The sequence below is a fragment of the Bos javanicus genome, chromosome 19, assembly GCF_032452875.1.
Source record: "Bos javanicus breed banteng chromosome 19, ARS-OSU_banteng_1.0, whole genome shotgun sequence".
Lineage (NCBI taxonomy): Eukaryota > Metazoa > Chordata > Mammalia > Artiodactyla > Bovidae > Bos > Bos javanicus.
The window spans coordinates 62,931,421-63,218,850 of record NC_083886.1 but is presented as its reverse complement, the minus strand read 5'-3'; the positions used below and the strand labels follow the sequence as shown (position 1 = coordinate 63,218,850).

General features: G+C 46.2%; 4 protein-coding genes and 2 long non-coding RNA genes across 16 annotated transcripts; 2 read left to right on the top strand and 4 right to left on the bottom strand.

Annotated features, from left to right (window-relative positions):
* Positions 1–25,438: 25,438 nt before the first annotated feature.
* LOC133232973 (uncharacterized) lies at positions 25,439–45,922 on the bottom strand. 2 transcript variants are annotated; one of them, XM_061393007.1, is made up of 6 exons: positions 45,237–45,922; positions 35,759–35,946; positions 29,703–29,835; positions 28,367–28,540; positions 27,736–27,928; positions 25,439–25,688 (listed from the first exon to the last, which is right to left on the bottom strand). In XM_061393007.1, the coding sequence occupies exons 2-6, from the start codon at positions 35,828–35,830 to the stop codon at positions 25,514–25,516; spliced, it is 747 nt and encodes a 248-aa protein (XP_061248991.1). In that variant the 5' UTR covers positions 35,831–35,946; positions 45,237–45,922; the 3' UTR covers positions 25,439–25,513. The 2 variants fall into 2 exon arrangements, with proteins under 2 accessions (XP_061248991.1, XP_061248992.1); XM_061393008.1 differs by lacking the exon at positions 27,736–27,928 and having other exon boundaries at positions 45,237–45,919.
* Positions 45,923–49,896: 3,974 nt separating this feature from the next.
* Positions 49,897–75,731, top strand: LOC133232971 (uncharacterized). The gene is made up of 4 exons (XR_009731546.1): positions 49,897–57,485; positions 68,773–68,846; positions 70,186–70,333; positions 72,686–75,731. It is a non-coding gene; the product is annotated as an uncharacterized LOC133232971 (long non-coding RNA).
* Positions 75,732–94,738: 19,007 nt separating this feature from the next.
* Positions 94,739–156,347, bottom strand: LOC133232970 (ATP-binding cassette sub-family A member 9-like). 4 transcript variants are annotated; one of them, XM_061393005.1, is made up of 39 exons: positions 151,408–155,266; positions 146,287–146,388; positions 144,239–144,446; positions 142,962–143,126; positions 142,285–142,388; positions 141,477–141,703; positions 139,663–139,804; positions 139,235–139,420; positions 137,579–137,726; positions 136,986–137,154; positions 134,881–134,942; positions 134,030–134,140; positions 133,198–133,373; positions 132,888–133,007; positions 131,751–131,889; positions 130,917–131,007; positions 127,354–127,493; positions 125,601–125,720; positions 123,793–123,988; positions 121,111–121,277; positions 120,356–120,489; positions 119,567–119,704; positions 115,980–116,087; positions 114,079–114,252; positions 113,455–113,568; positions 113,182–113,301; positions 110,469–110,537; positions 109,693–109,784; positions 108,459–108,579; positions 107,670–107,787; positions 106,913–107,004; positions 103,029–103,193; positions 101,966–102,040; positions 101,799–101,893; positions 100,638–100,757; positions 100,335–100,475; positions 99,612–99,691; positions 97,325–97,380; positions 94,739–96,987 (listed from the first exon to the last, which is right to left on the bottom strand). In XM_061393005.1, exons 1-39 carry the CDS (start codon positions 151,444–151,446, stop codon positions 96,892–96,894), a joined length of 4,920 nt encoding a protein of 1,639 aa, XP_061248989.1. In that variant the 5' UTR covers positions 151,447–155,266; the 3' UTR covers positions 94,739–96,891. The 4 variants fall into 4 exon arrangements, with proteins under 4 accessions (XP_061248989.1, XP_061248988.1, XP_061248986.1 ...); XM_061393004.1 differs by lacking the exons at positions 94,739–96,987; positions 97,325–97,380; positions 99,612–99,691; ... (1 more) ...; positions 100,638–100,757; positions 101,799–101,893 and having other exon boundaries at positions 101,982–102,075; positions 103,033–103,193; positions 151,408–155,267; XM_061393002.1 differs by lacking the exons at positions 94,739–96,987; positions 97,325–97,380; positions 99,612–99,691; ... (1 more) ...; positions 100,638–100,757; positions 101,799–101,893 and adding an exon at positions 147,090–149,717 and having other exon boundaries at positions 102,022–103,193; positions 151,408–155,268.
* A 92-nt stretch (positions 156,348–156,439) lies between these two features.
* LOC133232968 (ATP-binding cassette sub-family A member 6-like) lies at positions 156,440–220,912 on the bottom strand. Of its 5 annotated transcripts, none has more exons than XM_061392998.1 (40): positions 219,293–220,912; positions 218,778–218,861; positions 218,080–218,223; positions 215,806–216,010; positions 213,985–214,146; positions 210,764–210,867; positions 210,173–210,399; positions 203,066–203,207; positions 201,885–202,070; positions 201,459–201,606; positions 199,882–200,050; positions 197,419–197,477; positions 194,110–194,220; positions 193,535–193,710; positions 193,124–193,243; positions 191,056–191,194; positions 189,700–189,790; positions 188,289–188,428; positions 186,144–186,260; positions 184,480–184,663; positions 183,093–183,259; positions 182,278–182,411; positions 180,626–180,763; positions 177,686–177,793; positions 175,870–176,043; positions 175,530–175,643; positions 172,074–172,193; positions 170,013–170,090; positions 168,499–168,590; positions 166,844–166,961; positions 165,711–165,828; positions 164,081–164,172; positions 163,657–163,835; positions 162,793–162,868; positions 162,625–162,719; positions 161,360–161,479; positions 160,819–160,959; positions 158,708–158,787; positions 157,128–157,183; positions 156,440–156,995 (listed from the first exon to the last, which is right to left on the bottom strand). In XM_061392998.1, exons 3-40 carry the CDS (start codon positions 218,173–218,175, stop codon positions 156,894–156,896), a joined length of 4,878 nt encoding a protein of 1,625 aa, XP_061248982.1. In that variant the 5' UTR covers positions 218,176–218,223; positions 218,778–218,861; positions 219,293–220,912; the 3' UTR covers positions 156,440–156,893. The 5 variants fall into 5 exon arrangements, with proteins under 5 accessions (XP_061248982.1, XP_061248981.1, XP_061248984.1 ...); XM_061392997.1 differs by having other exon boundaries at positions 218,080–218,180; positions 219,293–220,911; XM_061392999.1 differs by lacking the exons at positions 156,440–156,995; positions 157,128–157,183; positions 158,708–158,787; positions 160,819–160,959 and having other exon boundaries at positions 161,388–161,475; positions 218,080–218,180.
* Positions 220,913–229,926: 9,014 nt separating this feature from the next.
* On the bottom strand, positions 229,927–284,642 carry LOC133232967 (ATP-binding cassette sub-family A member 10-like). Of its 3 annotated transcripts, none has more exons than XM_061392994.1 (39): positions 284,119–284,642; positions 282,083–282,184; positions 279,226–279,433; positions 276,723–276,887; positions 276,281–276,384; positions 273,427–273,653; positions 272,717–272,858; positions 272,043–272,228; positions 270,819–270,966; positions 268,367–268,535; positions 266,439–266,497; positions 265,284–265,394; positions 264,746–264,921; positions 264,426–264,545; positions 264,047–264,185; positions 262,063–262,153; positions 261,439–261,578; positions 260,573–260,692; positions 259,024–259,222; positions 256,418–256,584; positions 255,472–255,605; positions 253,406–253,543; positions 251,179–251,280; positions 249,918–250,085; positions 249,595–249,708; positions 243,250–243,366; positions 242,080–242,163; positions 240,005–240,096; positions 239,193–239,313; positions 238,430–238,544; positions 237,969–238,060; positions 236,701–236,879; positions 236,366–236,441; positions 236,167–236,261; positions 235,311–235,430; positions 235,065–235,205; positions 232,435–232,514; positions 231,288–231,343; positions 229,927–231,169 (listed from the first exon to the last, which is right to left on the bottom strand). In XM_061392994.1, exons 2-39 carry the CDS (start codon positions 282,176–282,178, stop codon positions 231,071–231,073), a joined length of 4,890 nt encoding a protein of 1,629 aa, XP_061248978.1. In that variant the 5' UTR covers positions 282,179–282,184; positions 284,119–284,642; the 3' UTR covers positions 229,927–231,070. The 3 variants fall into 3 exon arrangements, with proteins under 3 accessions (XP_061248978.1, XP_061248977.1, XP_061248979.1); XM_061392993.1 differs by having other exon boundaries at positions 238,430–238,547; positions 284,119–284,641; XM_061392995.1 differs by lacking the exon at positions 243,250–243,366 and having other exon boundaries at positions 238,430–238,547.
* Positions 231,976–253,460, top strand: LOC133232972 (uncharacterized). Its single transcript, XR_009731547.1, has 3 exons — positions 231,976–232,064; positions 249,587–249,733; positions 253,117–253,460. It is a non-coding gene; the product is annotated as an uncharacterized LOC133232972 (long non-coding RNA).
* Positions 284,643–287,430: the final 2,788 nt, after the last annotated feature.

Here is a 287,430-nt window from a genome sequence, read left to right as displayed (position 1 = left end):
AGGGGCTTCCTGGAGTTCTAAGTCACATTTTTATGCAGGTGTGACTGTTTTTATTTCCTAAGTAATAGTCTCCCTTTAAAGTGGATTAGGAAAAAAAAAAACACAACTTAGACCATCAGATTTCTGATTTCATTGGTCTTATTTATTGACTTGAAGGTTGCTTCTAAAGAAACCAAATTCATTGTAAATTGACTAATGTAAAAATAATGTATAAGGGTTGTATATGGAAATGGTTTTTAAAAAAAGAGTGAATGTTTCTAGAATGAATGAAGTTTGAGAAACAGCGATGTAAACCTCTCCTTCCTAGAATTGGCTGAACTGCCCATGAATTTTGGACTTCCCTGGTGGCTCAGAGGACAAAGCATCTGCCTGCAATGCAGGAGACCTGGGTTCGATCCCTGGGTCGGGAAGATCCCCTGGAGAAGGAAACGGCAACTCACTCCAGTGTGCTTGCCTGGAGAATCCCATGGACAGAGGACCCTGGCAGGCTACAGTCTATAGGGTCTCAAAGAATTGGACACAACTTAGCTACTAAACAACAGTAGCAACAATATTTCTTAGAGAAGTTTAGGTTGAAAACAAAGTTAAGAGGAAGGCAGAGAGTTTTCTCCATAGCCCTGCCCCTTCTCCCCACCCCCGCCCACCGAGATCCCTATCACTCACCAGAGCAGGATGTTTGGTACAATGGACGAACCTACATTAACACATCGCCATCGCTCCAAGTCCCTTGTTCACCGTTGTGTTCACTCTCTTTTTCAAAAAACATCTTTTGGCCGTGCCATTTGCTATGCATGATCTTAGTTCCCTGGCCAGAGATTGAACCTGTAGCCCCTGCAGTGGAAGCAGGGAGTCTTCTCCACTGGATCACTGGGGAAGTCCCTGGGTTCACTCTTGATGTTGAGCATCCTATGGGTTTGGACAAATTTATAATGACGTGTGTGTGTGTGTTTGTGTGTGTGAGTGTGTGTGCATGCATGTGCTCAGTCGTGTCCAACTCTTTGTGACCCAATGGACTGTAGCTGCCAGGCTCCTCTGTCCATGGGATTCTCCAGGCAAGAACCCTGGAGTGGTTGCCATGTCCTCCTTCAGGAGATCTTCCCGACCCAGGGATCAAACCCAGGTCTCCCACATTGCAGGCAGATATAACGACACGTACTTATCATTATAATATCAGACAGCGTATTTTCACTGCTATAGAAATCCTCGTGTTTTGTCCTGGGCTGTGGTCCACCATCCATTTCTAACAAGCTCCTGGGCGCCGCGGTTCCTGTGGATCCTTGGAACACACACCTTGCACGTAAGGACCCAGAATCTTCTGTCTGCAGGAGGCACCTCTGTTGTCCTTTCTGTTCTTGCGCCATCCCCAAGCCATCGATTGAGTCAAAAGTGTGTAGGAAACTGGATGCACTTTGGGATGTTTGCAATCAGAGGGGAGCTAGATTCAGCACCTGTGTTTCTATGGATTTCTCCTATCACTTTTTGGGCTAAAAATGAAGCCTGTCTAGCTCCTCTTAAGAAGAAGAGCGAGCTGTGGCCTGGCGTCCACGGAGCACTGAAGTGGAGGTTAGCAGGGCTCCCAGAGCCTTCAGAGAAGGTTCAGTGCTCGCTCATCTTGGGGTTTAGGCTGCACACTGGTTTTTAACTTTATGTAACATTTTGGCCCTTTTCCTGAGAAGAAGTGTTTCGAAACCGCCTGCCGTCCCTGCTGTGGGACATCTGTAAAGAGACAAGCTGTCCTTTCACCCGGGCTGACTTGGCAGGAGAGTGTGGCCCGTCCCTTCGGCTGTCCAGAAACTTCCCTGACTCGTGGCCTGTAGCCTCTTCCTTTCGCTTCTTCCCTGAGAAACCCTGGGGGACAGCAGCCTGCCAGGAGTGCGCGCCTGGTTTGCACTCCGTTGTGTGAGCTGCTGTAGGTGTGAATCGAATCTTAGCCCAGAAGCCCGAGTAGACAGGAAAAACAACTTTCGATGGATTTTTGAGATTCAGTCTAACTTCTCTTTCCAACCCTCATTTCAGCAGAGTGGAAAAGCATTTCACCTCAGTTAATTTTTTTTTTCTTTCTCTGCTCCAGGATTGTGTTTAAATCTGGGGAAATAAACGTCCCGTGGGCACGTCTCCTCTTTAATCTGGTTGTCAGGCTCCTGGATGAGACCTCTGCCACCCACTTCGGTCCTCCTTTGTTGGCCCAAGCTTGTCTCTGTAGGAACTCCCTTTTTCCTGTCTGCACAGTTCCTACCTGGCTTTCCTCTTATTCAAGATGTTTTCCAAGAAGTATTTTGTAAAAACTGAGAGTCCTTTCCAGGCTCCTGCCATCCAAAGCTTTTAAAACAGTAGAGCCAGGAAAATACTGTTTTTTTTTCCCCTCTTTACTTCCTTCTTTACATCATCCCCTGAAACAAAAGCATACAATACCTTTGCTGTTAAAAACGAAGGGTCAAAAAGGAGATACCCAAAGTGAAGAGTATTTGAAATATGCTAACCTTGCTGCAAAATCTAACGCCTCAGATGAATTGCCGTGTAATCTGTGTGTAATAAGTGTGTTGCGACTCCTTTTCCACCTTGTAGGCGTTTTAATGATGCTATGTTTCTCCTAGAAGGTGCTCTTCACATTTGTTTTTTTTTTCCTTCAGTTTCACCCCATGTCTGCTAAAGTAGTACCAAATCCCAAGAGGTGGGAAATTCAGGGCTGGAAAAGGAAGGAGAATAAAAGAACTCGCCCAGGAACTTGGCTGGATTATGCTTTCAAAAAATGTGACTTACACCGAGGCCCCAACCTCTGTGCATTTGTCGCGATGTGAGATAAGCTAACTCAGTTCAATTCATCAAGACAGTGCTGGAGGCAAGTTCATTCTACTGTGTGCTATGGCTGGGGGGTGGTTAAGGACTCTAGCGTCGGGGTGAGAAAGCCTGTGTTCGGTTCCTGGGTCTCACACGCCTCATGTGGTTGACTGTGGGCAAGTGCAGTACCCACCCTCCGCGTCCTGGGGTTTTATTTCTGGGAATTCAGCCCACTGAGGATTTCCAGTCGTGAAATTTAGATCTGTGCTTCGTTGAATCCCTGCTGGCTCAGATGGTAAGCAATCTGCCTCCAATGCAGGAGACCATGGTTTGATCCCTGGGTCTGGAAGATCCCCTGGAGAAGGGCATGGCTCCCACTCCAGGATTCTGGCCTGGAGAATCCCATGGACAGAGGAGCCTGGCGGGCTACAGTCCATGGGGTCGCACAGAGTCGGACACAGCTGAGCGACCACGACTTTCACTGTGGTTGAATCTGCAGGTGTGGAGGGTCTGCGTATTCACTTCATTGCTGCTGTTTAGTTGCTCAGCTGTGTCTGACTCTTTTGTGACCCCATGGACTACAGCCCGTCAGGCTCCTCTGTGCATGGGATTTCCCAGGTAAGAACACCGGAGTGGGTTGCCATTTCCTCCTTCAGGGGATCTTCCTGACCCAGGGACTGAGCCCAGGTCTCTTGTATTGCAGGCAGATTTCTTACCACTGAGCCACCTGGGAAGCGCACTTCTTCCCTTAGAAGGTGTTTCCACAAGAGGCTTCAGCATCGTTGGATCTTAGCATCAACAGGGACCCCTGGGGCCCATTCCCCATGGGTGCCAAGGGAAGGGCGTGTGGGGCAGGACTGTCTGATGACAGAATGGGCTGCTTAATGCATGGTGAGAGCTCAGGACAACAAGTGCCTGGAGTTTGGCCAGCACAGAATAAATGTTAATTTATGATGATCGTTGTACAAATAGCATTGGTTTTCTGAAAATTTCCCCCCTTCAGTTATCATCAAGGAGGTCCTTTGTTCGGTCCTTGTTTATGAAGATGGAAAAAACCCAAGAGGCACAAAGACATCATTTAACTTGTGTGAGGTTCTGAAAGCGGGCAAAGCCTATGATGTACACTAACCATTGTGTCTTTCTGCATGGGAATTATGGCTCTCGCATATTTTATTGTGAGTGTGTTGATTCAACAAACCTCAGACCCTGGGTTTAACATACAAGATCTAAAGCATGGCCACTTGCAAAATATTCCCTAATGCTTGTGTTAGGTAGGCTAGGTTAGGCTGAACCTGCTGACCTCATGATTGGTTACGGCCAAAAAGCGAGACGTGTGGTTTGGAGTTGGCAAGGGAAAGAGTACTTTCACCCTGAGCACACAGCTCATTTCAGTAACTGAGGCTAGATATTCTCAACTCTAGACAAGGGTTCACAAGGCCATGAGTAAGGACTGATCAAATTCACAGAACTCTAAGCTGCGTCTTACCATTGGGAAGTTTATAAATATGGAGGAATCTCTGTCTGCTGTCGTAAGTGTGATTTCTGGGCTTCTGCTCCAATTTTATGGACTCCTCCCCGCTTTTTAACTTATAAAGGTGAAATTTATTTATTTTTACTTTTCATTTGGAGTACAGCTGCTTTATAACGTGCTAATTTCCGCTGTGCAGCACGGTGAATCAGGCACCAGAGGCATCTGGTCCTCCGTTTTAGGCTTCCTTTCCCCTCAGGCCGTCACAGAGCAGCGAGTGGAGGTCCCTGTGCTGAGCAGCTGTGCCCGGCCGTTGTCTGCTTTTCACACAGCATCAACAGGGTGTACACGTCCGGCCCGACCTCCCGATTCACCCCTGCCTCTGCTCGCCCCCGTGACCACACGTCCGTTCTCTACGTCTGTGACTCTATTTGCTTCACAAATAGGTTGATCTGTACCATTTTCCTAGATTCCACATATAAGGAACTCCTTTTATAGAGTTTAAATCCAGGACCCTAAGCTTGGGAGTGATAAACATCTGCCCACCTCTGAATTCCGGCTCATGTGGGTGGCTCCTATGTCACCCAGCTAATCCTCCTGGAGTGTCTCCATAGGGCCCCTCTTCCCACCGATAGACTCTCCTCCACTTCTTTAATATTCCCGCATCTCTACCTCCACCGTAGTAGAGTCTTTCTAGAGTCTTTCTAGTCTGCTTTCTAACGAAACAAACATCACAGAAATTAACCAGTATCATTTGGCATGGCACAAGTTATATCTTTATATAGTAGAATAATACTTTACCTCTTTCCAAAAATAAAAAAAGTTTGAAATTTTGATCCTGCCTCCATCCACCTCACATTGAAATGGCTAACAACAAAAAGTGTTGGTGGGGATGTGGAGAAATGAGAACCTAACTTATTACTGGGGGGAATGTAAAATTGTAGAAGCACTTTACAAACAGCTTCTTATGATGTTTATACGTTTACCATACAATCCAGAGATTTCATTGTTAGGTATGTACATAAAAGAAATGAAAACATACATCCATAAGAAGAATTATGCAGAAATGCTTAGTGCAGTTTTATTTATAATAACCAAAAAAAAAACCAAAAAACAAAAAACTGGAGACAACCCAGATGTGCATCAGATAGTGAATGAGTAAAGAAACTGTAATGCGTCCATTCAGTAGAATACTTCAGCAATAAAAAGAAACAAAAATGACTTACATATGCAACAACATTCAAAAATATTATGATGCATGAAAGTAGAATAAATGTATGTTTCTATTTATATGAAATTCTGTAGCAGAGAAAGCTCATCCACAGTGGCGGTTTAGTGCTTGTCTGGGGCTGAGGGTGGAGATGGGGGACTTTTTGGAGTGAAGACAAAGCTCCACATCTTAATTATGCTGGTAGTTACTCAGATGTGTGTGTTTTTCAAAACCCACTAACTGTATATGTATTTTCCCAGTATTACTGAGAAATAAGGGGCTTCCAAGGTGGCCCTAGTGGTAAAAGAATCCACCTGCCAATGCAGGAGATATGAGACACGGGTTCGATCCCTGAGTTGGGAAGATCCTCTGAGGAGGAAATGGCAACCCACTCCAGTATTCTTGCCTGGAGAATCCCACGGAGAGAGGAGCCCGGTGGGCTGCATCCATGGGGTCACACAAGGAGCTGGACATGACTGAGCAAGTTTCACTTTTTCCACTTGTAGATACAATAGAAAGAAAAGACAGCAAATGTTCTCCTTATGATGAAAAATTTTAGACTCTACTCTCTTAACTTTCCTACGTATCACACAGCAATAGAGACTATAGTCATCCTGCTGTGCACAACATCCCTAGGGCTTATTTAACCTTTTTTTAAAAATTAAAGTTGATTTACGGTGATTCAGGTGGACAGCAAAGGGACTCAGTTCCCTGCGAAGAACCCCTGTAAATGTCCGTCGCGATGATACGATATCCTTAGGACTGCTCTATCCTTACGTTTATGGTTGTAAAGAACATACAGCAACATGGAAAATGCTGATTAAAGAAAATATGCTACAAAATTAGACCTCTTCATAACAACTGTATTTGAAACAGATGCTTAAGAAAAAGGATGGGAAAAAATGTACCAAACTCCTAACACTGGTAGTGCTAGAATGGGAGGATTCCGTGTGACACATCTTTCTGGTCCTCTATTTTTTAAACATGTGTTATTTACTTATTTTTGGCTGCACTGGGTCTTCAGTCCGTGCGGGCTTTCCTCTAGTTGCGGCGCGTGGGCCTCTCCCGGCAGTGGCTTCCTGTGCGGAGGAGCGCAGCCTCGGGCACGCAGACTTCAGTGGTTGCCGCACGTCAGCTCAGTAGCTGTGTCCCCCGGGCTCTAAAGCACAGGCTCAGTAGTTGGGGTGCACAGGTTTAGCTGCTCCAAAGCGTGTGGGATCCTCTTGGACGAGGAATCGAACCCGCGTCTGCTGCATTGGCAGGCGGGTTCTTTACTACTGAGCCCCCAGGGAAGCCCTCCTCTAATTTTTACTGAAATAAGGATAATTCAAATAAGGATAACTCATTAATTCTGTTCAACAGCAGGGCCCACATCCTTGATTTCAGAAATGCCTCTCTGTGAGGCAAGGTGGGAGGTAAGATGGAGTGAGTTGACCTTTGGAAGGACTTGAGTTTATCTCTTGCCGTTTAATCTTTAAGAGCACAGTCAGATAATACAGGGGTCAACAGTTTCCAGCCTTGAGTCTGAGAGGAGAGGTACACAAAGCTTTCTTCCCCAGGTTCCTCTCTCCCTGAGCTGCTATGACCAAGAGATTTCAAGGGCTGTGGCTGGGCATGGAATCCCAGTCCTGACCAGGAGAACGGGAAGCAGTGGAGGAAGGAAGGAAGGAACGAGATTCTCTCATTGGATAACTTACTGCCTGGAGCCAAGAAGGAAATCAATGAGACAGTGTACCCAGATAATTCAGACCGCTGGGGGCTTGGACGCATCCTGTGCTCATCAGCTCAGGGGAAAGACCACAGGCTTTGGGTTAGATGAGCCTGGTGGTGGGGAGAGAGGTGGAGAACCATTTGCCCTTGACCAAGTCCCTTCTCTTCATTAACCCTCTGTTTACTCATTAAGAAAGGGGACCCGTAACATCTATCAGAAATATTCAGACTTCCTCTGTTATAAACGTTGGAACCTCACTCAAGACAACCTCAGCAGTCTATCTTAAGTCTGCATCTGTGTCTCATGCTGTTGTGCAGCCCGTAAGTCACGTCTGACCCTTTGTGACCCCAGGGACTGCAGCACGCCACGCTTCCCTGTCCTTCACTATCTCCTGGAGTCTGCTCAAACTCATGTCCATTGAGTTGGTGATGCCATCCAACCATCTAATCCTCTGTCGTCCCCTTCTCCTCCCGCCTTCAATCTCTCCCAGCAGCAGGGTCTTTTCCAATGAGTCAGTTCTTTGCATCAGGTGGCCAAAGTATTGGAGTTTCAGCTTCAGTATCAGTCCTTCCAATGAACATTCAGGACTGATTTCCTTTAAGATTGACTGGTTTGATCTCCTTGCAGTCCAAGGGACTCTCAAGAGTCCTCTCCAGCACCACAGTTTGAAAGCATCAATTCTTTGGCACTCAGCCTTCTTTATGGTCCAACTCTCATATCCGTACACGACTACTGGAAAAACCATAGCTTTGACTAGACGGATCTTTGTCAGCAAAGTGCTGTCTCTACTTTTTAAATAAGCTGTCTAGGTTCATCATACCTTTCCTTCCAAGGAGCAAGTGTCTTTTAATTTCATAGTTCTTTCCCTACCCCAGGTTTACCTCATGTAACTTAAGAGGAAAAAAAAACCAGGAGCAGGAAAGCCAGTGGCAATCCAGGAATAAAAACTTCTTTCTTTTCTACTTTTCCCTTGCTGAAAGTTTCATTCTCTCACCCCACCCATCAGACTCACTTCTCAGCTACTTTTTGTGGGGAAGGGGATTTTGGGAGGATATCTGTATGAACTTGGCTTTGCAAGACATTATTTTACAACACTTTTTTGGGGACTTTCCATACTGGTGACACAGGTCTTCTTCGAAGTCGTTTGTCATATTGACTGATGAGCCCAAGGTCACGTGCTTCTGCTCATGTGTTCGCTGCCGCAAAAATTTGCACTGATGCCCGGGAGAAGCCACACAGAGTTCTCTATTGCTTCCAGGTGAACTCTGACCTGGGAAGCAGTCTGTCTGTTTATGGTGTGCTGTTTTTGTCCAGCCACAAGCTTGTTTTGTCGGTGCATAAAATATCAACCACTGGTGGAGAGCGGGAGGTGTGCATGAGAAAGCTTACTATTGTTATTGCTTTTTCAACATGCACAGTGGTGGGGGAAGTTGTTCCTAACAAGTACGAACGTTCTGTGACTTTCTCTGCCCCCATTTATGTGCGTGTTTATCAAGAGATTGATCAGAGAGACAGAGAGGAAGAGACGGAGGGAGAGGGGAAGACAGAGAGGAAAGCCAGGGCCAGAGCCACAGAAGGGGTTGTGAGTTCGGCTTCACCTCTGCTGTAAATCCTCTGCGGTGAGGCAGGGCCAGGTTGCTGTACTGTTTCAGGGTTAAAGTTAACAGCCTCTGTCAACAGAGAGGCTGACCTTTTGCAGGAGTCTACAAGAGATGCTCTGATTGGACCAGCCTGGGCATCCACCCCTTTCTCACCCTGTGGCCAGGGACTGACCACGCCCAGAATGAGTCCCAGGCATTCATGGCTTTGCAGAGGGACCCAAGGACATGTCCTGGGTTTCCGGACCCACCCTGTTCAAGTACCCACCACACGAAGTCAGGAGGTGATGCGAAGATTAGATGTATGTCAGAACCCCAGCTTGAGACGGAAACAAAGTGACAAGGGCTCGTTTCCTGAAGTTAATCCTGGTTCCTGAGAGCTCAGGGGGGGTTGTCCTTTCTGCTCACTCTTGGCGCTGCTGACACACAGGTGCCAGGGACGGGGTAAACCGTCGCTGGTGTTTCTAAGAATTAGGAGAAACCATTTCCTGAGAGGAGGCAGTTAGCTATCAGGCATGTCTTTCAGTTTTCACTTTATTACCCAAGAGACTCAGCCCTGATAATCCTCCAGGTCTCCGTAGAGCTCGATCTCCTAGTTCGTGTCGTGAATCCTCACAAGAATCCTTTAGAAGGACGGGTGTTATTATTGTCATTCTGCAAACGTGTTCGTCAGAGGTCAGGGAGGTGAAATAGCTTGCTTAAGGTGACTTGGAAATGGAGGAGGAGATGGCAACCTGCCCCAGTGTTCTTGCCTGAGAAATCCCATGGGTGGGGCAGCCTGGGGGCTGCAGTCCATGGAGTCACAGAAGAGCCGGGTATGACTTAGGGGCTAAACAGCAAGGGGATCTGACTCAGGTCATCTCGTTCTCCAGTTGCTAGTTTAATTTCATCTTCATTAGGCAAAGCCTGGTCCTTGGAGGCTCACGTCGTGGTTCCATCCCTAAGTCGTGTCCGACTCTTTGTGGCCCCATGGACTGCCAGGCTTCCCTGTCCTTCCCTGTCTGCTGGAGCCTGCTCAAACCCATGTCCCCTGAGTCAGTGGTGCCATCCAACGATCTCATCCTCCTGCCCTCAATCTTTCCCAGCATCAGGGTCTTTTCCAGTGAGTCAACTCTTCGTATCAGGTGGCCAAAGTTTTGGAGTTTCAGCTTCAGCAACAGTCCTTCCAGTGAATATTCAGAGTTGACTTCCCTTCGGATTAAGTCTCATACTCTCATAAATAGCTGAAGTTATTTCTTTCATTAGAATTTGGTGTTTGATCAAGGCTGGGAAAGTTTCGCTTATTCCATAATGACCATCAGGCCCAGGCTGGGCGTGGCTTACAGAACACAGCAGAACTCTAATATAGCGGAATGAACAGTTATAGGGTAGGGTAAGTATTTTTATCCTGAGTCCTGTGTGGAACATGTACAGAGTATTTTTTGAAATAGGCCAGTTTAAAATAGAGGACTTAAAAATCTTCCTACCCTTTGACCAAGAATTCTGCCTTTGGATGTTTCTAATTTTTTAAAATTATTTTTTCATTTTAATTTTTTATGCAATTTTTAAAGACTATACTTCATTTAGTTATTTCACAATGTTGATCGTATCCCCCACGTTGAACAGTGCAGCCTTGAGCCCGTCTTACACCGATCGTTTGTGCCCTCTCCCCATCCCTGCATTGCCCCTCCCCCAATCCACTGGTAATCACTAGTCTGCTTTCTGTATCTGTGAATCCGCTTCTTTTCTGTTATATGTGCTGGTTTGTTGTTTTTATTATACTCCACATAAGGGATACCATACAGTACTTGTCTTTCTCGGCCTGACTTGTTTCACTTAGCACAACGCCCTTTAAGTCCGTCCATGTTGCTGCAAATGGAAAAAAAAATTGTTCTTTTTTGTAGCTGAGTAGTATTCTGTTGCCTGTGTATGTACGTGTGTGTGTGCATGCTAAGGCACTTCAGTTGTGTCTGACTCTTTATGACCCTGTGGACTATATAGCCCGCCAGGCTCCTCTGTCCATGGGAGTCTCCAGGCAAGAATACCAGAGTGGGTTTCCATGTCCTCCTCCATGGGATCTTCCCAACCCAGGGCTCGAACCCTCATCTCTTACCTCTCCTGCATTGGCGGACAGGTTCTTGACCGCTAGCGCCCCCTGGGAAGCCCATGTGTAACCACATCTTCTCTATTTGCTCATCTGTTGATGGACACTTAGGTTTTTTTCCATATCGTGGCAACGGGCAACTGCATAATTTTTTTTTTAAATGACTTTTCTTGGTAGTACCGATATTTTTGGAGGATAGACTCTTAGAAATGGAATTTCTGATTCCAGAGATGTGGGCGTTAATGAGTTAATATTTATGGGGTTACAATCGTATCAACAGTGTGTGGCAGGGTCTTTGATCTTGCCTTCTTGCTAACAGTGGATATTATCAATATCATGAAAATACTTGCTGTAACCATTTTTGTCCTTCTAGAGTTTAGACAGAGTTTAGCCTATTTTCGTGTGTGCTCGTGATTTGGGTTCCTTTCCTGCTGCCGGGTCTTGCCCTTCAGCTGGTCTCATTGTCTGCTAGTTTTCTGTGCCATGGTCACCCATTTCTTGTCAATTTGTAATAAACACAGCATTCTGGATATCGCTTCTTTCTCTTTGCTGGAGACATTTCTTTCCAGGCTGTTATCGGTTTGTTGGGTTCTGACTGTGCTGGCGTCTCTGACTCTGGACGCCCTCCGTGTGCGGGTGTCCCGTGCTGGGGTCTGACTGGCTGGGGTCTGACTGACTCTCTGGCGTCTCTGACTCTGACGCCCTCCGTCTGCGGGTCTCCCATCCCGGTGCTGTCAGGTCAGTCAGAGTCTCTCATTTTGACCTTCTCAGTTTTATGTCTTCATTGTGAAGTCTTCCTTATCCTTAAAGCTACAAAAATATTTTGTCTATTTTTCTAATTCTTTTGTAGCTTGTGGTTTGTCTCTGATTATTTAATCCAGCTGGGATTCATTTTTTCTATGTGGCAGAGATCTCACTCATTTCACAAAATGGAAAATCTCAACACAATTGTTAAATACCGTGCTTGCCCCTTCACTTTGACAATGCTACATCCTACGTTATATGCCCACACATTCATGCTTTTGCTTCTGGGCTGAAACTAATTAATTTTAATATATGTATGTGTGTGTTCAGTCACGTCCGACTCTTCGAACCCATGGACTGTAGCCCGCCAGACTCCTCAGCCCATGGGACTGGGCAGGCAAGAATACTGGAGTGGGTTGCCATTTCCTTCTCCAGGGGATCTTCCCAACCCAGGGATCGAACCCACATCTCCTGCATGCATCTCTTGCATTGGCAGGTGGGTTCTTTACCACTGAGCTGTTGGTGAAACCCTAATTTTTTAATATATAACTGTCACCAAGTCAATATTGCTAATGAAGATGTGGGGTTCCCTGATATAAAAACACTTTTTTTTTTTTTGCAAGAAACAGTCCCCTTCCAATTCTGATTATTCTTTCACCACTTGTACCTTTGGCGTTTATGGCTGGTCTCCTTTCTCCCATCGGCATGTTACTCGGTGTTCTTTCTGTAACATTTCACCATGTGAATAGACTTGATTTCCCCAATAAATGGCAGCAAGTCTGGTAGCTTTTTTTGGTTTTTGGCCTCACTCCACAGCACGTGGGATCTTAGTTCCCCACCAGGGATGGAACCTGAGTCCCCTGCACTGGTAGCTCAAAGCCTTAACCACGGGACCACTTGGGAAGTCCTGGTGGCTTTTTATCTTGCATATTCCCCAATAGTGTGTGGTTCTCTATGGAGCTCTGCTTTTAGCCACTTTCAGCAGACTTTGCTTCTGGATTATTCTTTTGACCTTGTCTTACTTGCTTCCAGGAGAAACCACAATACCCTGGACTCTGAGGAGTGAGGAGGAGTCATAGATGATCAGAACTGCATTCAGGTTCCTAGGTCTACCCCCACACTTGACTGGTTCGCGGCTTTGCCCTAGAATCTGCACCTTTGAAAAGCTAGGGCTTTGCTCTTCCTGGGCTTCCCTGGTAGCTCAGCTGGTAAAGAATCTGCCGGCAATGCAGGAGACTCCGGTTCAATTCCTGGGTCTGGAAGATCCGCTGGAGAAGGGATAGGCTACCCACTCCAGTATTCTGGCCTAGAGAATTCCATGGACTGTTTAGTCCATGGGGTTTCGAAGAGTCGGACACGACTGGGTGACTTTCACTGTCACTTCACTTTGCTCTTCCTAATGGCTAATCTCTCATTTGTAAATAAAACAATTGGGCAACCAGACCTGTGAGAAGAAAACATCTGGGGCAGTGAATGATCCTCCAGGACCGCTTTTCCTGGTTTCCCAACAAGAGATGGTACAGATATACTTCTGAGTCTTGTTATTCCAAAGGCCATGCTGACATTCACTTCAGTGGAACAAGCTGGGGTACCTTCCTAACAAGATTAAACAGCAAAGCCACAGAAGAAAGAAAGGAAAATCCAAAGCGCTGGATTGTAAGTGTCTCTGTGGAGTGTCGCATCCTTTCGGGATAAGGGGATTACTCGTTACACGCCCACACGCCTTTCCCTTCTGAAGATGTCTTTGAAGAACGATTCTGACGCTAGCATCAGTCAGTCGCTTGGAAGCTGACCCCGGGTGAACCGCTGCTTCTTGTTTCCACCGCCTCTTCTGGAAATCATTAAGAGATAGATGACAGAGACCAAAATTTGAGAAAGTGCCAGGGGTTTGTTTATTCTGATCTGGTTCCTTAGAGATGCAAATGCATGAATTATGAACATGATGGATGGAATCGTAATGTTTCAACCTTCCAGCCCTGCATCGGGGCCTACTTGAGTCTTGCTAAAAAAAGACAAATAAGTGCTCATGTTTGTCAAGAGAAGAGAAGAGACTTCTTAGAATTTTTACTTCAGACAACTCAAATCCAGACTCAACCAACTAGTTCCTTTATAAAGGAATCCATTTCTTAATGCCTGTGTATATGCATATAAGCACCCATGTCTTGATGGCTCAGCTTAAAGAATCTGCCTGCAATGCAGGAGATACAGGAGATGAGGGTTTGACCCCTGGGGTCAGGAAGATCCCGAGGAGGAGGAAATGGCAACCCACTCCAGTATTCTTGCCTGGAAATATCCCATGGACAGAGGAGCCTGGTGGGCTACAGTCTGTGGGGTCGCAAAGAATTGGACACAGCTGAATAGCTAAATAATAACAACAACAAAGTGCTTTGAAGACGCCCTTATCTTCCAAGACCAGGCTAGGAAAGTCTTGCAAGGCTGTTGCCCATCCGCTCAGAGTGAGCAATTTCGTGTTCAGCCTCTGACACTGGAACATTTCCAGTGGCCTGAGTCCAGCGGAGAGAGCTGAATCCTGCTTCTAGAGTTGTGTCTGTCTTAACCAAACCTTTCTAATAAATGAACTGTTCATCACGTCCAAGAGACACAGGGCTGGGGCTTTATTTGTGTCTACAGAACTGATTGCATGAACTATTTTGTGTCTGCTTGCCAAGAAACATTTGTCGAGTAAATGTGCATGTGATGGGAAGAATTCGGTCTGAGGCTCTTTTTCCTTACACCCTGACAGGGAGCTTATGAGAGAGTAGCTAGACTTCCCCACCCTCAGCTTCTTCAGCAGCTGTCATGGTCTCCCTAAACAACTTCCAAGTTGTGCCTGAGCCCCAGACCAGTTCACAACATAAGTAGATTTAGAAATAAGAGGCCAATTCATGCATCAATTTATGAATTGAAAAATTAGACAGTGCATGTGGGCTAAGTTGCCTGGTTGTGTCTGACTCTTTGGGACCCTATGGGCTGCAGCCTGCCAGGCTCCTCTGTCTATGGACAATGGACAAGTATGCAATCCTTTCTCTGGACAATTGGGAGTTGTTTCTCTAAAGGGAAACTTCTCTTGTTTTTTATTTATTGTTTAAACTTTTTATTTTATATTGAATTCTAGCCAACTGGGCTTCCCTGGTGGCTCAGAAGGTAAAGAATCCACCTGCAATGTGGGAGACCTAGGTTCAACCCCTGGGTTGGGAAGATCCCCTGGAGAAGGAAATGACAACCCAGTCCAGTGTTCTTGGCTGAAGAATCCCATGGACAGAGGCTGCAGTCCGTGCAGTTGCAAAGAGTCAGACAGGACTGAGCCCGACTAACACTTTGGCTTTCACGTAGCCGATTGACACCGCATGGATGGTCTCAGGTGCAAGGCAGAGCTACTCAGCCCTGCCGTACACGGGTCCTTTCTCCGCCAAACTCCCCTCCCACCCAGGCTGCCACATAACCCTGAGCAGAGTTAAGGGAAACTTCTTTAAGCCCGGGAACTCTGTAGCAGGAGGTGGAGGAGCAGGAAATCAAAGTCTAGCCGATGGCCGCATTGAAAGCCACGAGGCCCAGGGCCTGGACGCCCGCTCTGGGGGGTGACGTCCAGTGCCGATGAGGAGCAGACTCGGAGTAGGAAAAACATGGCCCATGGCAATTATCTTTGCCCATAAAGATTTGTGACTTATTTCCTCCTCTTAAATCAAGACCAGACCAGGCCCACATGCCAGTGAGTCCACAGGAGCAGAGACCTAGCAATCAGTAGGACGGCGGGAGTGAGAACAGGCCCATCCAGCCCGGGGACCGCCGCTGAGGTCCGAGCTCGGCTTTGCCCGTGACCTGTTGGCCCTCATTTCCTTTGGTCTGAGAGTCGAGGTCAGCAGGCAGGGGAGTGACGGGCGAGCAGAAAACCACTCACGAGAGATTTTGTTTTGGGTGAACGCCGTCCTGACTAAACAAACCTTTAACTGTGAAGACGTGGCGTTTGCAGCTTCAGTGGAGACAGGGAGACGTAAAGAGAGACTGGCCAGAGGGAAGGGTGGAGGTGATGTGATTTTGACAAGCTGCAAACAACGGCTGGCAGACTTTCCTGAAGGCCCTGGCTGTTCACTCTCCAGATGCTAAATTCTCCGTTTTAAGCAGACGCTCAGAGAAGTCAGACGTGAGAGTGGATCCAGGTTGGAGGGGGATGGATTAGAAGGCCGGTGGATTGCCATGAGGGCAGGGTTGGCTCTGAGTTGGAGATGCGTGTGACCAGGTCCCTTGGTGTGTGCTGTTAGGGGCTCACTTGTGGAAGAGGTGGGGACGTGGGGCGGGAATGAGAGGGCTGAGCTTTGATGCAGCTGCGAGTCCAATGAGCTACCACCTGACACTGGTCAGAATGGCCATCATTAAAAAGTCCAGAAATAACAGTTGCTGAGAAAAGGGAACCCTTCTACACTGCTGGTGGGAATGTAAATTGGTGCGGTCACTATGGAGAACAGCATAAAGCTAAAGAGAGAGCTACCATATGACCCAGCAATCTCATTCCTCAGCAGGTGTCTGGAGAAAACTATAATTTGAAAAGATACACGCACCCCAGTGTTCATTGCAACACTATTTACAATAGCCAAGACATGGCAACAACCTAAATGTCCATCAGCAGAGGACTGGATAAAGAAGATGTGGTCCGTATATATTCCTCAGCCATAAGAAGCATGAAATAATGCCCCTTGCAGGAACATAGATGGACCTAGAAGTGGTCACGCTAAGTGAAGTCAGTGCGATAAAGACAAACATCATACGGTACCACTTGTGTGTGGGATCTACAAAAAGGCTGCAAACGAACTCATCGATGAAACAGAAAAAGACTCACAAGCATATAGAACAAACTTACGGTTACCAACAGGGAAAGCGCAGGGAGGGCCAGGATAAAACTGGAATCTGGGATTAGCTGGTGCACACTGCTGTATATAACATAGATGAACACCGAGGACCCACTGCACAGCACAGGGAACTCTGCTCAGGGTCCTGTAATAAACCATAGTGAAAAAGACCGCATGCATATGCATGTGTGAGTGTATATAGTGAGTCACTTTGCTGTGCATCAGGTACTAACACAGCACAGTGACTCCACTTTACTCCAATACAATAAAAAGAGTAAAAAAACAAAGCAACTTGGTCCTCAGCTAGACAAACTGATGGTCATATTTTGACTCCTGTGAATATGAAGAAGGACGTGTCTCCAATTTGTCTATTCGTGTTCAACTATGATGCTGTTCTTACGAGAGGACCAGACGGGCAGCTCCAAGCAGAAAGACACGTCAGTGCCCGGGCCGTGAGGAAAAGGGAGAGAGCCAAGCTGAATGCTCCTCAGGGGCAGGGGAAGTTCAGCGCCAGCGGGGACCGGGCCCGGCTCAGTCAGGACCGCTTCACGGCAGACAGCTCAAATTATACCTCTCGGACGAAGCTCCTCATTAAGGACCTGCACCTCAGAGACGTTCTGGCCTCCCAAGGTGCGTCATTAAGGAAGCCAGCATGATGATAGTAATTTAAATGGAGCTGAAAGAGCGGTCTAACTTAGAACGGGTATTCACAGTTCAGCCGTTCTCAAGAAGAGGCTCCCCGGGATAAAGAACCTTCCTGAAGGAATTGTGGGCAAAGTCATCTTTTGAAGGCAAACCTTATCCAGCCCGGTGAGCAAGAAGCAGGGAACGCGGCCAGTGGCTCTCAGGGCTGATTGCTTCCTTCCAAATCATCTCATCACAGGATAATTTCCAGCAGCAACTTGTTCTGCCTTGGGACTCAGTTGAGTCCTGGATGGGGTGTTTCATCAAATGCTACCTTGTCCCCAGAGCCACGGCCAGGAGCCCCAGCATCCCTGGGAGGGCCAGCTGCTCAGTGACTCTCTTGAGGGATCAGGGCTGGGGGATGGAGACTTTCTCTGCACTGTCTCAGCTGCGCTCCCCTGCTTCCCCTCACAGACGCTACCCAGCAGAGAGACGGCCTCTTGGGAGAGAGGGAGGAGGCAAGTGTCACTTTCTTGCTGCCCTTTATGACGCCCAACAGAGGAAATGCACAGCACAGGTGTGGGAGTTTGGCTGACTTGTAGTAAAAAATAAACGTGGTTTCCTGTTTGCCACTTATTTTCATTCCTAAGTGGTGAGGAGCCACTGGTACTTCCTGCCAGGACTAGTATTTTATGCAGGCAGAGTCGGTGTCATTCGGGACCAAAAAATGTCAATGCCTGCAACCTTCTGAAAACTCTCACATCTCACTCATGAGTGTCATTCCTTAAAGTAATATTGAGGATTTGGGCTGAATCATTGTGTTACTTGGAGTGTTGAAATATTGGCACCTTGAAGCATTATAATTTTCTCATGTATCTGATTAACTTAAAGCAATTCTGGGTCCTGAGAATATTCAGTGGTCCATCCATCTACCCATCCATCCATACCCATCCATATATCCATCCACCCATCCATCCATCCATCTGTCCACCCACCCATCCATTCACCCACCCACCCATCCATCCATCCATCCATCCATCCATCCATCTATCCATCCATCCATCCACCCATCCATCCATTCACCCATCCATCCATCCATCCACCCATCCACCCACCCATCCATTCATCCATCCATTCATCTACCCACCCCCCCACCCACCCATCCACCCACCCATCCATTCATCTACCCACCCACCCATCCACCCACCCATCCATTCATCCACCCATCCATCCATCCATCCATCCACCCACCCATCCATTCATCCACCCATCCATCCATCCATCCATCCACCCACCCATCCACCCACCCATCCATCCATCCACCCACGCACCCACCCACCCACCCACCCATCCATCCACCGTCTATCCATTCACCCACCCATTCATCCATCCATCCACCCACCCATCCATCCACCCACCCTTCCACCCCTCCACCCACCCCTCTATGTGTTGAGATATCAAGCAGTGGGCTTGTGTTGGTGCACTGAGGAGAGAAGCCTGTCTGCAGACAGTTACTCCCATGACACGGAGCTCTGAAAAGACCATTCCAAACACTGAAGTGGGTTCTGCACAGATCTAGCTTTTCCCGTTTCCAACCAAAACAAACCAACCAACCCAGAAAATCACCCTGGGAAACTCTCCCAAGCTGGATTCCCTGGGCTCCTGAGGCCCTGTTTCCTCACCTTCATCACTCCTGGAAGAAGGCTGCAGATTCCAGGATTGGAGCCCTGAGAACCAACTCGCGTGCTCCCTTTCTGGGCATTCCAGAAAAAAAATTAGAAAAAACCCCCAAAGACTACTGTCCACACAGCAGCCCGCAGCCGTGACTGCAATCGCTCAATTACATGGTTATTCACGAAGTACAGATTATAGGCTTCCTTAGCCAACGGCTCCGTGACTCGACCAGATAAAACTAAACAAGAGAAAAAACCCAACATGCAAGCGCTGGATGTTTTCTCAGCATATGGCAGCATTTAGTCCCAGTCAGCAAAAAATAGGAACAAAACAAAACTGTGAGCAAGTCTTGGTTTTGTTTTTTTTTTTCCTGCTTTGTTTGGCTTCACAAGGATGTGGATAATGTGAGACCCAGGCCTGCTTATGAGGAGCAAGACTTGTTTGAAAATTCTTGATATAACAAAATCATAAAGAAATGGGATAGGCTATTTGTTGTTTTTGTTCTTCGCTCACTTTTTAAATTGAAGTATAGTTAATTTGGGCTTCCCTGGTGACTCAGGTGGTAAAGAATCCACCTGCAATGTGGGAGACGTGGGTTCGATTCCTGGGTTGGGAAGATCCTCTGGAGGAGGGAAAGGCTACCCACTCCAGTATTCTGGCCTGGAGAATCCCCATGGACAGAGGAGCTTGGTGGGCTACGGTCCATGGGGTCCCAAAAAGTTAGACACAACTGAGTGAGTGAGTGCAGCACAGCATAGCGTAGGTAATCTGCAGTGTTGTGTGTCAGGTGTTAGCAAAACGATTCAGTTACAGACACGTATATATGTGTATATACATACATATATTCTTATAATATATATATTCTTATTATATCCATATATATTCTCTTTCAGATTCTTTCCCACTATAGCTTATTGAGTTTAGTCCCCTGTGTTATAGGGTAGATCTTTGTCATTAGCTATTTTTGTAGGAAAAATAGAGCTCTGTGATAGCAGTTTGTTTCTAGATCTGTGTCCTGGAGCTTGGGGCTCAGTTTTGCAGAGATGGTGGTATGTGGTTCCCCAGGCCGGCCTTGTCTGCCAGACGGGGGCTCCGCCCTTTGGGCAGGAGAATTTCTCCACTTTGGGGAGAAAAGTGAGCATCAGAGAGAAAGGTGGGGTTCTCCGGGGGGTGGGGAGGGGGTGTGTCACAGACTGAGGGCTGCAGTCAGCTTTTCCCTGAATTCATGGTGCACACACACACTCACATACACGTACATGCACATACACGTGTGCACACACACACTCACACACGTGTGCACACGCACCCACACTCACATACACGTGTGCACACACACGTGCACACACTCACACACGTGCGCACACACACTCACATACACGTACGTGCACATACACGTGTGCGTGCGCGCGCACACACACACGTGTGCACACACACCCACACTCACATACACGTGCACACACACACACGGACACACGTGTGCACACACACACTCACATACACGTACATGCACATACACGTGTGCGTGCGCACACACACTCACACACGTGCGCACACACACACACTCACATACACGTGCACACACACACACTCACACACGTGTGCACACACACACTCACATACACGTACATGCACATACACACATGCGCACGCACACACTCACACACGTGTGCACACACATGCACACACTCGCACACGTGTGCACACACACCCACACTCACATACACGTGTGCACACACAAACACATTCACAAACACACGCACACACACATGTGCACACACACAACACACATACACGCGCACATACGTACACACACTCACATACACATGTACACACACTCACACATGTGCACAGAGGTCTGGATGTGAGGCTTAGAATCAAGCCTTGGAAAAGGAGAGGAAAAAGCCATGTAGCAACTGTCCTGCGCTGGATGCCTTCAGGCTCCCCGTCACCCCTCCTCACTGGAGAAGGGCTGCTGGCGCGTCTGCCTGGAGCTCAAGGAACTGGACACGGACGCTGAGCCGCCGATCCGGGGCAGGAGCCGATGAGGGAGTGAAGCCTTCAGACACGACTGCGACGGGCCCAGAAACAGAAACCGAAGGAAAGGCTGACCCCCGATCCCATCTTCCTCCCTGCAGCAGTGACCGCCAGTTTGGATCAGAGCGGGCCAGGGGTCGTGCCTCTGCGAGGGGACCCCGAGGCTGGCTCAGGGACGGCCAGGGGAGGGGAAGGCGGGGAGTGGGCGGTGTCCTGGGTCAGGGTGGGGCGGGGTCTCAAGGTCCCCTCGGCTTCTGTCCGGTGAGGAAGCCTATCTCCTGAAGAAGCCTGTCCCTACCCAAGGCTGTGGAGAGAGACACCAGGAAAGGAAGCGCCAAGCTTGGGACTGCCAGCACCGTGGGCCCTTCGTGTCTGCGTATCCCTCATCCTTGCATTCAACTCACTGTGGGAAAAGGCTCCAGAAAATTCCAAAAAGCGAAACTTGCAGCCTCCCTCCCCACTGGCAACCGTTCCCATAGTGTCAACAGTATATTAGGTGCTGTAATTAACCTGGAGATGATTGAAGTGTACAGGAGGGTATGTGAAGGTCACAAGCAGAGAGTTTTGAGTAAGGGGCTTGAGCATCCTATAATTTTAGCATCCGCAGGGGGTCCTGGAGCCGATCCTCCCCCTCCAGACACTGAGAGACAAGGGAGTAAAATGCCAGCAGGCCAGGGGGACCCTGCAGAGTCTGTGGTGCGTGACTGCCAGCAGGCCTGGCCTGGGACCTGCCAGGAAAAGCCTTGCAACTGCGGACGGCCAGGCCTAAAAAATCACACCGAGGTTGTTCACCAGGAGCTGGCCTCCTCAACATTGCACAGGCATCACGCCCAAGGCTGTCCTGTCCTGAGTGGCAAAGCTCTCCCTGAACCAGCTCGAAGCTGCTGGCAGTACCCAGAGCTCCCTCCTCTCTGCCCGTCCATCCCGGGCCCTGTCCCTGGGGACCCTGCACATAAAGAGCCCAGTGTCTCCCTTCCGGGTCCGCACCCCCTCTGAGGCCAGGAGGGGAGGCGCTCACATTGAGGCATCAGGTCTAGGAGGCAGCAGCGAAAACTGAAAGACGTTATCTACCAGCAGTGACAGATGACTCCATTAACATTTGTCGCGTATGCATGGGTTATTTTATCAAGAGAGTGCAGGAAAGAGCAGAGGACAAATAAACCACAGGGCAGGAGGGGGTAAGGACATGTGCTGCGGTTTCTAAACAAGTTTGTGAGATAAACGATGTTAATGCGGCTGTTGTCCTGGGGCAAGCCTGGGGGACGCGTCTGGGCTGTCAAGGCTGCCGGCCCAGTGCCTGCCTGATGCCATTATAATCTCTTTAAAGGTCAGTTTTCTCATCCTTAATGATGGTGGATTAATTTAGGGGAATAACAGTGTAGATTCAACTGTATATAATTGTATTATTTTGGCTGTGCTGGGTCCTCATTGCTGTGCGGGTTTTTCCTTAGCCGCAGCGAGTGGGAGCTCCTCTCTAGTTGCGGTGCTCGGGTTTCTCATGGCGGTGGCTTCTCCTGTCACAGAGCACACACCCTCTAGGCAAACAGGCTTCAGAAGCTGCAGTTCGAGCTTCAGAGCACAGGCTCAATCGTTGTGGCACAGGGGCTCAGTTGCCTCCGTTGCATGTGGGATCTACCCGGATCAGGGATCAAACCCCGTGTCATCTGCATTGGCAGGCAGATTCTTTACCACCGAGCCACGGGAGATGTGCTGCGCGATGTGCTTAATCGCTCAGTCGTGTCTGACTCTTTGAGACCCCATGGACTGCAGCCCCCTAGGCTCCTCTATCCATGGGATTCTCCAGGCAAGAACACTGGAGTGAGTTGCCATGCCCTCCTCCAGGGGATCTTCCCTACCCAGGGATCTAACCCAGGTCTCCCACATTGCAGGCAGATTCTGAGCCACCAGGGAAGCCCAACTCATCAGGAGATAAATAATGCTAATTTTTTTAGGGAAGCCCCACAAAATCTTTGAATACAGTGTGCAGAACAAAGTAATTACTCAGGATATGCTGGTGGTTGTGGTTTTTATTATTTTCATCTGAGTCCTGCCTTGCTCAAGTCCTAGACCAAAGCTTGGTCTGTGTAGATTTGCTCGGTGCATTAATGGGTTTTTGCAAAGATGGATGTAAAGCAGATTCATCATCAGCTGTGAATTTCACTGGTAGTTCTTCCTCTTCATGCCTGGGCACGTGGTCTGAGTGTGGGCAGTCTCCTCCCTGGGTCTCACACTCTCCCTGCATTCCATTGTGATTGTCTGGAGCTGTATCTCTGCTCGAGTCTGGGAGGAAGTTTGCACCTTGCATAAAAGAAACCAGGTCGGGTGGCTGAGCTTAAGCCCTCCCTGGCATCCATACAGAGCCGGTCTTTCTGTATGGAATTCTCCACCTGGAAGTGGAAGCTGGTGTGAAGTGGTGGCTCATGGTTAGAATAAAAAGAGAGAAAGAAGCTTCTCCACACACTGCCAGGTCACACATGGTACATGCAGGATGGTTTCTTCACCAGAAGTCACACTAGCCTGTGTGCAGGGAGGGCGTGCTGGGGCAGCATCAGACAGCTGTCGACCCCACGTCCTAGAAAGAGACCTGGACGCCTTCCTGACTTCCTCTGCTGGTTGATGGACGTGGTCATGGACTCCAGATTTCAAGGATATTTTTACGAAGTGGAGATAAATGAAGTAGAATCCCTTAGTTGGAAATCATGAAGGGGAATTTGGTTTAAGAAAGGACAGACAGCTTTATCTATAAGGGGCCAGAGAGTGAATATCTTCGGCTTTCTGAGCTGTACAGTCGCAGTTGTAACTGGTCAGCTCTGCTGCTACGGCCCCAAAGGCACAGTAAAAAGTGTGCTAACAAATGCATGTGTTTGCCTTTCCCGTAAAACTTGATATAAAAAACCAGGAAGCTCAGGTTTGACCTGAGAGCCGTAGTGTGTGAATCCCTGGCTTAAGAGAGATGGGAAAGGCTAAAATATAAAATTCTGCCTATGTCATTGTGAATCACAGCAGTCAGAGGAAAAACAAGTAGACAATTGAATAATCAGCGTAGTTGCAAAGGGAGCTGTCTGCCTGGGATTGAAGGGGGCGTGTGCCAGAGAGGAGGGGACCTTGTTGTGTGTGCCTGTCCTGTGGCTCAGAAATAAACTTGCTGATGTGAAAAAATTAAGCTCTGGGAATCAGCAAAAAAGGCTAAAGATTACAAATAAAGAAGGAATAGATTTTGGTTTTAGTTTTGGGGGAAGTTGTTTAGTATAGCCAAAAGTTCAAAGGAAATGGTAGACCCCCCTGCCTGGGGACAGAGCTGTGATGCAAACAGGGGCCGTGACTTTGCTGACCACACTCACCTGGAAGGGGACCCAGAGGGGGGCCTTTGGCTCTGAGAGGCGCTGGGCAGTGGTGGCAAAAAACCACCCAGACAAAACTGCAGAGAAGGCAGGACTTGCCTGGTTGTCCAGTGGTTAAGACTCTGAGCTTCCACTGCAGGGCCATGGGTTGGATCCCTGGTCGGGGAACTAACATCTCACATGCCCTGTGGGGCAACCAGAAAATAAGTCTGGAAAACGGATCCAGGCCAGGAGAACAATAAAAACAAAAGACTGAAAAGCGATCTAAAAGCTTCCAGATGCAAACGCTAGTTGTTGATCAGTGCTGTGACTTGGGTAGTTGTTCTCTTTTTTATTGTTGCCATTCAGTCGCTGAGTCATCTCTGACTCTCTGTGACCCCATGGACTGTGGCCCCCCAGGCTCCTCTGTCCATGGGATTCTCCAGGCAAGAACACTGGAGCGGGTTGCCATGCCCTCCTCCAGGGGATCTGCCCGACCCAGGGATTGAGCTCGAGTCTCCTGCGTTGTGGGAGGATTCTTTACCACTGAGCCACCAGGGAAGCCCTTTCTTATTTATATTTTTGAGTAAATTTTATTATAAGCATACGTTACTTTTAAAATGAAAAATGAAAGCTATTTAACATGGAGGAGCAACCTTAGGATGTATGCTTAGAAACTGTAAGAAGCCAGGTATTCACTCAGCCTAAGCAGGAATTTCTCACTCTAAGGGTCTGAGCTGCAAACTAGGGAGTGTCCCAGGGTAGCAGACACTCATCGCTTATCAGCAGTTTTCCTAATGGTAGAACTTGCCCCCAGCAAATATCCAGTACATGTCTTCCCAGCTTCCCTTGTGGTCACAGCATGGGCGAGCCACATCCTTGCCAAGGAGAGCTGCTGGGAAATCTGCTCAGTGGTGGCTGGGGGAGGTTCTCCTTCTGGCTGTGTGTGTGTGTGTGTGTGAGTGATGTGGGCAGAAACTTCAGCCTTTCAGGGCCAGATGTGCTCCTGTGAGGATGTGGTGTTGGTGCAGTGTCAACTCTTTGGTGACCACGAGGAACTAACCCCAAGTTCACCATACAACACTCTGGTGCTGGTAGACCAGAAGGATGGAGAGAGTGGGGTCCTTGACTCATTGACCTGTACCCACCTCCCCCCATGTATCTTCAGAGATCTGAAACAAGTGGACTTGGGGAGGATTCGGTTCTCACTGGGCACTGCAGCTTCTAAGTGGCTCTTCCTTCCCAGACTGTTCACAGAGGCGTGTTGATGGAATGCCTTAAGTTGGGTTAGAGAATGAGCAATTCTCAAGTCCTGGGGAGCTGTTTTAACCCTCACAGCAAGAGGCCACATGCAGTTTTGCAATGTTTATTATCTCCTGTCATTAGAATTTGTTGCCTTAACTATTGGGGGGAATAGAGGTGTTTTCACGTGGCTGGACGGTTTCTCCTTTTCGTGGTTGTTGGTGTGCTTCCCCAAGCCCAGTTCTGCGGAAGACAAGGGTAAGTCCTGAAGACCCCCTTCGGTGGGGCAGGAGACGCCCAGTCTCTGCATGTGTGGGCTCGGGAGCAGGTCTCGGGGGAAAACCAGTCTTCGCATCTCCTGTCGGGCAGAGAACAGTGGCTAAACAGGAGCTCCCTGCTCACAGTTGGGGGGGAAGCACAGTTAGGAAGTTTGGAATGGTCAGCTTCACCGGGCTCTATTTAAAGTGGGTAACCGACAAGGACCTGCTGGACAGCGCAGGGAACTCTGCTCAGCCTCACGTGGCCGCCTGGGTGGGAGCGGAGTCTGGGGCACGTGCGCGTGTATGGCCGAGTCCCTTTGCTGTCCACCAGGGACTATTACAGCATTGCTGATCGGTCATGTCAAATAAAGTACCAAATACCAATACCGAATGAAACGTTTAAACTGAAACAACGGAAGAGAAGCAGCTTCCCGTGCTCCAGCCGGACCTTGCTTTTAGCATCCCTGTGTGCTAGTCTGCACCCGCTGACCCCGGACTCCCAGTCCACGCCCCCAGCTCCTCCCCACTGGCAACCACAAGCCTGGTCTCTGTGTCTGTGAGGCTGTTCCTGTTTTGCAGATGAGTTTATTTGCACCAGATTTTAGATTCCACGTACGAATGGTATCGTATGGTATTTGTCTCTGTCTGGCTTAGTACGATAATCTCTAGGTCCATCCATTATTTGGTTCTTTTTATGGTTCAGTAACATTCCACTGTATATACGTACTTTAATTAAAAAAACAGACTAGAGCGTGGGGGCCCGGGGGCGCCTGCTCCGCACAGCAGGCTCCCGTCCCGGCTCCAGCTCTGACTGGCAGCCGTCTTGGGCCAATCCCTTAATGTCTAGCCCTTTGTTTCCTCATGGATAAAGCGAGGATGATGCTCACACGATGAGGTCATGAAGCCCAAGGCCTTGTGAGGGCTCTGGCACCATACCTGCCCCACACTAAGGAGTCCACACAAGGCTCCTACGGTCTTCAGGTCACGGGGATCCACCCTCCCAGGTACCCTGTGCGTCGAGAGGCTGTCCCTACCTGGGGACATCACCGTCCTTCAGCAAGGCCTCGGGGAAGGGGGGGCACTGGGCTTAGCAGAAAGCACCCCCAGCTTGGACGGCCCTCCTCTGCCTCTGGCCCGTCAGTTTATGGTGCTGCCGTTATTACCGCTCCAGTTTGCTCGTGTTTATAGCATGTGGCTGAGTTTGCTCACCCTCCCTGAGGGTGGGGTTGGAATTCCATGTCTGGATGCTCCAGCATGCCTGGCTCTGGGCACGTGGACCCTCCGGAGGGAATACTGGTCAGCGGCTGGGAAGAGGGGCAGCAGGGACCTGTGAGAGGAGGTGCTGGGGCTGGTTCGTGGGAAGGTCGGTGTGCAGAGTTCTCTGTGTGGCTGCACATTGGAATCCTGAGTGGACAGGTGATTAACCATGTGGTTTGCATGAGTTCCAGGGACTTGAGATACTCAGTTTTAAAACCAGGACTGCAGGGTCCTGGGACAGGACTCTGTTAAAAGATACAAAGTCCCAGGAAAACTGAGCAAGTCAGTCCTGGGGAAACTGGGATGAACTGGCCACTCTGCCAGCGGGGCTTTACAGCCTGCTGCTGCCCGGCGACTCACCCCCGGAGCTTCTGATCTCTGCTCTGGGGGAGGGAGGATGGGGAGGAGCGTGACTGCCCAGGTGACTGTGACGTTCAGGGAGGTCTGGGAACTACCGATGGGTAGAAGTTTCTGACCCGGATTCCAGTGTACACGATGGAGCTGAGAGTGGGTTACAGGCGGCCGGCATACTGGCCTCAGCCCTAGGGGCACTGATGGAGTGAGCCCGGATGGGAAGTCCTGCTGAGTGATGACATATAAATATGGGGCATAGAGAACTCATCACAAAGGGAAATTCTGAGGTCCCACCCAAGACACCCAGGACCCCTTTATGGCAATGACTGCAAGCCTGGGGCATCTGCATGCTCCTCAAACTTCCCAAGTGATTCATTCTTTGTTTTTGTCCCTAAGTCAAGTCTGACTCTTTGCAACCCCATGGACTATAGCCTGCCAGGCTCCTCTATCCATGGGATTATCCAGGCAAAAATAAAGGAGTGGGTTGCCATGTCCTTCTCCAGGGAGTCTTCCCGACCCAGGGACTGAACCCACGTCTCTGTGTGTCCTGGACTGGCAGGCGGATTCTTTACTTCTGAGCCACCAGGGACGTCCCCCAAGTGATTCGTGTGCATACTCAAACTTTCGAATGGTAAGACTGCCGCTCTAGGAAGTGCCACACAGACGTAACAGTAAGAGTTCCAAGGACCTGCCTCCCGGAACAGTCCGACTTGAATTGACCTGGGTCCTGAAGGTGACAGGTGAGGAAGAAGGAACCATCATCCTTTATCACAAAAGATCCCCCTCTCCCCAGACCTCTTCCTCTTCTGGAAATGGCTGTGCTTCTGAACACAACTGTGGCCACCTGCCTTCAGCTCTTTCCCTGAATCTGTGCAGACCTGTGGGTAGACTGGATTTAGTCTCTTGTGACAGTTGGGACTATTCTCAATTCTTACTCTTCCTACCCTGTGGACTTGCGGTGAGCAAAAGTGGAATGAATATATTTCTCTGTAAGCTAGCGAGGGAGAAACAAAGATGCTTGCCGCCGTAAGCACTGAGCTTTAGGGTAATTTGTTTTGTGGCCGGAACTGACTAATGAATCCCTCCAAAGAAAGGAAGCCCTGGGCTTTGTCCCAGTTCTCACTAAAAGACGTTACAACCCTGTGCAGAAGAAAAGCTTGCTCACCGTGGTGGCGAGGGCCTGGAAAGGGCAGAAAACCTGTCCAAACTGATAGCGCTTGTGAGGGTTGATGTCTCCAAAGCGGCTGCGACGCTCCTTGCGGCCGGCCAGCCTCTTCTCCGCCTTCATGTCCATGAAGTTCTGGAAGGGGCCCTGCTGGGGCAGGTGGGCCGCATGCACCTGTGTGAGGAATCCCAGAAACAAAGGTTCCCGAGCACCACGGGATCACGGCGAGACCAGGCGGGGGGCTTTTTAGAAGGGGCAGCTCTCGTTCAGGCCTCTCATGCGTGAGTTGGGCTTCCGGGTACCTCTCTTCATTTTCTGTATCCCCGGGATGCAGATCGAAGGGGCAAGCCCCCACCCTCCCCCACACGAAACCTAACCCCCTATGTGTCGCTGGGTCAGTGGGTCAGTGGCTGGAGGGTCAGGGCGCGAGCTCTAGTGATGACCCCGCCCCTCTCTATGGGACCTTCACTCACCACCCACCTCTGTGGCAGATTATTATTATTTTAAAATTTTATTTGGGGTGTAGTTGATTTACGATGTCTTAGATTCAGGTGTACGGCAAAGTGATTCAGTTATACGTAAGTGTTAGTAGCTCGGTCGTGTCCGACTCTTTTCAACCGCACAGACTGTAGCCCACCAGGCTCCTCTGATTTTCCAGGCAAGAATACTGAAGTCGGTTGCCATTTTTTCCTCCAAGGGATCTTCCCGACCCAGGGGATCTTCCCGACCCAGGGATCGAACCCGGGTCTCCCGCATTGCAGGCAGATTCTTTACCATCTGAGCTACTGGGGAAGCCCTCAGTTATACATAAACATGCATCTTTTTATGTTTCAGAGTCTTTCCCCTCATAGTTTATCATAGACTCTTGGGCAGAGTTCCCTGTGCTGCGCAGGAGGTCCTTGGTCATCTATCCTGTGTAGTAGTGTGAACGCCCATCCCGGCTCCCAGTTTATCTCCCCCTGCCAGTGCTCTCCCTTTGGTAACCATAAGTTTGCTTCGGCGGGGGGAGGAACAGACCAGGCCTGACATGGAAGAAACCATTAGGACCATCAGGAGACTGCCCGGTTTTGAGGACTTTTCTTTTCTCTGTAGGGATCCGCGATGAGGGTCATGCTGGGTGCATTAGGACCTGCACTCGGGGTTCCCTTTATCCCCTGCCCTGGCCTCACCAGGTGTCAGGGCTGGACAGGGATGTGGGGGAGGGAGACACCACCCGCTCCTGCCCCTCTGGTTTGCACGGGCCTCAGCACTCTCTCAGCTCACCCTTGGACGGGGCCTGTTCTCACTGTTCAGTCTGCAAAGGACGAAGGGGGACAGGGACCCTCGGGAGACTCACGTCGTGTATCCAGAACCTGTTCGCTGTCGGAGGAGTCAGTTCCCAGCTTCGTCCCAGGGCTTTCACGGAGCTCAGACTCGAGACAAAGGTGGATAAACAGGTCCCAGGGGGACCGGCAGCTTCCAGTCTGTTCCTGGGGGGTGAGGAGAGAAAGGGCACCGCGGAGGACCCTGGCACTGCACCCCTTCCTTCCGGCCGCGACCAGGGCTGATCTGTCCGTGTTTGACCCCAGCATAACCAGGAGGAGGCTTGTGCGGCTGAGAAAGAAGCAGACCCTCACCCCAGGGCCCAGAATGAAAGCATTGTTAGGAGATCCACGGAAGCCTGGTGACGATGTTCCGATTTGCTTTTCTGGAATGTGACCAGCTTTGTGGATGTGTCTCAGGCCACGTTCGCTTTTTGTGAGCTGAGGCCACACAGGTTGAGTTGATTCTTGCTCTGGGGGTTTAACTGAGTAGAGAAGGTTCTTAGGGGCTCTGACATGGTCATTTAATTTGGTTTATTAAAGGATGACTTAAGTAAGCCTCTCACTTTTCTGCCTTTGTGCAGGATTATTCTTTGACTTGAGTGATGAGTGTGGAGATTGGAGAACTTTCTCTGTTGATGGCCTGATAATAAACATTTAAGTCTTTGTGGGCCATCTCGTCTATCACAGCACCAGAGTAGCCACAGACAGTGTGCAAATATGCAGATGAGTGGGTGGGGCCGACTGTGTCCCAATAAAACTTTATTCATGGGCACTACATTTTGACTTTCAGGTCATTCTTCTTTGTCACCAAATAGTCCTCTTTTGATTTCTTCATCAACCAGTTAAAAACAGGAAAACACTTCCTAGTTTGCCAGCTTTAGGAAAATAGGTGGCAGGACAAATTTGCTGCCTGCTAATTCAGGAGACTAAGATCATGGCATCTGGTCCCATCATTCATCGCAAATAGATGGGGAAACAGTAGAGACAGTGAGAGACTATTTTCTTAGGCTCCAAAATCACTGCAGATGGTGACTGCAGCCACGAGATTAAAAGACGCTTACTCCTTGGAAGAAAAGCTATGACCAACCTATACAGCATATTAAAAAGCAGAGACATTACTTTGCTGACAAAGGTCCATATTGTCAAAGCTATGGTTTTTCCAGTAATCATGTATGGATGTGAGAGTTAGACCATAAAGAAAGTTGAGCACCAAAGAATTGATGCTTTTGAATGGTAGTGTTGGAGAAGACTCTTGAGAGTCCCTTGGACTGCAAAGAGATCCAACCAGTCCATCCTAAAGGAAATCGGTCCTGAATATTCAGTGGAATGACTGATGCTAAAGCTGAAGCTCCAATACTCTGGCCACCTGATGTGAAGAACTGACTCATTTGAAAAGACCCTGATGCTGGGAAAGATTGAAGGTGGGAAGAAAAGGGGATGACAGAAGATGAGATGGTTGGATGGCATCACTGACTCGATAGTCATGAGTTTGAGCAAGCTTTGGGAGTTGGTGATGGACAGGGAGGCCTGGCCTGCTGCCGTCCATGGGGTCACAAAGAGTCAGACATGACTGAGGCACTGGACTGAACTGAACTGTGTGAGTAGATTGAAGAAGGAAATGGCTACCCACTCCAGGATTCTTGCCTGGAAAGTCCCATGGACAGAGGACCCTGGCAGGCTACAGTTCATGGGGTTGCAAAGAGTTAGACATGACTGAGTGACTGAGAACCTATCTGCAAGGCCCCCACCTACATCAGTAGACAAAGAATCTGGAACAAGAAGGGAATGGACCCAGTTTTTTCTCCTTGGTCTCATCACAGGTGAACCCTTGAATTCAGCTCAAGGGCACCTGAACCCACTGTGGCTCCTTCAGAGGAGAGTGGTGATGATGGTGTGGAAACCCTAAAACACTCTTTGTTCTTTGGGGATGACTGAAAGGAGTGGGAATGGTTAGGGAAGATGAATGAATCTGGCCGGGGACATGCAGTCACTCTCACATATCTGAAGGCTGCCATGAAAAAGAGGGGTCAAGCTCGTCTGATCAGACCCTGTGGACGGAACTAGAACCAACAAAGGAAGCTGCAGGGAGGCAGGTTTGGGTGAGGTTTGGTTTAAAAAAAGCAACAGCACTGCAGAGAATGCATTTATGGACCATGTTCTGCTCTCCAGCTTGTCTCCAGCCTCTTAGAGCAGTGTGGGCAGAGGGAGAATTTGAACGCCAATCTTGTTTACATATGGTCACATCCTGGTGGCTCAGATAGTAAAGAATCTGCCTGCAGTGCAGGAGACCCGAGTTTGGTCCCTGGGTGGGGAAGATCCCCTGGAGAAGGGAATGGAAACCCACTCCAGTATTCTTGCCTGGAGGAGCCCATGGACAGAGGAGCCTGGAGGGCTATGGTCCATAGGGTCGCAAAGAATTGGGCACGACTGAAGTGACTTTGCAAGCTGAGCACAGTGAGCTCCGTTTTGCCCAAGAAGAACCAGGGCACCAGAATGTAGGATGAAGTGAACAAAGCCATGTGTGAGGGGTGGACCTTCACCCTCTCTGAGCCTTTGCTCTCTGCTCTCCTTTCTAGTTCAACCGTCTGCTCTTCAAGAAAACCGAGCCACGCTCTGCTTAGCCATCTAGTCTCGAGCACGTTGGCTGGATTGTGCAGTGCTGGCCTGAGTGTTGTGTTCCCCTGACCCTGACACTCGGGAGCAAGCGCTCCTTTGATCTGCAGTCTTCCAGATCTCAGATACCCCCGAGCAGAGGCGGTTGAACGCAAGGGCTGTGGTTCAGATTTCATGCTGCACATGACTCCGGGGCTGGGGAGTGCCGGTTCCCCAAATGCAGCCGCTCCCCAAATGTAGCCGCTCCCGGCATTCTCTGCACTGAGGTTCCACAAGTCGCTGCTGAAACCGCACTTTTCCAAGCAAGGCTGTTTCTTCTGGAACATTTCTCCGTCTCCCCCTCCCCACCACTCTGCCCTGACATCTTACATGTCTGGTACCTCCTGCTGGGATCTCTTGCCTGGCGGAACCCCTGGCGGTTTAGAGGCGCCTCCCCAGGCCGTGAGAGACAACCTGGCTTTGGAGCTGGGCATTCCGCAGGCGGCAGGGCCGTGGGCTCGAGTCTCCCTTCAGCTGTGCCACGTCAGGCTTGCGACATGTGGGGAGGGCAGCCGGGCAGCTGTGAGGGACGGCCAGCCGCTGTAGGAGCATCTGTTGGAAAACTTGCTGTGTAATTTCCGGAGCCTTCCAGGGACAGAAGTGGGTAAAAAACCCCAAATGGAAGAAAGTCCTAATCACTTTCAAGTGGGAGGAAAGTAAGACACAGCCCGGCTCGCATGGTCTGAACTGCAGGCTCCCACAACGGCTTCCAAAGCTTCCACCGGCCCCTTGGGGACCAAGCCCTGACCTTCTTGGGGGTCACTGATTCGGTCCAGATGGGAGCATATGTAGATGAAAGTGGCGTTCAAATTCTCCCTCTGCCCACACTGCTCTGAGAGGCTGGACATGAGTTGGAGAATAGAATATGGTCCGTAAGTGCATTCTCTGCATTAGTGTGTTATTTTAATGATATGCTCAGTTGATCAGTCGTGTCCAACTCTTTGTGATCCATGGACTGTAGCCCCCAGGCTCCTCTCTCCATGAGATTTTCCCAGCAGGAATACTGGGATAGGTTGCCATTTTCTCCTCCAGGGATCTTCCTGACCCAGGGACTGAACTCATGTTTCCCGCATCTCCTGTATTGGCAGGTGGATTCTTTACCACTGAACCACCTGGGAAGCCTTTTTTAATGTTAAGGTATGAATTATATATTTTATGTCATTAATCACGCATATATTGTCAGTCTATCAACAGAGCATCTAGGCACATACAATAATATTTAACATGTGTGAAAGTGAAAGGATAGTCATTCAGTCATGTCCAACTCTTCATGACCTAATGGACTGCAGCCCACCAGGCTCCTCTGTCCATGGGATTTCCCAGGCAAGAATACTGGAGTGGGTTGCCCTTCCCTTCTCCAGAGGATCTTCCTGACTCAGGAATCGAACCCAGGTCTCCTGCACTGCAGGCAGATTCTTTAACGTCTGAGCCGCCCGGGAAGCCCAACCTGTGTGGGCTCCTTCCCAGAGCACCACGTGTTTCAGAGGGGGACCTGATACTGTTTCCACTCAGGTCCGTGCTACCCTCGTCTCTCATCTGAATGGTCTCTGCGTTTGTGTTGTGGACGGTCTCCTCTGGTTTTCATGCACTGAGGTGTTTCCAACACCTGAAACAGTGTCTGGAGCAGAGTGGGTGCTCACCACACAGTGAACAACAGAATGAACCCACTTTTGAGCCCTACAGGCTCCCTAGAGTCCCTGTCACGCAGCTGACTGTGCACATGGGTGGTGCACAACCCCAAGGCTTTGATCTCGAAGCAGAGCTGGAGAGGAAGGTGAATGAGAAGGTTGGAAGCCCGGGGAGGATCGACTCGGCTGCGTGCAGGGGTCTGGGACACTGTGGGCTCCTGTGCAGACCCTCAGAGGGCATCTGAGCTGGGAGGCAGGAGGAGCCAGATGTCTGTCTCCTGTGCCTTTGAAGTTGACACTCATCCTGAATTCTGTTGGCAACGAAGAGTTTGCACTTGTTTTGCTTCGAAGTTGGAGTTGTTATCCTAAGATAAGTTGTCTCCTCTCTCCTACTTTTGCTGTATTTCTTGTCTTTCCCTTTCCCACAAATCTCCCTTTTCTTAATGTTTGTTTTTATTTATTTATTTGGTGGCTCCAGGTCATAGGTGTGGCATGTGGGATCTTAGTTCCCTGACCAGGGATTGAACCCAGGCCCCCTGCATGGGGAGCATGGAGCCTTAGCCACTGGGCCACAGGGAAGTCCCCTCACACAGCTTCTTAAGGACTAGTTTCAGTGCTGGGGAGCAGGACCAGACTTGGCAAAGCTTGCAAAAGCTTTCCAAGCTCAGTTTTATCTGGTTCACATCTTCACAGTTTTCACTGGCTTCCACGTGACTGAAACCAAGAAGACTTTCAGGGACTAGAAAGCGATTTGCAAGACGTGAGCCGGGTCTGCATCACTAAGAGCCCTTCCTGATTCTGTGTGATGGCAGGAACAGGAGGCAGTCAGGAGGACTTATGTAACCCTGGGTCTGGCAACTGGAATTTGTCACTGTGTTTGGGACTCAGTATAAGTGACAGCTCTGAGTTAATGATCAAAAACGATTGCGCCATCCAGTTAGTGAGGCTTGAAGATAACTTTTCACCTTAAAAACACCCCCCGCTTTTCTCTCCTGCACCCAGGAGGCACGCTGAGCAGAAGCATCACGTGGACACCTCTGCGGAGGGTGTGGCTTCTTTGCCTACAGCAGGAGATGGAAATGCGGAGATGACTTGCCTCCCTGTCTTCCTCTCTCTTCTGAGCTCCCGCTTCCGACCGCGGCCCCGCTCTGGCGTCTGCCGCTGGCACTAGGTGACACGTCTCCATTCTTCTGTTTTTAAAAGTTTGGCTGTGTCTGGTCTCCGTTGCATCCTGGGGCATCTTCTCCGCGGTGGGTGGGCTTGGCGGCCCCGTGGCGAGTGGAACCTGAGTCCCCTGCCTTGCAAACTGCTTGTTTCTCTGCTGGGCCACCAGGGATGCGTCTGCCCCCCATTCTTGAAGAGATGCCTCGTTGGCAGCCGCCCTCTTCCTGCCTGAATGAGGTGTGCCTGGCTCGGTCCCTGCTTTGGGGGAAGAGCCCAGTTCCCAGACATGAAGGCAGCATGTTGGGGAAGGGCTCGTGTGTCCTTGGCCAGAAGCAGACTCTCTCCCTGAGGGCGAGGCACCTGCAATCTGTGGCTGCTGAGCCCCCTGCCCTGCCTGGCCATCGGTGTCCCTGGGAGTGGTCCCCTTTTTCCCAACCCTGGGTTTGACCTAAACGCAGAAGTGAGAGCCTTGGGGGTTGGACGCTAAGTCCTGAGCACTGTAGCTCTGCAGACTTGAACTTTATAACCTGAATTCACCCGCCTCCATTCCCTGGGTCCCATCCCATCAGCTCCACCCTCGCCCCCAGGCCCCAGTTCCTGAAATGGAAAATAGCCCGCAGGTTCCCCAGGACGGCTGGCCTTACCCCTGGCGTCCTTCCGGGACTCTCTCTTGCCAGGAGAAGCTCTGTCCTCCGCAGCCTTGTCATCGCTGGCATCCCTGGTCTTGTTGCCCGTGACCTGGGCCCCTTCTCCCTTCAGCAGCCTCTGACCGAGGGCCCGGGGCTGCTCTTCAGACAGGGCTTCCTTCTTCTTCCTCCTCTCACTGGGCGCTCTAAACACAAAACCCCCATCAGCGCCGATGCTCTGAGGGCGTCAACTGCCCCTGAACATGGGGCCTGACCTGTGGGCTTAAGTGGAAGGCACTGAACGGAGAGCCTAACTTCAGGAAAAAGGATGTAAACTGGAGAGAAAAAGGATGGATGCAATCCCTTATCTTTGCATATAGTAGAGGGTGGAGAAGGCAACGGCACCCACTCCAGTGCTCTTGCCTGGAAAATCCCATGGATGCAGGAGCCTGGAAGGCTGCGGTCCATGGGGTCGCTGAGGGTTGGACACGACTGAGCGACTTTACTTTCACTTTTCACTTTCATGCATTGAAGAAGGAAATGGCAACCCACTCCAGTGTTCTTGCCTAGAGAATCCCAGGGACGGGGAGGCCTGGTGGGCTGCCGTCTATGGGGTCGCACAGAGTCGGACACGACTGAAGGGACTTAGCAGCATAGTAGAGGGAGAGATGAGTAGACATGTCCAGTGCCCAAGTAGCAGGGCGATCGGAGAGCAGGTGCGTGCGTGCGTGTATGTGTGTGTGTGTACACACACATATCATTACACATTCATGTATATGAATGAAAGAAAATAGTTCTTATGAGCTAGTATTTCATTTTTATGGGGTAAGCTTAATATTTGCTGTTATTTAGTTATTCAGTCGTGTCTGACTCTTTGAGACCCCATGGACTGTACCCACCAGGCTCCTCTGTCCATGGGATTTCCCAGGCAAGGACACTGGAGTGCCATTTCCTTCTCTAGTGGATCTTTCTGATCCAGGGATCCAACCCATGTCTCTTGTATCTCCTGCACTGCAGGCAGACCAGTTGAAAAGAAGGTTATTTTGGGGGAATATCAAACACAATTCTCGGGTCACCCTCAAACCTCCAAGTCATCCCTCTTGGCAAGACCCACCAGGAGCTTCCTGACAGCCCTGCCCATTTCCTCCCCGCCCCTTCCCACCCCCAGTGCTGGGCATCCAGGCCCAGGTTCTGTGCCTCGAGCTGTGTTTCTCACTCTGCCTGGAATGTCACACTTTCCCCCTCTCCTCATTTGTGCTCCCATCCTCTTGGGGCCTCCTCCTTGCCAGTCCTCCATGGAGTGGTCCATGACACCTCCCGCCTCCGTCCCATCCATGTAGACCTGCCCTCCCTCTGGTCCCCAGCCCCTCTCAAGCATCTCCATTCTAGTAATGACCGCAAGTGCAATACATGGTCCATCCTCGTGCCTGTCTCCACTGTCAGGTACTCTGTTCCACAAGGGCTTAGACTCCACCTTGTTCACCAGCGCACCCCCAGCACGAAGCACTGTATCTGGCAAGAGACAGACGCTAAGTTCATATGGGCGGATGGACGGATGGGTAGATGGGTGGGTCAATGGGTGGATGCCTGGGTGGGTGGACAGATGGAGGGATGGGTGGGTGAGTGGTGGATGGAGGAGTGGATGGATGGATAGATGGTTGGGTTAAGGGATGGATGGGTGGGTGAGTGGGTGAATGGGTGGGTGAACGGGTGGCTGGACAGATGGACGGATGGGTGGATGCCTGGGTGGATGGATGGATGGATGGATGGATGGGTAGAGGACAAAATATAGGGTAAAGGTTGAGGAGAATAAAAGACAGTAGATCAAAAATATGAACTATGTGGAAGAGAGAGTTGGAAGCATGATTAATACACCTCAGATCCACAGTGACACCCAGAGTCGGTCAGGAGCAGAGAGTCAGGGTGCTGCTTGTACCAATGAAGGCTGCATCTGAGATTCATCAAGAGTGTCCACCTACACTAGAGGCTCAGAAAAGAGGACGTGATTTGCATTTGCATTTTGTGGTTGGCTCATCTGAAGAAGCACTACGTGGCAAGATCTCTGGCGAGCTCAATTTCTTCCCTGAAAGCCAGAGAAGTTGCATATGAAACCCAGCGTCCTGGACGTGATCATTAGAAGAGAATGTTAAGGTGTAGACACCACCGTGTCCCTCTGGGAGCCCTGGTTAACACCAGGCATCGAACTGTCCTCCCTGAGGTTGGACGGGCACCTGGCATTTTCTCCACACCTTAAAAAAGCACGTGGCTTTTCTTTGATGAGTTTGAACTTGGCTTCTGAAGCCTCTGTGCACTTGGGCTTCTCGGCTGCTCCTCTGCAAAGACGCAGCTTCAGCAGTTTGTGTGCTGCAGTTGTGAGTCGCGGGGCAGTTGTTTAGAAAAACAACATTCTTGCACTCAGGGGACATCTGCTCTGTGTCTGATCACCAGAAACCTCCACCTTTGCTAGCAAGTTGTATCATTTGAACCGATCAGCCGGAGGCGCGTTTTGGCACAAGAAGGAAATCAACACTCAATAAAGATACTATTATAGTGTCTCTGGTGCCCTATTCAAGGATCTTAGACTGTGTCCCTCTGTTACGGATTCTTATTTATGAAGTCAGAGCTGGGCGGTACCAGTTACCAGACCCGGGCAGAAATGCAAATGAGCACGGACCCTCAGGACTCCTTGTCAAGATGGATTGACCATCGAGTGACTGCTCAGGGGGCAGAGATGTCCCCTCATGAGAACATATTCTGGCATATAAAATTATCCTCATAAAATGTTGGCGAGAAGAGTAGTCTGAGGGCCCTCCGTCAAGTCACCCATGGGGGACGGGCTGCTCTGCATCTGTTTTCAATTAACTGTGTTTGTTATCTTTGCATCTCACTCCCCAGCTCAGCATAATCAGTTAGGAACTATCTCCTGTGATCTTAGCTGAAAGCCTGTTTTTGTAAGTGGAGCTGGCTGTTTGCTTTCACACTCGAGGCGGTGACACGGCTCCCTTCGCTGTGAGCCTGGTGTGTGCTTTGTCGGCGCCGCAGGACGGGGCCTGGGGCTCTGTTTATCCAGCACTTGTTGCTGTTCCCTGTGGGGCTGCAGATGCTGTGTTGGGTGTTAGGGTGGAGTGGGGACAGAGCATCAGTGCGTGAATATCTAAAGAGAGAAGCTGTCCTTTGTGGAAAGTGCTGGAAGGGAAACTAACCAGGGAGAGAGACAGTCATTGTGAGGGCCACCTTCTGAATTGCTGGGGAACTGGAGGCAAAAGGAAAAGAGGGCATCACCGACTCAACGGACACGAACTTGGTCAAACTCCAAGAGATGGTGAGGGACAGGGAGGCCTGGCATGCTGCCGTCCACGGGCTCGCAAAGAGACACAACCGAGTGACTGAACAGCAACAACCTTCTGAATTGACTGGTCTACCTCTTTGGGCAAGGGAATTTGGATCTGAGGCCTGAATGATAAGAGTGAGACATTCAAGCCCTTCTCTGGCGGTCCCGTGGTTAGGACTCTGCATTTCCACTGCGGACGGCTCAGGTTCCATCCCTGGTTGGGGAGCTAAGATCCTGTGTGAGGCAGTGTGACCCCCCAGAACAAATTGGTTAAGAACAAGCCATTCAGAGAGAAACTAGGCTCTCAATTGTGTCTGACTTTTTGCAACCCCATGGACTGCAGCCCACCAGGCTCCTCTGTCCATGGGATTTCCCAGGCAAGAGTACTGGAGTGGGATGCTATTTCATCCTCCAGGGGCTCTTCCCAACGCAGGGATTGAACCAGTGTCTCCTGTATTGCAGGCAGATTCTTTACCATCTGAGCCACAGGGAAGCCCAGTAGGGATGATCCAAGCTACTTATTTAATGTTATCCTTTCAGTTCCAGCAAGTGGAACCCATTTTTTAAAGCTACTCTTTAAAATTGACATTTTCTCTGTACATCAGGGATTGAAAAAGCCAAAAAAGTACAGAGGCTCCTCTTACAACATTTCTTCGGTAGGTCTCTGCCTTCCTATTAATTTTCAGCAGAGTCTGTTTGTTTTTCCACTAGCTTGCTGGAGTCCGAGAACAGGCTGTTCCGTACTCTGCTTTGCTTATCTCCCTTTCTGTTTGGTTCTAAAGGTGTCCGTGGTGCTCTTAGGGAGTGTGATGTTTGAATGATTGGTGAACAGCCTGCACTGCAAAATGCATTCACTTGCGGTTATCACTGGTGACCCACTTGGAAAAAAAACTTGTCCCAGCGGATTTCTTGTGTGTGTGCCTAGAATCTTAGAGCCTTGCAGGGGAAAGTCTTCTACTTTTGGTAGAAAAAGCTTAATTTTGGGAGTCAGAGAGCTTCAATCAAGTCCTTAGCTCTACGGTCATCTAGTTTAGGACTTGAGGACTATGATAAGCATTTTTTTTTTTAAGTGTAAGAGTAACATTTCATTCTCCAGGGGATCTTCCTGACCCATGGATCGAATTCACGTCTCCTGCATTGGCAGGCAGATTCTTTACCACTGAGCCACCTGGGAAGCCCCATAAGTGCTGTACAATATTGGGCAAATTACAGGCGTTCAGTTCAGTTCAGTTCAGTTCAGTCGCTCAGTCGTGTCCGATTCTTTGCGACCCCATGAATCGCAGCACGCCAGGCCTCCCTGTCCATCACCAACTCCTGGAGTTTACCCAAACTCATGTCCATCAAGTCGGTGATGCCATCCAGCCATCTCATCCTCTGTCGTTCCCTTCTCCTCCTGCCCCCAATCCCTCCCAGCATCAGGGTCTTTTCCAATGAGTCAACTCATCGCATGAGGTGGTCGCAGTATCGAAGTTTCAGCTTCAGCATCAGTCCTTCCAATGAACACCCAGGACTGATCTCCTTTAGGATGGACTGGTTGGATCTCCTGGCAGTCCAAGGGACTCTCAAGAGTCTTCTCCGACACCATGTACTATGCAGTAATTCACAATTTTAAGGGATATCCTCCATTTATAGTTTTGAAAAATATTGGCTATGTTCCCCTTGTTGTACAGTATGTCCTTGTATCTTCTTTTATTACTTTTTCCTTGTAGCTTATTTTCTATCTAACAGTTTCTACCCTTTAGTCCCTACTCCCTCTCGCCTCTCCCCACCTCTACCAGCTGGTCACCACTGGCTTGTTCTCTACATCTGCAAGCCTGCTTCTTTTTTGTTATATTTGCTAGTTTGTTGTACTTTTTAGAGTCCACGTATAAGTGATATCATACAGTATTTCTGAAAATATCGTTGAACTCTGTTTCTGTCTGGGAGACGTGAATAATGAAATATATGTAAACTGCAGAGTAGTTGTGAAGACAAAAGGAAGTGACACATGTGACGTTCTTAGCATGAGACAGTTCATACTGGTCACCACAAACCGTCTATCACATTTTTATTATCAAACTTACAAACGCAATGGTTGCCTATTGGACAGGAAGCAAACGTTCCTGGTTTGCAGCTCTTGAAAGGCTGTTGACAAGCATTGCAGTTGTGTGTGTGTTGGGGGGGAGGTGTGGGGGTCCTGGGTGGGTTTTCTCTGTTACAATCGAGCAGAAGTTTGCAGACTGGACCTCCTGATTGTATACTTTAAATCAGTTTGAACAAAAACTGTAAACTGCACAAAAAATGGGAACTTTCCTATGTAACGTGGATTACAAGCTTCTCTTGAAAAACCGTCTGGTGGCCCGGGGCCCCGCGCTGCAGCTGGCGACCGGCGCTGTGATCCAGACGCTGACGTCAAGGTCCGTGTGTCCTGCCCGGTTCCCTGCCCATCTTGGAGCTGTTGTTCTTGTTTAGCTGCTCAGTCATGTCCAACTCTTCGCGACCCCATGGACTGCAGCCCACCATGCTCCTCTGTCCATGGGATTCTCCAGGCAACAACACTACCATGGGTTGCCATTTCCTTCTCCAAGGGATCTTCCCGACCCAGGGAGAGAATCCTACCTCCCACATTATAGGCGGATTCTTAACTGCTGAGCCACCTGGGAAGCCCACCCATCTTGGAGAGCTTGGCTTTTCATCTCATATGGACTGTGGACCAGCTGGTAGGACCTTGGACGAATTTTCTAATTCTTTTAGTTTCGGTTTCCCCATCTGTAAAATGGAGATGCTAATAGTAAGTCTTACCCCTGAAGTTTCTTTTGAGGAGGAAATAATAAGTTTTCCCACAGTGCTTGGCACACGGGAAGCCTTTGGGGCCAGCTACGGTTATCCTCACCAGAACACTTCACAGATCAGTGGGCATCTGGTTGAAATCCATACTTGGATGGGTGAAGCAGACACTTAGACACTGGTAGAAACAGAATTATGGATATGACAGGCATATGTTATAGGGAGATCATATCTCTGAAAAATACCGATAAGATTTTCTCCTTCATCCACTTGTACTTGATCCCTTCCCCATGCTGTTTCAGGAAAAGCTTTTAGACTGGTTCTTGTCCAGCCTGTCCACTGTCCATCCTTCCCCATCGTGGAGCTGCCGGTTGGATTCTATCAGGGGAGCCCTTGCCTCTGGCGTCCTTTAGTTTAGGCGATGGGATGCTCAGTGGGGGTTGAAAAGAGGGAGGAAAGTGATGGCAGTACTTGTTCCTTGGGCTGGCTCCTCCCTGGGAGGCTGTCTCAAGCCTCCTGAGATCTCAGCTGAAGGCTGCACGCGTGCGTGAAGTCGCTTCAGTCACATCTGACTCTTTGCAACCCTATGGGCCATAGCCCGCTAGGCTCCTCTGTCCATGGGGTTCTCCAGGCAAGGAGACTGGAGTGGGTTGCTGTGCCCTCTTCCAGGGGATCTTCCTGACCCGGGGATCAAACCCCCATTTATTGCATCTGCTGTGTCCCCTGCATTGACAGGTGAGTTCTTTAGCACTGACCCACCTGGGAAGCTGAACTGAAGGTTACCTGCTCTCTTTCCACACTTTGTGTGTCTGGGTTTGGTAAGCCTGCCTTCGGGCTGTCGGGCCTCGAATCTCCAGGCAGTGATGTTTACACGGTTGCCAGCCTCAGCTATGTGTTGTTTCCTCCTGCTCCCTGTGTGGCTCCCATAACTTTGTAAAGCCGCTTTGATTTATCCTACATCCAGTAAGTCATCAGCTGATGTAGCTTCTACTGAACTGGAGACAGTTAGGGTTATTGAAGCAGAAAGCGGAGAGAGTGAAGTCATTTTAAAGTCCTCATCTTCCATTGGCAAGAAATCCACAGCAAGGTAGAAACCGGGCTTTATGAAGAGAGAAAGGGTTTTCTAAATGCCTAAGGGTTTCTTTTAACATATACAGAGCTGAATGAGATCAGGGAGGGTCAAGATGGAGGGGATATGCGTATACTTATGGCTGATTCACACTGTTGTACAGTAAAAACTAACGCAGGATTGTAAAGCAATTATATTCCAATGAAAAAATAAGTTTTAAAAAAGCCATAGTGCGGAGCAGCTGGAGGAAAGGGCTTTGGGGAAGTGCCCACCCCGCGGGGGCGTGTCTGGGAGGCAAGAGCTAGGATGATAACCCCCGCTAGGTCCCCCAGCTGCCTCCTCCCCGACTCCACCTGGTTTAGCCAAACCGGGTGGGATTATGGGGATTAAGACTCGGGAGAGTCTGCACAGGGTGGTCTACCCCGGACCCCCTGTGTCTGCCAGGGTTGCAGGAGGTAGAAGGCTGGATGCTGGGACCCTTCTGGCCCTGCCGAGAGGTCGTCGGGGTGCTGAGCGCTCGATCCTGGCCCAGCCCTGTGGTCAGGGGCCCGCCCTGCAGAGGGACCGGGTGATCTGAGGGCTGCGGGGTCCTCGGGCTTCGGCGGAGGCCAGCAGGGTGCCACAGGGGCAGAGAGGGCAGCTGCACCTGAGCGAGCCCCGCCCAGGCGCTGAGCGAGCCGCCCGCGGCCAAGGACCCGGCCCGGCTGTGCACCTGCCCTGCCTCTGCTCCGCGTTGGGAAGGGGCGGGAGGGGTGACCCCTCGAGGGAGAAAAGCCTTCAAGCTGACTCTTCATTCCCCCGAGGGAAGCTGAGTTCATCTCAAGGTGAAATGCTTCAAACAAGAACAGAGTAAGTTCCCCTTCATGGGCAGTTTTGATTTTTCTTGGCCATCAGGAGGACCGGGAACTCCAGAGCAAGACACTGGTGGCGAACGACTTTGTTTTCTCCACTCTGCTGTGCTCTGGGTAAACTCCGAAGCCCTCTCCGAGCCTTTCTTACAAGAGGGATTCTTTACAAGGGCCTTGGGGCTTCCCTGGTGGCTCAGAGGGTAAAGTGTCTGCCTGCAATGTGGGAGACCCAGGTTTGATCCCTGGGTCGGGAAGATCCCCGGATGAGGAAATGGCAACTCACCCCAGTGTTCTTGCCTGGAGAATCCCATGGGCAGAGGAGCCTTGTCTGCGGGGTTGCAAAGAGTCGGACATGACTGAGCGACTTCACTTTCACTTTTCACTTGTGGCCTTGGAGGCACGTTGAGTCAGATTAGTGGTGCTGAATGCATTTCACCTACTGCAACGACTTTTACTTAGTTGATTTTACTCTAATAACTTTAAACGAAATTAATATGGAAAGAAAAATGTCCACATCCCCTCTACCATACTTCAAAGACATCCACTTTCCAAAAAAAAAAAAAGAAACGATTTTCTTATTTTTTATGTTGTTAAAGGACACCACCCTTATGGCAGAAAGTGTAGAAGAACTAAACAGTGTCTTGGTGAAGGTGAAAGAGGAGAGTGAAAAAGTTGGCTTAAAGCTCAACATTCAGAAAACGAAGATCATGGCATCTGGTCCCATCACTTCATGGGAAATAGATGGGGAAACAGGGGAAACAGTGGCTGACTTTATTTTTTGGGGCTCCAAAATCACTGCAAATGGTGACTGCAGCCATGAAATTAAAAGACGCTTACTCCTTGGAAGAAAAATTATGACCAACCTAGGCAGTATATTAAAAGCAGAGACATTACTTTGCCACAAAGGTCCGTCTAGTCAAGGCTATGGTTTTTCCTGTGGTCATGTATGGATGTGAGAGTTGGACTGTGAAGAAGGCTGAGCGCCAAAGAATTGATGCTTTTGAACTGTGGTGTTGGAGAAGACTCTTGAGAGTCCCTTGAACTACAAGGAGATCCAACCGGTCCATCCTAAAGGAAATCAGTCCTGAATGTTCATTGAAAGGACTGATGCTGAAGCTGAAACTCCAATACTTTGGCCACCTGATGTGAAGAGCTGATTCATTTGAAAAGACCCTGATGCTGGGAAACACTGAGGGCAGGAGGAGAAGGGGATGACAGAGGATGAGATGGTTGGATGGGGTCACCGACTCTATGGACATGAGTTTGAGTAAACTCCGGGAGTTGGTGATGGACAGGGAGACCTGGCGTGCTGCAGTCCATGGGGTTGCAAAGAGTCAGATGTGACTGAGCGACTGAACTGAACTGAAAGGACTGCTGCTGCATCTGTGAGCTTTTTTAAACACTCTGCTTAAGGACAGCTCTGCTACCAACACCCAGAGCGGGTCTCCAGGGACATAAACGAAGAAAGGGACGGATAATTACCTGATGTCGTCATATGGCATCAAGCTTCTGCTGACCTGGTAGGCCTTCCAGTTACTGAAACGGGACATTCTTCGGATGGTGTTCACATTCAGTAGTATGGACGGAATTTCTCTCTTCACTTCCGGCTTCTTAGCCTTTGCCCTTACACCGAATCCCAGGATTCACGGGGATCGCGTTCCATCCTTTCTCTGGCATCCTAGCCCTTGATGCGGGGGGCTCTGGACTTCCTTGGAATGTTGACATTGTGATGTTGCCAATGGAGTTCCTAAGCCGTTTGGAACTGGAGTCCTGAAGAAGAGATTTTAGCTCTGCTGACCTCGGCACGGCTTTTCCCTCATTTGTGCACTCAAGCACGTGACGGTGGGGAAGTGTTTTACTTGGACTGAGGGATGAGCACGAGGAAAAATTCGTTCCCTGCTCTGGTGTGTGTAGCTGTGACTGGGACGCATTGGCTATTCTGAACGATGCCTTATTCCTGTGTTTTTGTTGACTTGGATCTGAAAAGAGACATGATCAGATCTGCTCAGGTCACACACAGCTCTTTGTGACCCCACGGACTATTGCCTGCCTGGCTCCTCTGTCCATAGGATCCTCCAGTCAAGAACACTGCAGTGGGTTGCCATTCCCTTCTCCAGGGGCTCCTCCCAGACCAGGGATTGAACCTGAGTCGCCTGCATTGGCAGGTGGGTTCTTTCCCACTGAGCCACCTGGGAAGCCCATCCACTTGTAGTGGAGATGCCTGTTTCAATAGGACTGCCTAGCAGGTTCATCCAGACGTGATGCTGCCGTCGGGAACCCTGTTGTACATGGAGCGTGCTGGTGTCTTGAGATGCCATCTGTTCGTCTCTCATATTCCCAGGGGTGTCCCTCTGCTGTTCATAGTTTGCAGGTTCTTCCAGAGGGCCTTGGATGGAGGCAGCCTTGGAGCCACACAGGAATGGACTGACTTTTCCATGTGCTGGAAGCGTCTGTTCTTACTTGAGCCCTGGCGAGTCAAGTGTAGGAAGCGTTAGCATCAGATGCCCGGTTCTGTCTGACTGTCTGCAACCTCCATGGACTGTAGTCTGTTGGGCTCCTCTGTCTGTGAAATTCTCCAGGCAAGAATACGAGAGTGGGTTGCCGTTTCCTTCTTCAGGGGATCTTCCCGACCCAGCGATCAAACCTGGGTCTCCTGCGTTGCAGGCGGATTCTTTATCATCTGAATAAAAATCTAGAAACAGAATCTATGGACAAATGAGTGAAATGAATAAGTTATTAAAAATAAGCCATTTCATTAAGACTTTATAGTTTTCCCCACTAAAAACCAGGCTTTTTTTCTGTTCCTGAGGCCTACTCTGTTGGCTTTACTAGTGACTGCTGCTGCTGCTGCTAAGTCGCTTCAGTCGTGTCCGACTCTGTGCGACCCCATAGACGGCCTCCCACCAGGCTCCCCTATCCCTGGGATTCCCCAGGCAAGAACGCTGGAGTGGGTTGCCATTTCCTTCTCCAATGCATGAAAGTGAAAAGTGAAAGGGAAGTCACTCAGTGGTGTCCGACTCTTGGCGACCCCATGGACTGCAGCCCACCAGGCTCCTCCGTCCATGGGATTTTCCAGGCAAGAGCACTGGGGTGGGGTGCCATCGCCGTCTCCATTACTGGTGATATCAGATGGTAAACCGTCCTGAATAAAATGGGAAAAATCAGGCCATGACAAAGCAACTTGACACTATTTCTTTTTTTAATTTAAGCTTTTTATTTTCTGCTGGGGTACGGTTGATGAACAGTGTTGTGGCAGTTTCTGGTGGACAGTGTAGGGACTCAGCCACGCATACACATGCATACTTTCTCCCCCAAACTCCCCTCCTGTCCAGGCTGAGCCTGGCATTATTTCTAATTTCTAGCATGATTTCCTCTTTGGCCCATACACACAAGATGTGGTACCATTTTAAATTTCTAAATATACAAGAGTACTTTGACTAGTTTTTAAAATTGAATCCTTATTTTATCATATTATGGTCAGAGAACATAGTGTGTATGTTTTACCAGTTCTTTGGCACCTGTTGACATATCCTTTAAGGCCTAGTGAGTGCTCAATTTTTAGAAATATTTCTCAAAGTCTTGATAAGAATCCAGAGTTGAAATAAATTTCTGAATGTGTGAATTTCTTACAGTGTCTTAATCACGCTGTTCCAATATCCAACATCACTGTTATTTTTTGATCACTTGATCAGTTTGTAGCAGACAGATGTTAAAATCACACTTCAAGAAATTTTATGTCATAATTCTATTGACTTTTAATCTTTCTGAAAAGACTGCTTTTGTGAGCCAATCAAATGTTGTAAACTGCACAGGGTTCAACCTATTTTGACGCTATGTTGCCGATGCTGGTTATCCGTGGAGTCAGAATCAGAGAGCCTTAGAGAGGGAAGAAAACCTCCCGTCAAGAACCGAAGCGTTTCAGAGAGGAGCAAAATCAGGATGTTTCTCTCTGATATGGGGAGGCTCAAGCAGTGAAACAATCCTTTTATGGAATAAACATTTATTGAGAACCAAGATTTTACTTGGACTGAGGGATGAGCAGGAAGCAAAATATATCCCCTGCTCCAGTCACAGTTTTGTGGATGGGGAAAAGCTGAGGTTACCTTCATCTTCTGTTTTAAAAAAGATAAAAGCAGGAATGAGAGAGAGACTTAAAGTAAAACAGGAAATCTCTTCTTTTATTAAAAAATACCTATTTGTATAAAGGCTGAGCACCAAAGAATTGATGCTTTTATATTGTGCTGGAGAAGACTCTTGAGAGTCTCTTGGACTGCGAGGAGATCAAACCAGTCCATCCTAAAGAAAATCAGTCCTGAATATTCATTGGAGGGACTGATGCTGAAGCTGAAGCTCCAATACTCTGGCCACCTGATGTGAAGAGCTGACTCATTGGAAAAGACCCTGATGCTGGGAAAGACTGAAGGCAGGAGGAGAAGGGGGTGACAGAGGATGAGATGGTTGGATGGCATCACCAACTCGATGGACGTGAGTTTGAGCAAGCTCCAGGAGTTGGTGATGGCCAGGGAAGCCTGGTGTGCTGCAGTCCATGGGGTTTCAAAGGGTCGGACACAGCTTATCAACTGAGCAAATACCTTAGATGATCAATCATTTCATCCAATGTTATTACTCTTTAGTCATTAAAACAGGTTCCCAAGGTATTACTATTTGAAAAACCTGTTATCTCTAATTGAAATTACTGCACACACATGTGGAAAAAGAGTCCCTAACAAATGTCTTGAGGATGTGACACTCCACACACTTCACCAGGTGCTTAGATGATTCCATTCATTCATTTATTATTCAGCAAAATGTACCACATTCCAACCCTGCTCCAGGCGCTGTGCCTTACGGTCTGAAGTCAGGGACTTGCATCGTGTAATGGGACGCCTGAAAGGAACGGCTTTTCTTGAATTTCTTCTTTTAAAGTCTCTGTGTAGTTTCCACGGAAACCATGGAAACTTTAAATGCAAACATATGAAGACAGAAGCATGGCTTAGATGATTTTTCCAGTCACAGAAGACAAACTTTCCTTCGCTGTTTAAGTCTAATGTGGAAGCATCCGTGTGCTAGCTCCAAAACTAGGCCTCCGTAGACCTTGTGTGTGTGTGTGTGTGTGTGTGTGTGACTCAGTCGTGTCTGACTTTTTGAGACCCCGTGACTCTGGCCCGCCAGGCTCCTCTGTTCTTGGGATTTCTCAGGCAAGAAGACTGGAGTGGGCTGCCATTTCCTTCTGCAGGGGATCTTGCTGACCCAGGGGTTGAAGCTGGGTCTTCTGCATTTCCGGCAGATTCTTACCATCTGAGCCACCAGGGAAGCTACAAGGCTAGTAGACTTGAACTAAAAATGAATTATCCACGATGTTCTTAACAAACTTTATTGGTAAATACGGAAGGAAGACACGGAGCCACGGGTGTGTTTATTTTAATGAGAAAAGGCTTTGTGGCAGTGGGGGGAGCAGTTTTGGTGGCACATTCTTTTTTTTTTTTTTAGTGATAATACCCAAATGATTCTTCTTATAAAAAGCGTATCATAAAATCTCCAACACGGCCCTCAAAAGGAAACAGAGTTCAAATAAAATCATGGAGGTTTTCCTTGGATTTTCCTAAAAGCAGAAGCGTGTCATTGATAACACTGAGACAACCTCACCCATGAACCAGAGAAGCCAACAATTTTGGGGAAAAATAGGAGCAGCCAGGACTCTGGTGAATATCCTGGTGCTGACAAGATTTGGAAGGATTGAAGGTGACCTGAGTAATCGGGACTTTTTTTCTGAGTGATCCTATCTCGAAGCGGGAAAGGGCATGTATGTTCAGTGGGTTAGTCATGACACACACACACACCCACACACACAGACACACACACACACACCCCTACCTGGACCACATCCATCTATATTTGATCACACACATTATCTACACATTACTATTTTGATTTTACATCATATATTATACTAATTGAATGCTGCTAAATTCCAGAGCCATTATTTTTTTCCACTATATATTGATGTTCCAGGAACCAATCAACTGAAAACTTTAAAAAATCATACTGTGTGAACTCGAGTAATTTCTTTAAGGTCTCTGGGCTTCATCTGACCATTTTTAAAAGTGGAATCCTAGCAATCTCACTGCCCGTCTTCAGAGGTTGCTGAAAAATCCAATGAAGTAATCGAGTAAAGATGCTCCGTAAGCTATACACAGAGATATACAATAATGGTGTTGTAAATGTTACTTTATAAACATAAGAACCCAGTGTCTTAATTTTATGATTGTTGGAGGAAACTAAAGGAAATTACTGAAATGTGACTGTTGAGTTAAACACGATCAAAAAGAATGAAAAAAAATGTATTACTGCAATTCAAGAAGAAAATTAACAGTGACTTTGAAACAGTGCAGTGTTGTTGATTGCTTAGGTTGAATGCTGAGTACAGGGGATCCTCATTACTTTTGTGTGTTTGAAATTTCTCATCTCAACAGAAGTATGAAAAATAGTTGTTTGACTGTTAACACTTGGGTGGGATGGTGCTTAAGAACAAGGATTCCGCAGCTGGAACGCCAGAGTTCGCGTCCTGCTTCTGCTAGCTCAGGTGTGAACTTCAGCCTCTTACTTGACCCCTCTGCTCTGAGGTGGCCTCTGTAAGATGAGGGTAATCATAGCACCGACGTCATAGGCTTGTTTGGAGGACTAGATAGGTTCGTATTTGATAAGCACTTAGTAGATTGTGTGTTTGGCGAAAGAAAAATCTTTGGGGCTCTGAATAGCTACTATTATTTACAAAGAACACCTGACTCAAAAAGGGCAAACAGCCTAGCATCACAGAGTGAGTAAGTGGCTTTGCCTGGCTTGGATTCTAGGTCAGGCTGCTCTGAAAGCTTGGCTCTAAGTGCCAGGGCTCTCTCCCGTGGGGGGAGCTACCGCAATCCAGCCAAGTCCTGATGCGGCAAGTGATACCACGCTGACTCTGGTGTTAAAGGCTCTGGGGGGGCTGGGGCGCCACGAGGTGGGTCTGTTTGCTGGAGGCCCATGAGCGAGTACTAAGCAGGGGTGCGGGGGGACACCCCCGGGGACCCCCAGGCCTTTCTGGAAGGGCCTGGAAGGAGATCGGAGTTCCCTGGGGGTGAAGGTGGGGCCAGAGAATCGCTGTGTGGACTGCAACTGGCCCTCTTACTCCAGTGTGTGCGTGCATCCTAAGTCACTCAGTCGTGTCCAACTCTGTGCGACCCGCCAGGCTCCTCTGTCCATGGGATTCTCCGGGCAAGGATACTGGAGTGGGTTGCCGTTTCCTCCTCCAGAGGATCTTCCCGACCCAAGGATGGAACCCGTGTCTCTTGCGTCTCCTGCATTGGCAGGTGGGTCCTTTACCACCGGCGCCCCTTGGGAAGCCCCTTACTCCAGGCAGACGGTGTGGAAGCTGCTATGGGTGTTCCAGGAGCCATTCTGGGAGCTTTACGCCCATCAGCACATTCTGAGAGTTGGTGTTAAGCTGGATTCTCTCGGACCACCCACACCAGCTCTGCAAGCTCGAATCCTCCTTATGTTGCACATTGGTCCTGTTTGACCCTCATCTGGGTGCCCAGGGAGGCAGGTCACTCTTGCAGGGTCACCAGGGGGAGCCTGAGAGCTCCCCCACCAGATGCGCTCTGGGAAAAGAAGTCCAGAGAAGGGCCCCGCGGGTCTCCGCCCTTCTCCCCACCGCAGAGAACGTGCTTGGAGACCCGGTGCAGAGTGCTGCCTGGGCTTTTCTTCTCGGGCGACTAATGCCCGGGTGAACCAGACATGCAGCCAGCGTCTGCTCGCCCGGGAACCCTGTGGTTCATGTCTTCCACCTTGGCCATTCATTCTCCCCTCAGCAGACTCCTGGGATGACTGTACTTTTCTCTTCGTGTTTATGCTGACTACATATTTGTGGGTCTTGCCTCCCAGGCGCCCTCTTTGAAGGCTGGGGATGGGCGTCTTCTCTCGTAACTGTTATTCAAGTGTCTGCTCACAAGATGTCGTGCCCGGAGTGGATGCAGAAGTGCTTATTTACCAGAGTATTCTACTCTGGGAGCTGGTCTGACCAAACCTTCAATCACACCAGATCAAGGCAGTCAGGTCAGTGCCAGGCGCGGTAAGGAGCTCCTGCTGTGATCTGAGCTCGGAGCTGCCTCTTTAAGTGACTAAGATGCAGTCCGGGCCTCCAGAGCCTTTCAAGTCAAAGGAGACCCAGGAGCAGCCTCTCCCGCCTTGCCCCAGCCTTCCACCCTCCGGTGGGCACCATTAGTCCTGAAACGTGTCATCAGCAATTTCTTACCAATAATAAAGTCCCAAATGAGGATGACTTATTTTTTAAAAAATAAGTTTGAGTGGATTGAGAGTTATTTTTATAACCCCCCCCCCCATCTTTCTAGCGTTATTTGTGAGTGTGAAACGTTTCGTTTTCAGCGTTTGTTTTCCTTTCTGATGCATGTGCCGCCTCCCACCCCCCGCCCGCCCTCCAAGGGCCCATATAAGAGGCGGTGGCTTCATTTCAGCTGAAGTGCGAGGAAGCGGGTGGGGTGCATGTGTCAGCCAGCCTCCCGGCCCCTGCCCGGCACCTCTGTCACCGGCACCAGGAAGCCCCTCAATGCACGTCACTCTCGGTGACAGAATCACAGGTCCGTCTTTTTTTTTTTTTAAAGACGTTTTAAAAATCTTCATTTATTCATTTGTCTGTTTTTTGGCTGCGGCGGTCTTGGCTGCCGCCCGTGGGATCTTCGCTGCAGTGCACACTCTCTGGCTGTGGCGTGGGGGGCTCAATAGTTGCGCTGCTCCGGCTTAGTTGCTCCGTGGGATCTTAGTTCCCTGACCAAGGATCGAACCCAAGTCCCCTGCATCGCAAGGCAGAATCTTAACCGCTAGACCGGCAGGAGATCCCCCAGAGATCCATCTTGGATGGGGATAGGGAAATGCATTTGATGAGGAAAGAAAGCGTGGACAGAGTGCTTCGGCCGGATAGATCTCAGCAGGATCTGGAAAGGTAGGCACAACTGGGACAGTGAACTGTGGGAGCAGGGTCACCCCGCAGTAAACAGATGGGGGCGGAGCTGCAAAGGGAGGGAGGTGCTCCACGTGTGCAGGGTCCTGAGTCGTCCAGTGTGGGAAGGAAGGTGGCCGGCAGGTTCTCCACGAAGCTGGGAAGAGTCCTGATGGCTCTCGATAGAACGCAGGGGTGTTCAGACTTCATTCTGTGTACAGACGTGCAGAGCCATCCGAGCCATCCGAACAGGCAGGTTGCCTTGTCTGTTTCTAATAGTCTAGTTCTGGAAGGGTTCTTGAATGTGATTAAGCGTGTCCACTTTTTAGGGCTTTGAAAACATTATTTCTAAGCCAGTTGTTTCTCTGGAGCGAGTTAGTTTGGGTTAAAAAATGGCTCTGTCACTTACTGGCTATAGACATGGGTTCACTGTGCCTCAGTTTTCTCATCTATAAAATGGGGATAATAAAAGTATTTATGTCATGGATTTGTTACTAAGCATTACTTGAATTAAAACATCCATAATAAGGGATTTTGCTGGTGGTCCAGTGGTGAGGACTCTGCCTTTCCAGTGCCAGGCACCCTGGGTTTGATCCCTAGTAGGGGGACTAAGGGGCATCCCAGGTGCCTCACTGGTAAAGAATCCACCGGCCAGTGCAGGAAACGTGGGTTCGATCCCTGGGTGGGGAAGATTCTCTGGGGGAGGAAATGGCAACCCACTCCAATATTCTTGCCTGGAGAATCCCATGGACAGAGGAGCCTGGCGGGCTACAGTCCAGGCGCTCACAAAGAGTCGGGGACACGCACTTAGCATGCGCGAAGTAGGTGTTCCATGCACGTCTCATTTCCTTCTCTTCCTTTGTTTGACTTACTCCTTTTCTTCTTATTGTTTTGCTGCATCTGGTCTGAGGTCCCACATGTGGGATCTTCTCTGTGGCCTGTGGGGTCTGGTTTCCCGACCAGGGATCAAACCTGGGCCCCTGCGTGGACGGCACAGAGTCTAAGCCACTGGACCACGAGGGAAATCCCTCGTCTCATTCTTAGGAGCGTAACTGAAGGTCACGTGGATGCTCAGTGGCAGAGACAACGTTCAAATCTAAGCCTGACTTCAAGTCTCTTACTCTGCTCAGCAAACGCCACCGCTTAGGGTCCTGGGGAGGGCTTTTGGCAAACTCAAACTTGAATCCCTGGCTTCCTGTCTGTGAAGCCTAATGGAAGCTGACAAGGAATCTACTGGAGACGCGAGTCCCTGGACTGGCTGCCTCCCTGGGCCGTGCTGTCTGGGACACAGCTGGCCCTCAAGGCTGAGAAATTGCAGCCTCGGTCCTGGCCAGCCCGGGTTGGCTGGACCAGCGTGATCTGATCCTTCTGGGCGCTTCAGTTTCGATGCAAGGAGACGTGCAGCTTCCATCCCAGCTGCCTGGAAGTTCAGCTGGAGAGTCCATTATCCCGTGACCCGACTGCCAGAGAGATGCTCTGCTGTTCTTTTCCTTCTCAGAATTTCCTGGCGGCCACCGTGCCCTCTAGTCCTGCCCCTCTCAGTCTAAACATGGGGCTTGGGAAGTGTGGGGGGCAGGATGGATACTGGGTCCATGATACAGACGTGGGGCTCGGACCCAGGTAGGGGTCCCTCCCTTGTCCGTCATCCCTGTTTAGGACGCAGAAGCAATAAGCAGGGCATTTTCTCATGATGCTTTTCTGATCTTTGGCAGCTTGAGTTGTTGCAAGACTGCAAGAGAGTCCGAGCGAGCAGATTTTTCCAGTTGCTTCTGGGGGCAGCCGAGTGAGTCCCGGGGTCACATGCCTGAGCGTCCACTTCTTGGAATGAGGGCCAGCTGCTGGACAGCCGGCGGCTCTGGAGTGAGGGGCGCCCGCTGTGTGCGGGAAAGAGAAAACCCCACCAGCCTCGCTGGCTTTACATTCCTCTGCGTGCTGCCAAAGGGAGGCAGAAAGGGGAGCGGAAATTCCTTTTTCTTCAAAGGATTTTCTCTCAGGGGAATCTTTGTCCCTGTAAATAAGTGAGGATGATCTTTTAAGCACTGAGTTATCAGAGGTTAGACATCCCACGGAGGATTAGACATATGAAATCCTATCAACGTAGTCATGGCGACCACATGCTTTTCTAAATCTTTGCTGGAATGTAGTTCTGTAGCTGCGCCTGTGCCTTCTGAAGCCCAGACACTCATCACAGAGGAAGCAAATTAAGATGAATCATATCTAGTGTGTCAATAACAGTAAGTGGACTAAGTAGCATCGTTTCTAAAACACGACAGAATCACAAAGCTGAACCCAACCGTAGGCTGAGAAAGAGACACGGGAAAACAAAGTGACTCATAGGGGTTGAATGTAAAGAATGGGAAAGTCAGGGCAGGCAAAAAGTAAGTTAAAACACAGTATGACTCTTCATCCTTGTATCAAAGTTAAAGTATTTGAAGAGCATTAAATGAAACAAAGAGGGTACTTCACTGTTTTAAATCACATTTAAGGGCTAACGAATAGGTCCTGAGGCCTCTGGCTCTGGGAAGATTGTTTTCCTTTTTGTTTTCTTTCTTTTTTTTTTAAATCCAGCACTTTGGCATAAACAAATTAGAATTTGTTGAGAGTTTTGAAAAACCAGGGGATTTAAAGTTTAAAAAAAACACTCCATTATTTCTAGTTTTTCTTGTAAAATTAGAACATCTGATCGAGGTGGGAATTGCCAAACTCTGTCCTGGGAGCCAAATCCAGTGCACCATCCTAAGAAATTCACACCAAAGGAGTCTTTGCCAAGACCCAGGAGACTGGAACTCCAAGACCCAGAACAGCCAACCTCCAGAAACGTGAAGACAAAGAAAACGAACAAACAAACCCTTGAAAACAGCAAGAGAGACGTAGCACCTTAACTACGGCTTCTTACTGGAAACGACGGAAGCCAGGAGGAAGTGGCATAATATTTTTCATGTGCTGAAATAAACGAGCTATAAATTCTGCATCCAGGGAAAACATCCTTCAGGAAGAAAAGAAAAAGCAAGTTTGTTGGATACGAGGTCAGTTTGGGAAATCAGCTGGATTCCCATGTAATGTTATTGTTGTTTAATCACTCAGTCCTGTCAGACTCTTTATGACCCCACTGACTGCCAGGCTTCTCTGTCCCTGGGATTCTCCAGGCAAGAATACTGAAGTGGGTTGCCATTTCCTCCTCCAGGGGATCTTCCCAACCCAGGAATCGAACCTGCATCTTCTGCGTTGCAGGAGAATTCTTTACCATTGAGCCACCTGGGAAGCCCTCCAATGTAGTACAAAAAGACAATTAGATAATAAACTTTTTTTAAATGGTGCTTTTTTGCTGACATCAAAAACATTAAACAGAATCTAGGGATATATCTAACCGAGATTTTAATAGTTTTACAAAGAAAGCAACAAAAACGCAATTGTCTTAGTTTTCTGGATCTACAGTGAAAAATTTCCAGTCTGGGTTGCTTAAAACAAGCTATACTTGTTAAGAAAGAAAAAAGAGTCCAGTCTCCTATGTGGGAGCTTTTTCAACCCCAGTTCCACAAAAGCATTAATCCTTACAGAAAAATGAATTGAGTAACTCTGTTCTGAGTCCTCCCAAGGGAAGTAGAGAGCTAGGTGGTTTATAGAGGCAAAGCAGAGAAGTCAACGCCTTACGGGAAACAGATGCCTCAGGGCTTGACACCCTAAGGTGGGGATGGATCCCGGTGGACAAGGGCTGGAAGATCAGGGTCTCTTCTGGAAGTGTGGGGGATGGGGGTGCGGAACGTGAGATTGAATCTCCCTACCCCGTCCCCGAGACCACGGAGGGTGAGATGGGGTGGGAGATGGGTGGCAGGTTCAAGAGGGAGGTTGTTGCTCAGTCATGTCCACTCTTTGCGACCCCATGGACTGCTGCCTGCCAGGCTCCTCTGTCCTTCACTGTCTCCTGGAGTTTGCTCAAACTCATGTCTATTGAGTCAGTGATGCCATCCAACCATCTCATCCTCTGTTGTCCCCTTCTCCTCTTGCCCTCAATCTTTCCCAGCATCAGGGTCCTTTCCAATGAGTGGGCTCTTCACATCAGGTGGTCAGAGTATTGGAGCTTCAGCATCATCTCTTCCAATGAATATTCTGGGTTGATTTCCTTTAGGATGGACTTTAAGGTCAGCAGTGGTCAGCACAATCAAGGAGCTGGCTGGAGGCCAAATCTGCCCTTTGCCATCTCCTCTGTGTGGTCTGTCAGCATGGCCCTAGAGCCCTAAGGGGTCTCAGTCATGGTGTCTGGCCTGGTGGTACCTGTGGTTGTACAAATAAGACCCACACTGTGGGGTCTTGGTGCAGCTGGGCTCACTGATGAAGCAGGTGGACATTGGACAGGAGACCAGAAGGAGAGGGGGCGACCCAGTGAGATGTAAGACTTCTTCAGCAGGTTTGCAGGCCTGTGTGGCAGAGAGGGTCCCAAACCTTCATCACCTAAGAAAGAGAAAGAGTGTGTGTTATGTTCTTAGGGTCCTTAAGTTCCTCTGTCCACGGGCTTTCCAGGCGAGAATACTGGAGTGGGTTGCCGTTTCCTCCTCCGGGGGATCTTCCTGACACAGGGATCAAACCCATGTCTCTTGTGCCTCCTGCATTGCAGACAGATTCTTCACCACTGCACCTCCTGGGAAGCCTGGTTCTCCTTACCATTTTCACTTGCCCGCGCAGTACACACTCCTGGGGAGACTTAACTCTCAAGCCCAGTGTGTGATGGCCAGCAGAGGAAGGTGAGTGTAGAGGGTTTAGCTTGATGGGAAGCCTGTGTGAACGTAACCTGTGATGATGCTGTGACTCTGTTTTGGAATCAGCAGGACCTCGAGGGCTCTGGTTACTGAGAAGGAGCTATATCTACACTCAAACGAGAAAACGAGATCACACCACGATGGTTTCTTACATCCATTTAGGAGGAAGGGAAGATGGCTGAGCTTTTCTGTTCTGCTCTTCAGACCTCCTGGTCTTCCTCTCGCGTTACGACGGGGAACTCAGGTTGCCTCTCGTGTTGGCCCAGGGAAGTCCAATCTTCCATTCGAGTTGCGAGGGAGAGCTGGGGATTGCTCTCGAGTCACTGCAGGGCAAATAGTAGACGATCGCGCCAGCCTGGGAGGCAGGAAGAGGAACAGCCGTAAAACCACGTAAACCTCGTGTTGACGTTCAGAATTGGTTGATTACGTCAATCCAGCTTTCAGAAACAGTTGGTCTAGAAGAAGATGGTTCAACCAGAAACAGCTAAAGGCATTGAGATCAGATTCATTCAACCAGCCCTTCTACTGCGGAGGCAATCTGAGAAATGTTGAGATTATATTTTTTCTTTCTTTTTGAGGTTTCTAAAACTTGACTTTATCCAGATGATACAGTTTTTGTTGTTGCTGTTTTTTAGAAATGAGGAGGGTCCAAAAACTTACTGCATGCCCTTGTGTAAACTGCTAAACCTCACTTAAGCGTTGGTGTTGTTTCAGGTTTAAGCAGGGGAGGTAATTGCACCTTCTGCAAAGAGTGTGAGAGGATGTGCTGAGAAAATTCTAAGTAAGGTGCTGAGCATAGAACATAAGGTGCTGTGTGCCTAGAACACAGCAAAACCTGATCGATGATGAACAATTATGGAGGCTTCTCTTTAAGAAAACTTTACCAATCAGCTGTGACGCTCTGATCCTGGACCCTTCACCATCTTGGAAACGTCCTATTGGCTTGATTTTATTTTCAAATCTTTTTGCTTCTCTTTAAGGGCATTTGAGTACAGAGTATGGTTAAGCAACTGAACCAGGATCGCTTCTGCACTGGAACATGTTCTAATTCACTGTCTGACAGCACTGGTGTCTTGAGGGTGAAGCAGGAAGATGAACAATGAACTTGGGAATCCTGGCACGAGACCTGTGCAGGCTTTGCTGCTGGTGGCAGAAGTAGCTACGCTTCTCCAGGCGATGTGCTAGGCAGCACACCCTAAAGAGAGAGTTACGGAGTTCTCTTTGCTTTTGCCTAAAAGAAAGCAGTTCACTCTTTCCTCACTGGGAAAGCACCAGGCATATGGTATGACTATCCAGCTCCGGGGAAAGTAAAGCTTGCTCAGTGCATCCCTGGAATAACTGAGAATCTGCCCTTGAACTTCAGAGATGGGGACTCCCGGGATGTCTGTGCAATGTCCTTGGAGAAGGGCTGTGGGTGGCTGGTGGCGCAAGGACACCATGCTGTCCAGAGCCCTCAGCCCCTCCCGGAGGCTCAGCTCTCCCCCGGGACAGGAAAGCACAAGATACAAAGAGGTGTGAATGGACACTGGCCTTCTAAAGGCACCTGGGGTGGATCAGACCTCGATCTCACCCTTGCGTTACTCCTTTGTATGTGTGCGTGCTAAGTCGCTTCAGTCGTGTCCAACTCCTTGCAACCCCATAGGCTGTAGCCCAGCAGGCTCCTCTGTCCATGGGATTCTCCAGGCAAGAGCACTGGAGCAGGTTGCCATGCCCTTCTGCAGGGGATCTTCCCGAACCCAGGGATCGTACCCAAGTCTCTTATGTCTCCTGCCTCGGCAGGCAGGTGCTTACCACTGGCGCCACCTGGGAAGCCCCTAGTCCTTTGGTTTTTGTCTTTTGGTCAATGTCATGCTGACCGTATGACCCACCTAAATAGCATATTCAAAAGCAGAGACATTACTTTGCCAACAAAGGTCCGTCTAGTCAAGGCTATGGTTTTTCCTGTGGTCATGTATGGATGTGAGAGTTGGACTGTGAAGAAGGCTGAGTACCGAAGAATTGATGCTTTTGAACTGTGGTGTTGGAGAAGACTCTTGAGAGTCCCTTGGACTGCAAGGAGATCCACCCAGTCCATTCTGAAGGAGATCAGCCCTGGGATTTCTTTGGAAGGAATGATACTAAAGCTGAAACTCCAGTACTTTGGCCACCTCATGCAAAGAGTGGACTCATTGGAAAAGACTCTGATGCTGGGAGGGATTGGGGGCAAGAGGAGAAGGGGACGACAGAGGATGAGATGGCTGGATGGCATCACCGACTCAATGGACATGAGTTTGCGTAAACCCTGGGAGTTGGTGATGGACAGGGAGGCCTGGTGTGCTGCGATTCATGGGGTCGCAAAGAGTCGGACACGACTGAGTGACTGATCTCATCTGATCTGATGCTGACAGTGGAGGCTGGCAGAGAAGGAAGGGATCTGGTTCTCTTGTAGGTCTTGCATCAGGAAATGGCTTCGTGCTGGAGACTGGACATGGAGCAGCAGCTGGGAAAGTAGCTGGCTGTTTTACATCCTGGGGTGGGAAGGGAGAAGACGGAGGTCAGAGCTGCTTTCGGTGGAGAGCTAGCTCTCTGTGGGGTGTCGCTCAGAGTGGTTTGTGTGTACTGTCTGATTTAATCCTGCAGCAAGTTAGAGTCTGGGGCCAGGATGACGTCTACCTTGTGGGTCAGGAAACCAAAACCGAAAGAGATTAAATAGTCTGCTCTTGTTGACACAGCTAGCAGAGAGTGGAGCTGGGTCTTGGCTAAGACCCTCTGATCCTAGAAGCTGTATTCTTTAACCACGAAGCTAGGAACCTGTGACTTCTAACAGGACTCAGAGAACATTGAACACTGTCTGCTTCTCCCTCAGCAGCACCAGCGTCTTTGATGGGTGTCCTTGAGTCTAAGTTCCCAAAGGGGAGCATCCACATCTTATTAGAACTTGGTATTTCTGCACCTAGCTGTTGGCCCACAGTTGATAACCAATAAATGTTTGCCAGTTGAGCTGACTGAACGGGTGAGTCTTTATTTATTTGTTTATATAAATAACTGTAGCTGCGTGCGGGTTTTCTCTGGTTGCAACGAGCCAGGGCTACTCTCCGCTGCGGTGCATGGTCCTCTCACTGCAGTGGTCTCACCTGTTGTGAGTCTCAGGCTCTAGAGCACAAGCTGAGTACCTGTGGTGCACGGGCTCAGTTACTCAGAGGCGTGTGGAATCTTCCCGGACCAGGGATCGAACCTGTGTCCGCTGCATGGGCAGGTAGATGCTTATCCACTACACCACCAGGGAAGTCCTGTGTGATGGTTTCTAAGGTACACTTACAGCTCAGGAGATGTGGCCACCTTACATTCTCGAAGACAAAAATCACTAGCCTGTTTCAAGATTGAAATCAAATTCAGTTCAGTTAAAACCCCTTCCCTTCCCTTCTCTATAGGTGGACAGGTGGCTCGGACAGTAAAGAATCTGGCCAGTGCCTGGTGTGTTTGGATGGTGATACATAACCACAGCTTAAAAACAGTTGTAAAAACAAGAACGCACCCTTTGCAAGGCTTGACCTAAATACATAAGGGAATGGCACTGCCTGCCACCAATGCCATCCTGAGGCAGCTGATCTGGTTACTGTGGGCCGTCAGGTTCAGGCAGCTATCCCGAATGTCTCTAGATGGAGAAGGCACTAGCCCTGTAAGCAATATGGCCGTGTGCGTGTGTGTGCGTTTGTGTGTGTGTGTGTGTGTGATTGTGAGTCTGGGGGATTGGTTGGTTCTTTAAAGAATGTATCTGATCCACAGAAAAGGGGCTGACTCTCTCAGGTCCCTCGCCCTCCTAGGCTTGGCACGTGTAATTGTTAAAGGAAGAACTAAGGTGGTTATCCTCAGACCAATGTCCGCAGGAGCCACAACGTGAAGACAAGGCTCGTTGCTGGTCCCAAAGCTCAGGAAGGAGCCAGAGAGACTCGCCCAGCATGGCACGATGGAACCATCACCCTAGCCCAGCATGTTAATTCCTTCTAAGTCAATGCATTTTTCTGAGATGATCCAGGACCCTTCCACAGCACTGGAAAACTAACCCAAGCAGTTACGTTCAACAAAAATGGCATTTAGGCTCATTCCTGTAAGGTTTCTGTTCCCCAAAGACTTCAAACTAAGTCCATGTTTTTTTCTTAGCTCCTCTGGCTATGAAAGGCTACCAGGGGTGGTGGAGGAACTTCAACTTGGGGGCAGAGCCACCTGCTCTTCTGAACAAATAAAAGGGATGAAAAATATGTTCCTGGAGCAAGTTGAGATTTTTCTCATTGTAGAAAAAAGAGAATTACTGCCTCGGGGTTATTACGATTTTGGTTTGGAGACAGGTGAAGAACCGAGGGGTTTGTAGAACTATCCTGGTGATCAAACCTTCAAGGGACTGACGGGTTCGCTTCCAATGGGCTGGGAATAGGAAGTCCTCACTGACGCCAGCAGTGGGACAGCTGGTGGGGTCCAGGGGCCTTGGGCAGAGACATCTGGTGATTTGGTAGGGTGGGATGGGCCCACTGGAAGGAGGCTTGTTGACTGTTTCTATAAGACATCAGTTCAGTTCAGTTCAGTCACTCACTTCTGTCCAACTCTTTGTGACCCCATGGACTGCAGCACACCAGGCTTCCCTGTCCTTCACCATCTCCCTGAGTTTGCTCAAACTCATGCCATTGAGTTGGTGATGCCATCCAACCACTTCATTCTCTGTCGCCCCCTTCTCCTCCTGCCTTCAACCTCTCCCAGCATCAGGGTCTTTTCCGATGAGTTGGCTCTTTGCATCAGGTGGCCAAAGTACTGAAACTTTAGCTTCAGCATCAGTCCATCAGTGAATATCCAGGGCTGATTCAGAAGGAGGAGAGAAGGGCAATTAAGCTGCACTCTGCTCCATAATCTAAGGCTGGGGAAACTGCCATGGGGCCTGGTTTTCATCAGCCATCAGTGTGCCATTGGAGACGGCAGAAATCCCACTGTCTCTAAGAAGACTAATTGTGTGAACTTGGGAATTCTCCAGTGTAGCAAGGTGGATGAGGAGTGGAGGTCATCACCTGCACACCCAACCCTAGGCTCCAAAGAGATTATGATTTTATGCATCATTTCCAAAGGGAGATTCCAAGGAACATGATCACGGCGTTGTCAACAGAGAGTACTGTGGGAGAAAGTCTAGTCAAAGCTATGGTTTTTCCAGTAGTCATGTATGGATGTGAGAGTTGGATCATAAAGAAAGCTGAGCACTGAAAAATTGATGCCTTTGAACTATGAAACTGGAGAAGACTCTTGAGAGTCCCTTGAACTGCAAGGAGATCCCACCAGTCAATCCTAAAGGAGATCAACCTTGAATATTCATTGGAAGGACTGATGCTGAAGCTGAAACTCTAATACTTTGGCCACCAGATGCAAACAGCTGGAAAAGACCCTGATGCTGGGAAAAACTGAAGGCAAAGTAGAAAGAAGGGCAGAGGATGAGATGGTTGGACGGCATCACCAACTCAGTGGACATGAATTTGAGCAAACTCTGGGAGACAGTGGAGGACAGAGGAGCCTGGCAGGCTGCATAGTCCATGGGGTCACAAAGAGTCAGATGCAACAGCACTGACCAACAAGAGCCACAACAGAGAACAAAATGAGCACTATATCCACAAGGAAAAGATGATTGGGAGCTGAGGGCTGGGGGATAAAGAGGGATTTGTGGCAGAGATTTAGAGAAGTCAGCACCCCTGATTGAAGGTCAAGGGTCCAGGACTCTAATTCTGCATCCTTGGATGACCTCTGCAGGGTCTCTCAACACAACTGGTTGTTTCCCCGTACACAAAGCAGAAATTTGAAAAGTAAGGTCACCGCAGACTTACCAAAGATTACAAGGATTAAACAAGCCCATGCTGTTAAAATGTTTTGAGCTCTGCGGTCAAGTACATGGGCTAATGACAGGGTATGGTCTTGACCACCAGCAGGATTAACTGAGGGCCTTGCCCGCCAGGCACAGACAGAGTCTGTTCGGCTAGAACTGCGGGCAGCTGACGTCCTGGGGTTGGAGTGAGTCACGCCCTGGGTGCAGGATCAGGCAGGCAAGCCTGTTGGGCCCTCAGGCTCCAGTTACTTCTTCAAAAGACAGCCCCGAAGACTGGGAAAGAAAGAACAAGAAAGAACACCAGAACGGTGGGCAGATGGCCTCTCTGCTGCTGCAGGCAGAAACACGACCCAACGGTCGGCCAACCTCCAACCAGCAGGGCCCCCTCCTCTCCTACTAGCCGAGGGGTGTCCTGTGCTCTGGTGGGTTAATGGGACTGCTCGAGTGGTTATCTGTTTTACTGTCATTGTCTAGTCCCAAAGTCTAGATAGGGAAACAATGGAGACAGTAAGAGACTTTATTTTGGGGGGCTCAAAAATCACTGCAAATGGTGAATGCAGCCATGAAATTAAGACACTTGCTTCTTGGAAGAAAAGCTATGACCAATCTAGACAGCATATTAAAAAGCAGACATTACTTTGCTGACAAAGGTCTGTCTAGTCAAAGCTACGGTTTTTCCAGTAGTCATGTATGGATGTGAGAGTTGGACTATAAAGAAAGTTGAGTGCCGAAGAATTGATGCTTTTGAACTATGGTGTTGGAGAAGACTCTTGAGAGTCCCTTGGACAGCAAGGACATCTAACCAGTCCATCCTAAAGAAGATCAGTCCTGACTATTCATTGGAAAGACTGATGCTGAAGCTGAAATTCCCAATATTTTGGCCACCTGATGCAAAGAACTGACTCATTTGAAAAGACCCTGATGCTGGGAAAGATTGAAGGCAGGAGAACGGTGTGACAGAGGATGAGATGTTTGGATGGCATCACCGACTCGATGGACCTGAGTTTGAGTAAACTCCAGGAGTTGGTGATGGACAGGGAAGCCTGGCATGCTGCAGTCCATGGGGTCGCAAAGAGTCGGACATGACTGAGTGACTGAACTAAACTCAGTCCCTAAGTCATGACCAACTCCAGGCGACTCTTTGCAGCCCCATGGACTAGCCCACCTGGAGAACCTGTGAGATTCTCCAGGCAAAAATACTGGAGTGGGTTGCCATTCCCTTAGAATCTTGCTGACCCAGGGATCGAATCTGTGTTTCCTGCTTAGCAGGCAGATTCTTTACCACTGAGCCACCAGGGAAGCCTTGGTTATCTGCTTGGAACCTCCAAATCCTACTAAAGACATGGAACACCTAAGAAAGGATACATCCAAAAAGTAATTTTTTGTGTGCTGGTGGTGATGGCAAGCTTGTGTACAGGAGCAACTGTATGCTTCCTGTATGCTGAGGGCGGTCTTGTAGGCTGAGTTAACAAGCCTCCTCCTGCGGCAGGAGGCCAGGCTCTCTTGGGCGGAGCAGCAGCACCACCCTGAGTCTCTCGTGAGTACTGCAGCGCCCATTGAAGGAGCTCTTTGGAGATGGAGCTGGAGACGCTGATTGCCTGACGCCCTTGGAAGTCTCCGCACTCCTCGGAAACCCTGAATTCTAAATTACCATTTCGATTTCCATCTTCAGTGTGGGCCTCCTGGTTAATGATGTTCACTCATACGACTTGGATCGTGCAAAATATTAGTCTCTCAGTCGTGTCCGACTCTTTGTGACCCCATAGGACTGTAGCCCGCCAGGATCCTCTGTCCATGGGATTCGCCAGGCAGGAATACTGGAGTGGGTTGCCATGCCATCCTCCAGGGGATCTTCCCGACCCAGAGACGGAATCTGGGTCTCCTGCATGGCAGGCATCTTTACCATCTGAGCGACCAGAGAAGCCCCAATATAAAAAAAACAGATCGGATCCCTGAGTTTTTGACAGCAAAGAAGTGACTGAATCAAGCCAAACCCACACTAGAGGTGCCGACTCCCGGTGCTTCTGGCCAGCTGGCTTGCCCCCTGACTTGTCCCTGTCTGGTCTCTTGCCTTCTCTCCAGCTTCTGACTGGGTTCATGTTATCATGAAGCAAACACATGTTTGCCTGCTCACCTTCTCTACCTAGAACTGTCTTAATAGGAGCCATATGATCCTGGGCAGGTAATCAGTAAGTTGTGATGTGCCTAAGCAGAGACAGCCAAAGGACGGGTGATGGTGGTGCCCAGCAACGTTGGCTACTGGGATTCACGTTTAGGCTCAGTTAGCATCAGAGGGGCCATGCAGGCACCACGGTGCCTTCGGAAGAACTCACATGGCCCAGACTGAGCCTCAGCTCTCCTGACTTATTCATTCCGAGCTTTGAAACGGTCTTTGGGTTTTATTTGGGCTGTGCTGGGTCTGTTGCTGAGAGTGGGCTTCCTCTGGCTGCAGCGCTCAGGCTGCTCATCGCGGCGGCTTCTCTTGCCTTGAAGCCCGGGCTCCAGGCGTGCAGGCGTCCAGAGTCGTGCAGGGCTTAGCTGCCTCTTGGCGGGTGGAACCTTCCCAACCAGGGGTTAGCCCGGTCCCCTGCGCTGGCAGGGTGATTCGTAACCACTGGGCCTCCAGGGAAGTCCTGCTCGCGCCACACTGACTGGGCTCCTGCCTCCCATCAGCGTCTGCTCCTTGTGTTGGGGATCTGCTGCAAACAGGAAAGAAGAAACATCCCTGCCCCATGGGTCTCCTGTTAGAGTGGAGGAGGCAGCAGGGAGCTTTACAAGGCAGGACACTGTTATATGAGAAGGTGGGGAGACCCTCAGGACAAACAGCCAGGTGGGGGGACAGAGGAGGCGGTGATTCTCTCTGGAGTGGGTGGGCAGGCCTCTAAAAAGACAGGATTTGGGCAAAGACCTGAGGAGGTGAGATGACCAGCCATGAGATATTAGGGGGAGAGGTTTCGGGGTGCAGAGAGCAGAGTGTGTGCAGACCCTGAGGTGAGACCGTATCTGAAGTGACAGGGAAGCGGCACAGGTGAGCTGAGTGGGCGTGGGGAAACATGCGTAGCGTTGGAGGTCAAGGAGGTAATTAGGGGCTGATTGTATTGGACTTACAGACCATTGTAGGTGGGACTTTGGCTTTTACCTCTTTTACTGAGGGGCTTCCCAGTGGTAAAGAATCTGCCTGCAATGCAGGAGACTCAGGTTTGAGCCCTGGGTCAGGAAGATCCCCTGGAGGAGGGCATGGGAACCCACTCCAGTATTCTTGCCTGGAGAATCCCATGGACAGGGGAGCCTGGTGGGCCAGAGTTCATGGGGTTGCAAAGAGTCAGGCACGACTGGGTGCACACCTTTGGCTGAGATACTAGATCTAAAGAAAGTTTGATCAGGAAGAGATGCTGATAAGGATGGTGAAACATCTTTTGAAGACGGTGAAACTTTTGGTCACAGTTAAATCTAGAGAGCAGTTACTATGTCAGACACTGTTTCAAGTATCATATAGTACCTTGTTTAATTCTCACGCACCTCTTAGAGGAAGGTACTAGTGTTCATGTTAGTACTCGTGTCGTAGTTGAGGACGATGAAACACAGAGACATTAAGTGACTTGTCCACGGACACCCAGCCAGGAAGTGGCGGAGCTGGGGTGAATGGAGTCTGACTCCAGGGCCCTGGGAATCTCGGGGATGGACGCTGGGCACTTGAGGTCATTCTTAAAGGAAGCGGAGGGGAAGAGGAAAAAGAAGAGACGACTTCTGCCAGCACAGGGCGTCCGCTCAAAGCTGGACAGGGCATAACCACGCGCTTCAGGGATAGAACGTCCCCACTGGCCTGCGGGGGTGGGGGGCGGCGTGCGGAGCAAAGCCAGGCGTGACCGGGTTGTGTTAGGATGGAGGGGCTTCGGGGCTCGAGGTCGAGTGCTGCGGCCTTGACTCGATGGCATGTGGGAAGCGCAGATTGGTGTCACAGTAAGATTAGTGTGAAAGGGGTCGTCTCAATGGCTCAAAGGACAGCAGGGGTGGAGAGACTTGTTGTAGGGCTATTTTTATCAACTGCAAATTATATGGCCTAATTTAGCAGGAGGACTGCAGAAACACGGCCCCATTCACGCTGTGCCTCAGGCAGGCTCCATGTACTGATCTGCTTGGGAGAGAGAGGGAAATGCTGGGAAGGACGGGATTCACACAGGCCTCGGCTGGGTCACTGTCCTTTAAAACTGGTGGGCTGGGAGGCCCTGGGCACGTCCTCCAGACGCTTCTGATTCCGTCCATGATTGCCTGAGGATTGAGTGAAACGGTGGAAACAAGACTGCCTGCAGGCTGCATTCATTCACCTCGATGTCACAGGAGAAAAGAGTGAACATTCCATTTATCCTGTTCTATTATCTTATCAGACTGGGCAAACACCCAGCATTTCACTGCTTATTTTATTTAATTTTTATTGGAGTATAGTTGTTTTAGGGGCTTCCCAGGTGACTCAGTGATAAAGAATCTGCCTGCCAAGCAAGAGATGCAGATTGGATCCCTGGGTCGCGAAGATCCCCTGGAGAAAAGAAGTGGCAGCCCACTCCAGTATTTCTGCCTGGAGAATCCCATGGACAGAGGAGCCTGGTGGGCTACAGTCCGCGGGGTCGCAGAGTCGACACGACTGAGCGACTGAGCGTGTAGAGCTGTGCCAGTCTCTGCTGTGCAGCAGAGGGATTCAGCCACATATACATATATCCCCTCTTTTTTGAATCTCCTTCCTGAAGACTCCATTTTAAAAAGATGTTCTTTGCTTGTAAGTGATCGCCCATGAAAGTCTGAGATTCACTTGCCCTGTAGAGGGCGATGTTTCTCTTTGCTTAAATTTTTTTTTTTTTTTTAATCTTTCAAGCACATCAATAAGGCAAAGTAGCTACAGTCAAAGAGGGCGGAAATTAAGAGTACCTTAGGGTTCCATGTTGACCACAAATGCCCCCTGAAACTGAGAAGTCCTTGATGAGACCCTGGAGTATGCTAGAAGCCCTTTCTTGAGCTTCCCTGGGACCTGAGGGTTGCACATTAAGTAAAGACGGAGACAGTGAAATCAGGGGCTGGTGAGAAAAGAGGGAAGCCCGTAAGGAGCAGCAGGAGGATTTTATAACGAGCGTTGAGATCCTCACGAGGCCAAGCAACTACCACAGTCTCCACGTCAGGTAAAGAAGCGAGCTGGCCCACGCCTGCGGGAGAATTCTGCCACCCTTACCCGCCGCACGCCTGATGCCAACAAAGGGTGGCATTTCAAGTCTGGAGGAGAAGAACTCTGGGGGTCCTGGGCCTTAGAGCCCAGGAACTGAGACGGAACTTTCTATAATCCTTGGAGAGTCACCATTTTAGCGGAGAATGAAGTAGAAAATTTACTTGAGGGGATCTTGTTCCTGCTCAACTCTTAGTATCCTGTTTTTTCCTTTTTTTTTTTTTTTTCAGGATTCTAAAGAAAAAAGAAGCAGCATGTCCCAGCACTTTGAACTCTGGTCTCCAACTCTCTGCCGCAGTCGCAGGTAGATGAACAAGGTCAGCATGGCTGTCGTTGGTCAGACCAGCGTATCTACCCTTTCAGAATGCTTGCAGTTGCCCAAGGTCCTGGAGGCATGTGGTGAGTCAATCGGATTGGCAGGAACTTCTTTGGAAAAGTTTTCTTGTTGTTCAGTCTCTAAGTCGTGTCTGACTCCTTGAGACCCCATGGACTGCAACGTGCCAGGCTTCCCTGTCCTCCACTATCTCTCGGAGCTTGCTCAAATTCATGTCCATCAAGTCGGTGATGCCATCCAACCATCTCGTCCTCTGTCGTCCCCTCCTCCTCCTGCCTTCAATCTTTCCCAGCATCAGGGTCTTTCCCAATGAGTCGCCTCTTTGCTGAAAAGTCTAGAAGTAGGTTAAATACAGAACATGACAGGCTTACTAGCTGGCAGTGCCAAGCTGGCTTCTTCACAGGGAGTCCAAGGTAAGCTCCTTGGATTTCAACTGGACCTTTACACTCCCACGCCTCAGATCTCTGACTTTGAGGCATGCTAGTGCAATGGCGCCCACTCCAGTGCTCTCGCCTGGAGAATCCCATGGACAGCGGAGCCTGGTGGGCTGCAGTCCATGGGGTTGCTGGGAGTCGGACACGACTAAGCGACTTCACTTTCACGTTTCACTTTGATGCACTGGAGAAGGAAATGGCAACCCGCTCCAGTGTTCTTGCCTGGAGAATCCCAGGGACCGGGGAGCTTGGTGGGCCGCCGTCCATGGGGTCGCACAGAGTCGGACACGACTAAAGCGACTTAGCAGCAGCAGCAGCAGTAGCAATGATGACAGCGATCCCCGGACCCTTAGGTCAGCGTGGCAGAAGTGACCTCGCGCGTCTCCTTGACTGTAGACAGATTTTCCAGAGTGCGGTGTCTGGGGATGGGGAGCGCTGTGCAGCATCCTTGTGTGAAACCAGGGGTGCAGTGTCCCTCGGGCATTTACTGAAATGAGCGCTTCCCTCTGGGAGATGATACTTTATATGTTTTAAAGATTGCTTTTAATTTACTTATTTATTTTTGGCCGCAAAGAGTCGGACGCGACTGAGCGACTGAACTGAACTGATTTTTGGTCGTGCTGCTCTCCGTTGCCGCATGCGTGCTTTCTCTAGTTGCGGCGGGCGGGGGCTGCGCTTGGCTGTGGGGCGCGGTTCTCTCACCGCAGTGCCTTCGCTCTTTGCGGGGCGCGGGCTCCAGAGCACGCCGGCTTCAGTCGTGGCGGCTCCCGGGCTCCAGGGCGCAGGCGCAGTAGTTGTGGCGTGGGGCTTCGTGCTCCGCGGCATGTGGGATCTTCCCGGACCGGGGGTGGAACCCGTGTCCTCTGCTTTGGCAGGCGGATTCTTAACCACTGGACCGCCAGGGAAGCCCCTGGAAGATGACGCTTTTGATTGAACTTCTTGGGAGAAAGAAGATGGGACCTCTGATCTCAACAGCACATGACAACTCCCCACAATACATCCCTTGATGGATTTCAGTGTGATGTGAGTGCTTCAAACACCCAGAAGGAGGAGAGGAGGTTTCTGGGGCATGGCGCTTAAATCTTTTTTTGCTTAAAGTAGCAAAATAAAGGGAGCAGAATCCTTGCAGAAGAATTGTCTGTGGAGGATGAAGATCAAGTGGAAAGGGAAATGTGGTCAGTTTATAACTTGCTATTCTTGAGGGCAAAGCTCACGTCGTTTCTCCAAGAAGATTTGCTTAACCCTCCACAAAGTTCAGCCAGATAAACCCATTTGCAAATTCCCAGACGATGATTATGGTATGTCATCCTCCCTTTCTCTCCTCCAAACCAGAAAGCACAGTATCCCACAACAGCGACCGAGCAATTAAAAGGAGTTATGTTTAGTATGGAAAACATACAAAGAAGTTTCTTAGAAATTTAAAATTCTATAGAGGCGTCAAACAGGAGAATGTGATGAATTTCTCTTTTACTTGTTTGTGTAACAATTTTTTTTAAGGCAGATAGAGCCTTGGAAAGCCAAGTCCAACACAGGCATTCTCATTTGACAGAGAAGAAATAAAGACCCCATCCTTTTTGGAAGAGTGATAGGCACAGCAAGAACACTACCAGGTTTAGTGGAGGCAAAATATTACAGTAGTCACGTTAGAACCCAGCTCTTCAGGGACGTCCCCCTGGCGGTTAAGACTCCCAAAGCAGGGGGTTTGGATTTGACCCCTGGTTCAGGCGACTAAGTTCGCCCGTGCAGCGTGGCGGTGGTGGTGCTTTAGTCGCTAAGTCGTGTCCGATTCTTTCGACCCCATGGACTGTAGCCCACCAGGCTCCTCTGTCCATGGGATTTTCCAGGCAAGAATACTGGAGTGGATTGCCATTTCCTTCTCCAGGGGATCTTCCCAACCCAGGAATCGAACCCAAGTCTCCTGCATTGCAGGCAGATTCTTTACCAACTGAGCTATGAGGAAAGTTGTGGCCAAAGATAAATAGAATCCAGCCCTTCAGATGGGCTTCCCTGGTGGCTCAGTGGTGGAGAATCCGCCCGTCAATGCAGGAGTCTCAGGAGACCTGGGTTCCATCCCTGGGTCGGGAAGATCCCCAGGAGGAGGAAATGGCAACCCACTCCAGTATCCTTGCCTGGAGAATCCCACGGACCAAGAAGCCTGGCGGGCTACAGGCCCTGGGGTCGCAAAGCTCTTCAGATACCAGTGGGTTGACTCACTTCCTCAGTGGTTTATGGGGGGCTGCTCTTGTTGTTGTCCTAGCGACAACTGTGGTCTCGTTTCCTGGAGCTCAGATAGCTGTCATGGGCAACGCTTGTGCTGTGTCATTCGTTTCTTGGCAGCCTACGGACTGTAGCCCACCAGGCTCCTCCATCCACGGGCTTCTCCAGGCAAGAACACTGCAGTGGGTTGTCATTCCCTTCTCCGGGGGATCGTCCCCACCCAGGGGTCAAACCCGCATCTCCTGCATTGGCAGGCGGGTTCCTTCCTGTCTGAGCCACCAGGGAAGGAGGATAAAGATGGGGTCTCAGCGATTCAAGGACCTACTGAGTCAGCCTCTCCTTCTGCTCTCAGCTCACAGAGTTGCTCACATTGTCACCCAGCAGCCGCGTGTCAGGTCCATCCCGAGGCCCATCTCCTGGTTCTGGGAAACTACTATCAACGAGAACAAAACACTCACACACCAGCTTTTCTATGAGCAATGTGTTCCGTGTCATGTTCCTTAGAACACGGACTCCTGCGTGCTCCTTGTTACACGGTCCTCTACATAAATATTCTTTGGTGCGTGAAGTTTGAAAATTTTGATGGAAAGCAAAATTTAATCTGCTGGAGTTTTTGTTTTTTTTTTTTTACTTCCAAGTGTCTCAATCCTTCATAAGCTCATATGCACAGTGCCTCTCCTAGAAGGCAAATACAACACAGTATTTCTCCAAATTGTTGGAATAAAGACACTTTTTTCTTTTTTTTTTCCACCGAACATCTTAAAGAACTGGTGTTTCAGGGAACACACTTTGGGAAAGGCTGAGTTACTTCACTCTGTCCCTTAAAGTCCTGTTCTCTTGGCAGCTATGCATCCCTGGGGCGGGGGGCGGGGGGGAACCTAGCAATGAGGTGTCCATGTAGAATTTTGTTAAACAGCAAATAAACATAGTCCAAGAATTTTACCTTGTGATAAATCAGGTGCAGAGATAAGCTTATTATGAATATGTCTTGATGGCATGCTTCTTTTAAAAATGTCTCTCTATATTTTTTCTTTTAAATCTTGCAGTTATTTAATTTAAATTTTTTAAATTAATTTTATTGGAGTCGATCTATTATTTAAATATTGTGTTCAGGTCTACTGTACAGCGACGTGATTCGGCTGTATGTATTCTTTTCAGATTCGAGCCCGTGATTGTTCATGGATCACAGGATGCTGATACAGTTCCAGTGCCACACAGCAGGCCTTGCTGCTTGTACACTCCATAGGCGATACCTTGCGTCTGCCAATCCCAGACTCCCGTCCGCGCCTCCCCCCACGCCCCCTCCCCTGTGGCAGCTGCAAGCCTCTTTTCTGGGCGGTGAGTCTGTTTCTGTCTTGTAGGTAAGTCCATGTGCGACATATTTTAGGTTCCGTGTGTAACGGTGTCGTGTTGCGTTTGTCTCTCTCTGACTTGCTTCAGTTCTTAGATCATCTCTAGGTCCATCCATGTAGCTGCAAATTATGTCATTCCTTTTTTTAAGAAGTTATCTTTAATTGGAGGATAATTGCTTTACCATATGGTGTTGGTTTCTGCCATACGTCAGCACGAATCTCCCATAGGTATGCACTTGTCCCATCCCTCTTGAGCCCCCTCCCCACCCCCTATCGCCCCCCTCTAGCTTGTCACCGACCGCGGGCTGAGCCCCCGCGCCGCACAGCACACGCCCCGGCTGGCTGTTTTGCACGTGGCGATGTGTCTATTTAATGCTGCTCTCAGTTCGCCCCGGGCTCTCCTGGCCCCAGTGCCTGCAAGGCTGCTCTCTACGTCTGCGTTCTCCTTGCTGCCCTGCATACGGGCTCATCAGTGCCATCTTTCTTGATTCCTCATATCTCATTACTTATGCGATATTTGTTTGTCTCTTTCTGACTGACTTCCCTCTGTATGTGTTTCCTTCCTTTTTATGGCGGAGTGATATTCCACTGTACGTAGGGACCACCTCTTCTTTGTCCACTCCTCTGTCGATGGGCTCTAGGTGGCTTCCAGGTCCTGGCTACTGTGACTCGTGCTGCAGTGAGCGTAGGGGTGCAGGTATCTTTTAGAGCTTTCTCCAGGTTGCCCAGGATTGGGATCGCAGGATCATATGCCAGCTCTGTTTTTAATTAAAAAACATCTATGTTGATGTGTTTCAGCGCTGCTGCTGCTGCTGCTAAGTCACTTCAGTCGTGTCCGACTCTGTGCGACCCCATAGACGGCAGCCCACCAGGCTCCCCCGTCCCTGGGACTCTCCAGGCATGAATACTGGAGTGGGTTGCCATTTCCTTCTCCAATGCATGAAAGTGAAAAGTGAAAGGGAAGTCGCTGAGTCGTGTCTGACTCTTAGCAACCCCATGGACTGCAGCCCACCAGGCTCCTACGTCCATGGGATCTCGCACTACGATCCTGTTGCCGTTTGAAATACTGACGTTTCCTCTCCTGCCTCCCTGGTGGCCACGCTGAGCAGAGGGCTCTGCCCTGTTAGTGTCCACGCTGGGCCAGGAGGTGGCGCTGGCCGCAAGCCTGTGTCCTCATCTCATAGAGACTTGGATGGAGAGAAGCAACTTGCGGCTGTGTTTGTGGGAGGTGGGGAAGGTTGAGGGGGAGCGACCGTTAGGGTTTGGGATGGACATGTACACACGGCTGTGTTTAAAAAGGAAAGCAACAAGGGCCCGCTGTCCAGCACAGGGAAGTCAGCCTGGACGGGAGGGGAGTCTGGGGGAGAAGGGACACGTGTGTGTGTGTGGCTGAGTCCTGTCGCTGTCCACCTGAAACTATCACAACACTGTTAATCGGCTAAACCCCAACACAAAGGGAAAAGTTAAAAAAAAAGAAGAAAACCTATTTCCTCTTTCAGTAGAAACAAGGCGTTTCTGTTTTTCACATCGAGGTCAAAGATCCAAAGCAGAACTGGAAGAAGACCAAATATTGTCAAAGGCCATAATTCACATCCTGAAGATTCTTGCCATCCTTGGGTGTTTCTTTGGGAGGGCCTGGAGCGGGGGCGGGGCAGGGAACAGACAAAAGAAATCTCGGATGTACAGTCCGGGAGTTTTAGAGGCAGCCTCGCATGTTCTTTCAGAGAAAGGTGCAGGAACAAAGCACTCTTGTGTTGTAAATAACAAGCCGGGGTACAGCTGGGGAGAGGGGCGTTCTGTTCCTCTTCTAGAAACAGCTTCGCGATTCCAGTTCCATGACCTTTCTGGCAGCCCTGAAGGCATAGAAACTTCCTGACTTCTACAATCGGACCATTTGACAGTTTTTATTCTCATGGAATTTAGGAACTGGAAAGGATCTTTGAGAACATTTAGTCCAAGCTTTACCCAGCACATCAGTCGACCTCGTTAGCAGATGGTGGAAGCTCCATTTATCTCCAGGTCCCGCCAGGGTGGATTCACTCGCGTTTCCGTTCGCTCTGGGACTCACGGGTGCGGTCGTTGTTTCAGCGGGGCTGTTGTCACGACTGTTACTCCTAGCAGTGCTTACTGGGCACTTGTCCACTCATTCATAGTCCGCTTATTAAGTGAATATAGGTTTATTTAATTGGCACCTACCCACGGCTTCATGGCACAGTTAGTAAAGAACCCGCGTGCCAGGGCAGGAGAAGCAAGAGATGTGGATTTGATCCCTGGGTCAGGAAGACCCCCTTGAGAAGGGCATGGCAACCCACTCCAGCATCCTTGCCTGGAGAATCCCATGGACAGCGGAGCCTGGTGGGTCACAGTCCATGGGGTCACAGAGTAGGACATGACTGAAGTGACTTAGCACGCGCGCGCGCGCACACACACACACGCAAGGGTTACTACAGGTGTGGAATAGTGCCCTGTGCTCTACAGTGGCTCCTTGGTGTGGGTGGCGGTTCTATTTAGTGGTGTCACTGGCCTCTATATACTACACACCAGCTGTACCACCCTTCCCCAAGTGGTGATAATAAGAAATCTTCCCAGGGGAACTCTGCGCCCCAAAGGACACAATCCTTCCAGCTGGGGACCACTTCATTGGGGCAGAAACAGGTCGCTCAGACCCAGACAACCTGAACGTGTGATGGTCTGTTCAGCTGATCATTTGCTTCTAAGCAACATCGTGGATTTCCCATCGTTTTCTTTGTTTGTCCCTTAACTGCCATGATACTGGAAAACACTACCGCACACCAACATAGGAACTTGTATTACTAAGAAAACAATAAAAGTAAAATAACAGTAAAAGTAAATATTGAATGAGAATTTTTTAAAATTTTTAACATTTTATTATTATTATTATTAATTTTTACTTTACAATATTGTATTGGTTTTGCCATACATCAACATGCATCTGCCATGGGTGTACACGTGTTTCCCATCCTGAACCCCCCTCCCACCTCCCTCCCCATACCATCCCTCTGGGTCATCCCAGTGCACCAGCCCCAAGTTTCTTGTATCCTGCATTGAACCTGGACTGGCGATTCATTTCTTATTTGATATTATACATGTTTTAATGCCACTGAATGAGAAGTTTTAAAGTGTGTGATACTGAGAATTGATCTTCGTGATTTGAGTGCCAACTGTTAAGGGAGAGAATCACATTCTAATAAACCCAAGAAACACTTAAATGACCACAGAGCTTCTCTGTATGAAATTCTGAGTCTTCGGATTATGTCCCTATTCAGGAAGAGGGTACTGACTGAGGCGGGGGCATCTTTCGGGCAGAGGGAGAGTTTGGCTGTGCCAGCATTTGGTTAATGGAGCTTGGCTTGGAGGCGTCTTGCAACAGTGAGCCCTGGAAGTGAAAGGGGTGTGATGACACGGCTGGTTCGTGGCCCAGTGTCAGGGAGGTCCGGTTTCCTCTAGAGAGTGGCTCTCTTTGTTTCCTGTATGCCATCAGCTCAAAAACATGAGATACCAGACCCTCCAAACGCTAACATTTCCACCCTTTCCACAAGAGGGGATTCAGAGAATAAAATGAGAAGCTCGGAGAGTTTTTACTCCTCTTCTGCAATGGATTGGAATAGTTGCTGTTGTTTTTAAGCCTTAATGAAAAGCCCGGTTCTGTAGTGCTTCCCAAGGTGTCTCCTGCTTGGAGCTGTCTCTTCACTTAAGATTTGATTACACGTCCATGATGTATCCACGTCTGTGTACCTGGTCATTGCACTGTATGCTTTAAACCTGTGTGTGCTCAGTCTCTTAGTCGTGTCTGACTCTTTGAGAACCCATGGCCTGTAATCCGCCAGGCTCCTCTGTCTGTGGGATTTCCCAGGCAAGAATACTGGAGTGGGTTGTTATTTCCTCCAGGGGATCGTCCCAACCCAGGGATTGGCAGGTGGACTCCGAGCCATCAGGGAAGCCCTTCCTGCAGGGTTCTCTCCTTTACATTGAGGACTTTTCCCCTGAATGTGCAGAGCGGCCGGGAAAGCACAACAGGCCAACAGGAGAGGGCGCACTTGTAACTCTGCAATGATGAAAACCACGGTTTCCCCTGAGATAAAAGGGCTTTGTCCCTCCTTTACAAACCACTCTCTCTGCAGCTGTGCGTAGCCCCAGATGTTCTCACTGGGAGTTTCGGGCACAGAAAGCCCTCTGAGACTCGAGCACACAGTGTTTCCAGGACCCCCACCTACTCTCTGTTTCTCCATATTGTTTACAGAACAATCCGATACTCTCACCACCTTGCAACCCGGAACCTTGTGTAGTCTCTTAAGGGTCGGGAAACAAAACAAAACAAAACACAGGCGAACTAGAAAGAAAATGATGGAAATAAGGCAGAGAGCTGGTAAAGCCAAGAGCAGAAAGAGAAGCCACCTGGGAAAAAGCTGGCAACAGGGTGGAGGAAGTGTTTACGCCCATGAAGAGAACTGGCCGAAAAGTTAAAGAAACAAAAACAAAACAAAAATGCCTGCAGACCCTGATTATTCATGGATTTTGTCTCCCTTATGCAAAGCGTTAGGTTCGATGGGCTTTAATTTTCCAAGCAAACAACTTATTTACGTCTTACAGATGTGAGCACAGAGGGGAGAGAAAATTCAGAATCCACGTTGCAGCATGTTGCCTGTTAGAACTACATGGACTTGCCAGTGTTTGACTGTTTTTGGATTCCCCTGTAGCTCAGCTGGCAAAGAATCCACCTTCTATGTGGGAGACCCGGGCTCAGTCCCTGGGTTGGGAAGATCCCCTGGAGAAGGAAACGGCTACCCACTCTGGTATTCTGGCCTCGAGAACTCCATGGACTATACAGTCCGTGGGATCACAAAGAGTCGGACACGACTGAGCGACTTTCACTCACTTTAACTGTTTGTAACCTATAGAAATGGCAACTCCATATGGTTCAAACTTACATTCCTGCCAATGAGACAAGATTGGGGTCCCAGTTTTCTTGTTGGCTGTCTCTCTTTGTTGACAGTCAACTGACTCTCTTTTTATCCTTGACTGATAAGTTTAGGGTCTCTGGAAGATTTTTTCCTTCCAAATGAATTTTCTTTTGGCAGCAGGTAGAGACCCAGCAGTCCACCTTGATGGTGAGTTCTGTAAGGGCCTATCTACTTGAGTTTTGCTTTTCTGTGTTTCAACAGAAAACCCCCTCTAACCTTGCTGACTTCTCAAGTACAAGGTAGCTTCTGAATCTCCGTGAGCAGTTCAACCCCTCTCTCTGCTGCTTTCCACCAGACTTCTCTGAGCTCTAATCTACACACGGGCTGCTCAGGTAAACACCAACGGTTTTAGTCGCTAAGTTGCGTCTGACGCTTTTGTGAGCCCATGAACTTTAGCCCACCTCTGTCCTTGGGATTTCCCAGACAAGAATCCTGGAGTGGGCTGCCATTCCTTCTCCAGGAGATCTTCCCAACCCAGGGATCAAACTCGTGTCTCCTGGGTTGGCAAGAGTATGGGCTTCTCATACACCTGTTACAGGGTTGTTGTGTGTGGAATTTGGGGCTCACAGTCCATGGTTCCCTCCTTTCTAGGGTTATTTTCCAGCTGCTGTTAAAGCTATGAACTCTGGACTCTGTCTCCTGAATTCACTATGACTGCTACTTTCCGCTTAGGCTCAATTCCTGGAATTGGTAAGTATCGGCGATTTCCCTCAGGAGGAAAGCTGGACACATATGGAGCATCCCTTTCTTTTTAAGGGTCATATTCCATCCAGGTTTTGTATGCTCTGGTTGTTCTCCACTGCTTTTGAATATTTGCACTGAGTTTTAAGATTGTTATCATCAGGAGGGTTATTTGGACATAAAACTACTTTGTCATGTTGGATACATGTTGAATCCTCTTGGGTGGATTCAAGCTGTATATTGCACTCAGAAGAGTAAGTCAGAGGTTTAAAATCTGATGTGATATGGGGGACGGGGTTGGAGCAGGGGTGGAGTGGGAGTTTGGGATTAGCAGATGTGAGCTCTGATATGTGGGATGGATAAACCATGAGGGGAGGCCCAGAGCACTGAATTCAGCATCCTAGGGTGAGCCACAGTGGAAAAGAACATTAAAAATACATATACATATGTATAACTGAATCACTTTGCTGTACAGCAGAAATTAAGATTATAAATCAACTATACTTCAGTAAAAAACTGCAAAAAATGACATTTGATGTGGTAAATTTCTTAGTGACTCAAATAAATAAGAGAAATTGCAGTATTTTGTGTTGGAATAAGTAAGCTTCAGGTTCCAGGGTTGATGCCAGTTTGAATATGAATGAGAGCTGGAAAGTATGCGGTGTGTGGAGCTCTGGTTCCTTTGGCAAAAGAGGGACAGCAAACTGTCCCTGGGGTGGGAGACTAAGTGTATTTGCCAGACACAAAGTTGACACTTGACAGGGCCTCCCAGTCCATAAGCATTTCACTCTTGCAACGCCCATCCTGTTGGAATGATTTCCAGCCTGAGCTCATCAAGAAGCTTGGGTCGAGTTCTCAGACACTGAACTTGAGATTGAGACTTTTGATGCCACCCAGGTGGCTGGAAGTAGAGAGCAAATACTTCTCTATCTGTGCAGAGCCAGTGGGCAGGGCCAGCTTCTAGAAGCATTCTAACTTAGACATATATGGATATTAAAAAAAAACAAAACCCAAAGATGGCACTCTTTGAAAATTTAGTTTGGCAAATAAAGGGAAAAAAAATACAGAAAAGTTTTCATTATGTCGATCCCAAAATGTAAGGCAAGCTTGGAAAAGAACAGCATTTTGTTGATGACCTATGGTGACATCTTAATGATGGTTTGAGGGATTTTTCTTGTGAAATTGTTTTCGGGTTTGAAGAGTTGGCAACAGAATCTCATGTGCTTTCTGGGAAAGTTGGAGACATTTTACAGTGTTCTAAAGAAATTTTCAAACAAAGCTTTTTTGGTTGACGTAAATAACAGGATGGAGTCAGAGGTACTTGTGTTTTTCTTTCTCCATTCTTTCTTTACTAGGTAAGAATAGCTCCTGGCTAAAGATAAAATAAAGTAAATAAATAAGTAAAATAAAATAAGTACAAATAAAACAAATAAGTAAAATAAAGTAAAATAAAGCTGTCAGCCCTGAGACTTCTGTACCAATGCTGCATGGAGACCTAATCGACTTTCTAGTACCCAGCCTTAAGGTTAATTACGTCTTCCCGTCGGAGGCCAGGAGTGCCCAGTCCAAGAACTCAGTTAAAATCCTGCTGTGTTTAGCAGCTGTAACACATAGAAATATCTTTTGCTGTAACCCAAATGGTATTCGGATTTTGTATCCATGTCTTGAAAATATGATAAGTCCCTAATATAGAAACAAGCCCTTGCGTGGGTTAGAAAATTGGGAAGACCTCCCTTCCACGTTTCCATCTTCCTAGCCCTAACGGTGCTCTTCACTGACGATTTCTGATGACAGTGCTTCATCTCCTAGGGCACGCTGCCTCATCAACCATTTCATTATTATTCCTTTTCCAAATAAACCCATGTCCCATTCACCCAAATACCTACATTTGTTTGTTGCCAGGGAGCAAAGACTCATTTGCTCCTGGCTCAGAGGATGTGGGTTAAGAGAGATGGAAACAGGATATCTTATGAAGAAACCAAAATAGAAAAGCCAGCCATGTAGTCCAACTTGCTGTTTGATCCCAAAGGACAATATGAGAGGTGAAATGCAGTTGAGAAATAAAAGACAGAGTCCAGGGTCCGGAGGGGAAGGCAGAGCTTGGAGATGCTGTCAAGGCTGTGGGATCACTTCACAGATTGTGTAAGTTGCTTGCTGCTGCTGCTGCTGCTAAGTCGCTTCAGTTGTGTCTGACTCTGTGCAGCCCCACAGATGGCAGCCCACCAGGCTCCTCCGTCCCTGGGATTCTCCAGGCAAGAACACTGGAGTGGGTTGCCATTTCCTTCTCCAATGCATGAAAGTGAAAAGTGAAAGTGAAGTTGCTCAGTCATGTCCGACTCCTAGCGACCCCATGGACTGCAGCCCACCAGGCCCCTCTGTCCATGGGATTTTCCAGGCAAGAGTACTGGACTCTTGCAAATGGGCAGAAAGTTGTGAAGGGCGCTCACCCGGCCAAGGTGGGAAGGTCAGAGGAGGAAGACAAGGTCAGTTCGTGTCCATATGTTGTTGTTGTTCAGTCACTAAGTTGTGTCCAGCACTCTGCGACCCCATGGACTGCTGCACCAGCTCCCCTGTTCTGTACCATCTCCTAGAGTTTGCTCAAACTCATGTCCATTGAGTTACTGTGTCCATATGTCCCCACAGGTTGATTACAAAGATAGGATTTTCTGGGGAATAGGATGAGGAATACTTTTCTCTTTTCCATGAAGATCAGGTAATTTTCCGAGTCTCTCAGTTCAGTTCAGTCGCTCAGATGTGTCTGACTCTTTGCGACCCCATGGACTGCAGCACGCCAGGCCTCCGTGTCCATTACCAACTCCCAGAACTTGCTCAAACTCATGTCCGTTGAGTTGGTGGTGCAATCCAACCATCTCAGTCCCCTTCTTCTTCCACCTTTACTCTTTCCCAGCATCAGGGTCTTTTCCAAGGAGTCAGTTCTTTGCATCAGGTGGCCAAAGTACTGGAGTTGCAGCTTCAGCATCAGTCCTTCCAGTGAATATTCAGGACTGATTTCCTTTAGGATGGACTGGTTGGATCTCCTTGCAGTCCAAGGGACTCTCAAGAGTCTTCTCCAACACCACAGTTCAAAAGCATCAATTCTTTAGCTTTCAGCTTTCTTTATAGTCCAGCTCTCACATCCCTACATGACTACTGAAAAAACCATAGCTTTGACTAGACAGACCTTTGTTGGCAAAGTAATGTCTCTGCTTTTTAATATGCTATCTAGGTTGGTCATAACTTTCCTTCCAAGGAGTAAGCATCTTTTAATTTCATGGCTGCAGTCACCATATGCAGTGATTTTGGAACCCAAGAAAATAAAGTCTGTCACTGTTTCCACTGTTTCCCCATCTATTTGTCATGAAGTGATGGGACCAGATGCCATGATCTTAGTTTTCTGAATATTGAGTTTTAAGCCAACTTTTTCATTCTCCTCTTTCACTTTCATCCAGAGGCTTTTTAGTTCTTCACTTTCTGCCACAAAGGTGGTGTCATCTGTGTATCTGAGATTATTGATATTTCTCCTGGCAATCTTGATTCCAGCTTGTGCTTCACCAGCCCAGCATTTTGCATGATGTTCTCTGTATATAAGTTAATTAAGCAGGGTGACAATATACAGCCTTGACATACTCCTTTCCTGAGTCTTTGGTTCCTGTCCATTTCAAACAACTTTTACTCGGGTATCAGAGGAGTTCAGTTCTCTGTGTCTGAGACTTACAGGTTACTGCTCACACCGCAGCGAGAGGGGCCCTTTCAAAATACGTCCAGTGTGTTGGGATCGGGCTCAGCCTCCTCAGGGACTGTCCATCCACTCGAGTCCACATCTAAGTGGACTTACAGCCCCCTTCCTTCCCTGACCTTGGCCCTCTTCTGCTTCCTCTTCAGCGCCTCCCCACCGACGGTCCTTTGCCCCTTGCCCTTCCCAGGCGCGCTCCCAGGACACGTCCTTCCGGCGCTCCTGTTTCTCCCGCACGCGGTTCATTTCCTCACCTTCTTTACGCCTTGGCCCCGATCTCACTTGATGCGCCAACCACTCTGATTGAAAGAGCGATTCACTTGCTCTGTGCCCTTATTCTCAGCACTCCCATACTCTGCTCCATGTTTTCTCTTTATACTTATCACCATCTAAGCGTGTCTGTTACTCACTATACTTGTTTAACCGACTGCCTGAAACAGTTTAAAAATGGTGGCGATCCAGGCATGGAACCAACCCGAATGTCCACCAGCAGAGGAAAGGATAAAGCAGATGCGGCACATACATACAATGGAATAGTAGTTGTGCCTAAGAAAGGGCCGTCCGAGCTGGAGGGTGGTCTGGGGTGAAGACCCAAGGAAAGAGGGTGGAGAGCAGAAAGCCACCCTGGCTGGGGCGAGCCTGGGGTCGGCCGAGGCTCCACCGGCAGGCTCAGCTCCCCTTGTGACTCCATTTCTTGAGTTCCTGCTTTTACCTCCCTGTTTTCAGGGTCCGTCCATGCAGAGGGTGAGGACTGGGTTGTCCGCTCCATCAAGTGTCTTCAGGGAAATCTTCATCAGCGTTTGCTTGGGACCCAAAGATGAACAGGCCACATCTGGGACACCGTGGGGCTCTGTTTGACCTGCACAAGCCCAAGGAGTCAATGAATGAAGTTTGTTACTGAAAAAAATATTCTCAGTTGCCACATTTGGAGGAACACTTAACTGGCAGAGGTAGGTAGGTGGTAAGAAATTCAGAGGCTGCTGATCCCAGGAATGTTGGTCACAGGCATTGTAGAACAAAGCCTGAGAGCAAATGATAAACACTTCTCCTTAAGGGCTGTGTTGTCCTAAATTAGAAGTAAATCCTGCTAAAGTCTTATGTTTGTCTTAAAGCAAAAGGACAGCTTTATTGTTTGCAAAGGTTTGTAAACGGGGGTGGGAAGGTGGGCAAGGGATTTATAAACAAACCACGGAAGTCACAGTTGGGCGACCTGGAAAGGGTGGCCCTCACGGCCTGGCCACAGGTCTCACAGCTTGACCTCGCGTCTCCAGTGATTGGCTGTCCTCAGAGCCTCTCTTTGGGGGCTTTCCAGGTGGGACCCTGAGCAGAATTAGAAGTCCTTAGAGCTGTCTGTTTGTGGCTTTCTCAGAACGCGAAGTACGGAACGAAACCCCAGATCTGTTCTGCCTGCCTGGCTCAAGTTTATTTTGGTGCCAAACCAGCTCCATTTTTTAAGCTCTTTCCACAAGGAATTCCTCTTATTTTATTTTTACAGATGCTCCAACCAAGCCTCGGTCACCTGACCTGAAGGCATCAATAAGGACTTAACTGCATTACTCCCTTCAGTACCTCTTCATTCTCACAGTCCCCAACGGCAGAACACAAGAGGGCTTCCCCAGTGGCTCAGTGGTAAAGAATTTACTTGCTAATGTAGGAGACGCAGGAGACTTGGTTCTAATCCCTGGATCAGGAAGATCCCCTGGACAAGGGAATGGCAACCCACTCCAGTATTCTTGCCTGAAAAATCCTATGGACAGAAGAGCCTGGCGGGCTACAGTCCATGGGGTCACAAAGAATTGGACACGACTGAAGCGACTGCAGGACAACAGCGAAGAACAGGCGAGGTCGTATTTTATCGTTCTCCAAGCAAAACTTTCTTGAGTGAATTTTGAAGCAAAATGGATGATTATTTTGATCAACTGCCTCTTTTAAACAGCATGATATCAGTTTGGACCTGCAAACTTCCAAATGGCCAGCCTGGCTGGACATGTGGGTGTACTTGCCGCCTCCACGAAGCAGGGACAAGCAAGATGCGAATGATTAAGAGGAAGGCCTGGCCTCTGACGTTTGAAGCCAGTGTTAATGAGAGATTTTTCAACAGCTGCAGGAAGTCAACAACTTAATGGGAAACATCACAAGTATTTGATCTGTCCAGAGTGACCACAGTACACTAAATTCCCACACCAAAAAACAGAGCAACAAAATGTTTTTCGAGTCCAGCATCGTGAATCAAAGCAGATGTGAGGCTCTGCCTTCCCAAGTGGCTCAGAGAGTGTAGCTTCAGTGCCAAGGAGAGGCTCCTCCTGGTTACACATCGATTCCGTGAAGTGTCAGAGGTCCAGCTGTTTACTTATTTCTTGCAAGATGGAGGCAATGTTAAACCCGCGCCGATTTCTGAATCCAGTAAGACAGACACAGGCCCCTGTGCTCTGCTGTAAGCCAGTGCTTCATCATACCCCAAAGCTCAAATGTAGCTGGATTAACATTTTAACAGAAAATTTGGATTGTGAGAGGCAGGAATTGTCTGTGCAGCAAAGTATCAGGTGATGTCATCTTAGAGATACACAGGAGACAGAATAAGTTAATAAGAAAGAATGGGGACTTCCCTGGTGGCCCAGTGGTTAAGACCTCACCTTCCAATGAAGGGGTGTGGGTTTGATCCCTGGTCTGGGAGCTAAGAATCCCACATGCCTCACGGCCAAAACAAACCAGAACATAAACAACAGAAGCAATATTGTAATCAGGTCAATAAAGACTTTAAAACTGGTTCACATCAAATAAATAAAAAAGATAAAGAATGATTTAGCAAAGTTGGAATTTGCTATGTTATAATAATTGAAGCAACTATATTTTATGGGAGCTGATAGGTAACTTGTTAGGCAAAAACTACAAGTAAAACTTAAGAATGATCATGTCTGGTAGTAAAATTATTTCACTTATTTGTCCCCCATGCTTTGGTGATTTTTTTTTTAAATCCTAGGCTGCTTCAAAGATATTTGCATAAATTAAAAAATAGCCTTTAAATTCACGTTTTCTTTTAATTTGGGTTGAGTAGTATAAGATGTGTTTAATAAGATACTGTATAATAAAATTTGCACTCTCCTTCAATAGTATGGTCAGTTAGGGGAGAGTGATGGTGGAATGGTCTCCAGAAAGAACTATTAGCCTCTTCTTTGCTTTCACAACACACTAGACACCATGAATTATAGCCTCTGTTATATTTTATTTGAGTCACCTAATTTGTCTCTCTCTCCTACTGAGCTGAGTTTCTTGAGAGTAGAGAGTGTATCTTATCCATCTGTATAACCTCAGGATTTAGCATGTTAGTGACCCAATAAAAATTGAGGACTTCCCTGGTGGTCCAGTGGTTAAGAATCCACCTGCCAATGCAGGAGACAGGGGTTCGATCCCTGGTCCCAGGGCACAACTGAGAGTTCTCTTGCCACAACTGAAGATCCCAAGTGCCATGTCGAAGATGGAAGATCCCACCTGCCACAACTGAGACCCAGTGTAGCCTCATAAACAAATAAATGATGTATTTTTTAAAAGATTGAGACAGCAAATAACAGAGAAACCAAGCAGCAAAGAAACCCTTTTCCACTTCTGATGCAAGACTCTCCATGTCCTATTATATTTGAGAAGGAATGGGTGTGCTACTCTTCATAAAGGCTTTACTGAACACTGGGGTAAGCTACGGCAGCAGAGTGAGGCTCCATTATCCTTCTGAAGCAAAACCTTGAGTGTCTGGGAGGAGTTCTTCAAATCATCACGTGATGGAGTGGTGAAAACTGGACTTCCTTGCACCAAAGTCTCAGGAACCAGGAAAAAGAGAAAACACACTTTATTTTCATTGATTTTTTTTTTAAAAGACAATTTTTGGAAGAGCCCAAGTGGTTCGTTTTCCTTCCAGGATTTATCAAAGATAAATAGGTTCAGAGCCAAGCCTATTCTTTTGACTTGGAAAAGGCACAAAAGAAGTCATACTCAGACCTTAACGGCATGGCTCCTGAGTTTCCCAGTGAGCAACTGTAAAGCAAATAGTACTGTGAAGATTTTATCAGTCTCGAATATTTATCCAAAGTTTGTGAAATTTCAAATTCCTCCCTTGACCTTGAATAACTTCGCTTTGGCACATTACCCAAACTATAGAAGATCCCTTGTAGAAGAAAATGCTCAATAGTTGACTCAAGAATGTACAGACACTGCAAGTTTTGGCTGCACTTTTGTCCAGTTTTATGCTTTTTTTTATGAAGGAGGATCATCTGATTGCTCATTCTGCTTCTCTTGGAAGTGGTGTGATGGCTGCTCTGTGGTTTATGAGACAAGGCAGATGAATTTTTATGTGATGTCAAGTTCTCATATACCAGCATTCATGCAGTTTACAGGAAAAAAAAGTTTTTCTTAATAGAATGTCACCATGATGGAGTTGTTTTCATAGTGGACAACTTTTAACTTCCCCTTTGTTTTGCGGAATGTTCTAGACTGATAGGCACACCGCCCTCTTTCCCAGAGGCCTTCTGCAGCTGCAGCCTTGCCAGCGTCCATTCACTGTGAAATCTGGCCAGACTTGACTAACTCCTTTGAGATACGGCTGCAGCCCTTTTAATAGTGAAAAATCATTTCACTCCATTTTAAAACCATTTTCACAAATGTGTATCATTTTACATAAGCCTACATTTTTATCCATTTTTTCTCTCTTCTCACTATCCGTTTTCTCGGTATCAGTTAGTTTTCCTGTGTTTTTTTTTTTTTTAATTTTTTGCCCATGTACTAATAGTCTTTATTATAGTTTATTTTTATTGTAAGCTGTCTCAGCTCCTTTAATCAAGATGAGGTGAAGTGAAGTGTTAGTCACTCGGTTGTCTGACTCTTTGCGACTCCATGGACTATAGTTTTCCAAGTTCCTCAGTCCATGCGGAGAATTCTCCAGGCAAGAACACTGGAGTGGGGTGCCATTCCTTTCTCCAGGGGATCTTCCCAAACCAGGGATCAAATTTGAGTCTCCTATAGGCAATTCTTTACTATCTGAGCCACCAGGGAAGTCCAATCAAGACGAGATGGTATGAGCAATGTATAATAATTGAGAATATTGTATTCTGTAATGTAATCCTTTTCTTTTACTTTGAAAAAAGTCTTTTTTGATGTGGAACATTTTAAAAGTCTCTGTTGAATTTGTTACAGTATCGATTCCATTTTTCCTGTTCTGGATTTTTGGCTTCATGGCGGGTGGAATCTCAGCTTCCTGACTAGGGCTCAAACCCACACCCGCTGCGCTTGGAGGCGAAGTCTTCACCATGGGACCGCCAGGGAAGTCCCTGATCGTTTTCTTTTAAAATCCTGTACGTTTAAGCCAAGAGGCACTTTCATTGTACGGGGTGACTAAAATCTAACACATAAGCCATGTGATGCTTTCTGCATCTGATTCCCACAAAAATCCCAAGAGAGGAAATACTTGAGAAGGAAGCTTGTCAGCAGCTCCTCGAAGGGGTTCAGAATGAGCATCCCCAACAGGTGCCATCTGGGCACGTGGGTCATCCTGAGCCAAAGGCAGCTGAGACCCTGCGGCCTCAAGAGAAACATCAGCCCCTCTGCTCATTACCTAGGAAAATGGAAAAGGGGGTCTTTCCAGGAGGAGAACAATTGCCAGGGACCCCTTTTATCTGAGTGGCCCACCTCGAGTCACTCAACACCTGCTCTTCTGCTCGTTCTGTGAGTCCCCCTCCTCGCCTCAGAAGCCCAGGTCCCTGACCATTTCTTAGCTCAGGAGGGCATATATATTCATTCCTCATCTTACTCTTTTGTCTTTGAATCTCTTGGGTATGTAGGATTCCTGTATGTATGAAGCTACATTTGTTTTTCTCCTGTTATTACTCTGTCACGTGTCAATTTGATATAGACCAGCTGAGAGAATCTTTGAGGAGTAGATGAAACCTCTTTCTCGCCAACAGCACCATCCTTCTCCTCCCAGAACTCATACCCTCCTTCTCTGAATTCTTTGCCAACATCTTTTTGCCCTGCTGGGATTTCTTAAAGGAACTAGGCTCTTCAATTTTCTGAAACACAGAACACCATTTCTCCATAACTTTCCATCTTTTGAATGGTAGATATGCAGCATAGAGTTCCATAAATTTGCATTCACCTAGACATAATCATCTCTCTGTATTTGTTTTTAGGCATCTCTGCTATTCAAAATCCCTCATCAGAGAAAAGGAAGGAAATGGCCTTTTATGAAGGACTTTCCAACAAGCAGAAACTGGATGTGACATTGCTGAGACAGCTGGAACTAAATGCCCAGCAGCTGTGGTTTGCATTTTTGCAATAAGTCCAATAGCATCTCATACCGAATGGCATGGCCATGATCTCCCTATAAAAACTGGTCCAGGTGGCAGTTCTGAAAATAAAGGGCTCTGGGAAGTCTTCTGTTCTCTTCTTCCCAATCCCCCATCTTCCAATCCTCTAGGCAGTTAAAATAATCATCTTATAGTTTATTGGTGTTGGCCTTCTCCAAATTGGAAAGGGGTCTAGGTGAGGTGGTAAGCTTTTTTTTTTTCCCTAAGGTTGTGATAAAAGAAAAATATTGAAGAAATTTGTTTATCATACTCAGAAACTGAAGCGATCTTATAAAAGTATCCTTGTTTATTCAGCATTTATACAGAGAAATGGAATCAGGGTAACCTGTAGAGACACTAAGCCATGTGCCTCTGCCCACATTATCACTGCACTGATCCAGCACTCACACCTCCTCTCCACCCACAGAGAACCACATCAATGCTTACACTATGGTCTCTACAAATATGACATTGATGCTATAAAAATGAATGACTTAGAATACAACCACAGGCTCAAAGGGGAAGATGGGGGGTTTGGGGCTTCAAGGCTCTTCCTGTGGGAGGAACTTCTGCCTCACTGAGGGTCAAGTTCCTCCTTTAAATCATCCAGCTCCTGCTCCTTGGAGAGCTCCAGGAATATCTGAAAGTGGGGAGGAAATAGAGACAGGAGTGTCATACTGCTTCTCATGGTGCCAAGTGAGTGCCCAGCGTGTGCACACCTTCTGCCTTCATGTTCCGGGGATGGTACAAAACCGTGAAACAGACCCATCTGTGCCAGGGTGCACTGCGGAGGCCATGCCCCTCCAGGTCAAAGCTCTGTCCAACTGAGCAGAGAAGGAGGTACGTTAGGGGTCCACGTAGTTTTACATCCAGATGGTCCTAGAAGTCAGCATATAATACAAACCTCCGGGAGTTTTGTGATGGACGGGGAAGCCTGGCATGCTGCAGTCCATGGGTCGCAAAGAGTCAGACACAACTGAGCGACTGAACTAGACTGAGAGTACAAATCAGTTTTAAAAAAATCTTAAATAAAAAAGATAATTATTGTTCATGGTTTAAGCACAGAACCTAGTTGAAAATATACCAGTCCATTCACTTGGGTTTGGGACGAAGGGCTGGTGTTATGTCTGTGAGCTGCACAGTTACTGAGAGGTGCATTTGAGGGATAAATGATGCTGAGAAGGCTTTCTGCCCCTCATGTGACTGGAAAGAGGGAAGAGGTGGAAGGAAGATGCCTTCTGGAAAGGGTTGTATAAGAAGATTATAGAGAAAGATGCTTGTGACCTCTTGCCGGAAACCATGCCAGCATGCCCTCAATTGGATTGAAGACCCTTCTCATTGACCAAAGTAGATCGAGAAGGGTGGTAAGAGCCCTGATCGGTGCCCAGCAGATGGGTGATGCGTCCCCAGCAGTACCAGGCTGGTGCCGGCCGCAGTGCCCATCAGGGGAGAGCTGGGAGGGACCGCAGTCCAGGGGGCTGGATGCTCGGCTCCCAGGATGGAAGGAGGCCGCGTCATGGACCATGGACGCTATGGACGGGAGTGGGACCAGTCTCCCAGAACCAGGAGAGTTAGACCCCTTCCTCAGGAAAGCTGGCAAAGAAGCAAAGATAATCTCTGAGCCGTGACAAGGAAAAGAGAATACCGATGGATCCTGGATACTTCAGAGAAGCAGAGTAAATGGGCTTGGATAGAGAAGGCGTCCCGAACCTGGTGGTGGCGGGGGCCGTGTGGTCGGTTTTACAGTGTAACGGACACAGGAAGCCTGTCTTAGGGACCAGGCAACAGGTCAGCTTCTAAGGCAGCAAGATAACACACATCCAGATAAAACTGAATTCTAAGTACATGTGCATCTGTGTTCCAAAAAGAAATACTAATATTCTCCTTAAATGCAGATATTACTGTGTTTGACTAGGATCGTTTTATTAACACACACACAGACAAATACATAGAAACACCCCTCAAAGCAAAACTCACTCCCACTGGCCCCCAAACACGCACACAGGATTCTCCACCCCCTTGGTTTTCTGGTCCTACAATTCAGTCTGAGAGCTTAACTTTTAAATTGAACACAGTCCATCACATCCCATTTTTTGCCATGCTGATGGATTAACTTATGATTTGGAACGACCCGCTCTCCAGGACCTTATTTCAAAGCTTATAGCTCTTACTCTTCTCTCATTTGAAGGAAGCTTGGGCTAAAAGTGGAGCATCTTCCACTGGTAGCTCCTAGACAATCAGAGACAAGAACCTGGGACCAGAGGAGAGGAGAGGCAGGCTGGTGCGTCTGTGGCCGGTGGAAGCCGGCTGAGCCATCGCTCCGGGCGGGTGGGCTGAGGGAATGAATGAGCGAATGAATGAGGGGGGATCCACAGCAGCAACAAGAGGCTGAGCACAAGGAGAACGGGGGAAGGAGAGCAGCCTGAGATGGGAGATGAGCCGGTCCTGGTACAGATTTGCCAAATTCACTTTCCACCTACTTTTCTTTCTTTTTTAATTTTTTTTTTAATTGGAGTATAGTTGATTTTGGACTTCCCTGGTGACTCAGAGGTGAAGCATCTGCCTGCCAATGCAGGAGATGTGGGTTTGATCTCTGGGTCAGGAAGATCCTCTGGAGGAGGAAGTGGCAACCGACTCCAGTGTTCTTGCCTGGACAATCCCATGGAGAGAGGGGCCTGGTGGGCCACAGACCATGAGGTCACAAAAGAGTCAGATGAGACTTAGAGAATGAGCAACAACAGTTCAGTGGTTTATGCAGGATACTATCAGTTCAGTTCAGTTCAGTCGCTCAGTTGTGTCTGACTCTTTGCGACCCCATGAATCGCAGCACGCCAGGCCTCCCTGTCCATCACCAACTCCCGCAGTTCACTCAAACTCATGTCCATTGAGTCAGTGATGCCATCCAGCCATCTCATCCTCTGTCGTCTCCTTCTCCTCCTGCCTCCAATCCCTCGCAGCATCAGAGTCTTTTCCAATGAGTCAACTCTTCGCATGAGGTGGCCAAAGTACTGGAGTTTCAGCTTTAGCATCATTCCTTCCAAAGAAATCCCAGGGCTGATATCCTTCAGAATGGACTGGTTGGATCTCCTTGCAGTCCAAGGGACTCTCAAGAGTCTTCTCCAATACCACAGTTCAAAAGCATCAATTCTTCAGCACTCAGCTTTCTTCACAGTCCAACTCTCACACCCATACATAACCACTGGAAAAACCATAGCCTTGACTAGACAGACCTTTGTTGGCAAAGTAATGTCTTTACTTTTCAATATGCTATCTAGGTTGGTCATAACTTTCCTTCCAAGGAGCAAGCGTCTTTTAATTTCATGGCTGCAGTCACCATCTGCAGTGATTTTGGAGCCCAGAAAACAAAGTCAGCCACTGTTTCCACTGTTTCCCCATCCATTTCCCATGAAGTGATGGGACCAGATGCCATGATCTTTGTTTTCTGAATGTTGAGCTTTAAGCCAACTTTTCACTCTTCTCTTTCACTGTCTTCAAGAGGCTTTTTAGTTCCTCTTCACTTTCTGCCATAAGGGTGGTGTCATCTGCATATCTGAGGTTATTGATATTTCTCCTAGTAATCTTGATTCCAGCTTGTGCTTCTTCCAGGCCAGCGTTTCTCATGATGTACTCTGCGTATAAGTTAAATAAGCAGGGTGACAATATACAGCCTTGACGTATCCCTTTTCCTATTTGGAACCAGTCTGTTGTTCCATGTCCAGTTCTAACGTTGCTTCCTGACCTGCATATAGGTTTCTCAAGAGGCAGGTCAGGTGGTCTGGTATTCCCATTTCTTTCAGAATTTTCCACAGTTGATTGTTATCCACACAGTCAAAGGCTTTGGCATAGTCAATAAAGCAGAAATAGATGTTTTTCTGGAACTCTCTTGTTTTTTCCATGATCCAGCGGATGTTGGCAATTTGATCTCTGGTTCCTCTGCCTTTTCTAAAACCAGCTTGAACATCTGGAAGTTCACAGTTCACATACTGCTGAAGCCTGGCTTGGAGAATTTTGAGCATTACTTTACTAGTGTGTGAGATGAGTGCAATTGTGTGGTAGTTTGAGCATTCTTTGGCATTGCCTTTCTTTGGGATTAGAATGAAAACTGACCTTTCCCAGTCCTGTGGCCACTGCTGAGTTTTCCAAATTTGCTGGCATATTGAGTGCAGCATTTTCACAGCATCATCTTTCAGGATTTGAAATAGCTGAACTGGAATTCCATCACCTCCACTAGCTTTGTTCGTAGTGATGCTTTCTAAGGCCCACTTGACTTCACATTCCAGGATGTCTGGCTCTAGGTGAGTGCAGGATATTATGGTGAGGCTGTAATACACTTGAGCTTGTGCTTGAGATGGAGGGCAGGAACTCCACCTGGACTGGGCTTTGAGAGGCTTTAGCAGGTTAAAAGGAGAAGGCAATGGCACCCCACTCCAGTACTCTTGCCTGGAAAATCCCATGGACAGAGGAGCCTGGTAGGCTGCAGTCCATGGGATTGCTACCAGTTGGACACGACTGAGCGACTTCACTTTCACTTTTCACTTTCATGCATTGGAGAAGGAAATGGCAACCCACTCCAGTGTTCTTGCCTGGAGAATCCCAGGGACGGGGGAGCCTGGTGGGCTGCCATCTATGGGGTCGCACAGAGTCGGACACGACTGAAGCGACTTAGCAGCAGCAGCAGGTTGAAAAACCAGCACCCTTGGACTTGTGTATAGGTGAATTCACTGTGAAAATATTCCAAGGACTCTACCTAAAATTGCCTGCGAAGGGCAGCATTGTTCTTCCAGAGGTCTGTACCGGCATCCACAGGGCAGGAGGATAAGCCACAGGTCACAGCTCTAGCGCATTCAACCTTGAGCAGAGAGGCAGAGAGACAGAGAATATGTCTGGGCAGTTTGGTGATTAGGTAGATTTGTTCCTTCATTTCATTGCAGCAGTCCCCTGATGCTTCATGTGTAATAATAATATTGCACCTTTGCATAGCTGATCAACCAGTGCCACAAAATTATATATTGTTGAGCCTATCCTGAAATCGGCAGGACTTGACTGCTCCCGAAGGTTTTTCACTGCGGGAAGACAGAGTGTGTCTCAGCAGAATTTTAGCAAGTAAAGAGAATCTGAAACAGGCCTCAGTGTTCTGGGAAACATGCCAAGGATGGAACTTGAAAACATGAGTCAAGGCTTCGGAGCAGAGAGCCAGCAGCCTGCCCCGGACGTGACCCTGAAGTCCCGAACCTGGAGTGACCGGTCCATTTCCTGCGTGGGTCACGTTGGCCATGAAGAGAAACCACGTGGCCGCCACAACCTTGTCCTTCGGCCTGGAGCGGGCTGGCTGCCGCCCAGAGCTCTCATCCCGTTGGTTACGAGCAGAACGATGCTCCGGTCGGTGCCGTTTCCTGGAGGCAAAGCTCAGAGGAGAGGTGCAGAGCGGTGCTGACAGGAGGCAAGTTGGCCAGTGCCTCACTGGGAGGAGAATCTGCCTGCGGCGGCTGGATGAGCTGAGCGGCAGTCTAGACAGAAGCGGACCGGAGTTCACCCAAACCCATGTCCATTGAGTTGGTGATGCCATCCAACCATCTCATCCTCTGTCGTCCCCTTCTCCTCCTGCCCTCAATCTTTCCCAGCATCAGGGTCTTTTCAAATGAGCTCTTCACATCAGGTGGCCAAAGTATTGGAGTTTCAGCTTCAATATCAGTCCTATCAATGAACACCCAGGACTGATCTGCTTTAGGATGGACTGGTTGGATCTCCTTTCAGTCCAAAGGACTCTCAAGAGTCTTCTCCAACACCACAGTTCAAAAGCATCAATTCTTCAGCGCTCAGCCTTCTTCACAGTCCAACTCTCATATCCATACATGACCACAGGAAAAACCATAGCCTTGACGAGACGGAGCTTTGTTGATAAAGGACCTTTGTTGTCCCTCTTCTTAGAGAAACACAAGTGTCCTCAGATTAGGGCCCCACCTGACAACCTCGCTTAACTTGAATTATCTCTTTACAGGCCCCACCTCCAAACACAGCCACCCTGGAGAATGGATCTATGAGTTTGTGGGGAACACGGTTCGGAACACGACCAGAAGCAGCAAGGAGAGCAGCAACAACGACTCAGCTGAGTAAGAATGTACCAGAAAACTGCATCGATTTCAAAGTGTTTATAGGATGGTCACTTGGATAGGTCACAGCATATGCAGACAGAAGAAAGTGGTACCTATAAAGTTCTAGCACTGTTCAGTAGACCCTCACATCATAAGAAACAGAAAACAAAAACATGCTTCAAAATTATCAGTTCAGTTCATTCGCTCAGTCGTGGCTGACTCTTTGCAACCCCATAGCCTAAAGCATGCCAGGCCTCCCTGTCCATCACCAACTCCCAGAGTTTGCTCAGACTCTCGTCCATCGAGTTGGTGATGCTATCCAGCCATCTCATCCTCTGTCGTCCCCTTCTCCTTCCACCTTGAATTTTTCCCACATCAGGGTCTTTTTAAATGAGTCAGTTCTTCACATCAGGTGGCCAAAATATTGGAGTTTCAGCTTCAGCATCGGTCCTTCCAATGAACATTCAGGACTGATTTCCTTTAGGATGGACTGGTTGGATCTCCTTGCTGTCCAAGGAACTCTCAAGAGTCTTCTCCAACACCACAGTTCAAAAGCATCAATTCTTCAGTGCTCAGCTTTCTTTATAGTCAAACTCTCACATCCATACATGACCACTGGAAAAACCATAGCCTTGACTAGACTGACCTTTGTTGACAAAGTAATGTCTCTGCTTTTTAATATGGGGTCTAGGCTGGTCCTAACTTTTCTCCCAACAAGTAAGTGTCTTTTTAATTTCATGGCTGCAGTCACCATCTGCAGTGATTTTGGAGCCCCCAAAATAATATTGCTTTATGCCATAAGGGTGGTGTCATCTGCATATCTGAGGTTATTGATATTTCTCCCGGCAATCTTGATTCCAGCTTGCGCTTCTTCCAGCCCAGCGTTTCTCATGATGTACTCTGTATATAAGTTAATAAGCAGGGTGACAATATACAGCCTTGATGTATCCCTTTTCCTATTTGGAACCAGTCTGTTGTTCCATGTCCAGTTCTAACTGTTGCTTCCTGACCTGCATACAGATTTCTCAAGAGGCAGGTCAGGTGGTCTGGTATTCTCATCTCTTTCAGAATTTTCCACAGTTTGTTGTGATTCAAAATTGCAAGACGTGTTTTTTTAAAACTTTCCTCGACTTGATCATTCAAATTCTCAGTACGACCATTTTAACAGGTTTCACATTTCCTGTATCATCACAACAGATAAAACATGACTGTACAATCTGAAATCTGAGAAGTGACAGGAAAGGGAGATGAGTAAATTAAGAACAGGTGAAGAAGAAATGAAACGAGCAAGCCTGTGCTGCCGTGAAATCGTTAGACTCCTCCTCCCCTCCAGCAAACTGTCAGCGTCGGGCTCACTTTGTACCATCGTTGGTTTAGTCATTGTTTCAGTTCAGTCAGTTCAGTCGCTCAGTCGTGTCCGACTCTTTGCGACCCCATGAATCGCCGCACGCCAGGCCTCCCTGTCCATCACCAACTCCCGGAGTTCACTCAGACTCACGTCCATCGAGTCAGTGATGCCATCCAGCCATCTCATCCTCTGTCGCCCCCTTCTCCTCCTGCCCCCAATCCCTCCCAGCATCAGAGTCTTTTCTAATGAGTCAACTCTTCGCGTCAGGTGGCCAAAGTACTGGAGTTTCAGCTTTAGCATCAGTCCTTCCAAAGAACACCCAGGGCTGATCATTGTTTAGTTTTGTCCAGCTCTTGTGAGCCTATGCAGTGTGCCAGACTCCTCTGTCTATGGGATTTCCCAGGCAAGAATACTGGAGTGGGTTGCCATGCCCTTCTCCAGGGGATCTTCCCGACCCAGGGATCAAACCTGTGTCTCCTGCAGGCGAAATGTTTACCATTTAGCCACCTGCCTACTTAAAAAGGGAAAATAGTTAAGATTTTAAAGGTCAGAGACGTTTAAATTAATTTAAATTAATTTCTGTATCATTCTTAGAAACATAAAAATTCCCTAATCAGGTGCATTTTTAAAAAAATCTGCTGCCGTGTGAAACGCTGGGTTCAGTTGCTGTTTCGGAGGCTGCCTGGTCCGCTGAGCGTCAGTGCTCTGACCTTACTCCTTAGTCCCACTATCCATCATATTATTGAGAAAAGTGATGACGTGAGTTTCAAAAACATTTTGAAATCATATCTGAGCCAAGGTATATTAACACTATAAAATATGGTCTTAAAAATAGTGGATTTGGGCTTTAAGGCTCTTCCTGCAGGAGCTTCCACCTCACGGAGAGATCAACTTCCTCATCAGAATTGTCCCATTCCTGCTCCTTGCAGAGTTCCAGGAAAACCTGCAACAGAGGAAGAAATAAAGAGATGGGGTGACCACTGTTTCCTGTAGCCCCAAGTGAGTGAAGAGTGTGTGCACATATGGTATCTTTATATTCCGTGAAGAGTAAAGTGTTAGTCACTCAGTCATGTCTGACTCTCTGGGACCCCAAGGATTGTAGCCTGCCAGGCTCCTCTGTCCATGTGATTCTCCAGGCAAGGATACTGGAGTGGGTTGTCATTTCCTCCTCCAGGGGATCTTCCCAACCCAGGGGTTGAACCCGGGTTTCCCACGTTGCAGGTGGATGCTTTATCGTCTGAGCCACCTGGGATGCTGTGGGATGTGTAAAATGGACCCACCTGCTCCAGGCTGCACTGGGAGAGGCTGTACTCCTCCAGGTCGAAGTTCTGTTTAACTGCAGAAGGATGGACGTGTATTAGAACTGCAAATGTCTTCCATTTATAAATTTGCCAAGTCATGTACCAAGGGCACACAGGGGCAGATCTTAAATACACAGGGTGGGTAATAAACTGGGATTAAATATGGGAATGCATGTTCACCAGGTGGTCCTCTCTCTCATCATCTTAGAGCTCGGGCAGAAGGGCCACAAGACTGAAAACAGGACGCGAGGTTCTGGACTGCCCACGCGGGTTGTGCTAAAGGCTGGACCACTGCCTCCAGCCGCTCTGCATCTGCCCTCACTCTCCTCCACTCTGCTCTCTGATCCAGAGCCCGACTCGGTGGGCTCCTCCTGGGGGGTTCCGCCAGTGGAAAGCCCAGGAGGAGGGACAGAGAGAGAGGAGACGGAGCTTTTATCCCTCCATGTCCTCCCTGACCCCAGGCATGTCCTTTGATTCAAGGTCACTTCTTCCCTCAAGATGGCAGATTCTACCCGACTCTACTCCCAGGTTCCAGTCACCACCTCCTCTCTTCATCCCTTTGGACCTAAGAACGGGAACCATGGTGTCAAGTCCAGCCTCAGGTGACTGCACTGTTCCTGGCACCTTGCCAAAGAGCCCCTTTATAAACAAAAGCTCCTGGAATTATCCTTTTTTAGTTTTTAAATGTATGGGTTTTTTTTGGCTGCTTGTGGGATCTCTTCTGACCAGGAATCCAACCTGGGCACCCCTCACTGGAAGCTTGGCGTCACCCACCGGACCACCAGGGGAGTCAGTCCTACTTTTGAGTTCACCACCTTTTCCCATGTGGAGAGAAGAACCACGAGTGGAAAGAAGACCCTGGAGAGTCGCGATTTCTCGTGGACACTTAGTTACTAGACAACAGTTAGTTACTAGACCAGCATGGCCCCGGCCTCTAGAAGACCTTGTTGTTGCTGTTTACTTACTCAGTCGTGTCTGACTCTTGTGACCCCCGTGGACGGTAGCCTGACAGTCTCCCCCATCTGTGGGATTTCCCAGGCAAGGATACTGCAGTGGGTGCCATTTCCTTCTCCAGGGGTTCTTCCCGACCCAGGGATCAAACCTGCATCTCCTGCATTGGCAGGCGGGTTCTTTACCAATGAGCTGCCTGGGAAGCCCCTAGAAGACCTACTAGACGCCAACTATACCCCCAACCACACCACCAGCTGTGAAAGCCAAAAACGCAGGGAGCCCCATTTTATAGTGCTGCATTTTCACAAACCACGGGTGTGCGGCCGCCCTGCGCCTGTCGCGACCGTGGTGCTGCGTTCCCAGCGGCATTTCCTCAGTTTGTCTTTCTGTGTCACATGTTGCTAATTCTCAAGATATTTCAAATGTACCATTCTGATTCTATTTTTCATGCTGATCCGTGATCTTCCATATTATTATAAAACAAAGATTACCACTCGTTTAAGACTCAGATGGAGGCTCTCATTTTTTAGCAATAACATATTCTAAATTATGGCAACTAATTACAGTTTTTAGAAACAATGTTATCACACACTTAATGAACTATGGCACAGTGTAAACAGCCTTTTTTTTTTTGGAAGTGGACCATTTTTAAAGTCTTTATTGAATTTGTTACAATATTGTTTCCGTTTTATGTTTTGACTTTTTAGCCTCGAGGCATGCTGGATCTTAGCTTCCCTGACCAAGGATCGAACTTGCACCCCTTGCATTGGAAGGTGAGGTCTTAAACACTAGACTGCCAGGGAAGTCCCCTAAACATCACTTTTATATGCCCTGGGAAACCAAAACACTCATGAGACTTCCTTCATTGCAGCATTCAATATATAGTGATGTCTGGAACCCAACCCACAATACCTCCGAGGTCTGCCTGTATCCCCAGAAGTTGCCACATCACTGGCTGAGAACCTCTGGATTAAAACCTTACTATTTACTTATAGTATGTGAAGTGAAAGTCGCTCAGTCGTGTCCGACTCTTTGCGACCCCATGGACTGTATAGTCCCTGGAATTCTCCAGGCCAGAATACTGGAGTGGGGAGCCTTTCCCTTCTTCAGGGGATCTTCCAGACCCAGAGATTGAACCTGGCCTCCCGCATTGCAGGCAAATTCTTTACCAGCTGAGCCACAAGGGAAGCCCTTATCATATAATATAGTATAATGTCACATTTTAGGCCCATGTATTGATACTTCTTATGCTGGTTTTATGCAAGACTTGAATGTGATCGGTTTCCAGAGGCTCACTCGCAGCAGGCACTCTCACCTGTCTCTAAACTGAAGAAGGCATGTGATAAAGGGTGTACATCCTCAACAGGCAACTTGTAGACCACCAGGGAGGCGAACCTGGGGGCGAGGAGAGATAGCTGAGTTCAGGACCTGGAGGCACGGCCGCGAACGGGTGCCATGTCTGGGAAGGGGCAGCAGGCTCGTCCAGGGCTTGGCTGTGCGCCTGGAGCTACCGCAACATTGTGAACTCAATTGCAATCCAATATATAAAATAAATAAACAGGCCCTTGAAAGTTAAAAGAAAAGAAAAAGGAAGAATATTAATTCCCTTACAAGAATCAGCTTCCAAACCAGGACTTGGTTCTCTTATTTCCCTCCTGTGCTATCCCTTGGAATTGGATGTCTCAAGAGTTGACTCATTGGAAAAGACTCTGATGCTGGGAGGGATTGGGGGCAGGAAGAGAAGGGGACGACAGAGGATGAGATGGCTGGATGGCATCACTGACTCGATGGACGTGAGTCTGAGTGAACTCCAGGAGTTGGTGATGGACAGGGAAGCCTGGCGTGCTGTGATTCATGGGGTCGCAAAGAGTCGGACACGACTGAGCGACTGAACTGAACTGAACTACTCACTGAAGTCCTCATGATTCCCATATAATTTTTTTTTTTTTTAAAGAATGAGAAGATGAAGCTTTTATATCTCGCCATCACAGAAAAACAGAACAAAGACCAGGACGAATCAGAATGAGCCCGCATTGACCTCTCTTGCCGAGCAGCCTGGGGGAAGATCCTCAGGACCTCGGCGTGCAGAGCCTCCAGCCGGGCCAGGCTCTTCAGCTTCATCTCCAGCAGGTAGTCTCTGCCGAACTTGCTCTTCAGATGCTGGATGGAGCCGATACACCTGGAGGTGAGAAGAGGGTCAGCCGGCAGGGGAAGCGAGGGGAAACCCACCGCTGGGGACGCGGGGTCCTGGGACCAGGGCAGCCAGCCAGCCCAGCTCCACGCAGAGACCACCGTGTCGGGGAGATGCCCTCACTCAGAGAGCGCCCGGGGACCCACCCACCTCAGGCTCCCGGACACCATGACGGCCACGCGGTCGCACACGGCCTCCGCCTCGGCCATGGAGTGGGTGGTCAGCAGGGCGCCCCTCGCCGTGTTTCTAACGGAGGCCCGGATCAGCTGCCTGAAGTGAGGCCAAGGAAAATAAACATCAACCAGTGGGGATGCTCCAGACGGTGTGAAAATAACATAACGGCGTTTCCACGGGCACTGATGAAACAAAGAGCGAATTCAGATTCACTCCTCAAAGACAGGAGGTTCGCAGGGACAACGGGCATGGAAAGAACCAAGCAAACAGGGTGTCTCACTCAGAGCAGGGCTTCGGCTGAATGCAGGGAATGATAGTGGGTACAAGCTTGTCTACAGGGACGCTGCACTTCAATAATATTTATGAGAAGGCAGTAGGAGGAAAGAGGAGACCTTATGTAAAAGCATGATGATAATGACATATGCCCCAAAGCCCAGAATGACAGATTTTAGAAAATTCTTCAAGTGATTGGAGAATATATTGAGTATAATCTATAACAAATTTTTGAATCATTATATTGTACAACTGAAACTAATATAATATTATACATCAATTATACTTCAATAAAAGATTTTGTAAATAAGATAAAATGAATAATTTGCATGTCAAAAAAGAGAATACATGAATTTATTCTTCCCTCCATAAGAATTATGTATCGCGTGATGTTGCAAAAGATTTAAACTTAATAATAGATTGATCTGATTAAATATAAAAGTGAGTCTTGAATACTTCCTTGGAAGAGCTAAGATGAAAATGAAATTTTTAGAGTGAGGATTGAGTTACAATTACCTTTTTCTCCTTAATAAAAACTGGATGTGATATGACATCAGGATTTTTTTCTTCATACTGTTTTTTTCTGGTAATGTGGACATCTTTCCCTTTATAAACAACGGTTTAATTTTTTTTCTTTTTTTATTGCGTCAAGGACATTTTTAGTGGGAAATTTCAGACTTCCAAATGACAACTGCAAAGCGGTTGCTTAGGTACATTCATACAAGTGAGTCCAAGGGGGAGGACATCTGTCAGCACAGGAAAAATCTCCACTGTCACCACTGGATCTAACACAACCAGCAGTGTTTTTGAGGGTCAGCTGTTACAGGTGACACACTCGCTCAGGGGTGCCCCGACGCCCCTCACCACGTCTGCAGCTGCGCCTCGGGGTCCATCCCTGTGGTCGGCTCATCCAGGAGCAGCAGGCCCGGGCTCCCCAGGACGCTCAGCGCGAAGCTCAGCTGCAACAGGGAGGAGCCGCGTCGGCGCCAGCCTTGGGGCGCGCGGGGCGGGGGGCGGGGGGCCCTCCCTACCTTTCTCTTCGCCCCCTCGGGTAAGGCCTTGGCGGGGCGCGCCATCTGGTCCTGCAGCTTCAGCGCATCCCCAGCCTGTGGGAAGCAGGGGGAGTCAAACCCACAGCACCCTGCTCAGGGCGGGGGATGCGTGGGGGAGAACCAGCAAGTCAGAACAGATGCAGAGAGTTTAAATGAGGCTCAGAGTGATCCTAAAAGTGAAACCACCTAGGGGGTTTTATGAACCCTTCTTGGCAGCCAGACTCATATCTGCAGTGCCTTCTTTCTGTACTGAGAACAGTGAGTATATGATCCTATATGATCCTGCAAAGATCCTGCAATCCCACACTAGGGCAGACATCCAAAAAAGACAAAAACTCTCAATCTGAACCATACATGCGGCTCTATTTACAGTAACCAGGACATGGAAACAGTGCAAATGCCCATCAGTGCTCAACTGGGTTAGGAAGGTGTGGTGCACACAGCAATGGGAGATTACTCAGCCGTAAGAAAGAATGAAATATTGTCACTTTCAGCAATGCACATAGGTCGAGAGAAGTTAGTGTGAAGTAAGTCAGACAAAGGCAAATAGTATATGATGTCACTTATATGTAGAATCTAAAAATATAATACAAATGATTCCATATACAAAACAGAAATAGGCTCACAGAGCTAGAGAAACAAACTTACGGTTACCAAACGGGAAAGGGGTGAGGGGCGGGATAAATCAGGACTTTGGGTTTAACAGATACAAACTACTATACGTAAAATAGCTATGCAACAAGGGTTCGCTGTATAACACAGGGGACTGTGTTCAGTATCTTGTAATAGCCCATGATGGAAAAGAATCTGAAAAAAAATATGGCTGAGTCACTTTGTTGTATACCTGAAACTAACACCGTATTGTAAGTCAACTATACATCAGTTAAGAAATAATAACGCGTGGCCTTTTTCTCTCCAGGCTTAAAGAGAGCAAAAACACTGAACTGGGGTCTAGACGATCAACAAGTATGGAGCTATCAGCCCGCCTCATCCTGTGTGAAGGTGTCTCAGCCCAGGTGGGGAGCAGGTGATGCCCCCCAACGCACCTGGTGATAGCAGCCGCGGCGTCCGCCCTCTGCAGCCCTTTCACAGCGGCCGACACCTCGAGGTGCTCCCTCACCGTCAGGCCGGGCCACAGCGCGCTCTCCTGGGGGCAGTACCCCAGGAACCCCGGGGGTGGCCCTCCGCTGCCTCCTGCGAACAGCACCTGTAGAGACAAGGTCATTTTCACATTCCTTCCAAAACCACATGTGTAGGCACTGAGCGTTATTTCAGTGGTGTCCTCCTGCTCACACAGGGCCAAGAGTCCAGAAGTGAGCGGGTGATCGCTGGCTCTGGGGAAAAGATGGTTGAAAACAAAAAGGCAGACCCTCCACACTGTTGCAGGACAGGTCCTCTATCACAGTTTGGACTTTGTTACCAAGTCCATGAAAGAATTCAAGTCGCTTATTGGGTTGTCCAATTGTTGTTTAGTCACTAATCGTGTCTGACTGTGACCCCACGGACTCTAGCCCTCCACGCTCCTCTGCCCATGGAATTTCCCAGGCGAGAATACTGGAGTGAGTTGCCATATCCTCCCCCAGGGGATCGTCCCGATCCAGGGATCCAACCGAGTCTGTCTCCTGCATTGGCCGGCAGATTCTTTACCACTGAGCCACCTGGTAAGCCTGGCTGTCCAATGTTTGACTTCATTTACTGATCCAAACATCCATAGGAGCAGGTATTTATTGAAGACTCTGTTTTTCCAAAGTTAAAACTGTTACAATTACGGGGTATTTCACAAGTATATTGTGAAGATTAAATAAGCTAGTCTTTTCCAGCCCTCCTGCCAGGGGACACGTGGCCCGTACGGAGACACTTGTGTTGTCCTGATGGAGAATCTAGGGGGTTGAGGCCAAGGATGCTGCTAAATATTCCACAATGCACGGGACAGCCCTTCATAATAAGAATGATCTGGTCCAAAATGACACTGGTGTCAGACTGTTGACCAACCACTGTGCCAAAATGGAATAAAGGCTTAAAAACATGGATGGACCTAGAGATTGTCATACTGAGTGAAGTAAGACAGACAAGGAGGAATATTGTATGACATTATGTGTAGAAGCTAAAAAGAAATGATACAAATGAACAAATTTAAAAACAGAAACCTCAGATACGCAGATGACACCACCATTATGGCAGAAAGCGAAGAAGAACTAAAGAGCCTCTTGATGAAAGTGAAAGAGGAGAATGAAAAAATTGGTTTAAAGCTCAACATTCAGAAAACTAAGATCATGGCATCCAGTCCCATCACTTCATGGCAAATAGATGGGGAAACAATGGAAACAGTGAGAGACTATTTTTTTAAGCTCCAAAATCACTGCAGATGGTGACTGCAGCCATGAAATTAAAAGACACTTGCTCCTTGGAAGGAAAGTGATGACCAACCTAGACAGCATATTAAAAAGTAGAGACATTACTTTGCCAACAAAGGTCCATCTAGTCAAGCCTATGGTTTTTCCAGTGGTCATGTATGGCTGTGAGAGTTGGACTGTGAAGAAAGCTGAGCGCTGAAGAATTGATGCTTTTGAACTGTGGTGTTGGAGAAGACTCTTGAGAGTCCTTTGGACTGTTGGACTGCAAGGAGATCCAACCAGTCCATCCTAAAGGAAATCAGTCCTGAATATTCATTGGAAGGACTGATGCTGAAGCTGAAACTGCAATAACTTGGCCACCTGATGCAAAGAACTTACTCATTGGAAAAGACCCTGATGCTAAGAAAGACTGAAGGTGGGAGAAGGGGACGACAGAGGATGAGATGGTTGGATGGCATCACCGACCCGATGGAAATGAGTCTGAGTAAACTTGGGGAGTTGGTGATGGACAGGGAAGCCTGGCGTGCTGCAGTCCATGGGGTCACAAAGAGTCGGACACAACTGAGTGACTGCACTGAACTGATAAATAGAAACAGACGCACAGATGCAGAAAAAACCTACGGTCGCCAGGGGGATGGGCTGGGGGAAGGGATAGTTAGGGAGTTTGGGATGGACACACACACGTGGCTATGCTTAGAGTGGATAACCGACAAGGACGTGCTGTACAGCACAGGGGACTCTTCAGTGTTACGTGGCAGCCTGGATGGGAGGGAATCTGGGGGAGAAGGGATACATGTGTATGCATGGCTGAGTCCCTTTGCTGTTCACCTGAAACTATCACAACATCGTTAATTGGCAATGTGAAATAAAAAGATATTTTTTAAGTTTAAAAAAAGAGAAGATAAACAACAAAAACAAGCATCCTGGCCCCCCAAACCCCAACATGTCCCCAGGGCCAAACCTGAGAAATCCTGAACTAAGGTAAATGGAAACTTCTCAGCACTAGTCTGGAACACAGGAATCAATAAATACATGCATTTATTATTTTTATGGGCCGGATACCGTGCCATATAATAATAACAACAGGTATGTGTACCAGTGCTTACATTTTCTGTGTTTTAAATTATTTTGGCCTCAGAAAAACCCGACCTGACTGGGGCGTTAGCTGGATAGTCCTGTTTCACACATGAGGAAACAAACAAGCCTCGATTGTTGGGATCGTGCAGGAGGCCGTTCGAGGTGGAGCTGGGAGTGGGAACTGGGGCCTGCCCTGGGAAGGCAGGCCCGAGACGTCAGGGCTGTGTCGTCTCTGCCCGGGACTGAGGAGGAGAGCCCTCACTAACCTGGCCTCCTAGAACTTTCACTCTAGAGAGAGAAACAGGAAACACATCAGCAAGCACGCATGTGAGTGAATCGCAGCGCCTGCTGACCGCTTTCAGGGCAATAAAGGTGTTAGCCCCGAGTGTCACAGGGAAAGGCCTCTGGGGATGTGGATTTTAAAGTGATGAGAAGGAGATGAGCAGACACTCGAAGAGCCGAGGGCAGAGCGCTCCAGCCCCGGGAGAGTCCACCCCAGGGTCTCACAGTGGGAAGACCACCAAAGGCTAGTGGGAGCCAAGGTCATCAACGGAGCCCAGACCCTCCAGGGCCTTTCTCGGCCCCGGTGAAGGTTCTGGACGCACTCCGGCTGCGGGTTATAAGCAGGGTGATGGCACGAGCACTTCCGCATTTTTCTAAGGACCACCCTGGCTGCCGAGGAGTGAGAGGGGAAGGGAGACCAAGGGCACCATCAGCTTCTCGTGGTGAGCATGCTCTCTGGCCTTCGCCTTCTGACCAGTGTCAACAGCGTCTGCCCTCCAGACGTGTGATACTGTGGGTCTTCCTTGGTGGCCTGGGGGCTGAGACTCTGCCCCTAACGTGGGGGGCCCAGGTTCAATCCCTGAACCTGGGATTGCACCCTATAACTTCAGGTTCAATCCCCGAATCCCTGTTTGATGCTGCAACTAAGAGCCATTGCAGATAAATAAATAAATATTATTAAAAAAAGAACAACAAAAAAGACAAAGTTGCAATCCTTCAATCCTCTGTCCATTACTTTACACAACTTGGCCCAGGCATAGCACCCCACTGTATTCATATACTATTGTGGTTTTTTGCTTTGGAACATGGACAATTTTTCACTAATCTAAGAGTTCTATTTTCTGAATAAATCCTGGATCTTGGCAGTCTGATTCAGCAAATTCTCAGGATACATAAGTTTAAAAAAGAAAAAAAGAAAGACTTTTGACCGTGAACAAAGCTAATGTTTAGCTTTACTTTCCCAAATGTTTCCTGTGAGTGCGTCTACTTTTCACTCAGTACAAGGCATAGAATAGATAACACACAGGCTTCGGTGCCTAACTATTTTTGGAATTAAGGGGAGACGTTTTTCATTAACCCTCTTCATTCAATGCATAAATAAGAATGATTAATAAGAAAGGACCAGATATGTATTTTTGAGATTGGCATCTGCAGTCACTGGGAACGCTTCTTCTGGCAGCACTGACGAGCGTATTTCCGAGTGTTTACTCACCTGCCCTGCGGTCGGTCTCGTGTCTCCAGTTATCATCTTGATGGTTGTGCTTTTACCAGCTCCGTTGTGTCCCAAGAGCCCTATGACTTCCCCTGAAAGAAACAGGTACACTCAGGATTATCCCTGCAAATTGTTACAATAAAAGTAACACAAATGCTCTTTCACGGCTCACCACGTGTCAAACAATAGTCATTATTTCACTTATTCTTCGCACACACACCTGAGTGCTGTCACTAGCTTCATTTTGCAGGCAAGGAAATGGAGATGCAAAGAGAACTGAGAATAAAATGACCAGGGTCATGCAGCCAATCTGAGGTTGAGCTGGAATCTGAAGCGCATTTTGCATTTAACCAACACGCTGCAGAACATGCTATTTGTGAGGATGGATGCACTGCGGTACCCCAGGGGGTTCCTTCCTGGGAACGAATCCCTGTTGTGAAATTAATTATATTACTTAAAAAATAAGCCCAGCCTTCTTAACAGAAGGACCGCCTCCTTTTTGGTCATTGTTCTCATCGTTGCTTTTTTCTGTGTGTCTGTCTGAATGGAACAGAACTGTCTTCCTATGCAAGGAAACACCATTGTAATTATAGCTGAGATTTTCCACAGGCTGGCTCGGCCGTAGCCTGTGGAGGAGGGCTGGCTGCCCTCCGGGTTCATCTGCAGACAGTCCCGGATTCAGACCCTCCCAGGCCCTTCAGGAGACCTTACGGTCACGGGTCAAGACGGCTTTGCCAGCAGAACGACTGGTTCCCACCTTTTTTCACGCAGAAAGAGACGTTTCTTGTGGCTACTTTTTTCTTCCTCTTGGCAAAACAGTTTTTCTTTCTGCCTGCATATTCCTTCCGTAGACAGCTGGCCACAATGGCAGGTTTCTGGAAAGGCAAGGAAAGTCCGATGCAGCTTCATTCTCACCGTGAAACGAGCGCGTGTCCCCTCCTCCCCGGGTCCAGATCTCTCCTGCTAGATGCCATGAGTCAGACCAGCCCTCCCCGCTAGAAACTGCCATTTTCCAGCAAACTGCCCCAGTCTCGTACATCCCTTCAGGGAAAAGACATCTGTACTGCAGCACACGATTCCTGCTTGCTGTTCCTCTGAAAACTGGAATAGAGACATCCACCCAACCAGTAGGTCTGTGAAGAGGTGTGTTCATGTACACACACCCACAGGCACACAAACACACACACAGACACACAAACAGACGCATCCGGGCACACAAAGACACACACACCTCAGAGGAACTCTCTGCCCTGAACTGCAGTGAACTGTACTCAGTTTAGAAAACTTTCAATGTCTCGCTTTGGTTTTGTGATGATTAGCTTTATTTGCCAAAACTACGACTCTGAAAAAGGCATGAAGAAGTCAGTGTGTGTGTGTTTCCTCGGTTCTCCCATCTTTGTGGGCACTGCATACTCACAGAAGTCAAACGATGGGCTCCATGTGTAAGGACTAAAGAACCTCACGTGTTTTCGGAAAAGACAGACTGCGCACTGGCCCCCCTGCCCGGACAGAGTCAAGTGCCCTATGTGTGATTTCACGGCTCTACCTCCTCCGCGTCTGGGGCGGCCACAGCGTCTGCTGTTCGCCTTCTTTCCGTCTGGACGTCTTCATCCTCCCCTTCAGGTTTCTCTGGGTTTGCAAAAACAGCACTGCTCCTTGGCGAAATTCTAAAAGCAAAACAGTGCAAATCTAAGAGGTTTCCAGCGGGAAACGTGCCCCCAAATGGTGAATTTTGTATGTACTGCGATCAATTATTTGGACAGATTGAGTAGCTGTGGGGCTCCCTTTGTGGCTCAGATGGTAGAGAATCCACAGCAGACTCAGTTTCCAGTCGACACTGTTGTCCTTTCAAACAGCCTTGCTCCCATCAGTGATGCTACTTTCGCTTCAGCCTGGCTTTTTGCCTGAGCATAACGCTCCTTATCGGTCGTGACGTCTCTGGAAAAGGATTTGGAGGCAGGGCTGCCCGTGAAAGGAACCTAGGAACTGTAATTTTAGCACAGACACTTCAGAATTCTGAGGCTTTGTGGTAACACCAGACCAAAATGCTTATCATCGGAGGCATGACCTTCAGAACCCAGGACTCGGACTCACCAGTAACTGAGCACCGTCGCTTCTTGGGAATGTGTGTCAGAATTACCCTTTTCCGACTGCTACCAACCGAATCCTCTCCTCCATCGTCCCACACCTCTGGTTTACGGCTGCTCCCAAACTTGCACTGGCAGCCGATGCCCTAAAACAGAGCTGTCTCCCTGCCCCTCTCCTGCTCTGCTCGCTTAAGCTGGACTTGAGCTTGATTCCTCTTCTGAGTAAGGCAAGGTTTTCAAAGCACATCTGTCTTCATCTTCCACTGTGTAACTTTCAAAACTCTCCCTAAGCTTCTCTACCCAAGACCCTCCAGTACTGAGCTTCCGTTTTTCATGGTCCTGCAATACAGGCCTCCAAGTTCGTTCCAGCGGCCTTCTCAAATCTGCAGAAGGAGGTGTTTTTTCCAACTTTCATCCTTTCGCTCAGCTACTCCTCCTTCCTGGATGCTTAGACTTATCCAACTGCTTGCATAGATGTGCCCAGGCGTTGGTGATGGACAGGGAAGCCTGGCCTGCTGCAGTCCATGGGGTCACAAAGGTTGGACACGACTGAGTGGCTGAACAACAACTCTACACAGTCCCTTTAGAACAATTCTACACAACACTTTCTATGCAATTAATTAGACATATTAAAATGTCTTTAAACAATGAGTATTAAAATAAGACGTGAAATAGTATTTGAATTTTCTTAACCTGAACACAGGATCCTTTCTCATTGGTTTCTTCCTAAATTTCATTTCCAGACATCGTAAGATAAAGAGGAAAATGAAGAAATGAAGGTAAGGCTGGGGAGAGAAAGACAATCACCATGAGCATCAGTACAAGAGCAACTCCCATATTGGAACTGATTTAAGGAGCTTGATCATGTACAAGGTTTTTAAGGATTTGGTAACATTTTCACAAGATTGAAAAATAATATCATTAATATTTTATGAAGCTCTCCTAGTCTGTGTTACTGTACTTAAGAGAAATCATGACAGAAATAGTAAGCTGGGCTTCCCTGGTGACTCAGTGGGGAAGACTCTGCCGGCCAGTGCAGGGGGCATGGGTTCGATCCCTGATTTGGGAAGATCCCACATGCCACAGGGAAGCTGAGCCCGGGAACCACAGCTCACTCAGTTCTGAGAGCTCAGAGCCCGTGCTCCACCACTAGAGAAGCCGGGGCAGTGAGGAGCCCACACAGCACAGCTAGAGCGCGGCCCCAGCTCTGCAACAAGAGAGAGCCCACGCAGGCTTCTCTGTTTATTTTTAAGTAAATAAATAAAATTATTGTAAGAAAAGAAATAATAATGAGTTGATACTAGCACTACCCACAGCACTGAGAGTTCGGGCTTCCCACTCAGTGTCAGACGATGAGTATTAACTAGTGGCCAGATGCCAGAAGTCAGGAATTAAAACTGTTCATTTAACACAGAGCATACAAAGCTGTCCCCTCAGGCAAGAACATTTAAATGAAACCATCTTCTTACGATTAGCAATGTCAGAAATGCAACCTGCTGTTCTGAAGCCCCCAAGTAATCCACAGAGTCGGGAGAAATCTGTGAAACGAGGAGAAAGGGGTGTTTAGACGCACCTTAATCTGTGTGTGAATCTCTTCCCACAAAAAATGATGCCCATTAAACGACTCGTCTGCATTCTACGTGAGTTATCTTCTACATCGGGTAAGAGTCAGTTCCTAACTGCGCACCTTCCTTGCTTCCAAGGTCACTTGGCGACCTACCTGCCCACCTGAGTTTGGCTGTAGCTCAGATGCGTCTGTGCAGGAGTGAGCAGGATTTGCTCTGCTAGCAGAAACCTGGGTGGTGCTGTGGGACCCACTGAAGCCAAGGGCAAGACGTGCCTGGACTTACCCCCCGCCCGCTGCCTTTCTCGCCACACCTGTGCTATAGAACCATCGCGCTGCTCTGTCACCCGCTCCCCCTGCTCTGGGGAACACCTGTGACCGTCCCTCAGCCAGAAGACAAAGCTCTTCGCCTGGGCTTTCACCTGCACACGCTCAAAGGTGTGGTTTCCATCAGCACTATCTAAAAGGCCTCCCAGTGCTTTTGTGAATGAGGGGCAAAGGATCTGTTTTGTTTCTCGAGCTGTCTTTCCCAAGACTTCTTTTCTGAGCATCTTTAATCTGATGTAGTAAATCTCTAACCAACACAGCCATCCACCGTCTAAGATGATTGTTTTCATATTAGATGACCTGCCAGGATCCTGACGTCATCTTGCTAACATCCAAGGACTGGATCATATGCAAAATCGACTTCAGGCTCCCTGGTCTTTGCCCTGTCTGCCACCAATTTTATTCTGAGTATCTTTTCTCTATAATTTGGAGTTGGTGACGCTCCACCCACCACTCCTCTGTCCACAGACCCCCTCCTTATCTCCTTCCCTTCCTCATTCCCGAGCTTAGACGCCACGGTCCGTTGTCATGAGCTCTCCCTTTGCTTCATCAACTCATCTGGCAAAACCCTAACCCTGGTCAAACCTAATTCTCCACGTCTCCTGAGTTACACAAGAGAAGCAGACAAGATGACAGAAACTTAACTCTGCTGACTTCACTTGGAAAGTAGGGTCGGGGGGGTCCTCTGGCACTGTCTCCGTTCTGCTGACCTGCCCTCTGAAACAATTTTTCACATCTTTTCTTCTACCTTCAAAGTCCCAAGACCTCCCTTCACTTCACTCAGATGATAATTTACCCTTTCTCCCTAAGAAAGGAGAATATTTCAGTTTCCATATGCTCTGGTCATGATCTTTTTTTTTCCTGTGGCTTTTTTTTTTTTTAAATTGGACCCGGCAAAGATCAGTATCATCTCTTTACAATGTTGTGTTGGTTTCTGCCAGCCAATGGAGTGAATCAGCTATACGAATATGCATACATCCCCTCCCTGTTGATCCACCCCCCTCCCCAGCCCACCCTCTAGGTCCTCACAGAGCACTGAGCCGACCTCCCTGTGCAGCTTCCCGCTAGCTTGCTGTCCTACGCGCGCTGGTGTGTACTGTCAACGCCACTCTCTCGACTTGCCCCACCCTTCCCGTCCCACCACCGCCCCGCCTCTCTGTCTGCGTCTGGAAGACTCCCGCTTTAGTGACAGGAGCCCTCCCACCCCACACAGCTTGTGCTCTCTATGCCATCTTTTCCCAGATCTTCAAGGACTTGGCTTCCAAGCTACTCCATCTTTCTTTCATCTAAAATTTCTCTCACATCAGCACAGAATCTCCTTTCTTAAACCTAAATCTAATCTCACTCATCCACTCTTCCATCTCAGTGCTACTCTTTTTAGCAAAGCTCCTAGAACTATGTGTCTATGACCACCTCACTAGCTCTTCACTCTGCATTATATACTAAGCTCGCTCCTTCTAAGCTTTGTGTCCACCCTTCCACTGAAACCTGTCTTGTGAACATCACCAAGGACTCTAATCTGGTCCAGCCCAGCAGTTTCTTCTCAATTATCATCTTTCTAGACCGCTCATTAGACGAATCCCTCTATCCTTTTTGAAGTATGCTTTGTTGCCATCCGACACACATCCTTATTTACCCTAAGTGTTCAGGGTGGGTTTGAGAGATGAGATTCTGGTGCACAAATTTCCTCCTTTTTTTCTCATCCCTCACAGGCTCCTTCTTAAACTGGTTTGTGGAGTCCTCCTCTTCCCAATCTTCAAAGTTTGTAGTTCAAAGCCAAACGCTTCATTTTCTTTTCAATCTAACAATGCTTACTCTGTAGATTATACAAGCTAGTCCTGTGGCTTTAAACATCACTCACAAGCATGTGAATCTCAGGGGTTCAGCTTTTGTTTTGAACACACACACTGAGTTTCAGGCTCCTATGTCAAGTGACCACTTGCCATTTCCCACCGCACGTCTCTTAGGAACCTTAAACTTTGTGTGTCTGGAACGAATAGCAAAAGGGCATCTCTGCCACCTCCCAGTAGGCCCTTTGCCCCCAGGTGTGAGGGTGACCAAGAGAACTGCAAAATTCCACCACTGTGCCTTTGCCTCTGATCTTGATAAAGAATGGCGGGGCTTCCTCCTGAAGGAGACTGTGACCCTCGCCTGTGGGAAGTGAAGTGATCTTCTGAAGACAGGCATTGAATGCTGACCGGCTGAGGGCTCTACGTAGGTTGCATCATATCCAAGGTTTTCTCCAACGGCAGCACATTTCATGAGCCCAGAACAGACGTGAAATTACTCACCTCAGAAAAAATGAGTTGAACACCAATCAGTGTGAAGGGTGGTATTAATATGGTGCAGAGAAACAGCCCTAGGAATCCGTATTCATTCAGATAATTAGCAACAATGGTGAAGAAGGTGACCTAAAATAAAAAGAGCATAGTTTGAGCAAAGTATAACATTCTGAAAGCAATATTAATTTACCACCATGCTTACTACAAAGATTGAAATATACATTCTCAGAACTATTAAAAATAGTTTAAAAATAAAGTAACATGCGCCACACGCGTACTTACAATTAAGAAAAAAAATGACCAAATGCCACTGTTCTTCCTCCCGTGGCGGAAAATGAATGAAATCACATACGTCAGGAGAACAAGAGATGAGACATAGCCAATTATACACAGGGTCTGAAAATAGAAATACTACAGTCACCTAAGGTAAATGCTATCTAAGTACATATTTATATTTAAACCCTACAGCAAGGAGATCAAACCAGTCAATCCTAAAGGAGATCAACCCTGAATATTCACTGGAAGGACTGTTGCTGAAGCTCTAATACTTGGGCCACCTGATGCGAAGAGCCGACTCATTGGAAAAGACCCTGATGCTGGGAAAGATTGAAGGCAGGAGAAGGGGATGACAGAGGATGAGATGGTTGGATGGTATCACTGACTCAATGGACATGAATCTAAGCAAACTCCTGGAGATAGTGATGGACAGGGAAGCCTGGCGTGCTGCAGTCCATGGGGTTGCAAAGAGCTGGACACAACTTAGGGACTGAACAACAAGTTAAACTCAGCTTTCCAGATCTAAGCTGTAACAAACATAATGGGAGGTTCTTTGGTTGAAGATGGATAATGCAACTGCATTTATTAAAAGTAGTCTAGGAAAGCCATTTGATAACTTTTGCCACTTACCTGAACTGCCAGGCTTTGAATGATAAACACAAACTCGTCTGGGTTAAAAACATAATCCATTATTTGCATTAGAAGGAGGATCAAGAAGTACAGGGGAACGTCCACCAGCGCCTGCCCAAACCAGTAAGCGGAAGGGTAGAGGCCTGAGATCCGCAGCTGGGAGTGAACTTTTTTCTGATAAAGAAGCAAAAGAATCGTCAAAAGTTTTGAATAGTTTAGGCTGGAGAAATTGCAAATATGCATCACAAAAGCATTCATTTCCCCTTTGTCTCTCTTATATATTATGCTAATTTAGCAAGTGACACTGTGACTTGCCCTGTTCCTATTTCAGGGGCATTGATAATGCTGTATGCCACCTTGTCTCCAGGAAGAAGGGATCTACACAGCATTGCCGTGGTGAGAAGATTCTTATTCTTTTCTTGTCAAAGCTACTGATGCCTCTGACACTTGCCTTGCAAGATGCACAGAGTTTCAAGAGAAGGAGGTGCACAATTTCCTGGAAGATTCTTAAGCTTTATGCCGAATGTAAACAGCACACTTATAATTGGCATCTTGCTTTGCTTCTTATGGGAGAAATTGCTCAAGAGAAGGATAGTTTAAGAGCAGGGTAAGTGAAAATTAATTTGAGTCCACCAGCAGCACCTGCTGAACTTTCACAAGGCTCAGTGGTGCAGAGGGAACCCCAGCAGAGGACGCTAAGGACGTGGAGACACGAGGAGGAACTTGTGTGGCAGGGAAGCACCATGGATGCACAGAAAGTCTACCGTGGGTTCCTGACATTCTTATACAATCTTCACAAAAAGAAGCTTTAAAGGGACACTCTTTTCCAGCAATAAGCCAAAGTACTCTGGTGCATTGCTTAGGGCTGTTACACCGGAGAACCTCGCCTCCGTCTGGAATGGGGATGGGATGGTGTCAGCAGGGAAGTAGAACCTGCCAGACAGAATCCGCGGTTCCCAGCCCGTTGATGGTACCTTCTGAGCTATCCTTCCTGAGGTCTCTCATTTAAGGCAAATAGCATATTCCGTATATTCGCCAAGCTTTTATTCAAATGGTTGACCCTCCACTGTTTAAATTAGGTGCACGATGCACATACATATGTGTGGTCATAAGACGGGGGCGGGGTCACAGGGTGTTAAGAACATAGCAATTGGGAGAGTAGCGCTGACCCATATACGCTACCGTGTGTAAGGCAGAGAGCTGGTGGGAGCTGCTGCGCAGCGCCCGGAGCTCAGCTTGGGGCTCTGGGGTGACCCGGGGGGAGGGGTGGGGGAGGGGGGATGGGGGAGGGGTGGCATGGGAAGGGAGAGGGGTGGGGGAGGGGGGAGGGGTGGGGGAGGGGGGAGGGGTGGGGGAGGGGGGAGGGGTGGGGGGGCGGGGAGGGGTGGCATGGGGAGGCAGAGAGCTGGCGGGAGCTTGCTGTACAGCGCGGGGAGCTCACTCGGGGCTCTGGGGTGACCCGGGGAGGGGTGGGGGAGGGGTGGCGTGGGGAGGGGAGGTTCAGGAAGGAGGGGATATGTGTATACATGCGGCTGAATCACCTTGTAGACAGAAACCAACACAACGTGGTAAAGCGATTATACTCCAATAAAAATATAAAAGAACATATAAGGACTTTTGCTTTTTATTATCATTACTACTTAGTATAGGAAACAATTTTTTCTCTCAGGGAGGAAAATTTGAGAAATTTGACTTAATCCCTTTTGTCGCATTTTTTCTTATTGCTCAGCTTTTATTAATTGTTATTTTATATGGGAGTATAGTCGGTTGACAACGTCGTGTTGTTTCAGGCACACGGCGGAGTGATTCAGTCGTCCGTCTGCCTGTATCTACTTCGTCTCACTCTCCGTGTGGGTGTTACAGGGTACGGAGCAGGACACGGGCTGCATAGCTGTTCTCACTTGATGGTCACCGATGCTGCCCATGGCGATGTACGGAGTGAAGCAGGCCGCCCCAGGGATCCAGAAGAAGGCCATGCCCAGGTACTCGTGCTCGTTAGACGTGTGCTCCTGAAATCATGCCGAACACGTGGGCGGTCAGGTATAGACTTCATTTATACTATTTCTAAACCAAATCATTTCAACGCGTGAAGCGGTCTAACTACCCAGAGCACGTCCCAAGGTCCTGTTTGTTTGAAACTTCGCTTCCTTAGTCGTGTGTTATAGCAGCTGGGACATTTGAACGTGCATCCTGATTGATTCACGAAGAAGCAAACTCCACTGCATCGCGTGAACTGGATACGCTCCCATGGTTAACAACGGGAGACGTAATCACACAACCTCTTCTCCCCAGCACTGCGCTGACTGCATTGAGGCTGACTTTTAATAGACAGAGGTCGTGGGCTGTCAACGGAGGAGCCACTGCGGTACATTCAGAACCTGAGACCAAGTCAGTTCAGCTCAACATGCAGGAGGAATCATTTCTCTCATTCAACATAATGGAGGAAGCTCAAATGCCTTCAGAGTGCTGGCCGGTATGAATTGAGTAGGTAGGTGTCTGGGCTTGGAGAAAAATGGTCAGCCCACACGCCACATAAAAGCATTGAGTTAAAGCGATGCAAAGCCCTGTACAGGTTAAAGAGGGCTTTGGGTTTGGCTCGAAGCCTGGAGAGAAGTCACCTCTAATCGGTGACTGGTTGCCTCACTGCTTTGCTCATCTCTGAGGTCGGGACCCTGAGCCTTGAGAGCTGCTTACCCTCTCTCAGCCCCTCCTAAATGGAGAGCCCCTCTGAGCTCTTGCAGCAGGTCAGCACCGCCTGAACAGAGATGCACATGTGGAGATAAAGGGAAGAAATCGCACCCAGGTCTGCCTCAGCACCTCTGATCTCTGCCTGTGGTCACCCCTGCTGGCTTTCCAGATCTGGAATATCTTTAGTGTGTGTCAGTCGCTCAGTCGTGTCTGACTATTTGCGACCCCATGAACTCTAGCCCACCAGGCTCCTGTGTCCATGGGATTCTTCAGGCAAGAATACTGGAGTGGGTTGCCATGCCCTCCTCCAGGGGATCTTCCTGACCCAGGGATCAAACCCAGGTCTCCTGCATTGCATCAGGTTCTTTAACCTCTGAGTAACCAGGGGCCCTCTTTGGGAATGGAAAATTCACAATTAGTCTCAATGGCTGACCCCTCACTCAAAACTTGGTTCATAAACATCACATTCTGTCCATGTTAGAGGACGTGGACCTGCGGGCAGGGTGTGTAGAGCTCGGCCTAGAGGAGCCCACAGAGACTCCTGATGCCAGTTGGGTGGTTGGTCAGGCAGGGACATGAACGGTGGCCAGTGGGGGACCCTTCAGGACACTCTGATGGACGGTTAAAGTCACGAGTGGGGTCAGAAGTGAGCTCTGTGCTTTAGACTCAAGGCAGACGGGCTTGCAGAATTGGAGCAGACCAGGAGTGGGGGCGGGGGGGGGGAAATCGACAGGGTTCACGCTAAGAGAAATTATCTACACAGGTACCCAAGGCCAGCTAGGCTGGTAGGTAGCAAACATTTTGTAGTAAAGTCATTTTTTTTTTAAGTTACCACATAATTTAATTCCGAAACTAAGACACTACAGTGATAAAACTGTTACTGAATATAACTCCTTTAAAGTTTTAAAATATTTATTTGAAGATTAATGCATTTTCTTTATTACTGGTAAATTCAAACTATTTAAATTTTAAATTACTGGCAAATTTAAACGATTTTAACATTAAAATGTATTCTAAGAAATGAAAGCAAATTATATTTTACTTATATTTATATATTACAAAATGTTCCTAAATAGCTGAATTTTATGAGGTAAACCCTAAGTTATAGGTTCTAGACCCAGGAGACAAAGTTGTTCCGCTACCTGACTGATGGCACATTAAACAATAAAAACCCATAGAAAGCAGGATAGTGTGGCTGTCTCTCCCGCAGCCCGAGCTGACTTCTGTTCTGCAAGGCTGAGTAGGTCTTCATCTCCGGGAGGGCCGGGGGTCCAAGCTAAACCCTCCCCTAAACCACCACACAGGTCCCCTCGGTGGGGGCCACCAGGTAAGCAGAGGGGACCGGGGCAGCCACAGCTCGACGGCTGGGGGAGCCCTCAGCACCTCATCCTTGTCTTGGTCTGCGGGTCCTCCGTCTGCACTCCCAGCACCCGCCGCATTTTACTCAGGAGGGGAAAGGCGTGCTCCAGACCAAGGCCACTCTCCTCTCCACTCCAAGAGGTTAGACTGCTGAAGGGGAGGAAAGCGTGCCTCACACCGCCGACAGCCCACCCCGGCCCTCACCCACGAGACTGCTGCTTACTGATGTCTTTGAACCGGACAAGAACTTGAGGTTTTGGACAGCACTGGAGTAATTTTTGACAACAGAAAGTGACCAGTGAGCTACAGAGTATGCCCAAGGCATCATTTAAAGGAGGCAAAGGGAGACTCAGCACAGAGAAGGACGTAAGGGGTGATGTGAAGATACGGATCTGCACACCGTCACCCCCTGAGGAGGCTCTGACTCGGGACCCGGGCACGGCCGGCCAATCCTATTTTATACAAGTGCGTCTTCTGGTTCTAATTCAGCCGGTCCCTGGTCTAGTCACAGCTGAACATTCTTTAATGGAAACTTGAAGGATTCCCAAGACAAACAGTACTAACCTCAATAATGATAGTAGGTGCAATTACCGAGCGCCTCTGGTTTTCCGTGTGCCCCACCACTTGTCTTTATAGCAACTCAGCCCCAGCTCCTCCTGCCAACATTGTCTTGTTTCCTTCTTAAGGGAGCTTTGTGATCGAGATTTTTTTTTTTCTTTATAATTTTTCCTGTTTGTTTTTATCTGTGGCTGTGCCGGGTCTCTGTTGCCGCACGGGCTCCTCTCCAGGTGCGGCACTCGGGCTTCTCACCTCGGCGGCTTCTCCTGCTGTGGAGCTCGGGCGCGTGGGCCCAGGGGTTGCAGCTCCCGGCTCTAGAGCACAGGCTCAGTAGTTGTGGCCCACAGATTTAGTGGCTCTGTGGCCTGTGGGATCTTCCCAGACCAGAGGTCGAACCCATGTCTCCTGCATTGGCAGGCAGATTCTTATCCACTGAGCCACCACGGAAGCCCCATGATAAACTTTTTATCTGCATTTTTTTGTGGATTGTTAAACCTAGACCTACAAAAGTTCGGTTGTTACAAGGTCACAAAGCCTGGCATTTAAGATGCTGGCTGTTTAACTAGGTCCCACTACTGAGGGCCACAGATGGTAACAGATCTAAGCCCAAAATTCATCATTTTTTTCCAATTAATTGTATTTCTGTTGTTCGTTGGCCTTGTCATCCAATTAAAGTTACAATGTTTTGCAATGATTGCTAAATATTGCATGTGTATGTATACACATATGTGTGTACATATAAATATATATGCTAATTTAGTTGCATATAAAACATAAACATTCGAGAATAAGTTCATAAAAACTACCCTGTTATTTCAGCATTTCAAGTATTTTCCTGAAAACGTCTCATGACCCACAAAAAGTGAAATAATACTACACTTACCTCAAAATACGTGCTTCTGTCGGTCTGAATGTGTTCTGAAGAATTAAGCATTCCAAGTAGCCCATTGCTAATGATGTCCATGAGTACAGGAAAGCAATTCAGCCTTTTGGTGTTACATGCTATAGAAAATCTGGGATCCTAAAGCATAGCAAATATGCATTCTAAGTCCTCAGCAAGCAAATACAACATTTAATGAAAGTACATGGTAGAAAAGCTTTCAAATGACGGACAACACAGGAAGGCTAAAGCCTGAGTGTCGTGAAGCATGACTCATATTATTCAACTAATTCCCAACATACGGCAAGGAGCTCAGCATTTTGATCTGTACCAGCTGCAACAGCATTAGCTGTGTGACTGTTTATGCCTAAAGTAAAACAAAATACATCACGTGATTTTTAGCAGCAACACTTGTGGCTCAGCTGGTAAAGAATCTGCCTGCAATGCGGGAGACCTGGGTTCCATCCCTGGGTTGGGAGGATCCCGGAGAAGGGAAAGGCCACCCACTCCAGTATTCTGGCCTGGAGAATTTCATGTAGGTTCAAAACTGCTGGACACGACAGAGTGACTTTCACTTTACACACTCACTATAAAGCTCCATAACGCACCTTCACTTAAGTACAGCAGTAGGCTTTGTTTGTGATGCGTTCAGTTTACAAATAAAGAATGTGCAGAATGAATTAACCTCTAAAAATGAGAACTATCCCGTCTGCTTGCGTCAGTTGGTGTGCGTTGTTCAAACCGCACGTTCCTGCCCGTCTTTGACGTGACGGGCGTCGGAGCCCGGCATACCTCGTCGTTGCCTGTCACAGTGATGGCCCCGTTGTACGATGGCTCGCTGGGGCCATTTCTTGTTCCAAGGGCGTCCACTTCTAAATCGATGTTTTGGCGCCTCAGTGAATGTATGAAGTCATCAATGCGTGACCCTACCATGCGGGTAAGATCAAAAGAAGCAAAAATGAAGTAAAACACAAAAGGGAATATTTTTTAAAACAGTAAATGATGTCACGCAAAGCATACCATAATAAGGACTCTAAAGATTTCCTTACAAAGGCAGAACCAGCGCCGTGGGACTAAAATCCATTCTGGTGTCAAGGAAACGCCAAACTTGCTTCACCTACAGCTGAAGCATTTACTTATCATTTCTGTTTGTGTACAACTGCTACTTAAAATTAACATTCAAATCCTCGACCATATTAAACTTCCATCTTAGCAATATGGAAAGTATTTTTTTTTCTCCAAAGCTCACAACTGCATAGTACTTAAAAAATGCTGTAGAAGACCTCAGAAACCAGTCAGTAACCCCTTTCCTAAATTCCTGTGTTGCTGGGTGCAGCATGCTTCAGAGTCTAAGTAAACTTGCAAAACACGTTTTTAAAAACAAACTCCCTACCTTGCACCTTTCCCTTTGGAATGCGTTTCCTGTTTGGCCTCACCTACAATTTTCTAAAACATACAGAACTCCTTCCCCCTCGTGGTTCATATGGTCTAGGGGAGTCTCTCAACACGAATCGACATTGAGCCGGCGCGTCCAGCCCCACGTTCACCTGTTCTGTTGACGACCAGTAAGCGGGTCAGTGGGGTTTGAGGTGGTTGACCCGGGGAGAGGAAGTACATGTTTGGAGACAATCCCCAAGAATAGCTTTTTTGGTGTAACCGATAGGACAGATGCTCCAAAAGCTGAGGACCAAAGGTGATGCTGAAAAGCAGTAATCTGCAAGGAGGAAAGGGAAAAGAAAACAACTCAGCTGTAGCAACTGTCGCGGGCTTTCCAGTCCAAGCAGGTAACAGTGCGCAAATAGAAATGAGTTACAGGCACTAGTCAAGCCCGTGACCGTGTTCCGCCCGCTCTTTTCTTTTTTCTGATGCGAGGTGGCTCGTGTGCGTCCGCTCCTGGTCTCCGTGCATCTCTAAACCACCTCCCCCTCCACCTCGGAAGACGTCTTTCCAGTTGACGAAGTCAGCTGAGGACGACTCTGAAATCTCTCTCTAGTGCCCACTTCTTCGTCCTGTTCAGCCCTGCTTGCCATCTTTTTCTGGAACGCTGCCAGCTGGCACGTCACCAGCGCCCAGGCTTCCTCCGGCCTGAGCCTCCTCCCCTTCCTGCTCCCAGTTCCTGTAAATGACGTTTTCTCATTTGCTCGAGCTTGAGCCCCAGTCCCTTTCTACTCATTGCTCTCCCTTATGTCCCTTTTCCGAATGGCCGAAATTTTCTGCTTATCATATCATTACTGTTTGCCTCCAAAACCTCTCTCCTACTTTGCAAATCTGGACCTGAATGAGCCTTTTCCTGACCTCTTTCAAACTGCCCTCAAGGTCTCTTTTCCTTGTTTCCAGTGCCTACCATTTCCAAATTTTTTTGCACGGTTGCGCAATTAAGTTTCTTGGCATTCTGTCCTACTTATACCAATTACTCATTCAAAAATAATAAAAGAACCTCATTAGTTCCTTACTTTGTATAAAGCCCGCACTCCTTAGCTCTATTTAATGTATTATCAACATTATTCTCACTCTTTCGTACATCCCGTGCTGCAGGATGTCAGCTAACTCAAATTAATTCCAGTTCTTCCTCTCCTCACATATCTCCATCCCCAAGCCACTTCCTCTGCCTGCTTTTTCATCCTCCTTTTCTTCGTTAGCTACATGCTCCATCTCCTTACACCAAATTCAAATTCTCCCTCATGTAAGGTTCTTTTTTGGGAAGCCCCATTTGGACATCATTTATCTTGTATCAATGCTACAGCTGACGATATTGTCTAACTGTGCACTCCGCTTTTTTTTCTTAATTGGAGGATAATTGCGTTACAATGTTGTGTTGGTTTCTGCTGTACAACACCGTGAATCAGCCGTGAGTATACACAGTCTCCTCTCTCTTGAGCCTCCCTCTCCCCGCTCCCCATCCCACCCCCCTAGGTTGTCACAGAGCACCGGACTGAGGTCCCTGGGTCATGCAGCAGCTCCCACCAGCTCTCTATGTCACACGCTGTGGGGTGTATGTGTCGGTGCGGCTCTCAATTCATCTCGCCCTCTCCTTCCTCTGCTGCACCCACAACTCTGTTCTCCATGTCTGTGTTTCTATTTCTCCTCTGCACACAGATTCATCAGTACCATCCTTCTAGATTCCATATATATATATATATATATATATATATATATATATACATTAATATACGGTGTTTGTTTTTCTGACTTACTTCACTCTGCATAAGGGATCTAAGTTCATCCACCTCGCTAGCACAGACTCAGATTCATTCCTTTCTATGACTGAGTGATATTCCATTGTTTAGGGACCACGACTTCTTTACCCATTCATCTGCCGACGGACAGCTAGGTGGCTTCCATCTCCTGGCTGTTGTCGCGTTACGCTCCTTCAGTGTACTTCTAATCACCCTCCAAAGCCAAATCTCATGTCTGGTTTATTCGATAAGACATGTAGCAGAGAGTGTTATACAGGAGTACTCACAAATAGTTTTTAATGAATATGTGTCCTGGGCAGAGAGGACTCATGCAAGGAGGTGTTACTTAACAAAGGGCCTGGAACTCTACAGGTAAGTTCCAGGCAATGACTTGAATTCTGTGCTAAAATAAAAACAGGCACAGAGCCACTTTGGGGAAAGAGGCAAATCCTTAGAACCTAGGGCCTGAATTCCAAGCTTCTGAAAAACTGCTTGAACCCTCTGATCATAGCAGATTCTGTCCAAATTAAAAGAAAAACCCCAAACTCTATCTGGTTTAATTACATATTCACCAAAGCAGTTAAAACTGATTTCTATGTGAACTTACGGTTGCCAGAGGGGAAGGAGAGGGGAAGGATGCGTGGTTGTTGGGATGGACACGAACACACTGCTCCGTTTAAAATGGACAACCAACAAGACGTGCTGTACAGCACAGGGGCCTCTGCTCAGTGTTACCTGGCAGCCTGGATGGGAGGGGAGTCTGGGGGAGAGTGGACACGTGTACGCATGGCTGAGTCCCTTCGCTGTCCACCTGAAACTGTCACAGTGTTGTTGACTGGCTGTATCCCCTGGACAGAGGAGCCTGGCTTCTGTCCGCGGGGTCACAAAAGAACAACAACACGCTCCAATAGAAAATGAAAAGTTAAAGAAACCCTGGTTTCTGTGTTAAAAAGACCACATGCAGTTGCTGGAACTTCTTGCATCGCAGTTCTTCTCTCCTGAGTTTGTTGACAGGACACTGCTCATATGAGCCTGAAACTCGCAGGTACTCACATGGCCAGCAGGGCTCTCTTTTCACTCTTTAACTTGAGGAAGCGGACTTTTGCTACTGCACAGAGCTGCTGCCTCCAGAGGGCCAGGCCACCGACCGTGCTGCTTGCTTCACTGAAGGACGACACAACCTGTTCCGGCTCAGCAAGGCTGCCTGTGTCGTTCCTGCCACTCTGTAACTGCTCCAAAACTGCAGGGCCTACAAAGGATGAAACCAGTCATTTGTAAAGAGCCGTTTGCCGTGGTTCAGTCGCTCAGTCGTGTCCGACTCTCCGTGACCCCATGGGCTGCAGCACACCGGGCTCCCTGTCCTTCACTGTCCCCCGGAGTTTGCTCAAACTCACGTCCCTTGATTCAGTGATGTCAACGTGCATTATTTAGATTTTCCTAGGATCATCTTTTCAGCAATTGTTGTCAGAGGAGAGAGTCTTGGGCAAAGATGCAACTAATCTAATTCAGGGCACCACTAGAGAAACTGCTAAGGAGACAGGAACACAGCAAAAAAATAAAAAGATATAAAGACACAATACAGGAAGAAGAAATAACGACATAATAAAAGGAATCTCGTATTTTCTGGAAAAAAAAAATTAGCTCTGTATCCAGAGCTTTAAAGGACTGAATTCATTCTAGAGAACATAATGATCAGAAATCCATATTTAGCCTGGAAAAATCTATTGCAAGAGACAAACTATCTTAGTATTTTTGACCAAGGAGAATATGAAAGAATATGAAGAACAGAAGGATATGAAATTGGTTGAGACAATATTTTTAACATAGCCATAGCTGAAAACTAGGTAAGTGAACATCGCTTATTCATGTCTGACTCTTTGTGACCCCTTGGACTGTAGCCCGCCAGGCTCCTCTGTCCATGGGAGCCTGGGAGTATTCTCCTGGCAGGAATACTGGAGTGGGTTGCCAGTCCCTTCTCCAGTGGATCTTCCCAACCCAGGGATCAAACCTGGGTCCCCTGCATTGCAGCTGGATTCTTTACCATCTGAGCCACAAGGGAAGCCTGAAAACTAGATAAAGTTACCTCTTTTGGAAGAGAAGCCTAGAGAAATTGATGCTTTGAATGTATGTTCCCTAAAAGTGAATTACACCAGGTTAATTCACTTACAAAGGTTATCAAGTATATAAAAAAGACTTCCCACCTGATCAACCAAAAAAGAAAAGAAGACAAGAGCATAGGCCAGACTAAACACAGCAGGATGAAGGTGAACCAGAGACAAAAGAAATAGCTTAGAGCAGCTAGAGAAGAAAGGCAGAGAACTTTCCAAGGAGTAACAATTAGACTGACAGCAGATCTTTCAACAGCAATAGTGAAATTCCGGAGTGGCCGCCACTTCCTTCTCCAGGGGGTCTTCCTGACCCAGGGATCGAACCCGGGCCTTCCGCACCGCAGGTGAATTCTTTACCACTGAGCCACCAGCGAAGCCTACTAGTGAAATAATATCCTCACATATGTCAAGAAAATAACTTTCAACTTACAATTCTAATTTTCTTTTACCCATAGCAGTTACATTCAAAAAACACTATATTGCATATTTATGTGAGCTGCATAAAGACCTGGTCTGTGTTCCACAGGCTTTAGTAAAATGTCTGGGACGAAAGACAGAATTCAAGAGGTGAGACCAGCATTGAGAGAAGAGGGGAGAAAACAAGAAGCAGACTTCTCACCTGCTCTAATTTTTTCCAAGACCACATCGAATCATCGCACCTCAAAAATCCTGTAACTTCATCATTCCAAGTGTGTCTTCAGGACAAAATGTAGCACAGAATGAGAAATTTCAAGGTAAAAAGTTATTTATTACCTGATTCATCAAAAGCTGATTTTCCTTCTAATTTCAAGAACACTTCATTCAGTGTTGTCAGGGAAACACCATAATTCTCAATGCCCTGGTTGGAACAGCTTTCAAGATCCCTGTAGAGGTCTAAAAATAGGCATAAAAATGTACTAAATTAATATCAGTTGTAACGAGATTGATAATAACTATAGTTTTCAAAGTAGAAAACACGTGATAGGACCAATACACTCATCAGAAACAAACCTGTGCTGTCGACAGTCCCTCACTTCTAAAATAAACGATACAGTGTGTTAGTTTCCAGACCTGCTTGGGTATAAGAGTCTAGAAATTTCTGTTTTCATGCCTAGAATACTACACATGTGGGGGGCTTTGGGAAAAAAACGTATTCTATTTTATTTAATGTGTTTTTTAAAAATGCAGTTGCTCGGCTTCCCAGGTGGCTCAGTGGCAAGGAATCCACCTGCCAGTGCAGGAGACACAGGTCCCATCCTTGGGCCCAGAAGATCCCCTGGGGAAGGAAACTGCAACCCACTCCAGTATACTTGCCTGGGAAATCCCACAGGCAGAGGAGCCTGCTGGGCCACACTCCATGGGGTTGCAGAAGAGCTGGACACAGCTTAACACGTATGCACACAAACCATACACATATCAAAGGCATTGTATGAGTTAATATGGTCATTATTTCACTGATTCTAAAATGAATACATTTCATCAACTTTTAATGCATCTGAAACGAGCATGTGTCATAAATACTAGGGGGTCATGTTTTAAATGCCAGCATTGTTTCTTTCTGTTTCTTCCCTGGTGGCACGTTCTGAAACTGAGGGTGTCTGAAACTTGCTAAAGTACCAGAGATGCTACCTGTCAGATATCTTTCCAGGTGCCTGATTTATAGTTAATACTTTTATAATAAACGTAAATGAATTAAAGCTTCATAAAAACCCTATAAAGTTTGTACTAATATGAACCGCTTTTTACAAATGGTCAAACTGAGGTGGAGTACACTAATATAACCTGTTTGGGGTGACAGGGAGAGTACCCGCAGAGCTGGGCTTTGAATCTAGCCAGTCTGGCTCTGCCGGCCGAGCTTGCCTGGTGCTGTACGTCCTTATTAGCCACAGTTGTTGCGGGCTTATTAATTCAAGCATGCAGACTGGCCCAAGACCTTCCATTAACAGTTGGCAACTTCTTGGAACGCAATAAAGCAAACACAATTTTATGGGTTACACTTTTTAGTGCAATCCAACTCAGAATGCTTGGGGAATGAAACAGCGTATTGGGAAATCGATGCCTCTCCAGCCGTTTGTGTTTGCAGCAAAGCTCTTGATTTTCATATAGGCTGATCATGATCACTGTTGAATTGTGAAGATTATAACATTATGTCGCGGTGCTTATAACACCATCTGCCTACAGTGCGTGCTCCCTCGGCTCCCATCCGATTCCCCGCCCGGGTGTGCCCAGACCTCTCCCTGCCTGGACCTCCTTCTCATGCATTCCCGACGCAAATTTCCCTAATGCTTCTCATTGTAGCTTGATGTCGCCCTGTATCTCTTGACCGCACATGTTGTAACTTGAAACATAATTAGCATTTTCCTGCCTCAGTGTACTCATAAGTGCTGTTGGAATATTAAACAATAAGTCATAAATAATTCACAGTGCTACGTACTTTGCAAGCAGCGAATGTCAGCCATCATTCTAAACACCACAGTGACCGTACACATCATTACAAACAATTCTGTGGTCTCTTGCATTCTGTTACCTGGAAATTTGTTTGTCCTTTCCAAAGGCAGAATATACTCCAGCTTTTCTTCACTTTGGGCTGTTAATTTGGCATCAGGGACGTGGTGTTTAACAATCGATGTTACACTGTCTGGATCACACGTCTCATTCAGATGCAAACTGATGTTTAAAAAGAGTAAGTTAAGGCTGTTCTTATCCAACACCACCTATACAAAGAACCCTAGCCTGTGTTTGTTGCTTCATTAATATTTATGAGACAAAACAGTATAATCTAATAGAGGGAGCAAGCCTTAAAAATATCAGTGTAGCCCACGCTGTATAATCTACACAACCTGCAGAGGGAGAAGCAGTAAGGGATGCTTAAGGACAGGTAAGGGGGCTCAAGGTTTGTTATTCGGGAGAAAGAGATATCCGGCTCCATCTTGACTGGGGTCAGGTGGGGGAATGGCGATTTTGTCTCCATCTGTTCAAAATCTCAACTTTTGAATTCTCTCTTTGCAGTAAAGTATGAGTTCTACAAGCCAGAGTGAAGGTGGTAGGAACAAAGAGTGTTAATCTGCTACAGTCATTAAGAACACAGTTCCCATGTCCTGTGGGTCCATATTCCAGATTTAGGCCTCTGAGGATCTATTTTCTACTCTGTGATTGGAAATAATACTCATGTCTCCAAGAATTTTGGAAGACATAACAAAACACAGTATGTATGGAATCATATAGGTCTTGGCAACATGTAAACCTCAAAATATATTAGCTAATTTTATCTTTTGGAGGGGGCAAAATTTATTCATGTCAAAGTTGGTCCATCTTCTTGATGAGAACATATACAGTTCTTTATGAAATCATTATATTTAAGAAACCCTATTATTAGTCACATCCACTGACATTTACCGAGGCTGGGACTTGCCTGGTGGTCCACTGGCTAGGACTCTATGCTCCCTCCCAATGCAGGGGGCCCCAGTTCGATCCACGGTCAGGGAACTAGACCCCACGTGCAGCAACTAAGACCCGGAGCAGCCAAGTAAATAAGTAAATATTAAAATTTAAAGACAAAGTCAGAGACTTTATCTGACACTAAAAAGAAAAAGAAACTTACTGAGGTTGTAGAATGACAAGGACGTCGTAAGGGACTTTGGTGAGACAAACCCCCAAAAATCAATTGTAGCTAAAAGTATTCTGAGTTTATAAGACCCTGTGTGACTCACTCTTCAGGATACCAAACAGGGAGAATGTGGTGGCTTCCCTAAAGGAGCTGGGGACGTGACAGAGATATGAGGCAGCGCGTAACAGGAGGAAGGGGGAGGGACGGTGAGCTAAACCAGCTGAGCAGCTGGTTCCTTGTCAGGTATTCATTTCAATATTTTTAGCCTTCACTGTAAAGTAAGTATTATTGTTTCACTTTTTTAACTGAGGATCAAAGAAGTTAATTAAGATGCCTCAGGAAACAATCAAAATAGTGCTTTCAGGGCTGCAATAAAGAGGATGCTTATTGTTCAACAGAAGACATTCAGAGACCTTCAAGAGCAGATAAGATTTGAACACAGCTAAAATGCGTCAGCACACAGACGTCCCACCTTAGGCAGAGTCAGGGCACTACAGTGTGGGCCCCCTGAGGACAGCCTGTGTTGGTTCTAGTTGAGGCATTTATTCAATCAGCTCTTGCCCCCAGATTATGGTGGATCATGAATTAGATCAAGTTAAACACTTGAGAGTGAATGATGTGAGATCCACTTAACCCCTATATAGTGGGTAATCACTAGTCAAAGCGATGGCTTTTCCAGTAGTCGTGCACCGATGTGAAATTTGGACCAGAAAGGAGGCTGAGCACTGAAGCACTGATGCTTTCGAATTGTGTCGTTTGCGAAGACTCTTGAGAGTCCCTTGGACAGCAAGGAGATCCAACCAGTCCATCCTAAAGAAAACCAGTCCTGAATATTCATTGGAAAGACTGATGCTGAAGCTGAAGCTCCACTATTTTGGGCACCTGTTGTGAAGAGCCGACTCATTGGAAAAGACCCTGATGCTGGGAAAGATTGAAGGTGGGAGGAGAAGGGGACGACAGATGGATGGCATCACCGACTCAATGGACGTGAGCTAGAGCAAACTCCGGGGGATGGTGAAGGACAGGGAAGCCTGGCGTGCTGCAGTCCATGGGGTCACAGAGAGTCAGTCACGACTTAGGGACTGAGCAACAACAAAGCACTTGGAGCGAATAATGTGGGATCCATTTAGCCACTGGGGATGGAATGACTTGAATTAATTTTTAAGAAATATTACACTTTACTGGGAAGTATAGGGAGTAATTTACATCACATCTATAATCTTGGTCCAAATTGCAATGTGGGAGACTGGGTTTGATCCCTGGATTGGGAAGATCCCCTGGAGGAGGGCATGGCAACCCACTCCAGTATTCTTGTCTGGAGAATCCTTTGGACAGAGGAGCCTGGTGGGCTGTAGTCCATGGGGTCACAAAGAGTCGTACACGACTGAGCGACTAAGCACAGTATAAACGACGGGAGAGTGGGCAGATTATTAAAATTCTTTGACTTGTCAAAGAAGCATAATAATACCATCTTTCTAAAGTTATTTGGGGAATTAAGTATGATTATATGAATATTCCATATGTAAATATCTTTGGACGTACCTAAAATATAGTCCACGCTTAGTAAGTGATAGACATTACTTAATAGTGCTAAAAGGAGAAAGAAAAAAATGACAGGGAAGATGAAGTTAGGGAGAACAGAGAGGAAGCTATTGAAATTGCTGCTGCTGCTGCTAAGTCACTTCAGTCGTTTCTGACTCTGTGTGACCCCATAGACAGCAGCCCACCAGGCTCCCCCTTCCCTGGGATTCCCCAGGGAAGAACACTGGAGTAGGTTGCCATTGCCTTCTCCAATGCATGAAAGTGAAAAATGAAAGTGAAGTCGCTCAGTCGTGTCTGACTCTTCGCAACCCTATGGACTGCAGCCTACCAGGCTCCTCCATCCATGGGATTTTCCAGGCAAGAGTACTGGGGTGGGGTGCCATTGCCTTCTCCGATTGAAATTGCTACAACTGGCAAAAATAAACATTAGAAACAGGATAAGAGAGAGGCTGGAGTGTCAATAAATTTCTCTTAGCAAACACTGGGTTGTGAACATATCTTCTAGACACTATTTAAATCTCACTGGTTGTTGTTATTTAGTCACTAAGTCATGCCCAACTCTTTGCGACCCCATGGACCATGGCCCACCAGGCTCCTCTGTCTGTGGGATTCTCCAGGCAAGAACGCTGGAGTGGGTTGCAATGCCCTCCTCCAGGGGATCTTCCTGACCCAGGGATCCAATCGCGTCTCCTGCATTGGAGGAGGGTTCTTTACCACTGAGCCACGAAGGAAACCCAGACTTGGTTTAATCATTCGTATATTCTCAATGTCTGCAATCCCATAAGTCATTCATTCTAGCTAAGAAAGAGAGCAGTTGGTGTTGTTCTAACATAGCTCTCTCGAAATGGTCTTACTAATGGAGCAACCTACGTTAACATGCTAACAGTGATGTCATGCCCCTGACATTTCCAGCACATTCTAACACACAGCAAGGGCTGTACCTTAGATGGTAGCCGATGCCCCATTTCCTCTTCAGGAATAGAGAAGAGCCCGCACACTTCAGCCTTCCGTTGGACATAAACACCTTTCTATCTAAGTTGGAAGAATGAAATAAATGGTATTCAGAGGTTGTTTTTTCACTATTTATTAAAAAAAAAAAACAAATTCATGAACAAACGGTGTATTTTAGGAGCACCACTTGCTAACACAGGCACATCCTAATTCTGGCCGTAAGTAAGCCACGTTCTTTGACATCTGATAAATCAAGTGATATGTTAGTTTATTCTTGAATATATTTAGACAAATTGTCATGTACTAAAAGGATGTTTCAAGTCAACTGATATTCCGAATACACTGAATGTGTACATGCATGCTCTGTTGTATCCAACTCTTTGGGACTCCATGGACTGTAGCCCGCCAGGATCCTCTGTCCATGGGGATTCTCCGGTCAAGAATACTGGAGAGGGTTGCCATTTCCTTCTCCAGGGGATCTTCCCAACCCAGGGATTGAACCCACCTCTCTCACGTCTCTACACTGCAGGCAGATTCTTTACCGCCGAGCCACCTGGGAAGTCCCCTTCATACAGGATAAATCATAACACATCTTGGGGAGTATGCTTTGTATTTTATAGCAGGTGAGGTGCTTTGCAATAGGATCAGAATCCTTGCTGGGACAATGCCCTCGGAGATGAAGACACTCAGATCGGCCAGAGGACCATCCACCCCCCTGGCTCGAGGGAGCCACACCCTCGGAGCTGGCCCGGAGCTTCGCTACACGCGTTCCATCTGGGTCCCTAAGTCGTCACTGAGATACACGAAGGAAACCCAAGGCTCACCAGCCAGGACGTCAGCCTCATCCATGAACGGGGTGCTGAAGAGGACCACGTGGTCTGACTTCCTCTCTCGCAGGAGGTTCCACACCCGGTGTCTCGAAAGAGGGTCTGACCCCGCAGTTGGCTCATCCAACAGCAAAACCTGCACAGCAGGAAAGCCCCTGAAATCGCTTTCCCCGTTCGTGCGATATACAGTGAGTCAGGAGATTAGGAGGGACATGTACACACTACAGTGTGAAACAGACAGCTAGCGGAAGCTGCTGCAGTGCGGGGAGCTCAGCTCCGTGATGACCTGAGGCGGGGGCGGGGAGGGAGCTCAGCTCCGTGATGACCTGGGGGGGGAGGGTGGGCGGGGGAGGGAGCTCAGCTCCAGCTCCGTGATGACCTGGGGGGGGAGGGTGGGCGGGGAGGGAGCTCAGCTCCAGCTCCGTGATGACCTTGGGGGGGAGGGTGGGCAGGGAGGGAGCTCAGCTCCGTGATGACCTGGGGGGGGGGGCGGGGAGGGAGCTCAGCTCCGTGATGACCTTGGGGGGGAGGGTGGGCAGGGAGGGAGCTCAGCTCCGTGACGACCTGGCGGGGGGCGGGGAGGGAGCGCCCAGAGGGAGGGGCCGCATGTATGCGCACGGCTGATGGACACAGTTGCACAGTGGAGACTAACAGTGCGTTGGAAAGCAACTGTATCTCAGTAAATAAGAATACCCAAAATCAATTAATAAAAAAGAAAAAGAACAAAAAACGAAGAGCAATATACCGCGAACTGGTGAACAAGACAGCTTTGAACTGTGCGGGTCTGCGTTTTCGTGGGTGGTTTTCACCGCACACCACAGCGCACAGTCCCAGGCTGGATGCGTTTGCAGAGGTGGGACCCTGTGTGCTGAGGGCTGACTGGAAGGTTCTACTAGGATTTCCCACTGTGGGGAGGGTTGCTCAGCAGCCCCCCACCTCCACCACCCCCGCCCCGAACCCTGCATTGTTCAAGACTCAACCGTACTTGTAAAATTATTTAGGAGAAATATTTTAGCACCTAACTCTTCATTGGAACAGTTCTCTTCCATTTACCAATTACAAATTAAATGTGATTGCACACCACAGTTTCACAACCCTCCACCTGATTTCACCAGTAATTTCAGGTCGACTTACCCGCGGATCTCCTAAAATGGCAGTCCCAAACGTCAGTTTCCTTTTTTGTCCACCGCTTAAATTTTGAGCAAGAACGTCTTGAATGTTTCCCATCTCCAGATCCTGTAAAACCCGTTGGACCTGACAAAGGACATTGAGTCCACACTTAGACGTTCCTCTTAAAGACACTAACTCCCACTTTGCCGTTCATTGCAAAGGGCCTTGTGGACCTTTTGAGGATGAATTGTGTAGAAACAACACACACGCATTTAGGGTTTTCTAGGTAAGCAGTTCCATTCTCGCGGCTGTGACAGCTAGCTTAGGCATCTACCTGTTGCTCCACTTCATGTGGCTGAATCCCTTTTATCTTAGCAAAGAGCCTGAGGTTTTCTCTCACGGTGAGGAAACCAAATTGCACGTTGGCTTGTGGACAGACGCCAGTGAGCTTGCTGATGTGTTCTAGGTCAGCCGCTTCTGAAAGTGAGTGATTGTAGATGGTGACGGACCCTGGAAGGGAAACGGTCAGCCTCAGGATAAAGATCCAGGTCTCATGTGCGAGATTTTAAAACGGAAAGCAACGTGTGTCAATACTAAAGTCCTTTAAACGTTATAACAAGATTATTACAAGGCTTTTAAGTTTACTTGGAAGAAACAATAATGTGCTCAAATAAAAATAATGTGTTCAAATACAGGCAAGGCATAATATCTGGAATATTTGTTCTTAATAGCAACCGGGACAGTTTGCCAGTGAGGCACCGTTGCTAAATCACATCACTAGGTTACATATGAGGCTATTTCTTTACCCTTCAAAGCTTCTACTTTCTCATACTTTGTTTATCCATATTCCTTTTACCTAAAAGGAGTACTGTACACTCTTGATGAATTAAAACTTAATGTTCTCCATACATCCAAGCCCATTAGGAAACAGAAGAGCTACTTATCATGACCTATTTAAGCCACAAAGATTCTCCTAAATGAGTTCAACGGAAATCTGTCAAATAATAACTTGAAGGACCTTCTAAAGATCCTCTCTCAAGCGCCTGAGTGTGGCTAGTAGTTGATGAAACTGCTTGCTGGGGTTCGTGACTGAAACTAGGGAGCAGATGAGAAGCACACTGGGCTCACTTGCCCGTGCTCATGTCCTGCCGCGCCTGTCTTCTCACCTGACGTTGGGGCCGACAGTCCGCTGAGTATATTTAACAGCGTGGTTTTCCCAGCTCCGCTGTGACCGAGGATGCCCGTGATCTGGCCTTCGTATACCTCCAGTACCAGGCCTGGCATTATTCCAAGAAGATGACACTCAGCGCCTGCATGGTAACTTTACAGTCTCTGAAATTTTTATAAATTCTCACAGCATCTGTATATTTGGCTAGCAATACTCAAAATAAAACACACCCCCAGATTCATTCCTTTAAAATGGCATCTTCTAGGACTTCCCTGGCAGTTCAGTGGTTAACTCTGCCTTCCAATGTGGGAGGTGTGGGTTCAATCCCAGGGCAGGGAGCTAGTTCCCACACTGACTCCCAGTGGAAAAACCAAAAGGTAAAACAGAAGCAATATGTAACAAACTCAAAAAAGACTTTAAAAACGGTCCATATCAAAAAAATCTTAAAAAAATAAAACTGCACATTCTATGATACACATTGAATATATGCAGTGTTGTCATGATATATATTATTATCTGACTAACAATTTTTTTTCAATGAAATCAATCTTGTCATTAAAGATAGGCTGAGTATAATAAAGACAGCTTTAGGGTTAATACCATGAGTTGAAAATAAACAGTATCATGCTATCCTGTATCCTTCAAACCCATAAGATATCAGTGGTGCATCCGACTTCCTCAAATTATTACAAGATTTTGAAGTTTACTTGGAAGAAACCATAATGTGCTCAAATAAAGGCAAGTCATGGTATCTGGAATATCTGTTCTTAATCGTGGCTGAGACAGTGTAACAGGGAGGCGCCGTCGCTAAGTCACGTCGCTAGGTTACACATGAGGCTATTTCATTACCTTTCAAAGCTTCTACTTTTTCGTGCTTGCCTTTTCCATATGCCTTTTTAAGATTTCTTATTCTGAAAAGAGAGGAAGACGTTTTGAGCAAATGGTAGAGGCAGACAGAGAACTCGTGAGTCAAGCCGCCCAGGCTGTCAGGAAAGCTGGAGGTCCTTTTCCTTCACGCAGGTCCGCGGGCGGACAGAAGTCTCTTGGCTCCTCATCGGAGCCTGCCTCCGTCCTCGTCCCATGCTGAGCAGCTCACTCTCTGCAGGCAGCGTGAGTCTGTGAGTGCCGTGAGGATGATGAGAAGTGACTGGCCCAGAGGAAGCGGGCGATGAGACGGCGTGTAGAGGACCCGCACTCCGGTGGGGGACAGAAGCAAGCAGTGAGCCCGCAAAGAGACACACCGGCTTTGGGGGTCAGACCTCCCTGGGCCAAGTCCCAGAGTCGTGTGCCACGCACACCATCTGTGGACTCAAAGCTCACTGAGTTCAGCAGTAAAATGGGAATGACATTAACTCTCTTGTGTGGTGGATTTGTAGAGTGAATAAGATCCTGTGTGCAGAGAAGAAAAATGCCTGGGAGACAAGACACTTCCCAAGAAGATGGGAGAAGAGGAAAAAGATAAGAAAACGGAGTACAGAGAAAAAAAAATTTCAAGCACAGTGAAGGTTCGTTCTAAGCCGGGTCCTGTGGATTTCATCTGCATGACCTTCTAGTGACACGTTGCAGGAGATGCAGCTTTGATCCCTGGGTTGGGAAGATCCCTTGGAGGAGGGCATGGCAACCCGCTCCTGTATTCCTACTTGGAGAATTCCATGGACAGAGGCCTGGAGGGCTACAGTCCACGGGGTCGCAAAGAGTCAGACACAACTGAGCGGCTAACACACACACACACACACACACAGACAGATATAACCTGTTGTTTGCAGCACAGGGCATAGCCATGGAGCAGGACCTATAGCCCAGGGTTGCCAATTCATAGCTCAAACTCCTGAACTATCTCATGATCAAATATGTGAGGTTGTCTGCCCCCAAGGCCTCTGTTCATTCTGGGGATGCTTTTCCCAGAGCATAGAGCTGCTCTGGCTAACTGTAACTCACAAATCATCAAAACCCTGCTCCCTGCCCACTGGGGAAGACAAAATGCCTCCTGAGCATTTAGGACTTTCTACGCCTCCTCTGATGGCCCCTGATTCTGGCCCAGACATCGGAAAGGATGTAAAAATTCCAGTTTGCAGGGAGGTCACGATTCTCGATGACACAGTCCTGGTATGCCAGGAGTGACAGAATGCCACCCTTTGGTGTCTGTTCATACTGGACACTTGTTTTCAAAAGTTACTATTTAGAGACTGTATGTATCATAAATGTTCAGAGTTAAAATGGAGGTGGTGAACCAGAATGGTATTGTTTAGGTGTGAGACAAAGGCGACACAGATGGGCAAATCTTGAGCAGAGATCCGGGGAGTTTCGGTGCTTCTGGTGGTTGGGAAATGGAGCCGCCAGGACTGACTGCAGCACACACAGTATCTCAGAGGGAGACACACCTGCCAGAGCGCCCCCGGCTCGGGTTTCCTTCCATCTCCCCTTGTCTGTGTCTCTTGCTGCTTCCTTCTGGGCTTATTAATCAGGAAGCAAAAGACGAGAGATAAAGTGAATTGCAGAGAGAAGGGGGCTCAGAATAACAAAGATGAGGACTGTGTCTGTCGTAAAGGGAAAGGACAGAGAAAAACAACAAGGCAAAAGAAAAGAGAGGTGACGACGAAAACGGAAATACGAAGGCTATCACTTCGCTGATGGACGTCGTCCTGTCGTAAGATTTTAGTAAAAGCAAATGCGGACAAGATGAGAAGACACTGCTGTTAAGAGCGAGGCTAGCCTTGGGAATTCCCAGGCAGTCCAGTGGTTAGGACTTGGAGCTTTCCCTGCCAAGTTCCCCTGCTCGGTGAGGAACTAAGGTCATGTAAGCTGCGTAGCAGTGTGGCCCCCAAAAACGAGTGTAAGCTTTCACAAGTGTAGCATCCTGGCACTGAGAGGCACTCTGTCCCCCCGACCTTGCCCGATAGAGCTTTGCTCTCAGACCTGCTCTCCATTTCAGCCTCATGTGATATTTTCATTACCTGATGGCTTCTTTCCCGTGGAATTCTGCAGACACTGGTTCAAAAGAGTCATCGGATGGAGAATCTGGATCGATGTCATTCTCGAGGGCCGCACGATCAGCCCTTCGGCGTTGGAACCAAGAAGAGGATTTAAGGAAAAACCAGGGAGGCTGCTGACGTCCGTATTCAGCTACATGAACAGGCGGTAAAGAAGCACTGGGTCAGTCACCACCTTGAGCGCTAGAGCGGCCAGCAGACAGTGCAACCCATCTGGGAGGGCTTAGGGGTTCCTCAGACCCAGCATCAGGAACTAGCATTCTTTGGCCGGTTCTGAGACAAGCACTAACAGTGTAGTTATCCTGGGTCTATTATCCTTGATCTACAAATCATCCTTAATCTATAAGGGCCTTTTTCTTAAAGAAACCAGCTAAAATGTTATGGTGCAACAAGATCTTAGAAAGCGGTATTAAATGCAGAATACCGCTATGGCTTATTTTAGAAACTTTGGTGGAGGAGGGGGAATGCTTGATAATTTATATCTAATATGTTGTAGACAGTTATTTTAAAGAAATAGAAATGAAATTGTGTTGAATCACAATCATGTTACTACTTACTGGGCAAAATTTTGTCCAAATACAACGTCAATACCAAATAGAGAAGAGCATCAAAAACCAGCATGAAAATAGTAGCTATTATGAGGTACTGGTCGTTTGGAGAATCTGAATGGATGTTAGAATTCACGTCGTAGTCCAAATGGATAAGCTGGAAAAAAAAAAAAAAAGATACATGTGTGGAATTGAAAAAGGATACCCAGAGCATTAAAAGTTATTATTGTCTTATTTCTGCTAGACATTGGAATTGAAAAGATAAATGAAACATGATTCTGTCTTCATAGAGCACTAATCTGTTGGAAGATACAGGAAGGAAACCATCTAACCACAAAGCAATTCAGGGAGTGAGTGAAGGTGGTGCTCAGGATTTAGAAGGCCACACTCTGCAACAGGGAAGTCCTCCAGGCAGAGGTGAAAACCAGGAAGCTGATACTGGAGCTGGGCTGCCTGGGGGCTTCATCAGGCTGACTGTGGAGGAGAGGGGGTAGTTCTAGAGGGGGGACGCTATTTGAGACTGAAAGGGAGAGGGCTGAAGTACTTTTGCAGTCAGAGAGAAGACAGAAGAATAATTTCTTAGTAGAGGTGTTTGTGACCCCATGGACTGTAGCCCGCCAGGCTCCTCTGTCCATGGAATTTTCCTGGCAAGAATACTAGAGTGGGTTGCCATTTCCTCCTCCAGGGGATCTTCCCTAACCAGGAATCAAACCCATGTCTCTTGTGTCTCCTGCAGTACAGACTGATTCTGTATCACTGTGCCACCTGGGAAGGTTTTTAGATCCCCCCTGGATAACTCACGCAACATACTAAAGGTTAAAATTCCCATTTGCTTTTGTGAAGGTGCAGATTGAAAAGACAGGAAAGGTTTTTCTTTCTCTCTCTCAGCATTACCCGTTTTCTTTTAGATCTGATTAATATAGACTGACACCCCATTGATGGTGTGGTCAGCTTTTACTTTTATAGGGCTGTCCCCCAAAGAACGTTTATTTCATTTAATGCTCAAGAAACGTGACCCTTCATGTTATCAGCAGTATTTGAAAACCAGTAACTCCCTAGAGACATTGTTAAGATTCACTTATTTATGTATTCGTGGCTGTGCCGGGTCTTCATTGCTGTGGCAGGCTTTTTCTAGTCGAGGCAAGAGCAGGGTCTACTCCTCACCACCGCGCAGGGGCCTCTCACTGCCGTGGCTCCCACGTTGCTGAGCGCTGGCTCTGGAGCACAGGCTCAGCAGTTGCGGTTCCCGGGCTTAGTCGCTCTGCGGCATGTGGAAGCTTCCCAGACCAGGGATCGAACCCGTGTCCCCTGCATTGGCAGGCGGATTCTTAACCACTGGACCACCAGCAATATCCTAGAGCACATTTTTGTTTCTTGATTGGCCAGTTCCATACGAGACTGACCTCCTCTCAGAAAATGTAATTCTAGTTACAACATCATAGCTTGTGCTTAGTCCCTTCCCTGGTGGCTCAGACTGTAAAGAATCCACCTGCATTGCGGGAGACCTGGCTTTAATCCCTGGGTTGGGAAGATCCCCTGGAGAAGGGAACGGCTCCCCACTCCAGTATTCTGGCCTGGAGAATTCACGGACAGAGGAGCTGGACACAACTGAGCAATTAACACACACAGTGAGTGAAATAGTGAAATAGTCTCATGAACTCTTACCTGGGCCATTCCAGCAGTGAAAGCAAAGGGGCTAAGAAGACATAAGGTCCACTCCAAAGCTGCAGGAAGGCGTCTGTACAAAGCTGTGAATCCCAAGCTCCCCCAGAAGACAGTGAGGAGGAAGACCACCAGCCCCGTAAGGAAGGGTTTTTTCACCAACACGCTCATCAGGAAAGCTAACGTTATCTGAAAGGAGAGGAAGACTCCGGGTGGTCCACAATCTGCTGGGAATCACCAGAGGCATAATAGAAGAGAATTTCATCATGCAGAAGTATATTTCATCATTGCCCCCAACCTCTAGATACTGTCTCATGCAACGACTCAAATATTGCAAACAGAACAGAGAATATGTGAGCAGAATCAGTGAGAAATGACTGCTAGTTTTCTCTGAGCAAGAGTTCAGAGAGAGAGAGAATTCACCAACTCACCAAAGACAGGCCGTAGAGGAGAAAGAGGGTGAAGACCACCGTGAAGCCAGTCAGGATGACGACTGGGGCATATGTCACTATAATAGCCATCAGAGTGGCTGTGATAGAGATGAAGCCAGTGTACATCAAACCCCAGGACAGCCTGGCATAGAAAGAAAGCATCAGTTCAAAGTGCTACTATTCCATCCCTCGATTCATTCATTTTTCAGCAGCCGTCTTGTGAAGCTTGCCGTATACCAAGAGCAAAGAGAACACAACATCTTGTAAGTCAGAAACCTTCTCTGCCCCTGAGTTTCGTCTTCTACTGGAGAAGGTAGCAATAAAACAAGTTAATGGGTAAAATAGGTGGCTAATTTCAAAATAAGACAAATAACCTGGAGATCAAACCAGTCCATCCTAAAGGTGATTCAACCCTGAATATTCATTGGAAGGACTGATGCTGAAGCTGAAGCTCCAATACTTTGGCCACCTGATGCAAAAAGCCAACTCAGCGGAAAAGACCCTGGTGCTGGGAAAGATTGAGGGCAGGAAGAGAAGGGGGCGACAGAGGATGAGATGGGTGGATGGCATCACTGACTCAAGGGACATGAGTTTGAGCAAACTCTGGGAGAGAGTGGAGGACAGAGGAGCCTGGTGTGTTGCAGTCCATGAGGTCACAGAGAGTCGGACATGACTGAGCGAATGAACAACAACAAAGCTGGATATTGTAACAAGAGTAAATGGGAGAGGTTTCCAGTGGAAGGCATTTATGATGATTGATTTGTCAGTTCTGGGCCTCCTCTTTCAGTAATTACATGAACATCATGGAACCAAAACCAAAACAAACCAGACGATGAAGCAGGGATCAGCAAACGTTTCCTCTGAAGAGCCAGACAGTAACTATTTCAGGCTTTTCAGATCACAGTCCCTGCGGCTCCTACGGCACTGCCTTCCTAACACAATGGTTTGGCCATGGCTGTGTTCCACCAAAAATGTATTATTTGTAGATGCTGAAATTTGAATTCATATAGAGATTTGGTGCCATAAAATATTATTGTTTTCATGATTTTTTTTCAAACCTGGGTGAAAGCCATCCCTGGTTTCTGTGGCTGCTGTTCAGCGGCTAAGTTACGACGGACTCTCTGTGACCCCCTGGACGGCAGCTCACCAGGCTTCGCTCTGCTTCACCATCTCCGGGAGTTTGCTCAGATTCACATCCGCTGAGCCGGCGATGCCATCCGACCATCTCATCCTCTGCTGCCCTCTTCTCCTTTTGCCTCCAATCATCCCTCGTTTTGTAAAAACAAACGGACCAGTCAGTTTGCCAGCCCCTGACACAGATGACTAGATATAGACTGAACGCAGACACAGTTATACACACAGACATTGGACATAGATAGATACACGTATTTAGATGGAAATGAAGATAAGTTTTGTTTGTGTTTTTATTTATTTATTTTTTTGTGATTGATTTCAAAGAATCAGGAAGAAAGCTTCTTTATAAGGGAAAGAATAAACTCTCCCCTTCTGTGAAGCTTGTTTAAGCTTTCTCTGCTACACTGTACCTATCTGACCCTGAAGGTAGTCACTTATCTTGTTTAAACTTCCTTATCCTCTGCTGAAAAAATGATGAGATAATTAAATGAAGTGCTGTATTTTATGCATTTAATGTGGCCACTGGTTTGTAATGGAACCTACAGGCCCATTCATCCATTCCTATGCAAGGCACTACTTTATGACAGCATCAGGTTTAAATATGATACTTTTCGGGTCTAGGGTGTCCGACCAGCTAACTTGTTCTGTGTTGCAGGATGGAGCGTAGCCATGGGGTTTACCAGAAGGCCGACTCTCGAAGTCCCATCATTGTCATCAGTGGCTTCATGAATTGTCTTTCTTGTGCAACACTGACTGATACGTAGTATATGAAGGCAGAAAAAGAAATAACGCAGAAGAAAACGAAAAAATCAGTCAAAACTCCTGCTTGGGCAACAAAAGGTAGTATCTTCATATTTATACCAGTCACTGACATCAGGTTTTCCATCACTGAGTGATTCGTTGTGATCTAAAGAAAGACATCGGTGAGCACAGTGTTAGTGTTAAGCTAATTACAGCCTCATGCATTTGGTCTCAATTATAGAAGTTATGTGCATTCACTCCACGTTTACTCTATATGTATGTCCATCATGATTCGTCCCCTTGTAAATCCTGGAATATACTAGATTTTGTCTCAATTCCTTAGAATATCCTTACTTAGTATCTTCAGTGAATAAAATTCTACACGCATGTGAAGTCACCTCTGAAGTGTCACTTTGGTTAGTAAGTCTTCTCTGATACCTCTCACCAGAGAATCCTCTGCCTGTGGCCTGCCTCGCCATCACTTCCGTTCCATGACAGAACCGGGACTCTCACTACAACTATTTATTCATATTTCTCTCCCCCATGATCCAAGATCCCTGGAGAAAAGTGCCTGCGTTCTACTTCTTTCTTAATCCTCAGTGCTCGGCGTAAGGGTTAGTTAGAGTAATTACTCAGCCTGTTGTTCCATATCAAGTGACTAAATTAATTAAATGACAGATTGATTCGATCACCCTCTATGAAAACCAGATTTTCAAAGCAGTTAGTTTCTTTGAACTCAATACTCACTTCTATGATGGCAGCATTAATAGCAGCTTGAAAAGCTACAAAGCCTTTCTCCCAGAACAAAGAACCTTCACAAATGACACTTTCATCCATTATTTGACAATGAGCTTTAGGGGGAAAAAAAGAAAAAAAGAAAACACCTATTATGATGAGATAGGACAGTCTGGGATACAGGGAAAATCAGAATTTCAAAAGTTCCAAAATACACTCCTGGTCCACAATAATATAATGGATGGTAAGTGTTCTCAGGGGGGGTTCACCCAAGAAGAATATACCAGACATGCTTTATCAGTGTTCTTAGGACCCGCTCTCAACAACTTTTCATTAAATCTTATCATCCATTCTCTCCATTAGTTGAGACTGTTTTGTTGAGTTTTGTTCTTCTGTTGCTTGTGCCAATAAAGCACTACTTTTTTAAATGACTGGAAATCACTGAGCAAGAACCTTTTCTCGAGGTTTTATTTAGAGGTAGCATAGGAATGATAGCAATATAATTTCTTAAAAAAATACACTTAAGATCATAGGCTTTATTTAATAAGAATGAATCTCACGTATGTTCAGAAATTAAACTTTATGTTGTATATGTTTGTAGACAGTAGACATCTACCATCACATAGGCCTCCTTGTGGCTAATGACAATATAGCAAAAAATAGATTTTTTTTTCCAATAGGAAGGTTACCTGAATGGTCTCTGTGCTCCTTCATCGTGGGGATTCTATGTCCCCACAAAAACTTCAAATGGTATGAGAAGGCGTCGTTAAAGATGACTCTCACCGCATCTGTAGAATAGTTTAGCTCCAGCTCGCCCATGCTCTGCTCATCAGGCCAGCCCGAGATGGTCCTCCCTGCCGAGTGAGAGGAGGGGACAGCGGCTGAGATCTCTGTGTGGTCCGGAGACAGGACTGTGGCTGCGGTTTGGGGCAGCCTCACTGCCCCAGCCTTGGCCCCTCCGCTCTGCAGGGGCCGCTGCTGCCCTCTGACAGGGTCCCTGTTCTCTACTCAGGTCCGTCAGAGACCCTACCCCTACCCCTGCCGTTCTGAGGTCGCAGCCTTGTCACCTAGTTTTGTTGGACACGCTGCCCTTGGTTTTGAGGCAGGAGATGGATGGGCCCCTGCTGGAGCAGTGGAGACAGCCGCTCCAAAGCAGCAGGAGCGAGGAGAAGCAGAGTCCTGTCTGCGTATGAGATAAGAGACCGCAGATCCCTCATTCCTGAGCTCAGGGAGACCCTCCTGACTACACACGCGTGGGTAGGCTCCTGGGAGGTCAAAAGGGAGTGACGTCAGCCTTCCCATAGGCCTCATCGCTAGACTCTGTCTTGGCCAACAGAGGCGGGCACGAGTGGGAGCGCCAGAGACAGACCGACCCCGACTCGGGCTTGTGCGGAGTCGTGTCCGACTCTGTGTGACCTCGTGGACCGAGGCCTCCAGCTCCTCTGTCTGTGCGATTCTCCAGGCAAGAAGACCGGGGTGGGTTGCCATGCCCTCCTCCAGGGAATCTTCCTGACCCAGGGATCTAGCCCGTGCCTCCTGGGCTTCCTGCATTGCAGGCAGATTCTTTAACCACTGAGCCATGGGGGAAGCCGAATACAGACTCAGAACCAGGCAAAGCAAGGTGATGGGCCAGAGGAAACCCAAAAGAAGTATTTGAAGAGATTAAAAAGCCACGCTGTCACCACCTCCCAATCTTCCCAGAGTCTTCTCACAAACATATGTCTGAATGGTCCTGGACTGTCTCATTTTGATAAGGAATACAATGAGGATCACCTTTTTAATATAAAATTTCTTCAATAGAAGACTAGTAAACAGTAAGAAAATCTCCTTAATACTAGAGAGGAATATAAATTAATGTTAATTAAATCTAGATACTTGAACGTTGAACACAGTTTATCAAAGAAATTGCAAATGAATTCGTGTATTTTGCAAATAAGGAAATTACCATGAACTGCCTAAAACATACCTTTTATGAAAGGGGCAGAAGCCAACTTGTTCATTATCTCCTGGGTGGTCTTGGATTCAGGAGCAAATGCAATAATGTAATCAGAATCATTAAAATTATCTACCCGTCCCAAGTTCACAGCGGGCAGTTGAGGGAAGTCATTAACTTGGTGTAAATTAGAGGAAAACAGATGAGCAAACAGTACTAGGAGACAGGAGAAGAGCCATTCCTGCAGAGCAGGGGGAGAAAAAGGAAGCAAGTCAGCAGTTGTTCTACCACGGCCTGATCAGAGACAAACGAGTTAAAAACTCATAATTCTGTTGGGTTGCTTGGGCATTGTTTTTCCCTCTCTTCCAGTTTTTAAGTGTTTAAGTGTTTCGACTTTCTTTTGTCCTTTAATCTGTGTATTTTGAAATATGCACACCATCCCTCAAGACAGAGTTGTAGTGTCAATTCCAATTATAACTAATAATTTAAGTTTATTTACTTGAATGCAAGTGTTAAAGGCTGGATTGCTTCATGAATGGTCATGTTGACCCCTGAGTGAGAATGATAAAGAAATGTTCATTGGAATGAAATAGACAATCCGCCTCCATAATCAGGAATGAAGTGGTATATTTATTTTCTGCTGCCCAAATGCAAAAGAAGATAGCTCCAAAACATTGCTTCATGAAAAGAATTTTAAAAGCCTTTGTCATCATGATGGCGTTCCAGAATTGGAAATGTACTCCAAAACACTGCTTCCCGAAAAGACTTTTAAAAGCCTTTGTCATTGTGATAGCATTCTGGAATTGGAAATGTACCAGAATTGCAAATGCATTTGAAATCTGATAAGAACACAATTTATTGTTCAGTTATAGGGATCAAATCCAGGTCTTCTGCATTGCAAGTGGACTCTTTACTGTCTGAGCTACAGCTGCTGCTGCTGCTGCTGCTAAATCGCTTCAGTTCTGTCCGACTGTGCGACCCCATAGACGGCAGCCCACCAGGCTCCCCCATCCCTGGGATTCTCCAGGCAAGAACACTGGAGTGGGTTGCCCTTGTGTTCTCCATGAGCTACAAGGGAAGCCCATAATTCTAACACATGGCCTTTAAAAAAGGTATATATCTTATTCACCAGATGATCATCCTTTAACTCTTATGTTGGTTTGTTTTTACACCTGTATCTGTTTAGATAAATAAATTCACAGATATAATCCTTATACTAAAAGAGATAAAAAGACGTAAAACATCTCTATAGTGTAGACTCCAGCTTTTATACGTACATAATCCTTCCTGCACACAGGGATCTTTGTGTACTTTAATCACTGCAAATTCACGCGCTCCGTGCATATTGGTTGGAAGAACACGTGCGCGCTCGCAATGTTCAGAAAGTGAAGTGTTAATACATCCTCTCTTGAAATATGGGTATTTTACAAGTGACTTTAAATTAGATTTTTCCGAATTTATTAAAGTTCCTACATGAATGGCATGCGATCATCCTTATGAAGCTTACTACGAGCAAGAGTTCAAATGCCATTTTCCTTTCCTCTTTGCTTTTCTGCTCATGGTTTCTTTCGAATCGACATCTCTGTCCATCGTACAATGGTGCAAGTGCTACAGTTTGTTCTTGGAGGTTTTATTTTTTTTGTTTTAATTTTGTATTACTTTTTGGATTAAGTTCTAATTACTTTCTGGATTAAGTAAATTTCTTTCACTTTCCTGCTGAATTTTTGTACTTATTCCTTTATGAGATTCAAATGAATTCAGATGTAATTGGTACCTCAGTAGGATAAATATTCAGGCTTTATTTTTATGGGAGTTTATTTTCATAACTTTATTTTTCATGGAGTTTCTGAGTATAAATTCTTTACAAAATTCTTCCAATAAGATGTGTCATAATGACATATTTGAAAGGAATCTCACTTGAAATAATAGCAAAACTCCGAATTTGAAAAAAAAAAAAATCCAGCCTGCTAATTAGAAATAGAATGTCTATGAAAGAGTAAAGAAAACAGATAGAGTGTTTGTACCCAAAAAAGTACTCTGTCCTCTTTTAAATATGAGATGACATAGACTCTGAACCGTACCGACAAGGTCTCTCTTTTCATCCTCCATTTCTTAAGAAAATTCTTGCCAAGAAGCGCCCTCGTTTGCTGGCCCACGCTGAAGTGCCTCTTGCTCATCCTGACCTGTTTATTTTAAAAGGAGAAAGTATAGGGAGAAAATGTGAGGGTTGGACATAGAAAACATTGAGCAACGCAGCCAGAGAGAAGCATCACAGCAGCTGCTCCCAGTTGCTCGAGGAGCAAAGGGAGCCAGGAGAGCTGAAGACCTCGCAAAGGGATGACGCCGCTCAGGGTGAGACGGAAGAAGACTCCCAACAAGTGTGCGCACGCGTGCTGCACGTTGACTCCTCATTAGACTGAGAAAATTAGAGAATGCAATAGAGCCAAGTGTTCAGTTCTTTAACAGGGATAAAGGAATGTTACTGCCAGCGGGAGAAGACCACACAGCCGTTCCAGCGACTCATCACCAGCTCATTGCTGCTTAGCAACATCCTGCTGTCAGTACTGCTCCTGGTGTGTATGCCAAGGAGATTCCCACACGTGTGCACGCGGGGACCTGTACCAGGATGCCCTTCATAATGTAGAGTATCGGGGTGCATTGTCATCAAGTTGGAATGGATACAGTTCATAGCATACCAGGTAGGATTCAGAGGCGGTAAATCAGTACCCACTGATCCACGAGGAGAGATTTTAAAACACAGTGCCAATTTAAAAACTGGAAAAGAAGGTTGAAAGTGATACCGCTACATCATTTATATTAATTAACGCATGCATGCTCAGTTGCTCCGTCCTATCTGACTCCTTTGCGCCCCCATGGACTATACCTCGCCAGGCTCCTCTGTCCTTGGGATTTCCCAGGAATACTGGAGTCAGTCGTCATTCCCTTCTCTAGGGGATCTTCCCGACCCAGAGACTGAACCTGCGTCTCCTACATTGGCAGGCGGGTTCTTTACCAATGAGCCACCTGGGAAGTCCGTATTAAGTAATACTGCGTGCAGTAGAGAACATCCAGGACAATGAAAAGGTGACCAATAGCCATCCAACATATATAACCAGCACCTACAACTCAACCCCCCCAAAAACAAACAACCCTATTAAAAGTGGGCAGAAGAGCTGAAGAGACATTTTTCCAATGAGGAGAGGCAGAGGCCCAAGAAAAGACGCTCAGTATCATATTGGTAATCATCGGGGAAAGGCAAGCCCAAACTGCAATGAGATATCACCTCACCATGGTCAGAATGCCGTTATCAGAAACACCACAAATTACAAATGTTGGTGGGGGTGTGGAGAAAAGGGAACCCTTGAACACTGTGCATGGGAACGTACATGGCTGCGGCCAATGAGGAGAGCCATGCTAAGGTTTCTTGCAAAACTAAAAACAGCACTACCATATGGCTGAGCAGTGCCACTCCGGGCATATATCTGAAAATAACAAAAACACCGATTTGAAAAGATGCACGCACCCCAATGTTTGGGCTTCCGCTGTGGCTCAGCTGGTAAGGAATCCGCTTGTAATGTGGGAGTCCTGGGTTGGGAAGATCCCCTGGAGAAGGGAAAGGCTACCCGCTCCAGGATTCCTGCCTGGAGAATTCCACCCACTTCGTAGTCCATGGGGTCACAGAGCCGGACACGACTGGGCGACTTTCACTGTCCCTTCCTGGGTGTTGACAGCAGCATTATTTACAGTCGCCAGGGTGTGGAAGCAGCCCAGTGTCCACCAACAGAGACTGGCTAAAGAGGACGGAATATTACTCAGTTATGAAAAATGAAGTTTTTCCATTTGCAACAACATGGATGGACTTGGAGAGCGTTACGCTAAGTGAGATAGGCGGACAGAGAGAGACACATGCTGTGTGACGTCACATGCGTGTGGGATCTAAAAAGTATTACAAACTAGTGAATAAAACAGAAAAGACAGACTCTCACATACAGAGAACAAACTAGTGGTTGCCAGTGGGGAGAAAGGGGAGGGAGACACGGGGGGCGGGTAGGGGAAAGGGTGTCATGGGAGTGTATGGTTCACGTGTGTGAAACTTTTGAAAACTGTAAAGTACCTGATGCAAAGAGCTGCTGCTGCTGCTGCTGCTGCTGCTGCTGCGGCGCATCAGTCGTGTCCGACTCTGTGCGACCCCGTAGATGGCAGCCCACCAGGCTCCTCTGTCCCTGGGATTCTCCAGGCAAGAACACTGGAGTGGGTTGCCATTTCCTTCTCCAATGCATGAAAGTGAAAAGTGAAAGTGAAGTCGCTCAGTCGTCTGACTCTTCGCGGCCCCATGGACTGTAGCTCACCAGGCTCCTCCATCCATGGGATTTCCCAGGCAAGAGTACTGGAGTGGGGTGCCATTGCCTTCTCCGGATGCAAAGAGCTAACTCACTGGAAAAGACCCTGAAGCTGGGAAAAACTGAGGGCGGGAGGAGAAGGGGACGACAGACGATGAGATGGTTGGATGGCATCACCAACTCAATGGACATGAGTTTGAGCAAGCTCCGGGAGATGGTGAAGGACAGGGAGGCCTGGCGTGCTGCAGTCCATGGGATCACAAGAGTCAGACATGACTGAGCGGCTGAACAACAACAACCATTGAATTTAAAGAATCTTTCATTCACTTAGAAAAGGGGTGGGAGTGGAGGTAGCACATGAAACAGGAGTTTTAAACTCAGGAAAATAAATGATCAAAACAGCCAGGAGCTTTGTTTGAAACAATCATTCAATCATTCAGCTGAAACAATGAGCGAGTGGAAGTAGTTTGAATATAAGAGATTGGGAAGGAAATAATACTAACTACATTTAATGATGTTATTTTTATGTTCCAGGTAGCGCCAAGTGTTTTATTAAAATTAGTTCAACCCTTCCAATAAATCTTTGGGATATTATTCTCCCCATTCCACAGATGAGGAAACTGAGGCACAAACACAGGTCCACAGGCCAGGGATTTACCCCAGGTTGCCAAGTTCTGGAGACCTCGCTACGAAGCAATGCGCCTGGGGCACTGGAGGGTAAAGGCAGCAGCCTGTCGTAAGGTTGGCAGCCAACTGACTTCAAATCAGGGAGATAAGCTTGGGTCATCAGGGCAGACCCAGCGTCACCACAAGGGTCCTTAGACGTGCAAAAGGGAGGCAGAAGAGGAGGTCAGAGTGAAGCGATGCGGTGAGTGTCCTCAGTCACTCTGTCATGTCCGACTCTTTGCAAACCCATAGACTGTAGCCCACCAGGCTCCTCTGTCAATGGAATTTTCCAGGCTAGAATACTGCAGTGGATTGCCATTTCTTCCTCCAGGGGATCTTCCCCACTCAGGGATCGAACACTCATCTCTTGCGTCTCCTGCATTGGCAGGCAGATTCTTTACCACTGCGCCAGCTGGGATATCCCTAAAGTGCTGTTTCAAGGACTCAATCTGTTGTTTGCTTCTGAGATGGAGAAAGAAGGGCGTGAGCCAGGGACACAGATGCGTCTAGAAGCCAAGAAAGATAAGAAAACAGAATTCTCTCCTACATCCTCCACAAAGGAACACAGCCTTGCCAACGCCTTGATTTTGGTCCAGTGACACCCAGGTCCCACTTCTTACCTCCCGAGCTGTGCAGTGATACATCTCTTTGTGTGTTAAGCCATTAAGTGTGTGGCCATTTGTTTATAGCAGGGATAAAAAAACTAACCCCAGGAGCAGAAGAGGAGTCTGAGAACATGGAGTCAGGGAATAAGACAGAAGAGATCCTAAAGTCGGTCGGTCTAGAACGAGGGCCTTGGGACACACAGAGAAGGTGACTGGGGATTCCGTCTGGGCTGTACCTTGTTGGGGGGAACACAAGAGGGCATGGATTCAGGTTTAGAACCTGTCCAGGAAGGAAGGAAGGATTTAGAAGCTATGTGGATGAGTTCCTGATTATAACGTCAGCGTCAGAGCAGACTGTGACTAAAACCAAACCGAAATATTTCCAGGGCTTCTCTGGTGCCCCGGTCGTTACGAATCTGCTTTGCAATGCAAGGGACACTGGTTCACACCCTGGTCTGGGAAGATCCCGCTTGTGCAGAGCCACTGAGCCTGTGAGTCTGAGCCTGTGTCTAGAGCCTGCAAGCTGCAAACACTGAAGCCCGAGGGCCCTGGAGCCCGTGATCGACGCCAGCAGACGCCAGCAGACAGCAGGGTGATGAGAAGCCCCCGGCTGCAGCTCGATAGAAGCCTGCACGGCAATAAGGACCCGGTGCACCAGGAAAAACAAAAAGGAAAAAATATACACGGATATGAAACATTCCTGGTTAGGAAACCAGCGGTGCCGTAGACTGGGGTGTCTGGAAGGGTTAACACTGGGGCCTCCTCTACTTTCTTGCTGTGGATGAATGCGTGTGCTGGAGAACATTTTAAAGAATGATGAACATGATCTAGTCGTGATTGTGGCGTTTTTAACTGTTAAGGCTGATTTTTTTTTTCCCCACGGCATGTCCTGGTCAGAAATAAAAATACTATTCACTGTAGTTACACAAAACATCTATTTAGCTTAAATTGCTCTGAGTAGGAGCCTGTGTGATCTAATAATAACTTGGCTATAAAAGCCAGTCATTTCCTATTCAGACAGAATTCCCAGTATTCAGAGAATAAACATGTTACACAACAAATTTCGCAAACATTTAGAATGATAAACAAGGTCGATGAAAATATAACCTTCAGGTTTCTTGATGAAGCCATTTAAATCATTTAAATACTCAGAACCTTAGGTCTCTGGTTAAAAAAAAAACTAGTACTCAGAAAATCATGTATCCCCCCAATGCATATAAAGCCTCTGGCAGCAAAATTGAAAATGAACAAAAAAGAATAAGTAATTCTTACAGTTTGAGAAATATAGCTCATCCTTGTAAAGAGGCAACATTAAGTCTCATTCCTTTCAGCTTATCCAATAGTCTCTTAGACAAAACATGCTATTTGTCCAAACGTGCTTTAGTCATAGGGTAAAAATTTAAATAAATATTGGTTCTCCAAGTGGTTATTTACAATACAATATGAAATACTCAGATAATTTGAAAAATCAAAATGACTTGCTAACAACATCCTGCATCTCACAGTTTTCATCCAAGTGTTTGGCATTCCCTGTTTGAAGTCACACGTTATATTTTCATTTGCAAAACCACATTTTCAGAGGTTAACTTACTCTCAGGAAAGCTGGAGCAAGACTCCAGAAACAGTTCATCCACGGGTCTCCGCGGGTCCTGGAGAACAATTCACATTCCTTTTGGGTCACTACTACATCACGCTTTTAATTTCATGTTTATTGTGAATAGTTCCGTGTAGAATGGTTTCTGAAAAGGACTATGGTCTTAATTCAGCCAGACTGCCAAAAACTCTGCTGACATCACGTGGCGACTTCTTTACAGTTTCCTGTTTCTTTGTCTCCCCGCCAGCTCCCCAGCAGGGAGTTCGTGGCTGCAGATGGCTGGCTGGACCCAGCGAGCGTCAGTACTATCAAATCAAAGAGAAGCTAGTCTTTTCCAATTCGCTTTTCCATGCAAGGCCCTCATGGGAGAGCTGACTCCCAACACAGTCTTTTAAAGAAACATAAGTAAAGAAACAGTTCGGAACAGAGCAGAGACAAGTAAAAAAGAAAAAAAAAAAAATGACATGGAGAAGGGAACGGTACCCCACTCCAGTATTTTTGGGAGAATCCCATGGACAGAGAAGCCTGGCAGGCTACTGTCCATGGGGTCGCAAAGAGCTGGGCACGGCTGAGCAGCTCACACACACACACACACACTGTGCTGAGCCCGGGGGATGCCTGTGAGAAGCACTCATGTACCCATTCGAAAAAAAAAAAAAAAAGACAAATACAGAAACGGGCCAGAAAGCAACTCAAAAGTCTCCACTGAAATTTAGTTCTTAAAATCTGGATATAGAAGTATGGCGATGAAGAATGTAATTTTTTAAGGGAACAAAATGAACTGAATTTTCATCTTCATCTGAGTTGTGTTGCATGCAAGCTACCTGCGGCATCTTTCTTGCAGTGGGGAATACGAGAGTCCTTAGAGCAACGTCACCTAAAAGCACCTGCCCTCCCAAGAGCTACGAGCTTCTTGTTTCTGCAAAAGTGCCGGAAGGCAGACTTTCTCTGTAAAGCGGCTTTACTTTCTCTGTAAGCAGCCGGTGGTTTTTAGGACATCTTGTTTTTCATATTATCGAAGAAACATTTTTAACAGGTAAGAGCTGCCGTTCTATCTTTTTTTGAGCATTTCAGGTAAATCAAAGATGAGGCAATTCTAAAAAAAAAGTGAGAAAGTTGCTCATGAAATTACATGAAATTGTAATTTCATGAAAGTATAATTCGTGGAGAAGAAAGGTGAGTAGGGGCCAGTGTGTCTCTGCTCGCTGTGTGGGACTGTTGCGTTCCCCTGTGCTGTAACTGCTTCCTGAAAACGCCCGTGAGGGTATATGCTGTGCGGGCAATTCTCAAACCAAGTAGGCTCATCCGTTTCCTACAGGCTGTGATAATCACATGAGATCTTCCTCCTTTACCTCCCATTCTCTCATATTTATTCTCTTGCGAATTGTATGAGTCCAGAAATGGGTAGGCTAGCAAAATAGAGGCAGATTGAACTCACTAATGCCTACGACTGTCAAACACAGACAGGCTCTGATTGTTGCTGTACGGCTGCTGTCTTCTGCAGAAGATACAAAAGTATCAGACTTAAGAACACCTGCCAGAGAATATAATGTGGACATTTTGTTTTCAGATGAACTTTGTATCTAGGAGAGAGATTATGTCTTCTGACCCCAGTTGGCTTCTGGACTGGATTCTTTTCTTTCAACACGCTGGCCTCTTCTTTGACCATGTGGTAATCTTTATAGTGTCGTTAACACAGCAAGCACACCCTCATTAATCCTCTTTTTCAACATTTTCTTGGTCAAGTCATGTCTGCACTCTTCTAAATAAGCTTTGGTTTCCGCTTCCCAATTAAAAAACAACTGTCCTGTTGGGATTTCAAAAGTGGAATAGCACTAATTTTGTAGTGTAATGTCCTTATGAAGCAATCACATATGGTATTTATTATGTGCAAGGCACAGTGAAATATTGCCACATTGAATAAACATAAGAATCTCACGAGGTGGGCATTATCATGCACGTGCCTGCTCAGTTGTGTCTGACTCTTTTGAGACGCTTTGGATTGCAACCCACCAGGCTCCTCTGTCCGTGGGATTCTCCAGGCAAGAACACTGAAGTGGTTGCCATGCTCTCCTCCAGGGGATCTTCCTGACCCAGGGATGGAACCCAGGGCTGTGTCTCCTGCACTGGCGGGCAGATTCTTCACCTCTGAGCCAACTGGATGTCAGGATCAGCCCAACAACGAACCGACCCGAGGGAGCGGTGGCATAGAAGAATTAAGAAAAAGAAGACTCAGAAATACAGTGGGGGTCGGAGGGCTGATGCCACTCGCAGGCAAAACCCAGATCCTGATCCTCACGTGTCTTTTATTGTTAACTTCTACTTCCTTGTTCGTGCTCTAGAGATATCTGTTCTTTACAATCTCAGATCAGGGATAAAGATATACAATGCACAGTCCTCAATGCCAAACCTTTAGGCCTTTCAGGACTGTTTAGCTTTTTGGCTAGTGATGCCCTTTCTCAGCAACTCTCTCAAGGCTCTGGTTACGGGGACAGTCACTGATGGTTTCCCATCAGTCACATCAGTACTTCAACATCTTGTTTTCAAGATGTCTTTCCACAACGTACTTTTTACTGCTCCCAGCCCTTCGCCTGGGGCTGATGAGAAAGTCATTCTTATTTTTCAAAGAAGCCCCATTAATTATAGCACAGGGCTATGCATAGCTTATCCCCTTCACTGGAAAGTCCAATCACTCCTATTTCACAGATGAGTAAAGTGAGTCCCTGAGCTTAAATAACTTGCACAAAATCAAACAGCTGGCGAGCAACAGAACCTGGGTTAAACCCCGCCTTCAGCCTGGGAGCTCAGATGACAAGTGCCGTGTCACGAGCCCTCCGTATGTCTCTCTTCCCTCCGCGAGTCTCAGGGAGGTGCGTGCGTTTTATGGTTCTCCTTGACTTTGCCTCCTGTGTTTCGCAGCAGTATTCTCCAGGGCCGGACGTCAGATGCTGTCTTTTGCATGGAGCTATCGCCTCCTCCTGGACACTCTCCTGGCGATTTGTGCAGAGTACCTGGGGCCATGGGACTTGTGTGCAGCCCTCAAAACCGCGCCAGGTCAAAGTGTAAGGACCTGATCTGCCAAGAGAGCACGCAGCAGCCCAGAGCCTGACAGAAAGAGGCGGGGACGCTGCTCTTTTCCAGAGTCTTCCCTGCTCTGGCCCTTCACCTTTCCTGACCTAGCTGCACTGCCTACATTTGGGTTTTGGTAGATACTCTCCCAAAATTTCCTTGTTTCTTAAAAATATAATATTTTGCTTGGTCCTGCTTTATGAACTTTTTTGTCTTGCCACACCCTTTGTATGACATATTACCATCTTCCAATCTTATCTGTGGTCCCATTTCTTGGGCATCTTTTAGCCTCTCTCCGTGATCTGCCCGGGCTTCCCAGGTGGCTCAGAGGTAAAGACCCTGCCTGCCAATTCAAGAGACACAAGAGACGCAGGTGAATCCCCTCGGTTGGGACAATTCCCTGGAGAAAGGAATGGCTACCCACTCCAGTATTCTTGCCTAGACAATCCCATGGACAGAGGAGCTTGGCGGGCTACCGTCCATGGGGTAGCAAGAGTCAGACACGACTTAGTGACTAAACAACATGATCTGCCTCTGGGATGTCTCATGGAGCAGAATAATTTTATTTTTCTTTCACCTCTTCTGCAAATCTTTTACTTTCCACAAGGAATGTATGTCGTAGGATCAACAGTCCGCCTCACCCAGCTGTTTGATGGGACAGTGTCTAAATTAAGCTTGCCTGTGGTTTTCCACTTCCCCACTCCTACACAGATTGTTTTCCCTCTGTTCCTCTCCTTGCTCTTGTTTTCTCTTCATCTGGAAAGTTCTGAGTGAGAACCTCCCGGTATGTTGTTCTACTGGTGCTCACCTTTTAACGTTGGCCGATGTATCTAAGCCTACGCTCTTTGGGAGATGTTAACACTCAACGTCTCCACCTGTCTTCCCTCCACGGCCTGAGCTGGACACCGTGCTCCCTTCCTGCCCCCGAGGACGTCCTTCAGCACATTTGACCTTGAAACCTTAGCCCTGCTTCTTACGGGCTGTGCAGTGCTGGCAAGTGATTTTCTCTGGAAACTTCACTTTCCTCACCTGTAAGTGTCAGAGAACACAACAGCATCCAACGGGGTCATAAAGAATTTTTAAATTTAGGGTTTGTTGGGCAGGGTAGTAAAGGAAGAATATGTGATCACTTATGTGTGGAATCTAAAAAATAAATGACTGAATAAAACAAATCAGAAACAGACTCACAGATATAGAGAGCAAACTAGCGGTCACCAGTAGGGTGAGGGGAGTAGGGAAGGAAGAGGGGTCAAGGGCACAAGCCACTGTGTGAACAAGTGAGCTGCGAGGACACGCTACACAGCCCAGGGAAGGGCCACGCTTTGCAATAACTTTAAAGGAACTATAATCTGTAAAAAGTTTGAATCACTACATTATATACATGACGCTAATATTATACATCAGCTATAAGGAAGTAAAAGTCGCTCAGTTGTGTCCTACTCTTTGCGACCCCATGAACTATACAGTCCATGGAATTCTCCAGGCCACAATACTGGAGTGGGTAGCCTTTCCCTTCTCTAGGGGATCTTCCCAAGCCATGGATCAAACCCAGGCCTCCTGCATTGCAGGCGGATTCGTTACCAGCTAAGCTACAAGGGAAGCCCAAGAACACTGGAGTGGGTAGCTTTTCCCTATTCCAGATCTTCCCAACCCAGGAATTGAAAGGGGTCTCCTGCATTGAAGGCAAATTTTTTTTACCAACTGAGCTATCAGAGAAGCCCCATGTATCAACTATACTTCCATTAAAAAAAAGTCAAAGAACTTTTATCTGTTTTTAAGCTCTAGGAAATTTTCAGCTAATACATGGGTCAAATATGGCCTGTCTTCTAGTCAACTTTTTTTACTGGAAGTTTACTAGGTCTTTGAGATATATTTTCCCTGTCTTACCTTTTGCCTAACTACCATCTTGAAATTGGAAGCAATCTGTTTCACACCACACATAAACAACCTTTCCACTACACAATTTTAAATTTATTTTATTTTTTTGTTTATAAAATCTGTGTCTTTGTTATTCATTTTTATCGAAGTATAGTTGCTTTACAATGTTGTGAGAGTCTCCATGGTACAGCAAAGAGAGTTAGTTATACATATACATACAACTCCTCGTTTTTGGATTTCCTTCCCATTTAGATCACCACAGAGCCCTGAGTACCGGTTCCCTGTGCTATTCAGCAGGCTCCCCTGTCCGTGGGATTCTCCAGGCAAGAACACTGGGGTGGGTTGCCGTGCCCTCCTCCAGGAGATCTTCCTGACCCAGGGATTGAATCCGCGTCTCTTGTGTCTCTTGCATTGGCAGGCGAGTTCTTTACCACTAGCACCAACTGGGAAGTTGTTTTAAAATTATATATACTGCTAATTGTTACATATGACATGAGCTCAAATAATATCAACAGAGAATGATCAAGCTGGAGGCTTCAAGGGCCCTCTGAATGGCAGAGGAGTTTCCACCTCATGGTTGTATTAACCTCTTCATCGACATTTCCCAGCTCCTGCTCCTTAGAAAGTTCTAAGAACACCTGAATGGGAGGCAAAGAAGAAGGAAAAACAATAAGCAAGCTGTTGATTGGCCTCAAAAGAAACAAGCAATATACACGGGACTTTTGCGTGAAATTTACAGGAAGGACGCCACACCACACGGGACGACTCACCTTTCCCAAGGTGCACTGAGAGAGGCTGTATTCTTCCAGGTTAAAGTTACGTTTCACTGAAAGAAAAAATAGACTGGTAGTAGATGTTTACGATTTATTTATTACCAACCATCTAAGTCATCTAAAATAAAAGTGCCAGTAATGAGTATAAATGGAACACAGAACGGAATGAACAAATGTTTGGTGAAAGAATGAAGTGAGAAGTCATAGTATCGGTATAAACGCATATTAAACTCATCTTGACATTAGAATTTCCTCACATTACTTACTGATAATATGGTTTATTACTGGGTTGGCCACAAAGTTCTTTCATAACATCTTATGGAAAAACTCAAACAAACTTCATAGCCAACCTATTAGTATGTGTATCTTGGGGAGACAGCTAAGTTCCTTGAGGGACTGAGGAACTCAGCGATGCCTTCTTACACAGAGGAAGGTTGCAATTCCATCTCATTCCCTTTAAAAAGATCTCAAAGTCCTGCATCACTGTGCTACAGCCAGTTCCTCTCCAGGCCCATCTCTCTACTGGGCCTCCCCACCAGAAAATCTGCGTGAGACCGGCCATCAGATGCACTCCACACACACTCACGGGTGCACGGTTCATCGTTTACACACTCAGGATCCTCTATGCATGAGCCACCCCTGGGTGCCAGGGACGGAGCAGGAGAGATCAGGCAAAGCCTAAACCTCTGCCTTCATGCCGTCTGCGTTCTAAAGAAGCACTTACACGTGTAATAAAGTTAACAGTAGCTCCTCTGGAGAAAAGATACATCTAGCAAATAAGAGATGTTTCCAGGATGGTTTTAAGGAAGGTCACAGTAATAAGGTGATAATTGAGCATAAACCTAAGAGAAGTGAGGAACAGCCTGGTCATTTAAGAAGCAGAATTCCGGGAAGAAGAATCAGAGTGTGCAGCCCTGTGCAGGGGCAGGCGGCTGTGTCTGGTGTGTTAGAAAGAGCAAGAAAGCAAGCCGGAGAGCTCTTCCGTCTCAGACATGAGGAGTCGGGCACTGTTCTAGGCTCTTCCAGATGAGGTTACTCAGTCCTCTAAGTAATCCTGCCAAGTGGCCACTGACACCACCTTTCACTTAGAGACGAGCCATCTAGACACACAGGGGTTATGTAGCTTTACCAACGTCTCCTAGCTTGCAGCTTGTTCTAAAAATAGAACTACTCTGTGATCTAGAAATCCCACTCCTGGATATACAGCTAAAGAAAATGAAAACACCAATTCAAGAAGGTTCACATACTCCAATGTTCAAAAATAGCGTTGTCTACAATAGCTAACATTTGGAAGCCAACTAAGTGCCCATCTACAGACGAATGGATCAAGAACGTGTGCTGTGTATATATATATCTCACATAAAGTAAAAACTACAAGGATGTACTGTACAGTACAGGGAATACAGCCAGCATTTTATACTAATTTTAAATGGGGTATAATCTACAAAAACTTCGAACCACTACCTTGTATGCCTGAAACAGATAGTGTAAATCAGCTGTGCATCAATTGAAAAATGAACATAATTAAGGTAAGAACTAATTCTTCAAAGGTTTTATTTAAAAATGGCCACGCTTACCTGTCTCCAACTTGTGAAAGGCCTGAGAGAGGGGCTGAACGTCCTGCACAGGCAGCCTGTAAGCCGAGGACAAGGAGTACCTGGAGACAGAGACACGGTCACACTTCATCTTGAGTTTCAAGGGGGAAAAAGACCATCAAAATAAATGCTGATGTTAAAAGTTAGTAAATATATTTTATTATTTTAAAAAATTTATTAACAGATAAAATGAATACAAACTAACATTTGGCTTCAATATGAAACAATAAGATAAATTTCAATAGGTATTTCTTGCAGTGGCTTTGTTGGCTGGCAGTTGGAGATAATTCTCCTGGAAGTGATCCAGTCTAATCACATTTATGCTCTAATACTTCGGCCATCTGACGCAAAGAGCTGACTCATTGGAAAAAGACCCTGATGCTGGGAAAGACGGAGGGCAGGACAAGAGGGCGACAGAGGATGAGATGGTTGGATGGCATCACCGACTCGATGGACACGAATTTGAGCAAGCTCCAGGAAATACTGAAGGACAGGGGAGTCTGGCGTGCTGCAGCCCACGGGGTTTCAAAGAGTCAAGACACCGTTTAGCAACTGAGCAACACAACGCTCAGTTTAGTTTATTCAAACCTATTTCTCGTGGAACATAGGCATTCTGAATGAATCCCTCTGATGAGTTTGAATAATTTAGAACTAATCCCAACATTTCATCCCTGTAACCAGAAAGCGAAGGCAAGAGACATGGTTGAGAGTGAGGGTCATAATAGTGAGGGATTGAGACGGCTTTACACTTAAAAAAAAAAAGCACAACGTGAGAGTTGTGAGTTGTTTGATTTGGGGCAGAATGAGGACTGTAGCCCGAGAGACAGCGCATGAGATCGCTGAGACACTGCTCCCAAGAGGCCGCGGGGCAAGGCCAGTATGGAGGTGATTCTGGTGGAGTGGGGGGGGTACGTGCAATCGGGCACGTGTTTCTTTGCAGAGGATTCTGCTGGTCTCGTGACAGTTGCTGCTGACCACGAGGAGCCGTCGTCACCATGAAGGTTGGTGCTTTTCTAGATGTGGGGAGGTGCAAGAGTTGGGCTCGTAAAATGGGCTCCTGAGAACATCTAACCATCTGAGGCCCGGAGCTGTTTCCCAGGGGCACAGACGCCTCATGCCTGCCCTCCCCCCGGAACGCTCTCAGGGGCGTTGGAGGTCCGCAGCTGCAGCAGCAATCCTTGTAGAGGGAGGCAGCCCGATGGCTTGTGCCAACCTGCAGTTGACCCAGCTTGAAGGAGAGAAAGTGCCGGGGCTGATTTCTGCCCCGGTCCCCTTGTCCCACCTCTGCTGAGACCTCAGGCCCCACGCATGGCTCGTTCTCGACAGATTGTGAAGCCCCCGGCTGCCCGGAAGCCGCTCAGACCCTGGTCTCCACCCAGCTTGGCTCTCCTGCCTCTCCATCTACATCAAAGCCGTGGCTTGAGGGTCTGGGAATGGGACTGAGTCCGTGTCCCTGCACCCAGCTAGATAATTCTGTTACTTTGTACTGGGTGTTACACCTGCTTCTTACATGGCTTCTCCCCACAAGGAATTTCAAATTCAGCTCCTGCTCCAGCTCCCTGCCCTCCCCTTAAAAAACCACACCCCTCTGCCTCTATGCTCACAGACACACTCCCTTCCGTTCTTCATTGTGAGGCAGGAAAACCCCACTAAAGGCACACGCTTTGATGGTCCCAATTGCTGTTTCCGATGGGGCTGGTTCACTCTAAACACTTGCATCTTTAAAATGGTAAATATTTACGTCTTTTAAATATTTACAGGGAAGCCTGGGGAAGGTGTCCCGGGCTGGCTGTGCTTCTGTGCAGATTCAGGTCATCAGAACTTCCTCTCCGGTTTTTCCAAGTCCCGCTCCAGACCTGGGGACCAGCCTTGGGTGGCCACGGAGGCCCAGGCCGGTATCCCCAGGCCTCCCTGGGGGGACACATCTTCCTGGGGACTCTCACAAATCTCCTATGATCGGGAAGACTTAAATCTGTTTCTGAGGTCCCTCCCTTGATGCTGAAGTCTAATCGCCCTGAAGTGCTTGCAGAGCAGAGAAGGAACTGCGGATGGAAAAAGCCAACCTGCTCCTCCACAACCAAGAGCGGCTTCACCTTTCCTGCGGGGCGGCCCGAGGGAACAGCCTCAGGACCTCCGTGTGGACCGACATCCCCTGGGAAGCCTCCTTCAGTTTCAGTTCCAGAATGTAATCCTTGCCGAGGCTGTTTTTCAGGTGTTGGATGGAGCCGATGCATCTGCGAACAAGAAGGAAGACACGCTGGGAAAATCTCACCCCTGGGATTTTGTCCTGTTATTCTTAAATTTCAGATGTAGGGAGAGGGGTCCCTGAGGGAGGGGGGAAGAGCGTCAGCTGGTTACAGTGGTTTTGCCCTTTTCATGTCGTTGCTGTGTTAGTTGCTAAGTTGTGTCCAGGTCTTCGTGAGCCCAGGGACTGTAGTCCGCCAGGCTCCTCTGTTCATGGGATTCTCCAGGCAAGAATACTGGAGCAGGTTGCCATTTCCTTCTCCAGGGGATGGTCCAGAACCAGGGATCCAACCTGCATCTGGATTCTTTACCGCTGAGCCACTGGGCAAGCTTAGCCCTTTCACAGCAAGTCTCGTTTAGAATTCCAGGGCAGGCTTGGCCGGCACCCACCTCAGCCTCCCGGACACCATGATGGCCACGCGGTCGCACACGGCCTCCGCCTCGGCCATGGAGTGGGTGGTCAGCAGGGCGCCCCTCGCCGTGTTTCTAACGGCTCTCTGGACCGTCTGCCTGAATGAGCCCCAACAGTAACGCCGTATTTTAAAAGGGTGAGAAAAAAGAGAGACGGAAGGGAAATTTTATGGATAAAATACAATTCATGAATCATATTTAAATCCTAAATTTAAAAAAACAAACAGGAAAATGTGATTACTTAGAAGGTTTTGGTAAAAGTTTTTAGGTGTTTTTAGGTGTGTTAATGGCATTCTGGTTAAGTTAAAAGAAAGAAAATTTCATTTTTTTAGCAGAAGTTAATCGAAATGTTTATAAACGAAGGATATGCTGTCTAGTATTTGCTTCAAAATAATTGGAAAGCAGCAAAAGGAAGTAGGTAGAGGCAAAGACGAAGAAAGATTGGCCTTACATGGAGAACATTTGGCTTACTAGAGTCATAGATGATTCTCTTTCCATTTGTATAAAATTTCCATAACAAAGTTCTTTTAAAAAGTTGGGAAAATACTGGACAGACACAAATATGAAAGTGGGTTGGAGGATTTTATAACTCCAAATATAAAGTCCTCGATAGGAACATAAGAAGAATTTAAAAACTATTAAATGAAAATCTATATCAACAAATTTAACAGGTTAGGTAAAGGCAGCGGAGGACGGGGGTCGAAGCAAAGGAGGAAAATGTATTAGCAAGCTAACAGTTTCTAAGGAAAAAGTTACAGACATCTCAATAACTGGCAAAATTAATCTACATTCCAAATCGCAAGACCTAAAACACCAGCAAGATCCTGAGAGGTTCTCTAACTCCACTCGAACGCTGCTTGAAGCTGGTGCCCTATGAGGGGATGTGCTGCTCAGTTGCTAGGTCGTGTCCGACTCATTGCAACCACACGGACTGCAGCCCGCCAGGCTCCTCTGTCCATGGATTCTCCAGGCAAGAATACTGCAGTGGGTTATCATGCCCTCCTCCAGGGGATCTTCCCGACCCAGGGACCGAACCCCTGTCTCCTACATCAGCAGGCGGGTTCTTTACTGCTGAGCCACCAGGGAAGCCCCTGAGAGAATCTACTCGTTAAACACTGGTTTCCCTGGTACTGTGAGTTGTCTCCGCTCAGCTAGCGGGTCAGTGGATCTGCTTCTCCAAGGTCAGCTTAAAAACGCTCCTTTCACGGAAGGCCCCTCCTCCTGGCCCTGCGGGGGCTGCTCACCACAGCTGCTTCTGCTCCGCGGGGTCCAAGCCTGTGGACGGCTCATCCAGAAGCAGGATGGGCGGGTCTCCCAGGAGGCTCAGCACAAAACACAGCTGCAAGGCAGAGACACGGGCTGTTCCTGCCGCCGCCCGCCACCCACGGAGGAAGCCCGCGGGACACACGCACCTTTCTGGCGGCCCCTCCTGATAACTTCTGCACGGGAACGTCCAGCTGTTCGTGCAGCCTGAAGGCGTCCACCAGCCTGGTGGGAAACAGGGCCAGACGGCGAGATCAGGAGAGGACGTGGGGAGAAGGATGACCAGACGCAGGGGTGACGGCCCTGGGGTCCTCCTCGGGCCATCACTCTCAGAACTGACCGTCGACGCAACGCTGCAGAGCAATTCTTCCCCAATTAAAAAAAATTTAAAAATCTACTCTGAACATGAAAGATTTACATCTCATAAAAAATTGTAAAACTAACCTGAATTCTCATGAAATAGACGATTATTCATTCACTTAACATTTTTTCAATTTATTCTGTTGAAGTGTAGCTGGTTTACAATGTTGCATTAATTTCTGCCGTACAGCGAAGTGAATCAGCTATGCCTGTCACATTCCTTTTCACGTTCTTTTCCCTCTGGTCTAAGCCAGGATACTGAACAGAGGTCCCCGTGCTGCACAGTAGGACTCTGTTACTTATCGTTCTATGTGTGAGAGCTTGCACCGCCACGCCCAGACTCTCTCGCCATCCCTCCACATCTCGGGCTCCCGGGGAAACACACGTCTGTCCTGTGCGTCTGCTCCTGTTTCTTCGGTAAGTTCGTCTGTGCCCCAGTTTAGATTACGTGTAAGTGATACCCTATGTATCACTGGACACTGACAGCTATTCTACGCTGTTAACTTTTAAAGGTCCCCCGGCCGGGGGTGCAGGGTTTGGCCCCTGGCCCCCATCCCCACTCAACCCCTGCTGCTCCTGGAAGATGGAGATGTCCCCCTACTCCCCACTCCTTGTCAGCGACAGCACAGAGGAGCCTCATGGGCGCACAGTACCGTGAGATGGCCATGTGGGCGTCCGCTCGCCGCAGCCCTTTCACGGCAGCAAACACCTCCAGATGCTCTCGTGTGGTCAGGCTGGGCCACAGCACGTTCTCCTGGGGACAGTAGCCCAGGAACCGGATGCTGATGTCCCCCTGCTGATCCGGATCTGAACCGTACCCCGTCAGCTCCACCTGAGAAAGTGTGCTGGTTTCAGAAACGTGCAAGCCCGTCTTCAGCCACGTGATTCCTCAAGAAACTGACTTGTGACTAACGAATGCCTCGAGTTTTTGAACATGGAAGAAATATTACAGCAGTTACCCCGTATATTTATTACAGAAAACTACTTAAACTACTCACAGCACAGCCTCACAAGGACATCACCTCTACTACAGCACGTCTATTTGGGGAACGGAAACCTCATCTTCATTTGCGCTACCTCTCCAGCTGTTGGCGTCATCATCCCAGATATCATTCTAACAGATGAACTTTTACCAGCGCCATTAGGTCCCAGCAACCCCAAAATTTCTCCTGAAAGAGAGGCACCCGCCATCAGTATTGAAGTAAAACAATAACATAGATCTGCTTCTTCAGCAACTTTCTGAGATACATGTTCATCTCCATTGCCATTTTGAAGTTTATATATGTAATTTGTGTTGCCAAAACATGTGCTTTAGCCCCTATAATTATATAAAACATTTTGGAAAAAAAGCTTAGAGACTGACATTTGCTGTCCATACTTTCAGATTACTCTTCCAGTGGGAAAAGGTGCCCATAATTTTTTATAGGGCGGACGGCTGGCCTGCTGAGGACCTAAGCAATTCCTAAACCCGGGAGTCAGGCGCCTTTCCTCCGTCCAAACTCCACCACCTGTGCCTGAGTCATTATCATCTTTCATCTGAGATGGTACGATGATATGAAAGCCTCTTAACTTGTCCACTACCCAAATTCATGGACAAATAATAGCCAGGGTGAAACATTTTTCAAAGTATCAATTAAATGGTGACAAAAACCCATTAGAGGCATTCTGCTCAACTGGCCTGAAATCTAAACTCTGCTGTGGTTCACACTGGACCCCGTGGGCCCTGCTTGCCTCTGAGAGCATCCCTTCCGTTCACAGAGCATCTGCTGGCCTCTCTGAGCGCCTCACCCACTCCAAAGGCATGCCTGGGTCTGAACCCTCGCTGTTTCCTCCATCTGGGATGCTCTTATCTCTGCACGCTAACACTGCTGGTACCTTCTTATCGCCTAGTGCTGAGCTGTGCCAAGTTGCTTCAGTCGTGTCTGACTCTGTGTGACCCCACGGACTGCAGCCTGCCAGGCTCCTCTGTCCATGGGTTTTTCCAGGCAAGAATATTGGAGTGGGTTGCCATGCCCTCCTCCAGGAGAATCTTCCTGACCCAGGGACTGAATCCAAGTCTCTTATGTCTCCTGTATTGGCAGGTGGGTTCTTTACCACTACACCAACTTGAAGCCTGCTATCACCTGGATTTTGGCTTAACTGTCTCTGCTCAAGAAAAGTCTTTCCTAACCCTAAGCTTCCCACTAAAGAATCCACCTGCAGTGCATGAGACCTGGGTTCAATCCACGTGTTGGGAGGATCCCCTGGAGAAGGGAATGGCAACCCTCTCCAGTATTCTTGCCTGGAGAATCCATGGACAGAGGAGCCTGGTGGGCCACAGTCCATGGGGTCACAAAGAGTCAGACACGACTGAGCAACTGAGGCTTTCAGACTCCAACCCTAAGTGAATGTGGCCCCGAGTCACTCACGTCATTTCACAGATTTGAATGTTCCCCACAGAACCGGCCAGTGTGACATCTGAAACCTCTCTTGATAAGTCATTTCTGTTTACTGACCCCTCCGGGGATGTAAAAGCTATGAGGTCATGCATTTGTCTACTGTTTCATAATTATATTTCCTGATTCTTAAACAGCCCCTGGCACACTCAAAAAAACATATGTTGAATGAGTGAATGAATGCTTCAGCGAGTACAACGGTGTTGATAACCTCGATGTTCAGTGGGTATTTCTAAAAATAATGGCAAATTTAAGCAGTGACTGTTCCAGACCTTTTTTAACACAGAAGGAGACATTTCGCACTGCGGTCTTCTTCCTCCTTCTTGAAAAGCACCGTTTCTTCTGGCCTGCATACTCTTTGTGAAGACAGCTAGCAATTATGACTGGTTTCTGGAACAGAGAACAGAGTGATTTTCCTCTTAAGCAGCAGTCACTTTTCATTTCTATGCTCTGCCTCCTGGAACCTCTCTTGCCCCCCGTCATGAACCAATCCATATTTGCGTCGAGGGCAATCCACATTGCTTGTCTCAGATGTAACATGCTGGTGGATGTTGACAATACTTCTTGCTAAAAGCAGATGAATGAATAAAGAATATATATGTATTACTCAGTCATAAAAAGAGTGAAATCAGGTCATTTGCAGCAACATGGATGAACCTAGAAATGATCACACTAAGTGAAGTTAAGTCAGAAAGATACAGACAGATATCATATGAGATCACTTACACATGCAATCTAAAGTACAACACAAATAAACTTATCTATGAGACAAACAAAAAATAAATGGACTGAGTAAACAGCATCATTTCAGGCTGGCTTCTTGTCTTCCAGTAACAGAAATATCTAGACACCTCCCACATCAAAATCAAAGAGTAATCCTTAAAATCTTAATCTCTACCCGACATTCTATAACAAATCTCACGTAAATTCTTTGACTCATGAGACTGGGGGTTTGAAATTGCAGCTCTATATATCTAAGGCCATTTTTCTCAAAAAACAAGATGAAACCAGTGTGATTTGCATTCTTCTTTGAGCATGAAGGACTTCGAAAGAAGTGCCCGCATGTTTAGGAACTGCTTAAATGCACCGTTTCCCAGGTGGTTCCGTGGTAAAGAACCCGCCTGCAGTGCAGGAGATGCAAGCGACGCATGCGATTCGGGTTCCGTCCCTGGGTCGGGAAGAGCCCCTGGAGGAGGAAATGGCAGCCCGCTCCAGTGTTCTTGCCTGGAGAATCCCAGGGACAGAGGAGCCTGGCGGGCTGCAGTCCATGGGGTCGCAGTCAGACACCACTGAGCGCGCACACACACCCAACTCCAGACTTTCTAAACAAAACCCAGCACATCAACCTCGATTCCTGAGCTCCTGAGCATTCCATTAACACCCATTTTGACACTTGCATCCCTACCTCCTCTATTGATGTGTTCAGGGCGGTGGCTGTTCTTATTCTTTCTGCTTGAACATCTTCGTCTTCACCTATAGGTTCTTCTGCATTTGAACGAGCGTCTCTGCTTTGGGGGGAAATTCTACAGAAAAGATGAAACACACAGCATGTGGGTTTTTTTGCTAGGTATCAAAAATATATTAAACATCAGCTTCTCTAACTATCCCTTCCACTCCCTGCCATAGACTTGAACACCCAGCTATACTTAAAACAGGTAACCAGCAAGCTCCTACTGCAGGCACAAGGAGCTCCGCATCATGTGGCAGCCTGGACGGGCGGGGGGCTTGAGGGGGAGCGGATACAGGTACGTGCTGGGGGGAGTCGCTTTGCTGCTCACCTGAGACTATGGCATTGTGGTTGGCTACACCATAATGCAAAGTGAAAAGCTAAAAAAAAACCAGCTTCTCTGTGATTTCACCACGGTCCTTTCAGCACACTGGTGATGAGGCCGACTGTGAACGGCAGGAGCGTCCACCCCCGCAGCCGAGTCCCCTTCTGGTGCTGCTGCTGTTCTCCTGAGTGTCTCTGACCCTTTCAAACTTCTCACCAAGCACTGCCACTGCTTTAAGAATCAGGTCCCGTGTTCTTCTCCGCTGACGCTGAGCCCGTGTAGTCCCCTGCGTTCTTCTCTGCTGACTCTGAGCCCGTGTTACTCACGCCCAGGATCTGCCTGGTACCCTTCCCTGTTTGGAGCTTCCCTGGTGGCTCAGGATCTGCCTGCAGTGCCGGAGACCTGGGTTCGATCCCTAGGTGAAGACCCCTGGAGAAAGAAATGGCAACCCGCCCACTCCAGGATTCCTGACTGTTGACCCTTACTAGAGTCTCCCCCTGCTAAAACACTTGAGTCGTGCTGCCGAACCAACTCCATCCTATCGCTCTGGTCAGGCATGCGTGATCCTCTTGAGTGGGAAAGGGCGTGCCTGAGTTCTCACTAAAATGCTTTTCTTAGTATACATATTTTACTGAAGTACAGTTGGCTTACAATGGTTCAGGTGCACAGGAGGTGGTTCAGTTACACGTACATACGGATATTATTTTTCAGATTGTTTTCCCTTGTTACTTATTATAAGATATTGACCACAGGTCCCTGTGCTATACAGTAAACCTTTCTTGCTTATAGAATATCTATCTTTTTTAGTTAGAAATCTAGCATTCTATTCATACTAAGTCAAACAAGTATTTGAGTTCTCATTAAATTTTTGAGAGCTTGAAAGCTCCCTTCAGCTAATTAATGGCAGAACTCTGCCTGGTGGGGGTGATTTAGTCACTAAGTCGTGTCCGACTCTTGCCACCCCATTGACTGTAGCCCGCCAGGCTCCTCTGTCCTTTGGGATTCTCCAGGCAAGAATACTGGAGTGGGTTGCTATTTCCTTCTCCAGGAATTCTTCCTGACCCAGGGATCGAACCCAGGTCTCCTGCGTTGCAGGAAGATTCTTTCACCAACTGAGCTACAAAGGAAGCCTCTGCCTGGGTATCCCATTTCCTGGCAGTTCAGCCAGAAATCTGCTGACCACGCTATTTATACTGTTAATACAAATCAGCATTAAGAGGTTGGGGTGCAGCCACTCCCTAGGAATATTAAAATGCAATATAAGTATGAAATTAACTTTTATCCCAACCTGAAAACAGGATCCTTTTGCATTATTTTCTTTCCACATTTTGCTTCTAGGCATCGCAGGACAAACATGAAGAGCAAAGCCTGGAAGTAAGGCTAGGAGCAAAGAAACAGTTACACGGAGGGATGAGTTCACATCAGAAACATCTGAATCGTAGTTTGGGTCTTTTGTCTTCAGACAAAACAGTCATGAAGCATTCATACAGATCAGTTCTATAGTAACAATCCAACTCGGGGAACCCGCCTCCTGTCTTTCTTCCTGTTGTACAACCTACATCTGGTCTGGCAGCACATGTGACCTGCTTCTCTTTTCAAAGTTACCCAGAACCTAGGGCTGCTCCTCACCCTGCCGGGCCGTAATCACTGACAGTAACACCGCAGCCCCTGGCTGTGGGTCTCTCTTCTTCCCTTGCCCCAAACATCTACTCTCAACAGAGCAACGGGAGCTGTATTTTGAGCATAGATCAGATCACAGCACTTCCCTGAAAACTCCGCTGGCTGCTGGCTCTCACAAGGAAGATAAAAGTCCTGGACATGACCCAGGATCACTGAGCCACCCACTCTGCTCACCCACACTCAGCTCGGTTCTCTCTGTGACCTTCACTCTCCCCTGTGGCTACCCTGCCCCAACCACCTGGCCACCTGCCTGACCCTGGATCAAGCCAGGGTCACTTTTCTCCCTGCTCTGGGAATATTCCTCCCTGTGATGTCCCCACAGCTCGCTTCCTTGCCTCCTGCAGGTTTTTAAAGTCCATCCATCTCACACAGCATGTTATTTATTTAATTATCTGCCTCCTTCCACCAGAATTTAAGCCCCATGAGGGCAAGGACTACTATTTTTGATCTATGCCTAGAAAAGTACTGCCATATATGCAAAGACACTAATTTTCTTCAGCCCATATACACCAGTATAATCACTTTCCCTTCTCATTTTTTTTTAACTTTTGCTTTGTTTATCTCTAATTGCACAGGATTTAAGTTGTATTGCATGGGTTTCTTTACAAATTCCCAAATTTGGAGGGGGCAGTAGATAGGATAAATAAGAAAATCTAATTTTATACTGCATCCTAGATTTACACAGTCTATTCATGCATGTAAGAAGTAACTAGAACGTAGAATCATATCTGAATGTAATTGCTTTCTCTGCTGCTGCTGCTGCTGCTAAGTCGCTTTAGTCGTGTCTGACTCTGTGCGACCCCACAGACAGCTGCCCACCAGGCTCCTCTGTCCCTGGGATTCTCCAGGCAAGAATACTGGAGTGGGTTGCCATTTCCCTCTCCAATGCATGAAAGTGAAAAGTGAAAGTGAAGTCACTCAGTCGTTCCCAACTCTTAGTGACCCCATGGACTGCAGCCTACCAGGCTCCTCCGTCCATGAGATTTTCCAGGCAAGAGTACTGGAGTAAGACTATATTAAAAACACTTTCAAAGTGGCCCACTTCAGACAAGATCAAAGATTTACTACAGTAAATGATAACCCCCCAAAAAAGTAGGCAATGAGGTAGAAAAGCCGTCTTACTATTAGGCACACTAGAAAGTCAGCTGCACTCAGGTCGTAATTTGCCTCTTGATATTTTATCCAGTATCGATGGATTCTCTGCAAAGACCAAAAAAAAAAAAAAAAAGGCTCACTGGAAATTCATCAGCATTCTTATTTGCATTTAATTAACACGGAATTTTACATATGGAGATTTCCCTCATTAAGTTTGATTCCCCCTTAGTGCCCTGGTGACAAGCAATTCCCCACAGAGAAAAGAGAGGACCCCTACCCAACCCTGCCTGCCTCTCCAAGGAGGTGACCTAAGTCTGTCCATCTCTTCTATTTTTCCTTGATATTTTGGTTTAATGTTTGCTGACCGTCCACTCAAGCATAACAGACAGAGGGGTCTACAGTGTGAATGATTCTAGGGCTCCACCTTCTTTGCCCTAAATGGCCCCAGGAGCCGTCCTGGGTCCCAGGGGCGACTGTTTCCACCACAATAATTAGTCCCATCCTGTGATTCTTTCTTCATCAGCGACATGTTCAGAAACCACTCATTCCTTCCCAACCGTGTGTGACACACGTGGGTTGGTATATTTCGCCTCACAGGGCGACTTACATCTCAGGAGAGAAACGCTTTGCGTGAAGGAATGAGTTTGCAGTAGGGAATTCCAGGCAGTGCCAGTGAAGGGAAAGGACATTTTGCAGCCGACTTCCCCGGTCCCTGGGAGCACATGGGGTCAGGGGAGCCCTCCGACTCCCTTTAAGCCACCACCTCCTGGAAGACGGTGTGCCCCTGGCCGAGCTTTCTGTGCGCCTCGCCGTCCAGCTCTTCTGCGGAAAGTGCGCCTGCCTCCTCAGTGCCCTGTGCACCCTCGCCTGCATCCCGGCCTTGGCTTCCCCCGCCCGCCCCCGCCCACTGTTCAGGACCCAGCAGGGTCCTCGGGCTCCCCAGGGACCCAGCTGGGTCCTCGGGCTCCCCAGGGACCCAGCTGGGCTCGGACCTTCCCCTTGCCCCTCGCCGTCTCCTTGGCAACCTGGGGGCCTGGCGCTGACTGGCTGGGGCGCTCTGTCTTTGTCTCCACTGAGTGTGAAAGGAAGACCAGTGCTGCCCTGCTTGCCGTGGCGCCTCGACTGCCGGGGCAGCGCACAGCACAGTTGTTACTGTCTGGTGTTCATGTGGCGCCTTAACTACTGGGACAGCGCACAGCAGAGTTGTTACTGTCTGGTATTCATGTGGCGCCTTGACTGCCGGGGCAGCGCACAGCAGAGTTGTTACTGTCTGGTATTCAGTCGCTCAGTCGTGTCTGACTCTTTGCAACCCCATGGACTTCAGCATGCCAGGCCTCCCTGTCCATCACCAACTCCTGGAGTTTACTCAAACTCACGTCCATCGAGTCGGTGATGCCATCCAACCATCTCATCCTCTGTTGTCCCCTTCTCCTCCTGCCCCCAATCCTTCCCAGCATCGGGGTCTTTTCCAAAGACTGGAAATGACCACCTTCACATCAGGTGGCCGAAGTATTGGTGCTTCAGCATCAGTTTACTTCTATTTCTCGATGAGTAAGTGTTACTGTATGTGAGTATACGCTCACACTGGATAATGAATACCATGGAATCAGGCAGTGTGTTTCCATCTGGCATTCGTTTTAAATACATTTGACAATGTTTACATTTTGTAAAGTGCAGAAGCTTTTATTTTTATTTTTTGGCTGCCTGGTATGCTTTTTGGGATGTCAGTTCTCTGACCAGGGATTGAACCTGGGCCCTCCACTGCAAAAGTCCTGAGTCCTAACTACCGACCGCCAGGGAATTCCTGGCAAAGCTTTCAAAATGGCTTTATTGTGGTTAAATTCTCATGCCATAAAATTCATTCATTTTAAGTGTGCGATTCAAAGATTTTTAGTAAATTCGCAGAGCTGCAAGAGCATCACCGCAATTAACTTAGGAACATTTCCACCACCCTAAAGAGACACCCACTCCTTTCCCACCTCAGCTCCAGGAAAACACCAGCCTGCTGTCTGTTTTTATAGATGTAGGCAAAGCACTTTAATGGGCTGCACATTCAAAATTAACGGCACATTTGATAACATTTCTTACCTCTTGCAAAAAAGCTATAAATCCAATCAAGGTTGCTGAGGGAGCTAAAGCCATGCAAGGTATCAGGACAGGGACGCCTGAGCCAAATAGCACAATGATGCCAAATGCGATGACCGTGACCTACAAGGCAAGGGGAAGCATGTTAGCGCCACACTCAGTCCACTGATATTAGAGGAAGTACGTGAGATGCGGGTGTTCTGATCAAATACATGGGAGTTTCCCCTCGTTGCAGGCACACTCCTTTCAAAGGGAGAAGGGAAGGGAGGAGATTTTGTTATCAGAAAGTGTATGACCTTCCGCTCCCAACAGGAAATCCTTAGAGGGAAAATCTGGAGACGAAGGTGAGAGCTAAATTGTTCAAACAGACTCACTGAGACCTCAGTTTTATCCCGAGTCTGTCACTAATTTTTGTGTGACTTTAAATAGGTTACTTGACTAGCAGATACAAACTGTTATGTCCAGGACGGATAAACAAGGTCGTGCTATAGAGCACAGGGAGCTACAGTCAATATGCTGCAATCAACCTCAATGGGAAAGGAAGTACATGTGTCACAGTCACTTTGCTGAAGAGCAGAAATTAAACGCAACACTGCAGATGAACTGCACTTCAATAAAAAAATTTAAAAAAAGAAATTATAAAGGATTAAAGCATCAAAGAAAAAAAATCCAAAAACAGAATACTTAATTTTCTCCCTCCATAAAATGAGGAGAATTATACTAGATAATCTTCATTATTTTTCAAATCTGACATCTCAATATTCCGTAAATATGTGGTTACTTTTCAGTGGTATAAAAAAAGAAACTGACAAATGCAAAGAAAGAGGAAAATAATCTGAAAGTACATAAACAAGTATGACACTGTAACACTATGGTGTTTTTTTTATATTGTGAAGAAAGAAATTTTTAGTTTGCAAAATTTGCTTTGTTTTTGCAATACTGCTTTGTCTTATTTTAATCCTTAATAAATTTAAAATTAATTGGCAATAAAGGGGAAAAAAGATCTCCAATCATTTGTAGAAAAAAGATCTCCAATCATTTGTAGATATATTTTGATTTGAAAAATGTAGTTTTTCAGTGTCAAAAGTTCAGTTCTGTGCTGTGGTTCTTTATTTGCTAAGGCTTACTCATTCACACGAGAGTGGGAACGTCTTAATCATCATATTAATCCACAAACCTAAGAGAAAAGGCCTTGGTATCATCATGACTCTCCTTAGAAACAACAAAGCCCAATTTCCTTGTTTGTTGGTTTATTCACTTGCCGCTGAGGAATTCTGCAGGAGGAATTCACAGGAAGACGGTGCAGACTCCAGTCTGCTTCTACGAGGCGCTGGAGGAAGCCTGCCCTCACCTGCCCTGCATGCTTTACTATGTACAGAACTGGGCGAGAGCGGGGGAGACAAGGGGAGGGTCTCTGCTCTCTAAGTGGAGACACACGGATGCTCCGCTCTGGCAGAGTCTGACGTCTCGAGCTCTGGAAGCGCTGTCATCTGCTGTTGGGAGTTGACGCACTTTGAAATCTGCTGAGAAAATTCTTTCTCGTTTTTCCCGACTGAAAGCATCACTGCAGAGCCTTCATCCGTGAGGAAAGCCCCTCCCTGGCCTGCTCCCGCAACGAAAGCTGAGGGGGAGGCGTGGTTCTACCGGAGATGCTGAGTGAGTCCTCATCTGAGAGGCTGTCGGATCTGTGCAGACAGGGTGAGTGGGGAGTGCCTGGTAACCCAGCGGCTGCCTTCTCCCTCGACACACTGCAGCGGACATTTGTCTAGAAGTGCATTTACTAAATGGAGAAGGCAATGGCACCCCATTCCAGTACTCTTGCCTGGAAAACCCCATGGATGGAGGAGCCTGGTGGGCTGCAATCCATGGAGTCGCTGAAAGTCGGACACAATTGAGTGACTTCACTTTCACTTTTCACTTTCCTGCATTGGAGAAGGAGATGTCACCCCACTCCAGTGTTCTTGCCTGGAGAATCCCAGGGACGGGGGAGCCTGGTGGGCTGCCGTCTATGGGGTCGCACAGAGTCGGACACAACTGAAGTGACTTAGCAGCAGCAGCATTTACTAAATCTCAGCCTGGAGTGGTTTCTGCTCGAGAGCCAACAGAGTGAGTGGGCAAAGACATAAAGAAAAAGGAAGCACGACCCCGGGCTGCTGATGACTTAGGACTGAAGACCAGTAAGCTCAAAGAGTGTCTCCGAGGTTGCTCACACCAGGAGAGTTGGGTCCTCACTCACTCTGACAGGAGCAGGCCTATCAGAGGCCCTGTTGGCCAATAACCCTGACATCGCTTGAACATCAGCCCTGAAAGAGACTTTATTCACAGCCAAAACGACAAGAAAACACAAAGTGTGTGCACGAATTTTTTGTCCACCTTTTCTGGACGTATGCAAACCAAGAGTACCGGCTAAAAAGAAATCAACCGTCAGTCAGACGACGTGTGCTCTGCTTACCCGGCTTCTGGGTTTACATCGCGCAGTATTATTAAGTCTGTTGGCTGGGAAAAAAAAAGAGTTCTCACGGCAAAGTACGAATGGAAAGACTTTGGTGCACCAAATTTTCATGACTATCTCAAAATCAGTCCTCCAAATAAAAGTATCTCTATAGACACTACCAGCTGAATACCGAGAAATACTGGGTTGGCCAAAAAGATTCGCTTGGGTGTTTCCATAACATCTTAACTTTTTGGCCAACCCAATACTACCTAGAGATGCCAAATCAGAACGCTGTCCACTGAGAAAGGGTGAGTCAACAGCTAGCTGCTGACCAGGACAATTCGCTGCCAACTTCTTACAGAAATCAGTGGATGACATCATGCGCATTTTCTTAGCAGGTGGACTTTGGTTGGGTTCCTCTTGTGATTTCAAGACTCCTACTCCAAGAACTGAGAGCTGTGTATGCAAGACAGACATTCCACCAGCAGCTGAGGAATTCACTAAAAGGCGCCTGAAATGTTAAGATCAGGCAACCCCAGAGCTTTGATAAACATTCCACCCAAGTTTTCGGTGATCTTACGAGCTCGGTCGCTCAGTCGTGTCCAACTCTTCTGCGACCCCGGGGCTTCCCAGGTGGTGCTACTGGGAGCCGACCTGCCAATGCAGACGCGAGAGAGACAGTTTCCATCCCTGGAGAGGGAAGAAGGGAATGGCAACCCGCTCCAGTGTTCCTGCCTGGAGAATCCTGTGGACAGAGGAGACTGGCAGGCCACAGCAAGGTCACCAAGAGTCGGACAGGACGGAGCGACTTAGCAGGCACAGCACACGAACCTTCTCTGTAAATTCGAGCCAAGGTCGTACACGAATTCTTCAGGAACATCACTGACTCTGTAACATGTTACACTCGCTCCCCTTTCTAGGGTGTGATTTTAAGGTCTTGCTTGTCCCCACTGCTCAAGGCAAACGCGACTGTGTTTAATGTTACTCTGAAAGTTTGAAAAAGAACTGTTTGTGTAAATACTTACTATATAGAAGCAAAATGACCAAAGGCCACTATTTTTCCTCCTCTTACGAAAAATAAATGCTACCACGTACATCAGGGAGACAAGTGAAGCCGCATAACCAAGCGTCAGGACAACCTGAAAACAATACAAAGACACACCAAAGTCAAGAAAATGAAACATTAACTGAGGGAGAGGTTACAAGCGTTGCTGAAGCTTCTCGTCACACATGCTCTCTGCGTGGTTTCTGTCTGGGTGTGTGACAGACCAAGAATGGAAACGTCACTACTGTACGAAACTGCGTCAGTGTGAAGGTTTACCGTGAATTGCTGTGCAAGATACTCTCTGTACCGTTGTTACTTACCAAAGCAAATACAATTCGGCTTGTGAGATAAATGTGCTCTCTGTTTGCCAGGTAGAAAATCAAATACATGGCGAGGAGCATGAGACTGTAGAGGCTGACATCCACCAGCGCCTGCCCACACCAGTACGCAGAGGGGAAGAGGCCAGAGATCCACAGCTGGGACTTGGTTCTCTTCTGATGGAAAACCATAGCAGATACATGGATTCAGTTGGAATTCAAATACAAAAAAAAAAAACAAAAAACACATCAGGTGATTTTCAAAGGTAAATATAATCTAATATTCTAATACATTTTTTAAAAGTTTTAAGTGTCTTGAAGTGGACCATTCTTTGAAGACTTTATTGAATTTGTCACAATACTGCTTCTGTTTCATATTTTGTTTTTTTGGCTGTCAGGCACACGGGATCTTAGCTTCCTGACCAGATATCGAACCTGTACCCCATGCACTGGAAGGCGAAGTCTTAACCACTTGGACCACTAGGCAAGTCCCTAAAATTTTTAAAAGTCTAATATTTTAATATTTTAATCTGCTTCCCTGATAGCTCAGTTCGTAAAGAATATGCCTGCAATGCAGGAGACCCCAGTTAAATTCCTGGGTTGGGAAGATTTGCTGGAGAAGGGATAGGCTACCCACTACAGTATTCTTGGGCATTTCTTGTGCCTCAGCTGGTAAAGAATCCACCTGCAATGCGGGAGACCTGGGTTCGATCCCTGGGTTGGGAAGATCCCTTGGAGAAGGGAAAGGCTTCCCACTCCGGTATTCTGGCCTAGAGAATTCCATGGACTGTATAGTCCATGGGGTCACAAAGAGTCAGACAGGACTGAGTGACTTTCACTTTCACTTTTTCAATATCTTAATTACGTGTACACCGCTTTTAGGAGGCCAATGACAAAAGAGCCAGTTGCATCACGGTGGACGTTTAAACATAAGAATTGTTTTATCTGGTAGGTTTGAAGAATAAATAGAACAGCAGCCTCCTAATGATCAAAGCCTGAATCAGTCTCCTTCAAAAGAAACGCTATTTTGTCATACGAAGAACAGTAAATTCTCCATTATATAAATATGCTCCTGGATAATTACTCACTCAGATGGTAAGAGATGACTTGTTTAAATCTGATGAGACTGTCTTGCCTCCATAATGGGCATGACCCAACACAAATACAACCAAAAAACTGTATTCTGCACAATGGCAAGTGGATTAAAGTCTTAACTGTGGTCCTCAATTTCAATATCAATGGTTTCTTCCCTGTGGTTAGGAACTAATGTGGCTGAAAGTTTTATCATATTCCCCTTTGAAGGTTTACATTAATCTGAGTGCCCGCCAGACTGTTGCCCTCTTCCTATCATTCTGAAGTAACAAGCACTTTGTGTTCTTAGAAGTAACTTTTCTGCTGCTGCTGCTGCTAAGTCGCTTCAGTCGTGTCCGACTGAAGTCTGTGCGACCCCATAGACGGCAGCCCACCAGGCTCCCCCGTCCCTGGGATTCTCCAGGCAAGAAGGCTGGAGCGAGTTGCCATGTCCTTCTCCAATGCGTGAAAGTGAAAAGTGAAAGTGAAGGCGCTCAGTCGCTTCCAACTCCTAGTGACCCCACGGACTGCAGCCTACCAGGCTCCTCCGTTTGTGGGATTTTCCAGGCAAGAGTACTGGAGTGGGGTGCCATTGCCTTCTCTGAACTTCTCTGACTTGATAGAAAGAATATCGAACTGTATTATCTGAGTTACACACGTTACACTGTTTTCCTGTGAGAACACCCACAGCACTGAACACAGAATGGCTGAGGCCCCCGCGTTTTTCCTCCCTCCTCCCTCTTCTTACTTTGTAATCGCTGACACTGTTCATGGCGATGTAAGGAGACAGGCTGCATGTGACGAGAAACAAGAAGAACGAGCCTTGGGGGAGCCTCGTCCGGAGCAGCATGTGGCCCTGCAGACAGAGGACGCGCTTGGTGGGGCACACGAGCAGAAGCACAGCGTCACACCAGAAAACCTTGATATAACGCTGTAAGTCGATGCCACCTCAACAAAACAATTCATTAACCACATTCATAGAGTGAAGTGCTTAAAACCAGTGAGCATTTGTAAAAAGCAAAGAAATACCCATCTTCACAAAAGCACGTGCTTCTGGAAGTACTGAAAAATCAAACACGCACATCTAGTTCATCGATCTCCACCCACAGAGGTGGGGAGGGGTAGAAGTTCCTGATCACTCAACGTGAAGCTTCAACTCCGAGGGAAAAAAAAGACAAGTGAAAAATGACTCAGAACCATTTCAGGGTGTGTATTGAAAAGAACTGAAAGCAGAGACCTGTCTGCACTGTTCATAGCAGTGCTGTTCACACGAGCCAAGGGACATAAGCAGCCACAAGTCATCAGACAGATGAACGGGTATGCATGAGCAGAATCATTCACCCTTAGAGGAGGAAGTGCTGTCACACGCTGCAACACGTGTGAACTGAGGGGTGTCGGGAAATGGGAAGGAAGTTAGGCACGAGAGACGAGTGCTGGTAAGTGATCCACTGACACGAGTCAGATTCCCAGAAAGAGCCACAGAACGGGGGTCAGGAGGGGCCACGGCTGGCGGGGAGCAGGGAGTCTTGTTTGGCGGAGATAAAGTGCTAATTCTGCAAGACAGAAGAGTTCCGGAGACCTGACTCACGACAGTGTGAATATACTGAACACTTCCGAAGTGTACCCTTAAAAACGCCTAGATGAAATGACAGCCAGTGGAATCTGCTGTGTGCCTCAGGGAGCTGAAACAGAGCTGACAGCCTCGGGGGTGCGGTGGGGTGGGAGCCGGGGTGTTTCAGGAGGGAGGGGTCTATGTATGCCGATGGCTGGTCCATGTTGACACCAACACTATACCGTAAAGCAATTATCCTTCAATCAAAAATAAAGACATTTTAAGACATGACTAGATGGTAAGTTTTTGTGTTATGGGGCTTTTTTTAAACCACAATACAAAAACTAATAATTAAGGAACGATGAGAGAAGTAGATAATTCAGGCCTGAGCAACCGTCTTCCTCAGCAAACCTAGTGATGAAGAAGTGAAGATACTGGTAGCTGACTGGAAGCTTCTGAAGCACAGACTTGAAAGGAAACCTCACTGCACTAGGCCCACGGTCAAAGAGAGAAACTTGAACTCACTTCCCCCAAATCGGTGTCCGAGTCTGGCCTTAAGCTCGGGGCGGGCTTCCCAAGTGGCGCAGTGGTAAAGAACCTGCCTGCCAGTGCAGGAGATGTCAGAGATTTGGGTTTGATCCCTGGGTCCCTGGGTTTGATCCTCCTCCCTGGAGGAGGGCACAGCAGCCCACTCCAGTCTTCTAGCCTGGAGAATCCCATGGACAGAGGAGCCTGGTGGGCCACAGTCCATGGGGTCACAAAGAGTCAGACACGACTGAGCGACTTAGCACACACAGGTACAGAGCTGCCTCCAGGATTAATTACAGGAGGCCAGGGCAGTAGCCTGTCTCAAAATCATTCTCAAACTTTCCTTCAGGCTTTGGAAGCTACATCTACAAATTCTAATGTTTCAGCAGGGAGAATGCGTCACTGTCTTTCTGAGAATGGCTGAAAGGAGAGAGGTATGCCCCTCTGGGGATGTCTAAGAGAATAACCGTGGGGCCTCGGTCCATTTTGATCCTGACTAAACAAGCAATAAAATGAGGAAAGTCAATGACCAAGAGGGGCTGCAGCGCCCCCAGTCTAGCCAGCGGCCCCTCTGTCGACAGGGTCCCTTCAGACCCCCTTGTCCGGCCACCGCCCCGCTCTCACAGCCAGCGGCAGCTTCAGCTCAGCTCAGTCTCCCCCGTCTACCCCACGTGTGCGCCCAGCACCACTAAGTCAGTGAAGGCCCCGACCGAGCTCAGCCCTCTGTCACAGATCGGGCTCATGCTTCTGATGGCTCTGTCTCCAATTGCGTTTCTTGCTCTCCCAACCTCCTGGTTTGGAATAGTCAGGGTCCGCTTCAGGACATCCTCTAGGGTACCAGTGGGGGTCTAATCAGAAAGTCTTCACCACCTTCAGTACTTAAAACAGAGGGAAGTCAATCACGCAAAGATTACGCAGGTGGGGAGAGTGGAGGAGCCAAGGTTAAGGAAGCCATTGTCCCTTCCGGGTTAGAAGATGCAGGGGGAGTGACGTGACCAAAGCCACGGTGTGCGACCTTTCTGCCTTCCTGGCTCCGATCCCTGCCTCCTGCTGTCTAAATCCAGGCTAGAGCCGGCTGACGAAGACCCCTGAGAACGTGGCTCTGGGTATCAGACACCCTTGCGATGCAGAGCAATGATGGGTGAGCCAAGGGATGGATCTGAAGGGAAGGTGGCCCAAGAGCCAGCGGATTCTCCTTCACTTCAGTCAATCTGCTACCCGTGGAGTCAATGAAAGGTCCACCACCGAGCAATACTGGCTTTACAAGATTCTAAAGCTGGTTACCAGGGCTCCCAACTTCCAACCCGTTGTACGCACGCACACACACACACACACACACACACACACACACACTCTCACTCTGTCTCCAAGACACTTCTGCAGTCAACCTTGTAGTTTTTCAGCAGATTCCTTAGGAGACTATGACAGAATACTGAAAAATATCCCCTCATGCAAATCCTTTAGTAATAACTTAGGAAAAATCATACGTTGCTAAATATAATCTGTTTGAAAAATTAAGACGAAGTGGTTTTTAGGACTGACAATCCAGAGGACCTGTAGCACTTACTCAACAGCCCAAGAAGGTAAACGAGCAAACCCAGCGCTTACCAAAGGGTATGAGCTTCTCTCGGTCCGAATGCGCTGTGTTTGATTAAACATCCGAAGCAGCGCGTTGCTGACGACGCTCATGAGGACAGGGAAGCAGTGCAGCTGCTTGGTGTTGCACACGACTGAGAAGCCATAGTCCTTCCCAGGAGACAAAGACAGACAACGTGACGACTACGCCGCTGAAGAGGAGAGAGCTTGGCGGCGGCGCATCTGACTGTGTGACCGCCTGAGTGAACTGCCTTTCTGAGCATCACCTTTCTCTTTTGTGGGGGGGCAGTGAACGGGCTGGGACACGGCTTAAATGAGTTCATGTACATTAGGTTCTGGTGGAGCAGATAGCAGAGCTGGCAATATGCATTTTTATCAGCATTACTGATTTGAAATCATTCATTCTCATTTTGCTTACGAGGAAGTTTTATCGACCAGGATTTAACAGTGGCCCCGACAAGGGGACACTAAGCTTACAGAGAGCAAGCAAAGGAACCCTGATTTTCTGGGTAGGAGGTAAGCATGGGATTACACTGCCAATGAAGCGTTTTCACACTCTCTGAGACCACCTTTATGTTCTTCATGTTTATAAAGATGCTCACGCAGGCTTCTCTGGTGGCTCAGTGGATTCTTTAGAATCCGCCTGCCCATGCACGAGACAGGTGCGATCTCTGGCCCGGGAAGATCCCACATTCCACGGAACAACTAAGCCCACAACTATAGCGCCTGTGCTCCAGAGCCCGGGAACCGCAGCTACTGAGCTCACGCGCCTAGAGCCGTGGGCCCAGCAAGAGAAGCCGAGCCTGGAGAGGAGCCCCACTCGCTGCACCCAGAGAAAAGCCTGTGCACAGCAGGGGAGGGCCAGCACAGCCAGAGACACACAGAATTCTAAAAGTGTTCCTGCATCGTCCAACGTTACCCATCGTTCACAGCAAACACCTGAGATCAGGAACAAATAAAGCCGCTGAGAAGCAGCGGAGTTCCCGAGAGTCGGCACAGAGATTACGCATTTTCCCAAGTGCCTGCTGTCGGGAGATCTAGTGATTCATCTTCAATGACTTTTGCTTTATTTCCCTTGTAGCAAGAAAGAAACAGCCAGCTTCATGGAATCCGGCCCCAGCTTTCCACTGGGATGTAAACTCGGAGTTTTACTGAAGATTGGGATGTATTTTCAATAGTCTTATTCCTGTGAGAGGGTCTCTATTACTTGCACTCTGTTACCCAAATTGAAACATATTAAAATATTAAATAATAAACTGAGAGCACTTTCCTCCCAGAGGTTTCATGTGATTATTATAGTATTTAATGTATTTTCTCAATATATAAAAATATCACTTGGGTAGTTCATCATTAAATGGGATTTTTTAAATTCAAAATTATAGGGGTTGGTACTCAGAAGGTCTAATATTTTATTGAGTCTGAATAATGCAATGACATCTAGGTACCTTCAAATGTAAAAAATCTTCTAATTCAAAATTTAAGATAAAAATGTGTTACAACAACTTATTTAAATGTCACAGTTTACTCAATGATAACCCCACGTGTTTCTGCGTTGTCACTGTATACTAGCTGGGTTGACTTTTCACAGTGTTTAAATCAGCTAAAATGTAGCACTTTAGCTTTTTTTCATAAAAGCAAACACAAGAGGCAAGCGGCAAGCATACCTTTCGTTTCCCAGAAACGATGATGGCCCCATTGTAAGAGGGATCTTCGGTGCCATTTCTGTTTTCAAAGTCATCCACCTCCAAAAGTATATTTTGATGCTTCAGTGACTGTATAAAATCTTCAATGTTTGATTCTAGCATGAAATCCAGAACAGAAGGCCACAGAAAGCAAGAGTACATGTGACCATTTTTAAAAATAAACCACACACACACAGTCAAGATTTGTAGAATGCCGAGTAAAGGCATGTCTCTGTGGGCAGCAAAGGAATAATAACACTGGCCCATGAAAGAGAAGCCATTCCACTATCTTCTGTTACCACTGAGCCACCGAAGAAGCCTGAAATAAGCAGTCAGGCAAAACCAACTGCCCATCATTTAGGGTAACGAGATCATGGGTTCTAATCGGTCTTAAAGAACCTTCCTAGATTTTGTTGGAGGGGCACAGTGTCTAACAATGCCATTGTCACGTTATCAGTCGGCGTGTATAGAGTTTCTGGCGTGGGTTAGGCTGCTGTAATGCAGAGACCTGAAAACTGAGTGCTTCTGTGAGTACAGAAGCCCGTCTCCATCTCGAGAAGAGCTGAGGACCCTCAGGCGGACAGACTGGCAGGTCAGATGAGCTACAGGCGACTCAGGCTCCTTCCGCTGTCCCAGCAGCTCCAAAGTCACAGACACGCATCGCCCCTCACCAAGTTCTTTTCCATAGTGAGGTTTAAACACACATTTTACTCTCTTATAATTTGCTTCCCCCTACCTGTGCTATTTAACAATAAAAATCACTTTTTTCTGGATTTAAATTTTGTTTTTCTGTTTACCTGTGTTATTGATGATCAATAAGCTGGTACGGGGGCCCTGGGGAAGTTGTCCCGGAGAGAGGAAATACAACTCAGGTTTAAACTCCAAATCAGCGGTTTCATTCAACACGGCATAGAATATGCTTTCCACAATCAACGGGAACACTGCAACTCCAAACACGAGCAGCCTATCGGTACAGAAATAGTACCATATGGACGCCCTGTCTATCAATACAGAAATAGTACCATATGGACGCCCTGTCTATCGGTACAGAAATAGTACCATATGGACGCCCTGTCTATCGGTACAGAAATAGTACCATATGGACGCCCTGTCTATCGGTACAGAAATAGTACCATATGGACGCCCTGTCTATCGATACAGAAATAGTACCATATGGACGCCCTGTCTATTGGTACAGAAATAGTACCATATGGACGCTCTGCGACAGCACAGTGTTATTTATTCAGCCAGGCATTTCACAGGTATTTGTTGAGTGCCATCTATAATTGGTGCTAAAATTTTGAAAGTCACACCTTCACATGCCGTGCGTGGGCGCATGCTCAGTCCTAAGTCATGTCTGACTCTCTGTGACCCCATGGACTGTAGCCCGCCAGGCTCCTCTGTCCATGGGAGGCTCTAGGCAAGAACACTGGAGTGGGTGGCCATGCCCTCCTCCAGGGGATCTTCCCAACCCAGGGACTGAACCCGAGTCTGTTGCATTCGCAGGCGGGTTCTTAACTGCTGAGCCGCCAGGAAAGCCTGGCATTGCGATATAAACATAGGCTATCACACTATGAAAGTTAAACGGACATGTGGAGAAGGCTGCTCAAGCCCTAACGTCAGGTGTGCCCACTGTGGGTATAATCAAACGCGACTTTCACCCATCCCCTGGCAGGGATGCTGCTGGGGGTACTGTGTTCTAGGATTTTTGTTTGCTTGTCCGCTTTTCTAGATCCAAAATAACAACTTAGTTTTTGTTGTTTTTAAAATTCTTTTCCAGTACAGGTCATTAGAGTAGAGCTCCCTGGGCTGTACGGCAGGTCCTCATCAGACACCCATGTTTCATGCAGTACTGTGTGCGTGTTCATCCCAAGCTCCAGTTTACCCGCCACCCCCAACACTTCTCCTTTGCTAACTGTGACAAGCTAGCAAACTCTGCTTCTGTTTTGTAAATAAGTTCATTTGTACCTTTTTAGGAGATTCCACATATAAACAACATGGTATATTTGTCTTTCACTTTCTTCCCTCACTACGACAATCCCTAGGCTCATCTGCTGCTGTAAATGACATTATTCAGTTTTTTATGGCTGAGTAGTATTTCATCATATTCTAGTTTCAGATTCCCCCCCGTTTAACCCTCTCTTGACATTCACTGTCTAAGAAGCCACGTGCCCCGATACTCACAGGATCAGAAGCCCTTTCTTTCCTCGTCTTAACTGTAAGAAACGGAGCCGTGCCATCGCCCAGAACTGCAGCCTCCAGAGGCCGGCGACGCTCATGGCCTTCTGCGTCTCGGGGGCAGGAGGGCAAGGTGGATCCATCTCATGCAGCCGTCCCGTGTCCCTGCTCATTTCCACTTGTTCAAAATCTACACACACGCGCACACACACAGAATACATGCGCATTACTAATGGCATCTTGGGCACCACAGCTTTTTCTTTGTAACAATATTAAACGTGGTTTTAGAATGTTCGTGGTTACAAAGCAAAGAAGGTTGGAAGCAAATCAGGTGCGTGATGCCCACATTCAATAAACTCAGTGGGAAAAATACGGTGAATTCATACCAAACGTGGAACTCAGGAAAAATGATCACATTATGCCCAGTCTTTGAAAAGACAGAGAAGGTCCCGTATGTGACAATATTCTGAGGGATTTCAAGAAATCTCTTCCACAGGAACACCCAATCATGGATGCCTAAATATCTACTTAAAATTTTATGCGGAAAAATTGTCAGATCTGAAACCACCAGATTGGTACCTGATTCCCAAATACATGCTGTACAAGCAGCATGATTTGGGACAAACCATTTAACTGCTGTTCGGCCTGATTTTCTCACGTGTAAAAGTGTGCCCATGGCATTTGTCACAAAGGTTATTTTGTTGTTAGTCGCTCAGTCGTGTCCGACTCTTTGCAACCCCAAGGACTGTAGCCCGTCAGGCGCCTCAGTCCATGGGATTTCCTGGGCAAGAATACCGGTGTGGGTTGCCATTTCCTTTTCCCGGGGATCTCCCCGACCAGGACTGAACCCACACATCCTGCACTGCAGGAGGATTCTTTACCCCTGAACCATCTGAAAAGCCCAGAAAGGTTCTTATAGGAAGGTAACTGCAATATAGCCACACGTCCATCAAAGTGTCTGCCACAAAGGCTGCAGAATGACAGCTCTTTTTATCATCGTCCATTAAAATACACGTTGGGCTTCGCTGGTGGCTCAGTGGTAAGGAATCTGCCTGTCAATGTGAGAGACCCATTGATTGAACCCAGGGTTCAATCCCTGGGTTGGGAAGACCCCTTGGAGAAGGAAATGACAACCCATTCCAGTATTCTTGCCTGGGAAATCCCATGGACAGAGGAGCCTGGCGGGTTACATAAAGCCCATGGGGTCGCAAAGGGTCGGACATGACTTGGTGAATAAACCGTCACCACCACCAAAACACACCTTAGGAGATTATTGAATCCTTTTCCCCATTAAGGCTCAGTGAAATTCTGCACACGCACAAGGTAAGGGCAATCTTGACAAGAAACATCTGCTCAGACTTCATGACCCTGATGGAGAGCCTCTGACATCCTCAGAGAATCCAAGAAGCAGGGATTTCTGGGAGAGGAGACAGCAGCTAAAAGAGGAAGCGAATCGTTTCTGAAGGGAAGTCTGGGATGCGCCAAGGAGGGCCTGTGTTTAGTCCTGGTGACGACGTGAGGAAAAGGCTGACAGCCCTTCCCAAACAGCACAGTCAGATCCGGAATGTGTCTCGTTCTTGGTGAGAGCCACACACAAGATACTCTAGACACTAAGCTGACACACGACCATTTGGAAATTGGTCTCCCATGACGCATACGAATGGACGTACCTTGCTCAGCCATTGAGTTTCCCTCCAGTTTCGTAAAGACTTCATTCAGAGTTGATGTGGAAACCTCATAACTCAGCACACCCAGGCTGCAATCCTCATCGAGGTCACTGAAGAGGTCTAAGGCAACAGGAGGGGACAGAGACGTCTGAATACCACGTGGACAACTAAGCCTCGTGAATGGACACATCTGCACAATGGTGCCGAGCGCTGTGCAGAAGCCCCCTTCTTTGGAGGCAAAATTTCAGCAGGATGCACTCCCTCTGTGACATGAAGAGGGAGGCCCACCCCCGCCCTCGTGCACAAACCCTCTGCATCCATCATCTTCCTACAGCTCAAAATGCGCCCACAAACTTCTTTGAGGAAAGATGAACGATCAGAGAGAGCACCACCTTCTCACCAATGCCCCAGAAATCAACTGTCACCCCTCAAATTACCATCACCCCTCAAATCACCGTCGCCCCACAAATCACTGTGGCCCCTCAAATCACCATTGCCCCATAAATGACCATCGCCCCACTAATAACCGTGGCCCCACAAATCACCGTGCCCCCTCAAATCACCGTCGCCGCACAAATGACCATCACCCCTCAAATTACCATGGCCCCTCAAATCACCGTGCACTCCTGCCTCTATTCCTGACTTTCCTTCCGGGTGGTCTGCAGCTCCTCCCACCCAAGGCCGCCTCTTTGATTTGGGTCCTGAACCCCTTCCCCTCTGGGGCTCTCGGAGACCTCCCAACTACCTCCTCCTTTTATCTCCGGCATCATCAGCGTCTGCAAGTACTGGGCCATCCCAGATCACACGCCCAAATGTGTAAGGTCACCCGCTGAGCAGAGCCGCGTGTATGTGCACACAACAAGCAGCGGGGAAACAAACAAAGGAAGACTCTGCCCCTCCCACACGAGTGCATTCATTATTCCAAAGATCTGTCTCTTCTGCTGTCTTCCATTAGTCACTCCTATTCACACATAACCTGCTGCTGCTGCTGCTAAGTCGCTTCAGTCGTGCCCGACTCTGTGCGACCCCACAGATGGCAGCCCACCAGGCTCCTCTGTCCCTGGGATTCTCCAGGCAAGAGTACGGGAGTGGGGTGCCATTGCCTTCTCCGTTCTCCAATGCAATCCCTATCAAATTACCAATGGCATTTTTTCACAGAACTAGAACAAAAATTTCACAATTCATATGGAAACATGAAAGACCCAGAATGGACAAAGCAGTCTTGAGAAAGAAGGATGGAGTTGGAGGAATCAACCTTCCTGACTTCAGATTATACTACAAAGCTACAGTCATCAAGACAGTATGGTACTGGCACAAAAACAGAAATATAGACCAATGGAACAAGACAGAAAGCCCAGAAATAAACCCAGGCACCTAGGGGTACCTTATTCTTGACAAAGGAGGCAAGAATATACAACAGGGCAAAGACGGCCTCTTCAATAAATGGTGCCGGGAAAACTGGACAGCTACATTTAAGAGAATGAAATTAGAAGACTTCCTAACACATAACCTACACAAACCCAAATGCTACCCTTATATCCCTGCCACCTGCCCAGAAGCTATTGTTTTCAAGCATCAGTGGTTCCAATTTTCTTCTTAATTCAATGAATACGTTTTCTTGGCGGGGGGGAGTTGTTTGTTTTTATTCTTTTAACTTGGTCTCTCTCTTTTTAAAATTTAGTGACATTCAAAGCTGTTAACTATACCCTCCTTCTGGAAACATTTTCTCCCTTGAGTTAATAAGAACAAACTCTTATTTCTCCTTCAACTGCCCTGGGGTGCTCCAGATTTCCACCATGCTCTGACCCGTCCTCCACTCTCTCCCGAGGGTTCAGTCCTGTGTCACCTTCTCAGTAATCCAATCCCTTGCATTAAATCCATCTAATATGCAGATTCAATTGATTCAACCCAAATCACTGAATGAGTGATTCCCAGATTAAGCTCTCACTCTGCTCTCTGAATTCCTGTATCCCATAACCAACTATACACTTGGCCGTTGGACAGCTCCACTTGGAAGTTCTCATCTCAGCTTCAGCTCCTTAAGAAACCCAACCCCAAACAAAATCCAAATCCACCACATATGAAAGCTGTAGCAACAGTGTGAACACTTGTTTCCAAGTTCGTCCCCTTGTACTGGTACTAAATTACCTGGAAATTCATTTGTCCTTTCCGCAGGCAATGTATACACAAGCTTTTCTTTGCTTTCCGTTTTCAGTTTAGCATCAGGGATGTGGTGATTAATGAGGGATGTTATCTTTTCTGGATCACACGTTTCATTTCTGTACAAACTAATATGTAAAAGGAAAGACACTTCATTTGTGTTTTCTCTACCGCTGCCACAAAAGCAGGGTTCTTGTCGGATTTCTAGCCTTTGTGTATTGGTTTACTTGGCTTTAGGGAGCAAACAAATGAGGAAATAACAACAGTAACAACAATGTCATCAGTTTGGAAAATCTTGGGATCTATATATACAGAGACATATCAGCTCAAAAGCAAAAGTACACAAAAGCAAATACTGCGATTAAAATGATATATCAAGTATGAGAGAAACACAGGCAGACAGGAACATTAGGCAGGAGATTTCTCAGGGAAAATAATTACCACACCAGACTGTGCAGATGTTAGAAAACTAGTGTCTAATAGGGAAATCTGCCCTTCACACATGTTTTGTTTCATCATCAAGGTTTTTTCCAGAAAGTATTGGTTTGGCCTGGACACACTTGCTGGTTGGAGTGTGTCTTTGTCTCCAGATTTCCTCCCTGTTGACAGTAGCTTCTAGAAGGACTTGACTTCATGTCCTGTGAAAGGACGGCATCTACCCGAGCACTGCATGGGTCAGCTGAGGAAATTCAGGGCAGGAAAAGGTCGAGGCCTGTCAGACCACCCACGGCCTCAGCCTGGACGGGGTCCATGAGGTTAGACCACCCATGGCCTCAGTGTAGACAGGGGTTCAGGAGGTCAGACCACTCACAGCCTCAGTCTGGACAGGGGTTCGGGAGGTCAGACCACTCACAGCCTCAGACTGGACTGGGATCCATGAGGTCAGACCACACACGGCCTCAGCCTGGATGGGGGTCCATGAGGTCAGACCACCCATGGCCTCAGTCTGGACAGGGGTTTGGGAAGTCAGACCACACATGGCCTCAGTTGGACGGGGGTCCACGAAGTCAGACTACCCATGGCCTCAGCCTGGAGGGGGGTCCAGAAGGTTAGATCACATATGGCCTCGGCCTGGACGGGGGTCCACGAGGTCAGGCCACCCACGGCCTCAGCCTGGACGGGGGTCCAGGAGGTAAGACCACCCACAGTCTCAGCCTGGAAGGGGGTCCGGGAGGCAGTCATCAGTCTTCTAGGGCTTCTCCCTTTGAAATCTGCCCCGTCCTCAGCGCTGGTGAAAATGCAGGCGACAAGAATACAGAGGAGCACGCGGCAGACCCAGACCAACCCCGCTGAGCGAGCTGAAGCGTGAGATCCCAGTCTCTCTCGGGGCAGCCTACCTTGGAGACAGCCCATCACTGAAGATGCGTCTACAGAGCCAGGCCACCCCCAGTGCCTTTACCTTAGGTGATAGCCGAGACCCCATCTTCGCTTCAAAAAGACAGATGAGCCCGCGCACTTCAGCCTCCCTTTGGACAGGATCACTTTCCTATCTGAGCAGAAAGAAGCGAGACAGGGAAGACGGGGTCATCACCTCCTCACTGTGTGGAAAAAATGGGGGGCGGTGCCAGGACTCAGATTTCCAAAGAAGAAGTGTCCTGTGGGGCCTAACTCCATCTCACGGGCTTTTAAAAACATGAAACGTGCACTGAAATGCACGCATTTAAAATGAGCTTCTGGCAGCCTGGAAGGGAGGCAGTTTGGAGGAGAAAGGATACACGTGTATGTAGGGCTGAGTCCCTTTGCTGTTTGCCTGAAACTATCGGAACACTGTTAATCGACTATACCCCAACACAAAATCATCTTAATGTTTAAAAAAATTTAAAACTATTATTGTGTATAAAATAAAGTTAAAAGTAAATAAAATGAGCTTCTGCATGGGAGGATGGATAAATACATGTTTTGAACTGTGGTGTTGGAGAAGACTCTTGAGAGTCCCTTGGACTGCAAGGAGATCCAACCAATCCATCCTAAAGGAAATCAGTCCTGAATGTTCACTGGAAAGACTGATGTTGAAGCTGAAACTCCAATACTTTGACCACCTGATGCAAAGAGCTGACTCATTAGAAAAGACCCTGATGCTGGGAACACTGAAGGCAGGAGGAGATGGGGATGACAGAGGATGAGATGGTTGGATGGCGTCACTGACTCAATGGAGATGAGTCTGAGCAAGCTCCAGGAGTCGGTGATGGACAGGGAGGCCTGGCGTGCTGCAGTCCATGGGGTTGCAAAGAGTCAGACACGACTGAGCGACTGAACTGAACTGATATGTTTGGCTGAATTTCTCTGCTATGCAACTGGGACTATTACAAAACTGCTCAACTATACTCCAATAGAAGAAAAAAAGTTAAAAAATTAAATTAATAAAAAAATGAGCTTCTGCATTCCAGTCTACTTCAGTGGCTTCTGATACTTCTTGAAAAAAAATAAACAAACCATAAATTCCATAAGCATATTTTCTACTCTGGATGATAAAAAATTTTCGACATTTTTCAACCAAATAGACATAAAAGAAGACTGGGATGCTGAAATTAATCAAGACCTGATCTGAAAAGCTGTCAACACGGTTTTTCATTAGCGCTCACAGTCCAGCATGTGCAGAGCTGGTGAGGAATTCTACAGGGGGACTAGAGGGCAGTCATTCCCCGGACTCCTGTACAATACAGACATGCTGAGGGAACAAGGGCAGCAGTCTTGCCCTGGGAATCCATGTCTCCCAAATTCTTCACTGTCAGACTGAGATAAAAGTCACAGTTACCAGCCAGCATGTCCACTTCATCCATCAAGTTGGTGCTCAAGAGGATCACGTGGTCTGCTTTGCGCTCCCTGAGGAAGTTCCATATTCGATGCCTTGAGAAAGGATCCAATCCCGCAGTTGGCTCATCTAATAGCAAAACCTACAGTGGATGAAGATATAGACACCATTTCTCTCGACCTTGTTAATTGTCTCCACGGTAGAACACGGGAAACAATAAAAATTGTGCCAAATAATGACTGCCCACCGCTTGTATCCAATATACTAACACTCTTTTCACTTTCACGCATTGGAGAAGGAAATGGCAACCCACTCCACTGTTCTTGCCTGGAGAATCCCAGGGACGGGGGAGCCCGGTGGGCTGCCCTCTATGGGGTCCCACAGAGTCGGACACGACTGAAGCGACTTCGCAGCAGCAGCATGGTCACACGTAGTGTGCTCTCTCTGGATACATTATAATGAAAACTCGATCACTTTCAGGGGTGAAAGAAGAGCTTCATGCTTTGACACTGGTCTTAGTAGTATTTTTTTGGATACGCCTCCTCAGCCAAGGGAAGCAAAAGCAGAAGTAAATGAGTGGCACCGCATCAAGCTCAAAAGCTTTTGCAGGGACTTCCCTGGCAGTCCAGCGGTTAAGACTCCGAATTTCCAATGCAGGGGACACAGGTTTGATCCCTGGTTGGGAACCAAGCTCTCACAGGCCATGTGGTGTGGCCAAAAAATTAAAAAATAAATAAGAATAAATTCTAAAATAAAATAGATAACTGAAATAACTATAAAAACAAAATAAAACGTTTTTGCAGGGGGAAGGAAACTAACAAAAAACCCAAAAGGCTGCCTACCACGTGGGAGAAGATACTCGCAAATGATTTGACCAATAAGGAATTAACATCCAAAATATACAAAGGACTCACATGATTCTATAAAAAAAAAAAAAAAAACCTGATTACAAAATGGTCAAGGGATCTGAACAGACATTTTTCAAAGAAGACATATTTATAGCCAACAGACACATGAGCTACTCAACATCACTAACCATCAGGGAAATGAGTGAACATCAGAACCACAATGAGATATCACTCACACCTGTCTGAATGGCTATTATCCAAAAGACAGTGAATAACAAATATTGGTAAGGACATGGGGAAAACAGGACACTTGTGCACTGTTGCTGGGAATGTCCATTGGTGCAGTCACTGTGGAGAACAGTGTGGGGTTTCCTCAAAAGCTGAAATTAAAAATAGAACTACCGTACAATCCAGAAATTTTACTTCTGTATTTTTCCAGAAAAAAACACAAAAAACCCAAAACAGTAATTCAGAAAGACACATGTATCCTTATATTCACTGCAGTGTTATTTATAGTAGCCAAGATATGGAAACCACCTAAATGTCCGTCGATAGGTGAACGGATAAAGGAGATGTGGCATATATACGTGTATATATATACAGTGGAATATTACTCAGCCAAACACAGAATGAACGCTTTATCTGTGACAAGAGGGACAGACCTAGAGGGTATTACACTAAGCAGAAGTCGGAGAGAGAAGACAAATGCTGCATGATCTCATTTACATGCGGAATCTAGAAATTAAAGCAAACGAGCAAACAGAGCAAAACAGAAACAAACTCACAGGTGGAGAGAAGAAACACGTGGTTGCCAGAAGGGAGCGGGGTGGGAGGATGAGTGAGATAGGCGAGGAAGATTCAGAGGCAGCAACTTCCAGTTACAAAGTAAATGAGCCCTGTCAAACGTGCTGCATGGGCATAGAGTCAATACTCTTCAGTTACTTTGCGCGATGGCAGACGGCTAGATTTATCGTGGTGGTCATTGTGTCATGCACAGGGATATTACATCACTGCGCCGGGCACCTGGACGTCACGTAGTGTTGTAGGTCAGTTATGTTTCAAGAAGGATGAGAGAAAGAAGAGGAAGAAGGAGGAGGGGGAGGAATCATCTGTGTATACAGTAAAATGTTTTTATTACATACACACACACACACACACACACACAAGCTGGACCTTGTCCTGACGCTCACTCTGCAATCCTCCTCACGTATAATCTCACTTACTTGAGGATCTCCTAAAAGGGCAATCCCAATGGTCAGCTTTCTTTTTTGACCTTCACTTAAAAGTGTAGCAAGATTATCCTGAATGTTCTGTATGTCCAATTCCAGTAAAACTCTTTGTACCTAGACAAGAAATATACAAAGCTTGAAATCCAAGATGATTCATATTATATGGAATCGGTAGCCATTTCCTTCTCCAGGGCTTCTTCCTAATCCGGGGATCAAACCCAGGTCTCCCACACTGCATGTGTATTCTTTCCCAGCTGAGCCACCAGGGAAGCCCATATACATATGTATATAAAATATGTATTAAAGGGCCTCACTGCCCGCACTTCACTTATAAGCGAGCAGTAGATCACTGACTTAACTTGGCAAACGTCCGGCAGTTCAGAGACTCTGAGCACACCCGTGTACCTCCTGTTCCACGTCCTTTGGCTGAATTCCTTTTATTTTTGCAAACAGCCTGAGGTTCTCCTTTACAGTGAGCGTGTCAAACTGAACATTGAATTGAGGACAAACACCAGTTATCTTCCGGATTTCCTCCAAGTCTTGCATTTCGGAGAGATTTTTATTATAGATGGTAACTGATCCTAAGAAGTTAAAAATAATTTAACATTGGTGAGATAATACATTTTATTAATGTCTGTAGATCTTATTTAGGAAAATATTGGCATATATTCAGAAGTATCTAAAATGATGATTTTATAATTTATTAACAACCATTAACTACTCTCAGCACAAACAGACGTTGAGAATAGTGTATACACAATATCTCCCCTGAAATCTCACACAGAAATGAAGATCAGGATTTTCATGAAAATTTGGGAAATTGAAAATATATATAAAATCATGTAGTTCTGGTAAACAGCTTTAGATAAACGAACATCACTTCCTCTAAGGCGGTTAAATTACAACCTGAAAACAAAAAAGGCACACAAGGCCTCATTCTGCGCTCAGGCGGGCGCCTTTGGGAAGCATCGTCTGCCCACCTGCTGTTGGAACAGACGACCCACTAAGGATGCGCAGCAACGCCGATTTGCCAGCCCCACTGTGACCCAGGACTGCCGTGATCTGACCTTCATAGATGTCAAAGGACAAGCCTATTTTCAGAACAAAACATCAGCGTTATAAATAAGAGGGCAATAGATAGGGCTGTTTCTAAAAACAGAACAAGACACTTTATGTTAACTGTGTATTTGTTTTCAACAGTTTAAAATACATAATATTCAGTATTTTCCTGGTTGCTAAAATAACATCTTTACTGTAGAATATTTGAGAAATAAATACAATCACTCAAGACAAAAATCAACCATAATTCCCAATAGCCACATTATAATACATTTGCATCATGTGTATATTTGCACATATGAATATGTAAATATATTTATAAACTTTGTACTCTATTTTTTTCTAGGCGGCCTTTTCAAATATTTAATCATAAACCTTTTTCATGGCATTAATTATCTTTTAAAACACATTCACCAAAAATCTGTATTTCACCTTAACTCCATTTTTCTATTCTTTTGTTAAAAGTATTGTGTTTTCATGTCAATAGAAAAATCATTCAGCTAAAAATTCTTTGAGATATTATTTTTTCTTTATTTGCTTTACCACCATGTGAAATCCAAACTTCATTACAGAAAGTGGTTGAACAGAGCAAGATGAAATTCTTAAGAATCTTATAAAATATTGTGTCTAAATGATCAAGTTCTTTCAATTAAAATAAGTGACCTACTTTCTAATAATATTGAATTTAATGACTGGACTGAAATTTCAGTTCATCTATCTAGATGATAGACAAAACTTTATAAGGACAACTTACTCAGCTATTAAATATACTAGTAAAAATAATTATAGGAGAAAATTCTTCCTGTTGTAATCAAATCCATTAAACCCTCACTTGCAATTTGACTAAAAGATTCTAAAGGTCATTGGAAGAATAAACTCAAATGATTAGGAAAATCGACAGAATAGTAAGAGATCAGTCTTGGCTGCAAGATATTAAAATATACTTGAGAACCATAATAATGAAAATATTAGTTTTACCAGTGGAGAAAATGTAATAAATAAAATAATATATTGTTGGTCTAGAATACACTGACCAATAGAATCAGAAAGAAACCTGAAATGGACCAAAGTCAACCTAAGAAATTAAAATCAGTGAAACAAGCTTTTGAATCTATCAAAAATATGAGTTAATTCATAAACAATATTGAGAAAACTAAAGAAGCACACTAACACATCTTACGCTTGTTGTTTTTAAAGGGGAAAGGTCAGTGTTTTCAAGGATAAAGGTGACGCTAATTACACAAACGATCTGAAAAGAGAAACGGAAGCCTCAGTCTCCTCAGATGTAAAGTGGAAGAGAAGTCGGGATCTCACGGGCTAAAGGAAAAACTCCAGGCGTGTCACTGAGCATTGTTCTCAGCACGCTAGGCGCTCAGTAAACCTCGAGTGTTTGTTGCTACTATTATTTCTGTTGTTAATAACTGCTTGTGGGAGTATGAATTTTTATAATCTTGGAAGGAAATGATTAGGTACTTGAACCAAGAATCTTAAAAATATGGACCCAATTGAATAATCCTGTTTCTAGACATTTTTATTCAGGAAGTTATTAGCAATCTTTACAAAGACTGAGCAAGGATGTTCATGATAGTGTTTTTATGACAGTGTAGAAACTGAAAACAACTGAATTTCATACACGAGTGTGTGAGTTCAGTAAGTCATGGCATCCATAGGAGGGAATGCTGTTTAACTCTATAGACTGTTGCTGTTCTTCAGTCGCTAAGCCGTGCCTGACTCTTTGCGACCCCATGAACTGCAGCACGCCAGGCCTCCCTGTCCTTCACTACAGACAAGTTATTTCAAGGGCATGTTTTCAAAGGCGTTCCCAGTGGCCGCGTGAACCAGCTGCCTCGGGGGGAAAAAGACAAGAGGGACAGCTACCATCTTTACTTCCCGAAGAGCAACTCCAATGGGTTGTTTCATATACTTTTACACCTATTGATGTTTCATGCTTTAACATTTTTTAAGGTTCTGCTACTTTTAAAAATAGAACAAATCCTTGCAGAAGTTGGAATTATTTAGACATATTGATGAGGGAAAAAGTGGTTCATACTGGGCTCTGAAAATTGAAATGAGATATTTAAAAATACTTTAACGTGTCTTTGGCTATAATTTAAAAAAGAAACCACAGGTCTAGATGGTATCAGATAAAAACAAACTTCAACTGTCAGGAAGAAATACATGTCGGAGTCTTTCCATTTATCCATCTTAAATGCATACTATAAGGAGACATTTTGAAAAGATGCAGAAGGGAATGTGAATAATAACAACAGTTTTCATCAACTAGGAAAAAGCCCAACATGTTTACACAAGTACATTATATTTTCAAAGGGAAGACATACTCTCAAAGGAAAAAGTAAAATTGAGCTAAGGGATCTGCATTTGTTAGAAAATAAATGTAACATAAGCAAAGTGGACTGAGAACTCGCAACCTTGGGAGGGTTGACGGCTCTCCCTTTTTTAGCTGTTAAGGCTGCTGTCTCTTCTAAAAATATATTCCTCCTAAAAATAATTATCTGTAACAGCAAGTTGTCCTCTATGAAATGTCACCACTAACTTTGATGCCTGCTTAAACGTTCATCACAGAAAAATATATTTGTGAGAATACTCAGTTTCAAATATGTCAGTTCACTAGAAATCATAAACTACGGTTATTGCTGGATACTGACTTGTGGCTCAGTGGTAAAGAATCTGCCTGCAATGCAGGAGACCCAGGTTCAATCCCGAGTCGGGAAGATGCCCTGGAGAAGGCAATGGCAACCCACTGCAGTAGTCCTGCCTGGGAAATTCCTTGGAGAGAGGAGCCTGGTGGCCTCCAGGTCGTGGGGTCACAAAGAGTCAGACACAGCTTAGCAGCTAAACGACAGCAACAACAAAGGTGTTCTTGGCCTCACGTTGGTCTTGCCAGTACGTGCGAGCTCGTGTATCCCTTGACTAGTAAAAACCTTACCGTCTTAAGTCTAGACATTCTTTCCTTACCGTGCAAATACAATGAAATATCGCTAACAGCAAAGTCATTTTTCTTTGCATGCCTCCATTTTCGTAGATAAGTGGATCCATGAGACATCTGGCAGGGTTTTACATCCAGTTCTTAATCATGGTGAATTTCCAGGCAGTGGAGGTAGGCTGTTGGTACTTTTTTCTGTTTTGCTTACGTATAATCTGTAATTTTTTACACTGAACTTTTTCCATTTTTTTAAGAAGTCAATGAAACAATGAAAGTTTTTCTTTACCTTTCAATACTTCCACTTTTCCAGTTTTTTCTTTATATACTTTTTTAACATTTCTGATTCTGAAATGAAAAAATAATCGGTGCTTAGGTAGCCAATAGAAAAGTAAAACTTGTACAGATCATGAATAACTTGAATTATAGGGAGGCAGCCAGCTTCATGTGAAAAGAGAGGACATAACAATCTACTCAGAAAGACCAAGACTTATTTCAGACTAAACGCTTCCCCTGAGGGGGAAAATTAAAGAGCCGCTTTAGAAAGTTACAATTAGGGTGAGAGAGGAGCCTGGTGGGCTACAGTCCACGGGACTGCAAAGAGTCAGATGCGACTTAGCGACTGAGCGTGCGCTGGTGGTTCAGTGGGTAAGACTCCAGGTTCCCAGTGCAGGGAGCCTGGGTTTGATCCCTGGTCAGCAAACCAGATCCCACAGCCACAGCTAAAGCTTCACACGCCACAACAATAGATTCCACGTGTATCAAAGAAGGTCAGAAAGACCCTGCATGCCACAACCAAGGCCCACTGCAGCCACATAAATGTGTGTGTGTGTGTGTGTGTGTGTGTGTGTGTGTGCTCAGTCATGTCCCATCTTTGCAGGTCCATGGACGTAGCCCACCAGGCTCCTCTGCCCATGTAATTCTCCAGGGAAGAATACTGGGTGGTTTGCCATTTCCTCCTCCACAGGACCTTCCTGACCCAGGGATCAAACCCGTGTCCCTTTTATCGCCTGCATTGGCAGGCAGATTCTTTAGCACTGTGTCACCTGGGATCGCTTCATCAAATACACACACACACACACACACACTTCTAGATCAGTGATCACCAAGTCTGAACACACACTAAAATTTCAAAGGAAACAGATACAGGGCAAAGCAAGGATCAAGCTCAGACAGATGAGCAATGTCAGGACCATATAAGACCACATACAATGCATCTTCGAGTTCAAAGGGAAACTTCACCCTCCTTTCTGTCCCTGAATGAGAATAAAGGTAAGGACATTTATCAACCAGGAATGCTGGTGGTGGGCAGGTTGGAGCAAAGAGTCTGGAGATGTAAAAGAAAAGGCGTCAAAGCTGCTGAATCCAAGAGGATACTTTATTTCTGCCTTTCTGGGTATAGTGGGACCCCACGGGCGTGGGACCTCAGTATTTTATTTTAATACATAAACTTCCACTTGAGAAAGGCTGGTTGATTTCGGATTTCAAGATGACAAACCAGTGTTTGGAGCAGACACGCTGATTCCAAATTTCTTACTTCTTATTTCTTCCATTAGACACTAGAAGCCAGTCAAAAGTACAGAGGAAAAGATTCAGAGACCCTAAGACCAGCAAAAACTCAGAGGCCGGGGCGGACAGACAGAATCTGGGGGAGCCTAGACAGAGGGTGAAGCGGCGACATTGCACGGTGCTGAGCAAATGGGACTTTCCCTATCGCACGAGACACTGTAGGTGATGACAGAGGAGGAGTTCAAAGTGACATTTACGAATCTGTTGTTCAGTATTTTGCTTCAGGTTCACCCCGCTGCCACTGGTTAATATTCCATTTATTTTAGCCACTATGGAAAACAGTGTGGAAAGTGAAAGTGGAGTCACTCAGCTTGTCCGACTCTGTGACCGCAGGGACTGCAGCCCACCAGGCACCTCTGTCCATAGGATTCTCCAGGCAGAGTACTGGAGTGGGTGCCATTTCCTTCTCCAGGGGATCTCCCCGACCCAGGGACTGAACCCAGGTCTCCCGCATTGCAGGCAGACTCTTTACCGTCTGAGCCACCAGGGAAGCCCTAAACAGTATGCAATATTCCTCAATAAACTAAAAATAGAGTTGCCTTATGATCCAGTAATCCCATTCCTGGGCATATATCCAGAGAAAACTCTAATCCAAAAGGATGCACGCACCCCAGCGTTCACAGCAGCACTGTTAACAGCAGGCGAGCCACGGAAACAGCCTCGTGTCCACTGACGGACGAGCGGATGGAGAGGCTGCGGTGCATGCACACACGGAGTGTCACTCGCCCATAAGAGAGGATGAACAACTGCCGTGGCAGCAACAGGCATGCAGCTCGAGACGATCAAGTGCAGTCAGGCAGGAAGAGAAAGACAGACAGCATGCGGCATCACTCACGTGTGGAATCTCAAATAGGACGCAGATGAGCAAACCCGCGAAACAGGAACAGACTCACAAACAGAAACAGACGTGGCTACCAAGGAGGAGGGGTGGGGAGGACCAGGAGTTTGGGGTTAGCAGAGGCAAACTATTACAAACAGGAGGATAAGCGGCAGGGCCCTGCTATGCAGAGCAGGGAACTCCATTCAGCATCCTGTGATACGCCACCGTGGAACAGAATACGTAGCCGAGCCACCTGACTGTGCGGCAGAAATCCACAGGACACTATAAGCCAGCTATACTTAAATAAACTTTGTCAATAAGCACATTGCCTCGTGCCCACGTTATCAGTACGTGTGTGACTACCTGATGGCTTCTCTCCCGTGGAGTTCTGGGGCTACGGGCTCACAGTATTCATCGGCGGCAGGTTCAGGGTCCACGTCTTTCCAGGTGACGTGACTACCAGTCCTCCGGTGTTGGAAGCAAGGTGACGAGTTCAGGAAAAACAATGGCGAATAATGGGACTCGTTTCCATCTAGTTAAGAAGTGGTAAAACATGTGTTCAGTACCATGCAAACAGTGAGCACATAAGCCTTCCTTAGAACAGTGCATAATTTCTTGGACTTTTAAGCATCACAAATATTGCTTTCTAACTCCCTATTATCGAGAAGAAGTCTTGAGAGTGAAGGAAACAATGAAAATTAAAAAGAAATGACATATTGTTATGAAAGGTAAACAATATAACCCTTGATAAGGTATAAATTAAAGACTTGAATAAATTGCTTTCTAAAATGTGTTTAGAATAATGATTAAATCCCATATTGAGTGGGAAAAGCCTTAACATGGCACATAAAAATAATTTTCAATATGTTTGTGAACTTAAGAAATCGTGTGACTCAACAGTATGATTGAGCAAAATACTGAAATCTATATGGTACATCAATAAAAAGTACATGGAGAAATTAATTTGTTTAGGATGAACCTATGGTCATTCCCTAGATTTAAAAAAATGGAATAGCATTTGTTACTAAGAGTCTTCAGATGTTAACCAGAAGTGATAAAGAGACAGACATACATACAAATAAATACACAGGAATATATAGAACAAATTTAAATCCAGTCAAAGTGGAAGAAAAATACAAAATAACATATATATATAGGATCATGCAAGGGAAAAAAGCACCCTGATTCTGGTATGTGCGTAGGAATTCTAGACTTATGTGAAATTTTAAGTTGTTTTCAAGATAAAGAAAATCTAACGGGGTAATAAAGTGAAGTAACTCAGTTGTGTCTGACTTTTGTGATCCCATGGACTGTAGCCTGCCAGGTTCCTCCATCCATGGGATTTTCCAGGCAAGCATACTGGAGTGGGGTGCCATACCCTCCTCCAGGGGATCACTTCTGTAAATACGAGCAATATATGACAAAGGTTAGGAGGCACTTTCACTATGCAATGTCCCTAAGCTAACCAAAACCATCTTAAGAACTAATTTATTCCCACCTGTCCTGATACAAATCCTCAATATCATTCTTTGAAAACACTTTCAGTGATCTTTTAAAAATGCAACATTATTTAAAATATAAGCATAATATTTAAAATATAAAATATAATTATTATAACATAATTATAATACAATGTAATTACATTATAATTACAATTAAAGTATAATTATAATAGTTAAATATATTTAATTGAAATATAATTAAATGATCATCATTGTATGTTTATAATGTGTATCACTATATCACATTCAGAAGAATAATTATTTTTAGGTAGCAATTCCTTTAGACCATTAAAGCTATGAAGCAGAGAAAAAGAAATCATTCAGTCTTTTATGGGAAATACTTGTCATTCCTTATTTCTTAAAATATATAACTTTAAGAAAAACATCTTCAATGTGATCAGTACCAGCAGAGGTCAGGAAAAAACCGTAATTACTTACAGGGTAGGATTTTGTCAAAGTATAACGCCAACGCCAAGTATAAAAGGGCATCGAAAGTCAATATGGAAAAAGTAGCTATCATTATATATGAGTCTCCAGAAGCGTCAGGAAAAATGACACCATTCATAGTATAATCCAGGTGGATAATCTAAGATTCAAACAAAAGTAATAATAAATACTTAAAAATAATTCAGTGTAGCAGCAAGAACTACCACTTCATTAAGCAGTTTTTCTAAGAAGCCCTCATAATGAAGTGCTTAGGGGAACTTTCTATTTTACAGCAATCAAAACAATATCAGAAAGGAACACTGATTTTTAAAAATATAATGTTTTAATAATAGGAATTTAAGTTGTAACTGTTTTTCAAGACAGTCTTTTCTAGGTTCTTAGAAATGATGACAAGGTTAGAATTAACTCTGATCTCACCTGGTTTATTCCAGCACTGAAGGCAAAGGGGCTACAGATACTGAAAATCCACTTCAAAGGTGAAGGAAGTTGTTGGTAAAACACACTGAGTCCCACACCCCCCCAGAAGAGGGTGAGGAGAAACACAACCAAACTGGTGAGGATGGTTTTCTTTAGCAGCACGGTCATCAGGAATGCCAAAGCGATCTGAAAGAGAGCCGAGACTCTACACAGACTGACGGTCAGTGGTCCCACCTCAAAAAAGGACCTTTGTACCATAACATAAATATTTATCACTGACACAGTGATGAGCAACAGTAAGGGATAATTATGCTCAATCCTTCTCTCAACTTCCTTGTAAGGAGAATCTTTATTTGCCTACTTAAATGCTGGGCTTGAAAGGCTGCAGGAGGAGCTGTTGTTGCTGTATAGTCGCTAAGTCCTCTTCCAACTCTTTGAGACCCCATGGACTTTGGCTGACCAGGTTCCTCTGTCCATGGGATTCTCCAGGCAAGAACACTGGAGTGGGTTACCATGCCCTCCTCCAAGGGATCTTTCCGACCCAGGGATGAAACCTATGTCTCCTGCACTGGCAGGCGGGTTCTTAACCATTTATCTACTTGGAAAGCCTGCAGGAAGAGCTGAGAAAAGGATAAAACTGCAGCCTTGGAAAGAGGGAAAGAAATTAAATTAATATGTTACCAAAGAGTGTCTACTGTGTTTTGCAGAAAACCCCCTGGAAGGTGGGAGAAGTCAGAGGAGCCTGTTCAGAGAAGGAAGAGAGGGTGACATGGGCAGTCAGACCAGGGTGGGTGTTACAAGATGAGATGAGATGTGAAAAGCTGCCATCTGACAGGGAACCTTTGGGGAAAAAAAAGATGGGTCCAGCCCTTAAGAACATTCTTATCAATCTATAAAGATCTGAGGTATTTTTTAGAGTCAAAACAATTTTCTTTCTTTCTGATGCATCCTTTCATTAATTCAGACCTTTATGCAAAAAAAAGAGTTTCAATTTTATTTAGGTCTCATCATTTTCTCATACTCATAAAGACTTCTCAAGCAAACACATACACACACACACACACACACACACACACACACAATGTGAAGGAAGGGGCTACAGGAGCCTGCTCAGACATTATTTCTGTTACATGTAACCAAGACCGGAAGCAGAGACCATGGTAGCAAACGTACGAACTTACCAAGGATAAGCCATACAAGAAAAAGAGAGTAAATATGACCGTGAAGCCCGTCAGGATGATAATTTCAGTAGATGTTATGATCACTGTGATGATTATGGAAGTGACAAAGATGAAGGCAGCATAGATTAAACCCCAGGAGAGCCTAAAAAAGACAAACAATATTTCAGTTGTTTTAACTTCATTATGAAATATTTAAAACATACAAAAATACTTAAAGAATAACACAATGGCTACCTTTGTACCTGCCACCTATTAACAGATCCTTGCTCCTTGGAAGAAAAGCTATGACAAACCTAGACAGACTATTAAAGAACAGGGGCATCACTTTTCCAACAAAGGTCTGTATAGCCAAAGCTATGGTTTTTCCAGCAGTCACATATGGATGTGAGAGTGGAACCATAAAGAAGACTGAGTGCTGAAGAATTGATGCTTTTGAACTGTGGAGTTCACAAAGACTCTTGAGAGTCCCTTGGACAGCAAGGAGTTCCAACCAGTCCATGCTAAAAAAAATCAGTCCTGAATATTTATTGGAAGGACTGAGGCCGAAGCTGAAGCTCCAATACTTTGGCCACCTGATGCAAAGAGAGGACTCACTGGAAGCCACCCTGATGCTGGGAAAGATTGCGGGCAGGAGGAGAGGGGTGACAGAGGATGAGAAAATTGCATGGCATCACTGACATCGGCATCAATGGACATGAGTTTGAGCAAATTCCCGGAGAGAGTGAAGGACAGAGAAGCCTGGTGTGCTGCGGTCCGTAGAATGGAAAAGAGTCAGATGCAACTTAGTGACTGAATAACAACAAACTAAAATACTGCCATGGCCGTGCTGGTGCATGCTACACACTGACTCGGTGTTCACACTGCACGACTGACATGAACACGCGTCAGGAGCGCCACCTTGCCTGTGTCCTTCTGCAACTTGCCTTTATGCACGACATGCAGCTGTCATACGCTGCTGCGTAATATTTCACTGTGTGAATACAACTCAGTGTTCTCCTCTCCATGGCCACCTAGGTTGTTTCCAGACCTTCTTTCTAATGCAACGTTGCTAAGAATATTTTTGCATTTGCCTTTTTTTAGGGAAAGTGCACACAATTTTTCTTTCAGGTCAAATTGCTGAATTCCAGGAGATAAGCATTTTGTGTTTTCATCTTTGTTATTTATTACCAAAGTGTCCTCGTTATAAAATTGGAAGGAAACAACAGCTGCTGATCCATCAGTGACTGTGGATGTACCGGAGGCCAACCGATGATGTGGTCACTCCTGAGGACTGCAGCCAGCAAGAGCCCTGCCTTCCCTCCCGTAGAAAGTTGGAATCTCGTAACTACACTGAGCCCAGTGCATGCTTGCTGCTCCTGTTCAGCATTTCTTTCTGAAAACAGATGCAGATTATGGTGGGCTTCCCAGGTGGTTCTGGGGTAAAGAATCCCCCGGGAATGCAGGAGACACGGGTTCGATCCCTGGGTCTGGAAGATCGCCTGGAGAAGGGAATGGCAACACATTCCAGTCTTCTTGCCTGGAGAATCCCATGGTCAGAGGAGCCTGGAGGGTTGTAAGTCTATGGGGGTCACAAAGGGTTGGACACAACTGAACATAGATTATGGCAACACCCTTACGTGTTCACACTGTTTTGCTCTAGATGTGCTGGTGTTCACATTTTTATGAAGTGGGTATTAGAAATAGCAGTCAGTCTTAGATCTAGGAAACCTGGAGAGTGTTTTAGCCCAAGCTTCTCATTTTACAGATGAGTAAACAGCAGTTCTTCCTGGTAAAGGGTCCTACTCAAGGTCGCCATAGTAAATCAGTAACAGAACTGAGAGAGCAGCTGTAGGCTTTCTGTCAGTTCAGAGCTCTTCCTTGTACACAAAACTGCCTAATAAGAAACAGCTGGAGAAAACAGTGAAATTATTAAAATCAGGAATTTGCATGAATATGTCCCAACAGATCATGTTTCAGTTCAGTTCAGTCACTCAGTCATGTCTGACTCTTTGTGACCCCATGGGCTGCAGCACGCCAGGCCTCCCTGTCCATCACCAACTCCCGGAGTTCACTCAAACTCATGTCCATTGAGTCGGTGATGCCATCCAGCCATCTCATCCTCTATCGTCCCCTTCTCCTCCAGCCTTAAATCTTTCCCAGCATCGGGGTCTTTTCAAATGGGGTCAGTTATTCGCATCAGGTGGTCAAAGTGTTTGGAGTTTCAGCTTCAGCATCAGTCCTTCCAAAGAACACCCAGGACTGATCTCCTTTAGGATGGACTGGTTGGATCTCCCTGAAGTCCAAAGGACTCTCAAGAGTCTTCTCCAACACCACAGTTCAAAAGCATCAATCTTCAGTGCTCAGCTTTCTTCACAGTCCAACTCTCACATCCATACATGACCACTGGAAAAACCATAGCCTTGACTAGATGGACCTTTGGTGACAAAGTAATGTCTCTGCTTTTCAATATGCTGTCTAGGTTGGTCGTAACTTTCCTTCCAAGGGGTAAGCGTTTTTTAATTTCATGGCTGCAATCACCATCTGAAGTGATTTTGGAGCCCCAAAAAACAAAGTCTGACACTGCTTCCACTGTTTCCCCATCTATTTCCCATGAAGTGATGGGACCAGATGCCATGATCTTTGTTTTCTGAATGTTGAGCTTTAAGCCAACCTTTTCACTCTCCTCTTTCACTTTAATCAAGAGGCTCTTTAGTTCCTCTTCACTTTCTGCCATAAGGGTGGTGTCATCTGCATATCTGAGGTTATTGATATTTCTCCTGGCAATCTTGATTCCAGCTTGTGCTTCTTCCAGCCCAGCGTTTCTCATCACGTACTCTGTATATAAGTTAATATGCAGGGTGACAATATACAGCCTTGGCATACTCCTTTTCCTATTTGGAACCAGTTTGTTGTTCCATGTCCAGCTCTAACTGTTGTTTCCTGACCTGCATATAGGCTTCTCAAGAGGCAGGTCAGGTGGACTGGTATTCCCATCTCTTTCAGAATTTTCCACAGTTGATTGTGATCCACACAGTCAAAGGCTTTGGCATAGTCAAGAAAGCAGAAATAGATGTTTTTCTGGAACTCTCTTGCTTTTTTGATGATCCAGAGGATGTTGGCAATTTGATCTCTGGTTTCTCTGCCTTTTCTAAAACCACCTTGAACATCTGGAAGTTGACAGCTTACGTATTGCTGAAGCCTGGCTTGGAGAATTTTGAGCATTCCTTTACTACCATGTGAGATGAGTGCAATTGTGCGGTATTTGAGCATTCTTTGGCATTGCCTTTGGGATTGGAATGAAAACTGATCTTTTCCAGTCCTGTGGCCACTGCTGAGTTTTCCAAATTTGCTGACATATTAAGTGCAGCACTTTCACAGCATCATCTTTTAGGATTTGAAATAGCTCAACTGGAATTCCATCACTTCCACTAGCTTTGTTTGTAGTGATGCTTCCTAAGACCCACTTGACTTCACATTACAGGATGTCTGGCTCTAGGTGAGTGTGAGTGATCACACCATCATGATTATCTGGGTTGTGAAGATCTTTTTTGTACAGTTCTTCTGTGTATTCCTGCCACCTCTTCTTAATATCTTTTGCTTCTGTTAGGTCCATACTATTTCTGTCCTTTATCGAGCCCATCTTTGCATGAAATGTTCCCTTGGTATCTCTAATTTTCTTGAAGAGATCTACAGTCTTTCCCATTCTATTGTTTTTCTCTAGTTCTTTGTGTTGATCGCTGAAGAAGGCTTTCTTATCTCTCCTTGCTATTCTTTGAAACTCTGCATTTAAATAGGTATATCTTTCCTTTTCTCCTTTGCTTTTCACTTCTCTTCTTTTCACAGCTATTTGTAAGGCCTCCCCAGACAGCCATTTTGCTTTTTTGCATTTCTTTTTCTTGGGAATGGTCTTGATTCCTGTCTCCTGTACAGTGTCACGAACCCCTGTCCATAGTTCATCAGGCACTCTGTGTATCAGAGCATGTTTAATTACTGCTTATTTGACTTGTTTTTAAACTTTTATGTCACTACAAGGATCTGGACTGTGCTAGACAATCAGCATTTTTGGAGAGGCATGCCACATTCTACAGAATTCACTTCCTGAGTACAGAAGGGAACTGCTCTAGGTAGGAACTGAAAAGCCATAGGGTGTGAGGACTATGGATTAAGGAAGTTAAACCTTTCTAGAAAAGGACTCTATAGCAGGGACTTGTAGGTGGAGTTGGGGGGGATGTTAATATATCTATGAAAAACTTCATGATAAAACAAAGCAATTTCAGACATCACTAGAGTAAGTATTGACTGCATTTCACATTTTCTGCCTTAGTTAAAAAAAAGTGGGAATGTTGTAAAACTTATTACCACTAGACATTGTGTTCTTAATAAGAACATTTCAGATTTTTCTTTTCCTTGTTAGTTTTAAGAACACATATCCATTTTGCTAAATTTTAGGTTACATGCATACTAAGAAGCATTTACCCTGAGAATGAAGCCACATCTAAACAACCAGCACCTTCCTGGCTTTAACCTAGAGTTGGCTTGTGCCTCCCTGTCCTAAAACGGCTGCAGGGACACTGCCATTTGTACATAGTTCCCCTCTCTCTTTCCTCCTGACAAACACCATTTACTCCTTTCTATTTCCCAAGGTTTCACTGAACAAACATTACTTTCCTTTTTTAAATTTCAAGACCCACTTTCCCCTTTTGCTATTTCATAATTCAGTTATATTAAAACTAAAACTCTGTTAATAAAATATACTTTATAGGAAACTTTAAATTTCCTAGATGTTAATTTTATTTCAGCAAGTAAGTTTCTTGTAAAGAGCTGTTCAATAAGTAGTCCTTCATCCATTCCAGATACATACTATACCCATAAATAGCATTTTGTTGTTATGGGGAGTATACAGAGAAATATTTCCCAGGACTCAACACTGAAAAATGCTAAATTTCTTTTAGGGTAAAGCAAACAGATTATTTTTTTTTTCTTTTCCTAGACAGTATGAGTTTTGAAACTGATGGTATCACAGAATTCTCTAAAAGCCTTGGCCTCTTAGAGGTTTAGAGATTATATTCACTCCTTAAGTTGTGTCTAGCTCTTCATGACCCCATGCAGCACTCTAGGCTTCTGTGTCCTTCACCATCTCCCAGAGGCTGCTCAAACTCATGTCTCATCAGGTGGCCAAAGTATTGGAGCTTCAGTTTCAGCACCAGTCCTTCCAATGACTATTCAGGACTGATTTCCTTTAGGATAGACTGGTTGGATCTCCTTGATGTCCAAGGGACTTTCAAGAGTCTTCTCCAACACCAGCTGAAAAGTATCAATTCTTGGGTGCTCAGCCTTCTTTACGGTCCAACTCTCACATCTGTACATGAATACTGAAGAATCCATAGCTTTGACTATATGGACCTTTGTCAGCAAAGGGATGTCTCTGCTTTTTAACACGCAGACTGTATGATTTGCGTATTTATCTGTTAATCTTACTCATTATTTTGCTAAACCTTTATTTCTACTCAATTATTATTTGCTATCATAATATATACAAACATAGAGACATACATACATATATGATAGTCATGTTTAAATATAAACTTTAAAATCACATTAAATCATTTGTGAAATGGGGCGAGATATATCAATGTAAGAAGCAAGTGCTCTTATCAAGTGCTTCTAACTGCCAGCCTCTGTACTGGGCACCCTTCCAGGCAATCTCAACTCCAATATACGGCATTTAGTTGCTCAAAAAAAAAATATCCTTGGTACTCAGTCTCTGAACAGAAACTAGCCATTACAAGCCTGTACTTTCTTCAACAGGAGGAAGTGGGGAGAAACTAAGTGATAGCCCTGGGTGGGCCAGGCGGGAGGGCACTGGAAAAGACGCTCAGCATCACTCGTTATTAGAGGAAGGCAAATCAAAACTATAACGAGGTATCACCTGCCACTGGTCAGAAGAGCCACCCTCAAAGCACTCACACACAATCAATGTTGGAGAGGGTGTGGAGAAAAGGGCCCCTCCTACCCTTCTCTCAGGAATGTCAGTCGGTGCCGCCACCACGGACGGCAGTGTGGAGATTCCTTTTAAACAACTACAAACGGAACTGCCACACGGCCCTGGGTGCACCTCCGGAGAAAACGGAAGATGATACACGCACCCCTGCGTTCACTGCAGCGCGACCCACAGGACCCAGGAAACGGAAGCGACCTAAAGCCACATGACCCAGGAAACGGAAGCGACCTAAAGCCACATGACCCAGGAAACGGAAGCGACCTAAAGCCACAGGACCCAGGAAGCGGAAGCGACCTAAGTGTCCATCCGCAGAGGAGCGGATGAGCAACGTGTGGCACACATACATGACGAATACTCAGTTACACAAGAAGAAGGAAAACATGCCAGGACGGACCTGGAGATCATTGTGTGACCTGGAGTGAAGTAAGCTAGAGAGGGAAAGACAAAGATCGTGTGATATCGCTTATATGTGGACTCTAAAAATAAATGGTACAAAGGAACTTATTTACAAAAGAGCAAGAGTCGAAGACTCAGGAAACAAACCTACGGTTACCAGAGGGGAAGGCAGATGGGGGGGGGGGGAGAGATAAATTGAGAGACTGGGATTGACATATACACACTATATATAAAATAGACCGCTAATAAGGACCTTATGTATAGCACAGGAAACTCTACCCAAGACTCTGTAATGACCTATATTGGAAAAGAATCTAAAAAAGAGTGGATATGTGGACATATATAGTCTGATGCACCGTGTGGTCCCGCAGAGACTAACACAATACTGTAAATCAACTACACTCCAATAAAAATTAAAAAAAAAATTAGACCACCTGGTCTGGTACACATCTTCCTTTTGCCACTGGGTAATTCTTTTTTACTTGCTGTGATCTTAACGGTACCTCTATCATTCTGTTGGCTTAATATATGCTGGCACAAAAAAACGGCCCAGAAAAGTATAATCACTATCTTGCATAGCAAAATTTAATAAGAACTAAATAAAAACGTCCCAACAACAACAAAGTAGGCCGTGCATCGAGTTTAAGCTCCGGTGTTCTAAAACAGTAATGCTCTTCCACTGCTTCGGAATTTCTGCTTATTCACTTGCAGTACTTGAATTAGTCACTCACCAGAAGGCTGAATCTTGCAGACCCATCAAGTTCATCAAATCCTTATACTTTTTTCTCTCTCTTGCAACATTGAGTGATAGGAAGTATATAAGTGGGGAGAAGTAAAGCAAGCAGTAAAAGATGAACATCTCATTTTGAAGGTTCTCCTTAAAGATAAAGGGGAGCGTCTTCATATTTACAGCAGTAACTGACATCAACTCCTCCATCACATAGTGATTTGTTGTCACCTAAAGAAGAATGCAAATGAGCACAATCATTAAAGTACAGACACTGCTGAGATCTGAATAAGCTATGGAGCTTGGGCCCCTGTACATTTCCTGTTTTAAATACTGTTCTGTGGTTATGCAAGATGTTACTTTGAGGAGAAACTAGATGAAGAACAGGTGGGTGCCTCCCTGTATATTGTGTTTCTAAAACTACTTCAAAATTTAAAGTAAAAAAAAAAATGTACTCCTTCACCTAAATGTCAGTTTTACCATTTGGATACCCAGTTCATTATATAAACACATGAAGACCTGAGTAGACACCATCTTTTATCAAACCTTGATGCCTCTGGAATTAGCTCACTTCAATTATTAGGACTTTTCTTACTTGTATAATAGCAGCATTAATGGCAGCTTGTAAAGGCACGAATCCTCCTTTCCAGTATTTCTCCAGTGCACAGGAAAAGTCAATATGTGTACGCTTGCAGTAAGCTATAATCACACACAAAGGAAGCAGAACCAACATTATGGAAGGAAAAGTCATTAGTATCTGTACTCTAGCAATGAGCTACAAATGGGAACCCAGTCCGGTGTTCTCGCCTGAAGAATCCCATGGACGGAGGAGCCTGGTGGGCTACAGTCCGTGGGGTCGCAAAAGTCGGGCATGACTGAGCGAAATGAGGAGGGGGAGCAACGAGCTATCGGCTCAAAAAAATAAAAGGAAAAAGCAGGACCAACAGTATGGGAGTAGGGTGATTGGAAAATAAGATACAAGAATCCAAGAGGAACTCTCTAGAGGGGCCTTCACCAGGCAGGGCTTTTTTATTTAGTTTAATTGGAAGCTAATTACAATATTGTAGTGGTTTTTTGCCATACCTTATATGAATCGGCCATGGGTGTACATGTGTTCCCCCTCCTGAGTGGGAATACAAACTAGTACAGCCACTATGGAGAACAGTGTGGAGATTCCTTAAAAAACTGGAAATAGAACTGCCATATGACCCAGCAATCCCACTGCTGGGCATACACACCGAGGAAACCAGAACTGAAAGAGACACTATACCCCAATGTTCAACAGGCAGGACTTCTAACCACAGGAAAAAGGAGCAAATGAAAGTTCTAAATAAGGCGACTTTACTCATGGAAACCGTGGCATGCACAGGATGTCTCAGAAAATGAAAAGAAGACGGAAGCGAATGCTCTGCTTGGCCCACCCTGGGCACCTCGTCGTCTCAAGACGCCAAAGGCACTGCAGCACCAGAGGTGGCTTCGTGCCCAAACGCTCTCCCTGCAGGAGGGTCCGGGGCTCACGCCTTCCTGTCCTTCTGGCCTCTCTACAAAGGTAAACTCGGCACACAGGCCTTTCCTGGCCTCCAGAGCGAGGACATCACTCTGGTCTAGGGAACACATGGAGTTTAAATCAGAATTCCTCTGTTTATTCACTGCTTCTGACAGTCACCCCCCAGAAGGCTGACCCTTGCAGGCCCATCCTGTCTGTCAAATCCTACACTTTGCTCTCTCTTTTGTAACACTGAGTGATAGGAAACATGTAAGTGGGGAGAAGTAAAGCAAGCAGTGACAAACGAATGTCTCATTGTGAAGCAGAACTAGTACATTTCTGCCGGGAGCCGGCGAGAGACATTCCGCTCGTGACAAAGGTCATGAGGAAGGAGGCTCGGCATACGCAAAGGCGGGATCGAGCCTCAGGAGTCCGCCCGGATATTCTCAAGCATCTACCCCCCAAAAAACCAGAGTCTGCCTACTTTATTGCTTTGTGCTCTCACCTCTGACTTTACTGGGGGCTGTACCCCACCACCATCTCGCTCTGTCAAAGAGTTAACTTACGGCTCCAATTAATAAAGTTCCTGGGCAATTAGGAGTGTTTAAATCCAAACCCCTCAGATGGCTCTCTAACTTGCCTGACAAGTTTACTGGGACTCCTACAGCTATGCATACGATTGTTTACAGTCTCCCAGCCTCGAGAGGCATGGGAAGCTTAAGATATTCAAATAGTTTAGAGCCTCTCAGAGAGTTAGAAACTGTCAGAATAAACTAGTAAAGGATTTCATTGATGAGCCAATGATTGTTGCCAAGTTTTCACATCCCCTGAATTGTATCCTTGAATATGTATTAATAGTTGGTATGTAGAAAAACTAAGTAGTGGCCTTGGTGTTAGTAACTTTAGACCCTTAAGGTAATAAATTCTTTCCTTTGTTGTAAACCCATTACACATCCACCCTACAGAAATGCAATTTTATATTTGGAAGATGGCGCCAAACCTTAAAATAATTACTCTTAGAGAAAATAAGTCTTTGTTGATAAGTCCTTGTCAAGAGTCATAAAATGTTAGTAGGCCTTCTGGCCAGAAGATGATGTAAGTCACCTAAACCATTTGTACACGATAAATTTGCAGGAAAGAAACCCTGGTTTTTGATAAGGATCAAAAACTGCTGACTTTGCATCCCCTATTATCCTCTATGTGTAACTTAGGGTATATAAGCCCCTGTTGAAAATAAAGCTACAGGCCTTGCTCACCAACGCTCGGTCTCCCCATGTCATTCTTCCCTTTAAATTCTGGCTGAAGTCTCCATCTGGAGCGCGGAACCCACCATGCTTACTAATTATGCCTGGGCTTCTAAGACCCACTCGAGAAGGTGTCTAGGGTGGGGCACCTTCTGCTATTCGAGAGGGCGCCTGCGGCCTATGTAAGTGGTGCAAACTTCTTGTCTTGAAGTTTTATTGGTCTCCCCTGTAAACCAAGCTACTCAGCCTCTTTTCTCCACTGAATTTTCCTACTGAGCTATCCTCATTCTATTACTCTTTATATCTTTGATAAATATGTAAACAGTCGCTGACTCAGTCTCCCCTTCGAATACCCTGGATCAGCCGGGGCTGGTCCTCGGCACATTTCACTCATTCTCCCTGAGGGGCTAGCGCTCCCTCAGGCCTGGAAACCTAACCTCGTCTGCCCTGCTCAAAGCGCTTTGATGCCTCTCCACCGCCTCAGCCCTCGAGCAGTGCCAGCCTCCTTCTCCCACCACGTCCCCTTTTGTGCGCTCTGCCCACTTACACAGGACGGCTCCTCGGCCATGTCGAATACCACATGCTCTTTCCCACCCCAGCACCCCCATCCACAACTCCCTTTACTCTCTGGAAGGTGAAGTCCTTGGCTCCCCACACACGCCACCCCGTCCGGGGTTCACTGAACCATCACTTCTCCAGGCAGAGCTTCTCTCATCACAGGACTTCTCCGGAGCCCCTGGTCTAACTGCCCCGAGCACCTCTCCTTGTGCTGGTCATTAACTGCTCACCGGCGGCCCGTCCTGCTAACCCTGGACACTCACCTGAGGCTGGGACCTCAGTCTCAATCACCTCTGCGTGCTTTCCAACATGCCCTTGGGAATTCACTGCTTATCTGCTGGATGACTCACTGGGTTTTTGAGAGCCGTCCTCAAGGGGGAAGAGACAACTGAGCTTGGAACAAGGTCAGCAGGGTCTGTCGTCTCTTGAACCTGGTGCTAGCGCGGGTACCTCTGCCGCCCATCCCACCCTACTCCTTGTGTTAAAAACATGAAAAATACAACAGTCACACTTTATATGGAAAGTCACCTGTGAAAAAATCCTCCTTCAAAATGGGAACGTAATATCTCTGATAAAATTTTAACTTATAAGAGAAAGGGTCATTAAAGATGACTCCCACGCTGTATGAGAAAGTGTCTAGCATTATTTCATCCATGGATTTCTCATCTGGTGCCCCAATGATTCTTCTTCCTGTGAATTATATGGTTTAAAAAAAAAAAAAAAAACAGACACAGAGGATTGTTAGAGTTTCACCAAAACAGAATGTGATATTCAACTTTGCCATCACCTATTTTCCATTGGAATCAACTAAAATCATTCTACCTTTAAATTAAATTTATCCCAAAAGGCAAAACAAAAAAAAAGGAATTTTTTATTGTCATTTTAGATTCTAAAATCAGGAGATATGCATGAGAATTAACAGTTTTCCATTAATAATGACAGGCATTAGGGCAAATTTTAGGTATATAAAATGATTATGCCAAGAAATAAGTATGTATTAGAGAATCGGGGTACAAAAACAGAGGTAACTGTAGCAGTTATTATGTGGTCAAAGGACTCCAGATTTTAGCTTTACTAAGCAAACGAACTTCATATAGTCTTTGCCTTATACAGTGACCAAGAACACAAAGTGACTTTAATAGCAAGCAGTTTTACGTGTTCAAATCCAGAATTTAAGAGTAGATAACCAGACTGCACCCGGCCTGCCCATGGGTGAAAAGCACATTTTGGTTCTATCAGTTACACAGAGGCCTCATTTAGAACGAAAGCCCTTAGGGACGTCCCTGGCAGTCCAGTGGTAAGGGCTCCATGCTTCCACTCAGGGGCATGGGCTTGATCCCTGGCTGGGAACTAAGATCCCACAAGCTGCATGGTGTAGCCAAACAGCAAAAATCTAGAATGAAGGACTTTAAAGATGTTTACAAATTATACCATATGCAGACAGAATATCCTTAGATTATTCACCCTTAATTTTCCCAGTTCTGAAATTAATGTTATAATAACCATATCTAATTTCTTTTATTTACATGTTTTTTCCTAAATTATAAATATTAATCATTATATTTCCATGTTAAAAACACCCACACTCACCAATAACATATTTCTCCTAGGCAGTATTCTGCAAATCTGAAATTATAAAGCTATTCCTTTATTTAAATTCCAATAGAAATGTAGGCCTCCCCGAAGTAGATCCTCATCAAACCAGAAGGGTTTAAAAGGCTGATAGTTCAAGCTAAGTGAGAGAAAGAACTGCCAAAGTTCTGCTATCTTGCTATCTAGATAATTAGCATCATAGTTAACTGTAGCTTCAAATTAAAAATGCATAATTTTATCAAAAACATAAAGAAGATGTGGTACATATATACAATGGAATGTGGATCAGCCATAAAAAGAATGAATGCCGTTTGCAGCAATGTGGATGCAGAGATGCTCCTACTAAGTGAGTCAGAAAGAGAAAGACACACACCATGTGATATTGCTTATATGTGGAATATAAAAAAGGATACAAATGAACCTTCTGTGAAGTAGAAACTGACTCACAGACAGAGACAGCAGACCTGTGGCTGCTAAGGAGGAAGGGGATGGAGCAGAGACGGACTCGGAGTTTGGGACTAACAGACGCAACCTTTTATATATAGGACGGACACACAACAAGGTCCTACCATACCGCTATATTCAAAATCCTGTGATAAACCATGATGGAAAAGAACAAAGGGATGATTATGTGTGTACAACAGAGTCACTGTGCTGTACAGCAGAGATTGGCACAACATTGTAAAATCAACTATACTTCCACTAAAAAATAAAATAATCACATCAGTAATACTTTTTGGCCATCAGCACACCTACCTTCCATAACAGGAGCAAGTGCCGTCTTATTCATTATCTGCTGGGTCAAGTTGGAGACTGGTGTGTACACAACATCCGTAAAAGACCTATTATATTTATCTACCCTTCCCAGGTTCTGGGGAGGCATTCCAGGAAAATGGACATTTTCATTTAAACGTGAAAACATGCACATATAAAGTGCTAAAAGTATCGGGAACCCCCATTCCTATATTAAAAAAGAGAGAGAAAAAATTTAGATTGTAATCCCTTAAGGAGCTCAGTCAACAGACCAGAACAATTGAAGACAAATTGGCTTCTCGTTGCCGTCACTCTTCAGAGCAACGGGACGCAACCAAAGATCTACACCACAGCATCTGACCACAGGTCGTTCTCTAACGCTGGAACTAACTCCTGCGTTAAATGATGAACTACTGCGGAAGCCATTCCAGAGCCCACGAGGATGGCGAACAGGCCTACAGTCCTTATATGCACAGGCAGGTGGTCTCAGAGTCTATAAGACACAGGGCCCCCCAGAAGGAGTTCAGGAGGGCAAAGAGCAACAGTCTGTCAGCTGTCGTATTCATGGGCATCCCTGTGGCTCAGCGGTGAAGAATCCGCCTGCCAGGCCAAGGAGATACGGGTCTGATCCCTGGGTTGGGAAGATCCCCTGGAGAAGCAAACGGCAACCCACTCCAGTACTCTCGCCTGGGAAACCGCACGGACAGAGGAGCCTGGTGGGCTACAGTCCCGTGGGGGTCGCAAAGAGCCAGACTTGACTTAGCAACTAAACCATTACCACTCCCGCCGTATCCATGAGAAGGGGCGGAGTGGTAGAGATTGTCTAGTGGCTCTTCGGCATTCATTATCTCCTGTTTGGCACGATGCTAGACGGCCTTCCCCGCCTCTGCAAAGTCAGTGGGACCAAACGCTTGAGTTCTGGCAGGCACTGGAACGTGGGCCCAGGCCTGGTTAATGGAGCCCCGCGCAAGCTTCCTTCTTCTGTCTGTCTCAGTCCTTCCCGTCCCGAGGGTCTCTCCAAAGTCTCCAAAGTCTCGCGCGATCAGTGGCGGAGTCGCTCGAGGAAGGAGGCTGGGGCCCTGCGTATCTGTGTGGAGAAGATCCCTCCGCCGGCCCAATCCGCGTCCCTATCCCTGCCAACCTTACTTAGACTGCAAAGGGTGACGAACAAACCTTTGCTGCGTTGAGCTATTGAGATACGGGGCTTTAATGCACACTGACAATCAGTGGGTCACTTGGTCATAATTCTTGGAAATAATCTCTGTGTAGAAAATTTATGGCCTTGAAAATAAATGCCCCCAATTAAAATTCCTCTATTTTTGCAGGTGCTGTGGTTAGTATTTCTTGACTCTAAATTTATTACCCATGATGGAAGCTTTAATAGTTGCTATGTGCTCGGTCGCTCAGTCGTGTCTGACTCTGCGACCTCATGGACTGTAGCCCACCAGGCTCCTCTGTCCATGGAATTGCCCAGGCAAGAATACTGGAGTGGGCTGTCACTTCCTTCTCCAGGGGATCTTCCCGACCCAGGGATCAAACCCAGGTCTCCTGCATCGGCAGGCAGATTCTTTATTACTGAGCTACCTAGGAAGCTCAATAATTGCTTATAATCTAATTACCACATAATTAGATTTTAGTTACTTTCCTTTAAAAAAAAAATATGAGGAATTTTGTCTTTGCAGTTCTGGGTTGTTTTTCAGAGACTACTGTGAGTCTCTCAATTCCAATAACCGGAGAGAAATTCAAAGTCAATAAATGCGGTTTTCACAGATACAGAGAACAAGCGGTGGTTTCCAGTCGGGAGGGGGAAGGGTAGGGGCAATAATGGCGTGAGAGAAAAAAAGGGTTATTATAGGAGCCAACTCGTTGGAAAAGACTCTGGTGCTGGGAATGATCGAGGGCAAAAGGAGAAGGGGCGACAGAGGATGAGACGCTTGGACAGCGTCACCAACTCGACGGACAAGAGTCTGAGCAAACTCCGGGAAGTGGTGAGGGACAGGGAAGCCATGCTACAGTCCAGGGGGCGCACAGAGGCAGACACGACTTAGCAACTGAACAACAACAAATAGGATTATATGAGACTGTGTGTGTGTGAGCCTTTCGACAATTGTAAAGCACTAGAGAATTGAAAGAATCTTTCATTCAATAAAATACATCCTTACAGCTCCTCAAAAAACAAAATAAATGCAGTCTGCTACTTAAAATATAAGAGAACCATGAGGCAATGAAATAAAAGGACACTGCTAACTGTGAAAAGGATCAAACGGTCAAACATACCAGCAAGGTCTCTCTTTTCATCCTCCATTTCTTCAGTAGATTCTTGCACAGAAGTGCTTGAGTTTGCTGGTATACACTTTTCTGTTTCATATGCATTTAGCCTGTTCATTAAATAAAGAGAAAGTAGATATGGTGGAGGATAAGCTAGAAAAATAAATGTAATAAGAAAAAAGCCTTGGTCACATTTTGAGGGAAAATATTTCCTACCTTTAGGAACTGCAAAAAAGGGATTTAAAATATTAGTTCAATAATCATGATTATAAAATTTTACATCAAATATATGCTGTTTGGGAGATGAGTACTGGTAAGGAAGTACAGCGGACCATTTACACAATTTTACAATAACATTGAGTATTACAATGGAAAACACAATTAAATTCTGAACCTGTAAGATACTTCCCATTTTGACATTCTATAAAAGAAATTCAATTATATGAATAGAACAGTTGAATAGTATCTCATCTGAATTATAATTTTTTTTAATTTTTAAACTTTACATAATTGTATTAGTTTTGCCAAATATCAAAATGAATCTGCCACAGGTATACATGTGTTCCCCATTGAATTATAATTTTTGTTCTTTACTTTTAAAAAGAAATTCCATAGCTAATTAACAAAAACTCTGATAACGTAAATTCATCTAAATAATTAATTAAGTCCATTAGAAGCAATCCCAAGTACTTTCTTTCGATATTTACCTTCCTGATTGAATCGAGCAACTTTCATCCAAAGAGTTATGCCATGGAACAATTATCCAGACTCAAATGACTTGAAGCTTGATTCTGATAAACAGGAAGCATAAAACAATTTACCTCAATTTTCAGAATTCAAAAGTCCTTGAATAACTGACGAAAAAACAACTATAAAGTAAGTGGAAAAAAGAAAGAGAGAAAGAGAAAAAAGAAACAGAAAGAGGAAAGAAATAACACAAAGTAATTTTGCCCAAATGTTTGCAAATAAAATGTCTTTCGGTTTTCATATTGAAATACTCAGATGAGTCTCCCTTAGCTGGTACAGAAGCAAATTCTAGTGTTTTCCTATGTTCTATTATTTTATCTACACAATGAAAGTTGGCTGGGAAAAAACAAACGTTTTGTTTTTAGGTCTTCAGTACAGAACACACAAGTATTTGGAAACATCTGGAAAATAGATTGATTTTCGCAGCGTCCGCCCGAATATTTGTCACAACACAACAAAACGGAGCTCTACTTACTGTCAGGATAATGAGAGAAAAAATGCCCTGGAAACAGGGTCAAAGCACAGTTCTTTTTGCCTGAGGCAACAATTTAAATGTCTTTATGGCCACTTCTTCCTATGTTCCTTCAATGAAGGCGTACTCCCAGCAGCTCTTGCCCAAGCTGGTTTCTGAGAAGGGGCGGGGCCAGACCAAGCCGCCCGTGATGAGCTTGTTTTGTTTTCTGCCTTTTCTTCTCCAAGCCAATTATCCTGCAGGGAAATGACTGTCTGTGGTTGGTTAGGAATTAAAGCCCCGTGTTTGTTCGCTTGGCCTTTCGACTCCAGGGATCAGGGGAGACAGTAAACAAGGAAAACAAAATTAGCTCTGCTACTGTGATGAGACCAAGATGGGATAAAAGGCAATGAATGAGCAACTAACCACACAAAATGGTTAAACTTGTATGAGAAATCTTTAGCCGTTTTATTTTTTTTTCTTTTCACTACTAATGCCTAAACACAGTTGCCATTGACATATCTGACTGCCACGCACTACAGAACACGCGGGAGCTGAGTTGTTTTGTTTTTTCTTTTTCCCTACAAAACAATTGGATTGCTAAGCAATCCGTAGTCTGCCTTGGAGACACATCTAAGTTGGACTAGGGAAGAATTATGAATGAATTCCTTTCTCCTGCATCATGGATACAGGATTTCATAAGGCATCTGAGCAAAACAAAAGTAAGTGGATTGCTAAAGATGGGAAAAAAATTAGAAAAAGATTCAGGTCAATTTTTATACGTGACGGCTAGGGGAAAAACTGAAATATATTCAATTCCCGTTATATCGTCTGTCTTTGTAAAGAGTGACAAACTTTTCTTGACCCGCCAAAGTAAACCACAAAACAAGAGAGCAAAGTCTGTGAATTGGGAAATCTCAAATATTTGACATAGCTCCCAAGGCACAGATGTTCATATTCATGAATCTGAGATGTGTTCTGGAGAAAAGAAGTATAATTTTAAAACAAACATTTAAAGTCATGATATTTTGTATAGACATTTCTCTCCTTGGTAATTAGCTCTGGTTTTGAAAATAGTCAGCAGTGAAATAGTATGTGTCTTTTACACTAAAAACTGGCAAAAACATAGAAATGCAGATGTTCTAAATGTCTCAGGGAAAGGGGATGGGGTAGAAGTTTGTAAACACTGTTAAAAGATTTGTATCAATGAAAGATCAATGACCCACACACACAAAAAATCTAAGTTTCCTTTAAATCGCCTGAAATATACTTTGGATTTTTATTAATTTTGTTGTTTTAGATCCTATAGACTCCCTGGTGGGTCACCTGGTAAAGAATCCACATGCAATGCGGGAGACCTGGGTTCGATCCCAGAGCTGGGAAGATTCCTTGGAGACGGGAACAGCTACCCACTGGAGAACTCCACAGACTGTATAGGCCACGGGGTCACAAAGAGTTGGACATGCCTGAGTGACTTTCACTTCACTTCTTACAGTTACGATAAGATTCACAACTACAGTATCAATAATTAGTTACATGTATTTTACTGGTTTCACTTCTTATCATTGCTTCTTGAGTGTTCTTTCTATTCCTCTTTCTTGACATCCTTATTCTGATTTATTTTTATTTGGCGCGGGGGTGCTATTTTCCTTACTAAAACTTGAGTCAGTCACCATCAATATGGCCTACTGTGATGAGGAAAGGCCCGACTTCCAGCCAGAAACACATCAAAATAGAGAGTAAAACATGGAAGTTCAGAGGTAAAACCAAACTTTAAAAGAGAAGAAGAAAAAACAGAAGAAAATAAGGGAGAATCATTGGAAGAAACAGAAAGAAATGGAGGCACATCGTTACAGGCCAAAAATGAGAAAACTTAGAGTCAACACTGTGAATGCTACCTCAGAAATACAAGAGTCCAAAGAGGTGCGTCCGTACCCCGTGACCTTGACTCTGTCCGCCACAGGTTATAAAGCTGGATCGCATGCCTCTGCATGAATCGAGAAGGTTCACAGGACTGTGCAGTGCTCAGTAGGCATTTTATAACAGGGAACATACAGGGAATAAATAAGCAAAGGTATGATATTTTTGTGGAATTGAAGACGTGAGTCCTCAGATTAGAATATCAGTGTATCCTATGCAGAACTAAAAACAAACAAAACTTCAACAACTATTTTGCTGTGAGTTTTCAAAACATGTGCTGTGCTTCGATAAGTCGCTTCAGTCATGTCCAACTCTCTTCGACTCCATGGACTGTAGCCCATCAGGATCCTCTGTCCATGGGATTCTCCAGGCAAGAATGCTGGAGTGGGTTGCCATGCTCTCCTGCAGGGGATCTTCCTGATCCATGAAATTAAAAGACGCTTGCTCCTTGGAAGGAAAGCTATGACAAACCTAGAGAGCATATTAAAAAGCAGAGACATCACTTTGCCAACAAAGGTCTGTACAGTCAAAGCTATGGTTTTTCCAATCGTCATGTACAGATGTAAGAGTTGAACCATAAAAAAGGCTGAGTGCTAAAGAACTGATGCATTCAAACTGTGATGCTGGAGAAGACTCTTGAGAGTCTCTTGGACAGCAAGGAGATCAAACCAGTCCATCCTAAAAGAAATCCACCCTGAATATTCATTGGGAGGACTGATGCTGAAGCTAAAGCTCCAATACTTTGGCCACCTGATGCGAAGAGCTGACTCATTGGAAAAGACTGTGATGCTGGGAAAGATTGAAGGCAGGAGGAGAAGGGGACGACAGAGGATGGGATGGCTGGATGGCATTACCAACTCTATGGACATGAGTTTGAGCACGCTCAGGGAGATAGTGAAGGACAGGGAAGTCTGGCAGGCTGCAGTCCATGGGGTCGCAATGAGTCAGGCATTACTTAGCGACTGAGCAATAACAACAAAGCATTCATTTACTGTAAACAATTTTGTGAAAGAGGAAGCAGAGCTTTAGGTCCACTACACATTTCTTCAGATCTGCCGAATCTTAGCAATTTAGAATCTGAGAGAATTCTTAGAGATTTAGGAAACTTAGAGATGTCTATGACTTTGTAGAGTTATAATTGCTAGTTGGGACCGCAGATGAACTTGACATGGGAATGGATAAGAACAGGATTTCACGTGTGTATCATGCCACTGTTTTCCCCTGAGGTTGTCTCGGGGACCCAAAGTTATTTGGGTTACTGTCCTCCACTGGGAATCTCCATTTCACCTAACAAGCAGCCCTTGTGGGTGGGCGGGCATTTGAATGTGCTTGAATAAGGGGGGCGGGGGCGGCAATGTGGTGGGGCCAGGAGCACAGGTGTGGATCTTGGCCTTATACGGAGGAATGTTTTTCCATCACATGAACGGGAATGATATTCACACTAATGGGAAGAAAGTCAGTGTGCTGTGCTGGGTTTAGTCGCTCAGTCGTGTCTGACTCTTTGCAACCCTATGGACTGTAGCCCGCCAGGCTCCTCTGTCCATGGAATTTTCCAGGCAAGATACTGGAGTGGGGTGCCATGCCCTCCTCCATGGGATCTTCCCAACCCAGGGCTTGAACCCAGGTCCCCTGCATTAGAGGCAGGTTCTTAACCATCTGAGCCACAAGGGAAGCCCAAGGAAGCCTGGTTGGATGCTGAGGTTGTGAAAGTATGTGAAGACATTCTCTTGTAATTGCTTTCATTTCACAGTCAAGAGGAATGCAATGTCTTCTCCTGAGAGTTTAAGAAAAGAATGAGGTGTTTGAGTCTGAGAAGCAATGTATTTGACGAAGTCATTGAGTTGGTTATCCAATTCAGTGAAAGAGTGATTATGTCAGGGATGCAGTGGAGTTGGCAGGCAGACTATGGCTCCACGTGAAGGCACGTTCATCCACTTAAAGCGAGGCTTTTGGGGGACTTCCCTGGTGGCCCAGTGGTTAAGAATCCGCCTTGCAATGCAGGGGACGCCAGTTCAATCCCTGGTGGGCGACTAAGATCTCACATGCCATAGAGCTACGGAGTTCGTGCCCTCCGGAGCCCACGAGCCACTGCAGAGAACCCACTCACTGCAACCACCGAGTCCGGGCACCACACCTAGAGAAGTCACACGCGGCAGCGAAAGATCCTGCCTGCTGCGACGAGATGCAACGTGGCCAAATGAATGAATAAATAAGTACAAAAACTAGAGTCCTTTTATTCCTTTTGTTCATGTATGTTTTCTCCCAGTGCTGATCTCCGTCGTACAGGTTTAACCAAAACTGGGGTGTTGCCTGGCAACTGTGATAGAGAGTGAGAAGCCAGGCACTGAAGGTCTATATGAGGAAGGGTCTCCTCACGGGGGACCCCTACGTGGAGACGGTTGGTGCCGCTTCTTTCTTACCAGCGTGGTTTGGTCTGCTGGCTCCCAGATTAAGCTTTCAGGTTCATGGCAGAGAGTGTTCTCCGTGTGTTCAGAAAGAGGGTGAGCTTTGGGTGTCTTGGTTGTCCAAGATTATAAACGAACCTGAATGAAGCAAAACAAAATACGTGGTCATGACTCACTTTCTAAATAAAGAAGCTTTCGAGTAAACTAGAGCTTAGCATCTTGGCGGCATGTTAGCGCTAGCCATGGAATTTCTGGAATTTTAGCTGCAGCAGTCGCTTTAGCCATCCGTCTACTTCTCCTTTTTTGCCTTTTCTCGTACACACTTCCACATTTTGCTTAACTGCTTTATGAAGAACATATACAGACACCTACCTGTGGCCGGAATCTATAGGATCAAGTGTCAGGATTGTAACAGCATTGCCCGAGGACGGAATTTCAGCACGAGGAGTTTGTAGACGTGTCTGTTAAGTTTCCCCAGCTGTCTGCACGTCGGCACTCACTCGGACCTCTGGGGGGATCTGGCTGGGCTTGGCAGCACTCCAGGCTTCTGTTATCCTCGGTTTGGAGTCACATGGGCCCAGCCCGTGAGCCTGACGAGACGAGATAAGCTGGCCCCGCAGAAGGGGAAACTGATGTGAGCTCAGCCAGCACTTCTGAATGTGACTCACGCAGAGTTCACAACAGCACTTTTTAAGAATGTCCCTGCTTCTGGAGTTTGTGTTCCTCTCTGTAGAGAGCTTTGCTGACTATTCTACTAAGGCTCAATCTTTCTCTAGTCGAATTCTCCTCTTCTGGCCAATAACTTTTCCCATATCACACAGAGGTCTAGATCACTCAGCACAACAGTCGGTTGTCGTGGACCCTCTTGGAAGCCGATTTGGTCACTGTTACTTTTCTCCTTTTTTTTGTAGCTTCATTATGTGCTATGTGGTCATCGCAGTGGTGGTGTTAACTGATGAGACGCTTTTTTCCACTCCGTGTGATCCTCAGGCTGGCTCTGAGGAGGGAGAAACACAGTGTCATGCCCCTGGGAGAAGGAACATCTTTTCCTAGGACCTCGCTTCAGTGCCAGGTGGGACGTCCCCGTAGCTTGCTCATGCCTCCAGGAATCCCCCCAGAGGAGGGAGAACAGAACAGGGCTTTTCAAATTCCACTCCCTTTCCACCGATCGCACCGTTCATCCATCGGAGACGGCGATCTATGTATGCCATCTTTTTTGGTTTCCTTTTTTCATTTTATCTATAGCAAATAGAATAAAGGTTTGGCTCAGTGGTAAAGAACCTGCCTGCCAATGCAAAAGACTTGAGTTCAATCCCTGGGTCAGGAAGATCCCCTGGAGAAGGGCCATTCCAGCCCACGCCAGTATTCTTGCCTGGGAAATCCATGGACAGAGGAGCCTGGTGGGCTGCAGACCATGGGGTCGCAGGGGTCAAACAGGCCTGAGCGACTAGACAACAATAACAACAACAGACACAGCAAAGTGAGCTTTGGAAATGGGCACTTGAGTTGTCCTGATCGCCAGCAGTTTCTAATCCCTTCCTTTATCGGGAGACTGCTGCTGTAGAGGGGCTGACTTTGATGCAGAGTCGGGCACCTGTCTGCAGAGTACCCAAGACACTCCAGGCAGCCTCAAGCTAAAAGCCCAGGCACGGACAAAACTTCTGACCCAGGCATTCCAGCAGCAGACTCCAGGGAGCAGGAAGACGGTCACCAAAGACCACGCACAACCGCCTCAGTTGCAGCGTTATTTCCAAAGGGAGGTTTACAAAGAACCTAAATATCTTTCAATCCATTTTCAACTAAACCTTGTGGGTACATCCAAACACTGAAATAACACACAGGCGTCTCAAGCAGTGACATACAAATACAATCAAACGAGAAGGTGTGATGTTCACAGTATGTTGTTAAATAAGACAATTTCAAAACAAGTGACTTCCTATTATCCTACATGTATAGGATAGAAAAATGTATTAACTAAGCAAGAGAATTTCCATAGCTTAGACTGCTTTACAGTGTACGATTTTTTATAGCAATCATGTATTATGTCAGAATTATTTTAAATTATATTTTAGAAAACAGGATTAAATGTGCCATCGGAACCGTTTTTAAGTGTACAATTCCATGACATTAATCACATTCCCAATGTTGTGCAGCCGTCATCACTATCTGGTTCCAAAACTTTTTCATTATCCAAAACAGGAAATCTGAAACTGTTAACTCCCCATTCACCCTGAACCTTTATTCTTCTTTCCACTTCTGTGAATTTGCCTGTTCTAGGTATTTCCTATAAATGTTCCTATTCCTATAATACCTGTGTCTACTCTATTTCAAGCAAATCTTATGCATATATTTTACAACAATTTTTAAAAACCAGATGGAGTGAGAATTTCTGGGCAGTAAATGTCCATTCATTTTACCTGCAGCCATCCGTTTTGTATCTTCACTGGGGTAGAGTTGCGTCACGACGTGGTGTCCGGTACTGTGTTACGTGAGTGAGCTATGTGAATACACGCACCCCCTCCCTCGTGGGGCTCCCTCCCACCCTCACCCCCAGACCTATGAGCTCTGCCACGTGTAAAGCGGCCAGCGGGAGCCTGCACAGCACAGGGAGCTCAGCTCAGCGCTCCATGGCGACCGTGAGCACTTTCAGTCCCATCTAGAGCCATCCTGCTACATCATCAGAGGCACTGGCTTCTGTATTCAACCCATCAGCATCTGCTCTGCTTCAAACGCTGCATGTTACGAACATCTGGGTGTCGGCAATGCCCGTGAGCTCTGCCTCTGGCCAGCCTGCCATCTCACTGCTTCCTCTCTTTTCAGAGAGGCCTCTGTGTCGGTTGGCTCTCCTGCCGCTTTGGGAACAAGCCACATTTTGCACAGACCTTGTTGTCTGCCTAACCTTATTGTCTGCCTGACCTCCCGGCCTCCTAGCTGTTCCACTGGCCCCTTTTAGGCTGACTACCCCCCAGCTTTATTGAGATGTAACCGACATACAGGATTGTGTACGTTTTTAAGATATACAAAGTGCTGATCTGATACACTCCTATATCAAAAAATGACGATGTGTGTTAGCTAACGCAACGTCCTGCAATTGCCATGACGTCACATAATTACCATTTCTTTTCTGTGGTGAGACTGTTTAGGATTTACCCTCTTAGCAACTGCCAAGAATGTAATATTGTTAATGAAGGTCATCCTGATGCATATTAGATCCCCAGGAGTATTCATTTATAACTTGAAGTTTACATCCTTTGACCAGTGTCTCCACATTTCTCCCACCCTCCACCCCGGAGACCACCGCTCTACGGCTTCTGTGAGCTTGGCTTCCCTAGACTCCACATTTAAGTGAGATCACACAGCTCTGTCTTTCTCTAGGTTCACTAGGACGATGCTCTCAGGTTCCTTCTATGCTGTCACCAGTGGCAGGATATCCCGCTTTCCTGTGGTTGAGTAGCGTTCCTCGTGTGTGTGTGTGTGTGTGTGTGTGTGTGTGACCTTCTTTATCTGCAAAAGGGCGCTTAGGCGGTTTCCTTGTCATTGCTCTTGTGAATGACGCTGCGGTGAACGGGGAAGGGCAGACACCTCTTCAATATCCTGTTTTCAGTTCCCTTGGATCTGCAACCTCTGGTGGGCTTGCTGGATCATACAATTGTTCTGGTTTTGACTTTTCAAGGCCACTCCATCCTGTTTTTCATAGCATCTGCCCCAGCTGAGGTCCCCACCACAGCCCACAGGTGCTCCCGTCTCTCTACATCCTCGCCGATACTTGTTAGCTCATGTTTCTGATGACACAGGTTGGCTTTTTCAGTTGGGATTTCTGGACCCCGTGGATAGGATAAATTCTTGTCCTGCCACTTGACGACAGTTCGGACTTTTTTTCTAGCCAGTGTCTGGACCAGCTTCCCAGGTGGCGGGCGTCCCCTGCCCCAGCCTGAGTGGCCTTTCACAGGAGCCGGCTTCATGCAGAACTGTCCTAAGTCCTTGATTCTCACCCACGATAAACCACCGCATCTCAGGTAGGCGCACACATTCCATTCACACTCTTGGTGGTTGATATCCGGGTTCAGTATGATGCTGGGTCCCTGCGACACAGGCTGAAGCTTATTGAACTTAAGGTATTGAAGTGGTTTTGTCTTATTTCACCTGAAATTCCATGCATCTGCAATGGGAGGAAGGGCCGTGTGGAAGGACACACACTCTATGTAGGAGCTGAACTCCGATGGGTTTTATCGAACACGAGGAACACAGTGCTTCACAGCTGCCTCAGGGGAAACTGCCCTCCGGAGGCACGAGGCCAGGGCGCTTCTTTTTTTTTTTACAAAAGATCTATTTATTCATTTCTTTGGCTGCTCCGGCTCTTAGTTGTGGCACTCAGAATCTTTGATCTTTGTGGCGGCGTGCAAACTCTTAGTTCCCTGATCAGGGATGGGACCTGAGCCCCCTGCAGTTGGGAGCACGGAGTCTCAGCCACGGGACCGCCAGGGAAGGCCCCAGGGTCGTTCTTAACGGAGGGCTGACCGTCATTTGTACGGTGGATCCGAGGCCTCGCATTTAGCCTGTGTGCTCTTGGTTGTAAAGACAGTCCAAGTAGAAGCAAAGCCAACCTCAAGCTTCAGCTCTCTGGAATGAGAACTGGGAAAGAGAGGAAGCCAAGGACCACGGAGAGAGGCGAGGAGGCAGGAGGAACAGAGGAGGCCGTGGCATAAGGTGAGACTTGAAGTAAACAAGGACTTTAAGCAGAAGGAGGCTGGGCGCAGACACACTGAGCTGGGCACCTGGAGGAGGAGGTCAGCCTGTCATGGCGCACAGCAAGGCTTGGGGGCGCCACTGAGGCCACACATGCTCCAGGTCAGGGAACGCAGGGCATCTGCCTGCAGGAAGACCTTCAGGCCGGCTCTTAGAGGCCTGCTGTTGTTCTGGGCTACGCCTGGGATTACAACAAGCCCCTCCTTACCTGAGTCAGCAAGTGTGAGTCCAGTTCTTGCCACCAGAGAAACCCAGGAACCCAGGAAATGCTACCAGGCGTAGAGATTTATGAAATACGAAATCCCCAAGGATGTGGGGATTTTGCAATCAGTTAAGACATGGTGCTGAAAACACGGAGAAGTTCTTCCTACAATTTCCAAACTGTGCTTTCCTGGTGGTTGTACCATGCCCTCTCTGTGGCCATGGGCACCAGCCAGAAAGCCACCATTTTAAGGGCAGAAGGAATGAAGCTGAGCAGAGTTGCATGGTCTCCATTTATAGCAGCACGAAATTTACAAAGTGAAAGTCCAGGGCGCCCTGCTCAAAGCAGCTAAAGAAATCTGCTAGAGGAGGTGACTTTCTCTGACAGCTGACGGTGTTGGCTGGCAAATAGTTGCGTCTGAGGACATTGCACAGCTTGCTGCATCTCTTTTGACCATTTTCCATCTGACTGGAGTAAGAACGTTTGTGGACAGTGGCGGGTGCTGCTTTTCACCGAGCTCCTCTTTTAAGGAACCAGACATTGTGCCACCAACAGGCGTGGGTGACACTGCAGCTCGGCCCCCGCCTCCTGCTGCTGGCGACCCTTCAGCTCTGCCGTCCCCACCTCCGTCTCCCTGGTCAGTGGCTCGTCCTGCCCGTTCACTGATGGCAGCCTGTGTGCCAGCTGTCATACGGTACCACTGCACTTTTCAACGTTCTGTGCTGTATGATTAAAAGCGCTTTACTTTTGTTTTTAATGTATTATTTGTGTGAAAAGTATTATAAACCTGCTACAGTACAGGACTGTACAGATGACTGTGTTAGTTGGGTACCTAGGCTGCCTGTGTTGGACTTTTGAACAAATTGGATGTACGAACATGCTCTTGGAATGGAACTCATTCGCATCCAGGGGACTAACTGTAATGTATATGAAATAACATCTGGCTTGAAATACATGTCAAATTTTTACGCACACTTCGAGCACTCTCCCAGGTCAGGAGGAAGCTGCTGCTCTTCACTGAGCTCCTCGTTTGACCAATGGTGATGATCCATCACAGCCACGAAACAAATCCCCCCAATAGCAGTGGAAAGAGCCGTTTGTAAGAGTCTAGGCAAGGGGACAAATCTTACCTCTAGGTCAGTGCCAAGCTGGAGACAAAGGAGCTGACCACAGAGCAGATAAGAGAGGTCAGCAGGTGAGCAAAGTCAGAGTCAAGAAGGAGCCTGAGATGACAAGTTCCTGTTGCTTCCTTGGCTTGCAAGCCGAGGACGGACACTGACTTTTTCTACGGGTCAGAGAACAGAGAGCAAAGTCTCACAGAGCAGAGAGCTAAGAGTTGATATCTGAGGTCCGTACTCTTAAGACTATATCAAATGAGACTTCAACGCAGCTCATCCCAGCTTTATTTATAAATGTGCATGGAACCAGACTGTCAGGGAACAGGAAAAAGGCTGACATGGTATAACACCAGAGGAATGCCATCAAGTTGCTACAGAACGCAGAAGGGTTATAACGACATGGGAGACATCCCGGAAATGTAAGTGAGAAATATAAAGAATTACTAGGCTCACTGATGCCAACTTCGAAAAAGTACTCCTGAAAAGCATGTTGAACATAGGTCAGCCAAAATATTTACTGTGGTTTTACTACAGATTCCTGTAATCTTCACTCACATAATTTCTATACACCCTGAAACCAGCATTTATTCATTTTATAATCAGATTATATGATTAAGTCTAAAAGTTATGCTGTGTCCTTTCATCTATCAGCTTTTTAGAACTTCTGACAGTCCATGTCACATTAAGTTGGTACTTAAGTAAATCACTGGAGAAGGAAATGGCAACCCACTCCAGTACTCTTGCCTGGAAAATCCCATGGATGGAGGAGCCTGGTAGGCTACAGTCCATGGGGTCGCAAAGAGTCGGACACAACTGAGCAACTTCACTCACTTAAGTAAATAATGCTTTAAAAAGATTAAAGCTTAAAGTCTAGGGTTATAAAAAGCCTAAAAGATTTTATTTGTAACACGTGCTGAGCAGTCAGCCTTATTGAACAACACAGCACATGTTAACATCATGTGATTTATGAATTAAACACAAAACAGGCCTGATCAGTGTAGGGTCTGATTACATTAACTTTGCTGCGTTTCCCTAACTTTGCCTCTTCTCTCCATTCTAAAATTTAAAAAGCCATTTAAAACCCAATCACGGGATTTCCCTGGAGATCCAGTGTTTAAGACTTCTCCTTCCGATAGAGGGGGTGTGGGTTCCATCCCTGGTCCAGGAGCAGATACCCCACGTGACACAGGGGCAAGAAACCCAAACGTAAAACAGAAGCAGTACTGTAACAAATTCAATAAGATCTTTAAAAATGGTCCACATCAAATAAAAAAATATAAAAACGTTAACCGTTATTGAATGTCTGAACTACTGAATGCTGTGTTAACTTCAAGAACAAGAGCTTCTTCTACAGTTATGGGAACTGAGGATGCAGTGAGAGCTAACATCCGGCACGAGGAGGTTCAGGGTCTTAAGACTCTTCCTGTGGCAGAAGTTTCCATCTGACTGTCGTATCCACGTCATCATCCAAATTCCCCAGCTCCTGCTCTTTGGAGAGTTCTAAGAATACCTAAGTCAGAGAAAATAAAGAAGGCAACGATCATGTCAGGGTGTTTCTGAAAGGTGAGGGTGCCCTGAAACTCACACAAAGATGCCCTAGGTTGATGCTCGAGGGTTGAAAACCTCACCTGCTCCAAGGTGGCCTGGGAAAGGCTGTATTCTTCCAGGTCGAAGGCCTGTTTCACTGCGAGTAAAGGGGCTGACGTTAGGGTCTGCACATTTGTCATCAGAAGTATTTTCAAAGCCAGCAACATTAACAGCAACTTCGAATTCAGGAGATACTTTAGGATATGGGCCAAGTAAACTGCATTTTCTTGAAGGATAAATTAAAGAGTGCTGATACGGCTAGTCAAAAGAGCACTGCATCCCCGTGTAAATGACCTGTAAGCCTCCCTCTCGTTACCGAGAACCCTGTGGCTCTTTCAGCGTGCGGCCTTCTGAGGCTCTGTGCCTGTGTGCTTTGGCCTCCAAATCAACTGCTGAGCATCGCTTTGTTGTCGTGTAGTGCTTACGTCGTGTAGTGCTTACGTCGTGTCCGGCTCTTTGCGACGCCGTGGACCGCAGCGCGCCAGGCTCCCCGCCCTTCACTGTCTCCCGCAGTGAGTCAGTGATGCACCTAAGCGCCTCAGCCTATGCTCCTTCGGTCTGTAATGCACCTAACCGCCTCAGCCTCTGCTCCTGGTCTGTATTTACAGATCCATGGAGTGTACTCCCTGCTGGCCCCCGTTCAGTAAACGCCATGCTTCTCACATGTCAAGGTACCAGAAACACCCAGCGTGAGCTGTGATCAGCGTCTCTGAAGCCAGTTCAGAACTGCCTCTCCGACCCTGACTCGCCAGTCTCATCCCTGCGTGTTTTCAGTCGTCCCAGCACTGACATAAGCACATGGATCAGTGGAGTAGAAGGTATCCACAGTTAGATTGAATCCGTGGCTCCAAGTTTCTGCTCTTGTGCCTCTGACTTTGACAAACCTGGAGCTGCCAGAAGCTCGCCTTGGTGTTCTTTGGGACGCCACAACGATAATTATGCTCCATGGTATGCAAGGGAACCAGGACAGAGTGTTCTGACTTATTTCCTCGTGAGCAGAGGGGGAATCGGGTGGCGTGAAGCCAAGTCTAGGGTCGCCCATGCATTCCCTTTAAGATTTTTAAGACTATTCCAGGGGAAATTTTCCAAGGCTTGACTGATGCTATATGTTTTGTCCTTGAAGTTATGTGATATCCATTCCATATGAAAATATTTCCCGTACATTAAGTTTCAACAGTCTAAACTCACCTGCCTCTAATTTGGAAAAGGTCTGAGACAGAGGGTGGACGTCCTCTATGGCTAATTTATATGCCATCACAAACGAATATCTGGGAGGAGGAAAGAGGGAGAGTTACTATCCTTCAACATTACAGTATTGGGAAGGCCTTGACAGCTAAAATAACCAAAGAATTTTTTAAATGTTTCCTTTAAATAAAAGGCGAATAGTTTAATTTGATAAAGCATGAATCTGAGCCAAAAAATTATCTTTCGTCATAAAAATCTGATTAGGACAAAAATCTGCTTGCCCCTAACTTACTGTTCAAGATAAATTCTGAAAAATCACTCTGATACACTTTCACACTTGGCCTGTGGTGTCTTTCTTTTGTATTTTATTTCTTACTCTCAAAAGCCAATCTTTCTATGCTCCCTGGAACCTTTTAATCCAATTTTCTTCTTTTCAATCTTTTGTACAAGAATTAAAACTTGTAGAGCTCTCTCCCTTTAAAAAATTCTTCCCTGACCTCTAGCCTTCCCAAATATGTCCATCCGGGACCTCATGTTGCACAATTCAGTGAACATTCTTTGGTCCTTCTCCTTTAGACTTCTCAAAAGAATTAAATTCACACACACTTAATAACTTTCTCCTTTTTATTTATTACGTCCTTGGGGGTTTTTAAGTTAATTTTCACTGGAGACAGTTCTTTACACTGTTGTTAGTCTTTGCTGTGCAGCAGAATGAATCAGCCTCATATGGATACAGATCCTATCACCTCTGGTTTGCATTTCTTTCCCATTAGATCACCACAGAGCACTGAGTAGGGCTCCCCGTGATCTTCAGTAGGTTCTCATTAATTGTCTATTTTATACATACTATCAGTCATCTCCCTGATTCACCCCACAGCCCCTTCCCCCTTGAAGAGAAAAGTAAATATCGTACATTAATGCATGTACGTGGAATCTAGAAAAATGGTACAGATGAGCCTATTTGCAGAGCAGACACAGAGACACAGATATAGAGAACAAATGTACAGATGAACCTATTTGCAGAGCAGACACAGAGACACACATGTAGAGAACAAATGTACAGACACCTATATGCAGAGCAGAAACAGGGACACAGGTAGAGAACAAATGTGCAGACATCTCTTTACACATCATGAATGTGTAAAAAAAAGCTCATGCTTTCTCTCCGTCTTCTGTGCACAGAGCTCACTCTTGAGTGTTTACACGTGATGTTTTCTCAAAAGAGTGACTCTAATCCCCATTCTTCCACCGGCCAAACCTGCTCAGCCTTAAAGTCCACCCATAACCCTCATTCATTTGCATCTTCCTTTGCTAATACTCTTTCCTCAAAAGGACTCAAGCACCGTAAGAACCTCGTCTATCTATCTAGTCCATACACAGTGTCCAGTCTCCAGCACGATATGTGCTCATAAGTAATAGTTTTTAAAAAGAGTAGTAGTATGTAAGAAAACTGTACACCTTTCAATGAAATTCTGGCTCAGTCTGCTATTCACATGGGTTTGCTTATCTTTATTTGTAACTCACAGCTGACCTCACGCAACTTTAAAGGAACCATTCCATTCTCCAGGGGGATCTTCCCATCCTGGGGATCTTCCCATCCCAGGGACTGAAACTGGATTTCCTACATGGCGGGCAGATTCTTTACCATCTGAGCCACCAGGGAAGCCCAAAGGAACTATAGGGAGGATCAAATTATTTATAGTCAATTAATTTAAGATAGAGTCAGGGAAGTTCCCTGTGGTCCAGGGTTTAGGAATCCACCCTGCAATGCAGGGGGGCTCAGGTTTGATCCCTGATTGGGGAACTAAGATCCCACATGCCTAGGAGCAACTAAGCCCACGAGCCAAAGCTAGAGTCCTCGGGCCACAACAAAGAGTCCACGTGAGTCGGGGAAGAGCCCGTGGCTGTGACTAAGAGCTGACGGGGCCAAAGAGGTTAGTGGGAGAGATAAACCCAAACTCCAGTTGGAGCGGGAAACTGCAACCCACTCCAGCATTCCTGCCTGCAGAATCCCCAGGGACATCTTAAACCCCCATTAAGGCAAAGTCAGCCTTTCTGAGGCATGTGAGTCTGTTCGAGCTCTTGGTGTGATTTCGTATTTGGTAAAATGTTATAGACTGATACAGAATTTTCATTGTCTGTTTAAAAAAACCATTAAATTGATGATCAAGCTTGTACTTTCCCCCTAATCTCTGTCATTCCACAGTTTACACACACACACGGACACGCATACTGTCCACCCATTAATACGAAACACTCACTGAGAATAACTTTCAGGTGTTGTCTGTCTCCTGTGTGTCCTTGTTGCTGTTTAGCTGCTCAGTCATGTCTGACTCTTTGCGACCCCATGGACCGTAGCCCACCGGACTCCTCTGTCCATGGGATTCCCCAGGCAAGAATACTGGAGAGGGTTGCCATTTCCTCCTCCAGGGGATCTTCCCGACCCGGGGATCAAAGCCCACATCGCAGGCAGACTCTTTACGGCTGGGCGGCGAGGGAGGCCCCTCCCTCCTTCCTAGTGGCCCCTCCACAGCCTGTTTGTAACCGACAGGCCGCCGGGGCTCCCTCTTCCCATCCTCTGGACGAGCCGAGGCCGTGGGTGCTGGAGGCCTCACACCTGGGGCGGCCCTCACCTCTGCTGCCGAGCAGCCTGGGGGAAGAGCTTGAGAATCTCCATGTGCAGAGGCTCCACCAGGGTGAGCGCCTTTACCTTCACCTCCAGTAAATAGTCTTTGCCGAACTTGCTTTTCAGATGCTGAACGGAACCGATACACCTGGTCCAGGGAAGAGAAAGAAGAGTTGAAAGACAAGAGACGCCTCCTGGGCTCTCTGCCCCTGCGGATGCGGGGGAGGGGTCCGCGCACCAGCCAGGCACCCACCTCAGCCTCCCGGACACCATGATGGCCACGCGGTCGCACACGGCCTCCGCCTCGGCCATGGAGTGGGTGGTCAGCAGGGCGCCCCTCGACGAGCTTTTAACAATGGCCTGGATTGCCTGCCTAGAGACAGAGTAAGGGACTGTTTGCACTTCGAAAGTTATCTGGGAAAATAGATGAACGGGAATGACCAAGGAAGTCTTAACAGAGAATGCTTAGATTATGTTGCAAGAAAAAAAAAAAATCTTTGGAGAGAAAGAAGAAAAATTGTCGTGTGTTAGGTAATTGTATCACCAAGTCAACAGGCTCTTAGAATGAAAAGCTGATGTTTTAAAAGTGTGCCTGGCTCGGTGTTTGTTTGAAGAGCAGGAGAACACCACACTGCAGGGTTTTCAACGACTGAAAAATAAATCAGGAAGAAAGAGGCAGCGGGAGGACCAGCAAGAGAAAGAAGTCTATGGAGCGCCTTCAAGAGCCCATTTGATTCTTAAAATGTCAATTTTTGTCTTCCTTGAGGAAATCTGAGTGAGTGGTAGTTGCTCAGTTGGGTCTGACTCTTTGTGACCCCATGGACTGTAGCCCACCAGGCCCCTCTGTCTGTGGGATTCCCCAGGCAAGAACACTGAAGTGGGTTGCCCTTCCCTTCTCCAGGGGATCCTCCAGACCCAGGGATAGAACCCAGGTCTCCTGCATTGCAGGAAGATTCTTTACCATCTGAGCCATCAATATGTTGAATTTCAGTGAATCAAACAATAGAGGGTCTGAGCCTCAAAGGTTAGTGGAGAAAACGTGAAAACTCAATGAGCCATCGCTCCAGACTTAGACGGTTGACACCGACACTTCATACGACGCCCCTCACCACATCTGCAGCTGCCCCTCGGGGTCCATCCCTGTGGTCGGCTCATCCAGGAGCAGCAGGCCCGGGCTCCCCAGGACGCTCAGCGCGAAGCTCAGCTGCAACAGAGAGGAGCCGCGTCGGCGCGAAGCTCAGCTGCAACAGAGAGGAGCCGCGTCGGCACCGGCCAGGGTGCGCGGGGCGGGGGGCGGCCTGGTCCTACCTTTCTCTTGGCCCCCTCGGGTAAGGCCTTGGCGGGGAGCGCCATCTGGTCCTGCAGCTTCAGCGCGTCCGCCAGCCTGCGGGAAGCACTCTGATTACGTCCGTGCCCAAAACATCTAGGGCACCCCAGCACTTTCAGTCGGAGAGACGTGCACGAAGCCTCATTCACAGGGCCCCAAACAATACATGTCATGACTTGGTTCTCGTTCAGATTTTCAATCATTTGCATGCAAGTTAGAGGCACGGTTCATCATCTCCTTTTCACATTTCCTGAGTAAGTTCTGTGTCCCCCCTTCCTCCAGCTACAAACCGCGTGCTGGAGGCTTCGCACCACACCTTGAAACGCTGAGAGCAGCCTCCTCTTTGGTCAGGCCTTTCACGGCCGAGTACAAGTCCAGGTGTTCTCGGACTGTGAGGTGGGGCCACAGCACGTCCTCCTGTGGACTGTACCCCAGATGCCTGAAGCCGCCGCCTGCCTGTCGCGTCGGAGGTGTTCCGCTGTCCCTGAAAACCACCTGCATCGAACAGCAAAGGTCAGCGTCACCTGCCTGCCGCTTCGACCCTCCTCCCACTGCTGAAGGAGGGAGAAACGACCATTCAGCCACAGCCCTTCTTCAGCATGCAAGAGGGGTTTTATAAATTCATCTGTTTATTCTTTTTTTTTTTTTTTTAATCATTTGATGCTGGAGAGAGTGTGGAGAAAAGTGAACCTTCTTACACTGCTGGTGGGAATGCAAGCTGGTGCAGCCACTACGGAAGACAGTATGGAGGCTCCTCGGAAAACGTAAAGGACAATTACCATGTGGTCCAGCAATCGCAGACCTGGGCGTATACCCGGATGAAATTATCATTAAAAAAAATACCTGCAGCCCTATGTTCAGAGCAGCGCTAGTCACAACAGCCAAGACATGGAGACAACCTCCGTGTCCATCAACAGAGGAGCAGACAGAGAGGATGGGGCACGCACGTACGATGGATGTGTAGCCTCGAAAAGGAACGAAAGAACGCCGTGCGCAGCAGCGTGGATGCAACTGCAGATTATTTCACTAAGTCAAGTCAGTCACAGAGAGAAAAACAAACATCACACAGTAGCACATATGTGTGAAATCTCAAATACGGCACAAATAAACTTATCTAGAGACTCACAGACATAGAGGGCAGACTGTGATTGTCAAGGAGGATGTGGGGAGGGAGAGGGTGAACTGGGAGTCTGGGGTTGGTATAAGCAAACTATACACATATATATAAATATATTCACAGGATGGCTAAACGAGGTCCTGCTGGAGCACAGGGAACTCTATACAACGTGATAAACCATAATGGAAAAGAGTGGCAAAAAAAAGAGGGTATATATGTGTACAACTGAGTCACACTGCTGGAGAGGGAAGTCCAGTGTGCTGCAGTCCCGGGGTCGCAAAGGGACGGACATGACCAGGCGACTGAACTGCACTGCTGTATGGCAGATATCGGCACAGCACTAAATCAGCTATACTTCAGTAAAACATAAACCATTTGACTGACTGATGAGAACAACAGAAGAGGCTGCTGACACTGAACAGGACATTCCCCCGGCCGTGAGCTGGGCTGCCCCCCACGCCACGTACCACTCCCGCAGTCGGCTTTGTGTCTCCAGTTATCATCTTAATACAAGTGCTTTTCCCAGCTCCATTGTGCCCCAGCAGTCCCAGTACTTCACCTGGAAAAAGGCTCACCATCACTTTCTGTTCTTAAAAAATCAGCTAACCCAAAATCACTTAGCTCAGGAATGTTTGAAATAAAATAGCATTTTCAGACAGCACCTCTGTCATTTCTATGTGAATGAAAAGACTGCGGATTTACATGAGAAGAGTTTGGACATCTGGATCTAAGATAAGTTGGTTTTCTTGACATTTGATCTGGGACAGGATTTTGAAATAAAAACATCTCTCTGCCAGCAAGTCAAGTATTTTTATAATTACATGTTAACTGAGATATATGAACAGACTGAAAGAATGAAAAGCATTCCCTTCCTAGTGCTAAAACTAGAGAATAAGGAACATCCTAATAAACAATACATTATCCAAACCTTTGTTAATACAGAAGGAAACATTCCGAACGGCTGTTTTCGTCTTTCTTGCTGAAAAGCACCTTTTCTTTTCCTGTTTATATTCCTTGTGTAAACAGCTTGCCATTATTACTGGCTTCTAGAAAACATGGGAGAGCATGATTTTCCTCTTAAATATTTCATATTTTGCGCATTCATGTTTCAACTTTCATTTCCTAGGCTACGAATTTAACCAGATTTTTTGTGCCAATAGTAATTCAGCCTCTTGTTTCAAATAAAACCCTCAAATGTACATTTACGATTGAGGACTTCTTTATCAACTTCTTATGAAACTAATTCCTAACCAAATGTATTTCCTTTGTGTTACGCTAACCTTGCCTTTGGCATTAATTGCCCTTCTTATTAATTTTAATGCAGTATGAATTCACCTACTCTTTTTCATACGCTATTTAGAATTATTGACATGACAATTTCAATATATAGCAAAATGGAATTGAAACTCTTCAAGGTGTGGGATTTTGTTAAAAATTGATAAAGAATCTCAGAATTCTTGAACTGCTCTGATGAATGAAGATTAAAATCCACCAAAAAAATGGAAGAAGAGAAAATTAAGAGCGAAGACTGGATAAATTCTTCAAAAGGTAACGACCTGAATATGAGCTACAAATGGAAGGACTGAGGATGCAATCGCAAGTTTTCACACTAAAAGCCAGCACTTTGTCCACTCTACAAGACAAGCTGACTACTTCAGTACTTCACCAGCGGCCCAGTTGCTTGTTTTCACCTCATCCAAGCTGGACGCAGTGAGTGCATTCGCCGTTTTCACCCTTTCCGTTTGAACGTCTTCATCCTCTTCTTCCGGTTCTTCTGGGTTTGGACGATATTCCCCTCTTCTTGGAGAGATTCTACAGAGAAAATAAAAACATTAAAATGAAATTCTAACTGTACAACCACTGCCAGGAGAATACGGCTTCAATGATTTAATTCTTTTTCTCTGTTTTACAAGAATGTAAATGATTACATAATGACGAACAGGATTCTCCTTGACAGTAATAACTCCCTCAAGTAGCCAAGTCCCATGAAATACTCTTTGACTATTTATTCTCTTTAAAACTTTTTATCCCATCCATCGACCAGCTCTTTAAATCCTCTCAAATACAGACTTAGTCTTTTTAGTCTGTTACCACCTAGGTCATCATCCTGTTGCATCATAAACGATCACCATAACTGGCCTCTCTCGCCTTTTCAGAACATTTCACAATGAGCTCATTTTTCATTCCTGCATCTTGTACTCAGAGACCTGTTCTTCCCATAAGCGGGAGAAAAAACAATGCTTGATGCTTAACCACTGCGTGAGCAGCTCATAAGACAAACACCCAACTTGCGCAAAATCACAAGACCCGTGTCGAAACTGTATTACTGCACTCAAAGTAATTCTCATTTTTTTTGTTTTTGTTTTATTTTTTCAGAATAATATTTCCCAGTGGGCCTAGCCAAGAGTTTGGATAGTAAATCCATATTAATAAAATGATGTTAAAAGAACTGCTATACACATTACATGTTTAAATTATATTCAGATGTTAATGTTCTCCCAACCTGAAAAATGGATCTTTCCTCATTGTTTCTTTTCCATACTTCATTTCCAGGCACCGTATAATAAAAAGAAAAATGATGATCTGAAGGTACGGCTAAAGGCAATGAAAAATGATTAGAATATTAGTATCATCTTGGGATTCAAGCTCCACGGGCAGAATATGCCTTCTGCCATAGGAGATTTGATCATTTTCTTACAAATTTGATAAAAGTCTTATAAAATGCTTCTCACATGGAGAAGTTTCTCAAACCAACCTTATATATGCTGCCTACAAGGGACTCACTTCAGAGCTAAAGACAGATACAGAAGTAAAGGGATGGAAAAAGGTATTCCCTGCAGCGCAAAGACAGCTCACGTGCAAACGCAGCCACGCTCACATCAGACAAGACAGACTTTAAACACAGACGGTGATATGAGACAAAGAAGGACATTCAGGACTGAGGGATCGATCAGACAAGAAGAGACGCAACTGTAAATACATAGGCATCCAAAGTAGAAGCGCCTAAATAAAGTAAATGTTAGCAGACACACAAGGAGAAGCGGACGGTAACGCAACGGTAGTGATAAGTGATGCGCGCGTGCTCACTCATGTCTGACTCTTTGCCCCCCCGTGGACCGTAGCCTGCCAGGCTCCTCTGTCCGTGGGATTTCCCAGGCAAGAATACTGGGGTGAGGGGGTTGCCATTTCCTCCTCCAGGGGACCTTCCCGACCCAGGGATCGAATCCACGGCTCTTACATCTCTTGCACTGCAGGTGGATTCTTTACTACCGTGCCACCTGGGAATCCCCAGGAGCAGGAGACTTTAGTGTCTCACTTATATCAATAGACAGATCATCCGGGCAGAAAACAAAGAAACCAGCATTGGCCTTAAGTCATGCATTAGATCAATTTATATACATATAAATTTCATCCCAAAGCAGCAGAATATATTCCTTTCAAGCGCACATGGAACATTCCTGGAACGGAGCACACGCTAGGCCAAAAACCAGGCCCTGAGAAACTGAAGAAAACTGAAATCACAACAAGCACCCTTTTCAACCATGACTCTCTGAGACTAGAAATCAACTATAAGGGGAAAAGTTGCAAAAAACACAACGATGCGGAGGTTAGATAATTGTGCAACTTTGGCATTTATTCACGGCCAGCAGAAAACCGCCACGTGTGACGCGTCTCCGTGTACATGGGTGAAACAAGAGGAACAAACGTTCAGGACACAAACACCCATGTGCAATGCATACATTTTACACATTTATGAATTTCTAAACATTTAGAAAATGTTCTCGCTCGTTAAACTCCTTTTCTGCCATGAAGAGAAAACAAGAAGCCTGTGGTCCACTCTTTCCCCCTTATTCCTCATTTACTATGATGCACGGAAATAATATTTACGTTTCGCTTCAGTATCTTTTCCTAGTAGAAAATTCCACTTACTTTGCTCTCTTTATTCTTCATTATTCAAATTATCTTCTGTTTTAATCCGTATTGAAATGATTTTTAGGCACACACCACCTTTGGTATTTCTTATAAACTCCCTCAAATTGTCTTTGGATACATATATCAGCAATGTATAGTAATAGCAGTAATAATAGCAATCTAGACTTTAGAATTTCTGGTATATACTATACTGTTCTTGCCTTAAAAATCCCATGGATGGAGGAGCCTGGTGAGCTACAGTCCACAGGGTCTGAAAAGTCAGACATGACCAAATGACTAAGCATACACTCTATACAGAAAAATACCTTTAGGTTCTACTACCATTCCATTTGATTATAGAACACAGCGGTGGTGATGGTAGTGGTCGTCACTCAGTCGTGTCCGACTCTTTGCACCCCCACGGACTGTAGCCCGCCAGGCTCCTCTGTCTGTCCATGGGATTTCCCAGGCAAGAATACCGGAGTGGGCTGTCTGCTGCATTGGCAGGCAGATTCTTTACCAGTGAGCCACCCGGGAAGCCCGTAGAAACAGTAAGAGCAGGTATTTGGGCGAGCATTTCAATTTGCCATTCTTTAAATAAGAGCAAGTGCATCATGTGGCTATAAATCCTATGTAGTATATATTCAGATAGAAATATTTTCTTACTATGAAGATTGGTAGAATCATTTTACCAGTTGCACTCTTCTCAGAGTCCTGACTCTCGGACCTTCTGTGATACATAGAGGACAACTGTTGAAGAAAAGCAAGGGCTGTATGAAATTTCTCTGCATCACGAATATAACGTTCTTATGCTAAATACACCTGTATCACATGACTTGCTGTTTCACAGGACATGAGGGAATGCTCCGTGAATTGGGACAAGACTTGTTCTATGACACTAAAATCTGTTGGGAGGTGACACCCTTCCTTGGTTATAATCTCCAATACTTTCTGTATTCGGACTCTGTGCAGAGCGTGAGTGCAAATGTGCTAAGTCACTTCAGTTGTCTCCGACTCTGTGTGACCCCCATGGACTGTAGCCCGCCAGGCTCCTCTGTCCATGGGATTTTCCAGGTAAGAATACCGGAGTGGATTGCCATGCCCTCCTGCAGGGGACCTTCCCGACCCAGGGATCAAACCCGCATCTCTTATGTCTCCTGCATTGGCAGGCAAGGCCTTTACCTCTAGCATGACCTGGGAAGCCCCAGTTCTGTGCAGTGGGGATTCACAGTTTCTTTTTAGTGGAAGTGACTGAACACACAAATGTGAAGTGGTTGGGATCTGCTGTCACGTCCCCAGAATTCTCAGCGGTACTTGGATCCTCCCAGAAGTTCCTAACAGTATCTTGCTTCCCTTCCTTCACCAACCACTCGCCCCCAAAGCAATCTACTGACTTTTACTGGTACAAAGAGCATAAAATATCACATCTTCCCTGCAGTCCTCTGTTACAGGGAAAGGTGGAGCTAAGCACAAAAATAATTTCAGATGTTTATCAAAATTGAAATGGGAAACTTCCACTTCATGGTGAGAAGAGAGAGTTCTGTAACAGTGGGAAAAACATAATCAGTTACAATCCCCTCTTGGAATTCATAAACCACAGTTGGGTTTCTTGTTGCATTTCTTAATGGATTTACCTGCTTCCTTCCGGGTGTGAATAATGGGTTCTGGGTATTTGAAACTTTTAGCTTCATACAATTTTCATGTCTTCTTTTCAGAATTTACCAACAATTGAATAATTTCTAAAATTTTATTAAATGTACCTGCTCCCCTATCAGAAAAGATTTAATTAACGAGCTACATGGTCAAGGTAAAAATAAAGTAAGTAAAACTGCTTACCTCTATCATTTGGACAAGAAAAAAAACTGAAGTGCACGAAGGTATTAAAATTATACATATAATTATAATATTTTCAGAATGAGTTAGTCCCAGGAGGATGAGCATAAATAGTGAGATCTAAAGGGAAAAAATCCACAGACATAATTTGCTCAGTCATATTTAATGTAAGATGTTTTCTATAAGTGATCTGTTTTCCTAGAAAGATACTCCTATTTTCAATTTTCACCTTATGTACAACATCGAGAAGACCGCCTCTTTAAGAAGCATCAAAGTGTCATTACAACTGAGACACATGATTACAGTTAAAGTCTGACATAAACATCTAAAAGCTGCTGCACTATCCGGTACGGACACGCGGCAACCATTTAAAAAAAGGACTATAACATTATTTTGCTTTATGAACATCAATCCTTATATGCTTTCAGCACTAGCACACAATTAACTTCTTGTCGAATGGTGTATGTAGTACCATAGTTTTAGGAATAACAAGAGAATAAATCAGGGAATAGAAACTTCTCTTAGCATCTACTATTTACCAAGTACTCTGATGAGCAATTTACCAGCACTGTGCTAGCGAATGCTCTTGGAGAGACTCAGTCCTAACCCTGTAAAGTGCTACTGCTTTATATATACATTCTCTGAGTTCAGAGAACTAAACCTCAAAAACCTGAAGTAACTGCGCCCAATATCTTACAGCTATTTAGTGCCGACTTAGAATCCAAACCTGGGCTGTCTGACTCCAGAGCCTAAATTCTTACCCTCCATACTTTTATAAGAAGAGACTGGGGGCTTCCCTGGAGGTGTTAAGACTCTGCTCCCAATGCAGGGGGTCCAGGTTCAATCCCTGGCCCAGGAACTAGATCCCACAAATTGCAACGTAAGATTCTGCATGCTGCAAGAAGACTGAAGATACCATATGCCACTGTGGAAAATTCTTCAAGAGATGGGAATCCCAGACCACCTGACCTGCCTCTTGAGAAACCTGTATGCAGGTCAGGAAGCAATAGTTAGAACTGGACATGGAACAACAGACTGATTCCAAATAGGAAAAGGAGTACGTCAGGGCTGTATATTCACCCTGCTTATTTAACTTATATGCAGAGTACATCATGAGAAACGCTGGGCTGGAAGAAGCACAAGCTGGAATCAAGATTGCTGGGAGAAATATCAAGAACCTCAAATATGCAGATGACACCACCCTTGTGGCAGACAATGAAGAAGAACTAAAGAGCCTCTTGATGAAAGTGAAAGAGGAGAGTGAAAAAGTCGGCTTAAAGCTCAACATTCAGAAAACGAAGATCATGGCATCTGGTCCCATCACTTCATGGCAAATAGATGGGGAAACAGTGGAAACAGTGGCTGACTTTATTTTGGGGGGCTTCAAAATCACTGCAGATGGTGACTGCAGCCATGAAATTAAAAGACGCTTAGTCCTTGGAAGGAAAGTCATGACCAACCTAGACAGCATATTGAAAAGCAGAGACATTACTTTGCCAACAAAGGTCTGTCTAGTGAAGGCTATGGTTTTTCCAGTGGTCATGTATGGATGTGAGAGTTGGACTATAAAGAAAGCTGAGTGCCGAAGAATTGATGCTTTTGAACTGTGGTGTTGGAGAAGACTCTTGAGAGTCCCTTGGACTGCAAGGAGATCTAACAATCCATCCTAAAGAAGATCAGTCCTGGGTGTTCATTGGAAGGACTGATGCTGAAGCTGAAACTCCAATACTTTGGCCACCTGATGCAAAGAGCTGACTCATTGCAAAAGACCATGACGCTGGGAAAGATTGAGGGCAGGATGAGAAGGGGATGACAGAGGATGAGATGGCTGGATGGCATCACCAGCTTGATGGACATGGGTTTGAGAAAACTCCAGGAGTTGGTGATGGACAGGGAGGCCTGGCATGCTGTGATTCATGGGGTCGCAAGAGTTGGACACGACTGAACTGAACTGAACTGAAGACTTGGCATGGCCAAATAAATAAATATTTTTTAAAAATTAGAGATACCAAGGGAACATTTCATGCAAAGATGGGTACAATAAAGGATAGAAATGCTGTGGACCTAACAGAAGCAGAAGATATTAAGAAGAGGTGGCAAGAATACACAGAACTATACCAAAAAGGTCTTAATGACCTGGATAACCACAGTGGTGTGATCACTCAGCTAGAGCCAGACATGCTGGAGTACGAAGTCAAGTGGGCCTTAGGAACCATTCCCACGAAAAAAGCTAGTGGATGTGATGGAATTCCAGCTAAGCTATTTCAAATCCTAAAAGAAGCTGCTGCTAAGTGCTGCACTCAATATTCCAGCAAATTTGGGAAACTCAGCAGTGGCCACAGGACTAGAAAATGTCAGTTTTCATTCCAATCCCAAAGAAGGGCAATGCCAAAGAATTCAAACTATCTCACAACTGCACTTATTTCACATGATAAGCAAGGTAAAGCTCAAAATACTTCAAGCTAGGCTTCAACAGTACATGAACTGAGAGCTTCCAGATGTACAAGCTGAATTTAGAAAAGGTAGGGACCAGAGATCAAATTGCCAACATCTGTTGGATCATAGAAAAAGGAAGAGAATTTCAGAAAAACATCTATTTCTGTTACATTGACTACACTAAATCGTTAGACTGTGTGGATCACAGCAAACTATGGAAAATTTTTAGAGAGATGGGAATACCAGATCACCTCACTTGCCTCCTGACAAGCCTGTATTCAGTCCAAGAAGCAACAGTTAGAACTGGATATGGAACAATGAACTGGTTCCAAATGTAAAGGAGTGCATCAAGGCTATAAGTTGTCACCCTGCTTATTTAACTTCTATGCAGAGTACATCATGCGAAATGCTGGGCTGGATGAAGCACAAGCTGGAATCAAAATTGCCAGGAGAAATATCAATAACCTCAGATATGCAGATGACACCACTCTAATGTCAGAATGTTAAGAGTAACTAAAGAACCTCTTCTTTTTAAAATTTATTTAATAGGAGGATAATTACTTTATGATCTTGTGATGGTTCCTGCCATACATCAACAGGAATCGGCCAAAGGTATACATGTGTCCCCCTCATCCTGAATCCCGATTCCCCCTCCCTCCCCACCCTATCCCTCTGGGTTGTCCCAGAGCACTGGTGTGGGGGCCCTGTTTCATGCATCAAACTTGCACTGGTTGCAAAGGTGAAAGAGGACAGTGAAAAAGCTGGCTTAAAACTCAACATTTAAAAAACTAAGACCATGGCACCTGGTCCCATCACTTAATGGCAAATAGATGGGGAAAAAATTCAAACAGTGACAGACTTTATTTTCTTGAGCTCCAAAACCACCGTGGATAGTGACTGTGGCCATGAAATTAAAGGATGCCTGCTCCTTAGAAGAAAATTATGACACACCTAGACAGCATATTAAAAAGCAGAGACATCACTGTGTCAACAAAGGTACATATAGTCAAAGTTATGGTTTTTCTAGTAGTCATATACAGATGTGAGGGTGGGACCATAAAGAAGGCTGAGCGCCAAAGAATTGATGCTTTCAAATTGTGGAGTTGGCGAAGAGTCTTGAGAGTCCCTTGGACTGCAAGGAGATCCAACCAGTCCATCCTAAAGGAAATCAACCCTGAATATGCACTGGAAGGACTGACACTGAAGCTGAAGCTCCAATACTTTGGCTGCCTGATCCAAAGAGATGACTCATTGGAAAAGACCCTGATTCTGGGAAAGACTGAGGTCAGGAGGAGAAGGGGGCGACAGAGGATGAGATGGTTGGATGGCATCATTGACTCAATGGACATGAGTTTGAAGAAACTCCAGGACCTAGTGAAGGGCAGGCAAGACTGGTGTGTTACAGTCCATGGAGTCACAAAGTGTCAGACACAACTGAGCAGTTGAACAACAACAAAAGTTTAAAAAAAATTAAGGAGATATTGCATGAGTCAGCTGTCCACGCATCCAGTCAATGAGTCAACCCATAATGTGTCAGATACCAAGATTTTAAGTATATGAAACTGATTATAGAATTAAAAAAAAACTTTTTAAAGTGTTCTCTCTATAAGCACAAGAAATATTTTCTCATAGAAAAAGCAATATAAACGGAAATAATCTGAGGGTTCATCAGCGTATTTTAGGACCTTAATCAGAGCTTCCCGAAAGGTTCCCTGGCCACACCGTCACGGTTATGAGAAGCGGTGCTTTAGTGAGATGTGTGTCGGTGCATCTTCTGTCTCGTGGAGACCTGCAGCCAAGCTCTCTAATCTAAGAGTGCAGGAAAAGAACTTACCCTTCACCACCCTACTTCCTCCTCTCCATCCCTTTCTTTTACCTTTTTTTTTAAAGAATCATTTATTTGGCTGCATCGGGTCTTGGTCGGGGCTGAGGGACTGTAGCTGAGCTGCACAGGCTGAGCTGCTCTGTGGCTTGTGGGATGTTAGCTCCTGGACCAGGGATTGAACTCACGTCCTCTGCATTGCAAGGCAAAGTCTTAATCACTGGAAAGGCCCCTTTCTTTTTATCTTACTGTACAAATTAGCTCATCCATCACTTCTAACCCATTAGAAAAATTAAAATAATCCTCCCATTAACTCTTCCTTCCAACAAGCAGCAATAGGTACAATCTGTCCACGGCACTTCCCAGGCAAGTACACTGAAGGGTGGGTAGCCACGCCCTTCTCCAGGGGATCTTCCTGACCTGGGGACTGAACCCACATCTCCTGCACTGCAAGCGGATCTTTACCATCTGAGTCACAGGGAAGTCCTAGGATTCCATGCTTAAAGGTCAACCAAATATGAACTCTTGATTAAAAAAAAAAAAAACCAAACATACAAGGCGACAGCCCACTAAGAGTGAGTCGAGAAGGGGAAAAAATACAGATTAAAACTATCTGAAGACTTTAGCTACTAGAATTATCAAACAACAAATACAAATATGTCAATTAAATGTAGACATAAATCACATGTGAAATTTAAAAAAACACAAACTAGTCACCAAAGGCTGTGAGGAACAGTTCAGGAAATTTGAAACAGAAGCTGAGTTCTGAAAAGCAAAACTGAGGTTTTAAAAATTAGCCAAAGATTAAAGATAATTTAGACACAGTCGAATGGTTTTTGGTCATAAAGGCACTGTTAGAATAAACAGGATCACCACATAAAGTTTCCAGACTTAAACATACCCAATAAAATAGTCTCAAAACATATACAGCAACATTAATTCGAGGGTAAAACCGACAAATCTACCTTTCCATTGGAATGCATGAGGAAAAAAATTAGATCAAGAGCAATTCCAGCAGTTAAGGACATATTACCGTGCTAGGACATTTAACCACCAATATCACAGCCACCAATCAAACCGGCTCAGGATCACAGGTATACAGGGACAAGACTTAGAAGCTCAGAAGCAGCTCAATCACCTTTAGGATGTCTACTGTTGCAATGAATTCTCGAACTGGTTGCGTTTGGACATCTCTGCCCACAGTAAGCCCAGTCTTTGGATACCACCCACAGTGACCACCAGTTTAGGTCTCACCGCCTTAGAGAAGCAAGACCTTGGTCTCCTGACCCAATCCCTCCACCTCATCCCCAAAACAGACGGGAGAAAGGCGAGTCCACAAGAAAGAGAGAAAGGATAGAACATCTTTCCTTTTCTCACCAAGGGTCCTCAAACTAAGGGCATGCCTGAAATGCAGCTGGAGAAGGAAAGTTTCATTGTTTGTAAGATTAAAAGTTGCGTTTTGGACTCGACTGGCCTTTCTTAGTACTTAAAGCAAATCTTAAGGAAGGAAACAAGACTGTGTTAATATCCACAACGGTCAGAAAGAAGTGCTGACCTGCTCAAGATGCCAGCAAGGCCTGGGGGAGGAGGCAGAGCAGAATATGCCTGACGTGGCTAATAATTTTATTTCTTAATAAAACTTTTCTCTGTTTACTTGTTTGCTTATGTTATTAGTCAATATGGCCCCCTAGCACAATTTTTTTTTTTTATTATTAATAAAGGAAGGAGGAAACCTCCCTGAGTTGAGAGGCTCGGGCTCAGGTCTAATCCTTTAAAGTTTCTCCCACTCTATCAAATGAGGGAATTGACCCCAGTGATCTAGCCTTTCAGCTAGGACACGTCAGGATTTCTATAGCTGTTTCATCTCTTTCCAAAGAAACAGAAGTGCCAAAGAGACTTTTGAGAACAGAAAAAAAGGGAAAAAAAAAGAAGAAAATGAACTGAAACCTTAAACCACGAGCAGGGCCAAAGTGCGAAAGAAGTAGTTCCACTTCCTCCTAAGTATTTATGCCTAAGTCTCCAGTTTTAGAAAAGGAACTTCAGGAAAACTTCATATAAATACGTATGTGTGTGCATTTTCAGATACTTACGAGAAAAAAGCTGAGGGACCAAAAGCCGTTATTTTTCCTTCCCCTGGGAAAGAGGAATGAAATCACGTACGTGAGGAGTATGAGACACGCCGCACAGCCGGCCACGCAAACCACCTGACCACACAAGATTAACAGCAAGGTTAGAGACGGGGTCACGGACGGGGTGAGGGGCAGGCAGAGGATCGGATCCCAGATCCCAAAGCTGTCAAAGGCAATTTTCTTGCACATGCCTTTTGTTAAGGACAAAGTGCTAACGAAAACGAATTTTTTTGTTTTGATTCTATTATTATATTTGGGGAGTTTGGGGGAAAATGATCACTTACCAGAGCAAACATGAATTGTAGTACAATTGTGGATTCCAAAAATATGTAGTACATTAAATGTATCGAAACAAGAATTCCGAAATAAAATGGGATGTCCACCAGGGCCTGTCCACACCAGTATGCTGAAGGACAGAGGCCTGAGATCCGTAACTGAGATTGGGCTTTTTGCTGGTGAAGAAACAGAAGGGATACGGGTGAGGCCGAGATCGTGGGTAGAAGAGGTATTTTGTTTCTGTGAAAATGTTAATTTTTAGTAAAATTTTAGAAGTAGTATGCTGCAGCAGCTACTTTTTTTGGTGAAAAGTCCATGTTCTTTTATATAGCAAATCTGCCTTCAGGAATTTGCTAGCCTGGGTTTAGAAGGCAGGCCACAGGACAACTAAGACACTCACACTATCCCAGAGAAAATAGCATGTCTCCCAGGTGGGGCTAGCGGTAAAGAATCCACCTGCCAATGCCAGAGACGCAGGTTTGGGCCCTGGGTGGGGAAGATCCCCTGGAGGAGGAAAGGACAGTCCACTCCACTGTGCTTGCCTGGGAAACCCCATGGACCGAGGACCACGGCAGACCACAGTCCGTAGGGTCGCAAATAGTCAGGCACGACTGAGCACAGATGGCACGTGGCCAGAAAGAGCATTTTCCAAAATCCCTGCCATCCTGCTGGGGCGAGAGGATGGGGTCACCACTGGCCCTGCAGGAAGCGTCTGACCTGTGCCCCCTTTACAAGAATGGAGTCAAAAATTAGGAAATGTGGCATATCTTATATTTCACACTAAACAATTCCCTTTAGAATTGTAGATTAACTACACAAGTCAAAAGTAGTGCATTTTCACCTCTGAAGTTGATGTGAAGCGATTCCCTTGTTAAAAATATGTATGTATTTGGCTGTGCTGGGTCTTGGTTGCAGCATGCGAGCTCTTAGCTCCAACATGTGGGATCCAGTTCCCTGATCAGGGATTGAACCTGGGCCCCCTATATTGGGAGTGCAGAGTCTTAGCCGCTGGGCCACCAGCAAAGTCCCTAGGGTGAGTCCCTTTAAAACCAAGGTTACTTTACTGTGGTCAGTCATGAACTTTCTCACCTCTTTGACATCACGATGAACCATTTAATAAAATGCATACTTAGATTGGAGTAATACAATTCATGTGTAAACATTTTCTCGTCTAAGACAATAAAATTCCAGCTTACTGAAGTCAGAGGGAATCGTCTCTCCTCCTCTGCCCACCCTCCACGCGCCCCCTCCCCTCACCCAGCTTCTTACTTTGTAATCACTGACGCTGCTCATTCCAATGTAAGGAGAAAGGCAGTTTACGACGAGCAACAAAAGAAAATCCAAAAGGCCCATTCCCCATCTTGGGTTATCCTGCAAGTTCCAAACACATTCGTAAGCTACTGTGCTTGTTACCAATCACACAATCAAACACAAGGATCAAATACATTTAGGGAAAGGGTGAAAATGTCCGAATGGAAGGATATACCTGATTTAAGAAGCAAACAAAGAGCAAACATGTTTGTTACCCTTAAAGGCAGGTTCCATTCCCAGGAACTGCACGATTTGAAAAGAAATTTAAAATCTGAATTTTATACGCCTGTGTTAAGAAGACAGACAACAGTTTCTTTTGCATATTTGGATCTGGTGCGTGAAGACTAAGTCATTTCAGTCATGTCCGGCTCTTATACGACCCCATGGGCTGTAGCCCTCCAGGCTCATCTGTCCATGGGATTCTCCAGGCGAGAATACTGGAGTGGGTTGTCATTTCCTCCTCCAGGGGATCTTCCCGAGGCAGGAATCGAACCTGTGTCTCTTATGTCTCCTGCACTGGCAGGAAGGTTCTTTACCACTAGCTCCATATCTACCATAATCAAACACTTGTGTTAGGAAACATTTGGAGGCTGAGAAGTGGTTATTAAAATCATGTGTGATCAAAAGTTGCACTGCACTCCACAAGATACAAAAGACAAAACAACCAAGACCCCAAAGGACACTGTAATATATAAAGCGACAGAGAGAACACTGAAATTGTAAAAAGAATCGTAATTTCAGGGTTGGACCACACATTCCACACTTGCTTTAATCAGCAACTATGAAATGCTCAGTAAATCCCCCAGGGAAATCTGACATAAGATGAAGAATTTGGGTTGGAGGCTTCTCTGGGTGTTCTAGGTTTTCCAAGAAAATCTGTTCATTCATTAATTTCAGAAACTATGTACTGGGTACCTAAGAAGTATAAAAAGCTATTCCAGACTATGAACCAAAGAAAGCCCAAATTACTAATATGACTCTAACAGTTCTCTGTCATTTTAGACGTCTCCATGTCCTTTAGGATCTTGGCCCTTTCAGGTTCTATGTCTTAGGGAGCTGGCTGTAATTTCTAACCAGACACGATTTTAGACTGCAAGAGTGGGGCCCGTGATAGAGCATGATAGCGTATTAAGTGTGGCAAATGAATGGAGAAACAGAGCCACTTAAAGGGTCGAAAACAATAGGGAACATTCGACTTACTAGAATTCTATTATACATTTACATTTTCCCATAAACATTTTAAAAATGGTAATGAAGCTAAACATTCAGTTCAGTTCAGTTGCTCAGTCGTGTCCGACTGTTTGCGACCCCATGAATCGCAGCATACCAGGCCTCCCTGTCCATCACCAACTCCCAGAGTTCACTCAAACTCACGTCCATCGAGTTGGTGATGCCATCCAGCCTTCTCATCCTCTGTCATCCCCTTCTCCTCCTGCCCCCAACCCCTCACAGCATCAGAGTCTTTTCCAATGAGTCAGCTCTTCCATGAGGTGGCCAAAGTACTGGAGTTTCAGCTTCAGCATCAGTCCTTCCAATGAACACCCAGGACTGATCTCCTTTAGGATGGACTGGTTGGATCTCCTTGCAGTCCAAGGGACTCTCAAGAGTCTTCTCCAACACCACAGTTCAAAAGCATCAATTCTTCAGTGCTCAGCCTTCTTCACAGTCCAACTCTCACACCCATACATGACCACAGGAAAAACCATAGCCTTGACTAGATGGACCTTTGTTGGCAAAGTAATGTCTCTGCTAAACATTAAGTGAGCTGAAAAACTGTTTATCTTTCAGAATAATGGCAAGCATGTATCGAATGCTTACTCTCCCCTTGCAAAATGTAACTCCCTCCTAAGATGGATTTTTTTTTTTTTTCCTGTGCCGTGTACGCTGTATCTCCAGCATCTAGAAGCAGCCGGTCCTGGCAGACACTCAAGAAACACTTGCAGAAGGAATGAAGACGGTACATGCCAGGCTCTGTGGCAGGTGCCTAATAAATTCACCTGACCCTCACAGCTTCACAGGAGGTGTGAGGATGTCCCGCTCTTAGAGGAGAGGCCCAGGAAGCAGGAGGGCTCGCAGGGAGCAGGCTGCATGCTCAGGTACAGGCTCTGGCGCCCCTGCCCCTTCCTCAGCTGAGGAAGCCCTAGGCAGCTGAACTGCCTCTCACAGAAGTTACCCCTCTACTTACGGGCGGAAACGTGCTTCTCTCCGTCTTAATAAGCTCTGTGACATTAAAGATTCCAAGCAGGGCATTGCTAACAATCCCAATGAGAACAGGAAAACAGTTCATCCTCTTGGTATTGCATGCAACTGAAAATCTGTAATCCTTTAAAAAAAAAAAAAAAAGGAACGCAAATATACGCTCTAAATTCTTAGAGTAAATCTCCTTATTGCAGAGTCTGTAAATTGTCAGGGTGGAATTAGGATAGAGAGACAATTAGCTTTTCCTTGACACTTCTCCCTACTGGAATTGGTACAAGACTGCCTTATTTTTGTAATTCAAGTGACTTATTCTATACGTGAAATAAATGGACATTCACGAACATGGAAAGATGTCAAAGATCTAGATTCTATGTGACAAGGAAAGTCGTAGGACTTGTCTAATACGATTTCAATTTAGAAAATATGTTTCTGAACATGAGATCATTCTAGATATAGTGAGTTGTGTTTTTATAAAGGAAAGAGTGTAGAAGATGATTACTAAATGCATTAATATGAATATAATACAGAAAAACGAATGGAATTATGAAGAGAATTTTACCTTCTATGCGACATACTCCAGTAACGTTTGAATTAATCTATTAAACAGTATTGCTTTTTTCTGCCTTATTGAGGTATAGCGAAAGTTGCTCACTTGTGTCCGACTCTTTGTGACCCCAGGGACTATACGGTCCATGGAATTCTCCAGGCCTGAGAGAGGGTGGCCATTCCCTTCTCCAGGGGATCTTCCCAACTCAGGAATCGAACCCAGGTCTCCCGCATGGCAGGCAGATTCTTTACCAGCTGAGCTATCAGGGAAGCCTTATTGAGGTATAATTGGCAAATAAAACTGAAGTTATTGAAAACACTTGAAGTGTGCATCACAGTGAGAATTCCCTGGTGGTCTAGTGGTTAGAACTTTGTGCTCTCCTCGCTGTGGCCCGGGTTCAATCCCTAGTCAGGGAACTAAGATCCCTTACGCCACGCAGTTCTGCCAATAAATAAATAATGTGTACATCATGGCAACTTGATGCCCATATAACTGTGAAAGGATTCCTCCCATCAAGTTAACTAACACATCCATACCGCACATGTATATGTGTGTGTGTGTGTGTGTGTGTATATTTCTTTTTGTTGGGGGGGCAAGAATACTGGAGTGGGTTGCCATTCCCTTCTCCAGGAGATCTTCCCGACCCAGGGATTGAATTCGGGTCTCCTGCATTGTAGGCAGACGCTTTACCGTCTGAGCCACCAGGGAAGTATCTCATACATGTATAAAACATTTAAATTCTTCCCTTAGCAAATTTTAATCACACCATACACTGTTACCAGCTACAGTCACAAACTCACATTAAAGCTCAGATCTTATTTATCCTATAGCTAAAAGCCTCTGCCCTTTTACCAACGCCGTCCTACTCCCCCACCTGCCCCTAGCCGCCACTTTCTACTCTCTGTTCTATGAGCTTGACGGTCTTTTTTTTTTTTTTAAGATTCCACTTCTAGGTCATACCATATGCAGCATTTGTCTTTTTCTGTTTGGTTTATTTCACCTACCATAATGCCCTCCAGGCTCATCCATAGTGTCCTCAAAAGACACTTTGCTTTTATAATGAATAAAGTAATTTTAAACAACTTTATTATTAATAATAATAAAATTTATTAATTAAAAATGATCCTATTAAGAAGTAAAGAAGGTGGAAACTGTGCCCTGTAGAGGATTAAAATTTCATACCTTCTTCTAAAAGCAGCAAAGCAGTGTTCAAGTTGTATTGATTATAGAATAATTGAGCTGCTTTTCTATGATTTACAAGTATTTGGATGTGGCAAAAAGCCATGCATGATAAAAGTCCATGGAGGCAAAAAAAAAAAAAAAAAGATTCAGATATATTCTTTCCCTTGGAATTATAATTTGAATTGTTGAATGTGTATGTCTTTTAGACAAAGGTACTTAGTGGTAAACAGAAGCAGATCTTTTTTCCTTCCCACTTAAAATCTATTTAAAAATAAAATTTGGTTTGACAATCTTTTTAAAAAAGTCCATGGAGGCAAACGTACCCTGTGGCCACCAGACACGATGATGGCTCCGTTGTAGGAAGGGTCGTCTGAGCCGTTTCTATTTCTAGCATCATCTACTTCCAGAACTAGATTCTGATGCTTCAGGGACTGCACAGCGTCTTCAATACTGGATCCTGAAGAAGCCCGTGAAGAAGGCAGCACGAGAGCAGGAAGGTCAGTGTCAAGGCTTTAGGATAACGGTTTCGTCTTCTGTAAAGGAATGGTGCGCCTGCCCCGGCAGAGCCCCCGTCACGCTCCCAGCTCAGGAAGTGCTCTCTGATGCTGGGACCTAAGACTCCAGCCCACGCTCTCGACCCTCTCCAGAAAGTGTTCACTTCTCTTGCAATTCTTAGTTATTTCCTGAGAAATCTGTGATTCTCACGGAAATAAAACTTTTTATTAGTGAATGTTACAGACTTTCCAGAACTCTGCAATGTCTGTAATTACAAAATACACACAAAATCCCCCCTCAGGACCCAGACGTGGGGACCAGGGTACCCCAGCACGATGCTTACAGCCCTGGTGACCGAGTCACGAGACCGGCACAGAATCAAGCAAGCTTGATATTCTCCATTCTTCCATTATTTCTCTTGATTCGAAAACAAGTCCTTCAGTTTCCTCAACCTGAAGATGAGGCAGGCTAGACAGACCCTGCTTCCGCCCCTCATGTTGTTGTCAAGACAGATTTGTCTGCCTCTCAACTTTGCCCTCCTCAAAGTTCTTTGATAGTGAAAACTGAAGACTACAGCCTTCTTGGTGGGCCAGTGGTTTGGACTCCACGCTCTCACTGCTGAAGGTGTGGGTTCAATCCCTGGCCAGGGAACTAAGATCCCACAAGCTGCATGGCATAGCCAAAAAAAAGCTCACTGAGAACTAAGATCCCACAAGCTGCATGGCATAGCCAAAAAAAAGCTCACTGAGGCTACACTGAAGGCCTGTCGCTCACCTGTATTGTTGATGATCAACAGGTTGGTCAGAGGAGGTTGAGGGAGCTGTTCCAGAGAAAGGAAGTACATTCCGGGTGAAAACTCCCAGCGATGATCATGAAAATACACTGAATACACGATCTTCTCGCAGACAGTGGGGATTAAGGCAATTCCGAACACCACTAACCTAAGTCAGAGAAAATGAAACCGTGAGTCTAAAACACGTTCCCTCTGATTAAGTCACAGACACGCTCTTTAAAGGCCAACCTATGGAAATCCAACACGCAGATATGCCATGTAGTTACACAAAATGAAACCCAGAGTGGGATTAATCTGAAAGTGGGCCCACATTTTAGCATGATTGTATCACGTTGCCAGGCGTCCGAGGGGGACGGAGGACCAGAGGAGGAGGTGAGGTCCGGAGGGTTCCTCCTCGGGCGTGCTGGCTGACCAGGACGCGTGGAAGAGTCTGCAGGACCTCAGACAGCCTACCTAGGGGGCACTTTTAAAATATCTCTTTACTCTTGTTGCTTCATTCTTCTTTCATTTTTATTTTTTATATTATAAAAGTATGACAACACATTTACAGGAGATTTGGAAAATACAACGTGACATATAGCTCCACTATACATTACAGTTACTTTTTAACTAGATAAATTAAGATTTTTAGCTGGGGTTTCAGCATTAAAAGTCTCAAAAATGAACAAAATAGACAGCAAAGTAGGCTATATTAACAGTAGACCTGAAAACCACTATGGACCAATTCAACATAATAAAGATTTATCCGATATAGAAAAGTGTGATGGACTCAGAGGGCCTGTCTCGAGAGTTCTGGACGGCAAGGAGCCGTGCTTCACGCTGTGGCTCCAAGTGCGCCACGAGCACGATTTCAAGTGACACTTGACCTTCTGTCCGCTGTTACTTGACATGTATCTTAACTTTGATGAACCTACATGCAGCACTGAATACGCCAGCTTCAGATCCTAGAACTCACTCCAACAACCGTAAGTAAAACACTTCCAAGCCGTCTTTCTGTTTCACTAGCAAGTATGTGCGTCCACTCTTTTCAGTAATCTCCTCCCTATCAGACCTCAGACTCTATCAGCCTCTCGGCTTCTAGAGAAAGAACAACAAAGTCCACCAGAGAGAATTCCCCTCCGGTCTTATCAACGACAAAGAAGACAGATCCAAGGACGCGCCCGAGGTCCCATTTCACCCCTCTGGTATCACCAGCCTCTGCTCACATCACAGGCCGGGCCTCAGCGCTCCTCTGGGCCTGCTCCACCCCACTCCTGGGACCTCCCACACTGAGTTCATCTTTCCTTCATCCTCCGTGACGTCCCTGCTACTGGCTCATTCCCATCATCACTAAAGCATGTTCTCTCTCTCTTCATAAAGAAATAATGAAATTTCCGTCTGACTGCAGTCTCCCTTCAGCTACTGATCATAGAAAGAACAGTAGAAATTCCCTCTGTGGTCAAGCAGCTCACAAGCGTTATCTACTTTCAGGCTTTCTCTTCGTAAAACCTGAAGGACTTCCCTTTTGCCAAATAAAACAGATGCTTTCGGTTCTGAGCCATCATCCTCCACCACTTGTCTGCTAATCCCTTCCCGTTCTCTAGTCTTGGCTCAAAGGTGAGCATTTCAATGAGACCAACACTGACCCACCTGTCGAGAATGAACCCTAGCTCCCTCCCCAGCTTCTTGGTCTACTCTACTTTGTATAAACTACTATATAATGTATTTAGTTTTTACATTTATCATTTTTTACCTTTTCCCCCAATCAGAAGGTAAACACTATTAGAAGGGTACAGATCTCAATCAAGGCATGTAGAACAGTTTACAGGCTTCAGTAAAGATTTGTGGTGTACTGAAAAAACAGCATGGTTATTGGGTAGTTATTTGATTGGTGCTTTTCTCCCTGACAAGATCGTCCGTCTCAAGGCCTTTTCAGTGGCGTTTAATTACTGCAGACACTCAAAACAAACCTATTACATGAATGAAGAAATCAGTAGACGTATTTTCTTGACATTGGGACCTTTTATGCATATATGGGTAGAAGGCAACGGCACCCCACTCCAGTACTCTTGCCTGGTTTTCCCATGGATAAAGGAGCCTGGTAGGCTGTAGTCCATGGGGTCGCTAAGAGTCGGGCACGACTGAGCGACTTCACTTTCACTTTTCACTTTCATGCATTGGAGAAGGAAATGGCAACCCACTCCAGTGATCTTGCCTGGAGAATCCCAGGGACAGGGGAGCCTGGTGGGCTGCCGTCTCTGGGGTTGCACAGAGTTGGACACGATTGAAGCGACTTAGCAGCAGCAGCAGCAGCATGCATATATGGACTAAGGACTTGAAGAGTCTGATAAGGGCTTCTCTGGTGGTCCAGTGATTAAGAACCAACCTTCCAATGCAGAGGACACGGGTTCAATCCCGGGTCGGGGAACTAAGATCCCACGTGCCTTGGAGCAACTAAGCCTGAGCACTGCAGCTGGAGAGACGCCAGCACGCCCCAGGGAGAGACCGCGCCCTGCAGCCAGGACCGCATGCAGACGAGAATAAGTAAGTGAGTAAATATTTTAAAAATAACAAAACAAAAAAATTTCTTAAAAAGTGCGATACTCACAAGGACAGGAAAATCTTCCTCTCATTCCTCAGCTTTAAGAAGCGGAGTCTCGCCACCGCACAGACTTGGCGTCTCCACAGAGCTGCAGAGCTGGCGGCCTGTTTCACTTCTGGAAGGGCACCAAGAGCCTGCTGGGCTTCAGACTCCGCTCCAGGGTCTCGGGTCACGTCGATTTCCGCCAGGCCCCCGACACCGGGATCTGTAACCATGTGATAAACTATTACAAGAGGTTACTTTACTTACATTTTCTCTTTAGAAACTTTGAGAAATGATGTTAGACTGTTTGAAACAACATTTCTAACACATCAACTGCTGATAGCTATAACTTTTACATTCAAATCTTTCCTTCAAACAAATGTAATGGATGCAGCTTTGGGGAGGGAGGGAATCAGTTTGAGGGCATGGGTTAGGCGTCTAGAGTGCATGACTTCATTTGTATCTGTAGAGAAAGCTCTTCACTGAGGGATCTGTGCAGAGCATGTCTTACGCAAAAACACCATGATAAATTTCTACAGCCGAATTTCCTGAAAATTCTCCTCCTTCCTTCGTCTCCTCCAGAGGATCAGTTTATCACCGACAGTTGACATTCAGTAACTTTTTCAAGACACCGTGGTGTTAAGTAAGAGAAAGTCCATGAAGATCCCCTGTTTGAGTCCCACCCACACCACACGCGAGCCGTATGACTGCGGCTAATCACTCAGATGTGTAAATCTCACTTTCTCACCTACGTCATAATATAAATAAAATAACTTATGGGGATTAAGAACAACAGAATCCTGGGTTTCCCCGGTGGTCCAGTGATTAAAACTCTGCCTTGGAATGCAGAGAACATGGGTTCGATCCCCAATCTGAGAAGATCCCACAAGCTTTGGGGCAATCAAGCCTGTGTGCCCCAAAGCCCATGCTTTGCAACAAAAGAAGCTGCCACAAGAAGAAGCCCGTGCCCCACAGCTGGAGAGCAGGCCCCTCTCACCACAACTAGAGAAAGCCCACACACAGCAAAAAAGACCCCGTGCAGCCATAGGTAAATAAATACTTTTAAATAATAAAAATAAAATCAGGTTTAAAAAAAAATCAACAGAATCCAACAGTTGAGCATTATGTCTGGCACATAGTAGGCTTCTAAATTCTTCAAATTAGTATTACTATAAAGTAAGAGAAGATAACGTCTTATTTAATTATCTGCCATGAATATGTTAATTAGAATGAGTTGGTTAGCTAGGCAAGAGAACATTCTTACAGGGAATGGCAAGAAAGAGACAAACCTGGATTTAGGACGTTAGCAGAGAGCTACTGAGGGATAGTGGTGGGCACTGCAGAGGGAAGAGGTTAGACCCGACGGGGGGCACACAGCGTCACAAGGAGACTGGTCTGGCCCCAAGCCTGATGACGTTACCATAAAACATTTACGATACCTTAAAAGGTGGATGGCCCCCTTTATGCCTAATTCACCTTCTAGTTAGAATTCCACAGAAAAATCTATAAATATAAATTAACACATGGTCATTTTCTTTTTCCTTAATTTCCTGCTAGACACACATTTTTATACCTGGCCCATTAATTGCTGATCTGCCTTTTAGGTTCAAGAATACTTCATTTAGAGTTGTCATGGAAACACCAAAATTCATTATGCCCTGGTCAGAAGAGTTTTCAAGGTCTCTGCAAAGATCTAAAAAGCAAAGTAACAAAACAATGCAATTATTATTGGTAAAGAGTACACTAAAATACTAATTGCTAACAATTACTCAGGATAGATAAATCTGAAAATATTTTCACATTAGAGATGCCAGCAATTCAAGAAAACATTCCCATAAGGTGTTCTCTTGTCCTTCAAATCATTTTTGTTATTTTACATCTCTATTATAGTTTCATAAACTTTAAAATCTCCTGAATTTCTATGGCCATGTGTGTGTTTATATCTGTATGTCTATTTAAAAACTCAAAAAACTTCAAAATAAAAATTCAGGCGGCATGGAATAAACTGAATTTTCTTCTTTGTACTTTCCAAATTTTTTTATAATCAGTATCTTACATTCATAATTAAAATTATAATTTACCAAGAAACTATAGACCTGCTTGTAAATGTTTTAAAAATAAGGTTTATTGAGCCTGTATCTCAAACAGAAATGAAAGGTTTCTGCTGATTCAGGAAAGATATATGTCAAAGCTTCGTTTAATGTTGATGAAGAGAGCAAACCCGAGTTTCTCAGTGGACTACATTCAGGGAAACTTAGTTGCTCTCTCATCAAAACCATGTCCAAGTAACACACTTCATTACATTGGAAATGGGAGGGAGAGTACTTATGGATACTTTCATGTAGAAGCTTCAGAGCAGGACTTGGAGAGCCGCAGAAAATGCAGTCAGCATCATCGTGGGCCAGGGGCTGTACTCTATGTGGTCACACAGTCTGTTACCTGGAAACTTGTCTGTTCTCTCCAGGGGCAAAGTATACACAAGTTTTTCTTCACTTTCTGCTGTTAACTTGGCATCTGAGATGTGCTGTGTGATGAGGGATGTGATTCTCTCCATATTGCACCTTTCATTCCTGTGTAAACTAAATTTTCAAAAGAGGCATGAGTCCTTCAAGTTCTTCTCAAATATGACTGCTCACTAAAAGACAGTTTTTGGTTAAACAGTCTGTATATATTACAGGCATACCCTGCTAACATCAGTAACCGGTTCTGACATTCTAGGAAGTGGATTTGGAATACAATTTTAGACTTTTAGGACAAACCGTTTTATTAAAAATGATCGACTGCTTTTAGGGGGACACAACTGCAGATTTTTCCTATATAAATATTGCCAAAAATGTTGTATTGAAAGATACAGACATTTTTAGAAATTTTCGTGCTTAAAACCAAGGTGTAACCAATAAGAAAATGTTAACAAGATATTTCGTAGTGTCTATTGTAAATCAATCCTCTCCCCAAATGGAGCTGACTTTTCTTACAGTTCTAAAGATTACATGGAATTACAATATGGTCACCCCTCATGTGGATACAGTCTTATCAACAACAATCACACCCAGAATACGTTACCTTAAGTGATATCCAATACCCCATTTCCGCTTCAGGAACAGAGACGACCCTGCGCATCTGAGTTTCCCGTTAGACAGAAACACTTTCCTATCTGAGTAGAAAGAGAGAAAGAGTAAATTTTGTAAACTGCTTGTATAGAACATTCTTTCTGGAGACCAAAACTGGCTGGATTTTTCAGGATGAATGCAACCTCGGTACCTAGAGTTCCTAGATGCTGCTACTTGACGCCAGTCTCTACCCTGGGACTGACAGTGGTGACCTGGGCACACAGAGGCTTGAGATGGGCTGATGCATTGGGTCTTGCACTTTCAAGGCTCAATCAACACCACGAGAACCTGCCTGGACCATGCCTCCTAGAAGACGTAATACACCTTCAGGGGGAGCAGGACCATGCCTCCTAGAAGATGTAATACACCTACAGGGGGAGCAGGACCATGCCTCCTAGAAGATGTAATACACCTTCAGGGGGAGCAGGACCATGCCTCCTAGAAGATGTAATACACCTTCAGGGGGAGCAGGACCATGCCTCCTAGAAGACGTAATACACCTACAGGGGGAGCAGGACCATGCCTCCTAGAAGACGTAATACACCTTCAGGGGCTGAGTTACCTAAGTCACCCTCGCAAAGGAAATCCACCCTAAATATTCATTAAAAGGACTGATACTGAAGATGAAACTCCAAAACTTTGGCCACCTGATGCAAAGAGCCCACCCATTGGAAAAGACTCTGATGCTGGGAAAGATTGAGGGCAGAAGGAGAAGGGGACGACAGAGGATGAGATGGTTGGATGGCATCACTGACTCAATGGACATGAATATGAGCAAACTCCAGGAGATAGCAGAGGATGGAAGCCGGGTGTGCTGCAGGCCATGGGGTTGCAAACAGTCGGGCACGACTAAGTGGCAACAACAGCGAAAGCCAATGGCCATTCAACCACCAGCTGAACTGCCAACTCTGCAACACACAGGCCAAGTGAATGCCTATTGATTTAGGGCACCGAGCTTCGAGATGGCTTGTGACAGCAGTTTTGAGGCAGGAGACAATTGACACAAGAGATAAAGTGCATCCAATCTTGATTTCATGTGGGAAACTTCGGATACTCTTACAAGGCACATCAACAGCAAAAATTTCTCTCCCTTCCCTGAGACCCTTTCTGACCTCATTTTCCCCAGATTCCTTCTCTACATGATCTCTGGCCTCACTGAAACCGTCCTCCCCACCTGCCAAGATTTCCAAGGCAAAATGTTTGCTGTCTCTCTAATTCTCCAAACTTCACACCCGACACCTCATTCAGTAAAGAAAGGATCTCCCTAGAAGGGCACAAAGGACTGCAAATTTAAAATAGAGTTTTTCCCAGCTAAACATTCCTTTCTACTCAACAAAAAATAAATATTTTTGTATGTGTATGTGCTAAGTCACTTCAGTGGGAAGCCACATATTTTTGTATACACACACACACACACACACACACACACACACACGCATACACAATACAGCTTCCCAGGTGGTGCTAGTAGTAAAGAACCTGCCCGCCAGTACAGGAGATGTGGATTTGATCCCTGGGTCAGGGAAATCCCCTGGAGGAGGGCGTGGCAACCCACTCCAGTGTTCTTGCCTGGAGAATCCCATGGAGAGAGGAGCCTGGCGGGCTACAGTCCATGGGGCTGCAAAGAGTCGGACACGACTGAACCGACTTAGCACGCACACACACACATAAAAAGTAACACTGGCATTTCAAATTTTTAAAAACACGCACTTGTGATTAATATAAACAGCCCAGAAAGTTACAGACAGGAGGATACATAAAGCGTGAGTCTGAGAACTCACGGGGGTCAGAATGCCTGGACGCCAAGTGCCACTTTCAGATGCCCTTTCTCAGATGCACAGCAAATGAGACTCTCTTCTTTCCAACAGACGTTAGAGAGAATCTCTCTCGTATTCAGCCCTTGAATACTGAGTCAGTATAAAGAACCGAAGACTCACCAGCCAGGATGTCAGCCTCGTCCATGAACTGCGTACTAAAAAGGATCGTGTGGTTAGTTTTCCGCTCCTTCAGGAAGTTCCACACGAGGTGCCTTGAGAAAGGATCCAGTCCAGCAGTTGGCTCGTCTAGGAGCAAAACCTGCAGTGGAGAGCACGCGAAAGCACCTTCTGTTTAGAGAGAGGCTCTTCCGAAAACAACATGGAACCCAGTATGACATCTGCGTTCAAACAGAGTCCTTCATCGGATCCCTAACAGGCTCGAGTAGCCCTTTATTATAAATTTACTCTCACGTTTGGCAACTAAAGTGCAGTCTGGACTTTAACAATCATTTTACATCCTTCAATCCAGATTCAACTCAAAGATATTTTTATCTCTTACCTGAGGATCTCCTAAAATGGCAATCCCAAATGTGAGTTTTCTCTTCTGTCCACCACTTAACTCTTTAGCGATGACATCTTGAATATTGTGCATGTCTAATTCCATCGTAATGCCTTTTACCTATCAAAAAAACTACATTAATAGAAAACATTTTACCCGAAGCAGTCTTAATTTGCTAATAGTTAGAAGGAATTTATTCTAGAACTCCATTGATTAAGTTTTATTTATGAAAGAGTAAAGTAATAGTTGAACAAAAATATGATCAGGAGCAAACTAAGTAAATTATTTCCAAAGTCATCAATTCTAATATGTTCATCTACCTCTTGTTCCACTTCTTTCGGTGGAATCCCTTTTATTTTAGCAAATAGCCTGAGGTTTTCTCTCACAGTAAGAAAATCGAAGTAGATATTAAATTGTGGACAAAATCCAGTGTAATTTCTGATTTCTTCCATGTTAATTATTTCAGAGAGTTGGGTGTTGTAAATAGTGGCAGATCCTATGGATAAAAAAATGTAAGTCTTTAACACCAGGATATTAACTCTATGCAGAGTGATAATATAGGATATTCACTGAAGAAACTCCCATTTTATAGCTATGTAATTAATACATTGAAAAGATGCAGATTATTCTTGACATAAATACCACTGTCCAAAGCAATGCAAAATATACACGGAATGACAAATAATAGTGAAAAAGAGATACAAGCATTTTAGTTTATGTAAACACGAAATAAATATTTCCCATTTTAAATGGCTCAACTTTGCAAAAAGCCTCTTTCTGAGAAACGTTTTTCTTTCACATAACCAGACTGAGGAAGCTGTTCAGCAGCCACCTTGGTTTGTAAAATTCTCTTCTCACCTTCAGTGCAAGCAGACCAGCCGCCAAGGATGCTCAGCAGCGAGGATTTGCCAGCTCCGCTGTGGCCAAGAATCGCCGTGAGCTGGCCTTCATAGACGTCAAGACATATGCCTGTTTCCGGATAAAATCTGAAAGTTAGACTTTGGATAATACTCCAATGAAGTGGGCCTTAAAAAAAACAACACTGAAAGAGTAAAGTGTACCTCCGCACTTCATTTCATTTCACTGTATTTTAATATGACTTTTTACAATTATATATCTACTTGTGTCTATTTATGAAAACAAAGCCTCACTTCCTCTGAAGAAATTAGATCAAGACTGGAAATATAAATCCCCACTTTCCTCCCTACCACAAATACTTTGAATGTCAAAGGATATATACAGTTAATATTAGAGAACATAGCCACAGATATGAGGATAAAAACAGAGGAAGCAGAGTATGTATTAATACTTCCTGGACAAAGGCAAATCTCCATTTCTACTAAGAAGCAGTCTCACTGAGGGTCCCAGAGCCAGATACAGAGACAAAGGAGCGGCGTATGCTGTCTACTCTATCTTAGCAGGCAAGGGGGTCGGTAAGGACAGGGTGCTCAAGCTTCCCTGGCACCAGTCAGCTTCTGACCCATATCCCAAGTGTGGGCGTGGTCTCAGAGAGGGCTGCTGGGATCCAGCACGCGTCACAGGCATCCTCATACATGCATGCTTATGACTTGACAGTGTTTTAACATTTGAGAAATTATCTAACTCCACTGGGAAGCAGCAAAGAGTTCTATGAGCATCCCAGAATTGTTGAGACTCTCTGAAAATGTAAATCGTGGGGTTAAATTGTGAGAGAATCAAAAATAAAGCAAAGCACAGCCCAAAACAGATGATGAAAAGCCCTATGAAAATATTAACACCAACAAATCTGGTGATGCTCCAAGCTAGCGTCAAAGATTACACACTTGCATATTTAGTACAATCCCATTTCTTAAACTGTCTCATCCATACACAGAAAAATATGTATTAGTGATTATGCCTCATAGTAGAAATTAAAAAAAATCATTCCTTTTATCTATATTCATTCTCTAATTTTCCATTATGACTATTTGTATTTTCAAGAAGTGAAAAACATTTAAAATTAGAAACATCAAAACAAGGAGTTGTTCTCTTTACCTTGCAATGCTTCTACTTTTTCAGGTTTTCCTTTATATTCTTTTCTAAGATTTCTGATTCTGAAAGAAGATTGAAGACTATGAGGTGATTACAGTTTCTGATGACGCAGATGACGCCACCGGCCAACACTACCGCTCATGATTGACCGTAACCTTCCCCACAGGAGGGATTTATTGTCGGAGTTCTCAGGAGCACGGGGAGACCCCGGTTGAGCGAGGGGGTGGAGGTGGGACCCGCTTCCCACAAACTGGTAAGAGGATCCATCTTAACGGGAAGAGGAGGGCAAAAGCCCCTGCTGGGCCCAAAGGAGATTTCCACGGGCATTTCATGCCTTCCAGCTGCGTTAGCAAATGAAGGGGAGCTACTGTTGGAAGAAAGCCAGGAAGAAGCCAAGGAGGGGGAGCAGTGGAGAGAGGCTTCTTCTCTCTTGATTATTCAATGGTTCTTCTCTTCCTCGGGCAAATTTATCGAAATAATAGTGGCTTCTGCCCTGTGTTTCATTTGTTTTCCCCACCTTCATTCCCAGCATAAGACACAGAGCCTGGGACTCCACCACGCTTCTGAAGCCATTCTCAATGAAGTTACCCATGAGGTCCTAAGTAGCGCATCCAGCGGTCACTTTTCAGCCCTTGTTTCATAAACCTCATCACGGACTTGACAATTGCAAACCCTGTCTTCTTGTCCTTAGCTCTGTTCACTTCTGGTTTCCACCTCGATCTCAATATTCCTTCTGGGCATACCTTATGGACTCCTTAAATTGGACTCTATACCGACCAGCTATTTTTCTTATTCTCAGATCGTTGCCATACAGTATCAGCCCCTCTTCCTGCTTCCTCTCTTACCAAAAATTCTCATTCTCAAGTCTGTGTCTTTAGATCTTTCTTCAAAGCTTCAGATTTATGAACTCAGCCTTCTATTATATATCTGTACATGGATATCAAACCCGCATGGATAATAAATTGACATGTACACACTTCCTTTTATGTAACAGACATATTGCTTAATTATCTCACTGACTCAAGAAGAAGCCACTGTACTATGGAATTACATCACACATTTCTTGGGAAGAAATGAGGCTTGGAGAGCTCAGAGTTTACCAGAAAGTCATGGAGCCACTAATTAAGAAGAAGTCTTTCAGGATGAAAGCAAAAATATCTGAAAGAAAGGAACTTCCAAAAACACATCATCGACTAATGCAGATTCATGTTGATGTATGGCAAAACCCATCACAATATGATAAACTAATTATACTCTAATTAAAAAAAATTTTAAAAAGAATGAAAGCACATCATCCCGAATGGATAAAGAAGCGGTGGTACATACATACAATGGAATATCACTCAGCTGTAAGGAATGCATTTGAGGCAGCTCTAACGAGGTAGACGAATCTAGAGCCTATTATACAAAGTGAAGTAAGTTAGAAGAGGAAGACAAATATTGCATGTTAACGCATATATGTGGAATCTAGAAGGATGGCACTGATGAGCCCATCTGCAGGACAGCAACAGAGACACAGATGCAGAGAACAGACTTGTGGCCCCACTGGGGGAAGGAAGGGGTGGGGCAGATGGAGAGAGTGGCTCTGACCACACACAGGATCCTATGTAGAACAGATGGATAGCCAGCGGGGATTTGCTGCATGACTTGGAGCTCAACCTGCTGGTCTGTGACACCCTAGAAGGGTGGGATGGGGTGCGAGGTGGGAGGGAGGTTCAGGAGTGGGGGACGTGTGTGCCTGTGGCTGATTCACACTGATGTATGGCAGAGACCAACACACCATTGTAAAGCAGTTATCCTGCAATTACAAATAAATAAATCTTTAAAAACCACATCATCCACAACAGTGGACCTGTGGTCGTCCTTGTGGCAAGTTAATTTATCACACTTTTACCTAAATGTGTACAAAGTCACATAAACTGTTAAGTCACCTTATGGCTTCTTTTCCGTGGAACTCTGGAGACACTGGCTCGAAAGAATCATCGCAGGAGAGCTCAGAATTCATTTCATTCCCAAAGACTTCATGGTGAGTGTTTTTGTGTTGCGACCAAAAGGAAGACTTCAGGAAAAACAGTGGTGAATGCCGCTGGCCATTTTCATCTGAGCCATAAAGACATGATTCCATGTTGAGTCAAGCAAACAGCATCAGTGAAGAACTACACCTGTCATAGTGTAGCTTGATGGCAATTTCTTCTACACATTAATGACTTCTATTCATTTTTTCCAGTTTTATTGAGAAATAATTGACATACATAATTATATAAGTTTAGGGAGTACAGCATAATGGTTTGATTCACAAACAGTGTGAAATGATGGCCACAATAGGTTCAGCTAACATCCTTCATCTCATAGAGATAGGATGAAAGAAGGAAAAAAAAAATTTCTCCTTGTGATGAGAACTCAGGATTTATGCTCTTCACAGCTTTTCTACATAGCACACAGCATGTTCCCTACAGTCATCATGCTGTGCGTGGATACTACTTATTTATAACTGGAATTTTGTACTTCTTGACTGCCTTCCTCCAGTTTTCCCTGCATATAGCTCCATTTTGCTATTTTTGTTGTTTAGTCACTAAGTCATGTCTAAATCTTTATGACCCCAATGGACTGCAGCCCACCAGGCTCCTCTTTCCATGGGACTTCCCAGGTAAGAACACTGGAGTGAGATGACATTTCTGGCTCCAGGGGATCGTCCTGACCCAGGGATCGAACCTGCATCTCCTGCGTGGGCAGGCAGATTCTTTACCACTGAGCCACCAGCGAAGTTCATACCTCCATATACCCCTGTATATGAATGGTAGAATCAATTAAAATATTTGACATTTAAATGAACTTATATTCTAATAAAGAAACGGGAATATAGGGCAACAGTTAAAAGCAAGGGCAGCTCTGGATCTAAAGCATCAGAAAAAATAAAATGAGATGGAACTTTAATGATATATCCACGGAACATGAATTTACTGGTGACAAGAAGAGGAAATTCAATAGGCTTTTCCAGAGACCATAGGAGAACCAAAGCAGCACAGAGCGTCTGCGTGTCATGCCCTGTCGCAAGCCAGCACTGTGAGCAGACACAGGGGCCACGCCAGGACAGGGACTGATGCGGGGGAGACGCACACGGAGCTGCATGCAGGAAAGAAAGACGCTGGGGACGTGGAGGAAACATAAGGGAAAAGCAGAGCTGGAAAACGGGTCTTTGCAGAGACAGACAGAAAGGAGGGAGCGATGAGCCTTCAGAAGCTCAATGTGGGCAAGAGGAGAGGCTCAAGGATGAACCTGCGCCGAGAACAGCTAGAGGTGAGCCAGCCAGAAAGGGGAGCTGCGCTGTGCAAAAGCAACGGGAAAAGCGGGGAAACGAAAACTGGGAAATACATGCATCTTCACGTGAATTCATTTCATTCGGAGAAGAAAGGCATAGTAATTATGAACGCGTGGAGGACTTAATAAGAAAGAACAGAAATGCTACCTATTAAAATAGGAATTAAATTCTACATGGAAGTATTGGAGAAAAAATTTTTTCATACAGTTAAACTGTTTGGGCCACCAAGGGGTTTCCCTGGAGGCTCAGACAGTAAAGAATCGGCCTGCAGTGCAGGAGACCTGGGTTCGATCCCTGTGTCGGGAAGATCCCCCGGAGGAGGAACTGGTAACCCACTCCAATACTCTTGCCTGAAGAATCCCATGGACAGAGGAGCCTGGTGGGCTACAGTCCACAGGGTCACAAAACTGTCAGACGCGACTGAGCACACACACCAAGGGAATACAGGTATATTAGTTCCTGGGGTTATGTGTGTAGACTACACTTGCGTTTTATAATAATTATTTAAAAGTTGGTTGTAGAGTTTATTATTTTATTTGTAGAACATTATATAAAGCATTCCCGTTAGACTGATTTTTTTTCACAAAAGGGAGAAGAAGTTATCCATTAACTTTGCACTGTAAATGTTAGTATTTTGAGATGCAGAAGAACAAGTTTACTAGAGGCAAATATTAGCAGGAGTGATGTGATGAGCTATCTTATCTTACGGCTGTGAACTCAAGTGCTAAGAAGCAGTGTTCTCTAATGGTTGATTTAGGTGTCTCCTTTCCTCTCCTGTTAACACACACACACACACACACACACACACACACACACTCCTTACTTCTTACTTTTATAAAAGATATAAACCAACAGAAATGTAAGTGGTTTTTCATTAAAATGTCTCAACAAAATAGTTCCATTCAGATCATTAAACAGTGAGATGCAAATGAGGAAATTCTACTGTTTTGCATGTTTTTCCTTTCCTCTGCAATCAGAAATGCTTTTAAAATGACAGGTCAACAACCTTTCAAGACACAGAATTACTTTAAATTCAACTCTAATCACATCACACTATTACTTACCAGGCAAAATGTGCTCAAAATATAATGTTAATGTCAAATAGAGCAGAGTGTCAAATGCCAGAAGGAAGAAGATCACTATCATTGTGTATGACTCCCCAGAGGGATCAGGGAATACAACACCACTCACGTGATACTCTTGATGCGAAATCTGAGACCACAAAGAATAAAATACAGTCAAAGTTAGACACACTGATAAAACTGAAGGTCTTTTAATGATGCTGCACAGGCAAATACAATTTTAATTTTAATATTCTTTTTCCTTAAAAAATGCTTCGTGAAGTTCTGAGTAGCCATGTTGCTTTTGACAAATAAAATTATTGTCACCGAGTGGGAAATGCTCTAAGAGAAGGTAGGACAATTGAAGAACCGAAACTTAATTGATTCATTAATCAGAAATCTTCAGGAAGGGGATTTAGAGAAGTGGGAAAGCAAACAAAAATAATTTATTCTGGGAAGAGAAACCCAGAGATGGCAGGGAAGTGAGAGGCCATTTGAAGGAAGTATGAAAATCCCAAGTGTTCATATGTTGCAGATGTGTTAAAACACTAGGTAAGTACTGAAGACTTGAAGAGGTTGATTTTAAGGGTAATAAAGATAAAACAGATCACAAATACCATAGCTAAGCTTCACAGCGCATTGTTCTAGCCTCATACGTAAATAACAGCACAATTCCCTGTGAGCTCGATTCCAACATCCTGACTTTGCAGACGAGCAATGAAAAACTGCAGAAGCCTGGTGACCCGCCCGAGGTGACTCAGCAGGAAGTGACAGAACTGAGCCTAATTCCTGGTGCCTGGCCCTGAGCCCAGCTCAGATCCTGAGCAATTATTTTTCTCATGTAAATTTCCCAAGAGTTTACAAATGATCTGTTTGATAACTCTGATAAGATCTTTTTTAAAGATTTTTTTTGGATGTGGACCATTTTCAAATTCTTTATTGAACTCATTACAATATTCCTTAAGTTTTATGCTTTCTTTTTTTGGCCGAGAGGCCTGTGGGATCCGAGCTCCCCGACCAGGGATGGAACCTGCACCCCCTGCGTTGGAAGGTGAAGTCTTAACCACTGGGTCGCCAGGGAAGTCCCGATAATATTTTTTATTTAACTTTTCAATAGCATAATTTCTTAAGATTCAGGGTGATTGATCATTAAGCTTGAGGAAGTACCAAACTGTCTCAATAATACTGAAACTCTAATAAATAGTCACTAGATGGCTGTGCTCTTACCTGAGCCACCCCAGCAGTGAAGGCAAAAGGGCTAAACAGACATAAAGCCCATCCCAGTGACGACGGGAGCTGTCTGTACAACGCGGTGAAGCCCAGACAGCCCCAAAACACAGTGAAGAGAAAGCCAACCACGCCAGTCAGGATGGGCCTCTTTATCAGCACGCAGAGGAGGAAAGCCAGTGCTATCTGAAGGAAGAAAGAAAAGTTCCAGAAGGTATATTGTTTCCCTCTGAGAATCATGAATAGCAATATTCACTCGTTCATCACATGAACAAAAACTTTCTCAAAAACATACAGAAACCAGAGTACACAATGAGAAGCTCTAGGCTACCAATACTTTGAAGAAATATGGCTCCTGCTGCTAAGTCGCTTCAGTCGTGTCCGACTCTGTGCAACCCCACAGATGGCAGCCCACCAGGTTCCCCCATCCCTGGGATTCTCCAGGCAAGAACACTGGAGTGGGTTGCCATTTCCTTCTCCAATGCATGAGAGTGAAAAGTGAAAGTGAAGTCGCTCAGTCGTGTCCAACTCCTAGTGACCCCATGGACTGCAGCCCACCAGGCTCCCCTGTCCCTGGGATTCTCCAGGCAAGAACACTGGAGTGGGGTGCCATTTACTGGCTCACATACCTGAGACTTGAAGTAGGATGAGAAATGCATATTTTGCCAACTCACCAAAGACAGGCCGTACAGGGTGAAAAGCGAGACCAGCACCACGAAGCCAGTAAGGATAACCATTTGGAATAATTTTATGACCAGAGTCATGAAAATGGACACAACAAAGACGAAGCCAGCATACATCAATGCCCAGGAGAGCCTACGGTAGAAGCAGAGAATTAATTCAGAATGTCGCACGTCCGCAAACACGTGAGAGGCGGTATATGAGAGTTCAGGGTGCACACTCCGGGAACGAACAGACTGGAGTCAAGTTTATTATCGACGTGTGGCTCTATGCACTCTAGTGGTGTGATCAGGGGCAAGCCTCTTTTCTCACTCCGTCTGTAAAATGGGATTAATTGTGTTAACTATCTCATATGGTTGTTTTGAGGATTCAATGAAATAATGCCCATGAAGACTTTTGCCTAGCAATTATTAAAATTATCTTAACAAACACAAAATGAATGTTAAAATTAACATTGTCACTGTCGTTCAGTCACTAGGTCGTGTCTGACTCTGCAACCCCGTGGACTGCAGCACGCCAGGCTCCTCTGTCCTCCACCATCTCCCCGAGTTTGCTCAGCCTCATGTCCTTTGAGTCAGCGCTTCTATCCAACCATCTCATCCTCTGTCACCCTCTTCTCCGTTTGCCTTCAATCTTTCCCAGCATCAGGGTCCTTTCCAATGAGTTCCCCCAGGTATTAATGTGGGATACACAGTTAACTCACCAAAATGCTGACTGTTGAAGACCCATGGCTGTCATCAGCTTCTTAAATTTTTTTCGTTCCTTTGTAATGTTTAATGATGCAACATACACAAAAGGGGAGAAATAAACAATACAAATAAAAATGAACCATTCGTTTATACTTTCTCCCTTAGAAATGAAAGGGGGTGTCCTCATATTTATTCCAACAACTGATATCAACTCTTCCATCACAGAATGATTCGTTGTGACCTAAATTGGGATGTTAACAAACAAATGCATTAGGTTAACTATAAAAGAAATAGACTAGAAAACCACATTTATTGTTTTTTTCATTTTCATACAGAAGAATTTATATATTTCTAGCAGCTTAAACAACAGATTGGTTCCAAATAGGAAAAGGAGTACGTCAAGGCTGTATATTGTCACCCTGCTTATTTAACTTATATGCAGAGTACATCATGAGAAACGCTGGGCTGGAAAAAGCACAAGCTGGAATCAAGATTGCCGGGAGAACCATCAATAACCTCAGATATGCAGATGACACCACCCTTATGGCAGAAAGTGAAGAGGAACTAAAAAGCCTCTTGATGAAAGTGAAAGAGGAGAGTGAAAATGTTGGCTTAAAACTCAACATTCAGAAAACGAAGATCATGGCATCTGGTCCCATCACTTCATGGGAAGTAGATGGGGAAACAGTGGTAACAGTGTCAGACTTTATTTTTTGGGACTCCAAAATCACTGCAGATGGTGACTGCAGCCATGAAATTAAAAGACGCTTACTCTTTGGAAGAAAAGTTATGACCAACCTAGATAGCATATTGAAAAGCAGAGACATTACTTTGCCAACAAAGGTCCATCTAGTCAAGGCTATGGTTTTTCCAGTGGTCATGTATGGATGTGAGAGTTGGACTGTGAGGAAGGCTGAGCGCCAAAGAATTGATGCTTTTGAACTGTGGTGTTGGAGAAGACTCCTGAGAGTCCCTTGGACTGCAAGGAGATCCAACCAGTCCATTCTGAAGGAGATCAGCCCTGGGATTTCTTTGGAAGGAATGATGCTAAAGCTGAAACTCCAGTACTTTGGCCACCTCATGTGAAGAGTTGACTCATTGGAGAAGACTCTGATGCTGGGAGGGATTGGGGGCAGGAGGAGAAGGGGACGACAGAGGATGAGATGGCTGGATGGCATCACTGACTCAATGGACGTGAGTCTGGGTGAACTCCGGGAGTTGGTGATGGACAGGGAGGTCTGGCGTGCAGCAATTCATGGGGTCGAAAAGAGTCGGACACGACTGAGCGACTGAACTGAACTGAGCAGCTTAAAATAGTGAGATAGAGGTGGAGGGAGGAAGTTGAGGCTGGATACATAAATGACTCTCACAGTTCAGGCAAGAGATGACCATGACCTGAATAAACGCTGGTGGCAGAACTGAAGAGAGGTAAGTAGAGCTGAGCTTACAGTTAACAGGGCTGGATGAGAGAGAAGATGTAATGTTGACGCAGAGGATGTGGTCTCTGATAACTCCTCAGTTAAGTGACTGGCTTTGGCATTCCCTGGAGATAGAGAAAGGGCTTCCCAGGTGACTCGGTGGGTAAAGAATCCACCTGCCAACGCAGGTTCAATCCCTGGGTCAGGAAGATGGCAACCCATTCTGGCCTGGAGAATTCCCATGGACAGAGGAGCCTGGTGGGCTACGGTCCACAGGGTCTCAAAGAGTTGGACATGACTGAGCACGCATGCATGCGATGGAGAAAATTTTTTAAAGACTGGGTCACGTTTAGAGAAAAACACCCACATTCAGTTTGGAACACACAAATCTGAATTGTTTATAGGGCGTCAAAGTAAGTAGTCAGCTACTCAGGACTACAGTGGAGCAGACCTTGTCCATCAGCTGTGTTTGTAAATAGTTTCACATGTAGTCACGCACATTGGTTTATGAGTGCTTCCACATTAAAATGGAAAGTTGAGTATTTGCAACAGAAACTGTTTGGCCCCCAGACCACAGAATACTTGCTCTCTGGTTGTTTAAAGGACAAGTTTACTGGTCAACAGTTAAAGCAGGGTTCCTACAGTTATCAGCATGTAAACTGTAAATAAGTGTACGGTAAAGGATGAGACCGTGTAGAGAAAGTATGGAGAAAAATGCCTTGACTAGAACCTGTAGAACCACAGATTGAAAGAGGTGGGAGTGTAACGATGGATAAGATTGCAGGAAGACCGAGAAGAATTGCTAGAAAAATGAAGGAAAACCAGGTGAATGCTGTGATGTTTAGTTAAAAGACCAAGTAAGACAAGGAAGGAAAATGTCACGTGTTAATGACATGAGCGTTGTTACTGACCTCAGAAAAATCATTTTGGTGGCATGGTGGGAATAGAAATTTTATTGAGCTGAGTTGAGCTCAAAGGAAGCCAATGCTTTCAAGAAGTAAAGATGTTAAGGGGAAAGACGGTGTTTGTTTGAGGAGGAACTGTGAATGGGAGAAGGTCTTGATAAGAAGGAAAGAAATTGATCATTGTAAGTACTGAAGAGAAGAATGCTGTTGAAAAGGGGAAGCTGAAGAAAGAGATGGTGGACGGGAACGCCCATTGCGCAAGGCTCCTGATGCAGTGCGCAAGGATCGGGTTTCCAGCCCTGGCGCTAAGGAAGGACCAGGCGGAGGGAGGGGGCGGCGGAGGGCGAGGGCGAGGGCGCCGGGCGGCGGTTCCGCACCGTTCGTGCTGGGAAGCTGGAGGCTGTGCGCTCCCTCTGCTTCCCTCTGCTCGGGGAAGAAAACGGAGCAGCCTCTCCTGAGAGGGCAGGATGGAGGAGGGGGCAGGCACGAAACGCGGGGCAGAAGTACAGAAGATTTCAAACAGGTCTAGGAGGCTGGGCACTTACTTCTATAATTGCAGCATTAATTGCAGTCTGAAAAGCCACAAACCCGTTTTTCCAGTATATTGACAAGAGACAGAAAGCTTCATCACGTAGAGCCCAACAGTGGTCTTTAAAGAAGAAAAACATGCACATCATTACGCAATGGGAATCAATGAACGGAATGAAAACATTAACCCCGGTTCTGAAGTGAACTATCTGAGTGTCCGCTCAAAGTCCATGACGACCAAATGCAGAGCATTTTTAAAGCAAAGCAGCAACAAAGGAGCACCGCATCACATGGCTGACAAAGTAGTGAGACTCCTCCTGTAAGGAAAACATCCTGAAGTTCAGAAATGAAAAGCACAGTGCTTCTTTTCTTGACTTTATTAACGTTTCCATCAGGCATTTCCCATAGAGGATTGGACAACGCAGCAAAGAACATTTCAGTCAGTTCTCAGGCACTTACCTGAGTACTCGAAGTGCTCTCTTAAAATCGGGACCCTGTGTCCCCAGCTGAACTTCAGCCTGTATGAGAAAGTGTCATTGAACACAATTCCCACCATCTCAGAGTCGTTTCTTGGGCGTACTCTGTCCATGGCGTCTTCATTAGGGATCCCAAGGATTGTTCTTCCTGCCAGGTGTGAAAAATATGACTGATTAGATGAACTTTATTACTAGAGGACACAAGGCCAGTAGCAGTCGCTTAGGTTTCCCATACAATTATTGATGCCATGGGTGCGTGTGTGCTCAGCCTCTTCAGTCGCCTCTGACTCTTTGTGACTCCATGGACTGCAGCCTGCCAGGCTTCTCTGTCCATGGGGTTCTCCAGGCAAGGATACCAGAGAGGGTGGCCACGCCCTCCTCCAGGGCATCTTCCCAACCCAGGTCTCCTGCATTTCCTTCTGAGCCACTGGGGTAGCCCACTGGTGCCATATATTATGGTATCACCAAGTAGGTACCTCTAAGTTAAGGGCTGAAAGTCTTTCCTGTTGTTTAAGGCTCAATGTAAATACGTGAGAAGATGTGAATGATATGCCACTGATTCTGAACCCCAGAGGCTTGGGCTGCATGGGACCCCTCATATGTGCGTTTTTCCCAGAAGGAAATGCTGCATTACTGCGCTCTCCAGGCACTGGTGGAATGTGAGGTTGCAGAACCCTGAGTGGAGGGAGCTCAGATGCTGAGGAAACACAGATACAGGGGCCAACCAGGAATTACTCGGGTCTTCAACTTCCTGAAGAGTAGGTTCCTCTAGCCCCGCAGAGGTTCAGGGGTCAACCACATTCTTTTTAAAAAAGCAGTTTTGTGTGTGTGTGCAGTTGTATCTGACTCTTTGAGACCCCACAGACCGTAACCCACCAGGCTCCTTCATCTACTGTATTTTCCAAGCAAGAGCTGTCCTGGCTTGCTGTGGGGTTTAGGGATGTCTGGGAGCATCAGCATCTGGGCCCATTTCTTTATCTAAGGATTCGCTTCCCTAACGTTGTGGCTCGGAGGCTGGTGCCTTCACAGTGCTGTTGCTCAGACTGCCCTCCAGGACTTGAATCTGGAGCAGAACCAAAACAGCGCCTGGTCCTCAGTTATGTAGAGTGGGGCCTGGGTCAGGGTAAATCAGATTACTGTATCCACTGAGGGGAAAAAGCATCTGGTCTCTTTCACCTTAGCATCTTTAAATCTGAGAGTGCTAGCTGAGGGCAAAGAGCCTAGAGTTAAGGGTGCCTGGACACAACTCCTCTGCCGCTTGTTAAAATCTTAGCTGAGCAACTTGGAATCCTGCTTCCTCTATATGCAAAGTAGTTCCCAATAATTTAGCATAGTCATAATCCCCATTGAAGTGAAGAAAAGCTGAATTTGTGCGCCTGTGTGCATGCATGCCTACATATGTGACCGTGTGTGTATGTGTGTACATATTATCCTAGAAAGATACACACAAACTTTTAGAGGAGGAAATGGTGGCTTGAATGAAGGCAAAAGCTTTCATTGTTTGCTTCAGACAAGTTTGTACTGATTAACTGGCTGTTACTTTGGCAATTAAAATAATTTTAAAATTAAAAGTACTTTAAATAACCAGTAGAAATGCTTCAGAATTTGGTGGGGTTTTTCTCTGCCAAGATTATAAGCAGATTTCTATCATATGAAGATAGTACGCCAGAAGTAATAAACAGCACACAAAGAATCAGAGTGCAAAATCAGAGGTAAAGTTAGAACCCACCCAGGCTCTCTGGAGTCACGGACACTATCTTAAGAATTAAGCTCATACAACATTTATAATGAATGAGTTCACCATATTAAAAAACAGAGATGTTACTTTGCCAACAAAGGTCTATATAGTCAAAGCTATGGTTTTTCCAGTAGTCATGTACAGATGTGAGAGCTGGACCATAAAGAAGGCTGAGCGCCAAAGGATTGATGCTTTTGAACTGTGGTGTTGGAGAAGACTCTTGAGAGTCCTTTGGATAACAAGTAAATCAAACTGGTCAATCCAAAAGGAAGTCAACCCTGAATATTCACGGGAAGGACTGATGCTGAAGCTGAAGCTCCAATACTTTGGCCACCTGATGCAGAGAGCTGACTCATTGGAAAAGACCCTGGTGCTGGGAAAGATTGAAGGCGGGAGGAGAAGGGGGCAACAGAGGATGAGATGGTTGGAAGGCATCACTGGACATAAGTTTGAGCGAGCTCTGGGAGATGGTGAAGGGCATGAAAGCCTGGTGTGCTGCAGTCCATAAGGTTGCAGAGTCAGACATGAGAGTGTCTGAACAAGAACAACAAAATCTATGTTCCTTTGAGACCTACCCTTACTTGGAGCTTCACGCCAAGCCCTCCACCCCATGTGAAATGAGGATCCTGCCCCAGTTGAAAACCACTGACTCACAGGCTGGGTAAATAAACTCAACTTGCAAAACAGACTTAAAATTTAATGCAAATAGGTTGCATGATAATGAAGCCTGGGCCACGGAACAACACACCTTTCATAAAGGCAGCTGCAGCCACCTTATCCATGATGCTCTGGGTCACGTTAGTGACGGGGGTATAGGCCACCAGCACCAGGTCGGAGTCATTAAACTCGTCCACGCGTCCCAGGACCTGAGGCGGCTGTTCCAGGAAATGAGTAGCTCTGAAGAGTTCCGCAAAGAGGCAGAGAGCGAGCCCCAGGAACAGCACCATGGCCCACTCCTGCAGCGCACAAGAGAAAGGGGCTGAGTCATCACGGGCGCTCAGACAGGGAGGGACAGGTGAGCACGCTTTAGACGGAGGCATCACCGAGCTCGGCTTCACTTCACTCGCCCACGTTCTGCCTTTCTCAGCTACCAGCCGTCTGTTAAGCAGACCACCATTTCACTTGAGGACAGCCTGACCCAGGGAGCTCAGCCCGGGGCCCTGTGACACCCGAGGGCACGGGAGGGGCGGGAGGAGGGAGGCAGGCGGGAGGGGACGCGTGTGTACCCAAGGCCGATTCATGTCAATGTGCGGCAGAAAAACGCACACGACACTGTAGGGCAACTATCCTTCAAATGAAAACAAATTAAAAATAAAACAAGCTACGAGGATATATTGTACAACACGGGGAATGTAGCGAATATTTTATAACAAGTGGAGTGTTACAGTTGTGAATCACTACACTGGACCCCTGTAATAACTTATGTAATATTGTACAGCAACTATACACCAATTAAAAAAAAAACCTTTTAATCTCCAAAAAAGCTTTGAGGTATGTAGCAAATATGGGATGGATTTATCTCCAAAGATAGCTTTGAGATAATACCAAGTATGTCCATTAATCTTAACCTAGAATCATAGCCCCCTCATATACTCCCGATTATTCACCCTCATATGAATAAAATATAAGTACACAGCATCCCATAAGAGATACTTTTGTCAAAGGGTTTAACCTGAAGTTAAAAATCTATTTTTTAAGGTAAATACTGTTTATGAGAAATGCAGATGGCTGTAAATCAGCCATGTCCGACTCTTTGCAACCCCGTGGACTGTAGCCCACCAGGCTCCTCTGTCCGTGGGCATTCTCCAGGCAAGAATACTGGAGTGGGCTGCCATTCCCTTCTCTAGGGGATCTCCCCCACCCAGGGATTGAACCTGGGTCTCCTGCATTACAGGCGAATTCTTTACCACTGAGCCACCAGGGAAGCCCTTACTGTAAATTCACTATACTTGAATAAACGTTTTTTAATTTAAAAAGTTAAAAAATAAAAAAAGGAATGGAAATGGTAAAGAAATGAGTTAAATGACAGCATGAAGAAGCGCCAGGCAAACGCACAACACGGGTATTTCACAGGAGGACAGTGTTGGGCTCCCTGGTTTGAGCAAACCAACGTTAAGAGACATTCTGGGGAGTTCTCCAGGGTTCAGTGGCTGAGGCTCCGTGCGTCTCCTCAGGGGCCAGGCGCTATGTCCCACTTTGATTCCAGAGGCCGCACAGTCAAAAAAATGTTTTATGAGATATTTTAGAGGAAATTTTAGGAAACTGAATATCGACATGGAATTAGATGACTATATGCAATTACCGCAAACTTTCTGAAGCACACTTGCGGCTATGAAGGAGCCTGTCCTTAATTTTCGTGGATGCTAGCGGAAGCCTCAGCGGTCGTGTCATATGTGTTAAGAGAGGAGCTGAGGGAAATGAAGAGATGAAGCCACAATGGCAGATGCTAACAGGTGTCAAACCCAGGCTGTAGATGAACCGGACGGGAAGTGAGTTCACTGGGCCAGTAATCCTACGTTTGAGATTTTAAACATTTTTGTAAGCTTTTTAAAAATTGACTTGGACGATCACTGTAAGGGTTACCCTTTATCAACACAGCAACTAAAATATTAGAACTGAATGCTTCAAGAGCTAAGGATGACCCGTGTGCTTCAATGAAAAATAAAACATTTAAATAAAAAAATTTAAAAATAGAAAAAAAAAAAAAAGAACTGCTGTTTTTCAGCAGAACATAGTTTCTGTGTGGTCAAGGCAGCTCCAGGTGTATTTCGTGAGAACATACAGCAAAGATCCTCATCTCGACGGCCTTGACCTTGTACTAGAGACTGAACAGAGGGCCAAGACGCTGACAGCCAGGGACCTGGCTCCCTGAAACTACTCCACGTTTGCAAAAGCATAATCTTCAAAAGAAATCCCCCAGAGTTCCCAAATTTTTGCTCGAAAACAATTTCCCCAGTCCTATGAATTGACAAGGGCCTCCCTGGTGGCTCAGTGGTAAAGAATCTGCCTGCCAGTGCAGGAGAGGCAGGAGACCCATTTAGATCCCTGGGTCAGGAAGATCCCCTGGAGGAGGGCATGGCAGCCCATCCCAGTCTTCTTGCCTGGAGAATCCCATGGACAGAGGAGCCTGGTGGGCTACAGTCCACCGGGTTGCAGAGTCGGACAGAACTTCGTAATGAAACAAAAACAATTCACAGAATCTTGTCAAAACATCCCCAGTAGAGTGCTATGGTTCACCTGTTTAGAATCTACTTCATTTTGCTTCCCCCCCCTCCCCCAACCTTTTTTTCTTACACTAAAGTTGGCCTGGGGTAAATCAGGATAACTCCACAAGATTCAAGTGGATTATTTACTTGGTGAATGGCTAGTTATGTTCAATAAAAAGTTATCTACTTTGCTTTTTAGGAGCAAACATATGCACCTGCGCCTTTTGCCATAAATATTATCCTATTGTGCAACATTTGCAAAACATTACCTCGGGAACTCCAAATCAACTAGCCCACAGAATTTATGAACATAAAAAGGCAATAAAAATGGCATAATATGAAATGACAGATTTTCATTCACTAAATATGGAAAGATATATATTTCTTTGTGAACCATACCAACGCGCTTTCTTTTTTCATTCTCCATTTTCTAAGGAAATTCTTGTGCAGGAGGGCCCAAGTTTGTTGACACACGCTCCTCTCTTTTTTAATCATTTCGTCCTGTTCATCAACAGAGAAGACAAAATCAATATTACACAGCAATAGCCAGTCAAGAAAAAGGGCAAAAAAAACACAAAAAACCAGTTAAAGCAAAGGTCCTCAACACACAGTCCCAGGTGCCCTGGCTGAAGGCCTCGTTTGGCATTACTGTTAACACACATGCAGTTTTTTAAAGAGTATAAAGCAGTAACGAATGTAAAATGTCCTGCCAGCTGACCTTTCTCTGAAGGCTCGATGGTTATGAACGAGGTAAGGGCTGTGGTGTGGGAGCTCTTTTCCTTTTTGTCTCAAAAGCAAATTTTCCTGCCACATCCTGACTTTGCAACAATCTAAAGCAAATAACTAACACAACATTGTAAATCAAGTGTACTCCAATAAAAATAAATTAAATCAGAGAATAGATGTTAGCAATGTAAGACCCTGATGCTGGGAAAGATTGAAGGCAGGAGGAGAAGGGGGCGACAGAGGATGAGAAGATGGTTGGACGGCATCACTGACTCAGTGGATATGAGTTTGAGTAAACTCCGGGAGAGAGTGAAGGACAGGGAAGCCTGGTGTGCTGCAGTCCATGGGGTCACAAAGAGTCGGACATGATTTAGTGACTGAACAACAACAAAGTTTAGAATCCAAAACACACTTGCCCTTGACTTAGTACTTTTTAAAAATGCATAACAGGAATAAAACCTCCTCCAGTTTTCTGTCCACTGGAGATCTGCACTTTGAAAGGCACGCTTTTGGAGGCTGATGTGATGACATCTAGTGGTAAAGACAGAGGATGAGATGGTTGGACGGCATCACCGTCTTGATGGACATGAGTCTGAGTAAACTCCGGGAGTTGGAGATGGACAGGGAGGCCTGGTGTGCTGCGATTCATGGGGTCGCAAAGAGTCAGACACGACTGAGCGACTGAACTGAACTGAACTGACTGAGTGGTAAAGAATCTGCCTGCAAACGCAGAAGACATAGAGGCATGGGTTCAATCCCCAGGTGGGGAATAATCCCTTAGAGGAGAAAAGGGCAACCCACTCCAGTGTCCTTGCCTGGAGCATCCCATGGCAGAGGAGCCTGGTGGGCTGCAGTCCGTGGGGTCGCACAGAGTCAGACACGACTGAGCCCACACACACAGGAAACCAAGGGGAATCACTGTACAGTCCTTCTTAGGAACCCAGAGCACATTTCTACTCTTGAAACTCACGGGTCCCCCTTTAGGACTTAAGTCTGTCAGACACACAGCCCGAAACCAAAAGCCTCGGCTAGTGAGTGCAACTCGCTGCTGATGTGTGTAGAGCACCACACGTGTCAGAGGGATCTCCTGTGTTTTCAGTTTAAAATGCCAGAGGTGAGCATTTGGTAGCACAGCTCTGGTGACTTCAATGCACTCGAATAAATGCTGATGCTACATACAAACTGCAGTGTTTATAGAAGTTGCTGGATTTCCTTTTCTTGATAAAAGGAAAAGGTAAAGCTACCAAATGCCAAAATAATCTCTAAATTCTAACTCGAGAAAGTTTCTAAGGGAAAACATTCATCTTCATGAAAAGAAAATAGAAAAAACCACGAGGAGAAGCAGCCTGTCCTGCTGCACGCACAGTCCCGAGAAACAAAACTCTGCAGGTTCTCAAACGGCCAAGCAGACAAGTCAAACCCGACACAGAAAAAGAATACTCTTTACACACGTTTCCGGATCTACCTTCCACTTCACTATCACACTACAAGACCATTTTACCGAGTTGAGAAAATGAAACTCCTCATCAGGTCCACCACAGAAAACAGAATGATTTAGAAATATCACAACTATATAGTACTTTTAACCATGTCAATCCAGACGCTTGCCACTGATTCTGCCCTTTGTACCTCATTACCTTACGTGGAACGAAAGGTAAAAACAAATTCAGCTTACTGTCAGGAAAGTAAGAGGAAGAACTAAGACGCACCTTTGATGCCCTGGTTTCTTTCTGTCCAGGAGAGTTTAAAGAATCCTTCAAGAGCTTTCCTTAAAGCTGTCTTCATTCAGTCTGGCTTCTGCAAACAGGCCATGGTCTGTATGGAAAGCGCCTGCCAGATACATTCTCTACTTGGGAAGCTGCTTTCCTCCTGAGTCTTTCCTCCCGTCCAACTGTGCCACAGGGAGGCTGCAGCCACGGACCGTGCCCAAGGCTGTCACGTGTGCTTGCTTATTGCTCTATCTTTCTGGCATAGGCAAAACAGCAATCAGATTCCAAAAGGGATTTTTAAAAACCCGGGCCTGAGTAAGTCTCTATTAACTCTGAATGATTAAAACTTAGAGAGCCAACACAGAAGAGAACAGATTTAAAAGAAGGGAAGTTGAACGGAGGCTGTGAGAATGATCTCAGAAATGAGAGTAACTTATACAGGAAAAACGTGAGCAAAGACTTTCCTGCACGGCAGCTAAGTGGTGTTTGCTGCGGGCCGGTTCCTATGGGCCAGGAAGTATGCACGAGTATGCAAGCGTGCTCGGTCGTGTCTGACTCTTTTCGACTCCACAGACTGTGGAGCCCATCAGGCTCCTCTGTCCATGGGATTCTCCAGGCAAGAAGAGTGGAGTGGGTTGCCATTTCCTCCTTCAGGGGATCTTCCTGACCCAGGGACTGACCCCTTATCTCCTATGTCTCCTGCACGGGCAGGTGGATTCTTTACCACTGCATCCCCTGGGAAGCTGCTAGAAAGTACGCTAAGGGTTTGCAATGAATTATTTCATTTACACTGAAAGCAAACCTGTGTGTTGGGTAGGATATTTTCACACATGTCACAGATTAGAAACAGGAGACTCAAAGGTGACATTATTTGCAGATGTTCAAATAAAAGCTAGTAAATTCAAATAATTTAGAGTAGATGGGCAGAATGGTTATTTTTTTAAGCTACAAAAATATTGGACATTCTCAGAATTGTAAATAAACCCCTGTTTATCAACCCTGAAAATCTCCTTCCACAATTTTAACTGTAATTAGCACATTTCTTGGGGATGTGTACACAAAAACCACTCACAAAAGTGAAGGACAGAGAGAGGGTGGGGCGCTCAGACTGTTGGAGCTGTTACCGTTCTTCATTAAGATTATGGAAATAAGGACTTCCCTGGTGGTGCTGTGGCTAAGACTCCACACTCCCTGTGCAGGAGGCCTGGTCAGGGAACTAGATCCTGCATGCCCCAACTAACATCTGGCACAGTCAAAGGACATTTTTTAAAAAAAAAAGAGTGTGGAAATAAACATTTTATTTGACTTTCATTGCACCCCTCCCTGTCGTCAGTCACACTTCTCTCCTTTTTTCCCCACTCGTTCTTTGCTGGAAGTACAAGTCCATGAACTAGAAAACACCAAATATTTAACCTGGTTCCAATCCCAGACATGAATGACAATATTTATTTTAATGGATGGGAAAAACAACTGAAGTCGTGTCATAATAGCCACACGCTTTCTTGGTAACCTACACTGAAAGGGTAATGCATCCATCTCCATAATTTTAAGGTCTGTGGTCTCCAATATGGTGCAGTGAAGTGCTTACAGGGTTAGGTGTTTTGAGACCTGCATTTCTGTCATGCACAGGTGCTTGCCTTGGACGACGTTTATAAGAGGCTCCGACGTTTTCTGTGTCCAGCTTCTCTGCCTTGGTAACAGTGCAGCTCTACTACGGGGTCACAATTCTGAAATCTGCCAAACTGGGGTTTATGGGTAACTGTGCTATGGGATATCAACCCAGCCCTCATCACCCCACTTCTCATAGATCCATTTTTTATATTTCTTTTTAAAATTGAAATATAGTTGATTCACAATATCATGCTAGTTCCAGGCACACAACAATGGGATTTGATTATCTCTATTTTCTAAGATTCTTTTACCTTATAGGTTATTACAAGATATTGAATACAGTTCCTATGCTATACAGTAGGTGGTTGCTGTTATTTATTTTATATACAGTGGTGTGCATCTGTTTATCCCACACTCCTGATTTATCCCGCCCCCATTCTCTCTCCCATTGGATAAACACAGGTTTGTTCTCTATGTCTGTGCATCTGTTTAGTGAGTTTTGTATATGGATTCATGGGAATCATTTTTCAGATTCCACATGTAAGGGACATCATGTAATATTTGTCTTTCTCTGACTTACTTCACCAAGTACAATTATCTCCAGGTTCATCCATGTTACTGCAAATGGCAATATTTCATTCTTTTTTATGGCTGAGTAATATCCTCCCCCGCACACACGTATATACACACACACATATTTCACATCTTCCTCAGCCCTTTGTCTGCTGATGGCCGTTCGGGTTTTTCCCAGCCCTTGATGACTACAGAGCTGTAATGAGCGCTGTAGCTAGAGCTGTAATGAACGTGGGGTGCATGTGTCCTCTGAGATTACAGTTTTCTGCAAATACGCCCCTGGGCTTCCCAGGTGCCGCGAGTGGTGGTCAAGGAGGGAGAGGGAAGAGAGGCAGGTGGGGTCCCTGCGTGGGGAAGGGCCGCTGGAACAGGTAACCCACTCCTGCATTCCTGCCTCGGAAACCCCGCGGACAGAGGGACCCAGCAGTCCACAGCGTCTGGAAGAGCTGGACACGACTGCGCGCACGCGCACAGGGCGAGCGTGTTTGGCCCCTCCATGCTGGCCCCCCAGCAGCACCAGGTGACAGGCCCATGCAGGAGGCTGCCTCTCCTGGCCTCTTTCTAATCTCCCCTGTCCTCCTCTCTCTGGCCCTGAGCGCTGGTCTGCACCTTTGCTCTGGGGTCCACCCAAGGTCCCCTGGAAAGCGCCCCGCCCTGCCCCAAACTCAAGCCGGAGACCCGAACTCATCAGGTCACTTCATGGCTGCTGCTGCTGCTAAGTCGCTTCAGTCGTGTCCAACTCTGTGCGACCCCATAGACGGCAGCCCACCAGGCTCCGCCGTCCCTGGGATTCTCCAGGCAAGAACACTGGAGTGGGTTGCCATTTCCTTCTCCAATGCATGAAAGTGAAAAGCGAAAGTGAGGGCGCTCAGTCGTGTCCAACTCCTAGCGACTCCATGGCTAAAGCCTCGCTAACCGCCCGCTGAGCCTTCAGGGCCTGGAACATTCGAGAACCAGCAGGTGCGGGGCAGGGACACGCGGGCGGATGCCCCGGGGCTGCGGCGCTGGCACACCGACCTTAGTTTGTAAAAAAAACCTACAGTTTCTAACAAGCGCAGTAAAGTGAGAGCCGCATGGCCACGGAGTCATTGCTTGTTCACGACCTCCCGAGTTCCGGCTTGGAACCAA

Bases quoted from the DNA above. Each gene is read 5' to 3' on its own strand.
- LOC133232973 (XM_061393007.1), bottom strand. From the start codon at position 35,830: ATGCCAGCGATGACAAGGCTGCGGAGGACAGAGCTTCTCCTGGCAAGA. The intron at 29,836-35,758 runs GTAAGGCCAGCC...CTCACCCCCCAG, and splicing joins GTCCCGGAAGGACGCCAGGG to GAACAGACTGGAAGCTGCCG. The intron at 28,541-29,702 runs GTGAGTCTCCCG...TTCCTCACACAG, and splicing joins ACAGGTTCTGGATACACGAC to GTGCATGCGGCCCACCTGCC.
- LOC133232970 (XM_061393005.1), bottom strand. From the start codon at position 151,446: ATGAACTGTTTCTGGAGTCTTGCTCCAGCTTTCCTGAGA. The intron at 116,088-119,566 runs GTAAGTGTAGTA...GCATGATTTCAG, and splicing joins ACAGAAGCACGTATTTTGAG to GAGCACACGTCTAACGAGCA. The intron at 109,785-110,468 runs GTAAGAAGATGG...TTCTCTCCCCAG, and splicing joins CATTTCTGACATTGCTAATC to CCTTACCTTCATTTCTTCAT.
- LOC133232968 (XM_061392998.1), bottom strand. From the start codon at position 218,175: ATGCATATGAAACAGAAAAGTGTATACCAGCAAACTCAAGCACTTCTG. The intron at 203,208-210,172 runs GTGAGTGACTAA...TGTCTTTTTTAG, and splicing joins CTGCAAGATTCAGCCTTCTG to GCTCTCCTGGGGTTTAATCT. The intron at 168,591-170,012 runs GTAAGACGGCTT...CTTTGCTCCTAG, and splicing joins ACTTTCTAGTGTGCCTAATA to CCTTACTTCCAGGCTTTGCT.
- LOC133232967 (XM_061392993.1), bottom strand. From the start codon at position 282,178: ATGATTAAAAAAGAGAGGAGCGTGTGTCAACAAACTTGGGCCCTCCTG. The intron at 264,546-264,745 runs GTAGATGAACAT...TTTTTTTGATAG, and splicing joins CGAAAGAAGTGGAACAAGAG to GTAAAAGGCATTACGATGGA. The intron at 236,442-236,700 runs GTGTGGTGCGAA...TGCTTCCCGCAG, and splicing joins GCTGCTCTCAGCGTTTCAAG to GCTGGCGGACGCGCTGAAGC.